The sequence below is a fragment of the Neopsephotus bourkii genome, unplaced genomic scaffold (genome assembly GCF_033783945.1).
Source record: "Neopsephotus bourkii isolate Nb327-2 ecotype Australia unplaced genomic scaffold, CSIRO-AGI_Nbou_v1 NB_234, whole genome shotgun sequence".
NCBI lineage: Eukaryota > Metazoa > Chordata > Aves > Psittaciformes > Psittacidae > Neopsephotus > Neopsephotus bourkii.
The window spans coordinates 15,180,292-15,460,501 of record NW_026900744.1 but is presented as its reverse complement, the minus strand read 5'-3'; the positions used below and the strand labels follow the sequence as shown (position 1 = coordinate 15,460,501).

Below are 280,210 nucleotides of genomic sequence, written 5' to 3'. Positions count from 1 at the left end.
AGCTGAAGAGAATTAAACCAGAGGAGAAGGAGGACTATGTTTTCTCCTAGCTGTAGGGTCTGCAGGCAGCCAGGTGTTACAAAAACTGGGGGGTATCTGGAAAAAAACCATCACTGAACAGAAGCTCCCTGCCAAATTAACAAGCCCACGGCATTGGAAGAGGGGCTACACATTTCCCCCAGCCATCTTCCCACTGGAGTTGCCCAGTTCTCCTGTTCTGTGCCAAGGAGCTTGGGTGGATCAGCAGGTCAACACTGTTCAGTACTGGAAGCAGATCAACAGCACTCAGTTTCAGGGGTGGCTGGCCACAGTCAGAGCAATAGACATGGCTCCAGACATCAGGGAGCCAAATCCAGCATCACCTTAACTGCAGAACAAAGCAGATGCAGAACCACAGAGGCCAGGGAGGTCTGAACACAAAAGCATGCACACAGGAGACCAAGGGAGAGGGCAGTTATGAGCTGTGCTTCCCTACATGAGTGTCAGCCACCTATCTTGGGACAGGAGCCACCGAGCCATCTAGTCAGCACCATCAGGGTGCTTTTAATGCCTGAATCCAAGTCTTCCCAGAAGACAAAGCCCTGCCCATCACTCAGAGACATCCCTCTTCGCCACTTACCCTGTTAAGTACACCATGTCTTTCCTGTCACCTTCACAGCCCTTTATAGGCATCAGCTGCTGCAGACCCAGCTGGGCTGGCTGGTCCTGGTAGAGAGGCAAGCCAGAAACCAGCCCCCAGCCACAATGCTGTTGAATATATCCTTTGGGGGGACACACTTCTTTACCACTGAAATCCCCACAGCCAAGCCTGTCCCAGGAAGAGCTAATTGTACAGAGAGCACAGGGAGAGAGACAAGAGTGGTGTGGGGTGGCAGCCACTGGCCTTACATAGGTTTGGGTTGGTCCTTCTCCACCAACACTGACAAACAGTTGGGGATTTATCAGAGCTTTTTTGTCTTTGTATCATGTTTTCCACCACAATGTACCTCACCATGAAATAAAAGCAGTCAATCCTGAAAGGGGATACACACACTGCTTCCCATTGCCACCATCAGCTCTAAGGAGTCCCACATGCTCTGAATCAGTGTAATTTCTCTTCTACCCCCTCCTCCTCCCTATGCCCTCTGGTGCTCCATGCGGTAACAAGTCAGCACAGCCTCTCCAGCTTCCCATCTAAGGACTTTGATGGGACATCAGAGAGCTAGGTGGGATGGAGAGGGGACAGACAGAGAAATGGGACAGCAAAGACAGCATGTCAGGGAAGCTCAGGTGGGATGGTGAAAGCAGTCCAGGGCCCAGACAACAGGTCCTTAAGGAAAGGCCAATGGTGGTGGCACTCAGTTTAGAGTCACACCACTGGCATCTGACAGTCATCTTAGGTCTATAGGACATGATCTTGAATCACAAAATTCAGCAGGGAGAGTGGAGCTGAGTTAAATGCAAAGCTCAAACCTTTATAGTTTGGGCTTTGTTTATTTTATTCCCAATACAGAACTGCTGTTGTTGAACTTCAGTAAAAACTGAAGCAGCCACTACATAACCCAAATGAAGTCAGAGCAGGAAAAACACTGGATTGATTTCTGGGTGAGAAACAAATCCAGCTTAGCACAAGCAATGGAGTTTGAAGTGGTTTTCATTTTTTCTGAGGTCCCCATCATAAGTGGCTAAACCCACTATTGTTTGGTGTCTCCTCCATGGAGCACTACAGAGCAAACAGATGAGAATGCTTTGAAACCTTTGGCCTGTGCACTAAAACAAAGCTTGTCTGTGTTGGGGGGAACCTGCTGCTAACTCTGAAAGCCCATGAGATATGATGCATGGTGAGAAAGAGAATATGACACACTGTGTTGCACCAGTCATTCTAAGAGCAAAAGAAAAATAACAGAACTTAATCTGAGGCTATGAAGGTTTTCCTGGGAAACCAATGGTGGGATCTTCAAAGTAGTGGCAAGACCCAGCAACAGGAATCTGGCAAAAGCAAAATTCAGAGGAGAGAGGAGGAGCCAGGTTTCAGTAGGAAGCATAGGTAGCTGAACCCTAGTATGCTCTGCTTGGTATGCCTGAAAAGTGGCTGATGCCTGGATTTTGAAGGCATCATCCTGACACTGGTCTGCGAGGAAAAGCAACCACATTGAAAGAGACTTAAACTTTGGTATTTCTTGAGTTTTGAGTTCTTCAGGGCTATTTTTAATTCTTTGTGCATTTTTAACTCCACACAAGCTGGGGCTGAATGTATGTGCAAGAGTATGAGTTTTCTTTGGCTTATCCACGATTGCCATTTCTACTGTTTTATGAAAATTAGGTTTTTGCAGAACTGCAAATTGGGCAAGCTCCAGCTATGCCAAGCTACTGTTCTGCTGCAACAATTCAGCCTAAAGGAAAACTGTACCTATGAGTTATTACTGAATGCTGTGGGATTTTCTCCTCAGGGTGGCTGTAGAGACTTACCCTTACGCTTTGCAAGGCTAGGGAAAGCACTGCTCTAAAGCAGCATTTGGACACCATCGTATAGAGACACCAGACTGAGGAATCCAAGTGTTAGGACAAAACTCAGGTCCTCAATGATTGCAGACAGAGCTCAGAAACCACCTTTCCAGGGTCTCAAGGTAGACTGCTAAGAGTAGGGTTGTCCAGGAGCCACAAATGGCTCCCTTAGAAGAGGAATCTCTTAGTTATCATACCCCATCATTTCCCACTTCAAAAAGTGGCTGTTTGCGGTGCAGGCAGTAGCTCAAGATCAGCATCAAGACAGTCAAAGTGAATCGCTCATGGGACTTAGCAAGCTCTACTCACACTGACTGCAGTGGCACACACAGGATCATCTGGGTTACGCACTGGATCCCACTCTTCTGTCCAGTTTTTTTTTCTCTGTTGCCCACACATTGAATTGTTCTGCCAGGGTGGAATACCAGGGACTGCGAATTCCTCATCATCAACTCAAATTAAGCCACCAAGAGGCATTACACTCTCTATGTTAAATCCCTATCAGAGAGGGTTGAGCATGTTCCAAAGATTGTGGTTGCCTTGGCCAAATTAAATTCCAACCTTGCAGCTCCATGTAAATATAATCACAGCTGCAACAACTGCGTGCTGAGGACAGGCTGTGAGCTCCTGAAAGAGATAGCACTACGGGTGTTGAAGCATCCTCTCCCCTCCAGCTGGCTCAGCCTGCTGTGCTGCAGTGACTCACCCCAAAGCCAAAGCACACTCTGAGTTACCACCAAGTGCTGCAGGGCTCCAAAATAGCACTCAGACACCACCTTAGCAAGAGATCTTCTGCAGCATGAGGATCCCCATGTTTCCCTCTATATATTTCAACAAAAGGCATTAATACCACATGGTCTACCTTCAGACAGCGGCATCAGTTCCTGCAGCCCCTCTCTGGCTAAGTCTGCTAATGCCAACCAACCTCCTTGACTTAAACCATCAAAACTGAGAGCAGGGAGGCCAAGAGAAACTCGGGGATTCATAATAAGGAAATAAACCCCATCCAGCTAGTTGGGGACCAGCTTTTAAAAGCCCACAGCTTTTAAGCTTGTACTAGTCCAGGCTGGAAGTAACCTCTTCCTTTATCTAGCCAGCAGTCTGGGGTGGGTACCATCCCAGCACAGTCTGCGTGCAGTATTTCAAATTCCAGCAAAGGTTTTATGATGAGCAGGTTGATTATCCTTCTTTAGAATACTTCCCTTTTAATGGAGAATCACATTTTCAATTTAAAATATCCCCTTGGCCAGTGCTTTTCACCTATTTGAAATTCTCCCTGTTCTTTTCATCATCACAAGAAAAAACAATTTAGCATTTTCATAATTTGTAGGGGTTGTTTCTTTTTCCTGCTCTTCTCATTCTCTTTTTCTTTCTCACAGTGAAATACCAGAGAACAAATCATGTCCCTGGGTGGTATTTTTAACAAAATGTTAAATGTTTCATTTTTATCCTTCTTTCTTTATCCTGTTGTCACTACTCCTTCCCCTCAAACTTCCCCGAGTCACTGAGCGGCAGCGTTGCAATCTGTCACATGGACAGACGAAGCACGGCTGCATCTCACTGCACTGTCTGCTGAGAGGGTCAGAAGGGGCAGATCACTTAACACTACACCTGTTTTATGAATAATAATGCAGACAGTTTTGCTGGGTTCCTGGGAGGACATTTTCCCACCAGGATAAGCTCCGCATATTGAACAAATTAATGTCTTTAACTCATTTGACTCTGGTTAGCTCAGTTGTGATGGGAAGCTCCAGCAGTGCCATTTGAACAGGGAAAAGACAAGGCAGACCTTTGAAGCAGGTTCGTTGAGTGTCTTGTACTTCCCATCTCTGCAAGTTTCACCTACAGAGGCATGAAATTATAAATTTGGGGTTGAAGAGCCTGTTTACAGGGCAAAAACATGGAGAGGGAAATAAAATAAATTAAAAATGCAGCTGAGAACAGCATCTGCAAAGCTTCAGAAAACTGAAAATTATCCATGAGAATGCCAGGTTTGTTTCACCCTGAAATACTTCACCTGAACCAAAATGAAGCACTTCAGTTTTTTCCCTCAGTGACTGGACTAGCTCAGAAAACAAAGAAGTACATTAAAAAGTCACTTTTAAAATTACTTTAAAAATTTCAAAGAATTCAAAGAGTCCATGAGTTTCTTTGTAAGGCGGTGGAATGAAGTGTTCTGATTCAAAGCACAAAGTTTCTCCAGGCTTTTCCTTAGCAAGAGCTACAATACCTGTCCTTTCTTGGCCAGAGGACTGTGCCCATCAGCACAACCAGCAATATCCTGAGTGATGCTCCTGTCCTGATTTGGGCTACTAAAGAGTCTCGGGAGTGCCCCTCAGCCCCATCCCAAGACAGAACTGTGATCACAGCAAAAGAGGACACTGCTCTGCCAGCTCAAATCAGTGTCTCTCTCATATATTATTTTATTTGTTTTGTTGGTTTTTATTGAGAATGAAAAAATAATTTAAAGCAATTATCTGTACAGGGGGCAGGGGAATGGTTAACTGGTCAGAGGATCTGTGACCTCCCACAGCCAGGCCGGGGAGGGTTAGAGGAGGTGATTTACAGCTGTACAAAACTCAACAATCCCACCGAGGAGGAGTGGAGGGAGGGTGGGAGCTCTCACGGGCTCAGAGAGGAGGGGTGGGAGGCTGTGCAGGGGCACGGTGGGGACAGGGTCTGGCCAGAGAGAAGCCAGACCCTCAAGTGACCTGAAGGGGTGTCTCCAGCATCTCCATGAGGAAGGTGTCAATGGGGGTGTCTCCAATCAGCTTGAAGAAGAAGAGGTGCTCCAGGCACTTCAGCCCGATGGACCGCAGTGCCGGCAGACGCAGAAGGAGTTTGGCAAACCTGGAAGAGAGCAGAGTCAGAAGCATGTGGGAGGCACTGGCTGCCCTCTCACAAGTTTTTCCAAGCCTGCAGCAGGGGCTCAGGAAAGAAGAGCCCAAATGCTCCCAAAAAAATGGCTTGGGAAGTTCTTAGATTCCCTTATGCCTTCAAAATAAGCATTTCGCTCTGTATGTGTGGATGGAACATAGAATCATAGAATAGTTTGGGTTGGAAGGGACCTTCAAAGCCCATCTTCAATGAGCAGGGACATCTTAAATTAACTCAGGTTGCCCAGAACCACATCCAGGCTCAACTTGAATGTCCTCAGGGATGTATGTTTTCCAAAACAGATTTTAGCATTTTAAAACATAAAATCCAAACAAATAAATAAAAAAACAAAAACCCCAAACAAACAAACCAAAAAAGCCCCACCAAAACCCCCAAAAGATACATCCAGATTCTCTATCCAAGACTTACATCTCCAAGGTGCCATTTCAATCCTTCTTGGGAAAAAGAATCTTCCAAAACTCCCCAGCCTCCCAAGAGTGTGCAGCCCCTTGGCAGTGCCTCTGCCAGCCACTGCCTCCCGTTTCGAGGCACAGCTGCAAGGGGTGCAGCAGGCAGAGTGCATCCCCCTCCCCACATCCCACTTGCAGCACTCTGTGGTCACATCCAGAGCCAAAAATAGCAGAAGATGCTGTGGGCACATCACTTGGCTGGTGGCAATGGGGATGGGTCCAGCTGCCGGTGCTTCAAGAGCTCGGCCAGTAGAGGGTATGATTGGATTGAAAAGCAAGAAAAATGCATTCCGCCAGCACCAGAAAGGCTCTGGCCCAGGATTAGGGCACTGAGAGAACAGGCCAGCCTGCAGGAGCTGGGCTGCTCAAGCAGTTCTGGTTGGTGTCCTCCTGTCGTTTTGAGGGTGGCTGAGGCAGAGCTAGCAGACCCCTCTGCCTCAGTCTTCACTTCCCACGGTGGGTGTTGTGCTGCCCTGAGCTGCCTGCTGTGCCTGTGGACACTCACCGCCCTGGCTGCTCGGGGTACTTCTGCTTTGTGTAGGCTTCCAGTGTGGCATAGACCTTCTCCCTCAGTGATTCCACTTCTGAAGGGCTGGACAAACCCTTAGCATCTGGATGAAGGAAGAAATAGAGCTAGGGAAGAAATCATTGCAGGGGGGGCTTTCCACTGCAGAGTGACTTCTTGCAGGGATAGGAGACAACTCAGACTTTCTGTAATCATGGACCCAGGGACTGGGACAAATCTGTCTGCAGTCCTGCCTGATGCTCACTGACACAGCCCTCCTGCCTGTGACCTGCCATGGCCCACAGGGTGTGAATGCCACCTGGGACTGCCCCAGGTCTCACACTTACCTGGGTTAAACAGGACAATGGCTCGCAGGCACCCCAGCTCTGACTTATCCATCTGCATGTCTTTCATTTTGGACACAAGTTCTGTCAAAACCCTGCATACGGTGACATGGGTGGGAAGATGAACACAGACAGGTACAGACATTAAGGCGGCAGACTGAAAAACATCTGGGACAGGCACTGGGAATATCCCATATTTTTGTCTACAGGAAGAGGCAGCTTTGAGGGAAAAGCATGCCACACACTGCTAAACAGCATCCAGGGACCTGAGCATCGAATTCGCTCCTGTTCTCATTTTGCTCAGCGTGTGGTCTCTGTGCTCCATTTGGACCACGGAGAAAATTTGCACCCACTTAAGGAAAACCACACGGGCTTTTCTCCACATTTCACTGTGCAAAACATGTGAAGCATGCCAGTTGTGTAGGAATGGTAATGTGCTGTCCTGCCAGGCAAGGAGCAGGCATGGCACGGATAGTACATGAGCAAGTTGGGGTATAAGATTTTGCCAGATAAAGCTCTTGCTGATCAGTATTAGCTGTAGATCCAGCTATGACAAACTCTAGAGAAAAGGCAGAGAAGCATTCATCCCCCTGAACACTCAACCAAAGATCTCCTTCTGCAGCTGCAAATCCCTTTCAAGGTGATTTCATTCCATTCTTGGTTTTTAAGCCAGTCAAGCATCCCTTCCTCATTCTAAACTAGCTCTGCCCCAGATGATCATGGGTTCTTACTAAGGATATGTTGCCAATTCAGAGGGGAAAGACAGAGCCAGCCTGACCACTGCTGCTAGGGGATGGCAGAAACAGGCCACGTACCTGTCAAAGATGGAGCCCACACCAGCACTGTGGGCACTGCTGCGGTGCACGTGCAAGCCCGTGGCCAGAAGGATGCCATCTTGCACTGACACAGAGCGATGGGAGAATGAGGCAATGAGCAGCTCATTCCATCCTGCAAGAGGAGGTGTGTAGAACACAAAAGACAGTTAGCAAAAGAAAATCAGTCCCACATGGAGCAGGAGAGCTGGTTTCTCCCTCCTGGCTTCAGACGGGGCTCACAAGAGAGATAGGACCCCAAGGGCCATCACTGCAAGGAGTGGCAAATTGTGACCAGCAGCAAGGAAGGTGCAGAAAAGGACTCAGGGAAGGAGGGAGACACTATTTTTTCATTTTGCACATTACACACTAGTGTGCCCCACACATAGTAAGTTCTGCAGTTACAGGAATTACATTAATAAGATATTTATTCACACTTCTCCAGCCCTCCTACATGTCTGCATAAGAGAAGAACAAACAGCAGATTCCACTGTGCCACAGACAGCCTCTACCAACTGCTCACTGCGGCTCATGATGGAGTGCTTGCCTTGTTATAGGGCAAGCAGGGACAGATTAAATCAGGATTTCACATTCACCATCCTGCCTGGCTGGCACAGCACACAGCCCAGAGGAGGGACGGTGGATCCCAGGATAGCCCCAGAGACCCCAGGTGGGAACATTACCTGCCCGGAGGAGAATGACTTGATCTTCCAGGGTCAAGTCAGAGAAGTGAGGGATTCGCTTGGCCCACTCAACAAGTGTGAAGAGCTGCTTGTCAGCTGCGTGGCATATGTTGGTAACAGGATCATTTGTCTAATTAAGAGCAATATCAAAGGGAAAAGAGGAAAAGAGAATTTGTCAATGAAAAATCTTTGACAGTCGCTGTCTGTATTGCACATGGTATCAGATCAAATGAATGATACTGAGAGCCACGAGTAAAATGATCAAACTGACAATAATCTCAGCTGTGCTGGGAAGAGAAGATATTTATTACCAACTATCCCCTCTACAACCAGCCAAATCAGCTGGTTGCTAAGCTTTTCTGTTTGCTTGCTCTTTGCAAAGCAAGTCCTGCATGGCAGGCTGTAGTCCTACTCCCCAGGGTATATCTAATCATCATCAAGCAGCCTCTGAATGGGCATGAACAGCAGTTTCATCCAAACCAGTAAAACCACAATAAACCTGCTGAGTCCAGCTCCATTCCAGTCTAGGTCACTTGGGGCAGCAAGCAGTGTCCAGGGCTGAGAATCTCCAGCATTCAGCTATCCCCCTATTGACTCATTGAAACCAACGGGAATTTAAAAAAACAGCTAGGAATTTAATGTGTAGCCTGTTTTCTAGTCATTCAGAGTAGCTTCAAATGAAAAATGGTTACTGATTTTTAGGCAGCGCAAACCAAAAACTCCTTGCAAAGATGCTAGCCATTCACATGGGGTTTAGCTTTTCAAATGACACCTCAAAGGCTCTCATCTCAAGCTGCAAGTGATGTTAGAGCCCTTACCGAGCTCTCTGTGTTCACATCGCTGTATGCCTCTGTCTTGGGTTCGACTGCCAGCTCAGCTTCTAGGATCCTCTCCACAGGCATGTCCTCGCTGCCACTGCTTGTGGATTCAGCTTCGTTCTCGCTCCGCTCCCTACTCCTCTGCCTCTCCTCCTGCACAGCTGCAGAACAGAAACATGGTTCTACATCCACAGCAACACTTACCTGCTTGTGATGGGTCTCTTTCCTCTGGGAGGAAACTTGCTCAGGAAGCTGAGAGCAGAAAATAAATGGATATTTAAAATGTACATCCAGAAAAATGGTTGCCATCACTACCCCCCAATAACATTGGGGTTGCTGTAGAACAGTGGCCTCTACATCTGATGAAAAGTTGTGATTTCCAAGATATGAAGCTCCAGAATATAAGAGGAGTTGATACCTCCAGGTGGCAGCCTGGACTCAGCTGTAACTAGGTGCTGGAGGAGGCAGGAGGGACCCAGGACCCAGACACCAAGGTTTGCTGCGCTCACACCATGCTTTGAATACTCCCACAGTGGCTAGCACATCCAGCAGCAGGATGGTCCATCACCCCAGCTGAATCCACACATGCTGCCTATCTCATTCCTGAGCAAAAGCTTACACAGCCTGGCCCAGCCCTTGTGCCACCTTCTCCTCCAGTACCTCTCTTCCCAACCCTCTGCAGCAGACAGTAGCTCCTAGCACCTCTGTATGCCCCAATGCCTTCACTCTCTTCTCCCATCTCTGTGCATTCTCCAAAATATCTACTATCCATAGAAACACAATCACTGAAATTCTCTCCAGATCTCAGCTATTAAATACCAGGGCTGCTGGGTGTGTGGAAGCCAGATTGGTGTAGAACACATATATGCAGTATGCCAAGCCTTGTGCTCAATAGAAGCCCTGGGTACATATTTTTGTTGGAGGAAATCCCGATGGGAAGAAAATCCTGCTAAAAACCAAGTGACCGGCAGGTGTCATGTCGGTTTAGCTCATTGCTGGGCAGAAACGTCCCAAAACGAAATCCTGCTAGCATCACTCTTCTGTGTGAGCATACAGCACCAGGCAGGTGCCCAAAGTGCCTCATAACCCTAAGGGACAAGTAGGCAGCTGTCCCGGTCTCAAAGAACGGCCTGTGGTGAGCGGTAGGCAGTTATACACCTGGAATGAAAGGTTTAGGGGGAAGAAGCTGGTGGCAAAGCTGCCCCCTGCCATGCAGACATTGGTGCGTCAATATTCAACAGCTGAATGTCTTCCCCACCTGTTAGCTAAGCACCAGGCGTCAGTATCCAGAGGAGTGGGACAACCACCAGGGCCAAGGGATTAAAAAGTCCCTTAAGAGGAGAGGGGACCTGCATAAACATGAGGGGACACCAAAAAAGGAAAAACTCAGCAAGTCCACAGCTCATAGCAAGCCTGCAGGAGAATGTGACCCCCATTTTCTCAATTAAGTAAGCGCTGATGGAAGAAGGGTGTGACAAACTTTTAGGTCAGGTATTTGGATTAGGAGATTTCTTTCCCATTTGTCTTTATAACTGCTGGTTGCAGTGGTGTCAGGAAGTAAGTCCTTGCATCAGTCTTGCCTTACTCTGGCTTACATTAGGGTGCTTTCAGGGGAAGGGCCAAACCACAGGAGGTTCCTTAGCACCGAGACTTATTACCACTTTGCACTTCTCTGCATTTCTCCCAGTTTGAAGGATGTGCTTCCCAGGACTGCCCAGCTCTGGGGAGCTGGCCGCACCCAAGGAGGTGGCTCAGTGGGACATAGAGCCTGGCACTGAGGGAGGACAACACGGGATGCTCTCCTATGTGCTAACCAGCTGGGGGAAGCATTCGTCCTCCTTAGAGTAATGGACAGGAAGAAGCCAGGGAACTGTTTCTAAAGTCATCAGAATCTCAGTGGAAAGTCACCCAGGGTTCCATCCATGTCCAAGCTGCAATATGCCCCCAGTTTCAGCAGCGCCCGGAAAGCCCCTGTGATTATTGCAGCCAGACCCCCACAGAACCCACCAAGATCCTGGTGTTTAAATTTCCAAGCTCTGCAAAGGAAAGCTGAGTTGACACCCTGGTCCTTTGAACCACTTTGCACCCAGCTGGAAGGGAGAGCTGTGCCTGGGATTAGGTTTTTGATTCAAACTTGGCATTTTGCAGTCCCCCGCTGCGCAAAGAGATTGAAGCAGCACAGCACTGATGATACTGCAGGGAACAGGACAAGGTCAAAAATGCCCTGAAGCTGTCAGTGTGGTTTTTCAGAATGCTCTAGCCTTGGAGCGCTACAAGAGCCAGATTTGCCCTAAAGAATGTAAGGAAAATTTCTCTAAGCCTATGCCTTCCACCAGCCCTCACATACCTTCCCTCTTCATGCCCATCGCGAGGCACTTCTGATAGCGGCAGTACTGGCAGCGGTTGCGTTGGCGCTTGTCTATGAGGCAGTCCTTGTTGTCACGGCAGGTGTAGATCAGGTCCTTCCGGATTGTCCTCTTGAAGAAGCCTTTGCAGCCCTCACAGCTGTACACCCCATAGTGCTTCCCTGGAGAGGCAAGGGGAGACCATGAGTGGGCAGGTAAGTATCTGCCCTTCCCTCCAGTGTGAAGGAGCTTGAAACAACCCCAAAGGTGAAAACCCTGGCTGCACAGTATCACTTTAGCAGGCCTGAGTTGGCTGTAGGAGTTCTTTCCAGTAATAGTGACCAGTAGCAGTTAAACTATATAAATATATATATATTTATATTTATAGCTGCTTATTGTGATAAGGAGGGACTGCATCCCAGGGCAAGGATGTGGAGCCACATCCTGGATGCAGTGCAAGTGCATTAAAGCCATAGGTAGCAAATGAGGTACACTGATGAGGAGGAAGTCTTCAAGGCACAGCCAGGCTGCAGGTCTCTGGAGTAAGAGAGAAAACCAAGCACAGGCAAAGCCTTGCTAACACAAAGCACAGGTAAATAAGAATACAATTTTTTATATTTACCTTTGATAAACAGGGACAAAATGTAAAATATTATAGATTATACACATAAGGGAGAAAAACACAGCTTTGAGGTTTGCTCTCTTTTGGGCACAGCGCAACTAATCTGCAAAACCCTTGGGTAACCCATACCTAGCTATGAATTCTACAATGCCAGTATGGCACCAGCAATCCTCCACAGGGTTCATTCCTGCACGAGCTTTGCTTCAGAGCATCAGGGGAGTCTTCATTGCACAAAGCCTTCTCCATGAAAGAAAACCTCCTACCTGAGGACCTGTCCCCACAGATGGCACAGATGTGTTTGGCTAAGGATCCTGGGCTTGTAGATGGATAATTCATGTTCCCAATCCCTGGGAGACCTGGCAAGGGCTTGACATCCTCTGAGCTGCTGACATTGTTCAAGACATTGAGCTGCAATAGCAGAAGCCACAAGACAGGTTAGAGGATCAAGACTCATACCCCAGTGAAACCATCCCCAAATTGAGCTGACCCCTCCCTTATTGCTCCTGCTGGGCTCATCCCATAAGCTTATCACCAGCAACTCCATGGGGCTGCCATGGGCAGAGAGACATCCTCTGGTGAATCCAGCTGGAGCAGTTTAAGCAGATGCCTGGTAGCAGATATTGCCTCTCATCCTGCCCTGATGCTGTAACCGAAGCCAGTACTCAGCACAGCTATAAAAGAGCAGGCAGCAACCCTCCACTGCTCAGTTACAGCTTCCAAGCAACAGCGCTGGCTTCATTAGAGGATGCTGATCTCTGTCTGCTTGCAGCCTTTAGCACTAATAGCTTAGTAAGGAATAGCTTTGCAGCCAGGCAGTTTGTTGCAGTGAAACCTACACTGCTGCATAGCTAGGGAAGCCCTAATGATGTTGAGTGGGTTAGCTTCCCTGATTCACGATAAACAAATCTGCATAAACACATAAAAACATGGCCACCTTGGTCACTCCATGGGACTTAGGTCCCTAACACTATCACAGCCTAGGGAATGGAGCAGGTTTGGGGTTACCAGATGAAGAGAAAGGAAGGGGCTGAACATCTAAAAATCAGCCTCAGTAAGATGCAGACAAATGGTCCAGAGCCCCCAGCTGAGATCCCCAGGAGCTGCTTGTGGCTGCTGCAAGTTAAAGGTTACAAACCGACATCGATTAGAGACCAAAGCCTGATGTTGCCCAGGGCTTCATTTTATTGCTATTTGCTTTCTAGCTGTTGTTGGCAGTGCAGTAAGGATTAAGGGCCATTGAGCACATCTTTTCCAAAGCTGTCTGGCCAGAGCAATATCTCCCCAAAACCACTATGAAATCATCTTTCCCACTGCCATTCTTTGGGGGCTGGGAATGGTTTCTTCATTATTGAGCCTGTTTTTAGCAGTCACCCCGATTTATCAGATAAAGTTCTTCTTCCCAGCAAGAAGGTGAAACTAGGGACACAAAACAAGGCTTTGAATGAAAATCCAGCTACAGATACTGTTAAAGTCTCCATAACATCTAAACCACTAGATTTCATGCATGCCATTTCAAGTTCTCCGTTTGCTCCAAAAAACTGCCCATTTACCATTAAAAAGTATAATTTCCACAGGGAATTTCAGGAAAGAACGAGTTCATCCCATCAGGATTTTTGGACCAGTCATTATGAAAAAATAAAAAGGTGAAGCCTATATTTATCTTCCTTCACACTTCCCCTGTATTTTCAAAGCTTCAAATGTCTGATGACATTGAAAATACAAATTATCCAGCAAAAAAAAAAATACCACATTAGGAGCCAGGTTGTTTTGCTCCTCTGGAAAATAGAAGTGCATAGGGAATAATTGCCCAGAGGAATACAGGTTCACTCTTCCCAGCCCAGGCACTGGCAGCTATAAATATAATGCTTCAATATTGGCCCAAGAAAAAGGGAAATCAAACCCTTCCTTCCCACAAGTATCCAGCCACCTTTTTTTAATCCTGAAAACTTCTTGGCAAGATGGTAAGCCAGGAGGAACTTCTTATGGTTTACAGTGTTACCCAGAGCTCAGCTACTACCTTTTCTTTCTCTCTGGCTGCACTTTAAGACAGTAACAGGGAGAGAGGATGTATGGGAAGGGGAGGGAATGAGGCAGTTTTAGCCATCAGTGTCCTCAGAGCTTGACTCCAGCAGGTTAAGTGCAATCACGTATGATATCTGGGACAACTACTTGAACCCAAATCCATTAGCTGCCTCTCTGCTGAATCCCCAAGGCCCAGCTGTCTCCTTGCATTAGAGGCAACGCAAATGAAACCTGCTCCTCAGAGCTGGGAACTTGGCACAGTGCCTAGGTTGGGGAAACCACTTCCCGGAGCATCCCCGTCCCCAAAGAAAAGGCTTCCACACAGCCAGTGCTGCCACAGCTCCACCACCACAAAACACCTGCCCTGGATGCCGTGGGTACAAGTATTGTCAGGTTGATGGGGAACAGCTGGTGGTGCAAAGGAAGGAAGGATGCCAGGCGCACCCACTGCAGTCAGCCCTGATCCATGCAGGAGCTGAGGATGCTGGTAAAAGGTAAATCAAACCTGCCAAATCACCCTATACTCTCAGAGCAATTCGGAGGCCTCCCCACACCACCCTTTCCCAGCTTTAGTGGCAGGCACAAGGAAGAGTTTCAGACAGACTGTGGAGTTAGAGTGGTATATGAGGCAGAGAGGGCTTGGGGACCATCTCCCTGCTGCTTCTTCAGCAGAAGCCCAGAGGCTTTTGAGTACTTCCTACCTTAAGGTCTCACTGATAAAACACAAAGTCTTGTTAATAAAAGGCAGAATTTCTATTTAGATCTGAACTCCCAGAACATTTCAGCACACTAACAAAATTCCATGCTGCCACCTTCTTCCCAGCCATGCCAGAGGTGGTGCCAGGCTCTTGGGCAGCACATTCCTGTCCCTGCCCCACAAAGCCACACCAGGAGGCTCCCAGCCCATCCATGGCTCTGGAAAAGCACCAACCCTAACACCTGAGTCTCTCTGCTGTCTGAGCTCAGGCAGTAAGGATAGTAGGGCCTTGTTTTTCTTCAGGCCAAGTTTATGTGCAACACAGAGTATGTGGCTGGCATTTAGCACTAACATTTCCCTCTCTCTAGAAAGTCTGTCTCCTTTCCAAATAATGAAACAAAGCAGATATCCTTTTGCAGGAAGAAGAGGAATGCTTCACATGCTGCAGCCCTTGGTTATCCTGACTACTTCCATGTACAGTAATTACATACACTGCAAAAGATGCAGTGAAGGAGAGCTGGACTGCACCCACAGTGAGAACTGACCTGGCAATTCTCTCTTCCCACTTACTGTGCAGGGTATCTTGAAATATGTACAGGTGTCTTCTCTGTGTCTGTGCCAGTGGGGGTTATGCAGAAAGATTCATGTGCTGGACATTGTTCTTTACAGCACATCTCTCAAGTGACATGAGCTGGTGGCCAAAAACCACCAGACTTCACACCAGCAATCCACACCCTCAAATTCTGGGACCTGATGCAGCCTAAACACTGTGAACTGTAGCAAAGCAAGTATGCGCATCTGCATACCTGTGGACTTGCATGTGTCACAAAATTCATGCCCGGGGCTGAAGGCAGTGAGACGGGGTGTGAGCTGATGGAGGACGCGATGACTCTGTACGGTGAGCCCAGCGAGTTCACTGGAGACCCGATGGTGTTCATGGGGGACGGCAGAGCCCGAGAGGCGTTTGCGGGGGCTTCGAGGTAGTTGTGGTGCCCCTCCACCGGATTTCCCGAGGAAAGGCTTGATGACAGGCTCACGGATGTGGAGCTGGCATGGACAGGGGAATCTACAGGGTAAAGCAGAGAGATTAAATACACTATGAGCAAGGCTGGCTGTACAGCTATCAGCTGCCCAGCCTTGGTCATGTTCTTCCTAGTAGCTAGTGCAGTGCTGTGTTTGGGCTTCAGTCTGAGAACAATGTTGATAACACACCAATGTTTTAGCTGTTGCTCAGTAGTGCTTACCCCGATCAAGGACTTTTCAGTCTCTCACTCTCATGCTCTGTCAGTGAGGAGGGGCACAAGCCAGGAGGGAGCAGAGCCAGGACACCTGACCCAAACTAGCCACAGTACAACGTGCATGGTATATAAACTGGGGGGAGTTACCCAGAAGGGACTGACCACTGCTCAGGATGGGTTTGGTATTGGTCAGTGGGAATTGAGAAATTGTATTGTGCATCACTTGTGTTTTCTGAATTTTCATTTATCCCTTTTTGTTGCTCTCTAATATTATTAACAATATTGTTATTTCTGGTATTATTTCTATTATCATTGTATTTTACTCAATTTCAATCATTAAATTGTTCTTATCTCAACCTGCAGGTTTTGCATTCTTTCAATTCTCCGCCCCATCCCACCTGAGGGGAAAAAGGTGGGCAAGTGGCTGCGTGGTACTTAATTACCAGCCAGGTTTAAACCACGACATCAAGGCTCTAAGCCAACCAGCAAACATGTCTTATGCTATAAAGGGAAAGAGCAAAATGTTGGTTATGGTACATGAAATAGAGTTACATACATACAACAAAGTGTATTATAAAGTTATCGCTTTATGCTTAAATCTTCTTTCACTACTGCAGTGCCTCAGCTGACTTGGAAGAAGGCACCGTTGCCTGCCTGCTGCTGGTCTTCTCTGAATTACTCTCTGAGGTCCCATTTCTTTTGTCTAAGCTGGCTCTAGAGACAGCGCACAATCAAAACCATGAAATCTCCACTTATCAGGCTGGAAACCCCTGAATGCTTCCCACGTCTTATGAAGCACCTTTGCTCTCTGCGATGGCTCAGGCATCATGCTCAGCAGGCTCCTCTTGCCATGGCTTAGCTCCTTCCCTTCCCACTCACCAATCCACTAAGCTATTTCACATGATCCTCCAGCTGTCAAAACTTAATGCCAGCATTTTCTGGAGAACCTGGAGCAATGGAGGACAGAAACTGCCCATGACATGCTAGCAATGCAGATTATAGGACAAGGAACCCACAAAATATTTTGTCCATTACTTTTCCTCACATAGTATGAGACAGAGCAGAGACTATTCCCACAGATGTGCCTGGGCAGACAATCTCAGAGACACAAGGAAAGAGGGTTTCCTCCTCCCACACTAAAGAACCCCAGTGCACATTGCCAAACTAAGCCCCAGAGTAGCCCCCCATGAGACCAATCTGCCCCTGAACCCCACTGGGAAAGAGGAGGTATAGAAAAGCAATATAACCTTGAGCATTGCCACATCAGGGCAGTCTCTGAGGCTGAATGCCTCACCCAAGGTCTAAATACTTTCTTCTATAGGACCAGTCTCCTACTCAGAGGGTATCTGGGCATCAAATGCCCACTAGTTCTGATAGGTTATGTAGCTGTATTTTAAGGATTTATATGACCTTTTCTCCCTCCCCTAGAATTTACCAACCCCAGTTAGCAATAGCTGTACTAACATTTCAATGAACCATTGTTTCTCTGTTGGTTTTTCAACACAGGAGATCATTCCCTGGAGTAGCAAGGAAAAGAAGTTGTGTGGGAAGGTCACACAGTTGGTTTTCCATGGCGGGCATAAAGGATTTTTGTTCCCATCGCATTTGCAAGTAAGGGAGCACTTTGGTGTTTTGTTTGTTTGGTGTTTTTTTCCTCCTTTTAACATTTTTGCAAAGTTATTTACGTGACAATGTTTGTTATTTTACCTGAAGTAACAATCAAATCTGATTCAAAGGGAAGATGCACAATAAAGACGGGAAAAGGTCAGCTTGCTGAATAACATTAAAGACATTTGTCAGAGTCAAGGAGGACTCGATCTGCCGTTATCAACCCACTTCAGACTTAATTCTGCAGGAGGGGTGGGGGGAGAAAAGGTCTTTGTCAATTCTTGCTTTGGCTTTTTGGATCAATTCTCCCAGTGGGAAAGCAATGTGCAGAAAGAGGAAGCCAGCTTAATGACAACAGCAGAAGCCTTAGAGGCAGTAAGGCAGTCTGAAGGCAGAGCCAGGGTTCCTGCCTGCTGCTGGAGTCATCTCGCATCCCCCTGCCACCATCATGGAGACAGGCAGCCTACTTTCTGTTAATAGACAGCAAAATCTTTACCTTGTAATGGCTTCTATGCGCAAAAGACTTTCACCCCAGACACAAGTGCCAGGAGATCATTTAGCAGTGGGCAGAAGATGTGGTTTTCCTGTCCCCTCCCTGCCCCCTTACCTATGAGCTCAGCTCACAGAGGCACCTCAGTTGTTTCCTGGGACTTTAAAGGACTTGTGCCAGAGAAAAGCAAATGCATTTTTCATCACCTGTGAGTAGTCTGGTACCATAGCATGCAGTCCTGCCCAGCATCTGTAGCACAGACTTACAAAGAAATTGCTTTTATGCCTCTTTAAACAGCTAGATAAACAACACTGCCTTTGAGGATTCTTCAGCTTGGAAAATAAGCCGCTGAGGGGGAGACTGGGCAGAAATCTATCACACCAGGACAGCTAAGGAGAAGAATGATTCTTCATCCTTTAACATAGAAAAGGGCATATTTTGAAAGTATCATGCAGAAGATTCAAACCAATAAGAAAAGACTCCCAGGAGAGTTACTTAACTGTTTGCATTTACATTAGACCTTACAGCAATGCTGTCACCACTAAGTTTCTCCATTAGAGAGGTTCCCAAGGACGCAGAGCAAAGCCAAGTAGACTGCTGTCCAGGACAAGACCCATGGTGTGCTTGTGTCTGTGCCAAGAAGGCTATGGCCAGGTGAATCCCCTAATCTCCAAGATGGGATCAAATGTTGAAACCAGGAATTGTGAAGAGCTTGTGCCTACTTTTTTACCCTAGCAATGAGACATCAAAGAAACATGAACGCATGAAGGAGATGGACAGAGAAACAAAAATATCTACTGGCAAGCACAGTAGCTATTTTTTACACAGGTGCAAAGCCAGGCTTTGCCAGGGCTTGATGACACCAGAGTTAACAAGCTTGTTTCCACAGTGCCTGGTCTTGCTGTCCTGCTAAGGCTGTGACAAACCCATTGGTGAAAACCTCCAGTGTTAAGTTACCATTTACTCATGAATAATTTTATCCATCTGTTACAGACTGTAATACAAACTGCATGAAGAAGCATTGAAACAAAAGGGAAAACAAAAAAAAGAGGAAAAAAAAGGGGGGGGAAAGGGGCGAAGCAAAGCACTCCTCCAAGGTGGTCCAAACTTTGACTCAGTCCCTCCCTGGGATAAGTTTGCCAAGTCAGTCCCTGTGGGAGCAGAAATGCACCCTCCTGCATCAAGAAAATTTCCCACTCTGGGGAAATAATTCCTCTCAGATTGTAGTGCTCCAAGAGGGATATAACCTGGTAGCAATCACATCTTATCAGCTTGTGCAAGTAGCAATTTGCACAGCTGGCAAAAGGTGTGCAGAAAGAGCCATACCAAAGCACCTTTAACACTGGGGTTACTTAGTTCCTGAGCTGAGTAACCTCAAAGTTCTCAGTCCAAAGGAGCCAGGGTGGCTTGGACAATGTAAACAGCAGATATTACAAGTCTGATTAATTTTGGTCAAAAAATATTAAGTGAATCTGCAGGAAAATACTGATGCTCTTTGTCTCGCGTCTCTCAACAGAAAGCAGCCAGAAAGACCTTGGGCTCGCAGTGGTGGCATGGCCTTCCTCAAGGTATTTTCTCCCGTGATTTGGGAGGCAGACAGAAACAACAGCATAGCAGCAGAGCAAGGCCAGCCAGTCGCTGCTCTGCAGCAGGGAAGTAGCTCTGGGACAGAGCAGAAGGCACTGAAGAGACGGGACTCAGTCCAGCATGCCTGCCACAGCCGGCCGCGTCTGCCTTTGCAGCAGCGCTCGGCACAGGTGACATTTACACAGGCCAAAGCGGGCCCCGAGTCTGTCCATCAGGTAATGTGAGGTGACAAGCGATGCCGGGGATTCAGCCGGCTGTGCTGGAGCCCTGCAGAGCAGAGGGCAGCCCTGCATCAGGAGACAGGGCTCTGTGGCTGGCACAGCCCCTGCCTGTGGGCTCCCAGACTGACCAGGTCCCCCATGTCTGCTGGGGAAGATAGGCTGAGACCCTGCATCCAGCATCAGGGCTTGCTACTGCTTTTAACCACCTACTCCAGATTCAAGATCAACTTACTTCTGATCCGCAAATGGAGCTGTTCTGTCTTTCTCCTCTATCTCCCTCCTCCACATTAATGCTTGGACATTTCAGGGAAGCTTGATACTGTATTTATTTCTCTCCTGGAGGAGCGGAGGTAAAGAGGACAAGGGGGAGCTGCCCTGTGTAGCTTCTCTGATGCCTCCACTGCAAACACACAGCCTACAGAGAAGTCGGTGCCTCGATCAAAGCTCCGCAAGCTCTCTTCTACAGGAGCAGACACAGTCCAGCCTCCTCTTTACATAAACCAAAGCCTGAGAAGAAGAAACCTGCTTCTGGGTGCTTTGCTCTTTCAAACTGTCTCTGCAAATGTATCACATCCCTTGCTGCAGACAGCAGCTGTGCGTTGAAAGCGTGCTCACAGACACAACGTCCATCCTGTTGCTTTAGCATTCAGAATAAAGATCATATCTAATAATCATTCTGCTGACATTAGAAAAAAATGAGAGAAGACCCTAAGAACTACTTCATTCTCATACCCTCAAGGACATAAGCATTACCTTCATGCACCAGTCACTGAAGCAGAGGACACAAAGCTACGATACTTTGCTTCCACCTGTGTTTCATCTCCACCTTCGCAAAGTTGTAGTCTAGTGATGGGAAACTTACATGAATAGCCTTATAAAATCAGGAATAGATCACCACTGGCTACATCACAGCAGATGCCTAGGCGTTTGACAGAGGCACCTGGAGAGCACAAACTCCAGGTCCACTACACCAGTGTTGAACAGCCAGGTCTGGGCTAACATGGCTAGGCTGATCAGGACCTACATTAGCTCAATAAAGCCAGGTTGGATACCTTTGTGCTATAACCACTTCACAGGTAAAGCTGGGGCAGGCATAAAAGCAAAGACTATCTACAAGTGTGTGCAAGTGACCCCAAATGCCTTGGAAAAGGCAGTAGGAAGGTAAGCGTCCAAGCTGCAGCCAAGAAAGCTGTCTTGATTTACACCCAAATAATGGCAGGAAATACCAGTCTCAGTAATTACATTTGAGCAGAAAGTGGAATGAGGATGCAGACCAGAAACATCCAAGCTCTAAGTACACTGTGTTTTGAACCAGTATGGGTTGAAAGCTTGTTATGGTCAATGCCTTCAGCTGTAACACCTGTAACCACCTTCAAGGGGAAAGATGTCCAGGTTAAACACTGGGGTCTTTCTTCAAATAAGGCCTAAAGCAGTCAGGCTTCCTGAGACCTGAGAATCCCTGGTAAGCCTAGAGGTGATGACACTTTCAGCCTTTACAGTTTTCTTTTTAATGTTAGAATCAAAAGCTGGAACTTTTCAAATAGTGAAAACCATGCTTGTGCTTCTGAGGCCCCAGATATACATGAAAGAGGTTCATATCATTCGCATGAGCAATTAAAGTTGTCCTGCCTGACACACGACTAGCAAAACTTCGCAGATACTTCATCCTCCGCAGATCAGAGAGCACCGGGAAGTGGGAAGAGACATGAACAGAAGGGCTGATTTCAGGAGAGAAGCAGGGGCGTGTGTGGGAGGTACAGCTTGGCAGGCAGCTCGTCCTTGGGGGCGACCTTCAAGGGGAAGTACCTGGGAGAAACATTCCTGAAGCTGGATGCAGTTATGCCGCACAGAACCCAGGTTAACTGGAACCAAAGTTTTGCTGTTATGTCTGCAGGAGTAGTTCTTATTTAATACATGGAAGCTAAACTGAGTAACTGTACCCTTTCTGGTGGTATTTTTAACTGTCCAAGCAGATTTCCACAGGCAGTACAGATTGCCATGCTAATATCCTTCAGAAAGGTTATTGTTTTCACCTTGCTTTTAAGGTCCTGTAACCTTTGTGTTTCCATCTTCCTGCTCAACTTGGAGTCAATAAATAATGCAGCTTTCCCCTGCAGCTAACACGTGGAGGAGCAAAATTTTTTGGAGGTGTGCTGGCACACACATGAGCAAGGGCTTCTACAACAGGGATCTGCACAGGGCGGGAGACAGTTTCCCTCAACTCTCTGGGTGCTGGGAAGAGTTGCTCCTTTTACTCTCAGGTAATGCTCCTATGCCACTCTTGCAAACAGGGCCCACCCAAAAACTGGGCCATAAGAAACCATGGGCTGGAAGTACACAAGATTTTCACCTGTCCTGGTGCAGGCTCAGCATCAGATGCTATTTTGAGGTCTTGCTCTGATTTAACTGAAGCACTGACTCAATAGCTTGAGATGTCCAAGAACATTTGGACAAGAAACACCTGCAGTGTAACCACATATTCTTCTCTAGTTAGTACCCTAACAAGGCATCACATCCCCCTGGTGACCACAGTAACGCACAAGAGTTGGACAAAATTTCTCATCTCCAAAGAATAAAAGTTGTTGCATTTGAGGCCTGAAGGGTTTTTCACGATTATCTGATCAGTTTTCCCACCTGGCCAGCAAGATTTCTAGCACAGCATCCACCAGGAAAAAAAATCACATTTCTACCATGGTCTTTAAACAACTTGGAGAGGCTACAGGTCCCTATCAGAAATTCTCTCACTGGCTGCAGGGCCTGTGGCTGCCCCAGGCAACTGAAAACAAGTGTCTCCTTCTTTAAAAAAAAAATAAAAATAAAAATCTATATTTCAGTAGCTACAGGAGTTGCCCAGTCACTGAAATTTCTCACATCTTTTCTGGGTCAAAGAGCCCTCTTCCATCTTCACATACTTCAGTTACAGGTTCTGACATGGCAAGCTGTAACAGACAGAGAAAAAGCATCCTGCAGGTCACAAAACCTGAGACCATCACAGGCAAAAAAGGTGCCAGCCAGCAAGGCAGCCCCACTCCAGACACAACCTAGGTTTTTCTCTCCTTATCCCCCAGATGACCTGGCCTAACCCCACTTTGCTTGGGAGAGCTGACAAGATTGAAGCCAGAGGTGGTGTGGCCACAGGCCAAGTTACATGAGTACTAATAAAAGAGACTTTGTGGAGGAGCCAAGTTAGCTCTTGTCCCCAACCAACACTGCCAGAAAGTGCCCCGAGAGAGAGGACACCCAGCACAGCATCTTTCCTTGACCTGGGAGCTGAGCTTCAGATGAAATGCATCCTTCTGGAGAATAAAAACACATTTTGAAGCCCTTTCGTTGTTCCTATAGCCCAGGCTGTGAAAGCAAATCCATCTGCCTTAGTGCACATCTCCTGCTTTAGATGTCTAAGGGTGACTCATCTGAATACTTGCCCTGCTACTCTCCAAACTCATCTGTAACACTTTAGAGTCTGACTGTCTTTTTCTCACCACAAATTATGTACTTATTACCAAATGGTGTATGTACATTCTCAAATTTCACGGTGTTATTCAGATATTTAAGATCAAAGTGAGTTATAAACACTATTGAAAACATGTTCCTTATTTCTAACCTGAATGTCCTTAAGTTCAAAATGAAGCCCAGAATTTCAGAGCTGAAGGAAATCTGAATATAATAAGATCTAGACATGCCAAACAGCAGCAGCCACATCATCTTAACTACCCTGCAGCAACAAGGTGCAAGAACAATGAATGCAACAAGCTGTCAGCCTAGTGTGGACACTGCCCTTTTCCGTTGTCTTGATGTCCCCCTTCATAATGCCAGCATAGGCAGGACCAAAAACATTTTCATAGCTATTTTAAATAAAGGGGAAGCAGCAAAGACAACATATAATGGGCCTGATGGAGATGCAGGTTGCCTTCACGGGCTTTGTGGTGAGGACCCCAAAGCAGTGGGAAGCTTGCTACACCCCCCCCCATCATCGTTGGTCACCACGATCTGTCCTGCTTCATCTTTCTCAAAGCCTTACTGTCCTCTTGTACAGCCCATGGGCCCCTAAAGTTGTCTGGCCAGAGCAGCAATTGCCTTTTCAAGGAGCCAGAAATCTCTCTCTGCACACCCAACAACCCAAGGAGTCCCACACCACCCCGCAGGTCCCCAGCCCCACCAAGCTGCCTCAGGGGCATGGAAGCCCTCCAGCCTTGAGGGGAATGTAGATGCAAGTGGTAACCTGCAGGTCTATAGCATCTGGGGAGTGTAGGGCAGGCCAGAGTGACTGTTTTAAATCAGCCCAAACAAAACTTGGCCAATGCTTTTGCATCTCTGTCAACAATTCACCTGCAGAAAACACTTTTTTCTAAACCAAATTAGAAGCAGGTTAAAACTTCAGTTAAATATACTTCTAAATGAAAGTTAAAGTTCCAGTATACTGAACTTTGGGCTGGAGAGCAGTCCCTTCAGATTTATTGGTGAAGCAGAAATACCTCTGCTCCTACTACCAATTTCCTCCTCTAGAAATCTCCCAAATGCTCTACTGAGTGCTGTGACCCCTGTCTCTACAAGGATCTGTGCCCTATTCCAATGAAAATCAGTCTGAACGTCACTTTTCTTTTGCTTCCTTGTAAATTTGTAATACTCAACAGACTAAACACAAATAGCACTTTCATTGTTTCACTCTTATTGCAGCAATAGGAGAGAGTTTGGCATGTCTTTGCTTAACCCTTAAAAACACGAGCGAGCAACAGATTCTTCCAACGAGTCATCTCTTTTGCACAGAAACTGCCTAAAAAGGTATTTTGGAAAGCTAAGTGCTTGTGAAACTTGGGGATGACTTGATGCAATACCAATGACTTTCCTGGAGTTGGAGAATTACCAGAGGTGAGCATCTGGTGCAAGAGGGAGGAAAAACATGCACACATAGCGGAAGCATCCCATGTGCAATTCAACTTCTGCACAAACCTTTCTTCTAGCAGAGAAATAACAGGTTTCTTGTGATGTATACAGCCTGGGGGCTTCCAGAGGAACTCCTGAAGGCATTTACCTACCCTAAAGGGCTGGGAACAACTTGAGGAGTTTTCCAGGGAAACTAAGACTTTGCACATTCATAAACCATAATGCACTTTAACCTCCCTGGAGCAGCACCAATGATGCTGTCAGCAGCCAAAACGCGGGTGCTTCCAGTCCCTTGCAGCCAAGCACTCCAACCTGCCCACTCCCTGCGTCAGCTGGGGAGCCCCTACAGCTCCTCAGCTCGTTCCACTTGCACATCACCCCTGTTAGGACAAGAGGAATAACTTCAGAAAAGATAATGAGCAAACCCCAGTAATTGCAAAGCCCGTTTCCCAAGAGCACTTCTGGTTTCTGCAACTGGGGCTCGCTCATGGCTGGTATGTGCAGGGGGATTGCAGCTCACAGCCAGGCAGACACAGTCGTTCGCACACCATTGTCTCACGGTACAGCCTCATTTGACTAATCTGACAAAAAGCTTCACACAGTTATGGTGGTATCTATGTCACACAGACAGCAGACAGCCCCTGGGCAAGGAAAGAGCCCTCTTTAGATTTTCTTGGGGGATGTTTTATGTTTTAAAATTTGGGGGTTTTTTTCCCCTCCAACAATTTAATTAAAATGCAATTGGAAAGGTACTTAGTTGGTTTGATTCTGTTCTTTCAATTCATAGATTCAGTCCATCATACGCAAACACATACATGCATCTCTCAAATGTCATATACGAAACTTTAGAGGAGAGTCATGGTTTGACTCAAGCCTGCATAATTACAGACAGCTTGGCTTGGCTGTGCTGAAGTTCACAGCACATACAATCACAGGACAGTTTCAATCATAAGCACACAGGCACCACAGGTTACAGCTACATACAAGCTAGGTTAAACACGTTTTTAAATTCCCTTTAACTCCCCCATACTCCTACTATGGGATCAGTTCCTCCACCTAACCCAGAAGGCACAGATTGCAAATGCAAGTAAAATACTTACTGCCAAAGCCCGCAGGAAACTTAATGAAGTGAGGATAATTTCCATACATGTTTAATCTTCAGTTCATTGCTTGCCTTTCTAAACACAACTGTCTCCTCTAACTTCAAAGCTGCCTGGAGTGCAGCACAGCTCGCTGGGGTCGGGACATGGCTCTGCAGGAGCTGGGGCTCTTGGAGGGTGCCACGGCAGCTGCCTGCTCCCGTGGCCTCATCCTTGCTTCACGCTGACAGCAGCTGCTCGCCGGAATGAGACATGTTCTTGTTCTCTGCTGCTCAGGGCTGGCTCCCGTGCTCAGCTGTCTCTGCTCCCCGCAAATTCACGGCAGACCATCCGGGTAGCATAATCGCCTGGGTAAGACGCCGATCAATGCATGACAGCTCCGGTATAGATCACAAATTGGGAGGGGCAGGGGGGTTTAAGTTGTTTAGGGGAGGAGCATCATGGGGAAGGAGGGGGGTGCCTTGCTTTTCCACCAGTGAAGACTCGATGCAGGTTATTAGTTATACTAGACCCAGCCATGTGGAGGTGTTTTCCGACCATGTGAAAGACCAACCCTTACCCAGAGTGGCTGTGCCCTGATCATGGGCTGGCCTACAGGGCAGGAGCACGTGTGCAACCTAGCACTTTGGGGCTAGGGCTGTGCAGGGCAGGGAGCTCCATCCCACACCAAGCCCTGCCTCAGCTGCACTCCTGGCATCAAGTTATGGCCCTTGCAGTGCTGGACTGCAGTCATCCCTAGGAAATGCAGCCAAGGCTGAGGAGAACCAGGACATTCCTGGAGAGAGCAGAGCTGGAAGCTCAACTCCTATCCCCAGAGGAGTCCAAAAAACACCCAAACCATCCCCAAAAAAATCATCATTAGCTGTTGCTAAAATTGTGTAGGATGAGAAGGGAGGACATGGGACAGAACCCAGGGGGCTCAATCCATGCCACAGTCAGTAAAGCATTCACAGCAGAATGCAGCAGGCTTCACACATAGTCCCACATGTACATCCATAATTTCAATTTAATGCCCACCCAGCCTGATGGTAATAAAGTACTGCAGGAAATAGGTAGAAATAATCATAGACAAGCAGCCAACTGCTAGATCAGAGCAAAGGCACAGGCAGTCTTCATCACTGCCTCTTCCAGTGACTGGTACTCTGAAGGGGAAGCAGTCCCAGCTCCCTGCCTACCACTTGCTGCAGTTGTGGAGAGAAGCAGGGATGCAGGCAACAGCAGAGCCCACTGCTCCTGGCTTCTGACCTGGGTGACCTCAGGTGAGATCACCTTGAAGGGATGAAGGAGGAAGGAATTTTGTCTAAGGTTGTAAAATGAGCACAGACCAAGGTCTGCACTGACTTAGATGTCTGTTGGAGGAGGAGGTGGGTTACAGCCTTGCCACTGGCACCAGCCATGTGGCAAAGAAAGAAGGCACAGAGCTAACAAGGGGCTCTGCCGTTCCACGGAGACCACAAACCCCCCCTTGTACAGGATGGGGAGCATGCCATGCAAGCAGCAAGGCAAAAGGAAGGGAGAACAACAGATTAGAATGTTTGGCATTCTTCAAGGGCCTGCTGGCTCTTGGCTCCCTCCAGGTCACCCAAGAGCCCATGCTGCCCTTTGGCACTAAGCACCCTACAAGGGGAAGGCATGCAATATGCCAGCACAGAGCTGTTCACAGCATCCAGCCGCAGCTCAGGCAGATGCTGAGGTGCTGTCAGCCTCGAGGTAATGCACAGGAGAAGGAAAGGTTACCCTTGTTAGCTCTGTTTCTTGCTTCTTTCTCAGGCATTGCCATACCCATTTCTCTCTAACCAGGGGGTTTAAACAAGTACCAGCATCCTGCATAGTCCATTAGCTGGCGTCCAGGTATAGATGCACTGTTTTTTCTTACAGTTAAAAAAAATAAAAATAAAAATATATATTAAAAATAAGAAAAAGTAAGATCAGTATTCAGAGAAGGTTCTACTAATGGAAAAAAAAATGAACAAAAAAGTGAATGCAGTCTTGCAGGGGGAATACCAACAGAAGAGATTGCTCTCATATTTTCTATTGGCCACTGTTCACATCTCATTTGGTTTACGGCACAAACACTAATAGCACTGCAGAACTATTTCAGAGGAGGAAAGGCAGCTGAGCAGCATGCTTACATGCCCCGCTCACAGGCCACAAGTTTCAAGCTATGGGGAAGGAAGACCATAGGGTTTGATAGCCAGTACAAGAGCATCATACAGCAGCATCTGACTGTGTGGTGCCATGTCCCATCCCTCTCCCTGTTCAGCTGAACTCACGCTTTGCGCTTTCATGACCCCAACATACAACAAGGACTTCCCCAGCAAATGTCCTCAGCAAGGGACAGTCCTCCTCCAAGAGTTCACAGCAGCATCCAGGTGCAGAAGCCATAGGCACAGCTCCTGTTTCAGTGGGTGCCACCCCCTCAGTCACTTGGCCAGGGGTTCCTCCAAAACCATCTCCACCCTGCCCTAATCCAAGTGGCATCAGATCTCTGGCAACCCCAGGGGTTTCTAACCTCTAGGCAAAGTTTGCTATCTCAGGATAACACCAACTTTGCCTCTGGTACTGTCCTTTAACAGCCACACTGGGGATCTTCCTTAGGGGCAGGAGGCAGGAGCTAGGCACAAAGCAGGGATGCTCCAAGGCCCCCCAGGCAGAAACCCAAAGTGCTGCAGAGAAGTGGCCTTCAAGGTGGCTTGTTTCAATCTTTGGACAGAAAGTCAGATTTATCAGGAGGTCAAGTTTCCTCTGTGATGAGACTGAAAGAAACATTTTTCTATCAAAAACCCCAACAAACAATCTGCTACCAAAATAAGTGATTTTCACACACACACACCCTCAATAAGACCCAAGGTTTCCACAGAAGAGAGGGACTTTGTGAAGTCCCACGTGCAGCCTGCCAGAGGGATGTTTATTATCCAGTGTCAGAGGATAACTCTGGCATGGTGAGAAGACTGCCTGTCCACCCAGAGACTTTTCCCATCAACTGTCCATCACCCCACAGAGATGCATCTGACTGGGGGCCATCTATCCTCAGTCTTAAAGTGCCCACCAGCACTCAGAACTGAGTCACTATTTCAAGACAAATCCTCTCTTGCCCAACAGTTTTACTTCCACCTGCTTGAGTCACACCTTAGTACCATCGCAGCCTGCTTGTCCCTTGCCCTCATGCTGGATGAGAGGGCTGTGCCTTCACCCAGCAGCAGTGAGGCAGAGCTGGCTGCACAGCCCATTGAGCCTCAGCAGCACGGACAGAGAAGTGTGAGCAACAAAGCAGCTTTGCATTTAAGCACCAGCCGTACTGAGATTTAGCAGTACCATTAATTCTTACTGACTACGTGGGATCTCAGCAGCTTTAATTCCATGCTAATGAAGTTTTAGTAGGGAATTATTTTTATTGATCTGTCCAGAGCAAACAGCCTGATTTTAGTCCAACTCTGCCAGCACCCCCCTTCTCGGCCCTCTTTTCTTTCTCCCAGCTTAGAAGAAAGGGGAGAGGAAATAAGACAAAACATCTCTGAGCTCCTTAAAAAGGTTGGCAGTCCCAAGCAGTAAGTGGATTACTTTATTGATTTTTAGCAGATCTGGGTTAGTGAGTGCTTAGTGCTGCACAACACATGCACACACTGAGCAACTCCAAAGAAACCCCACCAGGCCCTCTCCTCAGGCAAAGCAAGCATCAGGCAGCTCATTTAGGGGTCCACCATGGGTTTTGGGGTATGGAGAGGCTCAAATCAGTACCCCAATTAGTCTGTGACAGACTCCAGGAACCAGCCCAGTCTCTCAGCAAGTGCTGCAGGACCACACAGAGGCAGACCCTCAATTTCTACTAGAAATAATAGCACAGGTCACTGCTTCAAATTATTGAATTCTGTTTTATCTCCACACACACCCCGTTATGTAAAAGGAGAAAAAATAACTACCACTGTTATTTTAGGAAGGAATAACATTGCCATGCCACATCCAGATGGGACTCCGTGCTGCTGACTGCCACACAGCAACCACACCTTGAGAGCATCAGTCAAAGTGGGACTCCCAACAAAGCAGTGCTGATTCAAGCCAACTGAGATACTAACATTGTGCTGGGGTCACTGACTCACCTCTCAGTTAGCTTTCCAAAGCCATTTCACTGCAGCCAGCATTTCAGCAGTGTGTTGGAATAACACCTCAAAGAATTCCCAGTACTACCCCACCAAGCCTTTTGGAACACTGGTCTCTGGAGCCAGACCCTAAACACGTGAAAGCCTCTCCCATTCTGCCACAGAACCAGAAATGTCAGAGGGTAAATAAGGTCCCTTATCCTTGCACATTGGATTGAACAAAGGAAACTCTAAACATCACCAAGAAACCCATCAGTCCCCCATCAAATTTCTGTTTAAAGGCAGAGGCATTCTTTGGTCATGCATGTGGCAACAGCATAAGCAAATAAAAAGGTTGCAGCCCTCATAACCTTAAAACTGCACATATATATTCCTCCTGATACTGCTTGAGCTAGAGAGTCTCTGAGAAGACTCACCGCCCATAGGGTATTGGTGTTAGAGCTAGAGCTCCCTTTACATGGCTACTGAAGTGCAATAGGGACTAAGAGGCTGAGTGCCCCATGAGCCAAAATGCCCATTGCCCTCCCTGCATGCCTGCAAAGGAGGACACATGGACACCAGGTGACATGCTCAGGGCCAAAGAGGAAGTCAGTAGCAGAGCGAGGACTTGAAACCAGGTTTCTCAGGGCCAACTGATGGACTGACCCAACCTCACCTACCTGCTGCAGGTTGACATTGGCCTGAGACAGAGCAAGTCACCAAAATCAAGGAGGCCCTATGATTCCCTACAGATGAAGAGGAAGGAATCTAATGCATCAGCCCTTCTCCACCCAGCCCTGCCCTTTCTTACTGCTGTCTCTTGTAAAGCAATAACTACAGACACCAGGCTAATGAAATTAGCCCCAGAGCCCCATCGGGCTAATGCAATTACCAGCAGCAGCATATTCAAACAGCAGAACCACAAACACACCTGCAGTAACACAGCCTGCCCTCTTTTTCGCAGGCTTTCCCCATCTCTACCTGAGCCCTACAGCTGCCACCCAATGTGGGTCCCCTCCCGAGGTTCTGGAGGGCATGGGCCACCATTCCCAGAACCAGTCTGCTTCAGGGAGGGCACTGCTTACCTTGCAGAAAGCACAATCCCATGCAGCCAAGAGCAGCCTCTGAGGGCAGATAATTCCCAGGCTGTTTGAACCCTGGGAGACCTTCAATTACCAGTACCATAATGAGGCCCTCAACCCTAATCAGAGGTGTCACCAAATCCTCTTACGCCTGCATAAGCACCTCCAGCAGCTTTGCTGGTTGCAGGACCCAGCTGCTCACTCCTCCAGAGAATTATCTCCCGAGGCAGGCACCAGTGATGGCACAAGCACATTTTGACACAGATGCAGGTGAGATGCTGCCAGGCATCAGTGCCAGATGACAAGGTGAGAGATACATGGGCAAGTCTTCTTCCCAGCCCAGAGGGCACCTGGAGATGCACTGGAATAGTTGTGAAATTGCTAGAAGAGATATCTTAATGCTGATGCTCCTTATCTGAGATGCAAAGAGCAGGTTTCTATCTGTCTATTTCTGAATATGTCATTTATACCATCAAGCCAAGCTCATTCTCTGGGATGCTCCAAGAAGCTTTTCAGCCACTATCTGCAGACGGCAGGTGACCCCGTCTCACTCTGCTCCTCTGTGCTGGCACTTATTCACGGGGCAACAGGCAGCTCCTTCTACACATCCGTTCTGACTCATGCTTTCTGCTTCAACAATGCACTTTTTAATACCCTGCGAGGGGCAAAAACAACAGGTCCACTATAGTGCTGAGATATCCTGAGGCAGAAAATCCATTCGGAGCCCAGCTAGAGAGAGTCAAGTCAATTAGACACTTTCTGGGGCGTCAAGCTGCCAACAATCCCAGCCTTTGTAACAGTGAAGAATCACTGCCTATGTGCTTCCCCGCAACTCCCCCTTGCCAGAGCAGAAAGGTCAGCAGTGGTAGCGTCATGGAAAAGCATGCAGCAAAGTATTCCTGGGAAGGTGGAACCAAAAAATAGTCATTTGAATCCTCTGGAAAATACTTTTTTTTTTTTGGTCAAAAGCATCCATTGCCTTGGGTTGGGTTCACATGGGAATAAGCAAACCCATAATACAGGAGATCTGTGCTACACCAGGTAGAGGTTTGGGAATGCATTGTATTGAGACACAATAGTTGAGTCAATCAACTGCTAGCTCAGAGTTTGGGAGCTCATCGCTCCCCCCCCTGTTTTCACACAAGTCATTCCAACTTTTTAGCTTAGATGGAATAAAGGTCATAGAGACAAAAAAGGAACCACAGTACTGAAAACTGGGAGAGTCACACATCCCTCTGCACTTGAAGGTAAGCCCCTGACTTCTCTTGTCAGTGGTGCAAGGTAGCAAACTTGCTATAAATCTGGGCTATAAAACCCATATTCCAGGTTGGATGAGGACACAATGAAGCCAGAATTTCTGTGAGTAAGTGCTAAAGACACTCAGATCCAAAGGCAGGTCTCTGACTTTATGTCCAGAGGAGATTTTTGTGAGAAATTAACACTCAGCTCTTAAAGTTAACCAGTGTGTCATTAATGTTCAGCAAGGAGTTTTCAAAGGACAGGTGAAGAAAACATTCACTTGATACCTCCTTGATACCACCCTGCAAGCAAACTTTCCAGAGTGTCAGAAGACCTACAGGTTGCCATTTCAATACAAGTCCCTCTTTAGCCCTGCTGTATACATGGTGTGAAGCTGAGATGTCTGCAAAATGCCTTGGAACAGCTAGGTTCAAAGAAAGTTACACCCAGAAGACCAAGATTTCTTCATCTTCTAAAAAAAAGAGTTCTCAGGGAAACCTTAGGATACACAGCTCCTGCAACTGCCACGATTTTGCCATTTTCCCACAACAACCATTTCTCAGAGGAAATATTTCAATAGAAGATTGTTCCTTGACCAGGTTAACCCTGCACTATTGCTTGCAGGGACAGATACTCTAAAAGAACCAAAATACCCACACCTTATTCACAAAAAAACCCTACTGATTTCAGGGCTTCTCTGACTACCCAGAAACAACCTCAGCGAAACTCAGTTCCTTCAGCTTTCTCTGCAGAAGTCATTTCAAAGAGCCTTTCTTTTTATTTATTTTCCTTCTGGATCCTGCTCTATTTGTCATTCTCTTTTGCTGGGAAACCTAGATTTCTGTGAGCACACTATATTCCTTGGAAAGGGCCTGAGTTGGATGGCACACAGATGACAGGGGACAGCTCAACCACATAAAGTATTTGCTGGGCCTTGCATTGGACCTTGCATGACAGCCACGAGAGCTCAGCACAGGGTCTGGAAAGTCTTGTTACAGCACTACTCTGCACAAGGCCACAAAGGCCTTTCACCTGCATCCTCCCATGGAAAATGCTACAGTCTGCTGTGTAGCTGGGGCTTTGCTGCTACTCTCACTTTGTGCATCCCCATGTTCATGCTTTTACATTTCTTCCTGCTTCAGCAAGTGCAAAACTCCAGAGACAACCTGTCAATCTCCATCACATTCAGCTGCCTTAGATGGTCTATTTATACCAGACAGGCAAACGCAGATATCTTGGAGTTCAAGGTAACGGGGGTTATTTCAGCTCTGAGTAGCACCTTTCTCAGGGGAGGAAGAACTGGAGGCATCCAACAGAAACAGCTTCACATCAGGACCTAGTACCAATACCTCCAGTGCTGAGGGCACAGTAGCCATCACCAGCCACAGCCCAGTCCCTGAGATCCCAGCCACAGTAGCCTGGCCCTGAAAGCTCAGAAGGCTGATCTCTGCCTTAACACACCACATCTCAGACCCCTCTGATCCTGCAAAGAGAGACAGGAGATCAGCACATATCTTTGGATTTCTAACCCATGTTCTCTCCAAGCCAGCAAGGTCACAACTTCAAGCTTCCTCACAGTGCATTTCTCCACTGAGCACTGTCTGCATCTGGCTGCATACTGTCACCTTAATGCCACAGCAAAGGCTCCGGCTTTCACTGAATTATTCCTGTCTCTCCAGCACTTTTACATTTACAATGCAATCTGCTCTCTGGCAGCCAGTGTATCTGACGCAGGAAAAATCCTGCCTTATCAAGTTGGCCCATTACTATTCCTTAAAGAGATCTGAAGCTGAAGGCATTTACACCAGTTAGCACTTTGCATCACATGGCCACAGAGCTTTTGATCTGGACCAAGGGCCCAAAAGTCACATCTACCATACTGCCTAGGCACAGCTTCGGTCAGCACTTCCCAAGCAGTCTTCATAGTTTAGTCCTTGCTCCAGTCAGCGAGACATTTTCTATAAGCCACAGGGGTATAGTGGGGCTGCTGCCTTTTCATAGGATGCTTGCAGCTTCTTAGGATCCAGGCAGCTCACCTGGATCCCACCTCCACTTCACTTCTGCAGACACCACTGCCTCATTAACCATTTTTTAGTAGATTTCAGCCTAGTAGATTTCAATAGATATGATTCCATTAGGCAAGAGAGAAAGGAAGGAAAATCCTAGCAGGAGAGCAGTAAGGGAAATCAAAATTACTGCTAAAACCGAAGTGTGTCTGCTTGAAAGATGGAGAGGTAGGTTTCTCAGTGCTTTGCTGTCCCTGATGCACAGATGTTAGGTGTTTCTGTAATGACATGATCTTCCTGGGGATGGCTCTCCTGAGCAATACCGAGTTTCAGGCAAGTCGTGAAACAAATATTCTAACCCAGCAACCCTGGACTAGCGCTATTAATACGGCAACCCTGCACACTGCAAGCCTCCAGCTCATACCTATAACACCTCTGAGTCACCAGGGGGTGGAAAACACGGAAAAAAAACCCCTAACAATAAACCAGACCACATTTTTGTGCAGAGACACTCCCCATGCTGCACAAACATACCTATACAGCCTCTCCACAAATACCAGACCCAGAGAAACAGCCTCGGCATGGCAACTGGAAGAAACGAAGCACTATGAAGTCTTGCTGCCCAAGCACAAGGTTCAAAATGCATTTAAGATGAACTGAAACACAAACATACCCCTCATTAATGAGCTGTAAAAAAACAAACAAACAGAAGAAGGGGGATACAAAGACTTCACCTCAGATCTCACTGCCTCTGGCTCCACTAGTGATTCAGCCAACTCCACTCTTTATATGTCCCCTAAGCCATGCAGACTTCCACTTCACAGAAAACCAGCAGGTTCATTTTGTGATCATCTCCTTATAGATGCACCCAGCATCAGTTCAAGACTCTGCCACCCTGGTTTGTTTGACATTCAGGGGACTGCACCATTTGTTTGCCTTTAATGGACAGTTACATCTCTCTCATCTTTTATAGCAGCTCTCCATCCCCTGGGACTCACTTTCCAGTGACAAATGAAGGGAGACTAACACAATGTTAAACTCAGCCAAAATATTCTCCCATGAGATCAGTTTCTCTTAGTGTTTCCCTACCAAAACTATTCAAAACCCTTCACCTCCCTGTGCAGCCTAGGGGCAGGTAAGGATCCAGCTACAGGGAACAGTGCTTTCCTCATCAATGCCCTCCACTGCCTTTCAAACAGATCACTTCTCAAAAGCCACATGCTCCCCTGTACCAAATGGAAAATCCACTGGTATATAAAGCCATGGGAGCATGAAAAAATTCCCTGTGTCCGAAAGAAAGGAACAGCTCTAGATCAAGGCAAGCACGGACCACACCACACGGAGCCAAGACAGCACAGCAGTGACGAGCAAGCACGTGAAGAATTTGCAGGAATGTGGAATGACATTTGCTGGCACTGTCAAATACCACCTCTCTGCCTACCCAGTAGAAAGGGAGAGAAAGAAGTGAGCACCTGCCCACATGTTTTGGCCCTGTCCTTTCGAGCCTCTGAGCAGAAGGAGCAGCCTCTGCACAGCAGAAGCAAAGACCTGGGATGATGTGGGCACAGCAATACATGTTTGAATACTGGCACTGTGCTGATGTACACTGACTTAAGTCAGCTTATTCAAGAAATCCCTGAAGATTCCAGGGCAGCTTCTCCAACATAGAGCTGTCTCCTCTGCTAACTAGACATAACCCAGTTGCAAAATTTGAGCCCAGTCCCTTTTCAGGTCTTAAACTTTCCAGACAGCAGCACAGCCCCAAAGACTAATCTATACCAGTAAATTCACCAACTCCAGGGTATGATCCAGCATCCTGCTGGCTAGTAACTCACTGCCTGGTATTGTCCATCCGATGGTGCCTGAGCGCAGTCTGGGAATCAGCACAGGTCAAGGATTGTTCCCGCAGGAAACTCTGGACATTTAAGAGCCAAGACATACATACACAGTGTCAGTCTTCCCTGGCTTATTTCATTAATAAGGTCTTTTAATCACAGCTATCTGCTAAATCCTGTGGTCCTGGAGCCTAAAGTCCAGGGCAGCAAAGACCCAACACTTCAAGGATCACAAAAATTGTGCAAGACACATCCCTCAGTGCCCTGAGTATTTCTTTGAATCCCCCTGGGCACCTGTGCCAGGTGGGAAAGCCTTCCAGGAAGACTGCTCCCCCAAGTATGGGCTACTTCAAGCTCTCACAAGCAGAGAGGATCCAGGAGATATGTTTACATGACATGCTTTGGCACACATAACCTCTAACCTAGGACGACACAGAAGCAAGGAAGATGAGTACTGATGAATTCAGGTGAAACAGAAGAGCTAAAAGAGTCAAAGGCCTCAGCTGACACCAATGGATAAAGCTCTCTGACAAAAATTTGCAATACCCAAGAGCTGTTCCATTTGCAGTACCCAAGAGCTGTTTCATTTCATCTTTCTGGCTGGAAACCCAGTTATTGGTGCAGACTGGCGCCCAGAATCCTGAGCAAGCAGACCCAAACCCAGCATCTTTCTCCAGGCTCTCCACTTTTCCCAGTCGTCCAGGAAGGTGCACCTTTCTGTGCATTCCTATCACCTCCAGACAAGAATCTCCTAAAACCTCCCCATCATCTGTAACCCTCCTCCGAGAAAAGCCTTGCTCATGTCTCTCCTGAGCACCTTGCACAGCCGCCCCCTTGGAGAAGCTTCATTCCCGGCCTTTGTAACAAGTCAGCAATAAGAAAAAGGTCATTTGCATCCATCACAATGTATATGCAGTGAACATGGCGAGGACTGCCAGAGAACAACAGCGCACGGGCCAGCCAGTGCTCTGCGGGGATGTTTGCGCAAATGTCGCTACCGATTTTGGGGGCAGCTGGTCTTGGACCTGCACAGTTATCACTGATGGAAAATGCTGAACAGTTCAGGGCAGAGGCTGCCAGGAGGTACCTGCTGGAGGGAGGACACTCAAGCACACCCTGCTCCTACTTCCCCTGTAAGCATTCACCATTTGCAAGATGGACCTTTGGCCTGGCTCTACCTGGCTGCTTTTTACACCCATGGGATGCTCTTACCCAGGCTACACAGCTCTGGCCTACCCCAAGTCCAAGTCCCAGCCTACACACAGGGGGAAAAAAATAAAAATTAAAAAAAAAATCACAGACATAGACTCAACCCCCAACATCACTTTTTTTTGGCCTGAAGAAGAAGGCAACAAGGATGTAAGGATGCTTGATGCAAGATGTGAGATGTGATCACTCCTTGCCATCCCAGGTTCTAAAGGGCTTTTGGCTCCCCATCCACCTGCTCCATCCCCAGCTGAGCAAGCTCAGCCACCCCCAGGGCACCTGCAGCTCTTTGCGTGCAGCCACAGACAGATGTCTCCATAGCCAGCACATCAGCCCTCCCCACGGGCTGACTCTCTGCACGAGCTATCTGTCAGGGCAGGGATCATCGCCCCGCTCAGAAACAGGGCTGAGCTCTTTCCTGCTCCCTCCTCACCATGGGTCAGCAGGGCTCAGATCCACGTGTGATGTGGGGAGAAGGCTGGCCAAGGCTGCCAAGTGGGACAGGCAGTTTTGCATCTCAAGTGCCCAAGGTGCAACTGTGGAGAAGTCTGTGCTGCCCGGGTGGTGACTTGCCAGGGGACAGGTCCACAAATGCACCCCATTCTCCCTCAGCAGGGCTCAGGGCCCTGTTTCCCCACCCACAGCATTTGGAGGGGGAAACATTCACTGTATTCTGTGGCTATATAACCCTAAGAAAACCCATCCTAAAGGATGTGTCAGGCCCAGCCTTCCTGCAAGCTGCCATCCCACAAATACAACCCCACTGCCTGGCTTGAAAACCTTCCCCGAGCACCCTGCTGTCCCCCTCCTCGCTTTGTGTATGCCTTTAACAGTTTGCCGGATTACCCATTGCAACAAAAATAACAAAGCTACAAAAGAAAGGGGGAAACAAACGCCATATTCTGCTGCAATTAGTGCTAAACAGGGGAAAGGGCAGCAGGGAATGAATGGACAATGGGGAGAGCAGGGACACGGCAGTCCGGACCCAGCAGGCTGGGCACGAACTGTCCTCATGAGGCCGGGTCTGAGCCAGGGAGCAAGCGAGTTGTATGTAAGGAAATGCAGGAAGATGAAAAGGAGTATTTAAACAAGCACCGGGCAGTCCCCACAGGGCCTCCCTGTCTGCTTGGCTTCATCAGTGTCCGGGGAAGAGCAGCCCCTGCTTTCCCCCCCTCACCAAGTCCTTTCAGGTGGTGGGGGGACTGGCAAACTGTGGTGTGGTCTGCTTAGAAAGGAAGGAATCCATTAATCTCCCTGGTAATTACTGCCACATATGGATTTGCACAATTACACTTTGTTAATTGGTTATTACAGGCAAACCAGACTGATTGTGCAGAACGGCTGGGCTTTAACTCCTTCACTGCCCCCAGGGCCAGCCTGACACAGAGGCAGCCTTCCTCCCAAAACACTGCTGTATCCTCCTGTAACCTTGCTGGATCTTATGCCAACGACCAGAAAGTATGGCCCCAGCTCTTAGCCCAAGCCATCTTTCCTCTGATGCCTTTCTTTTAGCTGGGGATCCCAAGGAGATAGACCCAATCACAAGGGGAAAAGAGTGAGTCTGCACCTCAAAACAGCCAAACTCCCTAGCTGATTTCATTTGCTCTGGGTTGCAGCAGACACATCACACACTCCCCAGGGCACTGAGGGACTGCAAACTCAGATCTTGTTTGTTTTTAGGAGACCCAGATTGCTTGTGCACTTCAACTTCATGCCCTCAAGCCCAGCAGGGTTGGTGCCAACGAGAGGAGAATCCACCCCCAAGTCTCCCTCAGTCTCCGATTAGAGACTAGATTTGCAGTGTAATGATTCTCTTCTTCAAAGCACTGAAAACAGATGCTTTACTATAGTAATAAATATACATATAAATACAGTAATGTAACTCATGCAAAAAATTATAGCTAAAGCCCTTGTAAAAATCAGACAGCATAGGGCTTCTGACAGTTGGGTGTGGAGGCAGCCTGGCCTCCTCACACCACAGCTAACACCTCTGACACCCCTCACAGGAAATGGGCTATCCAGGACCTGGCCCCAAAATGTCTTGTTCAGGATCCAACAAAATTTCTGGAAAAAGCGCAGAAGAGGCAAGCCAAGGTGAGAGCAATTTCTGCCAGAATCATGTCAAAGGCTTCCTATTGAAAAGCCATGACAAGAAAGCACTGCAGAAAACCAACAGGGAGGAGGGCCCATCTGAGGACAGAGCTGTGCTCAGCAGCCACCAACTCAAGGCCAGAGCAGGCATTGATATCTTGGTGTGTCAGAGCCACCATAGTGCTACTTGCTTTTTTCAGGCGCATGCCTATGTGATGCAGGGCACAGCAATGCACTGCTCCACCATATTGCCTCCCCCCCCCAACTGATCCTGGAACATTCAGGTTTGCTCTCATTTATTGCATTACTGCAGTTTCCTGGAGATTTCCCCTCTGCCATTACTGTCACATGTGGATGAACCTTGAGTTATCACCCTGCCCTCCATCCTCCCCCCTTCTCAAGGGCAGCCCAGCACACCTCCCTAGAGAGGCACCTCCTGCTTAGCAGTAGGCTATTGCTCAGCACACGTAAGAGACTTACAGGAAGAGCAGAACATCACATACCTAGTGATGACTTTCAGCTCAACTCCTGAAACGCCCCAGTAAGCGACTTCTCTACAGCAAGAGAAGATACTTCTAACTCCAAACCCCCCTCTAGCTTCACTCTTGAGTAAAAAAGCCCTTGGGCAGCTCGACTTGGGTTTTCAGCTGAAGTGTAGAACAAGAGGAGACTAAAAACACTTTCAAAGAACAACCCCCACCCTTTTCACTACTGCTGTCACTGCAATAATGCCTACTACAGCACTCTAGGTCTAGCCTAGGAGAAAACCCCTTATCAGCTAATCTAAGGGCTTTTACTATCTCCTCTGTGCTGGAAGGAGTAATCCCAGCAAGAAAGTCTTATCCCTAGAATGTCACTGGAGTTACACAAAAATTGCAGTAGAATTTGTTCCTGCTGTTTCAGTCACCTCTGATTTGCCAGCTCCCTGACTTCAGTGAAGAAGTTTCTTTCTCCTGCAAAAGCCTCCTCCAAGTACCCTGTCTGAAGGGGGCCATCTCATCCATGGTAAAGGCAGCTTCTCCCAGCTCCCTGCAAGTGTTTCAGGTGTGCGTGAGCTTGTCTTTGAAGAACAGAAAGGCAGGCCAGCCCTGCACCCATGAAAGGTTGCTGAGCTCTCCCGTAAACCAATTGCCTCGGCAAAGTTCAGAATAAATTTTCAGATCTGTCAAAGGGAAGATCGGGCAGAACCTGCAACCATGCTTAAAAAGGTCAGCTGGGAAAAGTCAGGATGCGAAGGATGCTCTCTTTATTGACAGATGCAGAGTGGAGGGGTCTAACCTGTGAGTACCTGCAAGCTGATTTTGGCAGCACATGCTAGACTTCAACTCTGGGCTCTGTTGGCTACAGCTGGTGACAAATCCTTTGCAGATCACTGCCAGACAACAAACAGAGTTTGGGGACTAGGACTGAAACTCAGTCTGAGGCTGAACCCCAGGCAGAGATCTTATGCAGACTTCCTTCATCCTGAGCCTGGTGGGATGGATTCCTTTCTGGTTCTCATGACCCAGATCGTCTTTTTAGATCTCTGAGACTGGAACAAAATTTTGTCTCTGTCCTTTACTTACATACACACGTATCTGTCCAGGTTCCTGTAAGAAACAGAGCTGTGAGCATCCAGGCATTTGCTGGAGTTTCTCATGTACAAAGCGAGTCACCCCAGTAAAAAGCTAGAGAGTCTTCCAGAACTGATGGAGTTAGACCCTGGGAGCACTTTAGAGTCAGGTGTTTTGAGGGTTTGGAGTACTTACAAAAAGAAAAAAAAAAAAAAAAATTTGAAACTTACAATGTGTCGTGGTTTAAGTCCAGTCAGTAACTCAGAACCACGTAGTCACTCGCTCACTCCCCCCTTCATCCCCCCTGCTCCCAAAGGGATGGGGAGGAGAATCAAAAGAATGTAACTCCCACAGGTTGAGATAAGAACACTCCAGTAACTAAGGTATAACACAAACCACTACTGCTACCACCTATAATAATAATGATAAGGGAAATAACAAGGGAAGAGAATACAACCGCTCACCACCTGCCAACTAACACCCAGCAGGATCCGAGCACTGATCTGGGCCTTCCAGGTAACTGCCCCCAGTTTATATAGTGGGCACGATGTGCTGTGGTATGGAATACCTCTTTGGTTGGTTTGGGTCAGGTGCCCTGTCTCTGCTTCCTCCCAGCTTCTGCTCCTCCCTGGCAGAGCATGAGGCTCAGAAAGTCCTTGGTCAGATTAAACATTACTGAGCAGCAACTAAAACCATCAGCATTATCAGCACTGTTCCCAGGCTGAAAGTCAAAAACACAGCACTGCACCAGCTGCTGAGAAGGAGTAAAACAACTGCTACTGCTGAACCCAGGACACAATGATACCTCCATGTCCCAGTTATGACATGGGTTCTGCCAACACAGAGCTGTACTAGCCATGGTCTGTGCAGCAGATGGAAGGGACACAGAAGAAGAAAGCAACTTTACTGCAAGGCCAAGTGCTTACATACTGCCTGCTACCTTATCAGCTGCCTACCTGTTTGCACCCAGTTAACATCTCCTGGGCTTCTGGGAGCAATCCCTGCCCTCTCTACAGTCTCTCCAGCCCTCTGATCTGCTCAAGACAGCTGGGTTTCAACTCCCAGGGCTTGACCCCTGGTGCAAAAGTTACTTTGCATCCAACGGGAGCAATTCCAGTGTTGTGCCACTGGTTTACCTGATATACAGGAATCAGACAAATCGTGTATCAGCTGATACGCATCAAACTTTATATAGGTGTGGATATGTGACATATTTACTAAGAAAGCAGCAGGAGAAGCTGCTGCTTAAAACTTTGTGTGACTTGGAAATATAAAAAGGTAAATATATTCCTTTTTATCACAATATTTCATACATATATGCTCATATGCAACAGAGGTAGCAAAACACTGGCACAGGTCAAAACACAAACTAGGTCCAAACAGATCTGAAATCAGACAATTATAGCATTTTCCCACTGGAATTCTCTCACTCTGTACATACACACACATATTAAATATATTTGACAAAATTGTATTTACCCAGGGAGAGGTTTTGGAGGAACACTGCTTTTAAAAAGTATTATTCCCATGGAAAATTATTGACTAGCTTTACATGTATCTTCCACTGCCTTTTATTAGCTTTTATTAGCTGATCCCCAGAACACCTTTAGTATACGCCATCACAACTCCCACCCATAAATACAATATCCCTTTCCACACTCTGAACACTTTTCTTTCCCTCTATTTCAGGAGGAAAGCACAGACTCATAGAAAACAGGTCTGGAAGAGACCTGTCAAGCTCATCTTGGCTGTCTTCCTGCCCCAAATCAAATCAGAGACAAAGCTGCCACTCCTTTGAAATAGCTTTTCCCAGTGTTTAAACTGAACTTTCTCTCCTGCAATGGAGAGTACAGCACAGTGCTACACTCCCATAAAGGCTCTGTTCAGCCGGAACCTATTCCCATAGCAGTAGCATGCCCAGCAGGCTGGGCAACCACTCTGGCTCTTGGCAATGGGCACAGTGGTGTCTGCCACCCCTCTGTGCAGCTGCCTGGCCTGCAGCTGAGCCCGCACTGCTGCTCAGCACTGCCAATCTGCACAGGGTCAGGGAAAGGACTTACAGAAGTGAGGGAAGGAGCCCGTCTCCAGGGAGTAAGACGGTGTGCCCGGCTGCATTTCCAACCTGTGTCCTGTCTCTTCAGCAGACTCAACCATGAAGGGCTGTTTGGGATCGGGTGCCTCAGCCCTGCTGGCCTGTTGAAGGAAGAAATGACTGTTTACATGTTACAAAGAAGCATCCTCTCAATCTGCCCTAAGTTACAAATTTACCTCCCAGACCTTGACCGGGGCTGGGGTTTCCTGTGTTTGCTGTTTGGGCTCCTGTCTCTTTGGAAAGCGGGAGATGTTGCAATGCCGAGGGGAAGGGCTGGCTGCACAGGCTGTCTGGGAAAGGCCCTGCAAGGCAAAGGAGTTGGTCTGAAATGCCTGTGCTGGAAAGTGTCTTCTGGAAGTGATTTCTTATCTAATTCCAGCTCCTAAAGGCATTAAACCAAGCAAACAACTGACCTCCTGTCTGAACATCAATTTTAGATCTGCTTTCCTCCTTCTCTGTGACAGTTGGTCTTTCTTCTCTCATCTGCAAGCCTATCCACACTATTTGATAACAAACTTTGCTATCAAGAAGGTGGTAGTGTTAGCCACATCACCACTGGATTCCAGCAGAGACCACTGCTGGAATTTTGCCTCACTGAAGCTGAGTGAGGACTGTGGGGCAGGTGGCAAGGGAGCAATGTCCTTTATGCATTCCTGAGCAGCATCACTAGTGCTTGCAGATGACCTGGACAGACCCATGTCTCTAGAAGGCTTTCAGAAGACACACAGCTAGTGCTGTGACCAATTTTTCTTGTGCTGAAGTTAGAGCCTCTGACTTTGCTCCTGAGCTTCTTTATCTCTGTTACACTCTCAAACCGTGCATGGGTGTCTGCTTGTACCTTCTCTCCATGGCTGAATTTTGCCAGTCCTGATGGAGGATAACTACAAGCAAATGACATTCCTCCCCCCAGTCTGCACTGATAATCTCAGGATCTTGTCTCCTCTGTGTTCCCCTTCAGGCTGTGTCAACATCGTCGGGGTTGTGGAGGGCAGGATTGCTCTGACTTCTCTGTCCCATCTGGAACATTGTGTGCTGCCCAGCCCAGCTGCACAAAGAATATTGCTCTGGGATGCGAGTCAGACCTGCTAGGGGTTTTTAACTGCCTCCCTCTCCCAGATTACTCTACATTTACAACAACAAAACATGCAGGTCCCAGGGTGGAGTGATCGCAAGACTTCTTCCAGAGACTTTTAGAAATTGGAGCCTTTGCATTGCTGTAATCCCCTCAGATCAGAAGACAGAGCATTGCTAAAGCCAAAGCGAGCCCCACAGCCCCTTCCACATCAGTACCAACTGCCGGGACATCTACCACCAGAGAAACAGCCACAGGGCTAACAATGGTGCTGAACTGCCAGTTTGGTTTTTCTTGCACTTTCAGGAAATTCTTGAACAGCAATTGCAACAAATACCTCAAATTCAAGTTTTCATGGAGCTGAAACCCTGCAGGGTAGTCTGGATTGGAACCAGGAGGTGAGAAAAGAGACATGGAAAGATACCCTGTGGCATCAACTCTGGGCCTCTTTAGGAGCCACAGAACTACAGCATGCTCTGTCTGCTGTCTCTTCTCCCCACGAGTATTGCCCCTCTTACATCCTTACACTGCCATGGGCAAGATGGATCCAAACTCTTCCTTTTTTTCTGTTTTTACCCAGGAAGGGCTGTCTACCAGTCAGATCCGTAGTCAGGGACACCAGAGCCTCTCAAGCCTGCCATTGACCTTTCTGATCCACTCAGGTTCGCCTCCCCATTTCCCACAGGCAGCAAGATTTCTGTGCCATGAACTGTGGTGCTTGGATCCCGCTTGCTATCCCTTTCCCTTTCTCAGACCTAACATACCGCAGCAGCTGCCAGAGCATGGAACCACTCCAGAAACAAATCTCCAGTGTTAGGTGGCATGGCTTTAATTACAGGACAGGAACCAGAAGAAGGGCTATGAAAAACTGCTCTTTCAAAACCTTAAACCTCCACTCAAAGCACTTTGTGTGGCTGCAAGCAGAAGTAGCAGGACATGAACTGTGCAAGCACACAAAGGAGCCAAATCAGTGTTCTGTTGATAGAGTCTAGCAAAATAAGGTAATGATGGACAGGACTGCAGGTTTTCATATGTGAGGGAAGGATTTACAGTAATACCAAAGGAATTATTTCAGCCCCGCAGTGACAATACCCACCCACTTCCTTATTATTTCATATTGATCTTTCCCTAAATACATGTGGCTGGAGGAAATGATGCATAAATTACTAACAAGTTAATTTCTTGCTCCAACACAGACTCACAACAGCCCTTTGAAGGGGAACCAGGAAAGACAATGTGTGAAAGGATAAAGGCAATGAGACAAGCTTGGATGTAATAATCCCATGTGAATGATTATTGCTGCAACTAATGTAATCTAATAATGAAGAATTTACTCCAGATGTCCCCCTGAATATGGCAGGCAGACTTGGGATTCAGCAGTGGATCCATTTCTAAGGAAACCTTGTTAGGAGGAAAAAAAATGCTGTTGTCTGTTCATCAAATGAGAGGCTGTAGACTTCTATAGCCAAAGCTTCCTGGGAGTGTGCTCATTAATGACTGATCGACAATTTGTTTTCTGGTGAAGTTTATGTATTTGAGTTTGGCCTATAAAGCTCCGAACAGTCTAGGAGAAGTCCATTCCAGAAGCTGGCCCTTTCCCCAAGCCAGAGCTGCCACCATGATTTTCCATTTATCTCCCTGGGAGGGAGAGAGCTGCTGGGAAGAGCATTCTTGAGGACAGGTAAATTAAGAGTAGAGAATCACCTTCTTTTATTTATTCTGAACTTGCATCCCTTCAGCTCCCACAAGAATATCCTAGACCAGATTTCCATCCCCATCTTGGGCATCCCTTACACCCCCTTCTTTCTCATAAGCTGCAGCGTACTGGGGACACCATGCAGCAGGAAAAAGGAAAACAGAGCACTCTGCACCAGAGGAATATCTTGGGTGTACCCAGACTGCTTCAAAATGAGATTGGCTTCACCTTGGCTCATGCCATTTAAGAGCCCATTTTGCAGCAGGCAGATTGAGCACAGGCCCAGCAGAGTACTGCTGGCCATCCAGGTCTTTATAAGGACCTGAATCAGATCAATTTTTTTGCCCAAGGAGCAGACCAGAGTTGGGATAATATTTTACTTCAGATGCAGCACTGAACTAATGCTCTTCTAGCCCAGAAATGGTAATGGCACTAACAATAGTCATTGATTTCCATGGCATGTTCGGCAATCAGCCAAACCAGACACACGACATCAGCAGTTCTTCTTCATTCAAACCCACATATAAGCTAAGTGTAAAAACAGGCACAAAATATGCTTTTCTCTCTCTCCTTGCTTCTGCTATATATTCGTCACCTCTTTGAAGGTATTTCATACAGGCATTCCAAATACCTATCCTAGTCACATTTTGGGGTTTGAACTGCTGTTCCCAATTTCTCCCTGTTAACCACTGCTATTTCAGTAGCTCTGATGGAAAGAAGGGGAAAGAGACTATTTATCAAGATCCAGACCCACTAAAAAACAAACTACTACATTCAACCTGAAGTGTTTGTTCAAGCCCCATTAACTTAGTGGGAACTTAGCATCTTGTTCATTTGTTGCTTTTGCACAAGGCCCAGAGACCTCCACAGTGAATCTGTGTTACTCCAGTATTGAGTCATGAGGACTGTATGAACATGGTACAATTGTGTCAAAATCACAGGGACAGTACTTCTCCCATGATCCTCCTTTGTCAGCTAGTTTGATAGCGTAGGATGCTTGGTCTATGTTGAAACCTAATTCACCGTGTGCTGCTGTTCTAACAGGCACAGAGCTGCTCCAAAGGACTTTGCAAACAATAATACAAACATAGTTGCACTTAGGACTTGCAAATCCTGATTTTAGCCAGTCTGTATGTCAGACGTCACCATGCCTAGAAATGACTTACAAACAGGACCAAAGATCAGGCCTAATTTTAGTAAGCCTTTGGGCTCTGCATCCCCTGACTGTGCTTGCTTTGATGAAACATGATCATAGGATGAAAGAAAGCAAAAACCCAGCTGGCACCTGCTGGGAGGGCAGGGAGAGAGAATCTGGCAGACAGGAGGTTCCTACCGAGATTTCCAACACTACTACACGTCTGTTTTGCATTTTGGGCAGCATGGTAAATCCAAAGGTGATAAATATTTGGCTTGGCTGGCCAGGCAAGATGTGCCCACATCAGATACTGCACTCTCCCTCCTCACTCAGTAGCATCTCTGCATCTCTCAAGACAGCTCCTTCTGCTGTGCTTCAAGTCTCCAGCCCCTGAGCTTCAGAGAGTATCCAGGCTCTGCTGGAGTGAAACACATATGTAGGAATAGCTGCTTCCTTACAAAGAGCAGGCTGGTCAGCTGCAGTGCTCTATACCAAGCATCTGGACAACCAATTTCAAATTTCAGTTTGCAGCACAACACAAGAGTTGTTGTTAGAGGATATAATTTCTGAACCTCAGGAACCTTTGAGGTATCTGTAGTATTTTTAAGACAACAGCTTTATTTACAATTCAGTGCCATGAAAAGACAATGTTTAACTAAACTGGGAGTGACTTTGTTTTCCAAATACTTTCAGTGAGGAAGAGTGACTCTGAAGTGAAAAAAAACTTGTTGTCTGACTATCAAAGGAAGTTAGTAAAGATTCTTTATTACCCTTTCTCTTGCTCTGAAGTCCTGGAAAAAGGACTAAAGCCCAGTTGTGCTCTTTAACCAAAGAGTGCATAGAGTATTCTCTTTTTACTAGTCAGGATACAATTTCTTTCTATAAATATCTAGTGGTTTACTGTGCCGTTGAATGTGCAGGTGAACTGGCTCAATGCATTTATCAACTGGCCACCTGCAGCCTGAATGACTCATTGCCCCTGCAGCAGCAATCACCAAGTAACATTCCCTGATGGAGGACAGGCAGACAAGTCAGACCGCTAGGTTGTAATAACCCTTGCTAGCGTTCAAAACTGATTCTTCAGCCCCACTCTCTCCCTGGAGGCCTGCAGCCTCTTTGGAGGGGTGGGCTGTACATCTAGGCATGAGGACCTGAGCCTGCCAGTTGGATTTTATGGAGGTGGTCTGGCCTGCTGAGCCCCTTCTGGGAAGGAACGGGCTGCTGATGATACTAACGTGCCTACACAGGGACCGATGATTGCCTGTACTGGAAACAACATGCTAGGCAAACATGCAGACCTTTATGGAAGCTACAGGAATTAGGTTAATTAAGAGCTAGGGCAGTCCCATATGTTTTCTGATCTGTTGGTTTTTAGGTCCCCTATAGCACCTGTTCCCACAGCATCCAAACATCCTGAAGGCTTAGATTTTCCCACTCCAGACATGGGAACAGAAGGATGGCTATCCCAGATCAGAGCAAAGGCCTGTTTCACCTCATATCCAGCAGCAGATAGAGAGAGCAGGAGGATAAAAAAAGACATGTAGCTTTTCACCTGCTTTTCCCAAAGCTCTTCTCTAAGAAGTTCAGTATCATTCTATCGCCACCCCTGAAGGTATTTAAAAGATGAGTAGATGTGGCATTTCAGGACCTGGTTTAATGGGACTTGGCACTGTTAGGTTACAGTTGGACTTGATCTTGAAAGATTCTGTGATCCTATGATTCTGGTTTAGATACAAGGCAGACTTAGCTGTCAGCAGTGCTGGGAAATTAAACTAAGTGCTCATTTTTCCAGCCTACAACCATGATGTTAGAAGAGCTAATAGCCCCAGCTTGCGATTTCTGAAATAGCCAGAGGAATTCAGACACAAAATCAATCCCACCCTCTGGGACCTCTGCACACTGTTCTGGTATGGGGTGCCACTGCACTGGGAACCACCCAGGTTCCTTTCACAGAGCCCCTGCTTTTTCCATGGGGCCCACAGCATCCATGTCCACCTGTGGTATTATTCACCCTGAGACAGAGGTTTGACATAGGTGACTTTTCAGGGCTCCTTAACTCCTATTTCTTGGGATCTCCTGACAAGTTCTTTCTTCAGATGCAAGCCCAGGGAGGAACCTGCTCTTCAGATGTAGCTTTGCTCATTGCAAAGTCCAGGGGAGTCCATGTTCCCCCCAATCCTCCAATACAGATGGTTCATCCTTGCACAGTGCATTTCTCAGAGACAGAATCACTTTCTGGAGCTACACTTCAGTTCCAGCAAGAAAGCAGAGCATCTCATCTGCTATTTGCAACCATCTCCATTTCCCCTGCTCATGCAGGAACATGAATAAAGATTTTTAGAAGTCCACAGAGTCTCTGTCACCAATTTCTGTCACCAAAAGGCTGATCTGCAAGACTCGCTCCCACTTAGCAGGCAGGGAAGGATGTTGCATAGCGTCATTCACCATTTAATGGGCTGAGAATGAAAATCTGCCCTCTGCGTGTGCAAGGTAACAGGAAGCAAAAGTGACAAAAGCACTGACTGATGCTTTGTGCGTGAGTGCATGGGCGCACATGTGTGCGTGTTATTAACTTCATCTGGCAGCATCTGAAACACCTTTGTCAGCACCTAAAGGAACTGCTTCTGAATTTAATTCAGGCAAACTGAATGTATTGCAGTCGGCAGAAAAAGATGATCTGTCTGTGACTTCTTTTCAGCACTTAGATGAATTCACGGAACCAGACGCTTGTTTGTTAGTAACTACAGTCACTTTACAAGAAGCTTTTTATGTCCAGTCTGTTTTTAAAGTCTGGGGTTTATACTCAGTTTTAGGAAAGGCATGGAGTTTTTAATGTCCTGAGTGGTCTCCTCATGGCACATCAGCTGGGATTTTATACCGAAATGGAAACCTTCTACTCAGGCAGGGCAAATTAAACAGGGTGCTGAATATTCCTGAAGAATGAAGTAATAGAGAGAAAAGAAAATGAATCAGATCAATCTGTACTGACCTCAAGAGTAATATCCATCTGCCCCAGTTCAAAAGAGCAGAGTGACAAATGCATTCAGGTGAATGGCTGGCCTGCCATTAGTGCAAATAAACCACCAGCCTAGGCAAACTCTGCATGTCCCAGCAGTGCATGCAAAATTCACTGTGGCTTTACCAATTGCCCACACAATGCAAACTGCCACTCTTTCTTCCAAGGGCCCCTCACCTCTACCCCAAGCCCCGTACCCACCAAAAAAGCCAGGGAGAAGAGCACAAGTGATAAGCGAGAAGTGTCTTGCAAAACAGAGATGGAGCTGTTCTTCCCTCTGTCTCCCTGCTCCCTCCTGCATGACTCCATGATGACTACTTCATCACCGTCAAGAGCTTCATCCAAATCCCCTGCCTTTAGTTGGAAGAGGTTACTGACAGATGTCAGTTTTTCTCCACAAGTGCCTTTGACAGAGTAGAACCTCTGCTATATCTGGTTGTCTGCAGAGGGTTTGTTGGTCAAAAGTGATTAGCTGTGAAGTAGCAAAGATCTTCCACATTAAATGGCTCAGCAGTTCCTAACTCATCTATAGAGACTTCCTATGCTGCCTTTGAGGGCCATCCAGATCAGACTCCAGTCTGGGAACAGCCCTGTGACACAAAAAGCATACCCTGCTCCCCAGCCAGGGATCAAACTGGGGTCCCTGGTACCAACTGAGGTAAGGGAGGAGGAGCAACTACAGTGAGGACTAGAGAATGCCCTTTCTATCTTAGGGCTTTCTAGAACTATCCCCATTGTCTTTCTGCTCAAGCCATGTCACTTCCCCATGGGATATCTTTGTTGTTCATGTGACGCCACAATTTCATGATGTCTGATTTGTATGTTATCTGGACTGTTTGCACTGGCACAAGATAAGGTGAAGGGGGAAGCTGTTGTTTCATTCAGTGAGGACTGCTGTATTTTCCTCTTGGTTTAGACCAGGCAGGCTTGATTTCCCGAGATCCCAAAGTGAATACATCCTGCCTGCTTCAGCCCCTCCTTTCCCAGAAATAATTCTGTAGAATAAGCCCTGAACAAAGTGTTTCCTGTCTGCTCTTTAACCCTTTTCCTTCCACCCAAGTGCTTTATGACCAAAGGCCTGCTCCAGAAAGCATGGATTCAGTGTGTTTCCCTCTTCGTGCACTCTTAGAGGCTGTCAAAAGCCCAAAATGACAGCACTGGAGTGCCAGAAGCAAGCAAGTCACCTGTAATTTCACACCTGCCATTGCTGCTTTCATGGCAGCTGGTGAGGCGAGAAGTTGATGAAGGTCCCACTTGTCCCAGGCTGAAAGTCAAAGCAAATGTTGGGCTTTTCAGGGAACGTCCTTTGCTGAAGTAGGAACGCAGGTAGAAAACTTGCTAGCAGCTGTCCGGGGGCATCTGCTGCCTTGCTGAGGAGGCATTCGTGCTTTCTGCACACTGTCCTGTTCTTGGCAGCAGCTTTCCTGAGCATCAGAAAGCATTGGCCATCATCAGCTGTGGAAATGGTTTCTGGGATGTGCATTTCTTTCTCACCACCAGAGCCTCAGCTGAATTATGTTGGCCATGTCTGCCTCCCTTCTCAGTGACATTTAATAGTGTCAGGTGAGGAACGATAACAATATAGAAAGTTTTGACTCCCCTGGTCAAATCTAACCTGCAATTTTGTTTGTTTCTCCCTACAGTTGTGCATGAGAGAAGTTGTAAACCAGGCTAGGGAGGTCCATCATGCAACGGTGCAAATGCTATGACAGGCTGGGCTCTTCTGCCTGCTTTTCTGCCCTCCACCAAGCTCTGTTGCCCACTGCAAACAGGAGGATGCCTGTCCATGGGCAAACACATGCTGTATTTCTCATTTGATGTAAGTTATGGATCCCAGGAAGCAGCAGGCTTGTGGACCTTTCTGTTCTTAAGAGCTCACCACAGTAACTTGCTCCCCTGCATCTATAGGCTGAAAACCCCTCAACCAAATACCCACCACCAGCCACACATTAGCAGCATTCTCAAGCCAAGAGGACGGAGCCAGCTCCCTGCAAGGACCAGAGGAATCCAAACAGGAGCAAGACTCAGGACAGAAACCAGATTCACAGAGGCTTGAGTGTGTTGCATTGCACAGACACTGTATGTTGCAGTGTGGCAGCCTCCTGGCCCTAATATCCTCTGACAGCTCCCAGAGCAGGAGCTGAGCAGGTTAGTGATTTGATCACGACACCAACTCCTATGGGAGCTGCTGCTTCAAAGCCCCTGCTGCCAGTCCTCAGCAAAGCACACGAGGAGTGGCAAAGTCGTTCAGTCTCCATTCTGTACCAGTAACTTCTCTTTCATGAGTGAAAAACTGCTGGCCAAATGTTGGGTCCAGTCCAACCCTTGAAAACTGGAGCTCTGGAAGGCAGCTTCAGCCAGGCCTTGGTAAATGACTGATTGTTTGATGACTAATTGCTTATGAAAACAGAAGGCAGAAACCCAACTTGGGTAGGTCTCATATTGTCCATATCACCAAGGGCCACAGAAACACCCACCCCATGTCAAACACTACCTGTCTGAGACTTTCAGTTAAATTTTGTTTCTAAGTCTCCTTCTGTCGGGCTGTAGATTTAAAAAGCTAAAGCCACCCAGGTAGCTTGGTTCATCAGGAATGTGATCAGTTATGCCACAAAAAACATCCCCTTGCCAAGCAGCAAACACACAGAGATGTGAAAGGACATGCGTGCCTCCCAGTTAATGTCACCTTCACAGCCTCCATAGGTCATGGCACAAGCAGACATCCGCCCCAAAGTAAGATGCCAGGCAAAACGCTGATCCCATTCTGAACAATGCCACAGGCCCAGGGATAGCTGAGGAATTTAAGGGAAATAGAACAACAGGAAATAAGAAAAGTCCCCTTGTGGCCCTTTGGTGGTCGCACAGCACTATATAGAGGAGTGATTTGATGGAGTTTCTAAATGACTGCCTGGCAGCAAACATTCCCATGGCCATTCTTGCCAGCACAGGAACTATACAGATAGCAAACAGAAGAGCAGTGTTCCCGGGCACTGCAACAGAGACATCCACTGCAAATAGCATTACTTCCTGAAGATCCTTATGGTCTGGACACACCTTACTGTCCTAACTGGTAATTCATAACCTGAAGCAGGAACAAAACAATACCAGAAGAGGACTAATCAAGCAACCTGGACAAGCACAGGCTAGTTTTGCCTGTGCCCTGGATTACCATTTGTCGTGGTTTAACCCATCCAGACAGTTTGTTCACCCACTCCCCCCCCACACTTCTTGCCCTCCCCCTACTCCCGGAGGGATGGAGAGGAGAATCATAAAGCATGCAACTCCCACGGGTTGAGATAAGAACAGTTTAGTAACTAAGGTATAACACAAATCACTGCTGCTACCACCAATAATAGTAATGATAAAGGAAATAACAAGGGAAGAGAATACACCACCTCATCACCAGCCGACCGATAACTCGCTCCCCCCAGCCTGACCAAGCACTGACCGATACCTCCTCCAACCCTGCAGTCCACTCTAGCCCCTTCCGGGTCACTCTGCAGTTACATCCAGTGCATGACTGGATGACGTGCTGTGGTATGGAATACCTCTTTGGTCAGCTTGGGTCAGGTGTCCTGTCTCTGCTTCCTCCCGGCTTCCCCTCCTCCCTGGCAGAGCATGAGGCTCACAAAGTCCTCGGCCAAACCAAAACATCATTGTTATCAGCTCTGTTCCCAGCCTGAAAGTCAAAACACAGCACTGCACCAGCTACCAAGAAAGAGAAAAATGACTGCTACTGCTAAACCCAGGACACCATTAATTATGAGGATAGGTGTAACCTAAAAGTCACGGTAAGGAAGGAGATCCCCTCTGATGAGTCTTTGTCTGGCCTAGGAGATATATGAGAGACTAATTCACCCAAATATCTCACTCATGCTGCCTCGAGAAGTCACAGGGTGAATTTTTGGAGAATGGGAGAGGATAATTTTATAGCCTCTTTTCTCACAATAAAGCCTCTCTAAGATCCCAGGAAAAACTTCTAGAAGCACCATCTCTGGTTAGGAAAGGAGAAGCTGAGCTGCCCTTACTGCAGCAGAGTGGGAGCCACACTGGCCTGAGCAGCTCTCTCCAGAGGATGCTACAGGACCATGCACACAGAGGACAGGACAAGGACAACAAGGACTGGCTGGGGGACCCATGTGGTGGTTTATCTCTCAAACAGCTCCTGCAGGGATTCAGAGCAGGGCGTTTCGGGCTAATCTCTACATCCCCTCAGGGAACCTGAAGGATTACTGCTCTACATCTGCTCACATGTTTGGTCCCTACCTTGTTGAGGCAGGGGGAAGCACTGACAGCCACTCTCAGTTCTTTAATCAGTTTGGGATAAACAACAATGGACCCTGTCCACTGAGGCACATCATCTCTTAACTGAGTCCCGTGCTCACAGGCCTGATGGGTTCTCTGAAGTCTTGTCTAGGGCAGGAATGCGCCTCATTATTTATCATCAAGGTCTGGCTCCTGGTACCAGCTACAGAGAGCCACAGTGCAGCTTCCTTGACTATGTCAGGGGCTGGGAAAAGGCAACCACAGGAGTGGCTGGCTACCATCAGTACCTGAGCCTTTGGCAACAGTGGAGCAGAGGTCCCTACATAGCAGTCACGGCTAATCCCCAGAGCTGTGCTTTCACCTATTAGCCCATGTCTCCCACATTCAGCTAACTTCCCAGCAGTAAGGTCTGAAAAAGACCTGTGTGGGCTGAGGAGTTTGTACTGTTAACTATGCACAAAAATCATCTACTTGCTTCTTTTTCTGCTTTCCTCTCCCCGTCCTGAGCGTGTCTCTCACAAAGTTCACTGCTGCTCCAGGCACCTGCTTTACAGGACACATCGCTGAGTCCTCCTTTTCAGGACTGGGGACGGTGGTTTGGAGTCCAGCTCTGGCTGTCAGTGCCATCTGCTGGCTACTCTTTCCTTGACTGCAGTGAAAACGGTAAGATTTAAATAAGGGACAGCCTTGCTATTTAGCCAGTCTTCCCCCAACCCCTCAAACCCTGCTGTTGAAGCCATATCCACAGGGCTGACCTAAATCATCTAAAAGTTGCACATGTCCAAAAAGGGAACATTACATTTAAAACATTTTATTAAATAATTTTACAAACAGGACAATACAGATCAGATTCTAAGACAAATATTTTTAATTTATAATTTAAGCATAACTTAAGACTTTCTCATTTGAAGTCCTTTAACAGTTTAATAAATCATACTTGCAATATATATACACACACATCTCAGGCTTCCACTCTATTTGTAAATAATATGCAGGCATGGAATCCTTACAAACACCTCTGATCCTCCAGATCAGTGGCCACACACCTACTCAAGTATTTTATAATCCATTTAGTTAACAGCACAGAAGTATCCATAGTAAAAAATGCAATTAAATTTGTGTATACACCTGTATTACAGTGCACAATCCCACAGGGATGAGACCATTTCAGACCTACTTGCTGCATTCAGAAAACAGAGTACCTAATATAAGCACTACAGTTCTTAGTGCTATTACAGAAAAAAAAATTAAAAAAATTAAAGTCCCCAGGCTTTCTGGGACATGCAACAGAAATCCAAATAATTGCCCGTATCACTACATGAGTGTTTCTTGACTGGGACATCCTCTGAAATTGACTTCAGCAACAAACCAGATCAATGGTTTCAAAACTATTCAACGAATATTTTTTCATCCTGATTATTCTGTTTCTGCAAGTGTAACCCATATGTCTCCAGAGGAGACATCTCCAGCAGTGTAGTAAGTGATGTGAAATAATGCATGTCTTCACCTCACCTAGGTACCTTTGAGTAGCCCAGAGGAGAAACCAGCCTCCTCTTTAGGCAGCAGCTTACTATTTGCTCACCATCTGGACAAGAGATGGCAAGCTCCCAGTTATGATAACTACATGACTTAATGTAGACAGTATTTTGCCAGAAGGCCAGAGGTTTTTACTCTGCTTGTCTTCAATGGAAATACCAGACAGCTTGAGTTTAGCATTTCTGAACAATACACAAGGTCAATCATCTTGTCAGCAAGAGGTAAAAACATCTGGACAGCTGCTGATTTGCATGCAGTTTCACTCTCTGGAAATCCGAGACAAAAGTAAAGATGGCTTCAATTCCTGCAGGGAGAACAAATTTTTCTATAAATTGGAAAATCAGCATAGATCTGTATTTGCTCTCATTTCAGAGGAATTTTACATGCAGCAGGTAGAAAAACCACACAAAAGCGTTACTAATACTATATGCAGCTGGACAGAATAGTAACCACAAAGATCCTTAAGGAGCTGAATAACCATTTCTAAAGCAATAAATCCATCAGTCTTGTTAGGAACTTTCATGCAATGCCAAGACACATATTGGGTACCCCAAAGCACATATTGCTACTTCAGCAATTAACAGCTCTGATGGCTTGTGTGATTAAAAGGAAGAGAATTTGTGAATGCAGTGCTCTCGTGCTTACCTGAAACACCTGGACTTAGACAGTCTGGCCAGCACTTTGGAAACTACCTTCAACGGTTAGGCTTTGACAGCTACTATAAAAAGCAGAAGTGAAAAGTATTTTAATGACAACTGGTTTAAATCAAATGGATTTTAGCAAAATGATTGCAGTGCGGCTCATGCTGCTTTTTGAGACACAACTTACCTGGAAGGAGTAAATTTCTTTGCTGCAAGAAGAATAAGAAAAGGTATTAGTATTTCATGATTAGGCCCCTCATGCAAACTTTTTCCTCTACTAAAAACACCTCTCATTTAAGAATACCTGATAAAAAGCCATTATCTAGCAACAAATCTCACAGGCAGTTACTACTATGCTGTCATAAGCCCCATCTCAAATTCCTGTTCACTGTCGCTGGCAGTAATTACCAATAAATAAAATGTTGATTTTGTCCTCCTAATTCTTGTTATCTAAACATTTGGGATTTTACTGTATTTGATTTTCAAATGTTCATCCAGAAGACAAACATGGCACACATGCAGGCTTCTTGAAAATCATTTTTGAATTTAAATATGAGAATTTTCACTTTTTCAAAAAGCAAGGTTTTTGCTTTTGGGATTTGGGAATTGGCATTTGGAGAGTTGGGGCTTTTTCCTCCACTGTAAATTTTGCAGGAAGGTAAGTAGATCCAGTGGACCCAATCCAATTGCTCACCTTTTCTTCGGAAATGTCTTGCAAGCCAAAGGAGGAATGATGCTGTGGACAACAGAGAGGCACTTGTGGCTGCTACTCCTACAGAGACATAGCTGACTTGCTCAGAAGCTGAAAGGATGAAAAGTTTTAGTGAGTTTAAGAGGCATGTGTGGTCTTTGAAGCTCTTTCTACTTCTTCCTATTCCTTATGCACTTCATGATGAACCTTGCAGCTTGTAATCCTTAATTTTTCTCTTGCCAAGACAAGACACATCCAGTGGACACGGTAAAAGGTGCATACTAAAAATTATCTCACCCGTTGCCAAAGCAATAGCAAGGCAACAACTAGCTATACCAGAGTTTGACTAAACTCCAGCCTCACATGACAACTTAAGTTTATCTTATCTTTCATGTTTCAGTTTATATTTCAATTCCAAGGATGTTCCCACTGAGGACAGTGACAGAGCTCTTACAGCCTTGAATGGAAAGGTGAGGCTGAGACTTCTGCAGAATTACAGCCTCTGACAGAAAAGATCTCTGAGGTCTTTTGCTGAGAACCCAAGAATCTATCACAACAAACTAATAAATGTATAAACTTTTCAACTGAGAAACATACTTATGAATGGAAACTTCCCCACAAGGTTCAGTTTCTCTGGAAAAGATTTTTTTCCTTATTCATATGGAAAAATCTCAATGTGAGAAATGTTTAAATTAAAAAGCAAACAAAACAACCCAAAATCTGGTTGCAGATTTTATTCTTGGATTAGAAACCAACACTTTTCACTGAGACCTTTTAGGAATCTTCCCCTCTTCTATTTTCAAGAAATATACTGAGCAACTCTGTTGTGCTTTTTAATTCATGCACTCCACTAAAAGTTCTAACTCACTGGTGGTCGTTTTTACCTCCTCCACCCTTCTATACATCACCTGACTAGAAACCCAGTGCCACCTTTTTTTGCAGCTAGTCACAGGTAAAATACCTTCACACGTGGGCAGACTTGCACTCCAGTTTCCTGAATGATTACACTCCAGAACATGAGAACCATTCAGCAGCCATCCTTCCAGACAATTGAAGTGGCACACTGTGTTGTATGTGAAGTTCCCAGCACTATCTGAGCAATCCATAGATCCTTTCTCAGGGGAGCTCAGTGGTTCACACTGTACAACTGAAATGCAAAAAGAAATGGTTAAGAATCATCAAGGACTTTCCTGTCTTTGGCCCTATTTTTTGCACTAGATGTACACTGTATTTTTAAATTCTTTTGACTTTAGGATGGGAACAGTTCTAACGCAGGGCAAGTCACAGCCGAAATCAAGAGACACAGCACAAAGTTCAGGTTGCAGCCATAACCCTGCAGGAATATTAATTTCAGTTTGTTGCCCGGTGACAAGAAAACTGTATTTGTAACTCAGTAAGTCCTACCTCTGCATACTGGTGCTGGCTCTGACCACTGTCCCTGTGCTGTGCACTCAATGCTGGATGGGCCATCCAGAACATAGCCCTCACTGCAGTGGAAATCACAACGTGAGCCATAGGCAAGATCTGCAGGAGCGTGGTCACAGGTCACAAAGCCTTCTGGCCAGGTTACAGCCTCACACCGCACAGCTGCAACACACAAATGACGAGCATGGTCAGCACAGGTGCCTCAGGAATTCAACATGCCAATGCTGACAGCCCCAAGAGCTCAAGTGAACCAGGATAAGGAAAGCTACCTGCACAGGATGGCTGCTGCCTGTCCCAAACCCCAGAAGACCCACACTGCAGTGTGGCTGGTCCTGTCAGGGTAAATCCTTCCTCACAGGTGAACTCACAGGTAGCACCCCAGGTGAGCTCCACAGAGGAATGGGTGCAGTTCACAGCACCATGAAGAGGCATTTCCAAGGCAGGACAGGTTACAGCTGAAAGGCATAAGAGACAGCACAGAGCTTAGCTTGTGTAGGTCAAGTCAAAGACACTTTTAGCTGACAGGAGGACATGCCCTGTCTCGAGCTGTGCCCTACAGAGCCAAAACACTTCCCTTCAGACCTAGCAGTGTCTCAGGAAACAGTCATTTTGGCATGTTGCACAGTGCACCCAGAACCCTTAAATATGCACTTAAAGCACTGCAAGCTATACTGAGACTGGTTTTGGATTATGCAGTCCACTAGCGGAGTATAAACAGACACTGGTTCCCATTTAGGATGCAGGGAATAAAGTTCCTGTCAGAACAGTCTACCGCAAAAGCCTGTTGTCGTATGTGTTGCATACACAGTTCCCAAGTGTTCCTTATCACCCTGCACTGCTGTTTCCTCTTTAATACAAGAGGCATAATGATCCCCATCACAAGACCTGCTTATGAAGAGTGCTGTAAACACACAGAGGATGACTGTTACTCCTTGACTACATTTAAATGAGGAAGCTTCTTCAGACTGTTCAAGCTACTGTAAGCTTTAACTGATGACTTCCAACTCAGTAAGGCTTACCTCTGCATACTGGTGCTGGCTCTGACCACTGTCCCTGTGCTGTGCACTCAATGCTGGATGGGCCATCCAGAACATAGCCCTCACTGCAGTGGAAATCACAACGTGAGCCATAGGCAAGATCTGCAGGAGCGTGGTCACAGGTCACAAAGCCTTCTGGCCAGGTTACAGCCTCACACCGCACAGCTGCAACACACAGATCACAAACAGTCAGCACAGGTGCCTCAGGAATTCAACATGCCAATGCTGACAGCCCCAAGAGCTCAAGTGAACCAGGATAAGGAAAGCTACCTGTACAGGATGGCTGCTGCTTGTCCCAAACCCCAGAAGACCCACACTGCAGTGTGGCTGGTCCTGTCAGGGTAAATCCTTCCTCACAGGTGAACTCACAGGTAGCACCCCAGGTGAGCTCCACAGAGGGATGGGTGCAGTTCACAGCACCATGAAGAGGCATTTCCAAGGCAGGACAGGTTACAGCTGAAAGGCATAAGAGACAGCACAGAGCTTAGCTTGTGTAGGTCAAGTCAAAGACACTTTTAGCTGACAGGAGGACATGCCCTGTCTCGAGCTGTGCCCTACAGAGCCAAAACACTTCCCTTCAGACCCAGCAGTGTCTCAGGAAACAGTCATTTTGGCATGTTGCACAGTGCACCCAGAACCCTTAAATATGCACTTAAAGCACTGCAAGCTATACTGAGACTGGTTTTGGATTATGCAGTCCACTAGTGGAGTATAAACAGACACTGGTTCCCATTTAGGGTGCAGGGAATAAAGTTCCTGTCAGAACAGTCTACCGCAAAAGCCTGTTGTCGTATGTGTTGCAGACACAGTTCCCAAGTGTTCCTTATCACCCTGCACTGCTGTTTCCTCTTTAATACAAGAGGCTTAATGATCCCCATCACAAGATCTGCTTATGAAGAGTGCTGTAAACACACAGAGGATGACTGTTACTCCTTGACTACACTTACATGAGGAAGTTTCTTCAGACTATCCAAGCTACTGTAAGCTTTAACTGATGACTTCCAACCCAGTAAGGCTTACCTCTACATACTGGTGGTGCCTCTGACCACTGTCCCTGTGCTGTGCACTCAATGCTGGATGGGCCATCCAGAACATAGCCCTCACTGCAGTGGAAATCACAACGTGAGCCATAGGCAAGATCTGCAGGAGCGTGGTCACAGGTCACAAAGCCTTCTGGCCAGGTTACAGCCTCACACCGCACAGCTGCAACACACAAATGACAAGCACGGTCAGCACAGGTGCCTCAGGAATTCTACATGCCAATGCTGACAGCCCCAAGAGCTCAAGTGAACCAGGATAAGGAAAGCTACCTGCACAGGATGGCTGCTGCCTGTCCCAAGCCCCAGAAGACCCACACTGCAGTGTGGCTGGTCCTGTCAGGGTAAATCCTTCCTCACAGGTGAACTCACAGGTAGCACCCCAGGTGAGCTCCACAGAGGAATGGGTGCAGTTCACAGCACCATGAAGAGGCATTTCCAAGGCAGGACAGGTTACAGCTGAAAGGCATAAGAGACAGCACAGAGCTTAGCTTGGAGCAGACTATAAAAAGCTGAGGGCTGTTTTTCAGAGTGGTTTTGCTTTTTTTTGTTTGTTTGTTTGGGATGTTTGGTATTTTTTCTCTCTTTCTTGAAACTGAGCAACATATCTACTAAAAGGAAGCAGCTTTAGAAAGTTCTACTATGCTGCCATTTCAGAAAGCAGACAGGAGTGGAAAGATCTCAAAAGGGAAGATTGACACTTAGGGCAAGGACATTAATTCATCTGAAGCTCATGTCAGCAACTATTTACAATCTAAAATTTTCCTTAGTTTGACTGCTATGTTTGATGCTATTTTCCTCAAGCAGCATTCTGGCCTGAACACCTCAAAAAATTCCTACAGTCAGGAGTATCTGGTCTGTTGTGAGCAGTCTCACAGCTAGGTTATCTCCATTCCCTGTCTCCCACTAAGAGAAGGGAAAGTCTTTCTCTACACGGAAATCTAGACCAGGGCCAGAACATTCATCCTGTCCATTTCACCTCTTCAGGAACAGAAACCTGTGTGCTGCAATAAAATAGCACTTTCATCATGTAATTAATTCCACAAAGGAATGAGCCAGAACTTCAATTTATCATTACTAACAGAGCAACACTGAAGTTCAAAGGCACATATAATGTAGAAAGCTCACCTTTGCATGCTGCAAGGGAGGCAGACCAGACCCCAGAAGAAGTACAGTACACAGATTCCAATGCAGTCAATTCATAGCCTTCCTCACACTGAACTGTGCAGGATGAGTTGTAGCTGAAGTTCTCCAATGGATGGTTGCACACAAGGCTCCCATGATCAGGTTTCTTTAGGGGATCACAGCTCTCAACTTCAAAGAAACACCAGATATACAGTCTCATTGGCTGAGCTGGTAAATCAACAAGCCAGACATACTGAACATTGACTACCATGAGCACTGCCCTGTCTGAAAAGCAGGACGGAGTAATCTTACCAAACTCGCATTCTGGCCCGTAGAATCCAGGGTTACAATTGCAGCTGTGATTGTTAATAGTCTCTATGCATTCTCCACGGCCACTGCAGAGAGATGGATTGCAAGAAGCTGGGAAAAAATAGAAAAGAAAAAATATAGCAACTTCTAAAATAATCAGCAATGGCCACTAATGAAACCTGGCTAGCACTTTGCTTATCTTTCTGGCACTAAACAAGCACTTTGCATAGAGAAAGAAAAGCAGGGGGTTTAGTCCCTAAGAGTACCCTGTCATTTCACAAAAGGATTTCAGAAGAAAAAAAACCATCTTTGACAGACTAGCTCACAGTGAAAGGATTCTACTGGCTGGAAACTCCATGACCCACTTGTTCTCAGGTAAATATTAGCAATATTTAAAATGCAAAAGGAACTATATATTATGGTATAGATAGAAATCCTCAACAGGTCCATTCCTCATGAACTCACCACAGTTCTAATTTGGCTGATATTTGACTTTGATTTTTTTTTTCCTTAACCACCTCTATACAAAGTAGCTTAGATTTTACACACAGCATCTAATCTAATCCAGTGATCTAGAATCAGCGGACAGATGCCTCCTAAAAGGCAATTCTTATCTAGCTGAGACACCCACTTGAGAGTGGGATGAAAATCACCATCCTGAAGAGCCTGTTTCTCTTCACTGATTATAGAGACCTGGTGACTTGCTCACAAAAGATGTATAATGTTCTGGGAGCTAAAAGGTAAGCGAGATCAATCTAGCTCTTGGAACAAGAACAATCTCAGCTCTGTAGCAAGGATAATCATACAGGTGCTTATAAACAACTCATCCTACCCACCACCTCATCTCCACAAAGGCATACTAGAATAGCCTTTATCACACCATACCTGTGTAGCACAAGGCGACCTTCTTTTTCTCACACTGTTCGTCATTCCATTTTCCATCATCCTTCCCTCTTTTAATGTAGATTTCAACACAGTCCTCGTTGTTCCCTTTGCCATTTGGCTCACCTGAAGCCCAGTTTTTTGCCTCTTCTGTCAGTTCTTTGTTAGTTCCAATCCAGGTCCACACCTCATTAATTTTTCTGATTCCAATCCAGTAGTAACCCGGATTGAAGGGTAGGAAGTTATTGAGATAGTTGATTTCCTCCTTATTCTGAATGGCAACCATATTAGTATATCTCTTTTTGCACCACAGCTCTGCTTCCCTGTAGGTCATGTTTGTGTCTGAATAATGGTATGTCCAACCATTTGCCCCCTGCAGTAGTGTAAGCCCTAGAATGAAAAGATGTCAAAAAATTGGTGTCTGATGTTTACATATCCTCTTCTAGAGAGGAGGCAAAAGTTCTACAACCATTGCAAACTCGTCATCTCTGAAACTAGTTAAAAGGTGGCAGTTGTTTTAGAAACAATCAATTGGCAAGCTTCAAAACAGACATGTCAGCATTAAGTGCAGGGACATTAGCCTGTGGAACTACGTCCAATTACACAAAGCTTAGCAGACTAGGTTTTTCTGTGTGAACCTAGCCTCAAGTTAATCATGTCAGGCTCAAAAATTCCATTTAATTCTAAGCTGAGACAGAGCAATCACACCAATATTACCATCCAATTATTTTTTTTACACAGAGAACACTTACTTACCATAAGTAAGAAGAGATAGGAACCACAAGCAAATCATGTTTCCGAGTTTTTCTTTTAAGCAGATAGCTATGAGAGATCAAAGGAACACATTTGTAAAGAACGAACACTGACTTTTTACAATTCAGTATAAAATATTGTCTATGCAATCTTTTCTATACTTTAAAAATTATTCTAAAGCTTAAATAAGGTTTCCATTTTTAGGACATTATTTATTTTAAACCAGCTCTTAATATTGAGATCGTTTTGAAATGTAAACAGATTTTAGAGAACACCAACACAGAATTCCATCGTCCTATTTTCCTTTAGCTGAGCAATTAAACAGAGAAACTCACTCCATTTATACTCACAGATTGTGGTGGCCAGGTGGCAAAAGTCTTCTGTAGTATTTCTCAGGGTCTGCTTTCTGTTGCTAAATTGCCGAATACGGACTTGAAGAATAAGTTCAGCTCCAAGTGTCTGGACTGCATAATCCCCTGCCTTTACTACAGCCTTTTATTCTCTCAACTGGCCTATCATCCACGACATGGGAAATTCCACGTGGAAAAGCATTTCTTGGAAAATCCGAGGATTTGGCACTCCCACCCATTAAGCCTGATGCTTCCCGTTGGCAAATCAACCATCCCACAGAGACACACTGTGCTGACAAACTGCCAAGTGCTACATTACATAGTTTTACTGACAGCAACACACAATTACAGGATATCAGGAAGGACTAAGATGGTTAGTTAGTTGTATGAATGATAAAGACTCCAACTTTTTACATAGCATACTGTTTCGCAAGGGGGTGCCAGTTCTCAGTGAGAAAGGCACTGACACTCAAAGCTGCTTAACTGAGTAAAAGATGGAAACTGCAGCACTGGACAAGACATTCCTTATGGACCACAGCACACCGTACAGAGTTCTCATCTGTGATAAGGTCTGCCAGCCCCATTACTGCTAGTACTCTTCTAGAGTCTTGCTCACAATACAGATTCATCAGTCACTCGTAGCAGTCAAGCTTGGAATGTGAACTCAGCTTCAAATAGTCCCTTGGACTGTATGCTCCAACATCCTTACCTCAACAGAGTTACAATTCCTGGACAGGTGCGTATAATATTTCAGATGGACAAGACAATACACTAGTCTTGTACTGAATTAATGCACATTTATTGTGTATACACTGATTAATTATACTACTGCATAGAGCAGTCACACAGTGTCCATGGTACAGAGACATATGCCTGAGTAATTGTGGACACTTTGCTACAGTGAGTTGGTAAGCAGTCATAGGCTATTCAGAGTACACCTGTATACATGAGAAGGCAGTAAGCATGAAGATCACCAATTCCTTGCACAATAGTGTTCTGGCAGCACAACGTCACTCCAGTCCTTGATCCTCATGCATATCTTCACACATACACCACTTCAGTGATAAGGCAATTGACTTGCCATGGTATGTACAGAAATAGATTTGGGTATTCTCACTTAAAGAGAATATCCAAATATTCACTTCTCACATCTCTGCAGGAGGTCTCACAAGTACTGCTGAGGACTACAAGTAGGGAATAGGCAACACAACACATTAGCTTGGTCCTTAACCCTGTGCAAAGACATGCCACTAGATGCTTGTTGCAGATTCCACATTCCCCAGCACTCCCAACCTTGATCAATATGAAGTGGTATTATTTCCTTGCACTCTGATCAGCCATGTCACCCCACTCTTTATTCCATGTTCACTCGGGCACTTACTGTGGAGGCTCCACCAGGCAGTTCAGTTGCCAAACTGGTATTCCAGGCATGTTTCACCATTGTTGGTGAGGTTTAGCAAGGCTAAACATGCAAAGGACTTGACAAGGGTTGTCAATGGTAGGAGGACACAGGGTAGCACCCACTTCATATCTGTAAAGCATAGTTATAGCATATACAGTGCATGTTGGAGTTCTTATTTTTGAGCCTCAGCCTGTTCTTACAGAATAAAAATCAGTGGGTCTTGGATTCCAACCTAATAACTCAGCTGATATCAATTTCTATTTTTTTTCCACAAAAACATATTTGTCAAGTAGTCGTATCTTAATCTGTGCCCAAAGGAATCCATCACAGAAAAGACGATAAAGAGTATGTTCTAAAACAACTTCAGTTACTATCCAGATAGAAGAGTTTAATAGAAATTGCAACAATTACAACTAGAAAACATGTCAAAACCAGTTACTGAATAGAGTGGGGATTTGAAACAACACACCAAATATTTGTAAAGAGAGGAATGCTTTCTAGCAGGTGTGAACTAGCAAAGCTAGAAACACAAACTAGCAAGAAACTCTGGAATGATGACGCTAACTCTTGGATATGCCGCAGACTTACTCTGCAAGCCCAGGTTTGGGCCAGCCTTGCTTAGAACAACCAGACTTTCAGAGACTTCCAGGTAGCACCAAATCATGACAACTCTTTTTTTAACCTCAGAGACTCATCTGTAAATTGGGAATGAAAACAATTCCTGTCTGTCAACCTTTCTGTCTGTGTTCTTCAGACTGTAAGCCCACATAACAGAGACTGGTACTTTTAATGAACATGTACAGTACACCACGCAGTAGGGCCTAATTTCACAGAGGTTCTGTAAGCATTATCCTGATACAAACTAATAACTAGTTTTGATAGAGGAGCCATATTTTTTTTCACTTCAAACATTGACTGGCTGTTATAATTATATACACAGAAAAATTATAGACGACTCCAGAACAGTTTATATCCTCTCTGGAGCCAGGAGGCAGAAAATCTTACATCTTTTCCTGGAGATTCACTTTTTCAAGTCATTTTATGAGCTTCCAGCTTGTAAGTGCTCATCCCTGTCATGGCAGAAGCTCTGAAGCTGAATGGAGAAAACTTTATCAGAATCGCTTTGCCAGTGGAATCTCCGGAGGAAGGAAGAGAATATTTCAGAATTTACAATAGTCTTCCTTCACAGGGGCTGAATCAGACCTCTTGTCTGCAGCAGATAAAAAACACACATACAAAGAAAGCCCATAACCAAAACCACCAAAGCCTAAAAGCAATATGCCTGTAAAAACTCCAGCCTAAAAATAGACTTTTTGTTGGCAGTATTCCCCTATGCATCACTGACATGGGGCTCTCTTCGGTTTTTCCCAGGAATTCTGCCGTTCACCTATTATTTTTATTGCCTTTTAACATAGTGGAAGATGAATATAAACACAAAGTTCACAGAAAAAAAGAGAAAGCCTGAAAAGCATTTTCAAAAGCACACAACTCAGAGGTTAAAATCTCTTTAAAGTCAAAGGCGCATAAAAACTTCAACCCTGTTATCACAAAAAAAGACTTGATACAGTTACTAGGTTGAACTGCAGATGTTCAAACTAGAAAAGTCATCCAGCCTGCCTCTTAGCTGGTTTCTATGTTACTGATTTATCCTCCCAGTTATTTCACATTTATGTTTTTTTTTCTCCCTTTGCCAGTAGATTTTAGAATACAAGATTCTCATTTCTTGAGCTGTTCTGAGCTGGGTGCAGCTGTCCACTCTTGCATGAACACAGATATAGTTCCTTAAAATTAATCCAATTCTTCTCTGCCAGAGACACAGCAGACTCCAAACCTAAATCAAGTCGAACTTCTAGAAATACTGAATGCTTCTTGTTCCTACCTATCCACTCCAGACCTTCATTTCCACCAGCGAAAGCCCAGCTTTTTACAAGTGAATGGGAGTACTCCAGATGGACTCCCTTTCCTTACAAACAGATGTTCCTAACAAAGATTATGTAGCACCAACTAATTTTCCAGTTGCAAGGCTTACTTGATAGGCTACTATGAGACATAAAAGGTAAGAAAAGGCTATATAAACACATTAGGAGTAAGAACAACAAAACCAGGTCAGGTCTGCTATACAAAGAATAGTAACTGACAGAGGACATGTCAAATGTCATTTCTTTCTGGACAGAGAAAAGTTAACAGACACTGCAATAGTCTTATGCACTGGGAAAACAGAACAGTTTACAATAAGGCAAGACAGAAGCAAAAACTATTTATGCTAGTTACAGCCAACCAGGTTACTGTTTAAGGATCCAAACCCTCAGTAATTACCTTTGAGAGTATGGGGAAAGGTGTCAGAGGGATGACAAAAAAGCAAATATTGGCTTTCTGTATCTAGGAAAGGAAGATCCAAGTAATTAGAAACCTTACACATGAGCACCTAGAAAACATACTAGAACCATGCTGAATATTTTTTAAAGAAAACAACTGAAAAATCAGCAGAAGGCTACTAAGCTTCCAAGAACATTGATATGATTGATTTCTTCTTGGCAGATCAACCTAGTTTGTGCTTCAAGGCTGAGTGAGCAACAGAGAAACAATAGTGCAATATACTTTGCTGTAATTAAGACTTTTAATAGTGTCCCATGAGACATTCTTATGAGAAAACAATAGTGCTTAGCTGAAATAATCATAAAAGGAGTATGCAAGAGGGGTAACCGCTACTCAAAGGGCAGTTTTTCAAAGATTACTGTTAGTCTCAGAGAATTTATGTAAATTAGCCCTACAAGGGATTGTCCTGAAATAATTTGAGCTAATTTATATTAGATAACAAATTGTCATCTAGAATGCTTAGAAAACTTGCAGATGATATCAGGCTTTGAGGAACTGCAAGAGTTCCAGAAGACCAGTTTTCTCCTGGTGTGTATTAACAGGAATGTTTTATTTAAGACCAAATATGCAGTTATTTCATCCAATCTGCCATTGCAAAATCTCATCTGGTGTACCGCATCTGATCTTAAGTATTACTATTTTAGAAAGCTACAGGCTGACAAAATACAACTGAATCCTGACCAACACAGTCAATACATTATGTAGAACAAGATTAAAGGTTTATTCTCTTTTGTAAAAGAAACTAGGACCATCTCATCCAATCTTGATACCCTGCACTATTTTAATAAAAAAAAAAATAATTATTTGTTATGAACACCCTCTTTCTTTTTTTTTCTTGAAAACATATATGAATGCTTGTCTGACACATAAAGAGACTCTAAGTGATCTAATCTTCCGAACTACGAGCTCTCCACAGATGACACTTCAAGTAACACAGCCCAGAAAACATGGCTTATGTGCAAACACCCAAGTCATTTAACTGTTTTATTCCCACCCCACTGCAGTAAAGGACAACAGAGGAAAGAAGTCTATGCAATCTTCTAAAACCTGAAAGGTATTTTAGAATATTTAGGAGGCACATGATCAACAATTCATTACGTCCACTTGGTGCACAGCAAGTAGTAGTTGGATTAATTTGTAGTGACAAAGCTTGAAAGGATATTTTTCTAAATAAGGAGGCCATGAAATGCTAAAACAGGAGTTTCATACAGTCCAGCTTTCTGCTGGAGATTTTTAAGTCTTGATCTGAGAAACACTCATTAATATCTTTATGAGTAGCTTGTGAAAGTGGGATGCAGTGGGAGATTATTTTTTTATTATCTAAAATTCTTTGTTGAACTTGCTGCAATCAACAAAATAAGACAAATACAGGATATGATGAGATCTCAGGTAACCAAAATATATACATCTGTACATATGTAAATGCAGAAAGAGACAGAGGGAAATTTTTCATGGTTTTGGTTGTTTTTTTTTAGAGTGGGGTTTTTTACCTACATTATAAGATTATATCTGCATCTACCTATTTCGAAGTTTTCCCTTTTAAACATTTTAATAATGCTTTTATATCAACAGACAAAAATAATTAAGTATCTCCAACTAATGCAGTTCCATCTCTCTTCTAGGAGATGTATCTGTCATTCCTGAATTAAAACACTTCATAAACATTCTAGTCAAAATAGTTTGTATTACAGACTTTTATCCCATGGCAAAGAGCTGTAAAACTACTTGAAATTTTGAAGTCCTGTAAAAAACTCCAGCTTCATCCACAGTAACAGTCAGTAGAAGAGTACAAGGGTTTTAGCCAGCCTTGGTGGGTAAAGGAGTTCTGGTGCCAGCAGTGAAGGTGTTTCCTGTTTGGAGAAGAGCTTGAAATACTAATTCTTTAAAAATTCAGAGACAAAAGGTCTAAGGCACAAGTTTTCCCCGAGGCCTAGATGGGAAGAAAAGATAATTTCCAAGAACAGACTCATCCCTCTGCCTCTGTGTCTCATTAAGGGTAAATAAGGTAAGCAATACCACTGCTACAGAGAAGGTGGAATTTCTCAGGCTGCCTAAGACAGTCTCCACTCTGTCTGGAGTGAAACCCTAGGAGCCAGAAAAATCTTATATCCACTTCTCATTTCGGGAACTCTCTAGTGTGACTCATACTGCTCAATTTCCTCCAAACAGGCAAAAATAAACATTCAGGAATCTAAACTGAGGCCAGGGATCACTTGCACTGGCAAGGTGTGATTCAGCACACTGAAACATGAAAAAAACAAAAGAGCAGAGGAAGCAACTCACACCTTAAGAAGGCGCTGGTCTTAATATTGTGTGTACCTGGCTGCCTGCAGTTGTAGGTGGAATAGATCCCACGCAGAACTTGAGTATTTCTAATCCTACTGTTGGAAATTATGGCAGAGAAGCCAGCCTTCATGCACAGGTTAAGAAAGAATAACTATAACCCATGCATTTGACCCAGCACTGCTCACAGATGGATTTTTACCTTTTTTTTTTTTTTTTTTAAATCGGGTTTTACTTTCCAGGTCTGTTCTGTAGTCCCATATTCTCACAGCAAGTGAGATGTCCCATATCCAACACTGATGGAGATGCTCACTCTGAGGAAGATAACAGTTACAGTTTTTGGTAAACAAGAGGAGTGAAAGGAAGTTTCAGGATTAGGAGATTAAGTAGACAGTTGGTTCTGTAAAAGTGGTCATTGTGAGAAACGTTTTTTGTTTTGCAAATTCTCTGCATAGTTTCTGCCTACCTCTGTTCCCAGAAAACACTGTTCTGACTTAGCAGATAGCATGTGAACTATCAATAGTATGGAGTGTTGACATGACCTTCTATTCTGCGTTTGAAGTATTATGAAGGAGAGACTACAAAAAAGGATGAAGAGGGCAGTATACTCTCTTGTTTACTAATACATCTCACCATTAGTTTATGAACTCCACGCTTCAGGTCTATTCCTTTCAGTGAAAGTCAGTTTCAGTAAATAATTTTTATACATAAACAGACACAGTATTTAATGTGTTTGAGTCCATAGCTAAAGTAATCACAGAATCCCAGAATCCCAAGGGTTGGAAGGGACCTCAGAAGATCATCTAGTCCAACCCCCCTGCAAGAGCAGGGTAACCTAGAGTACATCACACAGGAACTTGTCCAGGCGGGCCTTGAATATCTCCAATGTAGGAGACTCCACAACCCCCCTGGGCAACCTGTTCTGTGCTCTGTCACTCTCACAGTAAAGAAGTTTCTCCTGATGGAACCTCCTATGCTCCAGTTTACACCCATTGCCCCTTGTCCTATCACTGGACATCACTGAAAAAAACCTAGCTCCATCATCCTGACACTCACCCTTTACATATTTGTAAACACTGATGAGGTCACCCCTCAGTCTCCTCTTCTCCAAGCTAAAGAGACCCAGCTCCCTCAGCCTCTCCTCATAAGGGGTATGTTCCTTAATCATCTTTGTGGCTCTGCACTGGACTCTTTCAAGCAATTCCCTGTCCTTCTTGAACTGAGGGGCCCAGAACTGGACACAATATTCCAGATGTAATGTTCAACAATAATTTTAAAGTAATTACTTTTCTCAGACAGCAGACTATGAAACAAACAGAAGTTCTTGAATTAAGTATTCTTTCAGGAGCATTCTAGCCACTCCAGCACAAGTTTGCCACAACCATACCATCCACAAATTATTCCAAGAAAGAAGCTTATTTCTATCAGCTGGATAAGTAATTGCTTTTTACAACAGATAAACAGATCATTACTGGAGGGTACTTAAATTAATGCATACAGTAATTGTTTCAACAACAAAGAAGTTCATCATTAACTCTGAAAGGGTTTTAAATTGCTCAATTTTATCGCTTTCTATCAGAATATAGCCCACACACACCAAAAAAAAAAAAAAAAAACCACAAAAACCAGCACCGTAAGTGTTTTTAAGGTTCCAGTTAACTGATGTCAAGGTCATTAGGACTTTCTTGATTTCCTGGGCCTGAAAACAGTACTTTAACTTTCCAATGAAAATTTTGTTCTTTGACACTTGCAGATTTCTTGACTTATCAGAAAGGATGAGTCTGTCATCTACCCTGAAATTGCTGCACTTTCATGTTTGAGCCTAAAAAGCAACCCACAAAGTAACTTGTGAAGCAGTGGAACAGGCAGTCCAGGGATGTAATGGAGTCACCATCCCTGGGGGTATTCATGTGCTTCGGGACATGATTTAGTGGTGAACTTGTCAGTGTTACCTTTATGGCTTGACTCTATGACCTTAAGAGTCTTTTCCAACCTAATTGATTGATTCTATGATTCTGTATTTACCCTTCCTGGTGTGTATTAATTGGGTTTTTTTCCTCTCATTTATCAACACACATCTACTCGTCTTTTGTAGATGCACATGACTGCAATCAGTAGTACAGTCTGGTTAGTTAGACCACAGAAGTAATATCAGCTAAGATTATTTTCATAATAGGCATTACCCATCCACCTTTGCTTCTTCAGTCTGATTACCAAGGAAGGAGACAGTTCCCCTGCTGGGTACCTGAAGCCCTAAAACCACCATTCAAAATACCTTCATATCTGCACCATGAATGCAAATGCATGAGTTTATCTTAAAAGAAAGCAGCGGCAGCTGGAAGGCTCTTACATTCAGAAGGTCATATATTTCACACAAATGAACTCTAATCAGTTAAACAACTCATTCACACTATTTGTCTCTACAGACTAGAAAGATTTCAGAGTCCCAGCTGTTACATTACCTGCATATGCTGCAAACATGGACACTAAGGGCAGGGAAGGACAACAAAGGACAACAGAGCCCTGAAAACAAACCTAGCAGACTGGTTTTACTGACCAAGGGGATTCAAACGGGAGCATGTGTACAGTACTTAAACTAGCAATCCTGTGACAGGCAGGTGATATTTACAGTCATTTGGGAGAGTTAGAAGACTCTTCCTGGTAGAAAACTCTTAGACTGTTCAAGGAGTACAAATATTCCATGAAGTCCCCTCTAAAGAAATACCTTTCCAGGGGATTACTAGACATTTGTGCTTAAGTCTGGGGAAGAGGAAGCAGCTAGGAGGGCTCAGAAAGAATACGAGACTCTTCATAAGTATCAGGAACAAAGAAAGTGATCAGAAGTTTTCTGTACATAAAGTCCATAAACCCCAAATGGACACAAACCACCTGTGAGTAAATGTAAACTGGAAATTAGGAGGGAATTTCTAGCTAGCAGAGTAATGAGGTTACCAAACTGCTTTCTATGAGCAGAATATTAAACTTTTCATTAAGATCTTGCTCAGTTTCTGAAAGGGATCATATGAGAACATTATATGAAGATCGGCTGAGAAAGTTGGGACTGTTCAGCCTGGAGAAGTGAAGGCTGCGTGGAGACCTCATAGCAGCCTTCCAGTATCTGAAGGGGGCCTATAGGGATGCTGGGGATGGACCCTTCATTAGGGACTGTAGTGATAGGACAAGGGGTAATGGGTTAAAACTTGAACAGGGGAAGTTTAGATTGGATAAAAAGAGGAAAGTCTTTCCTCTTAGGGTGGTGAGGCACTGGAATAGGTTGCCCAAGGAGGTTGTGAATGCTCCATCCCTGGCAACGTTCAAGGCCAGGTTGGACGAGGCCTTGGGTGATATGGTTTAGAGTGAGGTGTCCCTGCCCATGACAGAGGGGTTGGAACTTGATGATCTTAAGGTCCTTTCCAACCCTAACTATTCTATGATTCTATGATTATTAATGAAAGCAAGGTATAAAGGACCCAGTAAAAGTCCTTTACACTCCTGCATCCTGAAGATTGGCTTGGATACTTAAGCATCAGTGCACAAACCAAGCCTCTGGCTTCTGAACTGACTGCACACACAGATCCAAAAGATGTTAACACCAAAAGAGATAATTTCATTATACTGCATTTGTTCTGGTTTCTTTGCTAATCTGAGGAGCCACTAATCAACAGCTGTTAAAAAAAAAAAATCTTAATTTGAAGCCTATTAAAATGAGTGGGCCAAGCAGCAAAGCAGACCTGTGATCTTTGATGTACACAATAGCCGTAAATTACAACAGTGTATTTCATTTGCACCAGTGTATTATGTGTTCTTCTGCTGAACTCACGGGTGTACCCTCACTTTGGGATAAAAAAAAAATTGGCAAGTACAGCTGAAAGTTAACCCTCATTTTATTTTCTCTCTTGTGTGAGTTGCATGCAATGGAAATTCCCTACTTCAAAATTCTTTTTTTAATATTCTCCTGTAATACAACAATAGGCTAAACATACCCTTACCTCTTGTGCTCTGCTGTCAAAGAGCTCAATAAAAGGAAAAAATTATAAAGCTGGAGCTCAAGTTGATTGTTTCCCTTTTCCTGACTTCAGTAACCTGGATTGGCCTAATAGCTTGAGAGAATCCTGTGATGAGCTTCACTGCAGCACAACGTGTATTTAACACATCTGCAAAATACTAATATTCCTTTTCTAGTCACTTCCTGTTCAAATAAATAGCAAAATAAACAAGAGGATATTTGAAATTAAGATATTGCTGGCTCACAGGATTTTTGCCTATTCTCAAATGAAATGTTACATTTGATCTTGAGCTGCAATCCAATTTCTTCTTTTTAAGATGTCATGCAAGTTAACTAGTGTAGTCTGAGCAATGAAAACAAGCAAGAAATACCAGGTCTGAGATCTGCACAGTAGACTGATTCTGGGTTTTGGCAGGATAAGCAAGTTGGATCTGAACTTCATTTTTCTACAGCCAGATGACTTCCGCTACCTGAACTTGTTAAATTACAACTCATTTTGGTATCTCCATATACAACTGCAGTACAGCCTCATCTTCTCTTCCCCATCCTTAATTTCAAAAAAAACCTCATTTCAAGGCCAAATTAGCTTTTACCTACAAATAAGAAAATCTCAAACCATCATGCACAAGGGCTAATCCATTTGGGCTTTCAATCCATGCTTTTTCATGGATCCTTTCTGTTACTGGGTTACTCAAAAGGCTTTCCTTTGTAATAACATACTAAACTTTTCCAGTTACTGACTTTAGCTGAAGGCTGTAAAACACAGAACATAATGCAGGGGAAAGGAGTCAGATATTCAGCCTCTCTGAGTGTTGCAGTGTGAGTCAAAAGGTAATTTAGTCTTAAAGCTGGACTCCTGACATTTAGACCAAGAGAGGAGTTGAAATACTGTATGCAGTGCTTTGCCTGAATTTTAAAAGTAGGCTCATAGCTCAAGTCTGATTGAAAAATGCTGTTACTGACTACACAGAATTGATGTGGAGAAATGGGGGAGAACACAACAATTATCTTTAGTGAAGATCAGATGTTTTCAAGCATGCAAAGACTGAAGTGGCAAGTCCATTTACACACTCATAAGCACACACACCTGAAGTAAACAAACAAACCTACCAACCAAACCTGCTTTTTCAATAACCTTAACATTTGAATTTTATAGTATAGCCCACGTTGGAAGGAACCTTGAAAGATCACGTACTCCAAACTTTCCTGGGAAACGCAGCCTAGATGAGATAATCTAGCACCCTGTCCCATCACACCCTGAGAACTTCCAGTGATCTGCCCTGGTTTTTACATGCACAGTTTTTCCAGTGATGATTAAAGGAAAGGCTAATAAGAAATTCAACCTTTCTAATTTTATGGCAAAGGTTTTAGGAATCTAATTAGTAAATGAGATTCCTACAACAGCCATCTCTGGTATATTCACAGCAAGACGGGATAGAGATCAAACACAAGAAAGGGAGAACTGGGCAGAACTGCTCCAAAAATCCTTACTTAATAAGACAACACCTGCTTTGCTCTGCTAGCACCTATGCCTCAGGAACTCCTAAGAACCTATCACTTGACATACCTACAGTACTGTATCTGCTATATTGCAGATACATGTGCTCTAGCTGGACTGCAAATACATAATAAGAAAATCCAGATGTATTTATATTAGAATCATAAAATAGTTAAGGTTGGAAAGGACCTTAAGATCATCAAGTTCCAACCCCCCTGCCATGGGCAGGGATACCTCACACTAAACCATGCCACCCAAGGCTCTGTCCAACCTGGCCTTGAACATTGCCAGGAATGGAGCATTCACAACTTCCCTGGGCAACCCATTCCAGTGCCTCACCACCCTAACAGTAAAGAACTTCCTCCTAATATCCAATCTAAACTTCCCCTGTTTAAGTTTGAACCCCTTACCCCTTAATCCTATCACTACAGTCCCTAGTGAAGATTCCCTCCCCAGCATCCTTACAGGCCCCCTTCAGATACTGGAAGGTTGCTATGAGGTCTCCAGGCAGCCTTCTCTTCTCCAGGCTGAACAGCCCCAACTTTCTCAGCCTATCTTCATACAGGAGGTGCATATCCACTGTGCTTTGCTCATAACACATTTAAATTACCAATTTATTTTTAACATGACATTAGCATATTCATCTGCTGTTAGACTTGATATTGGCACATAGGTGCACTCCTTTAACTACATTCAGAATCTTTATTTGTTGGAAAACTATTATTTAACATATTCATGTACGAACCCATGTATTAAAGCCACAGTTTCCATTTTTTTTTTTTTTCAAAAGAAAATACTGATCTGAATTGTAGTTTGAGCTACTGAATGGTATACAGCTAGAGGATATAAATACTCAAGATACAGTAGCTGTACTTTGATGTGTCAAGGTACTGCTTAATTCTAATAAACACTCAAGATCTAGTTTTTAAGGGCACTGCACTCAAACGGAAGCCTCCTGCAAGATCATTTGGAGACCATTTGTCTACCTCACTAACCAAAAACCATGAAACTCTAGGAAAAAAGATTTTCGAAGAATACTCAGTAGCAGTATACACCTGAAAAGAGCTATCTTTCTTGGGGGATGGGAACACATAATATGGAAGAAAAATGTTTCTAGAAAGTTACTTTAACTTGTAGCCTTAATGCCACCACAAAGTCCAGCAGAAATTCAGTTATGTGTGACAACAAGAATGTATTTGTCCCCCATCAGCAGTTTCCATCACCCAAATATTTCACACGGTACAGAGGAACCCATTCCCTCAGAAGGAACACTCACAAAAAGCACAGTCACAGAACCCTCTTATAAGAGATGCAGTATAGAACACAAGGCTATTATCTGCTTTATCCCTCCCAAGACAGTCAGGAAGTAGTTTTAGAAGGTAAAAGAACGACCTACCAGAAGGTATTATACATTGTGAAAACCAACTGGGGTAGCTACAACAGTAACAACCAAGTATCTCATCATGTCACATGAACCACACGTTGTGTTCTTTCTTTTTAATCTCCCTGATCGAGTATTACAGAGAAGTTTGACCAAGTTCAGACGCACTAGCTCAACCAGTAACTTGGTTATTGTACCCCAGATATAGCCTAACAGCAGCCTAACCACACATGCTGTTACACTAACAGTTTAATCCACTGCAATATACATCACAATATTGGCACAACACAAGAATAGGTGAATTTCACAAGGCCATAAATATTGAAACAATCTGATGATAAGCAGGGCATAAACAACAATACAACTTTACAGTCAATCTGGGTCCAGTCCAAAGCCTGCAAAACATAATGGAAAACAAGCCCCATATGTAACACAGAAGAGTAAAAAAAACACTGGCAACACTTACGATCTGGCCGTAACTACTCAAGAAAAATAGACACTATCCTAATTATTATCACATCAGTTCACCATTACCTAATTTGATATACTTACAATACTTTTTCTCAGAACAATGGTTTTTAGGACACAACTGTGAAGAGACAAGATGTCACCTGGTCAAATAAATAAATTAAAAAACCCTTAATTTTTCAGAAAGTAGTGCCAAACTCACTGCCACAGTTAGATATGAGTAAGCTCATTACAAAAGGAAAGCCCCTCCATGAAGTTTTATTGGAGACAGTCTGTCTCTGTTTTAAGACTCCTGTTACCCCATGCCATCCTCTTTGTACCCCTGAGACCCACAAAGTGACGCACTAACGGTTACCACCAACAGCAGGGGACTTCTCAGCCTAAAAACCAACAGAAATATCCTACAGCTCAGCACAGAAAACTACTTCTGGATAAGGTGGGTGCTTAGGAAGACAAAAGTATTACGAAAAACAGGACAAAGTTGTGCTTTACCTATTACCAAGTCACAAACTTGGGCTTTTAAGGTCAAGCTCCTGTCAGATCAAGTCAAATGACTGCTCTTCTGGTTAAGGACAAACTCCTTTTAAGTTCAGCTTCTATCTGAAGCATACCACAAGCATTTCCTTTGCTATCCTTGTTCTTGGTCATCAGTGCAACCATTGTTTGCTGCTAGTTCCTTCCGTACATCGTAAGTGAAACAGGTCAATAAAGTTTTCCACAGCCATACAACAGACTTCTGCCATTAAGGAAATTCTTGGGAAATACCCAATTCTTGTTAAAATAAAAAGGCAAGGTTCACTCAAACAAGCAAGCTCCATAAAACCTTTTTAATGACACAGCTCCAACAAGAGATAAATAAGAACATAAAATATTAGGCTATTAGACAAAAAGCTACATCCATAAAAGCAATTAAAACAAAAACAGACCTTCAAGAGTGTTTGAAAGAAACTTAAAGAACAGATGTTACAATAACCCTAGAGGCCTTCACTATAGAACAAAACAAGCTTGAGCAAACACCTCAACCCCACAAAACTCCCTCGGCCTTATTACCCTAAAGGGCACCTTACCCAGACACAGTTTTTATCACTTTCCCTGCCTACCTTGGTAAATCTAGAGCAGCTGAGATGTGTTTCTACTTAAAGCTCTTTCCCATCTCTTTATAAAGATTCATGCTTTAGTCATTATTCAGGCTTAGGACAGCTAATGAATTAGTTAATGAATAGCATTTTTTAAAAAAATCATAAAACAAATGTAACTTTTGAATTAAAATTTATCCTCTTAAGCACCTCTATAGGCCGAACTCTTCCTCTATTTTACTGTTTTTAATGTATTGTATGTTATATAGTACACTGTCTGCATCCAAGCAGTAAAAAAATTTAGAACTTAAGAAATGAATGTAAATTATGATTTACTATTTCTATGTATTAAAAGAGTAGCTTGGTTGAAAGTGACCTACAACATAGCACTTGAAAGTGAAGTCTATTCCGCTATCAGAAAGATGTGGTTATGTCAAAACTACTAGTCTTTGCGTATTCCTTCTTTTTGGAATATGCTCTTGATATGTTCTTACTTCAGCACTGCAAGGAAACTGTTATTTTCCTTCAGTTAATATTATAATGGATTTAGTCTTCAGTGAATTGGTGCACCTTAGTCATTCTAGACACCTGTGACTTTCTGATGAATCTGTGTGGAGCTTACCTAACCCATCAAGTGGAACCTATAGAAATAAGGCAAACAGGAGGTGAATTTCTCTCTTATTCAGTACCTGTAAAATGTATCCTACAAAATGCTGGGGCATAAAGCTACTTGACTCTCTATGACCCCCGTTCCCCCCGCTATAAACGCCTTGCCCTGCGGCAGACCCACGATGGCGAGTGCGAGGCCCGGCTCTGGGACCCGGGGATAGGCTACACTGCAGCTGAAGACAAACGCACTCCTAAGCCCTGGGCAGGCAACCGGAAGGAGTAACGCCGGCCTTCGCCGTGCGCCTTGCCGCAGCCTGTGAGGAGAAGCCGGCCCGGCCCGGCCCCGCCTGCCCGTGCCCCTGTGCCCTCGCCTCACGACGACCCACCGAGCGGCAGCAGGGCCTAGCGCCCCGCCCCCCGGCTTGAGCGGCGCCTGCTCGCGGGGAGTGGGGGCACCGGCATGGCCGCGGTGCGGGACGTAGAGATCGACCCTGAGGGCACGTTCAAGTACATCCTGGTCCGTCTGCAGCGCCCGGGCGGTCAGGAGCCGCGGGACATCGTCCGTGGCACCAAGGCAGCCGAGTTCCATAGTGGGTGACAGGCCGCGGGGGTGGAGGGCGGCGGGAGGGGAGCGACTGGTAACAGGCCCCGTCTACCCCGGTAGCGTGCCTCAAGTGCGGGAGGTGGCCGCCGGTTCCCAGGCGAATCAGGCGGAGGGAGAGCCCCCAGCCTGCGGTGGCTCGTGTCAGCGGGAGTCGTTAGAAGCCCCTTTTGTCACCTTCATAGGTGCCTTGTGTGAATAGGAAAAGCGATGTCTCTGCCAGATGCCATTTTTGAACCTGGTAGACCTCGTTTAGGAGAATGAGAGGTGTTAACTAAGTAAAAAGCCTAAAATAGAGAACCTTAATTACAGCTTTTCTATGTCTTACCAAGAGAAACCTCCCTCTTGCAGGCGAAAGAAGGGCACTGGAGGAAAATGAGTGGAAAATAGCTGAAGAGTTCTCGAGTATTTGATACTGGGTGCATATTCTAATGGCTTTAACCATTCTTCTTGTGCAGATCATATATTTGAAAAAGTAAATCCTGAGATGGAAAAGCTGGGATATGAGTGCAAGTGCCTTGGAGGAGGGAAAATTGATCATAATAACAAGGAGAAGAAAATTAGGGTATTTGGGCTCTCGACAGTAAGTGCATCTCTTGTATTCCTTCAGATCGTTTTGTCTCTCATGTTCTCAGGTTTTTTGTTTCATAGTATTGTGGCTTTTGGCGATTTGAATCGCAGTGTAAACAAAATTGGAAAATTTGCCTGGCTCACTTATGAAATAAATTAGAAAAAAAACCACAAGTTTTAAGGGCAGGAGGCTGCCATTAAAAAGCAAAAATAATAGATAACTCAGTGCTGAATAATACCTACATTAAGTTATAATCCAGACTAAAAATGGAAATTAGCTTCTCTTGACTCAGAATTTCTTACTCATAGATCAGGAGGAGCCCATTTGTAGCCACCGGGTCTTGATCCAGCTATTATGCAACCTTTATTTGCATGAGAATGATGGTTGGTAGTGACCAGCTAAATTGTGAATATTGTTCTGTATATGTGTTGGGTGAGAAGAATAGACCCAGTTTAGGTGTGGTTAATTTTCAATAGGTGAAGATGTAGTTTCACATAAATGCATTTTGTGGGAATAAAAGTAATTTCCAAGAACATGGAAGCTAGAACACATTTTGTTACCTGTTTGTTTATAGAAAGACTCAAGTGATAATGATTTCTTGATATTAGGGAACATACTATAGCCTGTTTCTGGTGCTGCTCTGTGATGAGGCATAGCTGTTTCTGTAGTGATACTGTAAGTAAAGATTCTAGCTCAAAAGAAAATAGTTCTATTAAGTTAACTGTTAATAGAAAGTGATGGTTACTTCCAATCTGCTCACCTTAGGTGAGCAGTGGAGGTTGGGCCTTGAATGTGTTAAGTGTTTCTAAATGCTACTGCTGCTTTTGTTCCGAGATGACTCTTGCCACCTGGAATCATAAGGAAAAAAAGAAACCCACTCTAGTTTTGTGGGGGGTGTGAAGGCAGTGTATAATGCTTACTCTACTAAGTTCTTGTGATTGTAGTCCCTCATGTGACCTGCCTTTTCAGATGAGACTTGACACTTGCATTACTCAACTGCCAATCTAGTGTTAGAGGCAGTAGTCAACTCCTATTCTTGTAATGTCTATGGAAAATACAGTGCTTCTTTGCTTTGGTACCTTGACACTTACAGCTAAGCACCATGTAAAAGCAGGGCTTTATTACCATGAGGGCTTCTGTCAGGCAGAGACGTGGAGGTTGAGAAGACCTCAGTAGCAGGTCAGAAGTGAGTATATTAATTACATTGGTTTAATGCTTCTCTCTACTTGGTGATTTGTTGTCAGACTCTTAACCAGAATTATCCTGGAGTTTTATGAAAACCAGGGAAATAGTCATTGTTTTCCTGCAGCTGATGCTGTGCTGTTATTTCCAAAATTGGTTAAAGTTTTCAAAGTGATTACCAAGGCAAGAGTAATCTGTAGAATCACAGAATGATTTGTGTTGGAAAGGACCTTAAAGATCATCTAGTTCCAACCCCTTACATGGGCAGGGACATATCCCACTAGACCAGATTGCTCAAGGCCCTGTTCAGCCTGGCCTTGAACACTGCCAGGGATTGGGCAGCCACAACTTCCTTTGGCAGCCTGTGCCAGTGCCTCAACACCCTCACAATAAAGAATTTCTTCCTTGGATCTAACCTGTATCTCCCCTATTTAAGTTTAACCCATTACCCTTTGTCCTATCACTCTAGTCCCTGATGAAGTGTAACAGTCCCTGATGAAGAGTCCATTGCTTTACAACTGACAGGATAAACCTGCAGTATTTCTGACATAACTATATTATCTGGTCTTTTTGAAAAGTTTGCATTTTATAATGCATCAGTAATTTTAATCTGTAAAGTTTAAATGCTGGTTAGTTAAACTGTTCCTCTTGGGGCAGAGTCAGTCATGAGTAAGAATACATGTTTTGTTTAATAATGCCAGCTTGAGCTCTCTTTTTCAGTCTTCCAAGTTTCTCACGATATACTACTGGAAAAAGGTGACCTGTAAATTACAGGTTTCTGTCAGTAGACTGCGCTGTTGTGCAGTGAAGGCTTTTTGACAGGGAAAACCTACTTGTAGTTCTAAAATAAGATATCGACTCCAGTCATATAAGACAGTAATGAAAAGGCACTTTCTACCACAACTGTCTTAAATTTCAGTGAAAGAGTAACAATGTTATCAGTGATTTAAAGGAAGGTTCATCACATGAGTCATCTGACCTTGCCTTAGCTTGGTGTTGTAGTGGCTAAAGAACACAGATATTTAAAATTATGCCATACCATCTAAAGCAAGATTCCAAATAAATAAAAGATGAACACTGTGATTTCTTTAGTGGCTAGAATATTACTCAAATGTTTACACATGTGGTGGCTTATTCCCTTTTCTTTCAGCTGAGCTAAATCAGATGTTTGTATGTTCACTCATTAAAGTGGTCAATGTAATCTCTGTGGTTTAAAAGGATATTCAGTAAATATGGTGGTTGTGAGGTTGGGAACATTTTAAAGCGAGTTTTCTGCTGGAGAAACCACAATGTGAAAAATATGCCTGACCCCATCTCATTTATTTTTTTACATCTCAGGTTGGGGAGGGTCGATTGGAGAGGACAAGAGTTAAATCAAACACAATACTGCAAGAATAACTTTTTAGAGCCTTTTGTATGTGAACTACTTGAAGTGTCGAATAACGGGATCATTTGTGTCAACAACAACTGAATGTTTCTGTTGAGTTTCTGTATATGTCTAATAAGCATTTGCTCTTGCAGGGCTATGGAAAAGCAGATCATTCAGTGACTGTGGAGATACTGAAAAAAGCATATCCAGATTATGAAATTACATGGTCAGATGAAAAGAAATAAATTGGTAATTTATGTACACAACAAAAACTGGTAACTCTGCGAGCTGTACTTTAATAAATAAAATCAAATGTCTTCTGTGTGTTATCATAAATCTGGAGTAGCTGGACTCTGCTGCGATTTATAATATCTATAGAATACATATAGTATAATATATATAAAAAATAGTATATATATATATATAAAATATATAAATAGAATATATATAATATAATCCCCAGATATATCTTACTTTTCAGATCATTTCTTTGTGCAGAATCTGCAGTTCTAAGCCTTTTTCTTCTTTTGATGTGCCATCTAATTAAACACTCCCACGGTATGTTACCTGAAATTTATTTTCATCCAGTGCTGTCTGATACATTGTAGGATACATCAGGATTTTGCCATTAACTTAAGCGCCACAGGATCGGACCTGTTCCTTGTTTTTTGACCACAGTGTTTTCAGTTTCTGTTTTTTTCCTGTTGCTCTTTAGGCTTTTCAAATTCCTTTATCCAAATTTACAAAAATTGGGGGAGGAAGGAGAGGAGAGGGTTGACTATTACAGTTCTTCACCAATGATGTAAAGGTTTGATTTACTCCATGGTTTTGAAAATTCAGCATTTATGTTCCACACAAGTAACAGTTGAGATCTTTTGTGTTCCTGTGACATTCTCACCTCTAGTAGACTGATGGCAATGTCAAATTCTGACAGTACTGATTCCTCTGTACTTTTATCCCCTGTATGATACTTTTTTTTTCCTTTTATAGCAATAATTAATTTATAGGTAACTACCTTTCTTGCCAGAGCCAGTACACCTAGGCAGTGTCTAAATTAACTTACTACATGTGTCATGGCAGCACTTTGCCTTTCATTTGTTGTTAAGTTACTTGCTACAATTTTCACTTTCTTTGTTTTCTGCCAGTTGTCTTTTAATGCTGCTGTAGATTTCAAGGGAATATGCTTCGTTCTTATGCTTACGTTGTTGACTTGTAGTCTTTAAGAGATATTTCTATCTAAATCCCAATTCTTCCCTTTGCTGTTTTCTACTGCACTTATCTACTAGTATCTGGTGGTATAGAGCAACTTTTTCTTTTCAGTGTGCATGTGACTCTTCAAGTACAAGCTATGAAATTTGAGAGGCTTTAGTTGAGTTTGTATCCCAAAAAAAATAAATCCTGTTGTTACTACCTTAATACACTACTAATGCATTGTATGTCACCCTTGTGTCTTTGTTTTGACTGGTTGGGCAAAATTTCTTGTACTTGTTCTCAAACCTTTCAGTCATTCCTCATTAGAAGAGTTCCATCTCAATCACCTGGGGGCAGGATCTCTTGAACCTGGTGTTACAGGTGTTGTGGTTGGCACCTGCTTCCCCCCCCAGGCAGCCTGGATTTTTCCCTCCAGCACCCCTGTGCACTTTTGCATCTGCTGTTTGTGCTTCTCTTTACATTCTTGTGCAGTGAATAGTCTTCGGCTGCACTACTTCTAATGCCATGATAACATTGATCACAGGCTTGTTTTTTCTCCACAAGATTTTGATTTCAGAATGTGATTAAATGCCTTTGTACCTAGTAACCAAAAATAGCATACAAGTCAATAATTTGCAAATTAGGCACTTCCCACTTTGATTTTCCTCATGGTTTTTTCCCCCTAAGGTTTAGTGAAATAACTGTAATTGCCAGTATACAAAACTGATCTTTTTAGTAGCCTCATTTCCCAAAACTAGCAGATTATCTTTAAAGGGAAGTCATCAGTTAAGGACAGTGCCTGTTAAAACAAACAAGCTTTTTAGTTTAGTTTCCTGAGATGTTTTATGACTGATTTTAATGTTTCTCTCAACAATAGTTACGGGAAGGACATAATTTAGACTGGATTTCCTATTGTGATGACTCTTTCAAAGAGCAAGGGGGTGGGATAAGGGGAGAAAAGGCGTGATGATTTGCAATGAGCTAATAAATTGAGTTACCAGATGACCTCTTTGTTTCTTCATACAAGAAATTTTGCCTGTTGTTTTCTAAAACAGTGTCATTTGGGGAAAGGCTGATTTCCCTAGCTATTAAGTAATATGTGCAAGTATTACAAGTGAGTGAAAATTTTTTATTCCAGATCATAAAGAGAAGCAGGAAACTGGTCACTAGGGTGGCGATGATTTGGCATGTAGAGAAAGCCTTAAAGTAGATTTAGGAAACTAGTGTTGTTTGTTCTTGGTGTTCCAACATCCGTTAGCCTATAAAACTTAAGTGTTGAATTTGGCTTCCTCTCAGCATGTATCTGCTGAATTTTAGACTAGAATAGAACTCATCTGGAATTGTGGAAATCCCAATGCTAATTTTGCTGATTTCACCTGATAAAAAACAACAACAACAACAAAAAAAACCCCAACAAAAACAAACAAACAAACAAAAAAAACCAACAAAACCCCACCATCCTCTATTAATTCTCATCTGTAATTCTGAAATGGGAACTTTATACTGTGTGAGGTTTCCTGTTTTGGATGGTGACTCTTCACTTAAAGGTCCTAAAAAATCTGAGTCTGTATTTGTACAAAAAAGAGAGCTATGCTTGATCAATCCAAGAATAAGATTAAGCTAGTAAAGGAGTAGTATATTAAACTGAAAACAGCGAGTTTGTGGAGTATTTTCAAGAGGAAATGTAGGAGATTGCAAGTGCCTTCATTTACTCATCAAAAAATATACCACATTTTTATTCTTAACTATATTTGTTGTCATAGTGGGCATCTTGCTCTCTGAAACAGTATTAGACCTGGCAGGTGCGCAGAACAAGCTATTCAGTCACTGAACAAGCCACTAACTGTCTTACAACTGAGGTTTGAAAAAATGGCAAGCACTAGTCGCTTTGTTTCCAACTGTTTCCAGTTTTGACAAAAAGAACTGTTAACAGTACCGTATTGATCTGACAAAGCTAAAACTACTTTTTTTTTCCTCAATCTGTAGTCAGCAGTTATCTATCATTGGTAAGTTTTAGAGTCGATGCAGAAAAATTCCAAAGCACAATCATACCCATGGCACAACTGACTCCTTTTTTCCCTTCTCGCCTGTAAAAGAACCATCTCAGTAGTTTCCAAAGCATCCCTTTAGAATGGTCTACTTGCAATTGGTTTTGAAACAACAGTAGTTAAGTCTCTTTTGTACAGTACAGGAAATCCTCTATGACTCTACCTTAATAGAAACATGGACAAAATAGGAGCCTTGCAGTGGACTTTCACAGTCTTCAGTGACAGGAACTTTATGCAATAATTAGAGCTATTTAGGTAACTGCTGTTATAAGTTTCTTTCCATCCTGTCAGACTGTTGTCCTTTCTCCGCTACACTGAGTATCCTCCGATCCAGTCCACTGTAGTGGTCGACTGTCTCTAAGTTTGTATTTACGCAAGGGCACTCAAGGCAGTACATCATGATAAGCAGTAGCTTTGATGGACATGTTGTCTAATAGCTTGTCCAGTTTTGGTTAAGACAAAACAGACAATGGATTATTGTTTTTTTTGTGTGTGAATTGTTGGTGACACCAAGTGCTCAGGATCAGATTTTATAGTGCTTTGGGTTTTTTTCAGTTTTGACAAGAATGTCTTCAGCAACATCACCATCTTCAGCCTAGGACACAGGAATGACTTGTACCCAGGTGTCTTTGAACACTTGCTGCCCTGCCAAACTGCTGGGAAGAGTAAAGAGCTGTTAGTGTTCAGTAGTACCCTCCTTCCCCACCCACCAAGTCTTGAAAATGGGTCATAGCGTATGGGCAACTAATTTCTGGAAAAATACTGTTAAAAAAAACAGTACAGCAATCTGCAGCACAGTTTATCTCCTTTCCAAGCTGTCACGTAATGCTTGGTTCTGTCATCCTTCAGTTCCCTGGATTGCATGTATAGGTTTGCTGGTTGTTGTAAGGAACTTCTCTTTTACACTATCTTTTTTCAACTCAGCTTCTAAAATAGAAACTTTTTTTTATTTCTGAAAACAGTACAGCTTTTCCCAATCATTTTTTGAAATTTTCTTAAGAGTGGCATGTCAAAATCTGAATGTGAAAATTCACAGACCACAGTAGTAAATATTCTCTGGTACAGTTTTCAAAAGCTTGAATAAAAAATTGTGTGTGTTATATATGGAAACATGACAAAGATTCGTGGAATTGCTAGCAGAACAGAAGCCAAATGATACAGTCATATCGCCCTCTGGTGGCAAAGCAGCAGAGCACATAGGCACGCAGTCCAGTCTGAAATCCTAATGCTGCAGTTAAACCGTATCAGAGCTGGGAGCCTGACCGCCGGGAGCTGCTTCTCCCACCACACGAGGATGATAAATCATCTCGTTGAAGCTGCACTCAGCAGCCGCTCCTGTGACTTCCAGGTCTGGCACTGCCAAAGCATTAGAGGCAGGGACAGGGGACAGTGACTTGCTTCATTTTAAAATACATGTAAATGATAATTAATTGGCATAAACAGATGTAGATTTAAGCAGAACTCCTTTTCTATCCAAAATTAGATTCAGAAGAGTCCTTCACTTCTACTCAGAAATCAGAATTTGTCAAACATCTCAATAACTAGCATCCTTAATCTGTCAAACCAGAATAACTCAAGGGAGGAAAAAGCAGAGACATGAGGAATAAAACATTTTGTCTTTTAACATATTTCTGAAGGACCAGTGATTGAATTTTAACTGGACTCTTTAAAGGCCATTTCAATAATACACCGCTGCAGTCCTTTATCAATTGTTTTAACTATGCTGGTCTTAAACACATTTCTCTCCTCAATGAATTTCTCAAAGAGGGGGATACCACCACCAACCCCAAAATAATGTTCTTTGCTTGCCAAATACACCCGGCCATTTTTATCCAAGAGCTGAGCTAGTGTGTCATGCAAAGAATCGTAGTAGTCAGGATTATAGATAGTCTCAGATGTGAGTATTACATCGTACTTTGAAAAGGTTTTCTTGCTGCTTAACAGGAGCCGGCTGACTTCAGACCACTCTCCAGAAAAAAATCTGCATCTGGTGAGCACATCAGGTAGATGCTCTGCTTTCTTGGGCCTCTTTGAAGGAGGGTGGCTAGTTTTAGTGTCACCTCCACTGCCTGTCCTTATGCAGTTAGCCACTGCATTAGGCAAGGTTATTTCATCAATCACTGTGCTGTTGTAGTCCTGAAAATGGACTTTTTCAGCTTTACCCTTTAAAGCAACTATTCCCAGCAGACCAGCCCCGCAGCCAAGATCCAATACAGTCTTGTTGGTGAATTGTATTTCAGCCTCGGAAAAGTAGTCTATAAGATCAAAAGTGCATTCCCAAATTTTCAGTCCACCCTCATAGACTCCTGGGATGAGATCAGAATGAGAAGAAACACTTTTAGACACAATGCCTTCTTCGTCAGCATTACCCGAGCATGTCATTTCCAATACAGACGTGTTTATGTAATACAGGCCTGATACTGTTTCTATGACTTTATTTTCCAATACTTTGTTGAGATCTTCAGGTATGTTATGCTCCTTGGCAACTTTAAAGCACAAAGTTTTCTGTGATGGTTTCTCATCTTGGTGATTACTGGTACCCAGCCTTGGGATGGGGTCTCCTACAGCATCAGCAGCTTGTCTAGTTTTTTCTGTGGATTTCTGCTTGTGTTTTGGGGAGTGCAGCTGTAAGTCCATCTTATCATGCGTGTCTGCTTCATTGTTGTCATATTCATCAATAGAAAAATTAAATCGAAAAGCCATTTTCAGGAATAGCAGTAACAAAAAACCAGGAGTCAGCTTAATTTATTACAACCAGAAAGTCATCTAAAAATAATACTGATAAAAACAACATTATTTTTCTTCTTTTTTCTGTAGAGGATGTTTTTATGCAATTATTGCTATGGGGAAGAGTACTCTGCAGGTAGAATCTCAGATGTTTTGTCAATGATCGGGTGAATTACATCTGGAAATAGTTTTACGTATCATTAAACTGCCAAATAGTAGTACAAACAATTTTCATAAAAAAAAAAACACAACAAAACACGCACCCCACCCCCCCAACACCTTCTAAACACTGAAATGTGTAAAAAGTCACCAGTAACCACACCTCTGATGTAATGTAGGTATAGACCGAGGTTGTTAAGGCCCAGCTTCCGTTCCATGCACCCCGGCTGAAGCATGCAGGCGGGTCAGAAGGATTCTGCCCAGTTTATCCACTCCGTGTTCTCTCACAGTGTCCCCCGTACCCGTACCCGTACCCGTACCCGTACCCGTACCCGTACCCGTACCCGTACCCGTACCCGTACCCGTACCCGTACCCGTACCCGTACCCCCCTCCGCTTACCCCACGTGGACAGACTTCCGCGTGCGCTGAGCGCATGCGCGCTTGCGGAGAAAAAGGTGGGCAGGGCCAGCGCGGAGGATGCTGGGATAGCGGGGTAATTATTTTTCCCGCCGGCCGGCTCTGAGGTGAGCGGAGTTTGCGCCATGTCTCAAACAGATCGTGAGTTGCTTCTACAAGAGCTGAGAGGCTGGGACTGGGACCTCTGCCGTAGGGAGCTGCCCGCCGTCCTGCCCCGCCTCCTTATATCCTTGCCGGGAGAGCGGTTCGGCTGCCGGGGGGTTGCGGAGAGCCACCCCGAATTTTCGGGAGGGGGGTGAGGGTGTTCCTCCTGCAGCATTGTACAGTTTAAGCAAGTAAATCTCTGGGAGGCAAAGTGCTGCAACCTTTGTAAGGGGCTGACACAGGACAGAAAACCTGTGTGCCGCTCTTTCGCTGGAAACGAGTACAGCCTTTCACTGAAATAAAGGATACATGGTAGAAAATAGCGTGAGGTTAATCAAGTATTGTATGTAATTCCCCCCATCCCCAAACTTCCAAGACTTACTCTCCAATGCACTGTGAAAATACTTGTGCTGATAGTTCAGGTACTGAGGTACCTGCGATGGTTACGGAGTATCCCCACCAATATCATACAGCAGATGAAATGTACATGAAACAGTGTGAGAGAAGTCACTGTGGCTTCTGCAGAAGCTTTACATATAACTTTCATGGCAGAGTTTCTTTAACGTTTTGTTACTCTATGTATCAAGAGTCTGAAGACTGGAATGAGCATATTCGTAAGTAGTGACAAAAAGTGACTCTTCTTCCTGTGGATCACTGTATTGTAATTGCTTTGTAAATTCTGCTCTACTTAAAAATGCTTATGCTATAACTAGTGACATTCGTGATTTTCAGCAATCCTGCTGGATCTTGCATGTTATGCAAATTGCATGTTAAATAGGCTTTATAAAAGCCCATAAAGAACCTATGCATGTAAGGCTGCTTTTTCCTTCCCACTACTGATTTTTAGATCTTTTAAATAAGGGTGCGTTTTATCTTGTATTTCACTGTTTTTTTTTGGTTGTTATCTTACAAGCGGCAAAACTCCTGTAATACCTGATAGTGATAAGAAAATGAGGCTGATAAGTAAACGTTCAGGAGTCTTGCTAACATTCGCTCTTAAGTTGCGTATTAATGCCAACTAACGTGTTAAATGTGCAGCTATCTGCAGTTTTGAGTATGGGAAATTGTAGTTCCATGGGCAAACAATTGTGCTTGGCCTTCAACTAAGTGTAGTCTGGTGTGATGCTATTATTGATGTGTTTGTGCACATTGGAGCTGTTATTTCTCAGATAATGCATTTGTGGCAAATGTGTTGATGCCCTCAAAATCAAATACCTGATCTGTTTCTGCTTGATGCGGTTCTTTGTTTCATCTGGTAGCTTGCTACATATTTCTGGTAATTTCACATTGTTTTTCTTTAATGCTTAAATATTTTGCTTTGCAGGTGTTTTGAGAATCCTGACTGAAATGTTTTTGCCCCATATCAGCCTTGCTGATTTGGAACAAACTTTTTTCTCAAAAGTATTACCTAAGGTATGACAGTTTCAATTGAATGTGGAATTTTCCTTAAGTCCAGAGCTAAAACCTGCATAGAATGCAGTGATTCTTTTTTGAAGGTCACATTTCATAACTTCAAATTAAAATTTTACCCTTTAAAAGTTCCAACAGTTTTTTTTTGTTTGGTTTTTTTTTTATTGTCTCATGGTTTAAACCACAATGGATTTTTTTTGTGAATGTTGCCACTCTTCATGGTGGGGAGAGGGTTGAACATGCAGTATTCTGCTTTCTAGATTCAGTAATTGAATTGTTCTTTTGAAAAGATTGGGCTTTTTATGAAATGAGCTGGAAATTTTTACATGAGATAGCCTCTCAGGACAAATAAACTGAAGAGCCCAGTGCTTACATATCATGAATAAATGTGAAATTTACTTGTATTCCTGATTTAAGTTTCAGGCCTCAGCTTGTATCTTTTAAGAAGCCTGTAAAAATGGCCACTTGTTTTCCATTTTGTTTATTTTATTTCCTTTAGCAAATTTTGGAGATAACAAGAAAAATGCCTCAAAACAGGCATATTCTGAAAAAGGATTACTGTACCCTACCAGCCTATGTAGTGTCCCACTGATGTCTGGAAGCACCTCAGTGTCTTTGCAGTCTCAGCAGTAGCACTCATCAAATATCCAGAAACCTCAACCAAAGGAGAAATTATTTTTGTTTGTAAATTATAGCATTATTTTTTTATGTATTCAAAATGTTAATAATCATTCTAAAAATGAAAAAAAAAAAACCAAACAAAATGAAAAGCCTTTTTAAATTACATGGTTTTAACTAAGAAAAAAAATTCTTTGGTAGGATGTGGTATATATTTCAAGTGAATTAGCTGTGAAGTCTGTCTTTTAATAGGTTTTAGAAAAAGTGACAGCTCCTGTACCTTCTGTCTGTAATTTGGGAAAACCATAAGGCAGGTTTTGCTTCTTGGTATATACTACTTGGGATTCCAGTGCTAGAAAGTGTTATTTTCTGCTGTGTATTATGTCAGTAGCCTGTGACTCCCTGCCAAGGAAGCAAGTAGATACAGAATGGTATTGGTATTTGCATGTGTGTTTCTAAATAAAATGTTTAAGTTTTGTTTTGTTTTGACAGACTCTACAGTTATTTGATAACTTGATGTATGAATTATCCAGTGAGGCCAAAGGATTAACCAGCCAGAATACAGAGTTATGCAATATTGTGAGGAACCTTCTACAGGCAAGTCCTGTGAAATATGTTACAAAAGGGATGTTTAAATTATTCTTTGATTTTACCTAAACAGTTAAAAGCTTTTTAGTATATTTTTTGCCAGCTGTTAACCAGGCAACTACAATGTAACTTGATCATCCTTTGTAATTGAAGTTCAATTAACATTTTGTGCATGATTTGATTACATCTAATGTGTGATGCTAACCATAATTTAAAACCTCTAAATCCTAAATCTCAAGTTTATAATGCAAATAGAATGTGATTCTCTGTATTTAAAGAGTGAATCTAGCACCTATTTATACAGTCATTTAATTCTGAATTTTTAAATGTTTGTAAATTGAGAACAGTAGTCAACAGAAGTATGAAGCTTTCAAAGAGCATATGGTTTTGGAGAAAAGCTCTGGAATTGCTTTTATTATTTTATAGATCTTCATTCATCCTTAATAAACTAATTTACGCAAATATCAGTGAACTTTAAATGCCATAAAACCCTAGGTGCAATTCAGCAAAGGAAGATGCTTTTGAAATCATTGCAGAAGTGAAAAACTGTTGCTGTTGTTTACTCTTGCTTTAAGACTGTGGTGCAACTATTGGAGACTCTGACCGGTTGTGTACGATACATCTGCACGCTGCAGGAGTGTGTGCCTCTGGAGAGCATCCGCACCCTTCCAGCCTCTGTTCTTTATGTCATAAAGAACACATTTACACACTGCAAGGTAGGTCCATGTTAGGAGGAGAGAAATTCTATACTGGTTGGCTTTTAGGAAGCACTTTGTAAGATGGTTCTATTTTGAAATAATATTGTTGCTGATTATTTTTTTTTTTACTTGTTAAGTAGTCTACACAATGCAACAGTAATTCTTTCTAGAACAGTGAAGATAAAACAAGGTTTTCATAAGGACACAATAGCCTTAATTTTCACTTTTCAATTTGTCTTTTTTATGGGAACATTTACATCAGTTTTCCATGTCAGGACTTGAACTCTGGTGCCAAATACCTACCAATTCTAATTTGAAAGTATTGGGAAATATTTGTAGTGCTGCTCCCTTTGTTGCTAACATTGCATGGTTTTGTTCAGAAGTATGATCTTAGGTTTGTATATTGAGACTGAATCCAAAGCCTGGTTAAACTCCCTAGAGCTGAGCAGGGTCCATTAGTTGTTGGGGAGGCTGCAAGTGAATAGCATTTTGTATTTAACAAACAGGGGTTGGTAGCAGAATCAGTAGATCTGGCTGTATATTGAGTTACAGTAGGTAAGTCTTTGCTTTTTTTTCTCAGTGTAATGTTGGACAAAGCTCAGCACATGAAAAATCAGGCTGTGATTCCTGAACTTTTTTTTTTTTAAACCTCTTCTTCTCTGTTTCCTACAGGACAGTGAATCTGTGTACTGTGGGCAACTTCATTTGATTTCTGACCTCTTACAAGCTATGTTCAAGGAAACTTACTCCCTTCAGAAGCAGCTGTTGGAACTGCTTGATACAATTTCCATGGGCTCTGCTTCTACTGAAGATGACATCACAGATATGGTGTCAGGTATATGTGGATCTAACACTTTTTTTTTTGTTTACTCAGTGTTTTTTCTATAGAGAGTATGACTGAATTTTTAAAACAGGGTTCTAAGTATGCTCAGTTCCTGCTGTCCTGATCAGCCTCCCAGAAAGCAGCATTCTGAAGCTGTAAATATTTCCATTTTTCTCCTGAAACTTTCTCTGGAATGGAGCATGTTGTGTAGGTTTGTAGGAAAGGGGCAGCACCTAAGTACTGAGCCATTTTTCTGATTTGATGTCAGTGTGATAATATTGGTGCTTGTGACAGCTGCTGTTTTTTAGGAGAGTAGCATAACTGTGAACTCATGTATCTGATGTAACTCAGTTGTTGCTGTTATTTCCTCCTTAGTAATCCACACTGTGCTGGAGATATGCTGTGTCATTTCCAACATGGACCATGCTCTTCATGCCAATACGTGGAAGTTCATCATCAAGTATGTCATTGAATTCTTTGGATTTATAGTAAGATAAACAGACTGTAATTCTAAACAGCCAGTGTTTCAATAGCTTTATGTTCAGAGTTTCAAATACTATTGAAAATAGAGAATCCAATTTAACTATTTAGCTAGAAGTAAATCTAGAAATTTAATTTTTAAGTTTACCTAGTGAGCAGAACCTTTTAAAGGTTCTGTCAGTGAAGGTAGGTAGGAATCATGCATGAAAGGTAACAGAAGCTTGACTTTTTGTATCGCAGTGCAGAAGAAAACTTGGAAAATTTGTCTGAATCTTAAGAGGTCTGACCCTGCAGGTTTGTAGGTGGTTTTGGCCTGAGTTGTGCTGTCTTGCGCTTTCATCCTGCCTCTCCTCTGTGTTTGTAAGTGGCTGTGAGGAAGGTTGTTCTCTGTAAATTTCTGGTTTCGGTGTACACAGGTATTGCACCAATTAGTGTTGTATAAAAGCCTAAATAGAAAAATGATAGAATAGTTAGGGTTGGAAAGGACCTTAAGATCATCAAGTTCCAATCCCCCTGCCTTGGGCAGGGACACCTCGCTCTAAACCATATCACCCAAGGCCTCGTACCTGGCCTTGAACACTGCCAGGGATGGAGCGTTCACAACCTCCTTGGGCAACCTATTCCAGTGCCTCACCACCCTAACAGGAAAGAATTTCCTCCTTATATCCAATCTAAACTTCCCCTGTTTAAGTTTTAACCCATTACCCCTTGTCCTATCACTACAGTTATTTGGATTTGTACTAACTCATGACATGATCACTTCTGACAGTAAAATATCTGATTATATGTCTATCTTTTAGGCAAAGCCTGAAGCATCATTCTCTGCTGCAGCGCCATCTGAAACATGGTGATATCCTCAGTGGCCTGTGCAATGACACTCTCCTTTCTTTTCACTCCTGTTTGCAGCTGGCTGAGCAAATGAAGATATCAGAGATACAGGTGAATTAAAAAGCTCCCAAAGCTGCTGTTAACCTGAGAAGAATAAATTCTTTGTGCTGTATTGCTGCTTGGAGTAGTTTGGGGTTTTTTTGAGGTTTTGGTTTTTTTTATGGGGGGTGAGTTTGGGTTTTCTTTGGGGGTAACTACATATGGTAGCAGAACACCTTGATCTTTTGAAACCATGTGAAAATGAGGCCATCACTTTGTTTAGATTGGGGCACTGAAAATAAGTTTACACCATACTCTATGGGATTTAAAAATTTTTTTTTTTATTTCCTAAACTGGCAATATCCCAAGGTCAGTCAAAACATTTCAATTCTGAGTGTTGCTCTAAAGATGTTGAAGCATACATTTTTTAAATCTTTTTTCCCCCATAGGGTTAGGGTTAGTCTGTATAAAGAATCAAGTTTGAACATTGTTAGCAATCTAACTTTCTTACTGTATTACTCTGTATATTAAGTTTTAGAACTGCTTTTTTTTCCTGGGACAGGAGGGCACTGACCTCAGGCTGTTCCAGAAGACAGTCAAACTGTGCAGGTTCTTTGCTAATTCCCTGGTACACTACACCAAGGTAGGTTTTAATACTTCTGTGTTAGTATTCTATGTTAGTATTAAATTTAAGCCTCTGTCCTGCAAAGGGAATAATTTTGTACTGTGTAATATGTTAATAATTTAATAATTATATCATATGGGAGGTGTAATTAACATCCATGCATAACCTGTTCTTCTGCCCATATATACTCACAAGCTTAAGCAGGTTTACTGCTGGGTTTTAACAGGAAAACAAAAGAATAATAAGCTTTTACAAGCAGTGTCATCACTGAGGAGTTGGTAGATGTCCAGCCTCTACAGGTAGCCTCGAGTCAATGCAATAGTAGCTTCATCTGGAAGAATTAAGCAGATGAAACCCATTGCCAAGTTTTCAGAGTTGTTGCTTGTTTCAACAGTTGAAAATGATGTGGCACGTTAATAAGGAATGCCTGTGTACCATTAGCATGGACACCAACTTCCTCTTTTCCTGGCCCTTTCATTTTGTTGTTGTGTTTTATCTTTCCATTGTTAAAAGACATACTGTAAATCTACCAATTTTAAGAATGCATGTAAAAAAAATTTCTCTCTAGGAACAGCAGTGATGGTGTATACTGCATCTGTTCTGGTCCATGGTGGGGAGGGGACACAAAATGAATAGCATTGTGACAGGATAGAGCTGCCTTACAGCATGTATGAGACCCCTTCAGAGTGCAGCTCTCTATGGCTACTACAACCATATTTCTTATTTTTTTTTAAATAAGTTTATAGATTTAATTATTTTACCTGTAATATATGTATATGTAGTGTAATTAATTTTAGACATACTTTGTCTAGTGTTTGCTTTGCACTTGCTTTGTGCTGCAGGTTGTTAGCACTTAAGTTTTTCCAGTGTAGTATTTTATGCACCAGTATAGCAGAACAGAAAGTGTATTTAATCATGCATTTTATGTTAAAAGTACCATTCAAAATTAATGGCTTTTGCAGGAATTTCTTTCCTTCTTCTCTGATTCGTGTTCTCAGTTACATCAGCTCTTTCTTCAGATATACAGGTAAAGGAAGTAGAAATACTTGATTATTGATAGTATCTTAATAACATCTCCATATAGCATTCTTAAATTTACAAGTATTGTGTGATGTAAAAATATAGTTCTTGTTCCAGAGTTGTTGCTTTCTTTTTTCATGTATGGAAATCTAGGTTTTGTTTTGTTTTGTTTTGTTTTTAATGGACATTTTTGTGTGAAACTACTTACCTGAACCCCATTCTTGAACAGTGCTGCCACTGTGTGCTATTGACAAACCACCAACTTTGTTGCCATTGCTTAAGTCAGCATTTCTTGAGTTATGTATAGAATATGCAGATTGATTGTCTTGAAAACTGTTTCTGTTTATGCGAGTTCATTTGAAAATTCTTATTCCTAAAATCACAGTTCCTGAAGGTAGGATTCACCCTTTGGTCATCTTGCAATGAAGCAACAAGGCCAAGTTACAGCAAAGCAACCCAGCAGTGCACCTTCCAAACAGTAGTATGATGCAAGTCAAATCATGCACAGTCAAGACAATTCAGGATTATCATTCCCTAGTAATCCTAATTCCTGTCTCTTTCATATATAACTAAACAGCCTAACTAAAAAAGACATTTATTTATTTGTTTGTTTTCTGTCTTAAATTCTAGTGAGAGGAAAAATCCAAGACTGACTCATAGAATCATAGAAAATCATATAATAGTTTGGGTTGGAAAGGGCCTTAAGTTCCTCTAGTTCCAGCACCCCTGCCATGGGCAGGGACAGCTCACCCTAGACCATGCTGCTGAAGGCTCTGTCCAGTCTGGCTTTGAGCAGTGCCAGGGATCGTGCCTTACCACTTCTCTGGGCAGCCTGTTCCAGTACCTTACCACCTTCACAGTGAAGAACTTCTTCCTTGTATCTAACCTGAGCTTCTCCTGTTTAAAACCATTACGCCTTGCCCTATCACTGCAGTCCCTGATGAAGAGTCCCTCTCTGGCATGCCTGTAGCCCCCCTTCAGAAATTGGAAGGCTGCTATAAGGTCTCCATGCAGCCTTCAGATGTCAATGCAGGTGTCAGCAACAACATTTGACAGATTGTTTCTACTTTAAGACAATGTATGGAATCATTTGTCCTGAAGGAAGAGAGGATCAGAGAGTATCCTGACATTTTCTACAGCTTTACTGTTACATTTTTAGTCTTGTGAAATCTCACAAAAGGACTCTGGTTCTCCTGGAAGCAAATGTTTTTTTAATGTTATGCTCATAAAGCATAACAGTCTGCAAGCAGCTTGTTGATTTTCTTCCAAAAGTTTTGTTCTATTTGTTGCAGCAGTGGGGAAGAATAGGGGAAAGTGGCCGTTGCCATAGTGGGCTGAATTCATTCATTCTTTTGGAATTGAAACCAGGTTCTGTGGTGAGATGTGTGCATGAATTCACTGCATATTATGCTGCAAGATTGGGTGAATGTTTTTTTTATGAGTTTCCTCTTCTAACTTTACTTACCTTGTAGATCTTTTTCAAGTGTAAGGTTGTAAACTTTTATTCACTCAGAAAACTGGGCAGAATTTTTGAGTAGGAAGGTAGCATTTTTACAGTCACTTTATAAACCGACTGTAAAAAACCTGCAAGAGTAGCAGGTTTTCATGATCTCTTTTGCTCTATTCTCGTATCGCATCCTTTTTTCTTTTATTGGCCAGGTTTCTTTTATTCTTCAAAGAAATTGTGGTACCTTTTATTGGTGTCATGTTAAATTAGTGCTGTCACATTTACGACTGTCAATGTGTGTATCCAGGTGTGTTCTTGGCTTTTCATTGCATGATGTTTTTTGAGATTTGGTGTATTTATTCTTAATACTTGTTATTATTTTACCTGCATTTTCCATGAGTGTGTAAGGTTTTCTTTCAGTGTTTAGTAAAATACTGAATTGTGATGCTTAGTTTAAAGGCTGAATGCAGAGCTGTAACTCTCAGGCTACAACAAATATACTAAAATGGGGAGCCATTTCTACCTTTTGTTTCAGAATAACAAGGAAACTGTTGATTTGTCTTTTTGTAGCTCTTTTCAAAAGTAGTGTTACTGCAAATGCTACTGAGAATATTTAATTTTTTTTTTTCTCCCCCTTCAGCAAATTTCCTCCCAGTCTCTATGCTCCAGAGATTTCTGAAGTTCACCGAGATGAAATATCCCGGGTGTTTCTAGTGGCTCTGGACCCTCTCATCAATCAGCTTCTTCCCTTTAGCCCTTTTATGGAGCAAGTGTTAAGTGAAAAGCTAGGTGGGTTTAAAATACAGGTACCACTGCTGTAAGTACTGTGAAAGCATCTCTAAGGGATCAGGATTGGTATTTTGACTTTCTGGAGCACAGGCAGTATTCTGCACTGGTTTGCTTGTCTCCAGTTCTTTCAAAAATACAGTGATACACCTGGTTGCATCCTAACTCAGGTGAATTTTATAAGAGTAGTTCATGTTGCTGTTGAATGCATCTTTTCCAGAGTTACTCACAATAGCTTCGGTATTAGTCTGAAGTATTAATATTAGTTTTGCATCATTTCAGTCCACATTTGTCACAAACTTTCAAAGTAGGCTGAAATTTTTCTGTTGTTCTGTTGATGAGGGAAGACAGCTATTTTTTCCTGATTAATTATTTTCTGTGAAAAGTAGAATGCCTTCAATCTGGAAAATGCTCAGCTTTTTGTTGTAACACTCCACGCTACCTCATTTCTGCCCTGACCAGCATGGCGTAATTCTGAGATAGCTGACTGACTTCTTTCTCATGTGTGCACTCTGGCCTTGTGATTATCCTGGTCTATCCGCTTACAAGAGAACTTTGGTTTCAGTATTTGAGTCATCCAGTGCTTTCAAGAAGAATGGAAGCATGAGGCATCCAGATTGTAAATCCTTTGCAGTATCTTGCAGTGATAGTTCAGAACTGGAGTATTTTAGATTTTACCTGATGCAGTATATTGTGTTTATTTTTTGTTCAAGCACAATATTCATGATGATACATTCTTTTTTTTCCCAGCCGTGTCTGTAATTTTTTATTATTTTACTGGGGACTTCTATGTTTCACCAGTTGTTCATCATTTGTCACCTGCTTAAAAGCCAGTTTATACACACAATATGTTTACCAACTAGCAGCATGTTAAAAAAAAAACAACCCAACTTTTACAGGTCTCCCTCCTGAGCAGCAGCTGCCTCAGTGTCTAATTCTCATTACCATAATGGACAAGCTGTCCTCCCAGCCTGAAGAAGTGCAAACTCTCTGGAACACAGGAAAAAGGTACTAAAAAGGTTTTTATTATAGCTCTTCACCACAGCAGTCAGTCTGTACAGGCAGAGGGTCTCAGCTGTTGGAGTTTCCTTTGCAGCTGTGTAGTGAAATTTGTCAGACTCTATGGATTTAGATCCTTACACTGGGAAAAATGGGATCTGATGTTCAGTGCTACAGGGAGTGAAGGCCAGAAATGTCTTTGTTTTTTCAAGAAAGAAATGGTATTTAGAGTACTTCCAGGATAAGAAGAGAGAGATGTATGTAATTTGTTGAGAGTTCACAAAGTTAAAATCTTTATGTTTTTAAGCCTGAACTTGCTAATAGTCACCTGAATTAGTAAAAGAGGAAAGTAGTCAGGAGCTAAAATCTGATCTAAAAGCACCAAAGTTATTGCTGTTGTTTCTGGTCAAAGACAAAGTTTCAGTAGTATGGATGTTGCTTGCAGGGCTTGCAAGGCTTGCAATTTACATATATATGTAACCCAACTGTTTTTTTTGTTTTGTTTCTCCACTTGCAGCCTATCTTTATTTTCAGCTCTCTTCTTCAGTTTCCAGCAATGTTCTGGCGAGCTTTCTCTCCCTGTGTGTTTGCCAGAGGTGATCAGTACAGGGCAACTGGCTGCTCCCATCACCCTCTATCACTATGTCTGTGTCCACCTGTGCTCCTTCATTGCTTCCACACTCCCATCACACTTCCCTCAGCTGGTAAGATTATTTTTGTGTATCGTCTCTTCGGCTATGTGATGCATGGGTACTACTTAAAAAAGAATGAGTTCTTTCTAATGATCTGTCTCTAAAGAGATGCTTAGGTATGAAGTGATACTGTAGAAAGCTGCCATGATGCAACTACATAACTGGGTTTCAGTTATACAGTAAACGGCACTAGTAGAAAAGGGAAAAATAAAGCTTCATACAAGTTCTAGAGAGCATCAGTGGTGTTGGAAATCTCTGTTCTCTTTGGGGGTGGTAAGGTCAAGAGGTCAAGTTGTTATAAAAAAGTCCAGTGCTTTCTTTTATGTGGTATTCAAGTTGTATGAACCTCACCTGGTTTTGTTAGTCTATACTGTGAAGTAATAAAATGGAATTTAATATTTAGAGTAGATAGTATTGTTGTGATTGCAGCTAAGAATATACCATGAAATGGTAATAAGCAAAATTTTCTACTTCAGAGGAGTATTCTGGGCTTTGATTAACTTTATATAAAGTTTTAGAAGTTTTACACTTTTTACTACATATAGACAGAAGAACATCTAGATAAATGTAAACCTTCATAAAGTTCTGTCACACAGCAATGATAGCCCTAATTTAGTTTTTCTTTTTTCTGAATGCTATATTCCTCTTTCAGATAATATTTGTGTTCCTACAGGAGAAGAGGTTTTATTTGGTTTTCAGTGAGCTGCCAGTAAAGCTGGCAAGAAAATTGGCAATACATTGGTTTTAAAATGATTAAAAAAAAAAACCACAAAAATTTATTAGAGTTGCCTTGTGAAGAAGGGATGCACATGATGGAATGTCCTGAAAAGTGAAGGATCCTCAGCCCATTGAAATGACTGTACATGCACGTTCAAAGTATGCAAAACTGAAGGTGTGCTTGATGGTGTAGCTGAATAGAGAGTATGATTATGAGTTCTTAAACCATTTTAAATCAGATAAGCTGAAAAATCTTAGTAGATTTTAGGCTAATTAGTGGAGTAAAAGTCATAGTAAGGCTGCAGTCTGTTTCTGTGTGAATTTGTATATGTATTTTCTCCTCAGGAATGTGCTCTGCTGGATGCTGTGCTGGGTTCTAGTATGATCACATCTTTGCTAGCAATGGACTCGTGGTGCTTCCTTGCCCGGTAAGTTGTTTTTTATTACAGGTGAAGCAGGATTTCCACAGATCCAGTTAGTTCTCTTGTACGTAATTTCTGAAGTGGTTTTTGTTTGGTTTGGGGTTTTTTTGTTTTTTTTTAAGGCAGATTTTCCCAGAATTGGATTATTTTCAGATATAGAGCATATTTTGAAAACTAGGAGCAGAAATGGCATAGCTTTTTTTACATTCATGCAATAAAGGGGAACATACCTTTCCTATTATTTAGGAATTCTTTTTTGGAATGGTTCTCACAGGTAAATTGGCTCTGTGCGTATGAAGTTTAAATATATTAGAAGAAATGGCCATCTCAGACAAGATTTATAAAATTTAGTCTGTAAAAAGGTAGGAAGTACAGACTCACAAGCTTCTGTCTCTCACATTCAGATATGGAACAGCTGAACTGTGCGCTCACCACGTTGCTGTGATTGCCCACTTGGTAAGAACCACAGTGATCTTTGCAATTCGGCACCAGTTTTAATCCTAGTTCTACCAGCAAACTTTCTAAATGACCAAAGACAGGAATCTATTTTTTTTTTCCCCAAATACAAATGGAGATTGCTTTAAATCTTCAAATTGGGTTAATAATTAGTGCAAGCAGTACCGTGAAAATATAAAACAATATGCCTACTATTTCCAACATGTTCTGCATTGTTTTATGTAGAGCATTACTGCTGTGATCCCACACTGTGACTCTCAGAACATTCTGTATATAATTAATTTGCTGAGTGGTGATTTTTTTCTTAATTTAATTAGATGCATTGCCCTCTTATCCTAATTCAGATAAAGTCTTGGCCCAGTGACTGTTACGAGGTCTCTGCCTTGGGTGTTCTCCTGAGGCGTATGCTCTTCTTGATGGCTCCAGATCATCAGGCAAGTATAGCATGGCATTTCCTCTCTTTAATAGGAGAGTTTTGAAGCACCGGCCTGTGTTAAAAATACCCTCTTTCAGTTCTTCACTTGCTCTACTTGATCCTGTACTTATTATTACTTTGTCATAGCGGATTCTAATTTGTACAGATGTGCTCTACCAAGAAACATACAGACGCCTTTCTAAGAGGGGTCTTATTGGGCAGCACTGAAGTCCTTTTTATGACTAAGTATGAAAATGGCACATCACCCAGATTTGCTGAAACTATCATTGTATCTGCAACTGGTGTTTATGAGTGTTCTCATGCCATCAGATACAAAGCATCCCTTTCTGTTAGTGCCTCTATATACCTTGGAGAGGCTAAAGCTTGGTCTTCTACTTGCTAGAGAGCCATTGTTTCAAGCAGATGGAAGAGTAAGTTGCTTAATCATTTTGATGTGTTATATGTGACAACAGAGGTGGCAGTAAGCTCGATTTTATTTAAACAAAAGGGTTTACATAATTTTTTTTCATGTAATATCTCTAAAGCAAACTAGTAGTGGTTTTTGGTTTCTCAAATTGTCTTCTAGCCTGTTTAGTTCATACTAACTTTTGTTTGCAGGTAGAATTTGCTCATAAGTTTGCTCCAGAAGAGGTGGAGAACTTGGCTGTGTGGCAGCATATATCCCTAAAGGCCCTGAATCCTGATCTTAGGAAACGAGTGGCATGTCAGCTCTGTGTGTCTGGGCTTACACAGTGCAGGCAGTGGCTGAATAGCAGGCGCGCTTTAGGAGAGCTCCCATGTGTGGTAAGGGAGATTTGGTTCTCTTTGTAAAAATGTGGGAACTCTGGATTTCCGGACTATAAGGGGTCTGTTGCTCTCACGCCAATTCTGTTTCTTCTGTGTGTTGCACAGCTTTTTTCCGTGCTTAACTGCCACATGCATGAGTATGAACTCTCTTTTTAATGTTTTGTGCTAGTACACAGCACCTTAGGAGCCTCTGTGCTGAGGGTGACACTGGAGGTTTTATGGTTTACTACTTACTGTAGGTATGGTTTGCTCTCTAGGGAAGCAGATGTATTTTCCTTTAGAATTTCTGATTTATACTACATCATACAATTAGTTTTAAGTTTTAAAAACTTGGCTGTTTTAATGCAGCATCCAATCTGAAAGATGTTTACTGGTCTTGGCAAAGGAGTGTGAGAAACCAGGGACTTCCACATGAATTCTCTGCTGCCAGCTATCGCCTGCCAGTGCAGCTAATAACTGCATCACCGTGTGAAACTCACAGAAGTAACGGATGGTTTCCTTGCTTTGGAAGCTTTGTTGGCTGCTGGCCCAGTGGATTAGCTGTACTGTACAGCTGACAGAGCACATTGGGCTTCTTGCCATCTTGTATCATTTCAGATGTTTAATAGGAGCCAAGGGTTTTGGTTTGGTTTACATGTAGGGTTTTTTTGGTCACTCTTACATGTTTTTTTTCCTGCTAGAATACTGCCCTTTCTGTACTGCTGTCTGCCTGCAGTTTTGCTGATGACACTCTGGAGGCAGAGCTTCAGGCATCTGTCTTGGGGGTGCTTGGTCAGTTCTGGACTTTTCTCCAGGCTAAGCAGGTAAAAGAATTTGCTGCTCCAATCATGAAAGCATGATGTTTTTGAGGGGCTAGTGCTGTTTCATTATGTCTTTGTTACTAAATTGTTGTTTTACTTGGATTAGACCATTTCTGTAAAGCTGTGTAACTGTGCTGCCCATCTGCTCTCAGCTGCTTTATGTATTAGACAGGTATGTGCTCTGGGAAGAGGAGTTTGAATTTTCCTGAGCATTACATACATGGTTCCTTGTTGCTCCATCTGTTATTTAGTGTCAGATTCAGACTAGCTTAACAAGAAGCCTGAAATACATCATTCTGATTCATACCAGTTACAGAATTGGCCTGGTTTTAATGTTCTTGAGAATGTGAACAAAATTTGTGGTGATTTAATTAGTGCGTAGCTTAACACACATGAAAACCTATAGAACTAGCAACCTTCCTCCCAGATTTGAGAACAAGGGGTAAGGCGATTCCTTTGAAACTGTATACCTGTTCATGTCTGCAGCTGCAGTAAAGAAGAAAATGATTAAAAATGAAAGTTTGAGAGTGGGGGTGAGGAAGAGCCAACAGTGTGCCCTTTCAGGGGCCTCTTCCAACCTCAGCCATTCTTTGAAGACATTTGGCAACTGAGAAGTGAAAAGAAATAGTTCACATAACTGTTAGGTGCTTATATTAGTGAGTGGAGGATGGGGATGAGGGATAGGCAATATTCTTAACACAAAAAAATAACCTAAGAAAAGGGTCTTTTAAAAATGTGACTACCTACAAATATTGATGTGACTATTTTAATATTTTCTTCTGTTTATGATGTGTTCTTTTCTCTGTGTAAAGTTAGCTAAGAAGTTTGGAACGCTACCATAATTTTAAATTCTTTCTTAAGCAGTTATTCCATAAGAATGCAATGTTACTAATATGTTGTGATGTGTTAAAGGTTTCAGATGAGCCATGTCTCCAGCAGACACTGTGCTTATTACTTCATCTTTTGGAATTTTTCATCCAAGCATTAGATGCTCAACTGATTACTCAGGTAAAACACCAAAACAAATCCTATCTATGAATAAATTGCTTCATGAAAGCTAAGGTCTTTGTGATTTATTGAAATCCCAAATGAGTTATTTCATGGTCTGACCTACTCTTAACACATGGAGATTCCTAATTTTATTTCTTCCTTGATTACTTTCCTGATCTTTAAACCAAGTATACGGCACTCTGGTGAACACTGTTTTTGAGAATCCCATTACTCTCTAAGACAATTGAGATCTATGGATACGCTATAGAGCATGCCAATTTCTTTCTAAAGTGCATACTGCTGCAGCTTTATCATTGCCAGTTTTATTGAAGGTGTAGCATTCCTTTTGTTTTCAGTCTAGTTTTCTAAAATCAATGTTGTAAGATTTAAAGATAAGACAGAACAGTTTTCACCTGCAATCTGTGTGATGAAGCTTCATTGGGTTCCTTTTCTGCAGGTATTAGCCCTTCAGTCTTCCCTTTTCCAGTTGGATCCCCCAGACCATGTTCGTCTAGCAATGGTGGATTTTCTCTCTTCTATGGGAAAGGTGTTTATACCACAAGAAGCACAGGTGAATATAATTGTGGCCTTAGTGAAATAATTTTCAGACTTTGGATGAAAAGATATTCATTTAAATACAGAGGATCAAGTTCTTTGCATACAGGAGTGCAAGGATATAATAATCTTGGAGACTTATTAATGGCCTGTGGTAGTTCTGTTTTTCATTGAGACATGCTTAGTGCATGCAAGGTGCTTGGTTTATTCATTTGCTTGTTGCTTCTCACCAGTTAGAAAGGACTGACATGTGACCCTCCAAGAAGAAAGAACAGAACATGTTGCCTCCCTTAGTGTGTTGGGTTTTTTTGCCAGACAAGGCAGTCACTCTCATTTCATAAACCTGTCCCTTGACCTTAGATCAATTCTTTAATAACAAATCATGATGGTAAGATATGCACAACTAACTCTTCAGAACTGATAGGTACTTGTTCCTCTTTCAGAGGCAAGTTGTACCCCAGTTGTCGTGTGTGTTTGCTTCTCTGCTGGCTGACCAGACCTGGCTGATTCATCAGCATGCATTGGAGGCATTCACACATTTTGCAGAGGTAAGTACAGCAGAACTCTGGATGTGTGTATTTGGCTCTGTTAATTTTTATTGTACAGAAATTCTTCTGTCTTAAGCATTTGCTGCTCTTCCATGACTAGCTTGGAACTCAGTATTAGAGATGCTATTGCACATCAAAAGTAATGAGGCCTAGTGCAGCTGCAAGTGATTTCACAACCTGGAAGTGAAGGAAGATAAAACATTCGTTCCTTAGATTGGTTGCAACAGGAAAGGGACAGTCAGGGAAATATTTTTTACTTTGTCTATTCCTCTGTTAATATGAATGTACTAGAAAATGATTACTCAACATTTTGACAGGAAACAAGCCATGAAGATATTGTTCCTCAATGCCTTAATTCTGAAGAAACTAAGAACAAAGTTGTCAGTTTTCTGGCGAAGGTATGTATGTTGCTAAACCCCTTTACTGCTTTCTTGGTTGATGTTCTGCACATCCGTTATACACAGTACACAGCCTATGTCTATGTCTGCACCTGCATTATCTGCACGGTGATAAGTAACTTAAAAATAAATTGTTGATCTAGTTGAACTTTCCTACTTGCTTTAACCAGAATTAACAACTGCTATTCCTCTGCATGCTGCTGTTCTACTATGTTCCAACTTTAAGTGCTTCACTTTTCTCTCCTTGAACAAAACAGACAGTGAAATGGAACAGTTGTAAGCAGACAAGTTATCTAATAACAAGACAAGGATTTCACCATTTGGTTTGTGTGATTTCCTTCCCTGTTTCTCTTGGATTAGTTTCTGAAAGCCAAATGAATGCATATGAAACATATCAGTCTTTTTTGCATGTTAGAAAAAATTCCCTTAAGAGCAGGTGGCTATTAATGCAGAACACAGATAGTGGAAAGGAGAGGGTGGTTAGCATGCTGTAACCTAAGACAGAGCTATCTGGATGAACAGTATTTGACAAGCAGGTAATTAGCAAAACAACTGATAAGCTGCCAGAACTGGTGCTACACCAGAGTTGTAGATACCTTCAATCTGCTCACAAGTATGTGAGAAATTAGATTCACTTCAAACTGCTTGTTAAGATCTCTCCCACCCTTTTGTTCTGGTACATAAATGGAGTCTGTGAAGGCTGGTAATATTGCCTTGGTTTAGTTACGCCTCCTGTGACGTTCTCCCTAGAAGAGGCAGGTAGAAGAGACAACAGAAGCACGAACAGAACGCATGAAGCAAGAAAGGATTACCTGCAGTGCACAGCTGATGAAAATGGGTGGAGAACTGGAATCAACAGGAGAGGTATGTGCACTTTTAAACTCTCTGGGCTCTAATGTTGATTTGTTTGTAGGAAGTACCTAAAGAGGTTCAAGATGGTCTTGGTGCCCTCCATGTTCTAAGATAAAAGGTCGTGTGCACTCCTGGCCCTTAGTGTTATGCTTGAATCCTCTGTACTGCCTGCCAAACAGCAAGAGCTCTCGCAAGACAAGGTAGTGTCTTGCAGCTGTTCTCCATCTAAGGATTTTCTTGCATTTAGATGAAGACTTGTCAGTTGTGCAGAGGCCTATAAATAATGTCTCATGTTTATTTAAATCTGCAGCCTCTGGCAAAAAGAGCTTGTCACCCACCTTCTGAGGAGCAGTATAAGTCAGCCATAGGCACTATGGAGGGGGCAGTGGAGGCTGTGAAGCTGCTGCTCCAGAAGGGATCACCCCCTGCTTGGCTTGCAGTGAAACTGGAGGCTCTGCACACAGCTATAGCCATCCTCAGAGACAGCGTACGGTAAGGTGCGCTCAACAGGGATTAGAGATAATAAAACGGCTCAGCTCCCCTTCATAAGGAAGAGATGCCCTCCTACCACAGTTTCTGGAGAAGAAAAAAATACAGGGCAATGTTCTACTGTGCTGCTCTGTCTCAGTTAATGTGCCAAAATGAAATGGGGTGTGAGATGTTGGCCTGTCTTTCACAACTGGCTGGAAGGACTGATACATTTTAATGGTCATTACTATGCCTCTGAGCTGTGATCTTGTATATTGCCAGTGTATAGCTTCCTCTTCTATACTACTGTATGGTGCTAACCATTTCATGAGATTGTATTTTGAATACTAAGATGTTTGAACCTGTTGTAAGTTACCTTTGTTGTCCTGTACAGGTGACCAGGCAGTAGGTGTTTTTATCTTAATTTTAAAATACATTCAAGTATAACAACTTAAGGCTCTCTGCTGTTCTCTGAACATACACCTCTGCTGCTGCTTCCACTCCATGCTAGGGTCATCTTTAAAAACAGTCTTTATTGGTCACAGCTATGGGGAGAAAGAATGTAGTGCTTAAGTAGTCTGTGTTCAGTGGTCCTTCACTGCATCTTCCTAGCACCTCCTCTGCCATCCACTGACAGAACTATACAAACAGAAATAAAGGAATACTGTGCATTTATCTTAAAAGCATTTCTTAGCTAGAAAGTTGAAAGGAGCCATTTCTAAGAGCTTTACTTTTCGGGAGCAAAAATAAGACACCTTAACCAAGGAACTCAGTGTGAGTTTCATTTATTGTCACCAGTTTTTCAGAGCAGGGATGAGTTCTGGAACAATTGCTTACACCACTCTTAGCCTCCAATAGCATGTCAGCACCAACGCCATTCCTCTCTGGTAGCAGTGGCACGCACCACAGCTGGGCACGTTGCCTGAGTGCAGGCCTCACCCCTGCAGTTTTTGGCACAGACTGGAGAGGAGTATCCACGGGAAGAGATCAGGCCCCACGGGATCTTGCTGGCTGCTGCAGTAAGTGCCTGCCTTCTGGCAAATGCAGTGCTGAGGGACTTATCCATTGTAGTGGGGAAGCCATTACTTCTCTTACATAATCCAGCACACCATAAATTGCCTTTCTTTCAGTCCCATTACCAGTTAGTATCATCTTCCCAGTTCAACTCTTCCTCTTCACCCCAGCCTGCAGCTTCAGCCTAGAATCACATAAAATAACCAACATTAAGGAACATGTACTGTACTTCTGTACTTAGCACAGCACAGGAGCCAGGCTGTAATGGGTGCAACTTGTACAAGCAGAGCAAGACATTGATCCAGAATGCTGAAAGCCCCTCATAAGGCAAAAAATGAAGTGCCAGTAGTTGCAGCTTTCCGTCTTAATGAACTTGCAACTACAAAAAGAACATCTTAAAGACAAGAGGAAGGTAACAGGGAGAATCTTACATAATTTTCCTAAAACTAAAGCAGGAACTGTTTGTAGTAAACCCACCTCCCATTAAGAACAGGATGCTGTAAACTAGATGATGTCTTTCCCCCCAGGAAACAGCCCTTGTCCTGTTGTATTCTAGCACAATGAGTTTGATCTCACCTGTCCACTGACAGCTGCTCTTCTATTCCACAGCACTGTCTGCACTACAGTGGTTGACTCTTCCCTCCCCCCCTTCCCAAAATAGGGTTGATATAACAGTGCTTGTCACTGTGAAAGTGTACCATTTTCAAATGTCATAAACAACTTGTTTACATCCCAAGCTTCTCTCCCCATACCACCTGCTACCTCTGCAGTAGCTCTCTTGAGGCTTACTTAGCAAAACAACTTGAAATCAACACCTACTCCCTAACAGAGCTGTATGTGCAACTGGGTGTTGGGAGTGCTACCATCCCTCGTAAACAGAAGCAGTCTCCAGAGTCTTAATGATGGGACTAGAGGGATTTACCTGCTTCCTTAAAAAGGCAGCTTTATAACCTTCCTGGTTCTCTGAAGAAATGTCTCAGCTATTCTTTCCAAAAAAAAACAAACTAAAAAAACAAAGTCCCCCAAAAGCTTTGCTTTGTAATGCAGAAATTCTGGTTTCCTGGTATTTTATTTACAATGCTATTTGGTTTTCCTAGAAGAGCTAGGAGTATAATTAAATCCTGAGCATCCTCCTTCTGTTTGTGCACAGTGCCATGCCTGTTCAGCATGCCTGTGCTGTGATGGGGCTACGGAACTGATGGACAGAGGTAGAGCAGCTGATGGACTTGTGCAAAGTGTTTGACACTGTCCCACACGACATCCTTGTCTCTGAATTGGAGAGACATCAATTTGATAGATGGACCACTTCGTGGATAAAGAATTGGCTGGCTGGCCACATGCAAAGAGTTGTCAATGGTTCAGTGTCCAGCTGGAGACCAGTAACAAGTGGTGTCCCAAAGGGATCAGTGTTGGGACCGGTATAGTTCAACACTGGGATTGAAAGCACCCTCGGCAAGTTTGCCGGTGACACCAAGCTGTGTGGTTTGGTTGATACACTGGGGGGAAGGAATGCCATCCAGAGGGACCCTGACATGCTTGTGAGGTGGGCTGATGCCAGCCTCATGAATTTTAACCATGAGAAGTCTTACACCTGGGTCAGAGGAATCCCAGGCACAGCTGCAGGTTGGGCAAAGAAGAGATTCAGAGCAGCCCTGCAGAGAAGGACTTGGGGGTGTTGGTCAATGAAAAAATGAACATGAGCCAGCTGCAGTATGTGCTCGCAGCCCAGAAAGCCAACCGTATCCTGGGCTGCATCAAAAGGTCAAAGGAGGTGATCCTGCCCCTCTACTCTGCTCTCGTGAGACCTCACTTACAGTATTCTGTGCAGTTCTGGTGTCCTCAACATAAAAAGGACATGGAACTGTTGGAACAAGTCCAGAGGAGGGCCAGGAGGATGATCAGGGGACTGGAGCACCTCCTGTATGAAGATAGGCTGAGAAAGTTGGGGCTGTTCAGCCTGGAGAAGAGAAGGCTGCGTGGAGACCTCATAGCAGCCTTCCAGTATCTGAAGGGGGCCTATAAGGATACTGGGGAGGGACTCTTCATTAGGGACTGTAGTGGTAGGACAAGGAGTAATGAGTTAAAACTTAAACAGGGGAAGCTTAGATTGGATATAAGGAGGAAGTTCTTTCCTGTTAGGGTGGTGAGGCACTGGAATGGGTTGCCCAGGGAAGTTGTGAATGCTCCATCCCTGGCAGTGTTCAAGGCTGGGTTGGACAGAGCCTTGAGTAGCATAGTTTAGTGTGAGGTGTCCCTGCCCATGGCAGGGGGGTTGGAACTATATGACCTTAATGTCCTTTCCAACCCTAACTATTCTATGATTCTGTGTTAAGTCCATTCCCTCACTGTTTATTCACAGAGCTCTCTTACTGCTGTAGTAATGGCACACTGAACTACGTGGTGCCTGATAAGATGCGTCATTCAGAGCTCAGCATCCTGTTGAGTATTCACACGTAAATACTTGTTGAGTGAATACTTGTGAGTATTCACAAGTATTCAACGTAGTTTTTGAGTATTCACACGTAAAGACTCAACTGTATGGGCATATGCTGCTACTACCTCAGGTTATCCATCATCTGATTAGGGAGCCAGCTGGTGCTACAACAGTGTGCTGTGCCATGTACATGCTTCAGGATCCTTTCAAGTGTGCAGTCATTTAAGCCCCACTGCCTAAGCCTCTTACCTCAGTGACCTCAGCTGCTGCAAATTTGGATGAAAACAGCACATTCTGGGAGGCACCTTCTCCGCTGGATACTGCACCAGAGTGACTGGAAACAACCACTTCTGTTCTCGCTTCAGGTAAAATCAAGGCAGCTGAAGACGGTTTAATGTCTGGGATCATGTCGGCAAACCAGTCCAGTTCCGGGTCGTGCACAGGTTTCCTCTTCACTTTGATTGTGAATTCTTCTCCTAGGCCAGACTCTGATGAAGACTTCAACCTTTCTCGAAAGGTCATTTTTGGCAGCACAGTTTCTCCCAGTTGCTCCTGCTGGTCCCACTTGTCCTTGCTCCAGCTGTTCCTGGGGCAGGACTTTGGGGGGGGACTCAGTCTGAGGCTTTTGAATTCTTTGCTCAGCTGAGGGGCACTGTGCAGAGACCTTGGCATTTCAACTGCATCACCTTGGCAATTTCCTGAGGACAGTTCAGGACTAGGGCTGCTGGGCTCAAAGTCATCCCAAGGCTTCTCATCTACATCATGTTCAGCAAAATAAGGTCCCACACTGCCCTGTGGCTCTCGGGGCTGAATTTGAATGTTCACAGTTTTCTCAGTGTCTGTCTCCTCTGGCTCACTCCAGTCCGGCCACTCTTCTGCTGGCTTTTTGGAGGTAGTCAAAGAGCTTCTGCTGCTCTGCAGCATATTAATGCTTCCAGGAATTCCATTCAGTGGGGACTGAATGTCTTGTTCACCTGTGGAAGACAAAGGTGTTACATGCTTATTTCAAGAAAGCAAGTGGAGAGAGAGTTGTGCCTAAAACTCCTTTACCTCACAGGTAGCACCTGGCATAGAAATAAGCCAGTAATCCTGATTGAAAAGATGCTTCAGTGCTAAACTCCTCTCAAATTAGAGAGCATGGCCCCTTCCTACTTGCAAAAGAGCGGTATTCATCTCAGTGCCCTGTGGCAGTAACAGCTCACTTCTCCTAAGCAATAGGTGACTGAAAAAAGGCCATGGAAGTAAACTGAGCTTCAGAGGCCAGAGAATGAGTGACCTGTAAACCTGGTGTATCTGCCAAGTTGTGGGAGACAGGGTGGGAGGGAAGCACAGCACAGAACCAGCAGTAAGGAAACAGAAATTCAAGGCTGGCCAGGCAGCAGTATGTTTACATCAAATTCACAAGTAACTATTCCCTAGAAAGTCAAGGATCACACTCCACTTCCTTGTTGTTCCCTTCCTTGGTTCACTGAACCCTTCAAATGAGCACAGGGGGAAATTAACATCTTCTGAAGCAACATTTCATTTGTAGAACACTTGATTTCTGGAAAGGAAGAGCTAGGGTTAAGTTTTACCTGCATTTAAAGCCAGTGGATTGTCTTGTCGCACAGAAAGCTTCTTGACAGGTACATTTCCAGAGATGGGGAACACACCAGAATTGTTCTTCAAGGGCCGTGAGGTCTGATTTCTCTGATTGCTTACAGCGTGACTGGGGGAGTCTGCAGGGATAAAAGAAAAGAGGATACCAAGTCCACAGGTGTGGTGTCAGTCTTAGTTGAACCTGCCCGCAGCATTGGAATATTCTTATTTACAACACTGACAATGAATACTGACTGAAGGTGGGTGCAGCAACCCAACAGCTGTGCCTCTTGATCTGTATCTAGAACAGTACTCCTCTGTTACTGCCATATGCAGCTCTTGCCAGTACAAAGTTTAGACAATTCTAAAGGGTCAGTTTTTGCCGATACGTTCTTTCAAGAACTACACAATGAACAAACTGATTATGATCAGAGCAGAGGCTTAAAAAATGCTGCCTGCCACCTGGCTGCATCCAAAATATGAGCTTCTGTACTGAATGGTGTCACAAATCCCCTGCTACCTGCTTCTCATACAAAACCAGTACTGATAGTCACAGCAATTCAAAGCACATGCAAACTCATGCAACCACACAAACACCCTTTTATGCCTGGGCATGAGCAAGGCAGCTTACAGTACCAAGTCCCTAGCCTGAATGAAGGCTGTATGACAGGCTCCCTCATCACACCTGAGGTGAGGTGGGTGGTAGGCAGTCAGTGCCACGCTTTGAAGCTGCAGAAGGGAGGTTTGTTTCTGAGAATCATTTGGCAAGCACCTTGTTCCAGTTCACTCTAGGGAGTTGCAGCATATGATCAGTGGTGGTGGTGATGCCTTGGCTGCATGAGGCCCTGTTGCTACCACCTCAGAACAGCACGGCCAGAATGTCAGTGCTGCATCTGCTTCCACATGGCTTACCTGTGCTCCCAGCCAGCTGCATCTGCCTGGGCTTAGAGCTACCAGTGCAGCCAGAAACGTGGCCTGTGGCTCTGGAAGGGATGACAGTTAATATACAGAACCCACCCCTCCCCAGACTGCCCCTGATAAAAGGTATGTCCTTCTCAGGTCTTAGGCAAGCAGATTAAGCAGCCTCACAGGTTCAGCCTTTAGTACTGTTTTTTGCAGATCACCACTCACTGTTGAGGACAAAGATGGTTTTTTTTGTTGTTTGTCTAAACTTAAATCAGGTCTAATTTTAAATATATTCTGAAAAATAAACCTGGTTTTACCATGCAATCCATTTGGAGTTTATTTACTATAGTCTACTAAAATAATGTAAAGAACAGTAATGCAATGAGCCATCCACAGATTTTAATAAAGGGTGGTAGCTGTTAGTACACACATAATCAGGAAGAAAACATTTATACTTAAATTGATCTCTATCATGTATTTCATTTGGTATCTATATGCCTAAAGTACAACAAATGCCGATTCTTCCCTCCAGTTGCAAGCATTCTTAGTTTCAATATTCAGAAAAGCTTTCCCTTAGTATGCTTGGTTCCAAGTTATCTAGCAGGTGTAGGGACTACTGTCTTCATTTAGATTAGCTGAAAAGTCTCCAGAGAGCTGAGAAAATAGGGAAGTTCGTATTCCTTTTCCAATCTATGGATAGAAATTGGGGGAAGGGGATGACATTTACCAGTTTTTAAAACATGAAGGATGGAGGGAATATTAAACAACTACCTGGATAAGTCCATTAGTCCCTTAGAGGGGCAGTACCGTTTTTCCACCAAACATATTTAATAATCTTCTTCACTTACAGAGATTCTGAAATGAAGATTTAAATTCTTTCATCTATTTCCTACATTTAAAATGCTTCTGGTACGAATTCTGTATCCACAAACAGCACCTAATCATAGAATCCTAGAATCATAGAATAGTTAGGGTTGGAAAGGACCTTTAAGATCATCAAGTTCCAACCCCCCTGCCATGGGCAGGGACACCTCACACTAAACCATGTCACCCAAGGCTTCGTCCAACCTGGCCTTGAACACTAATCTAGAATTACAGTTTAGCTGCAGATTATCTTGCCTTTCCCCCCCATGATTCATCTGTCAATAGCAACAGATGAATCCTCCAAGAAATTCCCCCCATGTTGCTTGGACAGAATAGACAAGAATCCAACTCTGACTGCATCATTTACCTTCCGGGGAGAGATCCGCAGTTTTCATGAAGCTTGGTACAGAGCTTTTGAAAATCTTGGTTCTTTCTCCACCCACAACTACTTCAGGCCCAAGCAGGGAGACAAGAACTGCTAAGCTGTGCAGTGTTATTGCAACAATGGAATCACTGGTATCTCGAAGGCCCAGCAGTACCTACACCAAGAACAGAACGATGTGACCAAGAACAGAAAATACTGTTTTTTTCACTTCTTTCCCCTTAAAATGTTATGCTGGTGGCACATTTCATTTCAGCCATCTCCCACAGCTCTCAGTAGATACTGGACATTATTCCGCAGCATAAAATCAGCCTTCCACTTTGTGTGACAAGCTAAAGAGACTAGGTGGCAGATCCTAGTGCCTGATGAGTGCTTGACCACAAAGCCAAGGCACCCCAACCTTACACCTGTCACTCCTCCATCCTTGACAGTGGTAGGGTGAAACAGGAACACAGTCTCTTCTTGTTAGGTTACCAGTCAAGGCCGACAGTTACCAGCACAAGTGGTGTATGTTTCAGAGAGCATTGGGTTTACAAAACCAGTAGTCCAGATCCGGATGGAGTGTAAGGGCTGGGGTTTGCATAGAAAGGAGGCTGCAAACTGTTTGTGGCCAACTATGAGATCCCAATTTCAAGCTAAGAACCAAGCCAAGCAGTAGAAATCCCATACTCTAGGATATACGACCTATTGTTTTGCTGTCCTTAACCTGTGGCAATATGATGTTTTTCAACTCCTCCCGAGAGAATAGTTCTGCATAGGCATGAATGTGAGACAGCAACACCATTCGAACGTGCTCCTCATGAACCTCAAACAGCTTCAGAAGTACAGGAATGACATGTGTCTGGAACAAGGCTGGAGAGAGGAGGCAGCTGGTCTGGCTTTCTCCAATTTGCTCTAGGGAAGAGAGGTGAAGACAGGAAAAGTCTGCTTCAGCAAGTGACAGCTCACACAAAAGCTACTCACTGGGAAACCATCAGAGCCAGTATCTACAGTGTCACCCCACTGCCAGGTCAGATTCTTTGTCAGCTGCCAACACGGCTTGCTGGGGATGTCAGAGATGAGAGGCATGAGAGGCCAGTGCCAATGTCCACTGCTCAATGGTCATGACTCTGAACACTGAATGTCAAATAGTCACAAGACAGGTACTGTTTGACTGAAACCCCCATAGCTATTTAGGAAAAACATTAACAGAGAGGAGGCAAAGAGCCAGGACAAGGAGCTGGGGATCCAGCAAGACATGCTGAACTCCTCTTACAGAGGAAAGGGGAAGAGACTGAGCACGCATTACAGGAGAAAGTGCAGTAGCAGAAGAAAGAGGAGCAGCTAGGGTAAGGGAAAAGTGGGAAGAGGGGTATGCAGTGAGCAACCAGGAAAACTTGGACTGGGAGGATGGGGTGACATGTAAACCTGGGAAAATGCCCAAGCAGTTCCTAACTCTCATCCTAGCATCAGCAGAGCTGTGGCAAGTACTGCAAATGGAGAAGCACATGTAACAGTCCTTCCCAGTTCTGTATGTTATGGTATTTGTTCTGGTTCAATAAATGTCACTATTCTCTTGATTGAATGGAATGACCACTCTGAATTCATTGCAAACATGTCAGTAATAATTGTGAAGAGAAAGTATTTAAAGGTCACCTTTCTTTGGACCCAGCAGATGAGGAAGAAAACTCTTGACAGCTACAGGTTCTGCAAACACGAGCTGATTGAGTAGAAGAGGCACCAGCCGCGATGCTATCAGCTCCTCTGACAGCCCAGCCACCCTGTCCAGCAGGAATCTGTGTTCCAGGAGACAGCAATTAGAATCAAGGCAGCCTTCATGCATTTATGACTGTTTCCCTTAGTATCACTTTCCCCTCTTTCTGTGCCTGCCTCATCTCCTAGAGATAAGTGTCCCATCACAGCTTCTCACCCTCTGTGCACTCCGAGAAGGACTCTGAGCTCTGCCTGAGGCTTTCAGGCAAAGGTTAACACAAAACAGGAGCCAGAGACACTGTTAGGCCACCCTCTTTCCTCTACTGCAACACTACAGCACATGGATCGGCTTTACAAATGATTCCTGCTCTGCCATGGTACAGCGCAGCTAAAGCTGGTGGAAAGGAACCTGAATAATTTAACTTCTGCTAATTCCATTAGTATTATGCCCCACAAAGTGCATTAACTCAATTAGAATACGGACAATGGAAAAATTCTTTCCTTTTCATATGCCTGTACTCTTGAGAAAGCTGCTGCTCTTGGCCTTGTAGAGTTCAACCCAGCTGCTAGCAAGCAGACAGGCTTCAGAAAAGCACCCCTGAAGTGGCACATGTCACTGCAGTCCAGTTTCTGATGGGTTCTCCATTGACAGCAATTGATCTGCAGCAGGTAAAAACTCCACTGGCCATGTGGCTGTGCACAGTGGCTGGCGAGTATCGGAATGATGCAGAGCCCAGCAGGCATGGCTCCTCCCAAACACCAAACTGTTCACAAGAAATTGGTAAAGGAGGGAGGGAAATTTCCTCTCTGATGCAAACATTATTTTGGCTCAAGTGCCCAAAATTTTACAGAGCAAAAAATATCCTGCCAAAGCAATAAAAATCACCCACGTAACTACCTCTCCGGCTCCCAGTCTTCCCAGGTCTCCCACAGTCTGAAATAAATTCCTGAAATAAGAAGCTTTCACATTACAGTTCCTTCACTTACTTAAAAAACTCCGTTTTTTCCTCCTCGGATTTTAGTGTTAAGGTCTTCAGAAAATTCACAACTTCCAGAAAATCATTCCTAAGTACAAAAACACAGGCAGTCAAGTGTGATCCTTACTGATACTAAACCACTCACAACAAAGAGATTGCATATCCCTGTCCTTTTAGCAGACAGAACCAGACAGAGGGATACAAGTGGACCAAGGACATCAGCATGGAGCTGTGATCCATCACCCGAAAGCTGCCTCTGCACAGTGCTGCACTTTAAAGTCAGCAGTTCACAGCGTGGCACCAACCACCTCTGTCCACCTGGCCAGGGCAATGACAAGAACCAAGTGCCATACTATACTAATGCCACTGCCTGAAAAAGCACTCGGGGAACAGGAGGCACAGCCCTCTGTGGATTATCTCAGAGCCTGCTTTGCTCCAGCGGCATTGATAAAGACTTTTATTATCTACAGCATTTCCCACTACCTCCCATGAGGGCAGGGACATCCAACTGACTGCATGTGACTAAGGCACACGCTTTTGCCACCACTGCCAGCTCAGCACCTCATTTGGAAGGCTGATAATGCTTTCATAATTTAAGAAGTCTCTTTTCTGTAAGAGGCAGGGATGAAGTCTGCACTTCCCATCTGAAAAGTAATACACCTTCACATAATGAACACATTTGCAACACAGAAACAAGCAGTACAGAGACACACCAAGAGAAGCAGAATATTCCTTTCCTTACCTGAAAAACTCATGAGACAGTAAGCTGGACAGTGGTGGACGACACTTTGGATCTGGATTCAGCAGTGTACAGTGCAAGGTTTGCTGAAAGCTGGAGAGAATATCTGCTGAAACTGAAATTCAGAGCACCTACAGTTAGGTTTCTTTCTCAACACTAAACAAGCTATGGTCAGTAGTCCTCCATTCTCCCAAAACCATAATTTTTAGCTCTATTTGATAGCAAAATTGCTCCTATCTGGCCTAAAGGAAGGGAAAACAGCATTTCTATTTCTCTTATGAAGCTGCTTGGCCTTTGGGGCATCAAGGAATGCTGCTGTCTTCCCAAGAAGTCTCCCGTTACCTCCCTGCTACAGGGGCCCTGCTCAGCTGCAGTACACAACATCCATGCTCCTGCATCCATAACCCTTGGTGAAGTGACGGGTGGGGCACGACCAGGTGAGCTGACTGCTGCAGAGCAGGTTTGTAAGTGCTCATGTTACACAAGCTGGTGACCTCCAGTCACATCTGAGCACGTCCAAACAGGGAAAGGGGAATATAGGAAAAGCTGAACTCTGCATTTTAATTCAGCAAACACAACACCAACGGCCACTGAACAGGTAGCACATCTGCCAGCTGCAACAAAATGGCTCAACTAATGCAAGGAGTAAGTTACAGAGCCCTGTGGATAGCAAAATAAACACTTGTCATTCCTTACCCTGATCATTGAGGACTGTGAGGAGGTTCTCAACTGTTGTTCCAAACGCGAAGGCATCCCTCGCGTGCCCATAGCTGCTGGGCAGAATTTTGAAATCTGCAGACTGAAAACAAACACCGAAGATCAGCAAAGCAGGAGTTCATGAAATGCTCAGTAGTTTCCAGGAGTTTTAATTCCCATCCCCAGCCATATGAACTCTTCAGTTTTTTTATAGCACCAAAGCTACACTGATTACCCTACAAGTAGAATATTATGCTAAAAAAACCTCCATGGGGGAATTTATAACCCAAAGGAGCAACTTCATCATGCTGAAACAATTCACCAGTGAATGCGTGCAGGGCCTGCAGGGTGGCAGCTTCCAGCATTTCTATGGAGACAGGTGATAATTGGAGAGTGCTCCTTTAGCATAAGCAGCTCAGAGGATGCTTAATGGATACGAGGTGATTAACAAGTGAGAAGAGGCTGTTTTGAAAGTACACAACAGTGAGATCACAGTGATGTGGGCAATCTCAGCAACTGCTCTGTAATTTTTTGCAAAGCTTTGGTGATTCAGAAGCATTAAAGCTGCAATACAAAGTGTTTGAAAAATACTATGAGAACCTGCTGTCCCAATCCTCATTCAGAATGTCACTTTCCTGTGCCCAACATAATTCCCAAAACAGGTGGGATAGAAGAGGGGGGAAAAAAAGAGTAAACCTCACATACTATCCAATAGCCAACCACCTATTCAGGCATATGGAAACAAAATGTGTGAATAAAGATTATTTCCTGAACATCATCATTTTATTTGTTGCCAGCAAGAAGTTCCTCCAAGTAGTGATGTTACTCACCATCTCCTCACAAGGGATGCATGACTGGTCTCGTACCGACTTGACATGGCAGAGGAACTAGAAGGAGAAGAGGGGAGACATGAACTGCCTTACTGTTTACCATGTTCTCCCCTGCACTTTCAGGAGGCGCTTTGCTCTGCCCAGAGGGGAAGCACAAGAGCAGCAGGTGTGAAGCACCAAGCTGACAGAAAGCAACTTCAGGGCATCACAGCCAACTTGTCCCTTTAGTCCTCACTGCTACTGTCCCACATGATCCATCTGGACAGGAAAGGTCTTAATGAGCTTTAGCAGTCAGGTCTTACTGCTGTGCTCTTTGCATTGTTGTGCACTGCCACGCAGGCCAGTTGTGTGCCTGCCTGATCCTTTCTGGAAGGCAATACACACCAGGGACACTCAGTACAGGTAGTGAAGGATTTGTATATCCTCTGGGAGAAAAGGCAATATACATTTACAATGCAGTGCCAGGCTGCAGCAATGACTCTGCACAGCATGCAGCAAAAATCAAATCAGGAATTCTTCTAAGACCACTAGCAAGCAATGAAGATGCCAGCAGCGAAAGCTAAGGCATCACTGAAATTCTTTTCCTCATTGATCGATTTCAATCTGGATCTTCCTGCTTCACACTAAGGCTTTTTGTTTTTTTTGTTAGCCCCCCCCCCCAGTTGTTTTAAATCAGTCCAGAGGAGCAAAGATTTCTCACTCCCCTCAATCTTAACCTACCAGCCAGCAGTCACCCTCAGAAAAGTAACTGTCTTCTGGCTAACGGGGAATTAGTTTTTGTTTGTATAGACATTGTGGTTTATAGTTACCTTGCTCTTAAGAGTAAAGGTTCAGGCCAAAAGTGAAAGTGAGCCAACACACTTAACAGTAAATTCAGGTAACTGGAAGGACATGGGCCTTCTCTTGGCTAGGTGGCCAGCTTCAGCAGGCCAGGAACCCTCTCCCAGGCATCAGAGTACACATTTTCTTGGCTCTTACCTCTGGGGTGGCTTCACTGAAGTTACAGACTGTTTCCATTCCTCCCAGCTTCCAGTGCCCATCCTCACTTACAAACACAGATGATATACAGACGTTGTTATGTGTTAGGTTTCCCTAAAACATACAAAGATAACAGCCTTGGGAATAGATGAAGATGTAAAATCCCAATCAGCACTAATTAGGAACTGTGAGGAGCTGAAAGCAAGCTGTCAAAAAGCACACAATACTGAAGGTTGTTCAGGAATTTGCAGGTATGAGGAAGAAGGGCTGGGTTTTTAGAGCAGACAAAGCTCTAGTTATCACAGCCCTTGCAGTGCAACTCTTAACCCAGAGAAGCCCTCCAACTATGAACACAAAGCCTAAAAGCTACAGAGCCAGGATTTAGATGTAGTCCTGGATTAACACATAGTGCCAAAACAGGGGAGTGGTGACACCGATCTCTGACGTGTGGCAACAGCTGTAAATAAATGCCAAGACCAAGCAATTCCATTTCCCTAAAGCAGAAATGGAAGCAGATGTCAGTTCATAAATTGAGAACTGCTCCCTTATTTCCAAATCCATTTTCAATTACCCTTCCTCCTACAAAGCAGCCAATGATTTTAGCAGCTTCAGCCTAGAAGAACTGTGGGGTGTTTGTGTATGTCTTTCTGAGGGATCAGGAATGAGACAAGTTATCCAGGCAAGCCCAGGTACAACACGTTCCTGTCACACTTTGTCTGGCTCCCACCAAAGCCTAGTGACTTCTGCTGGTGGTACCTACCCGGTCATGGAGGAAGATGAGCGCTAGCAACACATCGTAGATCCCTGCACAGATTTCTGCAGAAGAGAGAGTCTCCAGGACCATCTCCAAAGGCTTCACACGTTCTGTAACCAGGTGGATCCCATTTGCTTCCACAGTACAAGATAGGAAGCGCAGAAGGCAAGGGTGGCGCAAGGTTTTCAGGTGCTTCCAGAAACAAAGACATCTGTTAAATCTCACCCAAAGCACCTCTCTCTGCTGCAGAGCTTAGCCTTGTTGTGCTTTTAGCCACAGTTTCTGATTGCTTTCAGACAGCCCATCCCTGCTCCTGACCAAGCACTCAGCACAACCACTCATTCCAGAACTCAACACACCTAAATACAATCAGTCTTACACAGAATAAATACAGTATTTGGAGTAGGTGTACCCAAGTAACACTCTCCAACTTACATCTGCAGGTAGACACCAGTAAGGTATTGCTGTCTGAACAGCACTTCCCATTGCTGCTCACATCATGCAGCACACATTGAGTTTTGTGGCTGCCACCCCTTTTGTCCCCCTGCATGGCAGCTCTCTGCAGCCAGCGACAACTTCGACCTTTTCTCCTGCTCTTTACTCCCCAGTGGTTTGACCCTCATGAAATGACTCCCACGCCTCCAAGGAGGGACTGTTCTGACAAGCCTGTCCCAGGCCCACTCTCCACAGTACCTTGGCAGCTTTATTAACCTTATCTTCATTCTCTCTCTTGTACACAAAAACCGAAGCAAGTTTGCCATCTTGCAGCACAGCTGGATAAATTGTGTGTCCTGTTGGCAGTGTGAATGGTGGCTCTTCCAGTGTGTAGCTCTTTAAAGCGCTATTCTCCGAGCCCATCACTTGCAGAGTTTGACCGTTGTAGAGGTTCCCTCTTTATGACAAACAGGCCTTAGGGTGAAGGAAGATGTTTTTTGGGTGGGATTAGTTCCAGCAGGTGTTGTCTGGTTTGCCTTCAGAGCATTTTCTGCAAAGCATGAAAAAGACATAAAGAATTTCCCTCTGTCAGGATCCTCTCCTTAAGCCTAAGGACAAGGGTAAACCCCACATTGTTTATTTTGTAAAGGAAACTGTATGTCCACAAAAGGGTTCGGATCAACAGGAACCCCTACGGCTGCATCGGCATCTGTGTCAGCATCACCACGAGACCCCACCAGCTCTGACACAGACAAACAGACCAGACACAGTACAGCATTTGCAGCTAGTCCCTGACCTGGCTACCAAACCCAGGATCCCCCAGTACCCCCAGTCATACTGATACCTACTCCAGAGGTTTAATCCAGACTAAGCAGTCAGCAGTTAGGAATCATGACAGCCACTGCCTTAAAGCACAACAAGCCCCCAGCTGCCTTCAAAGCAGCCATTCCTTAATTCTCCAAGCCACATAATGAAGCTATGCCAGGTAACCTCCTCCAGCAGCATGCTCTTTCCCCCCAGATTACCTTCTCTCCATCTGACAAATATCCCATGTGCCTGCCAACCCCTCCTTCCTCCCACAGCCTCTGTCAGGAAGAGGCTGACACAGATTTTTGTGCTGCTTCCTTGCATACAAAACCGGTAAAACAAACACAGTGATTGCAAAGGCTTTTCGAAAACACTGACTGAGGCATATGTGCTGTAAGCAGGCTGTGATCTAAGGCTACGGGTGAGATCCTCAATAGCAGGCTGTGATCACAGGCTAGGGGCAAGATCCTCAATACCAGGCTGTCTGTGGAAGTCAGCAAATGATCTTTAGTAACAAGAGGACAGAGCAAAAACCTCAGTTTTCAGGAAAAGTGTGGAAAAAACCTGCCCAGCCCCAAGCATTTTTTGCAACTGGAGAATTGCTTTATGGTGGTTGTTTCCAGCTGTGACCTGAGGCTTCAGGAGGCAACAACATGCAAGTCTCAGCTCTCCAACAGAGCTGTTCCAGCAAAGCTGCTGCTCTGGCCCCACACCCATGTCTGTAGTTCAAGCCCCGCCAGCAGCTCAGAGGTCAGTGGTGGTGGGGCCTTCTGGAGAAAGAGCTGCTCTGTTAGAGTTTCCTGACTTCTTCCCACTGCTTCAGTTAAGAATTAGTTACCTAGAAGATTGCCCCTTCTCTCGCCAAAGTGTCCTATATTTAAACATGTTATGAACCCATGTTTTTATTAAATGTGGATACGCCAGTTGCACAACCCACTAGTCAACAAGAGCCCTGCAAAGGAGTAGAATGCTGCCTTTTTAGCAGGCTCCATACAAATCCTTGCTCACACTTCATTTAATTACCTTTGTCAGTTAACTGTTCTATTACAAACAGGTAACTACAACTCCAGATGTGCTTCTTGCTGGGAGGAATGAACCCTATGAATATGGGAACCAGAACGCATTATGGTGCTTACCTGTTTGATGTAAACACCCTCAAGAGTGTTATCAAGTAAGCGTACAACAACCACAACAGTGTAAAATTGTGGTTTGGTGGGTTTTTAACTGAGCTTCTGTGTCCTGATCCACCCAAAATCTAACACTGTATTAGCTACAGATCATGCATGTTTCCCTTTTGGTGTCAGGGATGGAACTGCACCTTTTCAGTGCCGATTCCTTTAACATGACCTTTAAGAAAGAAACCTATAGGAGCCTGAACTGCAGCACAGCCGAGCACATTCTTATTCCTGGCTCTTTTCACCTTTGGTTTGTTTTGCAGCCCTGCTGTAGTTACTTCTCAGTCAGATTTTGCATAGGACAGCTCAAAGTATCTGTGTGCCTGGTGCTCCTACAGATACACACAGACACATTCCCTGGTTACAGATTTGCCTTCAGAGATGCCCATGGTTCAGAAATATTGTAACATTCAAATAACTGATCTACTGAGTGCCACTGTACAACAGTCAGCTTCAAACAAGCACCCCCCGCTCCTGAACCGCCTCTCAGAAGCTCAACAAGTCTCGGTACCAAACACCAAGCACCGTCAAGCAACCAGCTCTGAACAACCAAGGGGCAACAGCAGCCGGTGGAACACGAGTCACACTTTCCAGGAACATGTCAGCTTTGCAAAACTGTTGCTTGGCTTCTTTACTTTTTCACAGCACTCCAAAACATGCCTCAGTGTGGCTAAAATCCACACAAGAGTTCTTCCAATGCTAATAAACTATCACACAACTACACTATGTAAAGATCACACGAGTTTCATGAGATAAAATCATTACCTGTGTTATAACCCTTTAATATCTTATTTTCAATTAATTGTAAACATGAACATTAGATGCAACACACAGCGCACCTTGAGGTGGAGAGGAGCTCAGCAGAAAAAGCCAGAGGGACTGGTCGTTAAGAACAACTTGGGCTTGCTACCATAAACGGTGCTAAGAGTTGGGATTTCAGGTTAGTTTGACACCATGTATGGGGCATCCACCTGAAACACAGACACTAAACCCTGTCACTGCACGGCTACGAGTCAGGCAGCTCCTGAGGTTCCACTCTCCCTGCGCCACCTCCTGTGCCAGCAGAGCCCTCCTAGGAGCTGCTGTCAAAGGTGATGGGAGCTTTGCTCCCAAAGCAGGGGTTTCCCAACACGGCAATAGCAACTGACCCCCTGCGGTGCCAGAAACGCAGGCAGGTGGGCGATCAACAGGCAACAGCCACTGAGAAAGGAAGCGTGGTTTTATTGCACCTTCCGAAGGCCAGCCGAGCCCCTGGCACCGGGCATGGCGGAAGAGCACGACTTCAACGCGGCGGTGTCCCAGAGAACACCAGCCCACCACCAGCTGCGGGCACAACAACGCCGCCGCCTCCTGCAGCACTCACCGACCGCAGACCCCCGTCCTCGCCGCACCTGCCGGAGCCAAACACCCGCAAAGAGGGCCGGGCTTGCAGCACCCGCCTGTCCCGACCGAGGCCTGCGGCACCGCCGGCCGCTGACGAGTGCCCGTGCCCCACCGCAGCAGCCCCGGCCCCAGGCGCAGTGCCACGTCCCGCGGGCACCGCCGGCGACACTGCCCGGGTGCTAGGGGAGCTGGTGCCGCTGGGACCCTCAGCGCCCTGGGGCGGGTGGAGGAGCGGGGGTCTGGTCACCCCCTGCACTGCCCCGCACTGCCTCTCCCCCCACCCCCAGCCAGCACCCCGCTACCTGCCTGCGCCAGCACCTGTCGCTGCCCGCGCCCCTCCCCACCTGCTCCCGCCGGCCCGGGGGAGGTGCCGCCTCGGCCCCGCCGAAAGCTCCCTCCCTCACACAGCAGCCACCGACCCGCGCTTCCGGCAGCGCCGCGCCGTAGAGCAGGGCAGGCAGAGCGCCGCCACCTGCCTTGCGCGCCCCCTGGTGGCGGGAGGAGTGGGCAGAGGGGGCGGACAGAAGCGGGCGTGAGGTCAGGTTGCGCGAGGACGCGGCCTGTGAAGCGGCGGCGGCCATTTTGGTTACGGGCGAGTCTCCCGTTGGGCTGCCCTTGGCCCCTCGCTGCAGTTGGGTCCCGGCAGCCGCCGCCAGCGGGCTGACCCCGCACCCCCAGGCCTCAGAACTGTGCGCAGCCCCGCGGCTCTCCCAGCCATCCCCGTCCGCCATTTCCGCCGCTTCCTGCCGCGGGCGCGGAGGGCAAGACGGACCCGCCGGACAAACCGGCCGGGCTGTGCTGCCTGGTTTATGGGTATGGGGCACCTGGGCAATGGGGTATCCCTCGCTCGAACACGCAGCGGGCTCCTTGTCGCCGGCTGCCTCCAGCGCGCTAATTCCCTGCCGCAGCCCCCTCGGCCCCACACGGCGCTCCCGGGCAGGCTCAACAAAGGGCAGGCGGGGCGCGAGTCCTGCGTACGAGGCAGGTGGTCTGCCTGACCCCCCCCCTCCGCGAGCGCTTGCGTTGGTGGTGGAGCTCGTGCACCGTCAGGAGCTGTATTTCACGCCGTTAAAACTAATTGCTGGCTTTGCTGCAGAGTGAAGTGACTCCGGGGAGAGATTTCATGCGAGTATTTTGGACGGCACAAGGAACGTTGAAAGGAGTTCCTATAGTGCAGTGGGAGGTCCGGGCTTTTCACACACTATTTTCATCTCCCCAGTGTTATTCCAGTTTCATGCAGCGCCAGGATGTTAGGATGTGGTTTGCTCAATCCTTGTGAACCCAGCGCTGAGAGCCCGGCAGCACACCCCAATCCCATGGTCGCGTCTAGACAAGGATTTAATGGCAGTGGCAGTGTGTTGAGCAAAGGTGGTCTAAGCCGTGCTAATGCCTCGGTGTTCTTTAGTAACTGAGCCCCACCAGTTCAGCCTGCATTAAGTTTTGTGCTCTCAAGTCTGGCAGGAACTTTGCAGACTGCATTCCTTAGCAGTATACTTCCCCCTCCCATTACTAGTGAAGCCTTCTTGTATGTGCTCAGAGCATGAACAGTGCAGATCCTCCCAGAAACAGGCCTGCTGGCCAGTGGCAGTGGCTTGTTTATGCTGGAGTCCGTTCAGCACAACAAAGCCACAGGTATCTGGACAGAAGGGATCCCCTCAGATCCAAACCCCATTCCGCTGAGCTTCATTCTGTGTTTAGGCAAGGGAAGGGGAAGGCTTTCTTTTCCAACTAGACTGTGTGGTCTGTAAGCTGGCATGTCCAGGTCAACAGAGGGGCAGAATGCGAGGAGTCCACTCCCCTGGCAGAGGGGTATATTGGCAGCTGGATGGTCTGGATCTTCTCAAATAAAGCAGAGAGATGATGGGAGGAGGATGCAGGGAAGTGTAACAGGTTATACACAGTGTGCGAGGCAAAGTATGTCACATGGCATGGGGTAACAATGCACACCGGAACAGAAACGGAAATGAAGTTCAGATACACCACCTCCCTCTTTCAAAGGTAGGAAAGATCTGAAGCCTTTAGCCCAAATGGGATAGCCATGGCAAAAAACCATGGCCCCAATGTGCAAAACAGGGAAACTGGAAATTCATCACCAGTTTATTCAAGGGCCTAAGGGTGAGTTTGTCCTCTGTGTGTTCATGGTAGGAGATTGAGAGACCTGAAGAGCTGCAGTGGTTTTACCTGAACATTCTTAATAAGCAAGAACTGATTTCTACTCACAGCACTTAGCTCCAGCCTCAGGCTGTGGTGTAATTCATGTGGCTCTTGGTGGGGAAAAAAAACCCCAAACTTTGGCTGCTCTGCATCATTTATAGTGTATCTGATTTGCTGGACTGCTTCTGTGGGGACACACTCCCTCCCTTTATGTGCTTTTACTGTGTGAGCCTATTGTTCCACACAAACTGAAGAGGTGCTGAGGCTGTACACTGCTCAGGGCAGGCTCTGTACAAACACATGAGCTGGGCTTCTGTCCTGCAAGCTTTGCAGTTTGCCTTTCCCAAGAACAGCCAAGGTAGGCTCCTCCAGAGAGTACCCAGGACCCAATGAGGTAGGTGTGAACCTCTGCCTTCTCTTTCAAAGGCAGAAGAAATAGTAGACAGGGAACTAGCAAGACTACAGACCTCTTACTTAGCATGTGCCTTATTAGATTTGTAATTGGAGTTAAGTCAACTGACCAAGAAAAGATTGGCAAAGTGGAGAGACACGCAGCTTCATAACTGAGCAAGAAGCACATCTATGGAACAGAGCCTGTAAGGTCTAGAAGGAGAGCTGGGGCGCACTGACAGGCAGACTGGTGCAGTTGCACTCTGCACTGCAGAAATGCCCCCCAGTGCTTCCTCTTGCAGGCCACAGGGCCTTTGGAAAAGGCAGAGGAAAGAGACAGGGCTGGGGTAGCTGCGGCACTGACCTGAGCTGCCATCAATGGCTCCCCCAATGATGTCCTCCTGTTTTAATCATGTTAGTTACAATTACATTACAGTCACCTTTTGCTGCTGTCAAGCTCTTAATGTCTTAATAAACAGAAGTAGGTTTCTCTTTTTAGAGGGCAGAGACCCCAGCATACCAACTCCAGAAAAGTCCATGTTCTTATTCAAGTGGGTTTCTAGACTGGTAGCAAATGTCACCATCTACCTGTGCACTACACTGTCTTTCACTGTCCACACAGCAACCCCAGCACCTCTTGGTGTCTCAGAGCTCTCTCCTTAACCTCACAAAGAAAATACGACCAGATCAGGATAATTTTTAAGGGCTGCAGCTGCAGAGTAAGTTGCACTAGTAAATCAGCTTCATTGTATTTTCTTTTGCTTGAGGATGGCCAGGGAAGGAATGAGGGTTGTTCTATTCTCAGCCTTCTTCCATGCAGATGGGATGGCTGAGCTCACCAGTGGTGCATTACAGGATTTCCATTAAGGAACCTGCCAGAGAGGCTTGAAATCTCTTGTATGTAAACAGAGCTTGTCCTACTTACTCCAAAAGAAGATACATCTTGTTCCTGTTTCATTTAATCCAGAGTGGATTAAATTAAACAAAATCACGGCAGTCTTACTTTGGAATGAAATGCACATGTTAAACTGTTACCAGACAGCTCCAGGCATACACTGATACTTAAACACTGAGTCAGGTCCTTCGTAAGCAATCCAGGCCAAGGATATTTGTTTGCTTTTGCTTTTCCCCACCCTCTGTTGCCCTAGTAAGCTCCTAAGTACTTGTGTGGTACAAATGCTAATTTAAAACAAGATCTTGGACTGCTGCATTAAGTATACTGCTCACTGAAATTATACTGTACGTCTGCAGAAAGCCTCAGTAATAACTAACAGACATACAAACTTCTCAGCCTATGCTTATTTCATTGTGCTATTAACTTTACAGCCTAATTATGTCTCAAACACCTGCCTAACCAAACTCATTAATGAATTAGCAGCAGACTGGGAAAGAGGATTCTCATGGGGCAGTTTGGGATTGCTGCTGCAGGAAAAGAAGAGGAGCTACACAAAGTCAGGAAAGGACAGGAGTTGCAGAAGTTGCTAAAAGCAAGCAGATTCTTCCTCGCCCCATATTATGCAGGATACAGTACTTGGGGACTGAGTCCATAAATACAGATAATGAAAGAGTTACCCTACAGGTCAGACACTCCAGTCTCCCTCTGGCACACACAGGAAATGCGATATAGATTGAAAAGTCTACATGTTCCTATCTTTCCCCCCCTTTCTGGCTCAGGAACTGTAATTAAAGGGAAAATCGGCCTCTCTCCTGCCTTAGAGAGTGTAGTGGCACAGCTGGTTTTCATCTTGGCTAGCAGGCTCTATCCTCAGGCTACTAAGTGCTGAGTAATTTTTACCAAGCTCTGCTTGCAGATAAATGATGTTCTTCTTTTAGCTGCTGCCAGGCAAAGCTACAAATACTCGATCTTTTATTCTTTTCTCATAAACTCCTAACTTTGAATACTAAAAATGCAGCCAGAGATTTTCCACTGCCATTTATTCTCAGCATGGTCACAACTGTATTACAATTACAGACCTGCACCCATTTGCTGAAGCTCAACTGTAGTTCCTCGTTAACCTGAAGCTTCCAATTAAAGGCTCCTTCAGTTTCATTGATAGTTTGCATATACTCCAAGGACCTACTTCATCCCCCCCCCCCCCCCCAAACACATTCCATGAGAAGGGCAACTGCTTTAAATAACTTCACACTGATTTTCTGGAAAAGCCTGAGGAGCGAGTGCCAGTCTCAGAAGAAAAGCCTGTGTGTGACTGTGCAGCTCAGGTAATTCCTCTCACAGCTATAAATATAAAAATATCTGAAAGCTTCTGAGCAAATGCGGCACAACTGCTGGGCAGATAAAGTGTGGGATCAGACCAATGGAAAGAATCTAGAAAGGTACAACACTGGAAACCCATTAGTTTAATTCAAGTTTTGTGTAGTGTTTTTAGCAAGAACTTATTTTTTCCAAGAAATTGCGTAAAAATCAGTGAATAACTGAAAATTATTTTTAAAACACTGGTTAATCTTGGCAATACTGTTCTTCCACCTACCTCCAGTATGTGAAGCCATGGACATGAAGCCAGCGTGAAGAGGAGGCTGAAAACTGGTAAGAAATGCCATGGCTAATTTTAGAATCATTTCCAGTCAAGCACCATGACATGTAGTGAGTAACAGTGCATATAAAAGTACCTGCATCCTTCTGAAAAATAAAGCAAGGTTTTCAAAGGTATGTTCAAAGCATAAGACTAGTAGTCTGCAAACAAGCAGGGCAGAATGCCTTTGTATTTTAGGATGGGGAAGTGGGGAGAAGGCTCTGCATCTGGATTCTGAGCCACGTTAATGGGATTTCTTCTCTTGCTAGTCCTCAGGATGTGGCTGTCTTCCCTCAGCCCACAGAAGTCTATTTAAACACTATGGTAAAGGTATTCTGTTGTTGTATGGTTTCTAATTTTAAGTGCTCTCAAGCATTTAAACTTGACTGTAAGTGTTTGAAGGTCCAGGGGAGTGAATCTGTGCCATCTTTCCATTATTAAAGCCTTCAGACCCAGGACTGGACTTTGGTAACCTTGTGTTAGGGCAGTGCCAGGAGATACTGGGGTTTAACAGTGCTCCTGTTAGTGAAGCGTTAGCAGGAAACAGTCCATGTTAAACACACTTCACATGAAGCATTCTTCTTAAATGTCTTGTAAAACAAATAAAACATTGGTTAGAAACACATTCACAGCCACTGGCCACATAGGTTTTGTATTTAATAGAAATTAAATTAGTAGCTTAATATACATAATGTGACACTTTCCGATCCAGCAGCTTTCCAATTCTTGCTTTCAAGTCACAGAGCAAATACTATACAAAAATTATAACTAAGAGCAACCAAAGAATAAACACTCACTAGAACACTGGACTGAGAAAGGCTAGATTTATCTGGAGCTACACATGCCAAAGGATACATAACAATGGACCCATCATGGTACAATCATGCATTACCAAGGGACAGATCTGCTGCCAGCCACACACACATCCTTCCAGGGCAGACAACAGCATCCTGGAGTGCAGAGTGGGCTGTTTTATCGTGCTCCGTAGCTGTAGTAGTAAGGTTCATCTGGGCGGTATCCGTAGGCAGTCGCTGGGCGGCCAGGAACTCCTGGTGGTTGACCAAACCCATCAACTCCGATGCTACGAAAGAGTAGAGAGAGAATGTAGGGTTTTGTAGGGTGAGGGGGGTGTGCTAGCATTGGTGGCTCCAACTCTTCCTGCTAGAGAGAGAATTTAGTGAGGCAACTTTGCAAGCCGTATTTTCCTTCTAGCCAGCACTGCTCTCTCCCCTCTTCCCTCAATGGGAAAAGAAATGCTGCAGACAAATCAGCACAACCCTTATCAAGTACAGGCTTTCAGGTCAAACAGAAGTCCCAGAAAGACAGAAATATACTATCCTTTATGGATTTACTGGCAAAACACTTCTGCGACTCAGTTTCTCTGCACATTAAAGTTAACCTGTCTTTCAGGAAAGGCTTCAAGCATGCTTCTTGCAAAGCCCACTGATGACCCAGCCCTACAGAGTACGTACATCTGAATGATCTGGTTTCCTTCCTTCAGTACATTTCTGAAGCCCCTGGGAAAATAACCTGCTAGAAATGAAAAAGTGAGAATACCTAGCACATCAACATAGTTGAGTAAAGGACACTGTTTCTGGTGAGATACAGGGTTAACAGCCTGGCAGAAAGAATTCATCATATACTGAAAGGTTATATACTAATGAGACAGAAAATTAACTTTTCATGTAGAACAGCATCCCTTACACCTAAAGTCCCACAGCAATGAATTAGACACTCAAGCACAAAAACTGCATAGGGAAAAGTGGCACATATTCATACTCAACAATAACTCATGTAGGAGGCAGAGGAAGAAGGAACATCGCCTAAGATACTGGATTATTGCCTATTTATAGTTATGTCACTGCTTAACTTCCACTTCAGTAGGACAAATGGATTCTGATTTATTGCCTGACTAAGGATGCATTGAAAGGAGTTGAACTTCCCCTCTGAAGACTGTCAGAACACAAAGAACCAGAGTGCTTTTGGAGTGGGGAAAAGCTGAACCTCATTACTGCCAATTATACATATGGAACATGGGTTACGCAAGAGTCGGGGCTGGGAAAGAACGACCCATCCAGAAGCTGTACAATGGGTGGGCCCCAGTCCCTGGCTCAGCAAAAAGCTGGCACTCCTGAATTGGTTGGACTGAAAGGGCTCAGCTGAAGTGGTGGGGGACCATGCCCCATCACTCTGTCCTTGCAAAAACACTTTCCTTGGATTGTGCTTCCATGAGGTCCTAGAAAAGGGTCTTTGGTACTTGTTTTCTCAGGAAACTAGTTCACTCATGGCATATTCTGATAATCACATGAAGGTGGAAGTTCTGGGGCAAAGAGGTGTCTTCTGAGAGGGAACGGACACAGTCATAAGCCAAACACCAGGAAAAAAAATATCATTCCATTTCACCTGAAGATATCTTGACAAATACAGCAGGCAAAGTGCTTTGCTATTTCCACGTCTGTCTGTACTCGAATTGGCAATGCCCCTGTTCCGTAATTCGTACACGGAGCCATCCGTCTGATCAATCCCTTCTGCACGGCAAAGAGAAGCAGAGTAGCCGTGGGGCCAGCACCATGCAGTGGCGGAAAGCCTTGTCAACGTATGGTCGAGGTGTAATAACGACGCTGAACCACAAGGTGGCAGTGGGCCTCTATTACTACAGGCAGAGCTCTTCCAGCTACTTCCAGTTTAGTAATCCTTATTCAAAGAATTTTGAACTGTATTTAAATTGATAACAAGAGCAGGGAAAATATGGTTTCAATCACATTCTCAGAATTTTTTTTATTTTTTTAATAAATCTGTAAGTAATTAGGTCAAGATCCCCAGAGTTTAAACTTTGAGGAGTATCAGTTATTTCCAAATGGTTCAGACATATGTTGGTGTCCTGAAGAAAACTGGAAGAGATGAATCAGCTGATAACTACTTTAGACAGTTTAAAAAAATAAAAAGGAACAGAAAAATCACATTAGAACACCTTGATCAAATCACTACTCTTTTCTATCTATTTCTGTGAAGCAAATGAAGGCTTGTCCATGCTTAAAAAAAACTGCTTCATTTTTACATGTTAGTGCTCTTGAAATATACCAGCTTTGCCTATTTGATTATTTGTGCTGGCAGCCTGTAGCAAGAAGCTTCCCCTCTTAGTTGAAGGAAAGGCTATTGAACCCAGGAGGTAACTGAGGAGTAGGGCAACAAAACAGCAAACATGGCTGGAGACTGAAGTCTGGCTTACTGGTGCAGCTGGCAGGCCAAGGGCAGTGATTCTACAAGCATGACCCTCAGAGGTGGAGACCAGTTTAAAAACCAAGACCTGATGAATCCTTGCCACGTTTGCCAAGAACAGCAGAAGGGTATAGCCAGGAAAGATGGTAGCTTCTCAGCTGTAAACACTTGCTGGGTAATGACTGCCCAAGATCATGACTTGTGCCACGTGTTTTTCAGTTTACACCAGCAATCAACTTTGAAACCCCTAGGAAAAAGCTGGCCTTATTTATTATACCTCATCTACAGGGAAAGTTGATGCTCTGCAGAGCAAGTGTCAGCCTGTCTTCACCAAAAGTTAGGGACACATAATTATGCCACCGAGATAACAATACTCATCCCCAAATTGGTATTTTTTCTCCCCATTAGTCAGTCCTGTTCCAGCAGGTACCTAGCAGAAGCGTATGTGATCCCGATAGCTGTGTAACAGATACAGATCATGCACCACCACACAAACTCCTGATAAAAATGATTCGTGCCATTGCCTTAATCTGCAAGTTATTTAAGGCAGCTCTGACTCAAAATGGCACATGTGCACACTGAGATTGGTGCTCGCTATCCACACCATCAAAGCACGACTGTTTTCTTGTGCAAAGTTTACCACCATGCCTGGGGCTGATGGAGTTAAACAGGGAACAGTACAGCTAATTACTATGTACTGCTAACCCCAGTTGCTGGTTCATTTTGAGACCCTTTAAAATATGAACTGTGTATTTTACCCCTATGCCCTCTCTTAATGATTTGTTTTTTTTAGACTGAAATCACTTCTAGCCATCAGTTATACTCGAGGTCTCTACACAAGCACTTCTCCAAGCACAAATATTTCTTTTTCCTATTGGTCTGCCAGCCCCTGTCAGAGCAAATTTCACTTTAAACTAAATGCTAGGATACTTAAAACCTCTTGGATTACTCAGGCTGCTAGTGTGATCTATGACCTTCTCCAAATGACAGCTGAACTTTCCAATTTGCTTGTACTGCTGGGGAGCTGAAGAACACATGCCGAAGACGAAAATGTTCCTGATGTGCACGAGTGAGGAGAGATTTCTTAACAGCTCGACTTACTGATACCTCCAAATTAATATACCTATCTAGGATCCAAGGTGCCCTGACATAATTTAACCTGTAAGGACCAACAGTGCTCCCCTCAAAGCAGGAAATGCCAGCCAGCATCCCACTATGCCCACAAAACGTTTCCTTTCCTTAACTCCCTCCTGCACTCAGAGCCTCCGAGACTAGATAGGCTTTGTGGTATGTCTGGAAAACTTGGCAGGCTCAGATAGGACGCACTATGCCAGCAACCCTCTGCTGCAATTCCCGTTCAGGTATCTTCACTGCTCATGAGTGCAAAGTACAGGAAGAGAGGCTCTTGAGCTTATTCTGAATGAGGGTAATTAGCACCTGGGTGCAGACTGGCCATGGAGCAGGGCTGCTTTCTGTAAGTTTTCTTGATGCGATAGACACCTGAGCCTGTCCACACTAGTGTTCACACTGTTACTAGGGCTGGTGCTGACAAGTTGCTCTAAAATGGGCACTAATTTTTCCAGCATAAGCAGAGCCTCATAAAGGCAAGTCCTGGGTCACCGGAGAAGTTCTTAGTAAAAGTAATTCCCTGAAGTTCAACTGGAAATCCCTGCATAGGATGTACGGACCTCTGAGCAATCCCAGCAAGAAACAGGCCTGCACACTCACAAGAGAAGCATGGAGCAGCATGGCAAGAATTACTTGTAATATAGACTGTATAGTATAAAAGACCATGACTGCCTGTACTGATGAAGGTGGCCTGGAAAAAGTCTTCACCTTAGAGGTTAAAGTTTATGAGCTTACACTTTAGGAACAAAATTTAATCCTTTTCCACCCATCAGTTTAATGGTTGGTAACCCAAAATTAAAGCACCCCAAAATCACTGCCTGCTGAAAATGAAATCCAAGCTAAAGACACACAGTGATTCCACCAGAGCCATAATTTCAGCTACATTTTCATCCTGAACCTGTTCTAGATTCCTGTCAATCCTCCTTCCTCACTCTGCATCAACAAGGCTTATGTCAGCCTCATCTGAGGCTCCCAGCTACTCAGTGAGGATACAAGTTTTATAATTTTATTAGGGAAAAAAAATAAAAAAATTGTAATTGATTAGGTACTCTGACCTTGGCAAGAGGAGCAAACACTGCCTACAGCTCTCAACTCATCAGCAACCTTAACCAAGTCCTAACTGAAGGAACTGCACCCAAAGTTCTCCACATGGTTGAGAGAGCTGCTGAGAGGCATTAATAGGCAGCCCCAGTGACACCTGTTCTTGCTGCCATTGATCGTACCTCCAGCTTTGCAAAACTCCTCCTCAGTATCAGAGAACAGGATTTGAATCAGAAGGTTCCTGAGCATCCTTCAGAAGCCCGACATCAGTACAGTATATAGCAACTCCACTGTTTCCTCTGTACCTTCTCCCTTTATACACCTTATGTTACAGTTTCTAAAATACACCATTTTCACTCGCAAAACATCACCTACCTCATCCCAGGCAGGCATTTAGAATTTGATGCAGCACATCCTCAAAGTCCTAATATTTCCCTTCTGTGAATCTACTTGTGTGTGATGGCACCACTGATAACATACAATACAGTTACCACCCTATATTGCCTTATAAACTCACATGCCATAAACCCCTATAATCTGTAATGCTGTATCAGGTTTCTGTATGTAACAGACAAAACAAGTTATGTTCAGATGAATACTGAAGGCTGTACTTTTGCCTAAGGAAGTACCTAAGCCATAGACGTTGCACACCAGTCTCTCCGAGATAAGCACAGCACTATAACCTGTACGACTGAGATGTACAACTGAGATAGAGCTTACTGTTTGTAATGCTTGCCAACAAGAGACAGAGGAGTTTACCAGCAGCAAGTCTGTATTTTTTCTCTCCCCTCAATATTTTTGTTTGTTTGTTTCAAAGTGTTGATGAAAGGTGCTAGACTGTAGGTCTAAGAGAACAGCTGCACTGCAGGGTAGTATAATCCCATATGGGATGGAGAGAGGCTGCAGTCTTGCTCCTCCAATTAGGGATTAGCCTTTCTGCTGATGCTGTCAGCTAACCACTGGATGAGATATCATTTTCATAACACCAGTCATGAAAGAGTGAAGAGCATCAGAAAGTAGCATAAAGCTGGTTGCCTTTTCCCTTGGTTAGAGTTGAGTGACTGAGAAGATGATCCTACTTACTTCTGCATGCCAGCTACCTCTGGTTTTGCTTCACTGACCATAAATTTTCTGCCCTTCAGAGTAAAAGCACAAACCATGGGTTATGGAGAAACAGCATACACTGAGAAGCCTTAGAAAAAAACAATGTTTCTTTATATAATGTCCTGTAACTGTAGATTCTCCCACTACTGGTAATGACGTTAAACTCCAAACCACAAGTCTCTTAAATTTTGCCTCTCATGGCCCTGACTTTTTCTTCCCTATCTGTGAAGCTTTTTTCCCATGCTTTCTATCCCTCAAGCTCCACTGGGAGGGGAGTTTTATGGCAGGGACTGTGACTGTGCACACTGCATCAAATACCAAGTCCATCTCTACATTAGCACTGAGTATTAACGTTCCTTAAGCAGTAATACTGTATCTGCTCAAAATATAGCGATTTCAGAATGAACCTGTGCAACAATACTTTAGCTCCCTTGTGCAGATATAGCTTTTAGGGATAATGTCTCTCCTTTCATGTGATCCAGCTTTCTTTAGTCCACTTAATGACTTAAAGTTTCCAGTGGCTCTGGACTTGGTGCCCAGTTGTATCACAGCACAATACTGCTGTTTCTCCCATTTAATTATAAACAAATGCAAATCTGACAATTGTGGAGAAATGAGCAGTGTCGTCTGTGTCAGGCTCCAGCTATGCGCCAAGCAATAAGCATGCCAAAATTCACTGGTGGGGAGGCAGCATTTAAAAAAATTAAATAATAAAATATGTATTTCCCAACTGAATAGTAAGAAAGCACTGAACTAAAAACAAATGACCCTGCTTAGCCAAATTCAGTAAGAGCCTTGCTTGAAAGCTGTAGAGCTTGCCTTCCAAGCTCTGTAAAAGCAGCCTAGGACTTGGGCTCAGTTTCTTGCTCTGTCAGTTACCTGCTGTGCGATCCTGAACAAGTTGCGCCTTTTCTCCATGACCTCAGTTTCCCATTGGAGTATTGAAAGAAAAAACCCCCCAGACATTAAAAGACAGCCAAGTGACAAAATACAGTACTGAGAAGACTCAAATTAGACTGACACAGATAGAAAAGACTTTTGCTTATTCTGTAACATCCCTCATAAAGGGGAAAAAAAGAACTTTTCTGATCTCCTAGAAAAGCAACCAATCCAGAACATGTTCAGTGGGCAAAACAGCAACTCCAGTTGTTTCATAGAGCCATCTTGTTTCTTTGAGGTGCAATAGGGATAATTTCACGAGCATTCCTTCATTCATAGCTCTGCCACACGGACAGGGAGTTTCTCAGCTATTCTGTACAGGATTTGTTAAAGGTCAAGTGCACAGTCAGAGCTGGAACAGAAACCAAGAGTTCTGACTTTCCATTATAAGCCTGACAGAAACATCTCCTCTGCTGTTGGCTCAACAACTGCCCATATCCACTGATTAGATACATCCATTTCTTAAAAATTAATTATGAACTAAAACAAATAAAAAAGCCCTGAGAAGCAGGTAATAAAGATGTCTTTTCCTCCCACACTCTCCTTGCACAGTCCAAATTATTTCTGTCAACTCCATAAACTGAGGAGTACATTGCTTTAATCTTAAACGATAATAAGTCTGGCTTGGGAAAGTTTCAAGCATCTCTTTCACTGGGCTCCAGCAATGTCAGTGTTACGTTGGGTACAGATCGTGTAAGTAAGATCATGAAGTGTCAACTTCATAGAGGTGACTGGGGTCACTGACTACATCAGCTCAGGATCTGGCCCACGTCTTCCACAAGCCTTCCAGACAAGAAGTGTTTCTTGCTTCCTTTGCTAGGTTACAGAGCAGGGCCACTGTGAAAATGTAGTCAGAGATAAGCGGTTGAAGCAGAAACACAAGCTTTCAGTGCCCTGCATTGAAGGGCTCCTAGTTGGAGAATTATTCCTTTTAAATATTTATACAAGCTCTCCACGTCCAAGCACTGCAACTAGGCTCCGTACTTCAGAACAAGTGGGGAAAAAGGTTCCCTCTTGTGTACAAATGCCCAGAAAAGCCATGCCAACAGGTTACTGCACTCAGCACCAAGAACCAGGCAACTCAATGTGCATGATAATCCAGATGCTGGAGAGAGGGAGAGTCAAAAAATCTGTTCTGCTTTGACTCTGACTTACAGCTGCAGCCAATAAAAGCTTTCAAAGTCTTTTCTGAAAGTTAACATTACTGGGGGATTTGCAGCGCTTACTAGAGTGCACACAGCAAATGCAGTTGGAGCGTTATTACTGATGAATAAACCTTAAATGTTTTTTACCACCACAAATGATTGTCCAGATTTCAACCACTTATACATAGCAACATAGGGCCCTAGTGAAATCTTGTCAAAATCTACTCCAAATCAGTAACGATTATAGTTTAAACCAAGAAGGAAGTAAATCTCAATGTCTCTTCCTGCTTGCTTTCTTAGGACAAACACTTGACATATTAGGGAACAAGCCAGATACAGATGTGGAATATTTTCTTGGAGATCTATACCTTGGAGTAGCATTATCATGCAAAATTTTAAACTTCAATTCAATGAGCAAAAAATAAAGTGTTTCCAGGCCAAGGTTTGGGCAGGGAGTCTTGGAAAAAATAAAAGCTTAAAGAGATCAAACCCCAGAAGGCGAATAAACTCTTTAACTAGAAGGCTGAAACACTTCAAACCTTCTAGTTTTCCAAAAGGAAGAGAAGAGGGTGGTTCAGTCATCATAGCTCAATGACTGAAGCTGATCAGCACAGATTCAGAGAGTTAAATTTTAGAATGAAAGCAATTTTAACTATTTGGAAAAGAAATTAATTTGATATGTTGCATTAGTTTTTATACTAGAGACTTGTTTGCAGCACATATTCAGTTCAGATAATAGCCGTAAGAAATATCCCACTGATACACAAGACTTTAAAACTACTCGTTGTAGGTTTAATTTTGAATCCTGTGAGCATGCTTATATGTAGCATACAAAACACCCTTTGCTTTATTACAGTTTTAAATCTTTCTTCCAGGTCTGGCCTTGCAACCACTTGTCTTGATAAAATAGGTCACTTGAAAAAGGAAAGCTCAATAAAATGAATTACAAAACCAACAAGATTAAACTGATTGTGCTGTTTTTGTACAGTGCAGCCAAATTCTGCAAATATGCTGCTGGCTGTGGTTTGGCATTTAACAGCATGCGATCAGTGAGAAGGAGGAAATTTTATTCTCATTAACTGTTGCAGATTTACTGCAGTGAAAAAGGGCTATGTAACCTGAGAAGTGACAGAATGGAAAGATCAAAGCAGCAGTCTGGAAACTAAATAAACCTTCTGGCTACTTCCTGCAAGGAAAATTCACTCTGGCAATGTAAAACAGAGTCCAGTTAAAAACTACTCTCAGTTTTATGAGCTGTCACAGCAGCTTGAGTGGTTTGGACCAGTCAAGTTTAGAACATTATATTTCCTTGTTTTTGTCTCAGATACTTCTGTAAGCAGTTTTATAGTTTCTTTTTCTTTTTTTTTTTTTTCCCTTTTTTTTTAAGTGAAAAATAAAATCCTTTTCTTTGGATGAAATTGAGAAGGTCACAGTTAAACTCATTAAAACAAGCAGGTCTTCATTTGCACATTCCATTCCCGTTTACTGTGTTTTAATATTTTACTTTGAGATTTATAAGTAATGTACATATGCTTTAATAACTCTTCCGCATTCTGTTCACTTATTGTTTAATATAAGTGCAAATCAGTTTACAGAGCCCAGATGGCTTGTAACCAGGGAGCCAGTCTATTTCTAGTAGCACATCTGGAGGGACTAAGAGTGGAAGACAGAACGTGGGAATTAATTAATGTTACATTTTAGAAGAGACAGACCCAGGTTTGGGGTATTTTCTGGTTAAGACATTCCAAAGGACCTGAGCTAACTGCTGCAGCATTCTGGTATTCTTTTGAAATTCTTAATAGCCACAACCCTGTTGGTTAAATGAGGCCAACTGCAGGTGGAATATAGTAAAATAAAAAGCAACTAAAAAAATGTTAAAGAAGTGACTGCAAGTGAAAGAGGCCCAAGCATCCTATATTCCAGAAGAGCTTAAGTGCATTAAAACCTCAATGCTAACTCCTCCCAAATGGCATCTGCAACTTGCTGAAAAAATTGCACCTTTAAAAATATTCCCAAACAAGCTATTTCATCTCTTAGCATGCTAGTGTAATTTTTCAGAGCAATTCAACAGCTCTTACAGCAAATGAAACAAGTACTTCATGATACGGACCACACACCTTGGAGAAGTGGTGTGGTCTAGTCACTGTGGCACTGAGAGCACCAACAGGAGAGCACTGCTTTAATTCCAGGTTCTGGCACCTGACTTTGGATGAGTAACCCCACTTCTCCTTGACTTTGGTTCCCTGCCCATCTTGACTATCAGCTCTGTGTGTTACAACTGTGGACACTGCCTGCGTGTTGGGGGATACAAGGAGAGCTGCCTGGAAGCTTCTCCTGATATAGTCCAAGTAGAGAATAATAATAATAAACACCCAAGCACATTAAAAAAAAAAGCTGCTGTATATTGAATACTGGATATGAAGAATATTGTCCTTTTCTGGATATGCATAAATCACAGGTAGCGCTGGACCCTAATCCTTTGGTGGTGCAGTATGCACAGACCTTCAAACTCCAGGAAAAACTCACTGGTTAATCTGGGTCATAGAGAAAAATCTTCCCCTTGAATAATCAGACTCTTGGTCTTCAAAAATGCTACCAAAGCTGTCCACGTCATAAGAACATAATTTGGTCAAATACCTAAACTAGTGACACCTAAACTAGATTGTAATATGATCAGGTTGCGGTATTTCATTTTTATAAACACTGCTTTGAGAAAACAGTATGAAAAAAAACCCCAAAACTGACAGCAGGGAATATGACCACTACCTAAGAAAAAAAGTAAAACAGGGAAAGGGATAACTAGTTTAGTACTGGTGCAGAAACAAATTATTACAAACTAGAAATGAAGAAACTCAAGTTCACATTCAAGAGCTCTTAGCCATGTTCTGGAAGCACCACTCCCACATTTAAGTATTGAGGGAAAACAACTACACAGTGAGTTCTGGCTTAGGCCATGATCCAGGATCTGAAGAAACCAGGTGAAGTCCTTCAAGAAGCTTGTTCCAGACGTTGATCAAAACCCTTCAAAAGGCAGCAGTTCCTGCTTCCTTCTTACTATATTTTAGTTGCAAGATCTTAATGCCAAGCAAATGTACCACCTGAACGCAGACTGATGAACAATAAGAAACTTGCCTGCCTGCTTCACACAGATAGTCAGTAAACGCTGTATTGTCCAAATGAGAAGTGTCCTTTATCCCTGTTACATCAAGCTATATAAAGCCATATTAGAAATTTAGGGGAATCCTGCTGACTATATTCAGTTTAACTTATTTAAAACTAAACATGTAGGCAGTTATAGCAACAGAATATGATTTAAAAAGAAGATGTGACTGCCACCACTAACAACATTTTTGTGAGATTAAAAAACAAAACAGAAAACAACCACCAACAACAAAAAAACATACCCCACAAAACAAAGCTGAAAACCCCCTTATTTGTCTCCAAGAACTTCACTGGTTCTGGGCTTCTCTTTAAGTCCTTTTCAAATTTGCTTCAGTGGGGTTTACAATTTGCTAATACTGATGTGTGATAAGCTAATAAAACCTGCCTGCGACGTTATAGGCCCAATTTACTAATAAAACCTAATTTGATTCTCTTGGGAAATGCAAATTAAATACTGTCCAAATGGCAGAAGCTGAGTACAACTCTGCTGAACATACTGCAAAGGCAAAAAAGTTTTCATGTTTTGTTTTTAAAATAAAGTTTAAGTATGAAAAAGAAAAAAGGCACAGAACTGTAAGAAATATCACTATGGTAAAATGCTTTAAAGTAGAATCATAATAACTTACACTTTATTAGCTTTTTTCTATTAGTTAAAATATTTTAGATTCACTATGTGTCCACCTCTTAAACAGGAAAGCATTATTGCCTTTATTCAAATGATGAGGAGAGAGATGTGGATACCTTCAAATCTACTGTAGCACAGACCCCACGAGATCATGGTTTTTATCTAAGCAAATTTTCCCAAGAACCATGAAACAAAGTTTCTTCTGCCACTGAAAGCTATAACGGGCTGCCTGAGGCAGCTCACTTTTACTGTCTACTAATGTATTAGTTTTTCACTTTCAGAGACCGCCTTCAAGACAGCACTTAACTGCTGAAAGGCTGGAAAGGGAATGTTCAAACTTCTAAATAAACTGTGCACATCACTGAAAATGTGACATGGATGAGAAATACCCCAGAACAGCGTCACCAACTCTTTCAGTCCTTATGAAGGTTCTTTATTTCAGCAATATATCCTGTATGGTTTAAAGACTAAAACAAGGAAGAGATTAAATCCTCAGTGCTTGACAAGTACATGTGACTGCTGTTAGCAAATATAATTGAAAATGAAGATCTACATGTAAGATAGCTACAAATGTTGATGTAGAATTTAAGTTACAGATACAACCATTTAAAAACATTTTGCTAAACATTCACAAAGTGAGCATTTGCCAGTGCCTGGCGCTCTTCCTGTACCTGACCTGAACAGAAGCTATTCAGCTGCAGCTCAGGACTGGGAGTTCACATGACCTTGCAGGAGTCAACAGGAATGGAAAGGCTACAGACCTGTGTCTTTCCCCTTGAAAATTCACATCTGATTTTCAACAGCGTACCCAAGCAAAAAAGTCTGTGCATATGACTATTCTTGCCATTGAATGTGGCCATTTAGCACAGGCAGATATTACATGTGGGTAACGTAACTAGAGATAAAGTAAGTCACAGTAACAGTCTTCCCTGTGCTCCCACCATGACCTACAGCCATGTATTACTGAAGCCCACATCACCACAACTTCTGTCAACCCAAGACACAACAGCTTAGTTATACATGCCTATTCTTCCCAGAGACAGACACAACAGAAGTCAATGCAGAGCAGCCTGCAAGGTGCTGGCTCCATATACTTAGCTCACAAAATATCGCAATGACCTTCCCATGGCAAAAAGACTACATGTAGTTACAGTTTTAGGCTGTAAATCCAGGCAAGAGGAAAGATGTTCCACCAAGAACAGGCAGCCACCCCATAAAACCGGTTTTGCTTGACATGCCAAACCTCACTGCTTCCTGGGAAGAAGTTTCAATCAGATCTCTGTTGAGAGATGTGAGCGTACACACAGAAATGCCCTGTCTTAGTAAAAATAAAGACTGTGCAATGGCAGTTCTGCTACATCAGAGGTTCAAGGATTCTGTAGAGGAGAAAACTTCCTCAGGATGAGGGAAATAAAAAATTTTGGCTAGCTCCAGCATTCATAACTATTAAACTTTCTAAAGTTACAGACAAAGGACTTGGGAACTCTGATGAAGGTATTAACAAAAATTGGCTTTTGCACTTCAAGTTTGTATCATTATCTAGTTATTGCCAGGAAAGGTTAAAAGTGGTCTGTTCCCCAAAGGGTAAAAAAATACTGTAGATATCCTTATTATAAGATATTTAGCCATCATTGTTATGTTTGTATCTTAAAGTAATTAGTCTCAAGAAGGTTATTAAAATTTGACAAATAGCAACAGATTCTTGAAGATGTCTTTAAGCTGGTCTTTATCCCTGGCAGCTCAGACACTAAGCTGTCATCACATCAGCCAAAGGTGAGGGACTTCTTGTTTGCTACAATCATAAAACTTTCACTCTCTATTAAGAGTTATCAGAACCAGAGCCTTGAATACAGATTTTAATAACAGATGAAAATTTCAAATCTATGCCTAATGTCCATCTGTTTCTCAAAGACAGAAAGATGATTCAAAGCTGGTAATCTAATCACAGAAGTCTTTTCATAGCCAATGAAAAAACCTGCATACAAGCTGTCAAAACAACCTCCTCAGCATGTATTTTCTGCTGAATGGAAAACATACCTTACAATCTGTTTGCATTCTGCTCCCAGTCTTTGAGGAAAACAAGAGATGCTGTTTATGCATTTTATCACTGCTTCTGTGTACATTATATTCTGAAATAATTCTATTTATAGACATCATACACAGCAGTAAAATTCCAGTAAGAATATAGGTCAGAAATAAGAGCTGTAAACTAAAGCTGCAAAACAAACTAGCTTACGAGAAACAAAGCATTTTGATTTCTAATAATGCCTTCAGTCCCTAAAGTGAGGGTGGCAGCATTAGAAAAATGGCAACTTTCCACATCTTTATTATGTGCTGCTTCTCCTTTATGCTGACAAGTACCAGAAACAACAATTATTTCTGCTTCAGGATACGTCCAGAATAGCAAACATGCAAGCAAATTGCAAACTGAACTTAGGGGTAGATACTTTTACAATTGCATTCAAAGTTGTTGTGTACGTCACAATGCAGAAATCAATAATGGAGAATAGCATTCTCAACTGTTGACAGTAGTCAGTCTCTAGGTTTCAAAGGAAAGTCCAAGAAACCCTGTCAAGGGAAGGCAATGTCATTGAAAAATGCAGTCCTTAAGATACTCCACCTAACCTGTCATACGTAGAGATGTTCTTACTGCTAATACTATTACTCCATGTTTCCCACTTAAAAAATAATGGGGGAAAAACCCCTCTGTGCTAACCCAGCAGGTACCTATAAATACCTTAACTTTTTTAAAGTTATGTTTTACTTGACTTCAAAAAAAAAAAAAAAAAGGACTTTCCTACCTGCCTGAGACTGCAGCAGATCTAGGTATGTAGGTCCAGTCCCTCCTGGGACAGGGACTCCACAGGAGATGGTTCTGATACCCCTACTAGGTTACAGGAAAGTCAACCACTTCATCAGCTGCACATCTGGATACTGCCACTGCTCCAATTCTTCTGAATTTTCCTGAATGTAACTTGGTGGAACTGTAATGGCAGAGGCTGTCCCAGACCTCTGCTAAGAACTAGTATCCTACAACCAAGGAAGCACATGGTTCTCACTATCTGCTCAATGCAGTATAACTGGTATAACAATATATGACAGCTGTTGTGGGCTGAGCTGCCTTAAACAAATATTATTAAGTATTGCTTACAGTGAAAATCTTCAAGGCAACTTGAGTTTGGTTGCAATCCTTGAAAACCTCTCCTCAAAGACCATTTCTCTGGCTCCAAAAAAATAGGGTTGATGATAAGCACATTCAAGCCCTGGTAACACACTGGGGGCACCAACACTGTTTCAACACTAGCTCAGTTTCTTAGTGACATGCAGGCACTAAAAAGGTAAGTCTTTCTGTCTGACTTCTTAAGGCTTTCCCAGAGGCAAGGAGAAGTCCTGATCCAGTCTAAGCACATTGCAAGAATAGGAAATTACCTCAGAGACACTGAAGATGTAACATATCCTAAGTTTTCCTCATTGCAGTGCAGAAAGGATAAGAAAAGGATTACTCAAAGTTGAGTAGCAAGAATTCAGCTCATGATTGTCACCTACCTCAAACTTCACAGGGTGGTCTTAAATGAAAGAAGAGACTTCTTCAGAACTCACCTCATCGCTTAATAAGCAACTGTTTCTATTACAGAATTAAAAAGCCTAATATAAAAGGCCAAGACCAGAAGACACAGGCACAACAAATAACTGTGTAACAAAAAAGTGTAACGAACAAAAAGATCAGAAATATGCTCATTATTAGGTAATTTCTCTTTGAACTCACAAAAAAATGTTACTGTTAACTTGCTAGATGTCTATGCAAATCATAAGTCAGCTTGCTTTCAAAAAGTTTTGGAAAACATTTCCAAACATTAATAATAGAAAAATGAACCATTTTTATAACAAAAATCTTGATTTATTAAAAGCTGGAACTGGTTAAAAATAAATCCTTGACATAAGGTTCTTGTTAGCTTTAAACTGTAAGCATAAAAATACCCTAGAATTATGTTTTGGTATGGATGAAATGTACACTATATAACACATAAAAAGAGCCTTGACTTGCTGCTATTATTTTTAATTAGGCTCTCTAGCACGTATGGTTTTACCTTCCAACACCAATTCAGATTGGGGGGAAAAGGGAAGGTCTGGCTCTTCAAGCTCATGGGACTGGCAATTCCATGGCTCATGCCTTGGAGCACTAATGCATTTTACATTAGCTCTAAGCATCAGGAAATCCTGGTTTCTGGCGCCAAGAAGTTCAAAACGATAATGACACACATCTGAAAACTAGGATTCGCCATTTGACTGCCAGTATCTATTCTATCAAACAATTCAGTCCTGCTCTGTTACAAATAGGAGAGAACATTTGCAGCAGTCCACACTGTTTCCAATTAGACTGGGTGTCTGGACTGCAGATAAATCCACAGAGCAATCATATCAAAATAAGTTTTCCTAGAAAACAGAATTCTAGCGAGAAATCTGAATATTTACAGAGGCTATCTATCTTCAAAAGGCAATTACCAAGTTAGTCATTACCCAAACTGCAGTTTCTCTGTTTTCTTTCTCAAGGTGAGCTCCAAAATGCCTGGAGACATTGCAAGAAAATTCTACAAATACTTAATTTAACTAGGTATATACCAGATGTATTTTGCTACTAATTTTAGGTGGAATACAGTCAGGTTAAAAAATCAATTTACTAATGTAGCTCCCTGATAAAGGATTGCAACTTGAGGTACAGTGATCTACTTTAACTTTTACCTAAGGACACTCAAGATTTTTTTCTTCCCAGCTGAATGCTTTCTGCCAAAACAAAAGCATCTTGACTGGAGCCATACCCAAGTTTATCGGAAACAACGGAGTCCACAAGCTTCACTCTACACACCTTTCCCCCCATCTCCAAGGGGGCATGAAGGCTGTTGGGACCACATACCCATACAGTATTCTGGTTAATACAGAAACCTGTCATCTCTAAGTCATATAGTAAGACTCCAAGGGTAGCATATAGCTCATACTTCCCTCAGTTTCTCCTGGTGATGCCTGCATGCTCTGAAACAAAGGTTGTGCATTTGGAAGCTATCAGCTCCAGTATTCCCTTCCCAAATATAAGCTCAGTGCAAAGGATTACACACTAATCTGAACTTGATCTTTACTGATTATAAATACTTCCTTTTTCCAAGAGTATCTATTTCTCAAGTCCTACTTTTTTTTTCCTGATCTGAGCATTTTTGTTATTTTAATTTGTTGTTAAAAATGTTATCACCATTCCACCCCTTGACAAATGTTCAGCTTTCTGGTGCATTGCAGGTAGAATAAACAAACAAGTGTAACCATCCACTGCCCTTTAACAACTACAAGAAGCGAAAGTAAAGGAGAAAAATCTTTTTTGCTTCAGCTGTACATACTGTGAATTAAGCATATTTTTAAAATGATGACTAAAGTTCCAAGTGGTGAAAATAACATTCTTCTTTTGGAAAGGAACAACTTCAGCCACATGGCTGGGCAAGTCCAGAGAGCATCCTGTTGAAGCTAATTCTGTACCACTACTGTAAAGTGTTTTAAATATTTCATACTGAGTGCCCATAAAAGGCACTTCCTAAACGCAACAGGATTTATGAAGATTCCATTCTTTAAGATAAGTCTTCTCTATTTTGAATCTGTGGGAGAGGTCTACTCAGAAATTCAAACTGCAGCATTTTGACATTCAGAGAAGCAGAGGTTATTGGTCAGAGGAGGAATTCAGAGAAACATTCCCAAAAGTCAATTCCACATCTTCTGCTCATCTAGCAAATTTTCAGAGTAAGTGCCCTCAATAATCTAAATGAGAATACCTCAAGAAAACTTGGGTTAAGTGAAAAACAAACAAAGAAACAAACCAAAACCAAAACCAAACCCAGAACCAAACAAACAAACAAATAAACAAACCCAAAAACCTCCACAAAACCCAAAACACCAAAACAAACTAAACACCAAAACCCAACATGCACACGTACACAAAACAACCTCCAAAGAAAACAAAGCCAAAACAAACAAAAAACCCAACCAAACTCCCCAACCTAAACAAAAAACAAACCCCACACAAATAGTTTTGGCAGCTAAACAAAGCTTATTTTTAACGATTTAAGAATGCTGGAAACTAGTCTCCTAGGTAATCAGCATCTCAAACTTCTTGTCAGATATTTCCAAATAATAATGTCTAAATAGTATTTGAGCAATTGTAACAGGTGAACAACTGTATGCTCTAGTTTTACTTTTCTATTGTACAGCTAAGGTCCTTTCCAACCTTGGTTACTCTATGATTTTATGATTCTATTACAACATGTGTGTTAACATGCTAAAAGAAGCATGTAATTTGGACAGCTTCTTCTTCGGTCTAAACCATTCCCTCTGCTATGAGGGCAAAACAAATGAAGCCCTGTCAATCAATCTGAACAGCCATTGTTGGATTCTATGCATTCTCTAAGAAGATCAATTTACCTGCTAGAGAAAGGATGCTGCCCAATGAGGTCTCCATTCTGAAGATGGTAATCACTGAAGAAATCTGGACTCACTGCTCCATCAGGGGCTATTAAGCCATCTATAAAACCAAGAAAGATACAGTGACTGTATGAAGCAGCAGGACTTCAGAGCAAGCAGGTAATGCAATCTGTGCTTGTCTTAGGATTTCATTAGCAGCTTGCAATATTTCTTGGAGGAATTTAAAGCAACAAAAATATTGAAAAACAGCAACTTCAATTCCAAGAAACCTTACTTGGACTTCAGGTAGCTCAGCCCACTGCTCTGAAGAAAAGCTGTATTTAAGAAATACTCTCTTACCCCTTCTTCCTTAGGCCTGCAAAAGTTATATTGAGACCAAACTTGTCTACTTCATCATGAAAGCGAGCCCAAAGAAAAAGTAATGAGAAGGGTCAAATATTAATCTTGGCCAGCAACAAAAAAGCAGAAAAGCAGCAAAGGTCTTACTTGCTCAGACTCTATCCTTTACCACTGTACCTCTCAAAACTAATCAAGAAAAAAAGGGAAAGCTTCAAAAACTTCAAATATATTTTTTTCTCTCCCCATATTTTAATGTCTTCTAGCTATTTCCTAAAGGGTGGTCTTTTCACATGATATCCTCTCATGAACATAGATTAAAGGGTTTGTGGGTTTTTTTGTTTCTTGTATATTAAAGCACTGGCATAAGAAGATGCAGGAAAGCCAACAGTATTCCTTGAAGGCTTCACAGTGTCTGCTTGCTTTAGAATAAAATCAGGGGCTAACGTTTTCCCTCTGCTGTATCAGTGTAAATCCAGAGTGCCTTTGAAGTAAAGTCAGTGAACTGACCCCAGGTGAACGAGAGCCCAGCTTAACTCTTTCTTGTTACCATTCACAAAACATTTCTTGTTAATATTAAGGACAGAGTTCTTACTTGGTAATTAGTATTAGGCTCTAATCAGATAGTGACTTACTTAATCAAAACTGACCCTACATCAGTTTGTCTCCATAACTGTATGAAAACAATCCTAGTACAGAAAACGGCAGAAACAGGTACATTCAGACTGATACAGTTCAACAGAAAAGAGAGATATTCCTAATGACTAGGAAGTTACAGATGCCATTCCACTCTAAAGAGAGATAAGATCCAAGGAGTCACAGGCCACTTAGCTTAACCTCTGTGGTTTTGAAACTACTAAAACTGCCTGTGCAGGAAGCAGTGGAAAGTTACTTACAGACACAAGGGCTTAAAGATGACAACTCAGGCATTCAAACAAATCTCCCAGTGCTTTATGAATTTACCTGTTTTTTGAAGATAATACAGTGACAAATGATAAAAGGAATAGAATTGACACATCTAGATTTCTAACAGACATTTGATGAGGTGCTACAGTGATTCATTTAGAAGATACTACCTCATGGGAAAGTGACTGAATACAATGCAACAGATTGTAAATGAAAAACGCTAGCCATGACCAAACTACATTTTAGCAGCATAAGATAGCTGTACATGGATACATCTAATTGTATACATGTGCATACAGTATGTAGAAGAGTATTATTTGACAAGCAAGTAATCTGACACAGACAGACATTACTGTCTTTCAGCATATTCACCAAGACATGAGTGCCCTGTGATATCATATGGATGTAAAATGACCAAAAATGAGGAAAGAAAGTTGAAATGGCTATTATTAACACTTGTGCCAAGTTTTCCTTACTCACCACCTATGCTGTATTTTTCACAGAAAATAAATAAGAGGGAACATTAGCACTTCTATACCTGCAGCACTTCAGATCAAAACCAATCAATTTAAGCGACTATGTATTTTAAACAGTCAGGTTTGGTTAAGACCTATCTGAAAGCAGAGAGACCTTAAAATAACATTTATCTTTATATTAATAAAGCAAGCACTACATTTTAACTTTAAGGCTGGAAGTACCACTACTTAAAGTGTCTTCAATCAAGACTGCTAACATTCAAACCATAACACTCAAGAGTTATGGTTCACAGGAATTTATAGAAAAATGAAAGCACATGGATAGCAACAGCTGCATAATATGATTACACAGTTAAAGGACATCTGTTGTTATGTACATTTCAATATAAATTAGGGTTATGTACTTTCAGAGCAAGAGAGACATTGAGCTTATGAAGGTGACTTCAGAGATCCTACAGAGATTTTCATGTAAGTTCAAGTTACTGTGCAAGAGAGATGTTGGCATATCACCGCAATAAGGATCATCTTGCCATCAGTGAACTCAAGAACTTTTATGGCTAAGGGAGGACTTGTACTGAGCATCAACCATCAGTGCAGGTCATTTCTAAAATCAAACTGAAACACAGTATTTAATTTCTGACTGCACAAAGATTTGTATTTCTGCTATTTTTTGACTAAGGCATGCTCTGTCCTTCAGACACCCAAATACCTACTTCAACTGGTACAATAATCTGCAGCCTTTTCAAAAGAATATTATGTCTCAAAAGAATAGATCTATCAGACTTCAGAAGCACACCATTACTGGCACTTGTTGGAAGGAACCCAAGAAGTAAATCTATATTTTTAATATAACCACCTACTCTTATACCTTTAAAAACAAAAGCACTTTTCAAACATCAGCAGAACATATCACTGGAAATCTGCCTCTCCTTCTCAGTCAAATATCAATTCCAGTATGAAAATCTTTGTTCAAATAACATTAAGCTTGTAACATAAACGATTAAAAGCCAGGAAATTCAGGTTAGTGGTGCCACTCTGTTAAGCTCACACTCTTGGGAAGAGAAATGGCCCTATGAAATAAGCAAAAGTTTATTACTAATACCTGTAAAGGGGAGACTACAACAGGCATGCTGCACATATTTAACTTCAGAAGCCCAAAGCAGACTTGATGTAATAGAAGTACTGTATAACACATGGCTCACACTGGTAACTTGTACGGCTAGTAGAGCAAGATAAAGCTACAGGATTCAAAAAGGAAAAACATACCACTAAAAGGGCAGGTTGCTTTGGCTGCATACATAATCAAAAGTAGAAGAAAAAAAACATCCTTAAGTTCTGGTACCCTTTGAGAATAATTTTTTTAAACAGCTCTGAGATCTTGCACAATTATTCTCTCACAGCAACTGCAAATAAAGCTTATGGGGCTTAGTGGTTTTGTTTTTGTTATTACTATTCCTGCAAATTCATTGTAGAGTCAGAGAGTTTTGTGACTCACGCATCACGGCAAAGGACTGGACACTTATATGGAAAATAAAAAACCACAGATTCAAACCGGCAATTAAATAAAAAATAAATCCATGAGCACACAGTCATGCAGGACTTTGAAAAGGATATAACCACAAATCTGAGAGCATAAGCCAACTCTGAGTTATGAAAAGTTATGAAGATATTTATCTGATGGGCAAATTATTTCATGAGTGTCTCCAGCAGAACTTTTTGAACCTTTTTCTGAAACAGTTGGCAATATTGGACTACACACATCACTGTCTTAATCCAGTATGGCAATTTCTATTTTCTTAGTAACTATGAAATCTTTACAGAGAGAGAGTAGATTCCACTTCAGATCCCCCACAACTGTGTCATTACGCACTACTGTGCATGTATATGGGCTCATCTCAAATAAGAACATGACTACCCTTAAGAATTTATTTACTTTTTTTAAGCAAATGTCTTCAAATAAAACATTTTCATATGAAGAACTGAAAAATAAAAGTATTTACAGCAGAGATTCACACACTTCCGTATAAAAGATAGCAAAAATCACACAAACATATTAACTGAAAGTCACACAATGATTGCCTCTGCTAAGGAATCTACAGGTTTGGTGTAGCTCAACTGAAGTCTTTCATCAAGTTCTGCAATATAAAAATCCATCACAGGACTAGCACAAAAGGCAAAACAAATTTCAGCATCAAATCCCATAGCTGTGAATTTAACAGGGATGAAAAAAAGGTTTGTGTTTGCAAAGCAAACAAGCTATGCACACAAGAAATACATGTGAAGAACGAGGCTGGGTCACCTTTATTCAGATCAGTCATCACAGTCCATTACCTCTCAGACAGGTCTACTCATATTTCTGAAGATCTGTAGCACTTCGTAAGATGACAGATATACAGTACTCAATCCACCATTAACATCCTAACAAGGCCACGTCCATCCTGGCTAGTGTGCATCAGTGCTGCTCCCAGTGACACAGACAGGCAACTGTCTGACTGGTTTGAGCCAGCGAATTCTCCCCACAGCCCCAGATCATGCTCCTGTTCCACAGAAGTAGCAATCCCAGTCCTGAATACTAATATATGCAGCCTTACCTGCATTGTAGTAGAGGTCAGGTCTTTCCAGAATATCCCCTTCGTGGATGTAGGGCTCAATACGATCATCACCATACAGATACTGCTCACTGTCATCCATCTGCCGACTCTCCACCATCTCCAGCCACTGAGAGTTGTGCCATCGAAATTTCTCGCTCTGTATTTTTTTAGCCCATTCCTCATCATATTCCTGTTAAAAATCACCACACAGTATTTTAGGATGGGGTATAGACAAATCTGTTTGATTTCACAGGAAATAGCAGAGGAATTTAATGTCAGCAAAAGATGTAAATGTCAGGCTTCAGTGACTTAAATCCTCTATTCAGTTTGCAGAGCTCTTTTAGCAAAAAAGAGAATGATTTTGCAAACACTAGCCATTATTCTGGTTTTGTACATGCAGCAGTACAATCTTCCCTTCATGGTTTGTAATTTTACACCATCCAGAAAAAAAATCCTACTTTGAGCAGGGAAGTTCCATCATCACAGTCTCATCATTTGGTTCATCAAGAAGAGCCGATTACTGCCAATTTTTGATTTTTCAGTACTTAATTACTAACACTGGCCAAATACGTCATTAGGGAAATGTTCATTAGGACAACTAGTTACTAGAAAATGCAACAGGAGTTCTGAAAAAAACCATGACTTTTTATCTTGTTTCATGAGGAATTAATTTTCAACTTCTTGTCAAATTTTATAATGGCTTTTTTATGATTAATATTAAATACCCACAAAAATGGTGCACAACATTTGTAATAAAGAGGATGTAGGAACCCAAGATACAACACTAAAATCTGAAAGGAGCTTCCCCAGAAAGCTGAGGAAAACAGGACACAGGTTCCAACCACTATGGAAACAAAATGTAGGCATGAAATTTCAATCTGGATTACAGCCTAATTGCGCTCAAGTGATGTGATATTCAATATAGAGAGGCACCATAAGGAAGTGACATAGCCTCTGGACACTGCAATCAGCTGTTTAGAAGACTCTTCTAAACAGAGCAGACTATGTGGGCTGTTGATTACCACTGAGGGAACACAAACCTGTGGATAATACTGTTTCTCAATATTACTGGAAAAATAGGCAGCAGCTAACTATAGGAAACTCATCAACATGAAATCAGCAGATGGAAACAATTTGGGAAGATTCACAAATAATGCACCATGGGTAGTAATTTTTTAATCAAAGGATTGTGAACAGGAACAACATTCATAACCACAGAGTTTCTAATTGTAGGACGAAATGTTCTTGTGAAACAGGTCTCGCTTTGCTGTCTTACAGCTAAACTACAAAGGAGAGAAAAACTGAAAATCATTTAACTCTCACATTGATTAACACCTGATCTAGACAGACTTTCCCTGGAGATCTAGCTGGAATAGTTTCAAGATTTTAAAATCTGTTTTATTTAGCCCTGAAGGGGATGAGAAACATTCACACAATTAGCAACAATGCCTTGGCTTAGGAAGTGGTAATTTCTTGAACTGCTCCAGCTAGACATGCAAAAGTAGATGTGTCTATTACTGGAAGTCAAAAAGTAGCAGTGAAGACAGAATAACTAGGCTAAGTAGCTCAGGTTAAACTTCCAAAACCCCTATAGACTGAACTTAAGTTTTTAAACTGACTTAGTATTCAACCTACGTTGTCTTTACTGCTTCTAGCCTGGCACAGGTAAGACTCTCTACCCTGTGCCTTTTCCACCCTTCTGACTGGCTGATAACACAATAACCAGCTGGCCCTGTCATTCTGGCAGAAGCTGCTCTGACATTCCTAATGAGCATCTAGAGCATCCAAAATTTCATGGGATGTCAAGTCATGCCATGCAACCACAAACCCTTATCCTATGGTAGTAGGTTTTAAAACTGTTTTATTTGGGGAAATAACAAGTTTGTTCTTCTTGGCTTACAGCAGAATGTAATCTCCCATTTGCTGGGACATCCATGCAAGTACCTGTAGATGTGGGGCTCTTCTCAGTCTGCAGCATTGTTCTAAATTTCTTCAATGACACCTCTGACCCACACCAGTTACTAGACCCTTCTAACTCCCCTCTGCACCATCCTGGCATGCAAGCATTCCTGTCCAAAAACCTGCCCTTCTGCATAACTTCCATACAAAGGGCAAGTATCACCTGTGGGATCCATAGATATTTGCAGTGCCTAGTGAGCTCAACTAAAATTCCAGATTTCTGTCAGTAATGCAGCAGCCTTAGGGAGAGACAGAAAAACAAAACAAAACTCCCAAAACATCACACACAGCCCTCTATACCTTATACTTTTTGGTAAAAGAACATCTCATGCTATTTCTGCCTCTTGATCTTTCCTTCCTCACTTCCACTCTTGGTTAGAAGGAAAGGCTAGAAGCAATAGTGCAAAACAAGAGTTGCCCTGGAAAAAGCAAGCTCATTACTGAGATTTATAAAATGACCCACAAAAAAAAACAAAAACAAAAACAAAACAAAACAACAAAGGGCATGACTTTCAATGATGATATCTGACCAGCATCTTGGAAGCATCTCCTTTGCTGCATCTGCCAGAGCTAAACTGTTGGCTATTATGTCAGCCTCCACCAGCTGTGAATTACTTACAACCTTTAGAGAAATACCTTGTAATTGCCAGAAATCATACTGCAGTCTTAAGAAAACTGTTCCCAGAAATCATGGTTGTAAAGAAGTGGGGGAAAATACACAAATTTAAGAAACAGCAAATTAGATTAATCTGTGGGAAGCTGAATCCCTTTTACCTTGTCTACCTTTAAAAGTTCTCAAAAAGCCATCAGCTAAATTACCTAATTCATATAAACCATGAATGCACTTTGAAAACATGCTGATCTTCCCAAAGTTTCAACCCAAATGAATCCCGCTTGCCCAACATCACTGTTCCACTCTACTCCACTGTCTGAACGTGCTGAATGTCTGTCACAGATATACATCAACTCTTTGTACTATCCCTACTCCACTGTCTGAACGTGCTGAATGTCTGTCACAGATATACATCAACTCTTTGTACCATCCTAAATAAAAAGAGGAAAAAAAAAAAAAAAAAGACACCCCCCCAAAAAAACCCCACAAACATTAAAATTTCTCAGATACTGACTTTTTCTTCAGACAAGACAACAGGGCAGAATATTTGTGTATTCTACATTTCCCATCCTATATTAAGAGGCTTAAAACTCCCGGGTATTTTACCTCAATCATTCATCTAAATTTTGGAAAATATGATTATTGACTGAATGGTAAATTAGCAGCTGTAAGATTGAACATATCTGCAGGTTACTTAAAAATCACAAGTTACCTGTTCAAGCAGTTTGGTTACTTTGTACCTTGCATTTCATTATGAATGAGTAAAAAGGAAAAAGAAGTGACAGCACCAGAATCAGATCAATGATCAGTTTTGTCAAGAGTTTCATTCTGGCAGCAATCCTAGAAAAGGATGATTTGCAGTCATCTAGAACAACTTATACAACCCTCAGCACAAACGAGTTCATTTCAGTACTGCTAGATCAGGAATACATCTGTACATTTTCCACAGAAATGTGCAGAAACACCACTGGATAAATGATTAATGGAATAACATCAGAATGGAAGAAAAGCTGTAAATGCAGGAACATATCCAAATGTACAAAGAAGCCAAATTAAAGCAGTTTAGAGCAAAACAATTCCCTAAAACACATCAAGTCTTCCAGTAATTATATTTTGAGCTATTAAAAGTGTTTTGTTCGTTGTTTGGTGGTTTTTTTTTAAACACATGAACGACACCTTTTTTGCCTTGGAATTACTGCAAATTAAAACAGAAAACTAAACATCACAGAGATACAAACATAGCTTTGTGCTCTTCAGCCCTTTGAAATGTTGACCTACTAAAAAAGCAGTGTTTGGGGCAACAAGAAGATGATAAAAGGAATGTGCCTATTCTCTAACCCCATGTCACCCCAACACTGCATGTTCAGAAACATAAAAGGAGGAATCTTGAAGGTTGATTTTATTCTCTTTGGAGCTCCCTGACATCACTGTTTTTAACATTCGGTTTCCATAAATCCAAAAGTGTCATAGAAGATGTATGGTCCGACTTTGCGAGGAATGTGCCATCCTTTTTGAAGTTCTGCTTCCAACTTTGTTTACTACTGAACCATTGAAATATTATGAAGCGTTAACTGGCCTATTATCAGAGCGTGTCTGTTCCCTATCAGGGGTCCCCTTTGTCACTGGCTTCCGTCACACCTTGTATCTGATTAACACACTATAGGATAACATAGAGCTACACAGATCTGCTTTGTGTTCTCTCACAGCTGATGAAAAACAGATTTTCCTTTTCACTTTAATGTGGTTGCCCTTTAATTGGGTCTGTAATAGGGTTCATTTGATGCGATTCCTCATACTAAACTAAAGCTGCTATACAGTAAAGAGAATATTCATCGTGTTCAAGGCTGTACTTGGTTATATGTTACATTCTTCATTATTTAGCCATCCCTAAAACACACAATTTACATGAAAGGTTAAATTAACCATTTATTAAGTAAGAAAAGATTTACCTTGTCTGGCTATCCAAAAGGGAGGCATGACATTTGAACTATATGCCTCTATAAACCAAGGAGAGAAACAGATGTTATGGATCACCATCTGCAGGTGGACTCAACACCTACCTTAGCGTAAGCACCACCAGGGGGGAATTCATTCACAGACCAAAAAAACCTCCTAACACACCTGTGCAATCCAGAGTTACTTCTTCACAACCAGGTTCATACTAAGTGTATTCTGATGGGAAGTGAACAGATATGAAACTAAAGCAAGGCAGAGAAAAAGTAAACACAGCCCCTGAACTTAGGTGCCTGCCTAACATGCATGCCATCCACAGGGTTCCTATATTGTCAACAGCTGAACAGAGAAACTTTTTTTTTTTTTTCCCTTTGCAGGAGCATGAGATATCTATCTCATTGGCAAGTTGTTATGAAAGTTAACAGAGATCAGTGGTTTAGCTCACCTGCCTACTCTTACAAGTCCAAAGAGCAAGCACCAATGCTAGAAGGAAATCTGTCCAAGATCAGTTTTGTCTTCTCATAACCCTATTAGGACAAGCCTGCCCAGTCTAATGCTTCCTCCAGTGTGGTTCTTCTTCTCATGCTGGTAGAGCCTTTCCTGCTGGGTGCATGCTCTTTGCCACAAAAAGCTACCAGCACCAAAGTAGACTGATTGCAAATTTCACAATGCAGAAGCTGATCAGTGAAAACATACATCTGCAGTTCAGCCTGCAGCCCCACACCCTAGCTGCTATTCTGCTCACATGTCTGTATTCATGATTGTTAGGGGATAACAGGGGAACAAGAGACACTACAAAATGGGAGAGCCTTGAGAAGTGAAGGGAGAATCTGTTTTCCTGGAGTGATTACAGCACTCTTCATGCGAAGAGGACACCAAGCTGGAGTCAAAGGTTATCTATTTTAAGAGTATGCTGCGTATTCAAATAAAGCACACACCAAATCCCTGTGGTCTTTCTTGATTCTAAGAGAGCTGGCCAACATCTTGCACAGCTGACCCTAAATCTCAGAGTACTGAGAGTTCACAGCACATTCTGGCCTCTTACGCGACATTCCAGCATTCCCAACATGAAGGATTTGTGTCAGGGCATTTAGCTAATAGGGAAAGATGCAAACTGTTCATTAATACAGCTCTGCATATGAGGCAAACATTATTTGGGATTCATTACAAATAACTGGGGCAAAGAATAAGAGCTGGAATAACACTTTAGGCATGAGGTCCTTCCTCAATCACATGGATAATGCTGTAGCTATCTATAAGATGGTTTACTTCTGCAGGAAGTATAATGATCCATTCTTGATCATAAAAGAAACAAGCAGATCTGGATTCAAAGCTGTAAAAACACTGAATAGGAAAATGGGGGCAAACAATGGAAGGTAAAGGTTGAGACTACACAGTCCAAGAATCTGGTTATAGTTAATTAAATATCATTTGAATAAATGAGGAAAATAATTTAACTGCAATAAGGCTGAGCTAGGGGCAGAAAAAGAATGAGAAAACTGAGAGATTAATAGCCCTGTGAGCTCTCAATAACGTTGTCCGAGGTGAACAGAGTAAAACTATCTCAAGTAAGCTGACACTTCTTTCCACAAGGTTGGAGTTGCAGGCATCCAGGCTTCTGAGGCAGAGGAAAAGGGGACTTCATTTGCTCAAGACTCCTATAGCAGCTGTTGATTCCAGGCTGTCAGCAGAGCCTCGAGACCCACCCTGCTTTAGCTGTGCAAGTACACTAAACTAACTGCTTGGTGTCAATACTCGGCACATGACACAAGACTGAAGCATTTCTAAATTATCAACGCAGACTTTCTTTTCGACAAAAGGGGTATCTTGAATTTACCAGTGCAAAACTGTGACTCCCCAATACGTACTATGTTAAAGTAGCACATCTGTTTCAGTTCATCAATGGCAGAGTCCAGCCAAGCTATATTAAACAAATCATCACTAGTGTAACATTTCCATAATTTCTGTGACAATTACTTTACTACAGAAAGCATATCTCCCCTAAGGCCTGTAAGGCATCTGATTTTCTTCAGTGTTACTTCAATCACAGTATATAGAGCTTATTGATGAGTGAAAGAAGCATTTGCCTCCCTGAGAAGACATTACTTTCAAACTTGAATTCTCCAACTTTTAGTTTCTGATTTCCATCATCAGAGGAACTACTCCTGTCAGCATGTATGGAACAACAGACTGAAAACTTCATTTTTTCTTGTTGTGGGTTTAGCACAGATAAGAAGTTCCACCATTCTTAAAGAACATGTCTGCTCAGACAACTCAGAATGCACCTTGCGTAAAAATTGCTGCACAACTAAATACCTCAGTTTTTACAGGCTGCTCCACCTCTGAGCTGAATAGCAAAACACCTATAAAGACTTGACATTCTGATAAACTACTGTTTCAGATTTTCTCCCACCACCATCTAGAATGTGATGCCTTTTTTGCCTGTGATTTTTGGTAGTGGGAGACAGAGTGCAGCCAGATTACAACATTAACAAGAAAGCAATCAGCAGCATTCTCCTTCTTCCAGAAAACAGGATGTATTTGTGCTTCCCATTCCCAACAGGGCATGGTGTTAATTATCACTTTTACAACCTATAACTCAGCAGCTAGATAATAAAGCTAAAAAGACCTTCTTAGCAAGGGAACTCTACCAACTTACCAGTGAACACCATCCTAAGCATGGCACTGACCAGAGAAAATAACTTACTCCACACAAACTACTTTGAGTATGTGCTTGCTATATTCTCCCTTACCCTCAGTAACAGCAGTACCACATAATCTCTTCCCTGTATTCTTCCTCAAAGCCCTAGAAGTCCTGTCCAGTGCTTCCTGCAAGTTGAGAAGAACTATCCATCCATTATAATAGCTCTCCTCATTTACTCGCAGCTAGAATAAAGATTACCTCTTCTTAAGAAGTAAAAGAAAGCCCAATACATTTTACTCAGATGTTAATAGTGAATACGAAGCTATATCTTATTTTTATAGATTCTATAAAATTAATGTTGCTTAACAATTTTGCTAACATTTTTCAGTAACTAGATACTACTATGCACCACACTGTAAAGCTCCCCAACATGAACAGATCAACAACTGAGGCACTTGAAAACTGCACTAGCCCCAAGACAAAATAAGCCTTAGAAGCACCCTGATGGTCTGGCCTCAGCCAGAAGATAAAAGTATTAGAACTGTTTCCACTGGAGATGTCTCTGGAAATAACTGATCTTGGTAACTGAACATAATGTACATCATACATAAGTACTAACTGCATATCCATCTTACTTAAAATTTTGCCCTTAAAGAATGTCAACAGCAACTCTGCCACTAACTAGGTGGATCAGGATTTTCACTCAGTACCTCTATGAAGCAAAAACTAGAGCCAGATAAAAAGAATTCCAACACAGAAAATGTCGTGTCATTTTACTTCTTTTTTTAGATGAATATTAAATTAGAAGGCATTACTAATGAGTGTAACAGACGACAACAAAATAGCCTAAATTAGGTCTTACACTACATTAAACTTTTCACAGAACAAGATGCAATATGTGTAATTCAACTAACGAGGTGACAGGAAAAGCATTAAGGTAGTCAAAGACACCACCCTTGACTCATAGTGAAGTTCCTTTGGCTGCAAGATTTAATTTCATGACAGCTACTCTACATCCAACATTATGTACAGTCTATAATCCTAAGACATTGCAAAATGCTAAAATTTCTTTGTGTTTTGACAAACTAAGTCATGTAGCTAAAAGAAACCTATCCAAGAGCAGAGGACTCTGTAAGTTCAATACTACACTGACTGTTCCCCCAGCAGCAAACAGCCAGGTTCAGGATCACTGACTGCATTTTCTTTCTGAAACAAAAATTGGCATCAATTGATGTAGAAAAGCTGCGTAAAAGCTGCTGGGTAACAAGAGCTATTTGCCTGGAGAATTAAGAAATAAAGCTTGACATACTTGTGTAACGTGATTCATTTATTTAAGTACAAAAGCACTCTCTTAGAAGTGTCTGTAGTGTAAAGCTAACTGCTATATATACAAACTCTTCAGAAATCTGGTACAAACCTAGATTAATGATTGTCGTTGTCCCATGAAAATGATCTATTACCTATGGGATTAGAAAGTTGTGCATGAAAAATATCTCCAATTTGCAAGTTATTTTAGAATTGTCTCATGTACAGAGGTTCTTGAAGGACAGATGATACAAAAATAAAAATTAGACCTACCGCTATAATATCTAGAGTGTTGTCACAGACCTTGCGGATCTCAGCATTTTTGTCATGCATCAGGTCAATGAGATATGCTGGAGCCTCTGGAAAGAAACTGTTAAGGATAAGAGCTTTTGGTTTGTTTTATTTTTATTTGTTTGTTGGTTGTTTTTTTGTTTGTTTTTCTCCACAGCTCTGTATTCTTCCAACTGCAGATTTCATTAAGAATCATAGTTAGGAATTTTACATCACATCACATGGGTCAGCAGCCTTCCCCCAGTCACTTTTTAGGTTTTTTTTTAAATCACATTTTAAAATACCCAAATATTCTTCAAAATTGCTGAAAATAAATTACATGCCCCTTCAAAGAAAATTCTGATCTGTTACTGGAAATCCATGTACCCCATGTGTTATTTCATAAGGTTCAGATTCTGTGGAATGGTTTAATCTTTTATCTGTTACCTTGGTAACCGGTAGGCATTTCTGGTTTTAAAAAAGGCTTCCAATGTATACGTTTCAAAAACATTGAAGATAATCTATTATGCAAACAATAATGACAGTATGCAGTAAAGCCTAAATAAGAGTTGTAAGTACTATACAAAACCAAAAATTGAACAGATTCACAACAAGGAAATGGAAGAACAGATTCAGTCATCAACAGAAAGGTGAAAAAAGAAGAGACACAGGAAAGTCAGGAACAGGAATCAAAGTCTCCATAGTGGGAAGAAGAGGGAAGACTTACGTCAAACAAAATTCAAAGAACAATCAGGTGGACAAAAAAATACTAGGCAAGCATTATTTTTGTTGTCTAGATTGATATAAGAAAGAATGCTATTATTTTAATGCACATAACTTCAGACTACGCAACATATATGTTTAATGGTGCAGTTCAAGAGGTTGGTTTGTTTATGCTCTATGTAGGTTCTTCTATGAACTACGATCTGTGAAACAAATTAATGCAGTAATTCAGTTTTCATAAGAACTAATGGGTCACCTGGTCCAGTGATCCTCCTCCTACTTCGCTTCCTGTTTCTAAGCAAACTAACTTTTAATCTTCCTTACTAATCTTGCAGTCCCTCTAACATGCCTAGGCTGCCTGTTTTTTCCTTTCAGCTGAAATAAATTACAAAGAGAGCTCTGAGATCAGGAGGTTTATGCAAGATAAATATAGGTCAAACAGCAAGTGATGGCAAATTAACTGCTGCAGTTCTAGATATTTAATCTTTAAAAAGATACGTGTTTCCTTGATAATGACATCTCTGGTGGCTTGGTGAAAGACCATCTGATAAAATACATAGATGATCTGACAGACAAACTCATCATCTTCCTGCTGAGCTGCAAGGAAAAAAACAAAACAAAACAAAAGCACAGTTTCAGATCTTACAATTAGAAGCTTGTGAGGCTTAGAGAACACCCAGTTCTTACATGTCAGCTAGACGATTCAGTGGTATGCAAGAGATTTCCTCTCCCAACAACACAAAATGAACATTTTCTTTCCTGCTCCAGTCAAGCAGAAAGACCACAGAGTACAGCAGAAGTAGTGGAGGCATAGGAAAAAGTCAAATGCATCAGACTGCTACTAGTCCATATCTATCAGTAACCAAGTAATTGCCCTGACTTTCATAACACCTACTCCTGCCTTACAAGAGAAAACGAATGTGCATTCAGTTACAGCATGACTACATCAACTAACTTCTCTGAAAAAAACAAAAAACAACGAAGTCAAACATGGCAAACATACCATTTAGAAGCTCAATTAGTGCAGGGATGATTCCAGATTTAGCCAGCAAAGCAGCACAGGAGTCATCCATAGAAACTGTTCCAATCATTATCACGACTTCTAAAACAAGGTCATCCTCTGCAGAACCTGCTACATCAGAATGCAGGAAGTATTACCACTCAGAAATCCTTAATCTTGTGGCAGTTGTATATTTATCTCTAGATACAATTCTGTTCTTCTATGTTAAGTTTCCCCGAACTTAAGTGCAACAGCAGTTCAAGAATTCTTCGAAAGACTCTACTTTGAAAGAGCAACAGAACTTTGTACAGACCTGGTTTTAGTTTATCCTTCAGGTATGGAACCAGTTTGTACTCTTTCAGCACAAGTTCCCAGTCAAGATCTGGTAAGGTCAAATTTGCAAGTGTCCCCAGACATTCAATCACAAATTCCTCCTCTTCATCATTTGATATCTGAGCTGCTAAATCACCAACATAATCCTAGAGAAAATATAACAACAAACATACCTAGAGAATAATCTGGGGTTCTGAAGAACTCACAACTTGGTCAAATCAAAACTAGTTCTCAAAAGACTTTTCTCCTTAAATGAAGGCTAATAAGGCACTTTCAATTTCAGTTGAAGAATAATCCAAGAAAACATTTCAGCATCCTTTCACTTTTAAAAATTGTGGATAATTTGTTCAGATGTTCCAAAAGTAGTTATTACACACGTGGCTTGAGAAAGCAGTTAGAAAATAAGGGAAAGACAACAGTGAACACCATACCGCATTAGTGACAGTAAGAGTCCTCTTCCTATAGATTTTAAGAAATAACTGTGAGATATTCTGGGGACATGAACAGCGGAATCACGGATTCTACTTCCTAATTCTACAATGCTTTAAGACAATTTGAAATTCAATCCACAATTTAACAGTGCATATAAAATCTCCACAATTAGGATGTTTCCCTTCCCTCCCTTTTGAAAGGGCAGCTTTACATGGTTAACTGAATAGCAAGTATTCAAAATTTTAAAATATTCACTTATACAAAACACTGGATACAGTGGGGGGGGGGGGGGGAAACAAACCCCACACTTTATTTTGCCTTCTAGCAATAACAGAAGAAATTGTTAACTGTTAAGTATTATGACATGCACCCCAGCAGTTGGGGTTTGGGGGTGGGGAGTGTGCTCTCTTTTTTCTTTTGTTGTTGGCATTTGCTTCATTTTGTGTGTTTATTTTGGAACAGGGACTTATTGGATACAGCTTAAGATTTCTTTTCCCTGTAGTGAGGATTCAAACCCTGTCTTACCAAATGAGGTAGCCTTATAAAACAAAACAACCTGAGGCAGCCAAGAAAACTTAATCTGGACACCATGTAAAGACAAAGCACAGCAGCTGTCCACAGCCAGTCTTTTCTAGTAGGAAGAATCAGAGATCATATTAGGTAATAGACAGTACTTACAATGAACAGGCTTTTAGTTGGTCCATCATGTTGTGAAATATTCCTGATCATCTTCATTAACAATGGATCCTTAAATTTCAAAGCCCGCTTCATGAGTGTTTTCAAACCATTTCCTGAAATGAAGCAAACACTTGGGATATCCACCACATAAAAATAAGGAAAGCAGTGGCTGACCAAAAACCAACACACACAAAACCAGCTTGAACTTTTAAAAGGGAAAAGGGAAGAATCTGGACAGGAACTATTTCTTCTTTCAAGTTTAAGTTGAAAAAGAAAAGTCTCTGTATAAACTCTGTAACAGCTACAATGACCACATGTACTGGTGGGACACTTAAAAACTCAGATAACTAGCTAAATGCTTCAAGTGTTTTTAGTTATTTATTCATCTGAAGAAACATTCTATATGCATACTGTTATCCTATCACTGAGTGCAGTTAGTGGAGATGCAGCACCACTGTTGGTACTAACTCAGAGACAGCTCTCTCCACTCTACAGAGTAAATACAGTTATGATTCTAAACGATTATTTATGAGTTGCATAGATCATCCTGGGAACAAACACACATACTTTCAGCACTTGATTGCACTGAGCAAGTCCCACTGTTATATTTCCAAAAGATCACTTTGGAATTATGTTATTATGTTTCCAAAAGATCACTTTATTATCTAGCAAGTGATACTAGCTTGAATTTCATTTGTGCCTTTAAAATAAAATTGTAACTCCCTGCTACACTTTCTACAGAGCTACACACAGAATTCTGAAGTGGAATGGCTGGCCACATTGACTGCAACTGACCCTTTTAAAGTATAGTAATTTATTGCAGTAGTTCATAGTGAAAATTTTGAGCAAAAGGGAAAATTGGAGCTACTAAATAATAATGTTCCACCTAAACTGCTAGTGTTAACACTAGTATGAAAATAAAGAAACCTTAAAAGCAACCCAGAGAGCTGCTGAACAAAATGCAGAGCCCACCTATACCATGTAATACAATACTAGAACCCAAAACATACTCAAGAAAAAAAGTTAATGGAAAGATGCAACTAAATTACATCACTGTACTATTTATTTGGTACTGGCAGGTGAAGCACGGATTAGCTGCAGATGAATTTTAGGCAGATGGAATTTAAGTAAAATGAAAATCTTGATCTTTCTATACAGTTCTGGATGTAATAGCCATAGCTACTGCACAGTAATACTCCCACAGTAATGTCATCAGTGTGCTTTACAAAACTACATATGACAGATGTGAGCACATCTGGTTACTCAGTGGCACTCATGCCACCAAGATGAATTCTGGAGAGGAATCATTACCCAAATGGGTGCTTTTTTTTTTTTTTTTTTTTGAGATTACATACACACATTTGTAAGTCACTCAAATATACATAATTTATATATGTATGTATATATACAAAAATAGATATCTGAAGTGTCATCTCCAAGAAAACAGTAAAATCTCAGCACAATTACCTTCACAGATAAGTTGTACATTTCTTTTGTTAGCAGCAAGGTTAATACAGAAGGAAATAAGTTCCAGGTCAACTCGCTCATCAGGACATGCAAAAAGCATCTTCATTAACTGCCAAGAAAGACAAGCATGCTTAAGTCATTAATCTTTCCAAAGCATTAAGAGAGCAATGTTATGATGTCAACTACAGTAGCTTTTTTTAAGTTTTTTTTTTCAAAAATTAACATTCAACATTTCTATAGAAACAGTAACATTATAAAGGTCAAGGGCACAAGATGTATAGTTCCATTATTTGGGAATAACAATGCTTATAAAGTGCAAAAAATGGCAATCACTCATCACCTTAAATTAATATGGGTTAGTTACATTTTATTGCTACCATTAAATTTTTTATTTTTACTGTTTTTATAAAAGTTGTGAATGGACAAATTTGTTTTGGAAAAAAGTTTAGGTAGACTTAATATGGGGAAAAAAACCCACAACTTAGTTTCACAGAAAGTCAGATTACTTCCTGGTTATTTAATAAGATTATGACTATAAACACATACTTAATTGCAGAATAATTCTATTACTATTTTGCTTTCAGATTACTTCATTGGTACATAAATAGCTGTATCTGCAGAAATGTACTTTATCTTTGCAGCTGCCATTGCTAGAGTTGAATACTGCTATATACCAAAGACTTCTCCAGAAAAGTCCTATTCTTTTGGTAATGGGACAGAACAACCTGGGTTAATGTAAGTAGACAATCACCTATAATCCTGTTTCAACTGTTTAGTAGGTGTCAGTGAATTACCACATAATTCCTTAGGCAAATAACCTATGGACTGCTATCATTTTATACATCTGGCACCTGTATTGTTCATTATATCACAGGCTATCTGGTCTCATTTTGTGCAATATGAACACTTTTGAATGGCATATTGAATATATGAACATGAGTCAAATACGTAAGTTTCTTTTTCTGTTTCCAACCATGGCAGAGAAGTTGCACAGCTTCCTCACTGAGAGCCTACAGGACATAACTCTATTTGCTCCTAAAACCTGCGCAGCTCATAAGACATGCCAAGATTACAATGCAAAGCAGCATGATGGCAAGGCTGGGATTACTAGGAGTAGAAACAACTGAGCCTAAAGATAAGCAGAATACAAGTTACAAAAATATAGCCCTGTTTGTGTCAAGAAGGGGCGAAGGCGAGAAGAAAGCAACAACTAATATAGTTATGTGCTTGCCGCCTGGTGGAAAGACTGTAATACATTAAAAACTGGAGAAAGTGGGTGAAAAACCCATTTGGGGGTCAGGGGCAAGAACAATGGGATTGCAGGAATTTCACTCCAAAGTATTGTACTACAGGATGTCATTCCAAATAGACACCCCCACCCAAAAAAAAAAAAAAAAAAAAGAAGGTACAAGATAGTTCTTTACCTCTTTTTCTGGAACTTTCAGATTTAAAAGCTACTGTTGATTTCCTCCTCCCTTTCTTAAAAAGGTAGACTCAGAATTCCCTAGGTTGCTTTAACAATTTATAAAATCCCTAGTTTATTAAATCCGTAAGCCTGACAGTCACGTAAGAGTGAATTAACCAGAGAAGAAAGCTGCCACTTAACAAGTGGAACACGAGTATTCAAAAATCACCCCCTGCAACTCTTCTGTTACAAAACCCTGAAAAACAGATTTTTAAAACCCTTCAAATAATTTGAAGGGAAACATTCTCATTACTTACACAATACAAAATCTGTGGAAATTAGATGTTTAACAAGATGGGATTACACTGCTAATTACTGAACTACTTCTCTATAAAAAGAAAAAATATATCCAGTTTCAATTAAAGCTCTTCAAATTTTAAAATAATAGTTTTGTACAAGCTCCATGTTTCCCATTATGTCTTCATTTAATTTGATTGCTTCTTGTGCCACTTCAAAAGGAAGAGTAATTGCTGCCAAATAGGAAATATTAAAATTAAATTTGTTCTGCTTTTACTATGTCCATTGTCATCTTTTACTGATTTAACAGGAAGGCAGTAAAACGACTGCAGCATGTGCAATGAAGAGGCAGTAGTGTTCAATCAGACAAGTCCCATATTGAGTATCAGATACCACAGACCAGGACTGAAATCACTGTGTCTAGACTCTCTGGCACCTGCCTTCACTTATTTACCAGTGACCAGAGGCCAACCCCCACAGCTTTCTGTTCACATACACCTCTGTCCAACCCCCTCCCCAAGCCCAGCTCAAACATCTTTGAATGATTATGCCAGAACTGCATGCCTCAGGAATCTCTCCTGACCGGCTACTCCCTAACTCTGCTGTTTGAAGTGATGCTCTGGTTTCTGAACTTCAGCAGATAATGGCGGACAGGAGCAAAGGGTGCTGTCAAGAGAGGACGTTTACCAGCATTAAGCTGAAAAGAAGCTTATAGATCAAAGAGGGGCCAAACAGGACAACCGTGGTGGAAAACATGTGGGCAGCTGCAGAGAACCTTGCACACTGCTCTGCGGTAAAATATTAAATATCACCATGACATCACTGCCTAACCATGCCCTTTGATTGGCCAGGTTATTACCAATAAAGGCTTTTATAAGCATCTGGATGGCATTTGCACCTATTTAAACAAAACACGCATTGCTGGGGTCTAAACAAGAATGAACTGTTAATACTCACTTTTAACTGTTACTAGAATAGCACCCACTAACTCCTGCAATCAAGGATGTTTACCTGGGACAGCACGCGCAAGCCCCTGTCAGGCACTTCGCCTGTTCAAAATGACAACAGGGGACTGATTTTCTAATCACTTCCTGCAAAAGCTAAACGTTCATTATTGAGTATTTGCCAGTTTCCTCAAAAAGAAACAAACCCACAGAAGGGCACATTCGACTACTGAAAAAACAGTTTGGTTTTCCAAGATAGAATCAGACAGCGGGGAGTCCTTTAAAAGGATGCTTGCTTCTCCTGAGTGCCTTATCCACTTCCCCATGTTTTCTGTCTTCCTTAATAACTGTCCTCAATTGGAACATTCATTTATAAAATTTAAGCTCTAACTGTCCAGCTTGTCCTTTCTGAACAGCCAGGAGATGTGATCTGTGAATAATTACATTGACCAATGAAGCATCAACAGCCATAGGTATCCTCTGAATTCTGTAGTTTTAGCCAAAACCCAATGAAGGCAACAAATTTATTTGCTGTTTGTTTCACTAGTCTTTGGATACAGCCCTGTAAGCATCCATTTGACGAGTTCCTGCCTATCAGAACAATGATGTTAAAGCTCAGAGTATGAAGCTGCTGAAGTTACCACATCTCTTCATATTTGGCACTGGGAATCTAAAAGCCATGCCAAGATTCCCTGAAATCATGTCATAAGCGAGACCTGAAACAGAGTGCATGAGTTCTGGTTTGGCTGATAATGGCTCAGAACAAAGCAAGTCCTTATATCATGCAAACGGCTTTATATATAGTTGCTTCTTGTGGCAGAAAAGGCAGTCAGCAGGACGTTTACAAGATCATTTTGTAACATATACTAGTTATTTCAACTAGTTCTCCTTCTCTATTGTCCAAAATCCTCCTGTATTTGGAAAAGCATCACCATTTTTTCATGAGATAATGACCAGAAACATTCTGAAAGCTTTCCATGGCAACTTCCAACTCTGGATGCATTTGATTTGAAAACACATTTGGCAGGAAAGAAGATATTGTGGTGCAATTCTGAAAAGGCTACCGAGAGCTTTCACACTTACGCAATGCAGCTTTCTCAATTCCAGGCTCATCAGGACTGAAAAATTACCAGTAAGAAAGGATTTGGTACTAAAACCACTAACCAACCAAACTCCAACAAACAAAACACACAACACACAAACACACACAAAATCCCAAACTCCATGATACTTTGTCTGTGCTTGGACCAAAGACTATGACTGCAGGCAGTGTTATGCAACAAATTGTAGCCTGAATAACTGGTGAAGAGCCTTTCTTACTCTTCCAAGTCTCTCTCCCCTGTTGCACATGCCTGTAGTTGGGAAAGGAACTGTCATGTAGCAACATAACATTGCTTGGCTGGTTTCCAGTTCATATCCTGTTATACTGGAGACACTGAAATTTTGATACCCAATGGGAGCAGGCAAGAATGCCTTCTAAAACTGTAAACAAAATACTTTCCACAAGCTCCTCTAAGGACCTGCTGTGAACAAGCTTTAATCTCTTTCAAGCATTCTCAATCTCTTGCAAAAATTCACCAGGTCAACTGTATTTTTATGAATTCCTTGATGCAGCTCAAGCTTTAGTAGCACTGAAAAAGAACATGTCACTTATCCTTTTTCTGGGGACCATTAAAACACAGCAAGAACAGTCAGACTGCTCGATGAGTTGGTGATTCGCTATCAACTCGAAAGTATCGTGGTTGTTCCTATTGTTACCTGTGGGTGTCAGTGCGAGCTCTGCTATGAGCGAGGAAAACATGGGCACAGGCAAAGATGCAACTTAACCACCTCGACGTACATAAAAGCACATACCTGTGGGATACAGTCTGTGTAGGCAAACATTGATTTAAAGCGATCATCCATGCTTATGTGATACAAAATACACATTGCTATTTGTTTGTAGCTTTCATTTGCTAGAAGGAAAAAAAAAAATCCATATTAATAGAAGCCTGGTATTTTAGGTGTCATAGATACATAAAATGGGAAAAGAGAAAGCACAAAAATCCCAGCTAATAGAGGCAAAACCTGCATCAGAAATGCAACATTAATTAAAGGATCTTGCCTGGCATATCCAAATGAACTGTATTTGTGCTAAGAAGGAACAAGGGCAATACTAACTACTCCCCCTCTTCCCCAGCACCACAAAACATTTCCTTAACTCCCCTTTGAAAAGGAATATATTTTGTGACAGAAACACTGAATAATGGCAGGTCATCCAGAGAAAGCCTTCATCATTTTCTAACCAGAATATTAAATAACAAATGTAATGCCAATTTACCTGTGGATAGTCCTTTTGAAACAAGCAGCTTGTCTCAAAGTGAAATGATAAAGAATCTACCAATGCCAAAGAGAAAAAGATCTACCACTATGAAGCGTTGTAGAAGGAATCCAGTGCCTCTCAAGTAAGTCACATACTAATTGTTTTATTATCCTAAATAATATTGCCCTGTAAGCACCTTTTGAGTTTCTTATATTTCAAAGACCACCTTAGTATATTTTCAGATTAGTTCTTACCAAGAGAAAAAGGCTCTCAAGAAAAACTAGAGAAGCTTATGTGAGTAGGCTGCGAAGTATTAAACTGAAAGGTTCTATAAAACCATCTTAGACAAATGTACAAACGTTTAAGAACAACACAGATGAATTTGATCCTGACTCACTGCTGAAATCTGCACTGAGCATTTTCTTGAGCTCTCCTCTAGCCCTACATTTGCAGGATACTGGCTATATACGAGACAAATATTCATCTGCACGTTTCTATTAGTCTGACCAGGATGTAACAAGGTCACCAACTCAGAATTTACAGTTCTGATCAGAAATATCCCACCTCCCACTTCTATTTAGGCGAAGTTAGAACTTACCTGTTTAACACTTTAGCAAAGCATCAACAGCAAAGACCTCAAACAGCAACCAGGACTGCTAAATTTTATTTATGCCTACATCACTGGGAGCTGAATCCGCAAGGATATGATGTCTTTATCCTGAAAATGCACATTTGTGCATTTTTTCAAAACTGAATTATCAAAATGGACCCATGAAACACTCCTAGCAGTTGCCATACAACAGCAAAGTATTATTTCCCCATGCTATAGCTTTCCTCATGAAGCTACAAAGCAGACCTTTCAGACTGAGTGAGACTGCATGTGCCCTCAGCAAGTTTGCCGATGACACCAAGCTGTGTGGTTCGGTTGATACGCTGGAGGGAAGGAATGCCATCCAGAAGGACCTTGACACGCTTGTGAGGTGGGCTGATGCCAACCTCATGAAGTTTAACCATGCCAAGTGCAAGGTCCTACACCTGGGTCGGAGCAATCCCAGGCACAGCTACAGGCTGGGCAGAGAAGAGATTCAGAGCAGCCCTGCAGAGAAGGACTTGGGGGTGTTGGTCAATGAGAAAATGAACATGAGCTGGCAGTGTGTGCTTGCAGCCCAGAAAGCCAACCGTATCCTGGGCTGCATCAAAAGGAATGTGACCAGCAGCTCAATGCAGGTGATCCTGCCCCTCTACTCTGCTCTCGTGAGACTTCACTTGGAGTATTGTGTGCAGTTCTGGTGTCCTCAACATAAAAAGGACATGGAACTGTTGGAGCAAGTTCAGAGGAGGGCCACGAGGATGATCAGGGGACTGGAGCACCTCCCCTATGAAGACAGGCTGAGAAAGTTGGGGCTGTACAGCCTGGAGAAGAGAAGGCTGCGTGGAGACCTCATAGCAGCCTTCTGGTATCTGAAGGGGGCCTATAGGGATGCTGGGGAGGGACTCTTCATTAGGGACTGAGTGACAGGACAAGGGGTAACGGGTTAAAACTTAAACAGGGGAAGTTTAGATTGGATATAAGGAGGAAGTTCTTTCCTGTTAGGGTGGTGAGGCACTGGAATGGGTTGCCCAGAGAGGTTGTGAATGCTCCATCCCTGGCAGTATTCAAGACCAGGTTGGACAAAGTCTTGGGTGAGATGGTTTAGTGTGAGGTGTCCCTGCCCATGGCAGGGGGGTTGGAACTTGATGATCTTAAGGTCCTTTCCAACCCTAACTATTATATGATCCCTCTGGATTCTTATCTGTTTGAAAAAAATGAATGTGACTTGTACCACAACCTTCCACACGCTTAACAGCTGGAAAAAGGATAATCCCTAAATCTGATAGCTACCGTGGCTATTAGTAAAATAAAAACACACACAGTACTGTAGCTGCTAAAGCATACACACTGTGTTTTAAGCAAACAAATGAAGTATTATTATCTTTTGTGATTCTCTTGTGACTGGTCATCTTACCTACCTATTCACTTACAGTGACATTTTAAATGAAATAATTACATGAAAAAAAACACTTCCCATGCAGCTAAAAGGATTCTACTAAGCAAATAGAAAAATTTAAACAGTAAGTTATGCCTTCAAATTTCATGGTTCTAAGGGAGAAAAGAAGCCATTTACACTGCTCTTAACACTTGTTCCCATGCATCTGTTTAAGACCCAAATTCAAGACCCAAATTACAATTATGCTTTGCTGAACAATGCAGGAAAGTCTATGTAAAGTGATAGGTAAGCTAGTATAAAAGGGAGGAAAGTTGACGCCCCAGAACAGCAACAGGTAAAACAAGATAAAGGGAAGTTGGACCGGATCTTCAGCAGGTATGAACTAGCAGGCAGTTGACAAGAATGATGCTACTTTATATCTGTTTAACCTTTGTCCTTCATGTTTGTTTTTTTTTCCTCCTTACTTCTGCAAGCTTCATTTGTGCTGAGATAAAGCATCAGCTAAGATACAGTCTTACATTTGGTAGCAAAAGCAGTTTCCTGGTATTCAGCAATACTGGTAGCTTATTTTCAAGAAAATAGTCTACTGTAGCAGCAAAGGCCACCTGTTTTTTGGGAACAAACTCTTTGCATAATTTTCTCTCCCCTTTTTTTTAAAGGTCCAGCCTATCACAATAATCCTTCTGATGTCTGAACAAGACCTTAGGGTTCAGAGCTGAATGACAGCACGGTCTCTGTTTCCAAACTACCAAAAACAATCAAAAAGACGTAGAAACTCAACCTAAAATATAAGGAATATCTAGAATTCAAGCTTATTTTACCTGAATAAACTCTGAAGGACTTTGGTTTTACTGACTGGCACAGAAATTCTCCCAAAGTACTTTCCATCTGGCAGATTTCATGACACACAAAAAGCAAAGACAACTACAATTTAAAAGAACTGAATTCAAGTTCCTCCTTGCTGTGCAGTTAACTGACCCATTTTCCCTGAACTCCCCTGTCCTACTGTCAACACAGGGAATAGAAAACAGGTTAGAGCATTTAAGTCACAGGCACATAGTGCACTGGCACAGCAAGGAAATACTCTTCACTTGTAAGTAAATGGAAAAAAAACCCACCTGAATTCTACTAACTTGAAGATGAAAATTAATTATAGAACTGAAGTTAAAAGAAAGCAGCATGCAAGTAAACCAGCTTTTAAGTATTTAATGGGGTATGCATTTAAAGTTTCATTTCATTCTCATTTCCCAGAAAGGAATGAATTTCAGGCTGATGTCTGGAAGTTCCACTGTTCCACTTACCCTGTGGAAGCATTTTGGTGGAGAAAAACCAGAACCTCCAAACTTTTTTTCAGTTCTCCTACAAAACAGTGGGAACTCATGATTCAAAGAACCAGCACTTCAGGAAAATCAAGAAAAGGTGGTTGTTTTTAAGCACAGCAGTTGTTAATCTCATGCACAATTAAGAAGGATACAGCCTATTGAGAAGCTGAGGGGAATCTATGCATAACTAGTTTGTCAAAGATTAGAAGGACAACAGATTCAACAGCTACAGCATTTTAAACACTAAGCATCATCTTTCAGGCTGAAGAGTAAAAAGTGACAGTGTTTGAAAAATCCACCAAGCTGACTGCCATCCAAATGAAATAGGGATTTCAGTCCCATGTAAACTGGCAGCTATTGACAGTAAATAATTACTGTCAATAATTACTCGACATATTACTTAAATATGCCAGTACTAAGCTTACCTTTTTTTTTTATTATTACTATTTTATACTCATCTGAATGCTAATGAATAAACTAAGTCATCATTGTTTACAGACTTGGCTGAAAAACTTTCAAACCCTGCCCAGTGCCTGGCTGGAGAACAGTCTTCAAAAGCATGGAAGAGATAGCTTTTCGGCTACTTCTGAATATTACTGAAGGCCACACATGAAAAAGCAGACACTGGAAGGAAGACCTCCTTATGACTTGGTACAGTAGGCATCAATTATTTCCCTAACTAGAAAAGAAAGAGAAAGAAAACAGATCTCTGCCAAAAGTTTTCATAAAAATCACCCAAGTTTTGGTGGGGTGCCAGAAAGTTGTGGCCTACAAATGCTGGTAGTTTTGAGCATCAAGCTTTTTATGACTGAAGGTGGAAAAGCCAAATGGCCTAAAGCAGTAAGGGTACCCCTGGAAAATAATAGCCTACTCATTATGGATTCTTCTGGTATTTATGGCAATAAAACATGAATCATAATGAACTCATTGGATATTAAATGTGGGGGTCACAAGTACTTTGATAGGATTTCCACAAGAATTTACCATTAATTAACCAAATAATTATTTGAAAGTGTTACTGAATTATCCTTAGTTCTTACACAGCCATTCCAGAGAAATTGGTCATTCCCAGCTGAGTACAGTTAATGCTTTAACAAACCAGTCATTAACTGTAGTTACTGATTTTGTGGGAATTATTCTGTTATAAAACACACTCAACAGTTTACAGAAACAATACTTAGATTTTTATTTTTTTTGCAGCTGTAGTTCAGCTGGAGCAGCTGGGATGGAAAAATATCAGGTCCCTCGGGCTGTTTTCACAACTAGTTTTCTGCAAATTAGAGAGGGAAATAAATACATGATGGGCTCCAAGTTCAAAATGGCTTCAGATTTTTAGCCTTTGAACATTAATAAGAAGCCATATGCCAGTTTTGTGGACCAACACCTGAATTCCATGTCTAGATCTTACCAAGGTTAAAGATCTAAATGGTATACTAGTAGCAGAAGCTAAAGGAAAAAAAAAAATTTCTTTATATTTCTTTATCACAAGCTCAGGTCCAACACTGGTTGAGTTCGTGAGCTTAAAAGGAAAAAATTCTCCATTAGCTCCATGATAACAAAAGAGAAATCTTAAAGCTGTAAAACTGAAATGCTGATCTGAGTTGCAGCAGCAGCATTCATCTTTCAAATGCTAAAGTAAAAACGAGAATATAAGTTATGGACTAAATTATCCAAATGTAACACTATCAGTAATTCAAGTAGTCATCATTTCTAATGGACTCATCAATGTCTCCACATTAAATATGAAATATACCCTATCCAACTCATGTGCAAAACATTATACTAAATCAAAACCAGAACACAAACAAAGGTAAATATCTATTAAAACAGCAGAGTGAATCTTCATTTCTGTTTCAAACTCTGACACTCTCAATTCAAACCTGCTGCAGAATTAGGCACATAAGAAATCTATATGGGTAAGAATGTCACAAGCTGAGTATAAGATCTATATACTGTCTCTTACTGCTGTCAGGAAACACTGAAATCAAGACTTCATTCACATGTATCATAATTAGCAGTGATTATGCTGGAAAAAGGGATAGAAAGGTATCTCTGCTTACCTGTACCCTGTATTATTACTTTCAACCAGCTTGGAAATAGACTAAGTTACTCCATGTGTGGTTAGACACATACTGGTTTGATTTACACATGTAAATATAAATCATTCTGGACGTATGAGTTCATTTTATCAAGAGAATCAGAAAGAATTTTCAAATCTGCTCACACTCAAGGAGACTAGACATTGTAAATAATACATTATGATATTAATTACATGCTAACAACCTCACTTGTGCCATCTTTATGTTAACCGAAACTGGCTTCATACTATAAGCCTAACTTAAACCCCTGGTTTTGCCACGGTTGGGTAGTTGTTTTGCGTTTGGGTGGGTTTTTTTAATTTGTTTGTGGCTTTTTAGTTTTTTGTTTGGGTGTTTTTGGGGTTTTTTTTCCCTTCCCTTGAGGAACTAAGTACATGCTACATCTGAAAAATGGATATAATTATTTTTTTCTAGGAAACAAAGAAGGAATTATAATAATCCTAAAACAAAGGGCCTAGAAATGACTAATTTAGACTGAGTTAATGTTACCGCTATAGAATCATAGAATAGTTAGGGCTGGAAAGGATGCTAAGAACATCTAGTTCCAACTCCCAAGCCATGGGCAGGGACACCTCCCACTAAACCGTGTCACCCAAGGCTCTGTCCAACCTGGCCTTGAACACCACCAGGGATGGAGCATTCACATAGACAAAAATGAATTTGCGTATCTGGAGCCCCAGGCTCTATTTCTTTGCCTGGAACTCTATGCAAGAAAGCCTGGAAAAACATACAGTAAAAACCTCTCTGCAGCATTGACACTTGTAAAAGACAACAAAACATAGCCACTCGGTAGACAACATACTGCTAAATTTAGATAAGTCCTTTTCAGAAGCTTGATCTTCTTAGAGAATTAAAAAAAAAAAAAAAAAACCAAACATTTTTGTTATTTAGGATGTCCTACAATCAACTATATTTGACCTCACAAATTCACACGAGAAATGAGAAGCTGATTGGTTGTAATATCCTACATACTGCACAAACCAGAGATAAGTCAATTATAAATTCAGATTAAAGAGAAAACGGGAGACAACAGGATTATCACTCAAGGAAAAAGATAAAGCTGCTTCTCTCTCCTTCAGAAAAGAAATATGCTTGGGTAAGGCTGCGACCAAGGAAGAAGGGAAGAGACAAAAAGAATTAGCTACCATTATTACAACAAACTGGAAATTAGAAGAGGCAGTTTCTTAGTTTGAATCAAAGTAAGAAAATGCCCACTTCCAAAGTAGGTGTAAATAATTCCATACAAAGCTGTTCCTTCAGAAGTCTCCACCAAGCTACAGAGACTAAATGCCATACAATTAGATGGAAATTTATAGGACATGCATAATTTTTGCTGTATCTGCACTATATTTCATTAAATTACATTAAGTGTTCCAATTACAACTACTAGAAAATACTCAGACTTCTCTGCTCTAAAAACACTCTCCCTATCTTGTCTGGATTTCAGTGGGAATGGAAATAGGTGGCGACTTTCCATGCTCCTGGCTGTATGGGTACACAGCTCCACAGGAGAGCAGCCACCATTCTAAATGCATGATGCTATCTTTCACTTGGCAGAAGGGATGATTCACCACATTGAAATGGAAACTGGTTTTACCCGTTTTGAAGTAGCTGAAGTACAAAGCTGAGGGTCAAATCTATTAAGGCCAAAAAAGCAGAGTTAAATATTGGTTCAGCTTATGAATCTTCAAGAGAAAGAGAATTAAGCTCTTACCCAAGAGATACTGTTCTTGCACAAGGATCAGCACACTCTTAACTAGCAAAGTCTTGGAAGAAAAGTAAACAGTTCAACTGTATTCTTATTGTGAAAAGATTACAGTTTTGTCATTTAAAATGTCATTCATTGAGGATCTACAAGTTTCTCACAGATCTGACAGCTTTTACAAAAAGAATAAAAAGACATTGAGGCCTCAGATTCATGTAAAAGTTTTGCTTTATGCAATGAAATTACTCAAACATGTAAATTAACCCATCCTGCAAAGCATCTATATGTCAGAGACCAAAGGAACAAAAACTGACTGTATAGATTTACCAAAACTACACTCACTGTAGTGCAATAAATTTTTATGTTAGCGTATCTTGTCCACTCATCAGTTCAAAGGGTTTGAAGACACCAACTGACAAAAGATCTCTCACCTTAGCAACTGTAGACTTGGGGCATCTGCAGATGGTGTCCTGCACTGAAGAATGTTTTCAGTAAACAGCAGAAACTGTGATTGAATATGTTTCCATATTTCCAAAGCAGAAAGCTGGTTGTAACCTTCCCCCTTACATGTGAAGCTGTAAAAGCTTCAAGATCTATGGGACTACCCCACCTGCAAAATTGTTCCATGTGATCCTTTAAGACTATCTCTCTGCCTGCAAGCTTCACAAGGGCTCTGGAAAAGGTGCTCATCCCTCTTCTACCTTGGCCTTCATACAGGCTTTATGAAGATTTTACAACAGATGACAAAGACTAGCAGAAGTGCCCAACTCATTCTTTACAGAGGTTTTCCAAGAAATCAGACCTGGTTGTTTCTGTTTTGTCATGCTTTAGGCATCCAAGTCACACCCAGTAAAGCTTTGAGTTCATGTGGAAAACTAGATTTACCTTTTACCGTTAAAGTATTAATTTGTTCTTGCAAACAAAGGAATTAAATTAATTACACACATATTTGTAAACTCCAGTAGAAATAGTGGCTCAGTGGGATTCTGCCCATTCAGCAGTTTAGTGAATTTCCAACAACTTGGCTCCCTCATCTTTAGATTGCTGTCATCTCTCCACTTCTGTCCTTGCTGCTGCCATAAGCCTATTTTCAGTCAACACTCAAGAAGTTCCTTGTGTTACACCAAAGCTACCCTTTTAATTAAAGAAGTTAGTAACACAGCTAAATACACGTGCACTTGTGAGCAGCACACCACGGCAATGAACTTTCATTCACCTGAACAATCAAAGGTTGAATGTTCAGATTAGCAAGGTTCCACCAGTAATAACTACAAAATAGGAAAACTGTTTCCAACTCTGGAAAGTGTTAAAGGAGTGAGAAAATTCTCAGAAACTAGACTTCAAAAACTTGAAAATTTGTATAAAAAGATGATGTTATGAATTCCAATTATCCTTTCCTGGTAATTCACTACAATGTACCAGTAGCACAAAGCTGGGATATGGCAAAGGCTTTTATCTGAAAAGTTAGCTAGGATTCTGTTTCTGCTTCAAATACAATATTATCAATACTGACATGTCTCTACCTTAGAGTTCTTTATTTCTCAACACGAGAAGTAAATTTTTCTTTCAAGTTTGCTATTTAATCCAAGGTTAAAGTATCTAAGTAAGTGCTGGGTTCGCTGGGTGCACATAGCACTCTCCTTATATCAGACATGCTAGGTTTATTTGCACTTCTAGTAAGGATTTAAAAGTTAAATGTTAAAAGATGGTAGATGGTTTTATTTTTCTTTTGGTGGATATTTGTTTGTCTGCTGTTGTGTGTTTGTTTCATGAGGGGCTTTGTTTTGGTTTTGTGGAATTTTTGGTTGCTTTTTTTTTTGTCGTTGCTGCCGATTCGGGGTTTTTTAATGCCTTGGCCATACTCACCACAAATGATAAAAAAACCCTACCATTAAAATAAATCCTTTAATAATTACTGCTTTCCAACAGACTGGTCCTTGTAGTTGAACTGTTACTTAATGTGCTTCAGCCAGCCTCTACCATAAAGGAATGGAGACACCCCAGGCAATATTCACACAACAAGTATTGGAACCAGCTGCTGCAGAGCCACCTTAGGAAAAAAGGTTTCTCAACTTAATTGGGAAAACAGGAGGAAGCATAAATTTTACTGCCATTAATAACTTCAAGCAATCCTGATATGACTTTACCTCACCCTGATGGCTGGACATGTGCTTTTTGTTAGGGTCTTTGCCACATCTGACCCCTATTGTTTGCTCACTTGATCAGGTAAGAAAATGTATGTTTCTTTATAGGATAAACGAGGCCTGTTAAAGTCAGAAAAAACACTGCAGCAGCCTATAAGAAGCTCAATTTTTCAACAGATGTGTGAAGCTCCGTAATAAGTTCATTACAAAAAGGCCAAGTGAACTCATAAAGAGAACACATCCACCTTAAGCCTTCTTAAAAGAAACTTTCATAAAAGGAATAGAACATTAAAACCCCACAGCCCTCCATTAATTAGAGAGCGAAGTACTACCTCAGTTTTAAACAGCAGCCAACAGCCTGCTTCGCTGCATACCGTATCGAGACTTGATTGTTAAGAAACCCAACATACAACTGTTTGGCAATGCTTTGATTGCTCATTAAACCTAACTTGTAAAGAGTGGGAAAGTATCAGTGGAATTCCAGCAGTTCCCAGAAAAGATTTTAGATAAGAAAATTCCTAAAAAATTCTATCAATGAACCTAGTGAAGGCAGACTCCTCAGGAGGGCTAAATCATACTGCCAAAACCAGTTGCACAGCACTTAGACTTCTCCATAAGATTAGGCAGCTACTGCTTCTCAGTGTGGTCACACTAAATCTTGAAACACTGAGAAATTAAGAATACCAGGCCAGGATGTTCCCATTAATAAGGCATTAAGGCTTGATACATACCATGACTGGCAAAACTATACTACTGCTGTTTGGGACTGATCACACTGTATTTCAGAATACTGTATAAAAAACGTTCACCTTCTTGGATGAATACAAATCCACCAAACCAATTTTCTTTCAGTCAGTACTGGAAAATATAGCCCAAGATGCTCATCCAAGGTGCTGGTCGATGAGAAAATGAATATGAGCCAGCAGTGTGCGCTTGCAGCCCAGAAAGCCAACCGTATCTTGGGCTGCATCAAAAGGAATGTGACCAGCAGCTCAATGCAGGTGATCCTGCCCCTTTATTCTGCTCTCGTGAGACTTCACTTGGAGTATTGTGTACAGTTCTGGTGTCCTCAACATAAAAAGAACATGGAACTATTGCAACAAGTCCAGAGGAGGGCCACAAGAATGATCAGGGGACTGGAGCACCTCCCATATGAAGATCGGCTGAGAAAGTTGGGGCTGTTCAGCCTGGAGAAGAGAAGGCTGCATGGAGACCTCATAGCAGCCTTCCAGTATCTGAAGGGGGCATATAGGGATGCTGGGGAGGGACTCTTCATTAGGGACTGTAGTGGTAGGACAAGGGGTAATGGGTTAAAACTTAAACAGGGGAAGTTTAGATTGGATATAAGGAGGAAATTCTTTCCTGTTAGGGTAGTGAGGCACTGGAATAGTTGTCCAGGGAGGTTGTGAATGCTTCATCCTGGCAGTGTTCAAGGCTAGGTTGGACAAGGCCTTGGGTAATATGGTTTAGAGCGAGGTGTCCCTGCCGATGGCAGGGGGGTTGGAACTTGATGATCTTAAGGTCCTTTCCAACCCTAACTATTCTATGATTCTATTCTATGATTCTATGATCCTCACCTAAAATCACAGAATCATATAATCTTTTTGAGATTGAATATCTTGGCATTGTGTAACACTTCCACAGCCATACGCACAACCCTTCTACACTCCATGTCCCATTTGTACCCAATCTGCAACTGGTGTTGTTTTGTGACCTGCCCACTTTTCAGTTCACCAATACCTGTTTTCAATCAGTCCTTGATTTTTAAAAGTAGCTAGTAATTTTGAGCAACCAAAAAGACACATTTTAGTGGCATTTCCAAACATGATGGATTCTCATTCTTTGGGCATGGCTTTCACTGGGAAGAGAATGAAAAGAAAATTGACATTACAATATGCATTCAGCACACCTAAGAACTCTCCAGCAGCTCAAAAGGATGAACACACATACCACAATGTTTGCTCCCTGTATGAAGCAAGACCTACTCCTACCCTTTCAGCAGCAACCCAGTCCCCACTGCACAGCTTTTGCACTATTCTTTATCATTTAGATCCTTTGAGAAGAATAACTCATTCATGGGTGGACACAGAAACCCCAGTCCTGCCTGCCACACTTGCATACTGCCAGGAGTGCCTTCTGAACAAGATGCCACCAAGAATAGTTTGGAGCCTGCCATTACACACACAGCAGTACTCAGATGATTCTGCTGTACAAACTGCCTGCTGTTCTCATGGAGAATGGAGAACTATTTGTCTCACTTCACAAAGGCTAAGAAAACACAAAACAGCACCCTTATTAGAAGAATGTGAATCACAAGCGGAGGGTGTATTTAAGAGAGCTGTACTAAAAATCTTGTATTTGCTTTGGCCAGTTAACTGAAAAACAAAGTGGATTTGGTCCAAACATGAAGGGGGGGGGATTTATTCTTCCTTGTGAACAATGCTTTCTTCTGTTTGCTGCTAGGGCATTTACTTCAGAAACCAATCACACATACAGGGCAAGAATTATAAAAAGGGTAATATTTCCCTTCCATCCAACAGCGCAAGAGCATGCCCAGGGATAAACGAAGGATGTGAATCTGTTTCCTTGAAGTTCAGCTTTACATTTCCCCCTTTCAGTGAGAATACTTTCCAGAAATGAATACACTAACCACCAAACTCGACTGTGTTTGCAGCAAATCAGTTCTCTACTCCACTTTAATTATGCCAGCCAAAGCAATATGAGAGCACACTATAAGAATGAAGCGAACCTCACAGAATAGTCTACAGCTCACTGCTTTGGTTGCTCCTTCTGTGGTGATAATTAGAGGGCACTGAATCTGTGTTTTCCACATTTCAGACAAACTTCTAGCTTCAACCACTTTCTAAATTCATGTGAATTCTCATCTTAATTCACTGAAGCCATACTTCACATATACTGGCACATAAAGTATTCACACAGAGAACGTAAAAAAGGAAGATAACTATGATGTCTAGGTTTTAAAGCAAGCCATCAATACAAAAAAAAAAAAAAAAGTTTCTCCCCAAGACCCTGGTGAACCAAACATTACAAGGTTTTCTTAAAGAACTGAAGCCACACAAACCAACAAAATTTCCTTTTCTACCTCTTTGAGGAGCTTGTGTATGAAAAATCCTCAATATAGCAGGCTGTATCTTATAGGCCTCCATAGCTCTGCTCCAGCTTCTGATCTCAAGTCTAAAGTCAAATTTCTCTCAACTGCACCAAATTCTTTGAAATTCAGAGCGTAACAAAGTTCAGCTGTAATTGATTAACTTGGGTGCCTGGAGGGAACAAGAGGAGTCTTGTCATATACAATACTTCAGACTTGTGAAGAGAAACCGTGAAAATTAGCAAGTAGTGTTGACTGGTAAAGCTACATGGGGAAGCAGACATTGGCACTATTAAAAAGAAAAGGCCAATTAAAATGGAAACCAAGACTAAGCAGAATTTCTCATGTTCATGCTTTCAACAGCAGCCTCAACACTCTGGAAAGAAAGAAAATAGTCCTTCTCAAATATATTCATGCCATATTTTGTCCATTCCTAATAGCTCAGTTGAAGCCAGTCCACGCCCTCTGCTTCCAGTCTCCACCTACAGTTAGAGTCTTCCTGCTCCCAAGTCATGAAGTGTCCCTTGGGAACATGGCACATCTTCCAGAACTGCAGAATGCAGCCACCTCAGTGCTCAGCCCTAAACCCATTGCCTGACAAATCCCGTCCTTTTAATTACCTGCAATCTCAACTCTTCCCTTAAACACCTACTACACTTAATTTATACTCATCTCAAACCCAGTGCTAAAGACTCAAAGGCACAGCATTTAAATTTCAGTAGACTGTGTCAACAAACTCGACCTCTTGGCATTAGGAGCTGTATGGCAACTTGTCAACAGCTGTTGAGGTGTGTTAGCACTTATAAGGTAACCCGCAAATTTAAGCTGAAGGTTACTGACTTGAATAATGTGTGTTTAATACTCAAGTAACCTGTATAAAAGGGGTATCTGACACATTATTTTATTAAGGTTGCAAGCTTCCCTGACACATGATACACAAAGTGATGTATTTGAGAATTGAATCACCTTATCAAGAATCACAAAGTTATCTTAAGAAACAAGTAATAGACAATAATTCTGCCTACATTTTCTAATTAAAACAATGGCAAAATAAGTGAGTATCAATGAATTCTAGAGGGAGGAGCTAGGGTAAACAGCACATGGCCCTTTGCAAAAACAGACAAACATATCCAAGTCAAGGAAAGAGCCACCACCCACTGAACCAAACAGACAGTGAAGCTTCTGGAAGTATGAGAACTTTCTGTACATTACCCAACAGACACTTCAGGAACAGACTGCAGTTTTAGCAGCCAGTTCTTTTGATCTGAACAACCTTCTGCACAGGCCTACTTAGAAGCTTGAGAGAACAGCATTTGAGAAGAAATTCTCCTCTTCACATTAGTATCAGACATTAGAAAGCAGACACTTAACTGATGAGTTTACTCTGACTTTAATGTTAAATGGGGAATTATGGGGAGCAGGGAATTCTCACTGATTTGTGTTATGCCACTGCTTGGGGTGACAAGCACCCAGAAGCCCCAAGTTTAGACCACAGTAGTAGCTGCTCTACAAACAAAAAAGGTAAGTTCCTGCTCCAGAAAGGTTTACAACCTGAGCTGAGCAGGCCTACCTAGCCAGATCTTCTCTCAAATGAGAGAAAATTTTTATTTCCTGACGAGCTTCCAATTCTCAGTGTACTTCCAAATATCGTCTTGAGGAAAAAAGTATAAAGAAGAGGGATTCCAAGTGCCATTTTTCTTCTCCCTCCTAGCTCAGCCCAAAGGAGGATATCAAGTGCAAACATGGTTATGGGACAGAAAGCATAAAAAAATCTGAGGCATTTCAGGATATATCAGGTAGCTGTTAGTTTAATCACCAACAAGATCAAGGCTTCCAAAGCAGTGTAGATTTTCATGGCATTATTTTGCATACTAAACAGCAATACACTCACGCTGAGGGTGAATGTAAACTTGAAAAGGCAACCAATCCTAAGGGACTATAATCAAAGCTAACTCAGAAAGACTTAAAAAAATCTTGCAGCAGTGTCTCATACATTCAGGGCTCCATAATACAAGATCCTCAACTTCTACCTAAGAATGAGCAGTGAGCTCATGGCCAAATCCTGCTAAACATTTAGTATATCTACCAGAGCAGCCTCTAGATAGTGTCAGCCAAAGAACACACAAAGAACAGTAAAACCTTCCTCCTGAGAACTCCAGTGTACAAGAAGGATCAAATTTGACAACCCCCTGCTTTTCCTACACTGCTTATTGGTTTTCCCCTACAGACAACAACAAGTTTCACTTGTATCCAAAGTCTTCACATGACCTTAACAGTTACAGACTGTCAAGCTGAATAATAAAAAACTGAGAGTATTAAGGAAGGAAGGTCTTTGGCAAAGAGAAAAGTGATGTAGCAACTTTCAGGCACACTATATCATGATGTGAACAGCTTCACCACCCCTTCTGAAATCAGAACCACACAGTCTCTCTCTCACTCTCCCCCCCCCCCCCGGCTCCTGAAGGGATGGGGAGGAGAATCAAAAGAAAGTAACTCCCACGGGTTGAGATAAGAACACTCCAGTCACTAAGGTATAACACAAACCACTACTGCTACCACCAATAATAATAAGGGAAATAACAAGGGAAGAGAATACAACCACTCACCACCCACCAACTGATACCCCACCCAACTGAGCAGTGAACTAGCCCTTCCGGGTAACTGCCCCCAGTTTATACAGTGGGCACGACGTGCTGTGGTATGGAATATCTCTTTAGTCAGTTTGGGTCAGGTGCCCTGTCTCTGCTTCCTCCCAGCTTCCCCTCCTCCCTGGCGTAGCATGAGACTCAGAAACTCCTTGATCAGAGTAAACATGACTATGCAACAACTAAAAACATCAGTGTTATCAGCACTGTTCCCAGGCCAAAAGTCAAAACCACGGCACTGCACCAGTTACTAAGAGGAGAAAAATGACTGCTACTGCTGAACCCATGGCACATACCTAGAAGTGCAGTTAGTTTGGGAAGTAGACCAACTTGCACCATTTTATTTCTCAGGCTTGTGTCAAAGGAGAGATTTAGCAAGAGTCGAAGAGTGACATTCAGCAGGTCATCATGTTCACAGGGTACCATTTTCACAAGTTTTTCAACAATATCCATTTCAACCTGTGTATCAAGAAAAAGAAAAAAAACATAATTCATCCAAACTTCGATTTGTCTTCAGTGTAAAAGCCCTCTCAGTGTCTTATATATTTACATACACACATATGCAAATGCATATCAAATTTGTACCCATAATACCCATAATGTCAATGCATTTTCATCTGAAGCAGCTTTGCTTACGTCTTTGTGGTTGAAGTCTTCTAGATTAGGCTATTGGCTAACATTAATTAAAAAAGATTTTGAACCAAACAGTTCAGATGCCTTGGAAATATTCCTTACAGTTGGAACACTGTACGAATGTCATCGAGACATTACTTACAAGATTAGATTGGGGTAGGGGTAACAACTCATTTAAATGTAAACACAAGCAATTCTAGAACAAGTGATGTTAAAGTCAAGAGATACCCAACCAAGACAGACAGAAAACTGGCATTCAAAAAGAATTTGAGACCTTTCATTATGAATTTCAATTGAACTCCTACACAGAACTTTGGATGTGCTTTCAGAAGAGGCATGTGTCCTGCATGTTAATTTAATAAAAGCATTAAAGTCATCTTGAAATATGCATCACTTTCAAATTAAAAAGTGTAATCCAGGAACTTAGAAGTGGTATCAGTTTCTGAGATCACGTCCACTTTAGCAGCCAGAGAAAAGTCATCTGAGCATTGACTGGCAAAACTTTAAAAAGTTTTTATCATCTTTTAAGCATAATTTCTCTGCTTTTATTTGACATAATCTTTTAAATGCATTTTCTTTTTTCCCAGAACCTTCTTTGGACAGAAGGAGGCACACAAAATTACTTTGCATTCTTCAAACTTTTGCATGTATGTAACTAGCCTTCCAGTTATAAATACACAGAGAATGAATACTAAGAAACTACAGCTTGCCCCACACTGCATACTGCAATAATCAAACAACTGACTATAATCAAACAACTTTGACCCAAAACAATCAGACATCAAGAGCTCCTATTTCACAGCTTTAAATGTAATACAATTATTAATTCCTAAATTAATAAATATCCCTATTCAATTACCAAAGAGAAGAGTGTGCTATAAATATACATGGATTATTCAGTTTTGCTTAGAATCAGGCATTGCACAACTAATCTTGGTTCATTTTGCCTTTGACGTTTTTGTGTTATTGCCTGATATAAATACTAAAATACTTTCTCCTTCACTGGTAGCCTTTCTTAATAATACTGTGCAGAGAAAAGTAGCATCCTTATTACCAGTAAGGAATGCTCAAGCAGACAGCTGACCTGAAGCATACAAACCTCTTCAAAAGATTTCCAAAACTGTTAACAACACTCTGCAATTAATTCAACAACTTTATTTCATTTTTTTTTTCCGCTAAATCAAATGGAATGCAGAATGTGTGCCAGCAAATCATCCTTATTTTCCTAATAAAGTCCTTCAGGACACTACACAAGTATAAACTAAATCAATGACCAATCACCTAATAAACAGTCTACATTCCCCCAAAACACATGCTTGGTGTCTGACTTTTGTTAAGAAATAGGATACGCATATATAAATAAGAGAGATACCTAGTTTACATTTTTCAGTGCATATGCACGAGAATGACAGTTCCAGTAACAAATATGCCATTAATTTTCTATTGCATTTATACAGACCTTTTCATCTCACCGTTTAAGTGTAACATTAATCTCAGATTACTTCTTGGATAAGGAAAATTTATTATTTTCATTTAACAAGCTGGCATAAAGGTATGGAAGTGAAGGCATGTATCTACTAAAAGCTGCTGGAAAATCACTAAAGGAGATGCTTGGCTAGAGCTTAAAGTCACACACACAGAAATATGCCGATTTCAGAAGTTTGAGAGTTCACCTAAGAGATGCTTACAAAGAGTAACAACGCCCGCAGTTCATAGGAGCTACTGGCAGCATGAAGGAACAATTGTGAGGTGCCTTTGAAGACCAAGTTGGCCTAGGAAGTAAGTCTACCAAACTGCAAAAGGGTAACTGTCTTTCTTTCCAAGGCAGTATATGGCAGAAACAACCGTATGTTGGCAAAATAATCTAGTCTGGGGGCACGGCCACGGGCATCTCCAGAAGTGAGGGTATGAAAAGACTCTAGGGTGCTGTCTTCAAAATTTGGAATTTCATGTATCATATTTTGAGATAACTTCACCATTAGGGATAACAGTTCTTCAGAAAATGTTGCAATATGTTATTGGATGGATGCTGCACTTTTACTCAGTTTACCAGTAACAGAGAAGATAATCAGTGCTACAGATATTTAGGGTGGGGACAGAAATGTCTCCCTCTTCCCTCCAACCGCACAGTCCATACTTTTCTAATATTGCAGTAGACTGCTACGAGTACTCTGAGCCTTACCATATCATTTTTGTTCTCCATAAAAATGCTGAGTTTCTTCAAGAAAGATACAACCAGCATAAGCAGCTCAAAATTTTCACGGTCCAGTGCTTTCACTAACATATGGACAATGTTCTTGTTTCTCATCTTCAGCTCAGTGCGAGTATCCTCAGCAAGATTTAGGAGCAGGTAAAGTGCAACTAAGAAAGTCCAATACAAATCATATCATGAGATCACAGGTAAGAGAACTAAACAAGTCTCTATATATGCATTAACTGCTTAAGAATTTCAGAAGTGTTCTGCTATCTTCACAATGCATTTTGAAGGAAACTGACCATGAATGCTTTTTATCCCTGTTTAGAAAGCATTAAGAAGCTGAATTCTAATAGTGGTTTTGAAAAAAAAAAAAAATGAATACTAGAAGCTTTTTACACTTTTTTTTTTTTCTTTCAGTTCCAACAGGAACTATTAAAAAGCCCTTCCTGGGAAAGCTTTGCCACTCAGATCATTTCAATCTAACACTAACTGTACTTTAGTACAAAAACAGAGACAGAATTAAAGCTCTCCAACTTGAATCAGATACAGGTCAAGTTAAAAAGAAAACAAACCCAAAAACCAAAAAGAAAACCCAACACAAAACAAACACCCACACCCTCAATACCCTCCCATCAAATGTACAAAACCAGAAAAGCAAATTCCTCCCAAACCAAAATTATGTTAAAGTTAAGGAGATCACTTCTGCTATTTTTCCTCTAAGACTCACAGATCATTTAAAAATTTGTTAGTACGCTGTCAAACAATGTGATTAAGCACTCATCTTCTCCCTATTCTTTGCCAATGCTCTTTCATATTTATACACACGTTCAGTATGGTTAATGCATCCTGGTTGTAACAAGCACTTAATAAAACCCACTACCCACATTCACCAACAAGGAAACAATTTTCTATTTGGATTTGGTACCTCTGAGTAGCTGTTCCTGCTTGACAACCAGCCCTTGATATTTCTTGTAAGTTTTCTCATAGTCCTTTTTCAAGGTTTGATTTTCAGGATCTTCATCAAGTAAATTGCAGAAGTTAAGAAGTTCAGATAAAAGTTAAATAGCCTAAATGACTACAATCCTCAGGGTGTTATTCAAGCATTAGTAAAAAGCAAGGGATCTGTGGAATAGCCAGTGTAAACACACTACTTCAGCAACATCTTGCTATGCTTGTAATCTATGGCGTAATTTTTTTTTCTCCTCCTCATCCTGGATGTATCACATTTTAATAATCAGGACAAATGTTCCTAAAACATACTACTGATGAAATAAAACCTTGTTGTTATTGTTTTAGTAACTACAACTTAATGACTTCAGCAGCCCAAATTTCTCACTCTTGGTCTTTTTCACATTATATTTTGCACTTTACTAGAAATAGTAAATTCTACTGATTTCACAGAAGTTGCTGTATGCTCATCTCATATAAATCAACAACAGCTTATCAAGGCAAGTCAGAAACCAACAAGCTGCCCCAGCATATCAAAAGGATATCAGCTTTCTTCTTCTTAGAAAGTTCTTCCTGCCAAAGCTCATGTCTCTTCAGTTCATGGTCTATGATATTCATACACAGAGCTCCAATTTTGTAGTGTGTGATTATTCCATGAAATTGAGAAAAACTACATTGAAGAAAAAACAACTTGTGAGGAAAAAGAAAAATGCAAACCATCCCAAATCTGTTTTGACATCTATGGTAGCAATGTCCCAACATCACGCTACATGAAGTATTAAAAAAATAAGTAAATAAATATTTACTCTCTGCCCCATTATAACATTCCTCTATTCAAAACTGTTTCAAAAGACAGTTTCTGTAAACATGAATATTTTTTTCCAAACTTGCAGAAGGAAAGTAATCGCATGTTTTTCCAAGTCAAAATAAAGAACACATTCCAATTTTTATGCATAAAGGAAAATTGTTTTCCAATCAGCCCCACTTTCCATGTTGTAAGTGCTTCAGAGGAATCCCTACGTACCAGACATATAATAGAGGCCTAAAATCAAGTTGCAATGCAAATTACATTTGAATTATTTCTAGGCAGGGTATGCTGAAACATTGGCATAGCTAAGCAAGAACAAGCACCCACTTCACTTTTGAATACCACTTCTTCTCTGTAGGAATGCTGAGGGAAATAAAGTGGCAGCTCAGCCTACAAGCTATGGGTGAGAACCCTTACTCGTTTCTTCTCAGCTCTACTACACATTGCCTCACTGTGGGGGTTCTTTTTGTGCCTCAATTTTGTCATTTATGAAAAATGTGTTTCCACCTCAGCAAGCTTTTTTCCTGTTTCAGTGAGGTTTCATAGTGCAGTGCAGAAAACAAACGCAAAAACATTAAGCAGAGAGAATTTCCTTATGTCCCTATACACAGAGACGCCGCACTCACCTTGAAAAGCAGAAGAAAATATAAATTATATTGGTAGCAAGTTCCACACTCTGTTTCCAGTCTTCCCTCAGCACTCTAGCCAATGCACCCAGGGCAGCTTCTGAAGTGAAACAGGATTTAGATGAGCATCAGCATTTTACCTCCCTCCTTTTGCCTTGTGAGGTTCAGAATTTGGATATACCTCATTCTACATCTATCAGTTTTCTAAATGAAAGATTTTCAGAGGTATCTCACTTTGACATGTAACGCTGCTTACAAGTTATGCTTGGAGATGGTACTAAAACAGAATACCCTGGGTGGTCATCCAGTTACAAACTCTAGGAAGAGTCCACATGCAAGAAAGCTGCAATCAAACACAAAAGGTCATCTTAAAACTACCACTAACCTTACCATCCTGTGGCCTGTATGTTCCATCTGTGCATGGAACTGTGCCAGCTGTGCCAGCTGTATGTTCCATACAGCCAGCTGTATGTTCCACTACTACCTAAAACATCACCACTTTAGTTTCCAAATCCCCTTTAAATGCTACATTGAAAAGTATCACTCTTCATCCACATCTTTCTTTCATCCACATTTATCTTTTTTTCCCATAGCAAGTTTGTATTATCTAATAATTTGTTTTATATTTCTTGTCATACTTTTCTTCTCCAGATCACTCTTCTTTCCCATTGAAAACTGGACACCTATACTTATATGCCAGCCTGCAAATCCCGTTTTCAAGGCAAGTTTCCTGATCTTCATGATACAACTCTACACTCTCATCTTACAAAGCAATGCCACCTGAAGTTTATTTAGCATCAAAATAACAAGGACCAGGAAAAAAAAAAAAGCAAGCCAGCTGGAGCCTGTTGAGGACAGGAAGATTCCTGTGTTAGGTCCACCTAAGAACAGAATCCATTTGTGGAGAGATCCACCTGGGCTTTGACAGACAGCTTATGTACTCAGAAGAAAGGCCTATCAAACTAGAGAAAATCCCAAATTAAAGGTGAACTGGTTTTCCCTTGAGAAGAAAGCACCACATTAATAGAAGTTACCACTGGGTTTAAAAATTACCATTGACAAGCAGTTCTTCCAAATTATCCGGATTCCTAGCCAGCTGCAGGACAAGGGCAGAGCCACGCACTTTGTCAGGAATGTCTTCATACAGTAACTCAATGTACTCATCCATGTCATTGATATTGGCAACTTCATCAATCTGAAAGCAGTCATAAGTGACGGTTTCACAGAGAAAATTACGCCAATTCAACACAATCAATCACAACATTATTCAATCCCCAAAGAGTCCACAGCTTTGAGTTAAGATCTTAGGAAAAAATAAAATACAAGGAAAAAAAAAATCAACACATCCAGAATAACTGCCAATGAACACCAGGAAATTTGAGATTTAATTACAAAAAATAAAGGATGCTTAGACACTACTCCCTGTGTCCTGTCTGATGTTCCAGACCTCTCTTGCTGTCCTGCTGCATGCTACAGTTGGAGAGGGAAGTATGCAAGTCAAGCATTTTACTCTTTATGGAGACAATTTTTATTCCATTCTGCAATATTCCCAAACCAAGTTCTTTGTTTAAAAAAACAGGCAGCATAAAACCCTCAAGATTCAGTATTTTCCTTTCCCTCCTCCCTAATATCTACTTAAGAAATAAATGGGGCTTGCATTTTTCTTCTACCACCAATATTTACCTCCATTCCTTCAAATGGGGATGGATCTTTTGGCTTGCTGGATTTCTCTTTCTTTTCTATTAAGAAAAAGACAGGGGTTGCAGTTAGACTATGCATGTGCACACACACACACACAAAAAGCCAGTATTCTCATAGTAAACATTCTAATTAAATCAAGATCAAAGTCCTTTTGTGTCACGATGACCTGTCAGACTAACACAGCTAAGATATGTCAGGTTTCTGAAGCTGGACAGCACATAGGAAGCAAAATAAATCTTAGATGCCTTCTGACTCCTTACTCTAAACGATCAGTTGCAGCCCAGTCAGCTGGGGAGAAAAAGGAGTGAAAGCTCAGAGTGGCAAAACTCACTTCCACAGTGAAATACATTAGCAGCTTTGATTCTGCTTGTGCAATCTGGAAAAGCTGCCCTGTGATACACCAAGACATACACACACACACACATATACATGTGTAATGTATACATATATATGTATACATACATGTATATAACATATACACCAACACAGGATCATAGAATAGAATCACAAAATTGTTAAGTTGGACAGGATGTTGAGATCCTCTAGTTCCAACCCCTTGCATGTACGTGTCACACAGAAGAGGGTAAAATACCCAAAGCACCTACAATCAAAGCATACAAATAACATTAATCTTTGTCTTAAGTTTATCCCACTAAGATAATAACCCAACTTGAGAACAAAGCTAATCATTTAATGACTGCAAGAAACCTTGCTAGCCACAAGGTAACACAGGACTGGATGTTAAATATGAAACTGTCCCCTGAGCAGAAAGTTTAAGATGAACTTAAAACAGAAATAGGATCATTAAGATGCCAGGAACTTAAGATGACAATACAACTATTCCAAGCTCTTTACTACACCAAAGCTTGTCATGCTCTGAAAACTCCTCACTCCATCTTTACAGACAGTGCAAAGTCAGCCTAGGATCAACATACAGTCTTTTGATGTCACTGCACGTGCAGATGCAACAAGAAAAGGCTGCACCAAATAACAGAATCTGTACCTCTCAAATCCTACTAAAGCAGAAGGCAGTCAGTAATAAGCATCAACACTAAGATCAACTAACCAAAAAAGTAAGCTCTGGTTTTAAAGATAATTCCCACCAGTCTCACTCCAAGATTTTATTCTTTCCCAAGTGTTATTTACCTATACATCTTCCCCACTCTCATGTCCAGAGAACTCGTAAGTTAGGATAAAGCAAGTTAGGGTCTTAGCTAGAAAAATCTCACACACTAGTTGTTCTGTGCTGAAGCAACCCAGCCCCAATCTACTTTGTTCCTGTATTATTTACCTCTTCCTGCTAAGGCATCTCTGCGATTCTGCAGATAGTATAACAGCTGTTCTACTTCCGGCAGTTTGGAGGGGTGAATGAGCTTGCATTCTTCAACCACCTTTCGAGCCAGGGAAGCAATGTCTGTGTTGGCATTAAGACTCTTCAGCCGAATGCTGCAACAGAGATGGGTATCTCTTCAGCTTCTAGATTTTTCTATCTTCCGTTCTTTATGTTTACACAGTCATGAATTTCTTGAAGCAGAAATGATCCTGATACCACCAATGGCTCTGCCATGACTTCCAAACATAACGTCAAAGCAGTGGCTCTCTACAACTCCAAATGGCAAGTAACTGTCAAACAGATCTGGCAGAGCATAACCGTCCATCAACTGACAAGCAGCAACACTAAATGCAGCTGCACAAACAGATCCTTTATAACCATCTCAGACACAGCAGCCAATAATTTATTTGCAATACACCTAAAAAAATATGCACAGGACTGCAAAGGAGTACAGCATATACAAAAAATAACAACAGGATGGATCAAAACAGAATTCCACCACATTGCATATGCAAGTTATAGTTATGCTGATTCATCTGAAAACAGATATTCTCAGAAATTTGTGATAATTTAAAGATTCTCTTTTTCTTCCTCAATTCTTCTTCTTACATGCACTTACACATGCAGCCACTTCAGCTCAAGTTTTCAAAAAGAATTCAGTACAGAGATAAAACAAACCTAGGAAAAGCCCAAACTTGCATCTTGGAAATTAAAGTCATAATAGTTCTATGGGTTTTTCCAATGGGAAATATTTTAATGCTCTTAAAAGAAAAATATCAGGTAAAAGTAAAATGCAGATACTATAGTGAAATTACTAGCAGGACTGAGAGATGAAAACAAGAAGAGAGCCAATGACTAGAGTATAAGGCTGTCAGAAGGTTCAACAGCATTACTTGCTCCAACATTAACCATCTGATTAGGAACCAATCACTTTACTCTTCTCTATCTCAAGTTCCCATCATATAAAATGAGAGTAATCACTTTTCTTCACAAAACACCTTAAAGTACATGGATGAAAAGCACTTTACAGTATGTGTTTTAGATGTTAACTTCCCTGGCTTCTAAACCCTCCACTAAACTAGCGTAAGTTTTATGAGTATTAGAATATATGATTTCTTACAGGCTACTGATGCTTTGAGTTATTGAATTTATGACTAGGAAAAAATGGAAAAAGCTATCAGAACTTGCTATGACCTTACATTTTCTGACATTCCTTGCGCTCCCCCAGCACAGGGTCTCCCATCTCTCCAAGAATCATTGCTTCCACTTCATAGTGGACAATGAGGGCTTTCTCAGACGGATGTACATCTATGTTGCCTCCTTTTACCTTCCTGCAATGAAGAAAAAAATTATTGAAAAGCTCAGAAAACATATCAGAACAGATAAGTAACAAGGACCTGTCTCCTTAACCCAAGCACTGCCCTCCTTCTGTACCACATTTCATTTCACACGGCTCTACCAAAGCTTAGTGCTAGTGGCGTATTCTTGACTTATTATGTCTACTAGAACCAGAAACACTCAAATCACTGGTCAAGCCTTAGTCACTGAAGTCAAGTAAGAAACATACAGAATAGATCTTTGATTTCTAAGTCTCCCAGCTCTCTTTAAGAACTACAATTAAGAAAAAGATGCACTTGACAGAGAGGGTGAATTTCCCAGTTGATTCCCTGTTACATTGTCAATATCAAGAATTCTTCTGCTAATGACAGTGATTGACTGCAGTCATTTACAAATGGAAATTCTTCTAAGAATTTCTTAGCTAAATCTTAACAGTTAAAAATCTACTAAGAATGAATTACAAATAATTTTAATTCTTCCCCTGAAGCACAAACCTGTCTGATACTGTTCTTCACCTCACTGTCTGTTGCCAGGCTTGGGGAATTACCAGATCAACAGCTACCATCAACAGATATAAACCAAGCATGTCTACATGTTTTACTACAGCTACAGATATTTTAGAAAAGCATCCTCCAGGAAAGCACTTTGGGAATGCCACTGCCTAAAGGACTCGTCCTGCTCTCTCCTACTTTGTGACAGCAACTCCATGTTCACACAGAGATACAAGGGTCATGAGGACAGGCCATGGATAAAAGGCCATGAAGATACACGTTATTTCTGGTTTTGAGTGATAGCAGAACCACATCCAGAGAATGGCTTTTACAGTGCACATGGGGGTTGTTTTGGGGTTTTGTTTGGGTGTTGGGTTTATTGGCACAATCTGTGCAATAAAAAATAAAAAAAACCCCAAACCACCAAAACAAAACAAAAACCAGATCAACCACTAAACCAAACAAAAAAACCCAACTAACCAACAAAGAAAAAAACACCAAAACAACCCACACAAAAGAATCCCACGCTCTCCCCCCAGATTTACAGGTGGCATCACCAGTAGCTGTATCAGCATACATGAGAGAACAGCTGGCTATAGCATTGGGTCAATTAGACCAGGGAAAACTACTTGAGCCTCACAGAGCTGCAAATGTCAGCAAATCCAGATGCAGCCTTCAGTGTAAGCGCTCTCTTCAGAAAATGTTTGAAATGTGTGCCTCCAGCTACCCAGCTACTACAGCAGGTGCTTCCCCTTCTGCTGAATACAAGCACAAAATTACCTTTTTCCTGAGATACAGCTGCCCAAAAAAACCCACAAACCACAGAAAAGTCTGCAGTGGGAAATAAAGAAACTAGGTCAATACCAGACTTACAAGGACATAAAGCTACAGGGCAAACAAATATAGCTCTCTGCTAAAAGCAACATCTTCCTTGAGACTGTAGCAGAACTCCATTTACCACTTAAGATTTTTTTGAAGAAACCTGCGTTTTCTTCCCTTTAACAGTATTTTGAAGCAGATGCTTCAGTACAGTCTGTTCTCACAAGATTCCGCCTTGCAGGGCAGAAAGCTTACAACAAATCTATTTGAAAAGAACAAGTTCTTGCTCCTCACCCCCAACAGTATTTCCCCCATATTTGGATCTACCGGGAAATCCCAACCACAAATGATCCTCATGACACGCAAACCTCTGTAAATTGACAGCTTGGTAATATTTACAGATATAAAGAAAAGGATGGGCAGAGAACAAGTGGGCCTGAAGGAATGTGGCATAGTTTTACAAGAACTAAGCTGAACTAACAGCTCATCATTGCCAGAAGGATTAGATCTTCCCATGTTTTAACTGCTCCTGGCAGTCACCTTTGTTCAGCATGAGGGCTCATCAAAACCTTTCAAAACCAATTCCAGCAATCTGACAGAAAACTCTTCATGTTTTGGGCAGAGGGAGTTTTTTAATATGTTACTGAATTAAAGTGCTCTACAGAGGGAGAATAACACTTCCTATCTATGAGCAGGGATAAACAGGATGGAGTGAGACCTCCTCCTTTTGGCAGCAGTAAAGCAATGATGAGCTTAGTTACCAGCAGAACCTCAGCCTAAGACTGCTTAAACAGTTTTAGCATTTTCCATATGTATTTCTTTCTATAAGAGAGACAGATGAATAAGCTGAAAAATCTATAGCTGCAGAGATTTTCTGCCCTCTCACACTGATAACCACTCTCACTATGTGAGCTATTTCCTAGCTAATGGAGTCACAAATCAATTCACATTCAAGTTCCCAATCTGAAAAATTCTACCTTGTGAACTGCTTGAAGACATACACTAAAACGCACTATCCAGCCAGTAAAACTGTTTTCCATTTGGAAAACACTGCATTCAGGTTGCCAGCATCACAAAAACAAACAAAAAACATCTTTTAGATAAACGATCCCTCCTTCCCCATCGAATCCACAAACATCTACTTTATTGATTTTCTATGCATCTTAAGTTTGTATATATATAGTCATAAAATTAATATATACTCAAAAATATACTCATATATATTCATAAAAAATTAAAATACAGACATTCTTGTAACTAATAGAAGCAGCAATGCACTGGGGACCTCTCACGCACATTAGCCCATCCTTTCACTTCACTGCCTGCTTTGTCAACAAGAATCTTGCTCTATTAGAGGTCTAAAAGAGGAAGGCTTTTTCTACACACAAAAGCTATTCTAGATGAACTCACACAACCAAAGCTGGTGTGTGAATAACCTTTATCAACTAATACCTTCAGGGGTAAAAAGCAAAAGCAAACTATCCTAATCACAAGTGGCACAAATAGCACACATGGATAAGGCTGAAAATCCAATAACAAATCCTAGCAAGTCAGACTTGCTGGGAAGGGGACTGCTCAAGGAGGATGACAAAGGGAAACAAGGATCATAGGAGTACCAGACTCGCACACAACCCTAGCCCTATTAATAAGCACTGTGGATGTTTTGGCTTGTGCTCCCTTAAAAGAGAGAAAAGTATGCTTGTTGCAGGGATGACTAAGATAAAGAAGTGTTCCAAAAATCACCTAAGGTGACACAAGCAGAATATCCAAAGCCAAAAACAGGCACTGCTCTAAAGTTACAGCTACTTATTTACAGGTGGCCATTTGTTTTTACCTGTTATTGCATTTATATGACAGAATTAATGCTCAAAGACTATCAAGGGGGGTTCCTCCCCCACTGTTTCTAATTATGAATCTTAATATGTGGCATATGAAAAGAAAGAAAAAAACACCCCAAAAACCAAAGCAAAACAAAAAAAAACCCCACTCCTCACCTCCCCCCACCCCCCAAAAAAAAAAGAAAGAAACACAAAAACCAACAACAAAAAAAACCAAACCACAACCCGGAACTCCATGGGATTCAGGATGCAATGTCCTGACATCTGGGATTGCTAGCACTTTTGCTTTGAAACAACTGATGGAGAGCCAGCAGTTGCCTACTCAGATCCTATTAGGCTGACTGGTCCCACTGCCAGTAGACAGATAAAGGTACCGTTCATCCATCACATCTTTAACATCAAATTCAGATCACCCACTTTATACCCATGGTTACCTCTCAAGTCCATTCCCAAACTATTGCATTCATCCCACCACATTACCTGTCCCATCCCTCCCATAATCTGCCACACCATGCTCTAATATCTCCTCCAAATCAATTAATCTCTCCAGATGCACCCTGAACATGCACTTACTGACTAATACCCCCTTCTCAGTCCCCAGCCTCCCTGTTCCACAAAGCTACCACCTGCCCACAGCGATGCCCCTCCCACTCCTAATAGCAACTATACCTTTTCAAGTTGCTGGTGTCTCAGTGCACCATCCCAAATGCACATCATAAAATGCCACCAGTCAGGCTCAAAGCAGTGCAACCCTCCAATCTACCACGTTCTCCAACCAGTCACCAGAAGCATGCTATCCACCCCATCTCTCAGCCCACACTAAACCCACTTTATAACCATCACTCATCCCTTACCCAGCCTCCCAGTACCCATACAAGCCTCCTGCCCACTAGATTAGACAGCCACCTTTCAGCCTGACCCTAACAAATATATCTCTTATATCCAAACCACTCACCCCAGAGCACCTCAACTCCACACTCCGTCAGCACCGCACAACCCCTTCTTGCCCCTTTATCCCACAACTTCCCACTCAGCCCTCACCACAGGCTAAAATGCCACGGCCCCGTAGCTTCAGTCCTCTCGTACTCCCCCAGTCCATAACCTCCCATTCATCCCCTACGACAGCCAGCAACACCTGTCTCCACACCACAACCTCGCACACCCCTCAGCTCTCCACACAGCGGTAAGACACACCATACCACCCCTCGGGACAACCTGCCGCGCCTCAGCCCCACAGCCCCATGCGCAGCCCCCACCGCAACCTGCCGCGCCTCAACCCCACGACCCCCTTCCACCCCAAACCCCCACAACCTGCCGCACCTCGGACCTACAATAACCATCTCTTTCTCCTCCCCGCCAAAACCAGCCCCCCAGGCTACCTCTTGAGGTACCGGACGTCCTCCCCCTGCATGGTGACAGAGGCAAGAGAAGGCCTCAGCAGGGCGCGGCGCGGCCCCGCAGCGGTGCTGTTACCAGGGTGAGCGCGAGCCCCGCCCCACGCACGCGGAGCGCGCACGCGCTACCGCCCCCGAGGCCCACGGTGACCTCTGCGCATGCGCACTGCTCCGCCCTTCATCGGCGGGCCGGCTGCTCCGGGTGGCGGCCGCGAGCGGGGGTCGCAGCGCCCCCTGCAGGTGTGTGGGGAGCCGCTATTCCCCTGGCCTCGGCTGTGCCGTACTCGGAATGGGTAACGGTAGGTGGCCGCCGTGGTAGGCAAGCACCCCCGGCCGAGGACCCTCGCAGATCCCCTGAGAGCCAAGGCTCTCCCAAGTGTCCAGCCTCAGAGTTTCCCCTCTCCATCATGGGAAGGTGAGTGGGTGTGGTGGCCTGCAGGCCCCAGGCAGGGCAGGTGGGTGGTGCTGAGGAAAGTGGAGGCCGATGTATGGCATGGCCTCCATGGCTAAAGAGGTCCTTTAGCTCTGAGGGAGTCAAGAAATAATTGTACCATTACACAAGGATACAATCTCTTTCATACCTGGTATTTCAGGACATTGTGAGCAGCAGGGGTTAGGGGACTTTATGTTTTTCACTGTGGTATTTAGGGAAGTATTGAAGAAGGGCTCTTGTAGTGTCCTGACGCATTATGGTGATATGAGCTGCCGCTTTTCCTCAGCACCATTTCATAGTTAAGCCCAGCCTTAAAGCAACCTTGGTCAACAAGGTGTTTTGAAACGTAGCCTTCTTGGATCAGCAGCACCGTTGGTCCAGGAGACATGGGGCTCCAGCCTTAGGAAGGTGGCTGGAAATCCAAAATTGTAGAGCCAGCACCTAAATCGTCTGCCTCTTTACCTTGTATCCCAGCCACTCTAAAGAACAACCAAACAGCATCATATCCAAGAGATATCAGAAACCATATTAATGGAATGTAGTTGAACTAACAAGAAACTGTCGTTTGTATAAGAGCAGTATCCAGTCTGGAATGAAGATGGCTCCAAGCTGTGTGTTTTAATATCCATGATGGAGATAAAGCAGGTCTATCCCCAGCTGCCTAAAAGTCCTGCTGTCCATCTAGGTAGAAACAAACTTGCAGAACTAGAGGCAGCAGTGTCTTTTCAGGTTTGTAAACTCTCTCTGTAGTTTCTCAAAAGAGGGGTTTCATTTCTGCTTGTATTTGTGAAAATAAAACTGTGGAATTGGCAGAGATCGTTTATTTCAATAATTGTCTGAGGAACAGGGATAGTTGTTTGGGTTTCAGAAGGAAAAGACACTTCATAGCAACTAACAGTAGTTGTATATAGGATGGAGGGCAGAATCCATGCATGTGTTGGTTCTCTGGAATGCTCTTTGCTGTACTACAGCCCCATTACATACAACTGAAATGGCTGTCTACACAGAGTCATAGGGGTAATACAGAAATAAATAACAGGTAACTAAGCTTTAGTTTTTATTGTGACAGAGTATAAAGAATAAATGCTTAATGTCTACTGATCCTATTAAACACAAAAAAATATGCTAAAAAATATATATATTTTCATAATTTGTAACAGGACAGCAACAAATATTTTATGGTGTCCATACTGTGCCCTGCCTCTGGTTTACCAAAAAACAGAAAAAAAAAGTACCCTGTGAAATATAAAGTGTTACCTTAGAGCAATGAATTTACAAAACATTGCTAGAACATAACACTTTTGTTACTGTCCTTATTATATTTTTTTATTATGGTAATATGTCATCTGTTAATGACTGTCATAAAGAAAAATGTATATACTGTTACTTGTCAGAGCCACAATTCTTCAGTGATTTCAGCAGCTCTTCAGATAAGCAGGACCCAAACATTAAACTCTCAAGTCATGTAACTAAATAGTCTAATATTTCCTGAGTACGAAGTACCTGACAGTCTCCATTCACTGAGAATTTCTTTTTTTTAATCTGGCCACATATGACAACAAATGGAGAACAGTTTTAGACACCTATGAAAAAGTAGGTCACGGATTACAAGATGAGAATGATACACAGGAATGTGGGACCTGAAAAATATGAGGAAAGGAACATTTATTGCAGTTAAATGTGCCATGATCTTTGAGCTAAAATTGGCTGTTTGTCAAGGCCTGGAAGGACAGCAAAACCTGTCTCAGCCTGACAGAGGCCAGACGACAACACCTCAGCTTTGCAGTGACAGAGCCATAAGCAGTGCCAAGATCAGATAATTTTGTCAGTGACAACCAGTTCATGCTAGGTTTAGAAAACCACACTAAAAATCTTGTATTACACAGTAGATTCTTTTAAAATTAAATTGTAAACCAAATGTTTCCTGAGGTCTGGTTCTACAGCCTTTCCCTGAGCTGTTGATGTTGCTTTGCACGATTTCTTACATCCCTTATGTTATACTTCAATGAGCTTCATGGTATTACCATAGGACCCTGGAGATTCTCCTCACCTGCATGTTAGAAGCATACACAAAGAGAATGAAAGAGTGGTATCTGAGGCAGAAGAATCATCAGGCTGCAAAGAGGAGCTGGAATATGCAGTACCTCTCTGTTTCTCCTTTTTTCTTTAGTTTGGGTGGTTTTGTTGGTTTTTTTCTTAGAGCAGTTGTAAGTAATGCTATTCTAGAATCAAGTAGAATAAAAGACTTTTAGTGAGGGAACTTAAAGAAGAGTGGAAAAGAACATGGGAGTTTCAAAGAAAGGCAGACTAGAAAGAATGGTAGAGAAAGCTGCATGAAGGGAAGTTGGGTGAGAGAAGAGTGAAGCAGGTGGTTAAATAGAACAAGAGGAAAGAAATATGGAGTGTTCTCAAGTTAACTATATGTGGTAGAAGATGTGTAGAAGAAATGGACAAAAACATTTTTGTAGAATAGGTGAAGAAATTAGCAATATTTTTGTTCTTTGCATTAAAAACGTGAAAACCCTACCCTTTTTATGCAGAAAATTGAGGTTGGTTTTTTTTTCCTTTCCTCAAGATGTGGCCAGGAGTTAACTTGACAGAATGCTGTCCATGACATCAGAGCAACGCCCACCATACTGTCTCATGGTAACTTTGTAATTTGACAATTTTTTCCTATTGGTTCTCTTAGTATAAATCAAATTAATTGTGACTGAAAAGTGCTAGAGCTAACCCTGATTTTGAAGTCAAAAAAGATGCTTCCATTGTCTTCAGTGAGCTTTATATGGGCCCTTGGTATATAACCACAAGACTGTATGTTGAAAATGATTTAGAATCATAGAGTCATAGAATAGTTAGGGTTGTAAAGGACCTTAAGATCATCTAGTTCCAACCCCCTTGCCATGGGCAGGGACACCTCACACTAAAACATATCACCCAAGGCTTCGTCCAACCTGGTCTTGATCACTGCCGGGGATGGAGCATTCACAACCTCCCTGGGCAACCCATTCCAGTGCCTCACCACCATAACAGGAAAGAATTTCTTCCTTATATCCAATCTAAACTTCCCTGTTTAAATTTGAACCCGTTACCCCTTGTCTTGCCACTACAGTCCCTAATGAAGTATTCCTCCCCAGCATCCCTATAGGTCTCCTTCAGATACTGGAAGGCTGCTATGAGGTCTCCACACAGCCTTCTCTTCTCCAGGCTGAACAGCCCCAACTTTCTCAGCCGATCTTCATATGGGAGGTGCTCCAGTACCCTGATCATCCTCCGAATCTCTTCTCTGCCCAGCCTGTAGCTGTGCGTGGGATTGCTCCGACCCAGGTGTAGGACCTTGCACTTGTCATGGTTAAACTTGGCATCAACCCACCTCCAAGTGTGTAAGGGTCCCTCTGGATGGCATTCCTTCCCTCCAGCGTATCAACCAAACCACACAGCTTGGTGTCATAGGCAAACTTGATAAGGGTGCACTCAATCCCACTGTCCCTGACACCGACAAAGATGTTGAACAAGACCTGTCCCAACACCAGTCCCTGAAGGACACCACTCATTACTGGTCTCCAGCCTGACATTGAGCCGTTGACCACAGCTGTTTGCATGTGGCTATCCAGCCAGTTCTTTATCCACAAAGTGGTCCACCTATCAAATTGATGTCTCTCCAATTTAGAAACAAGAATGTCATGTGGGGCAGTGTCAAACGCTTTACACAAGTCCAGGTAAATGACATGAACTGCTCTACTCCTGTCCCATCAGTTCTCTTGCCCCATCATAGAAGGCCACCAAATTGGTCAGGCACGATTTCCCCTTAGTGAAGCCATGCTGGCTGTCACCAAGCACCTTGTTGTTTCTCATGTGCCTTAACATGCCTTCCAGGAGAATCTACTCCAAGATTTTGCCAGGCACAGAGGTGAGACTGACTGGTCTGTAATTCCCCGGGTCATCCATTTTCCCCTTCTTGAAAATGGGGGTTATATTTCCCTTTTTCCAGTTGTTGGGAACTTCACCTGACTGCCATGATTTTTCAGATATGATGGCCAGTGGCTTAGCAACTTCATTCACCAGCTCCTTCAGGACCCGCAGATGGATTTCATCAGGTCCCATGGACTTCTGTACGTTCAGGTTTTTAAGATGGTCTCAAACCAGCTCCTCTCCTACAGTGGGCTCAAGGTCTTCATTCTCACAGTCCCTGCTTCTGCCTGCCTTCCAAGACTTGTGTGGTGTGGTCAGAGACTTTGCCAGTGAAGACTGAGGCAAAGAAATCATTCAGAACCTCAGCCTTCTCCAAATCCTTTATAGCCAGTTCTCCCGATAGCTTCCTGAGGGGGCCTACGTTCTCCCTAGTCTTTTTTTTATTCGCTACATACCTATAGAATCCCTTCCTGTTATCCTTAACATCCCTAGCCAAGTTTAAGTCTAACTGGGCCTTAGCTTTCCTAACCTGGTGCCTAGCTTCCCAGGCAACATCCCTGTATTCTTACCAGGCCACCTGTCCTTGCTTCCACCTTTTATAAGCCTCTTTTTTCATCTGAATTTTCCTCAGCAGCTCCTTATTCATCTAAGGAGGTCTCCTGGCCCTCCTGTTGCACTTCTTTTTAGTTGGGATGCAACACTCCTGAGGTTGTAGCAGGTGATCCTTGAATATCAACCAAGATTCTTGGGCCCCCCTGCCCTCCAGGGCTATATGCCATGGAATCTAATGTTCCTGAAGAGGCCAAATTCTGCTCTGTTTAAGTACAGGGCAGTGGGCTTGCTGCACGCTCTTCTCACTGCCCTGAGGATCTCGAATTCGACCATCTCGTGATTGCTGCATCCAAGGCTGCCCTGGAGTGTAACATTTCCAGCCAGTGCCTCCCTGTTGGTGAGCACGAGGTCAAGCATGGCACCTCTCCTTGTCGGCTCCTCTATTACCTGCAGAAGGAAGTTGTCTACCACACAATCGAGGAACCTCCTGGATTGCTTGTGCCGGGCGGTAGTGCCACTCCAACAGATGTCAGGGTGGTTGAACAAGGGCCTGCGAGCGTAAGGCTTTACCTATCTGCCTATAGAGTGCTTCATCTGCAGGTTCCTCTTGATTAGGCAGTCTGTAACAGATCCCCACAGTAGTGTCTTCCATCACTGTTTTCCCTTTAACCCTGACCCACAAACTCTCTGTTAACTGATCCCCTGTCCCCAGACAGAGTTCCATACTTTTTTCATTGAGTCCTACACAATCTTTTTTATATCATTGTGGAAGAAAAAAAAATCAAACAGAATAAGCAACGTTGCTTTTCTATAGAAGAAAGAATTGTTAAAATGTATTAGGTTAATTTATGTCTTGTGCAATTAAGAAACCAAAGCAATTTTGAGATTTATAATCTCTCCATCTAAGATTGAACCTTACTCTCAGGAAAAAAAGACATGGGTGGATTTCAAGGGAAAAATAGTGCATACAGGATATTTTCTTAGTCCTTTTAAAGACGAAATATGTATGAAACTCCTTAAGGCTTTTTATTAGCTAAAATAAGCTGCAACATTCTGAAAGGGTGACTCTCAGAGAAACATTTTAAGTGATTAGACAATGTGCTCAGTGGGGGATGGAGATGCTGATGTTCTGATGTGCTGTCACACAGTAAGTATTTGAGGTATGGAGGTAATAAACCCTGGGCTTAAAGGTTTATATTGGAAGAAAGAAGTGAGATGAGGTCAAAGTAAAATCTGATATGCAAAGACAAAGTCTGGCTAAACTCTTCTGGATGAAGTTAATTTTTGGGACACAGATCAAGGTGATTCTTGAATGCCTTTTTGATCAGCAGTGACAGGGACATCTGTGCAAGAGAAGGGCATTTTCAGTATGACACGTGATTGTGCTGGTAAATAAAGGGTGCTCTTGTTATCCTTGGACATGAAACTTCACAAAAATGAAAACAGGATTCTATATGGAGAGCTTGATTTGAATTTTATAATATATCTTAACTGCACCCTGACCTAACTAAATACATTAATTTGGGGCTTATTTAAACCAATGAAGAAAATTGGCTGTAGGGTTTTACTGTTTCAGATGTAGAAAGAAAAAAATAAAGATGTGAAAAGAAGCGGATCTCTTCATAGAGAAGCAGAACTTTCAATTAGACATTATACAGCAAAGGGTATATTGTTTTCTCCCTTGGCTTATTCAAATCAAAATTGCTCACTTCCATGAAAGTGATCTTGTTTGATGGCCTTGTACTCTTATTCACTTGGCTGAGTGAATATATCCAGCTGGTGGTAAATTGACTTATGCCATCTTGTGCTTCAGTGCTCCTCCACAGCTGGAGTGTTACAAACTGTGTATGCAGGCCTATGCACACCGTCAAGGCAGGAATACAGTACCCAAGCTCAGCTGAAGATGTGGCAAAGCAACCATCTACCTGGACTTTCAGCACCTGACTTGAGACTTTAGGGTTGCTGCTTACAGAAAAAATACCAGTTTACTCATGTCCTAAGCAAGGCTGATCGAAGTAGTGTTGGAAGGTATAGAAAGTACTTTAATGGTGCTACATTAGCTTTTTCTTTTTTTTTTTTTTCCTTTAAGGGACCAACCTTTTAAGAGGGGCTTTTGCTGTGAGGAGTACGGAATAGCTATATTGTGTATTTTCATAGAATCATAGAATCATCTAGGTTGGAAAAAAACTTTACAGTCATCAAGTCTAATTGTTATCCTAGCACTGCTAAGTCCACCACTAAACCATGTCCCTAAGTGCCACATGCACATGTCAGTATGTTCTGTGTGTGCTCAGTATGTACAGTGCACTATTTCATTTCTGCTTATTTTCTAACAAACAGCCTGAAATGAAGTATCCCTATCCAAAGAGCCAATGATGTGCTTCCTGTTTGGGTTAATTTTAATTAAGCTAAGGAAAACAGAAAGATTAAATTATAAAAGTGTCCATACAAAAGTGAGCAGATGGCCTGTCTCTCCTAATGTCATCTTGTGGGCTGCAGTGACAATAATGGAGATTTTTTGTGCTAAATCCTGATTCTTCTGAAGTCAATGAGAATTTTACCATTGACCCCGATGGGGACAGAATTTCACCTCTTAATGTTTATTAGATGCAGCAGGCAGAAAGCAGACTCAGTGCTATAAAAGCTATGACATTTTATGGTTCAGACTCTGCAACCACTCAAGCACATGCTTAATTTTGCCACAGTAATAAAAGTTAAGTGCCAGCTTAAGTGTTTTCAAGAAGGGGTCTCCTTTACACTTGAACAAGTCTATATTTGATCATAAATCAGGAATTCTCCCTCTTTCTCATCGCCTCCCTCCAAAGGAAAAGAATTCTGCATGTAATCATCAAATTTTTCTACTTCGCTTCAAAATAATGTCGTTTTTCAGGTTTTGTCAAAAAAAAAACCAACAAAGGGAGAGTAAGGAATGGGTACCTCAGCTGAAGTGGTGTCCTCAGACATTTGACTTAAAGCAAAGTACTCATTTCAAACATATTCAAAAGCTAAATTTCATTTTTCAACAACTGATTATAAATATCTCAGACAACAGTAATTTCTTAGGAAAAAAAATAATTTTGCACAACACTTTATAGCCAAAATATTTTTCATGAAGTTTTTTAACTGTCCTGGACACCACTAACCTTGTTCTTCATAGCAGGGCAAATCATGCTGCTTTTGCAGATAGCAGCACTTGTGTATTTGTTTCCACTTAATTTTAACCAAAGCACATAAGAAGTGTACCAGAGTGGAAGCACAAGGAGAGGCATAGATGAATTTAAACCTGAAATCAAGCACAAAATTTTAGTGGGGTAGCACTTAACCAGTGGAATAACTTACCTTAGGATTTATGTCTGGATGCTTCCCCCTTACTACCGATCTTTATGTCAGGAGTAGATGCCTTTGTGAAACAAATGCTCCTGCTCAAACAGACTGAGGTTCAAAGCAAACTGTGCTGAAGCAACCTTTTTCAGGCTATCTCGCTGCCCCAAGCCAATGAATTTGTACCAATATTATTCCTATTGCTAATATCATCTTCAGTGATGTGCATTATAGTCTTCCTGGGGAATCTATTCCAGGACTGAATTGCTATTATTCCAAGAAAACCCTTTCTTTCTTCTAACAGAGTTACTCAGTCAGCCCTTACTTTTCTTGAAGAGCCATGCTCAAACCTGAGTACAGTACTTCAGCTGAAATCTTTCCAGTGCTGAATGGGTGAGAAGGATGACTTCATATTGTTTATGGGGATGAAGTAATCCTTACCCTTGGTAGTGATAAGGCTGGTCTTGATGCAGGGATGGGGGACTGATGCGTATTATGCTGAAGAGCCAACTAGATGGTCATGGAAGTCCCTCTGGTTTTTAAATCTAAGAAAGCAGATGTGGATGATGAGTGTACAGTAAATTCTTTCATGGGTTCTGTTCTTATGCTCATTTGGTTTATTTACATCATGGTTGATAATAATAGAAGAAGTAGTACATTGGGTCAGGTGGATGGTGAGTCGGTTTTAGACTCATCAAGAACCTAAGCAGATGCTGTACTTCAGTTTTATTTAGTGCACTTACCCCTTCACTCTACTTGGTCTTCCCAGGACAATCTGTGGCAACATGTCTGGGGTGGAAACTGGAAGAGTGTATAGAACAGAGGCAGTTGTAAGAAGAAATGTACTATGTGACAGTCAGCTGGGAGACGATGACAGGGTGAAGGGTTATCATGGGAGCTGTGGTTGCATTTTCCTCCCAGTTAGGAGAGCCTTAAGGCTGCACTTAATGCCTAGCACTAACTTCATACTCTACATAAGCCATCATTTCTGGGTAGAATGATACCAGCCACAATACCTTTTTCTGAGGAGCTTTATAGGATGCCTCTGAAAGAGTGGATGTGACTTGCCATCAGCCTGAGCTCTGGAGCAGTGTGGATTCCACGTGCTGTGCTCAGCACAGAAACAGACAGAGGGGTTACTGGCTATGAGACACAGGGAAGGAATGGGAGGAAAAAGTGTATGGAGCACCTTCTGACACAGAAGAGGAAGGTGATGGTATTCAAAATAAAGTGTATGGTGGGCAACAGGAGACCTGAGAGGTGTAAAGGAGCAGCTGTACTTTCCAGAAGTCTGGAAAGCACTGGGGTAAGGAAGGATCAAGGGCTTGTTTGGCTGGCCTGTGGGTAAGAAAATACAAGAGCCCAGGAGTTCAGCTGTGGTAATTACTATTTCTCATGAGCTTCTGGGTTACAATACTGAAAGTTTTACAATGCTGTTGAGCTGTGTGTTGAAAAAACAATCCTTCAGCTTTCAACTAATTTAGTTACCATCTGTAAGCTGTTTAAGTAATTCCCTTCGTTTCACTTTCCTCATTTAATTTTGCTATGTATACCTTTTCTTCATTACATGTCCTACATATGCATCTGTATGGGCACAGAGTAGGACATAGGTTTGTAACTCTGGATTTTCCTTAGAAGTGGAAGACACAATTGTCACTGATGTGCTTTATGGGCAGAACAGGATAATGCTAGATTTCTGTAGCCCATCCACAGACTGTAGGCGTTCTGCTGTGGGGACCTGTGGTCTGTTCCTCACATGTGTATTTTAGACAGACACAGAAAGTGTAAAACAAATAAAAAGTTATTTATCCTAAAAAATTTCACCATCGGCATTTGTGTAGATGTTCAAGTTTTATTTTGTGCCTTCTGTACATAGCTCAATTTGCTATTGGATTTACAGTTTCAAAGTTAAGATACTGAAGTTGTCCTTAGTTCACCCAGCCCCAGCTAAGTATTCCATCTCATATGGTTCATGGGATTTCCCTGGAACCTAGGAGCATATCAGTTGTCATGGCAAGGCACAGCGAGGTGAGCTAATTAATAGCATTCCAACATATCCTTGGTTTATTGGCTAGTAGTGAAGAATCCCAGAAGAAAAGCACTGTAATTGTGCCAGATCCATCCTGTGTTTCCTATAGTTTCTTTCTTGAAGTTTTTTCATATATGTTATATTTTCTCAATGCCAGTGCTGATGGTCTCTGAAATTAAAAGCATTACTCATAAAAGGGATTATGAGATTAAAAATATTGCTCATAAAGAACACATTGATCCTCACTGGCAGGATGATAGACATAAAACCATCAAATTACTGATGTCACCAAATAAAACTAATTTAGGAGATAACAGTGCATTTTTTAAGAAATAATGGGTATGTGTTAGATTTACAAACTGCAAGATCTTTACTTCCCAGCATGCTCATTCTTCATCTATCATTTTATAATAAGAAAACCCCTTAAACTTAATCTCATACAAATGTCACTTGCTAGCTTTCTTGCTAATCCAGAGGAAATATTATCCTAGTGGTCCCTGAGGTCCAATGTCTAGGTGTTGGATACATGATAAACTTACTTGAAGCTTTCTTACTGAGATATAGCCCTCTGGAGACAGCTGTGGATTTAATTTTTCAAGCTTTAGTACAACCAACCCCCTAAAAATAAGATTTAAGTTTCCCTTGTCAGGTCGTTTAAGAGTTGCTTCTTTTATTTCTTTTTTTTTTTGTTGTTGGTTCCCCCCCCACTTTGCTACTTGCCCAGACTTCTAATCTGCAGCCTCTGGAGGAAACATTTAACCATCTCAAACTTTTCATGTCTTGATTATTTTTTGGTTCCAAAGGACAGCACACATACATTTGGCTTTTGAAAGGTTCTAGTCAGAGCTTAAGATCTGAAAGCCTGGATCTTTACATCTCAGCCTCTCTAATATGAGAAGCGTATTGCAGAAGGCTAAATGGTCTCTCTAACCCATGGTCTACCCATATCAATTCTTTCTACAGATCTGGTGTTACACATTGCACCCTCTACTTCCTCAGAGTGTCTGTTTTGTCCTGATGTTCACACTCCAGCGAAAGGCTGTCCCCTCCTGGCATCACCACTTGCATGTCACATCATTAGTATGTACCCCTGTATGCTCACGATGGGAGCCCTCATTGTCTGGGCCTTCAAAGAGTTCAAGAAAATACCTGGTCTGGCTTTGTATGGGAGCAGTATGTAAATGCAAAGAACCAGCCAAAGCACATTTCCTAGCTAAAGGGTTTAGACTGTTTATTGCAGCTCTTTGCTGTCAGAGACAAGATAACTGGACAGGATATTTTTGGTCTGAGCAGATGTGTCAATCATATGCATTAGGTAGGAAGAATCCAGCTGAGAGGAAGTGGAAAGGCATGTTTTTCTGGCAGTGTTGTGTGCAGAAGGAGCTTTGATGATGTGGGTTGCCATCTTTCTTTTGCTTTGGAATTACAAATAAAGCCTTGAGAGACTTTTTACCAAAGCATTTCTGGCAGTTGCATGCCAGAGCTGAAAGACATTAAGACTTATCTCCCACTTGCCCAGTTCTCCCACAGGCTTTTCTGTATTGTTTTTCATGCTGTTTCCTGAGTGTGCAACATCCTCTTTATCCTGGCTCAGCAAACCACTATCCCCTCTGGTCAGTCCTTAAAACTCTTCTTATGTGCAGTCCACAATGACTGAGACAGCCAGTCTCCAGATCCCCTTCCAATTTGGTTAAAGAGCTGTGCCTGCATTCTTAAACACAGAGCTATGGGGGATATGAACTGTGCACGCACGCATGCACAAGGCTACAGCTAACTTGATCCTGCATTTTCCAAAACCCGCAAACCCTGCCACTCAGCCAGAATGAGATTTTTGTTAGCTTCCACCTAAGTGAGTTTTACCATGTGCTTGAACCAACAGAGGGCAATATATGCAAAATTCAATATTGAGAAGAAATGCAATTAAAAGATGACTCTGAGCAGCCCAGCCCTTACTGTATCTGGAGTCACATATCACAGTGAAAGGCAGCATTCCATGCTGGACCTAAAACCTTCTCAGGCTCCATCAATTAAACCACCACATATGGGGTGGAAGAGGCTCAGCAAGGAACTCTCACTAGGGTTCGATGAAAACCAGATGTTGTGGGCACAGCTGTCATGCTTCTTATCAAAAACAACAGAGAAGCCCCTTCTGCAGTTTCGTCAGGAACCCTGCCCTTCTTTCCCTTCAGCCCCAGCCCTACTGAGAGTCCCTAACTAGGACCAAATAAAATCGTCATAGCCAAAGCATGCAGGAGTCCTCCCCAGATATTGCTATTTACATTAGCATACTGTTTCTGGATCTCCAAATCAGGGTCCCACTGTGACTGTCGCTGTACTTGGGGCATGATGAGACAGGCTCCCACTCCTACCTAAGAGTGGCTTCACTCACTCAAAAATGTAATTCAGTGTTGGCTTCAGAGCTTGAAGTATTAGAGGGAAAAAACTGTGTATTCCCTCTGTTGGGATAAAGCTCTGGCCAATTTCTTTTACATGAATTATAATGTATTTGCCCATAGGGCTCACATGCTGTGTTTTGTTGCTTCAGATGGAATTCCAGATTGCTAAATTCCAATTGTATAAGTGATAACAGATTGCTGCTGTGACTGCACCCGTGAAAGCACAGGGGAATTGTGCAGGATATGCCCTGAAAGACATGAGTCATCCTGACCTACAGACAGTGAACTTTGCTTTGGAAATGTGGCTCAAAGCAAGGTTTCCCCTGAGAGATCAGAAGTCCTATCTCAAGGTTGGGTCTTTGCCCAAGGACCTGTTCTGCTCTACATTTCCTTGGGTCCTTTTGCTGCAGAGGGATTTTGCAAGACTGACTAGCTTACTGGTGACAACAACATTATTGTTGTTTGCACTTGCAAATGAGACACTGAAACCAAATTTACCTAAGTTTAGTTGCAAATAAACAAATAAAGAAATGGAAGATGGGAAATAAAAAGCTCTGCAAACAAAACAAAACCTTTTGATTGGCCTGACACAATTTTTTTTTTTTTGGGGGGTGAGAAAAGAGAAATATTTCAGTTTCTCGTCAACCCAAAACACTGTTTTTTCTCAATTCCATACTCAACTCAAAACCAAACTATTTCCACAGTAATACTTCTGAACACTGCTGAGTCTAATTAGACCCATGTGCAGAGTTAGGTGGGCGAGGAGTGTAATTAAGAGTTCTGGACTTCAACAAGTCAGACAATTAGTGCATCCATTGTCATATTACTATTTCTCAGCTTGACACCCAGACACTGGTGTACACTGCTGCTTTGAATAAGCCACCGAAGCTGCAGTCACGAAAATACAGGCAGTTGCTTTTCTGGCTGCAGCAAAGTCAGTTGTAAGGGTTACCACCTGCCATCCAACCTGCAGCTTTTCTTCACTGCCCTCATAACTGCGTATGTGCTCTCAGCCTGTGCCTCTTCTATTAACATGACCCTGTGGTTTTTAGGAACTTTTAAAAACTTGTTGTCAAAGATAAAAATTTCTTGCTTTAACCAGATGTATTCCTGACAGCATATGCCAGGTGTGAGTGTGAGGGAGAAGAATGAATATAAAAGTCTTTTTAAGATAAAGAGACATCTTACAGCAGTCCTGGTGGCTTGTCCGTGTGGAATTTATATTGCATACCAGGTGTTTTCTAAGCAGAGCACAGTAATTTAGAGGCAAAATTGACCATTTGTGACCTGCTTGATATGTAGAGCTAGTGCACATGTTTTCCTTCTCTTTGCAGCCGATGTGTTTCAGAAGCAGCGTGTGCAACTCAGATCTGCAGAGAGGTAGTTACCTACTATTATAAAAGTAATCCAAATTTATCTTTAAATACCTTAATGTTCCAACAAATAGATCTACCTTGGATCTTGCAGTGACTCATTATAAGACATCTGATATCTTATTTTAAACCTGCTACTCTCAAGTGAAGATCAGCTGCAAGTATTTTAACAAGAAGCCACTCAGGCTGATCCTTCATTTTATCTGTGCTAAATGTGATGTCCTAGAACTGATTTCAAGGGGAAGAATATGAACTATTTGTTTTCCCATACAAATTCAAACACATTCTTACTTTAGACCAGAAGCTTTTCGAGGCAATGACTGTGTCTACTGTAATTTTAGTGTAGGGCTTCAGTTTACCCAAATGTACAGATTCTCCAGTGTCCCTGCTACCAACAAAAAAGATGGCTAGCTGGCTTCAACTTCAGAAAGATCAGATGGCTGTTTGGGAAAGGAAACTAAAATTGAAAAGTTGGTTTACTCACATTTCAGCAGTGATCCTGCAAGTAGTATGGGTGTCATTTCGCCCATACTCAAGCTCCATACTTCTTTTTAATGGAGATGTAAGGTATATAATAGTGCTCGAAGTGTTTGCAGCTTCTGGGTAGACCAGTACTACTCCTGTTCAGAATATGGGGTTAGGAGACAATGTGAAATAGTTGTGAGTTGTTCTTAGCAGAAGACAGTAAGATGCTGCTGCCAACAAATAGGCAGAGAATATACCATCCACTTTTTGGGAAAAACAAACAATAAAAAAAAAACAACTGGTATTTCTGTGGACTTTTCCAGGCACTTTTGAACACAAGTCTATGTTTTTGCTTAACCTTTGACAGCAACAGGAAGTGCTTTGAAAGTGATTTAAAAGTCTTCATGCTGTTGTTATTCACCCACATAGCTGCACTAGTATCTGAGGCCTGAGTGTGTGTTCACACTAACTTTTCGGTTATAGAGCTATTTGGAAGAGGGACACAGTCTTGATCATGTGCAAACAGCATAAATAGAACTATGATGCCTTCTGTAGATCTTCACCCTTTTTTTGTGGGGCAGGACTACTCTGAGTCAAAACCACCACTGTTACCAGAGAGCCTGAAAAACTAATCCTGTGGACTGTTGTTTCTGACACGTTTGTGTAGGATGGTTGGGAATGGTACCTTGGAAAGGCAGGTGCATATGTATCCATGCCTGTTTATCCTCATGAGTTTTATGGTGTCTCAGAAGAGCAAAACTCCCTTTGCTGAGTGACACCAGGATGAGACCTGTTGTAGACAGAGACATACACAAAATTAACCATGCCAAGTGCAAGGTCAACCATGCCAAGTGCAAGGTCCTACACCTGGGTCAGAACAATCCCAGACACAGCTACAGGCTGGGCAGAGAAGAGATTCAGAGCAGCCCTGCAGATAAGGACTTGGGGGTGCTGGTCGATGAGAAAATGAACATGAGCCGGCAGTGTGTGCTTGCAGCCCAGAAAGCCAACCGTATCCTCGGCTGCATCAAAAGGAGAGTGACCAGCAGGTTGAAGGAGGTGATCCTGCCCCTTTATTCTGCTCTCGTGAGACCTCACTTGGAGTATTATGTGCAATTCTGGTGTCCTCAACATAAAAAGAACATGGAACTGTTGCAACAAGTCCAGAGGAGGGCCACGAGGATGATCAGGGGACTGGAGCACCTCCCATATGAAGATCGGCTGAGAAAGTTGGGACTGTTCAGCCTGGAGAAGAGAAGGCTACATGGAGACCTCATAGCAGCCTTCCAGTATCTGAAGGGGGCCTATAGGGATGCTGGGGATGGACTCTTCATTAGGGACTGTAGTGATAGGACAAGGGGTAATGGGTTAAAACTTAAACAGGGGAAGTTTAGATTGGATATAAGGAGGAAATTCTTTCCTGTTAGGGTGGTGAGGCACTGGAATAGGTTGCCCAGGGAGGTTGTGAATGCTTCATCCCTGGCAGTGTTCAAGGCTAGGTTGGACGAGGCCTTGGGTGATATGGTTTAGAGCGAGGTGTCCCTGCCCATGGCAGGGGGGCTGGAGCTTGATGATCTTAAGGTCCTTTCCAACCCTAACTATTCTATGATTCTGTGACTGCACTTATCTTTTTTCCTAAGGAAAGTGGGCTAAGAGTATGTTATGAAATCACTAGCAGGACATTAAAATAATAGGGAGTGACTCTGAAATATGCTTGGCTTCCTATGTGAATGTATTCATTGTAATCGGCCAGATACTCGGAGGATGTAAATTGTGAGAGCTTCACTAGAGTCACAGTAACTCAGGCATTTTGTAAGCACTGGGGAACCCAAATGCACAACTTCAAAGAGAGTTAAGCTCCACTTTGTGCACAGAAGGCTGGAGAAACAGTGTTCTTTTCTGCTTTTGCACATCCTCCCAGTGAATGTAGGAACCCAGCCCTTGTGGACCTCATGAATGTCAAAGCTATGGGGAGCCCTGGAACTGTGGTCCCAGCACCCTTCACAGTGCTGTCCCCATGTTTGACTCCACTAGGACACATCAGGGCTTGGGTTTCATCCTTGGAGTCACTGCTATCTCTAAGCAGAGGTCACTTTGCTATACAATGGCCATTGCCAAAACTACAGCCATGACAAATTGAAACGTGGCGAAACGTGGTGTCAAATGCAGAACAGGTGGACTCTGAGTTCCTAGGCGTATCTTTTGTCGGTGACAAAGTGAGCTTGTGCAATGTCTTTCCAAACCATTAACTTGCCGTCTTGATGCATCTGTTCCTGGTGCACTAACTGGCAAGTGGCTGAAAATAGATAAGCAAAGAAAAAGGGCCAGATTTGTGGGAAAACCAAGACATACCCCAGGATTGTATTGGGCCCAGATATTGCAAAATCAGTTGGAGAGAGCCTGGGGTTTCTCTGATAAACCAGGAAGAAATTGGAAACTGAGTTATTTCAAGGGATGGCTGAAATGTCTATGGTTGCGTGATGAACATTGCCCTCCATTGAAGGAAGCGCTCAAACTTTGGCAGTAGAACTGATCTAACCATTGCCATGATCCCACTCACCCCAACCCACCCTCAACTGTGCATTTCTGCTTCCTTTCCTGCACTCCTCTGGCAGTTGTTACAAGCTCTGCGCTGAACTGGTTCACACTGATGGCCAGACTGAAAAAGCCAACTAATGTATTAAGCTGAAGTGGCTCTGCAGAGACCCCAGAAGTGGGAATGCATGAGCAGGGAGGGGTGGAAGTGTAGAAATGTGTTTTTTTAGTACTTAGATTACTTTTGTCTCTCATGGAACCCACTGTGGCACACCTCTCTGACAGGAGACAGGGAGGAGGTCTGCATTATTGGTAAGGCCACTGTGTAGTGACTGTATGGGTACCTCCTCCACACTGCCATCTCAGGAAGCTGTTCCAGCCCTGTACTGTAGCACATGAAAAATTCCCTTATGTCAGCTGTAGGCTGGACTGGGGAACTGATCCAACTTGAAAGAAAAATAAGTATATTTTTCTGAATAAGATTTATTCACAGATATGTTCACCAGCACGTTTGCACAGTCATGTAGATTGGAACCTCTGGGGAAGCAGCGTGCCAGTGCAGTTAGGTGAGAATGAGTAGTACAGGATGGTAGTTGGGGAAATAAGAAAGGCAGTAATACCCAGGAATGTTTTTTTCCCCTGAGTACTTTTAATAAGTAATATCAAAGTAGAGATACAGAGATTGACTGCTCCAAGGAATCGAGTCATATTGGAAAATATGCTTTAATTGATGCATTTCTCAATGCTGCTTAGCCTCACGTGTAGCTGAAGTACTAGTGACTTTCCTCAGTGGAGGCTAGGTCATATTTGTTCCGCTCTCAGAAGCTTAATCAGATGTTTATTGGGAGTTTCAGTACTGCTCAAGACATATGGCAGCCCTTTTGTACTGGAAACATCTAACTTTCTGATTGTGCATTGCTGCGTTATAATGTGCTTACACTGCAGACAGCTGGAATAGACAGCTTATAAAGCAGATACTGTCATGGGCACAATGTGTGGAGGTCAGTGAAGTTGATGCAAAGCCTCCGTCCCCTTGCTGGGTACCTTTGTAACTCAGGAGGCTTGAAGTTGTACCACACTGAGTGCCTGAACTACCAAGGGGCAGAAAAAGTTTTGAAGCAGTACCTGTCTCTCCTTGTCCCTTGAGAGCCTGATAATCCTCAGGGGTGGGATATACTTAGGATATACACCCCCCTTCATGTAGTGGTCTGAACCGCATTCTCTTTGCCAGCCAATATTTGTCCAAATTTGTTAAGGACAGTTTACCTCATTTTGTTCTTCTGTATATTTTGTTAGCTGAAGCAAAAAGTTGTTACCCTTCCTTGGCTTTATCATTCCTGTGCTCTCAGACAGTAATTTCTTCAAGCTAGTCTTTGCTGATGAGATAGTTTGTACCATTTAAACAGATTAAGTGAACCTGGTATATAGAGTGGCATGCCCTGGCCGTAGACAGTGGCAAAGCATGAAACTGAATCTATTGCTTTCTCTTTGCTTGCTATAATCACAGTTTATTAGAACACACGGTAGTGTGTATGTAAAGGCATGTCCATGCTCTGTCTTCTGGCCTTCCTCTTGAGTGCCCCAGACTGAAAAACAAATAGCAAGGGAGAGACAGAGAAACAAAATCACCCTGTGAGATATAAAAGAAGGAGATGGGAGATCCTGGATAATATCAGAGTTCCTTTGAAGTGAAGGCTGAATAGATTAGGAAAAGTGTAATTGAATTAAAGCCACTTGGAATAGATATACTTTTACCCTGGCTGAGCAATTTCCTGCTTGAGTCCTTTATCAGTTTCAGCACCTGCTTGTTTCAGAAGGCGGCACTCCAGACATTACTCTGAGCCAGTGCCAACAGTCAGCATTTCTCACTACCGTCTCTCCCTCCTCCACCCCCTGCACTGCTCTGGACACGCACCCTGATATAGAATGACAGCACACTGCCACAATTTAAACAACGCTGCCTCTGCCTCTTCGGAAGGACAGGTCCTCCAGAGAGCACCAGACACAGAAACTGTCCACCCTTGCAAAACACGTCTTCATCATGGCATATAAAGCAGCACATTTAGCTTTTAAGTCGCGCTGGCATAAGACAGATGAAGAACTCTGTCGGCACAGTATGTCCTTTGTCTTGCATAAAGCAATCCAAAATGACTTCTTTCAGAGTTACCTTTATCTGCTGGAAAAGCTTCCTCTGGGTGAGTAGCTGGTGTGTAGGAGTGTCTGTGTACATGTGTGACTGTGCTCCAGAAAGGCGTATAATGTTAGATGGTAGAGTGCAGGCACATTAATGACAATAAGTAGTCGTTTTGAGAAGCCTGGCTAGAGAGACAACAGTGCTAGCTAAACCATTTGGTAGTCTCTCTCAGCTCTGACTCATTCAGTACCCTCCTGTTTTACTTAAATACTCCCTAGATTGTTAGAGGAGGGCGAGGGAAAGACCACAAGAGTGAAATAAAGTTGGGTTTCTAACTGATGGTTCCTTTTTTTCTGACCATTTAATTAAAACTTTCATTGACCTGTTTGGAACTTGGAAGGACAAATGCAAAACTAGCAGAGCTGACATGCCTTACTTTCTGTTGCCAGATAACCGATTTTGTTATCATTCAGGTGTCCTTAGCCTTGCCTTTTGCATTGTTTTGGACAAGTGCTTGAAAGGTAATGATTTAATTTTTTTTCAGGTGTTGTTGCAATCCTTATCTCCAGAGCAGGCTGTCTAACCTCCTGTTTGTTAACTGGAAGGAAAATGCTTCCAAAATGTTTGCTTATAGCTGAATTTCAGTGACAGCCTCTGGTCCAGGATGCCAAGAGAGTTTTTTTTAGATGCAGAAAATGAATGTTCGTTTCTCATGAAAATTTAGTCCTGAATAAGAAACAAAATTTCCCCAGGACAATATAGCTAAAATGCAGATTTGACTTGAGTCTGTATTACATTAGCATGTCACTTTTTAAGCAGAATTGTTCAGCCTACAGTCAATATTAGAACTGTAAGAATTTAAGATGGAAAGGATGTGTCAGTGGAACCTGTTAAACTACTCTTCGCAGCGAATTCTTGAGGCCTCCTTCCTATCTGAATGATCCATTTAGGCAAGTGAATTGTTTTATCTGCTTGTTCGAAATTACACAGACCCCAGTGAGAACTCTGCTCAAGAAGGTAGAATTCATGAGTTCTGTAAAGAAAAAAAACATTTTTGTGTTATCTTAAGTTTTGATGTGGTTTTTCAGATGAAGCAATATCTGCAGCTATTTAAAATGAAACATGGAAGATAAATACTCCTATCCCTAGTGGCAGGTAGCTGTGAACGATGGAAAGGAAAGAAAGATGGAAAGGAAGGAAAGTCAATTATAGGTTGATGGAATCTCAAGAAGTCTGTGAAAATGTTATTCTTTCATATGTTTTGAAAATAAACACAACATATTAGAAACTGAGCAGAGTTTCTTACAGTGTTAACTGTTAGTGTAAGTACTAATGGATCATTTTAAGGCTAGAAGGTACCAGTATGAACATCTAGCTTAGAATTTCATGTAAAGGTTCGTGCAACATGCTTATAACGTATGACTGGATCACAGGGTATATTTATGAAGGCAAAAATACCTTGGTTTAAGGACTCAGATGACCGAGAATCCATCAGTCCAGCATTAAGCTGTTTCCAGGCCTAATTGCTTTATTCCTGTAAAAATATATTCTTTTTGTAGTCTGAATTTTAATTGAATTTCCATTCCCAGCCAACAAACATTGTAAGATGGTCTTATCAGATTAAAGTTCCCCCCTCTGCCAGGCTCTTCATGACCCATATCATTAAAACTTAGCTAAAGAGCTTCCAAGCTTGTTGCAATCTTAGAATCCTAGAATAGTTAGGGTTGGAAAGGACCTTAAGATCATCTAGTTCCAGTCCCCCTGCTATGGACAGGGACACCTCACACTAAACCATGCCACCCAAGGCTCTGTCCAACCTGGACTTGAACGCCGCCAGGGATGGAGCATTCACAACTTCCTTGGGCAACCCATTCCAGTGCCTCACCAAATTATCCGAATTATCATCTTATCCAAATTAGTTTGACTCCATGGAAAATGTACTGTAAATCCAGCCTTCATGTGAGCATACAGCATGTCTGTTACTCCGTGCTTATTGTCATGAAGTAAAAGTGTTCATAAGGACAGGTACTGTGGAGTAGTTTGCACACCATGAATACACGTGAGATATTTCACAGCATGCTAGGATGTCATGGTCTAGATGGGTGGACAATCAGATGTTTAAAATGCTGTTGGGTGATCAAACTCAGAAAGTCACGGTCAAATCTCAAGGTCAGAAGAATACTGCAAGAGTCTGTCCTGGCACCTGTCCCATTTAACATCTTTATCAATAACCTGGGGGAGATGAAGGACTGCTTGCTCGTCCCATTGGCATATTGCAGCCAACTGGTGGCAGGACTTGTCTGTAAGTTCTAGGTCAGGATGACCATCCAGAGGCACCTAAACAGGCTGGAGGAAAGAGACAGTGGGAATCTAGTGAAATTTTAATTCACCAAAATTCAAAGATAAATTCCAAGTCCTGTACCTGGAAAGGAAGAATCTTTGGCAACAAGAACATGAGTGGGGCGGTGGCTGGCCAGGGAGCAGCCCTACTATTAGGGCTTTGGTAGATAGCAACTGAACATGAACCAGCAGTGTGTCCTGGCAGCAAAGCGACTGTATTAACAAAAGCATAGCTACTTGATCAAGGGTAATAATGATCACCTTTTAGGCAGCAGTCATTAGACCATATGCATGGACAATTGAACTCCCAGTGCAGGAAATGACACAGAGTGAGTTGAATGACCTCCAGGGTGGTGGGGGAACTGGAGCACATGCCCTATGAAGAGACAGAAATAGAATGGGACATGTTCAGCCAGAAGAAACAGCTTCAGGGAGACCAAGTATCAGCCTGCCGATACCTACAGGACCATGAAGAAGATGGAGCTGAGCTCTGCACAGTGGCATGAGGCTAGAGGACAAGACACAGTGCCCATAAATGGAAACAAATGAGGTTTAGCCTGGCTCTAAGGAAAAACTCTTTCCCCATGAGGACAGTCAGGCATTGGAACAGTTGCCCAGGGGGGGTTGTGCGATTCTCCATCACTGGAGGCTTTCAAAACCTAGCTGAATAAAGTCCTCATGAACCTCCTCTGACCTCATGTCTGTCCCTGCTTTAAGCATAAATTTGGACTACAGCCCTCCTTAAATCCCTTCCAACCTGAATTATACTGTGAACCAGTACTTTCTCTGATGTAGAGAACGGAATGTGGGAGGTCTGAACATCTCTGCAGAATGACATTTACCAGTTCAGTTGAGAGTGGAACTGAGCAGAAATGAACTGAACCTCTCAAGCTTCAAGACTACATCTGGATATCTCGTGTAAACAGCATTAAACCAAAGCAACAGCAAGACTGCAACCTAGTCAGGTAGTTAAGAGTATGCTTAACCCTGAATGTAAGAACACTGAAATCAAGCCTCACATTGAAACTTGCAGTGCTGTCCAGGGCCAGGAAGGTAGAAAGCTTGCTTCAAGCTATGCTAGCTCCATACTTCCCCCACTCCATTGCTATGCTCAGTGGTGGAGCACTATTAGGCATGTTTACTTATGTGCTGAGGATACCTGGTATCACAGCCTGTTAAGAGAAACATGTCACTTTTACAGACCAGGGTAACATTTATAAATAAAAGACATGAGTAACTTTAAGCACTGATCCAATAATGTACTTAGATGTTTGTGAATACCCTTAGGCCCAGTGGACTTTAATGGAACTACTCGGATGTTGGAACTTATGCATGTGTTTACATGGGCCTTGGGACTTGGTGCCGGTGGGGTGAGATTTGTGGTGGAAAACTTAGATGATCGGTCCATAGAGATAAATATTCCCATGTGTGAGGCACGTGTCTTTAAGTGATATCTGCTTTGGGGGTTAGCTAATGTTCATTCTCTATAAAACAGAATTTAAATGGTTCTTGGACCACAGTAGAGAGGTGAATTCTGCCCTTCACCCAGATAACTTTTTCAACTGATGCACAAAGCAGATGTTGCATGTGAAAGGGAATACTCATCAAAACTGGAATTAATTCAGTATCTTGCAGAAAGTAGTTGGAGCCAAAAATAATGTTCACAAATAAAAACTTCAAAAAAATTATTTGCAGCATTTACTTCTGCTAGGGAAATTTAGCTGAGTAAACTGCACAACCAAGACAGTTTAGTGCAGGTTGGGGTTGCACCCCGCCTCATGTAGTAAGTGGGCTGTTTCTCTAGAGCTTTAGACCAGATGCACTGGGAAACAAAATTCTGAACAGATCTGTTACAAAATATCAGAGATAACATTTTGGACTTTGCAGGGCAAAAGGTCTTACGTAGGTACTCTGTCTAGTCCAGGGGTTGGCATTCAGCTATAGATCACCACTCTGCACACTGACTGTGTTGGCAGAGACTTAAAATCAACATCTTATGACTGTGGAGTGACCTTTAGGGAGCCAGTTCATGTTCTGAGCCTGCTTTTGCAGTGCATTTGTTTTAGCCATCTCCACCTGGGGGACCTGCCAGCAGATCAGCTGAGACCAAGTGTACCGTGAAAAAAGTTTCTTCTTGCTTTACTAAAAACACATTTCTAACCTTAAATCTTACAAGTTACCTGCCTTAACACTGAAAACTTTGTGAAAGACAGCTGCCCTCTGCAACATCTGAAAGACTTGCAGTCTCCATCGTCCTATCCTGCCTATGCCCTACTTTCCAAAGTTTGCTGAAATCAGACTGTATATCCGTAACAGATTTTACTAGTATTTCCTGATGCAAGAGGTAGTCCCACATGGGTCATGGGAAGGGAGATGCCTCAGGCCAGACAGGTCCTGTGATGAGAGGGAGGTACAGTGGAGCAGAGCTGCAACACTCACTGCCACCAAGGACATGTGCCTCCTCGCACTTCTCTTTCAGGGTAGGTTCCTGCAGGCTGGCAAACCTCCCTCTCCCTCTGGTCCTGCTGCTAGAGGCAGCCAGGCACAGCTGCAAGGCACATCAGAGTTGAAGTTAACTGGCTGTATCCAGAAAATTAGGTTGTGAACTGGGAGGATAGGCAGTATTGCAAATTCATTAGAGGGAGGAGTAACCCTGAGGGAGCATGAGTGAGACTGTGGGTCCGCAGGAGAAGATGTTGGGTACATTGCTACTCTTTACATTATTTGCATGCCCTCAGGTGGGAGACTTGCATAAAAAGATCCTAGCAAAGATTGATGCATAGAGAAGACCCTCTGGATGCTAAGCCCAGGGCTGGTTTTGAATGCCAGCACGTAAGGCAGAGCGCTGGGGCCCCAGCAGGCCCAGGAGGAGCTGCAGTCAGCTGGTGTATGCACGCAAGTCCCAGCAAGCATTCTGCAACCCTGATACTAGTTCTGAGTGAGAAATATGAGAGCACACACTACAGCTCTGATATCCTGAATAGCATATCGTCCCCATGTGTTGCCTCAGGTCAGGCTCATGTTTTCAGTAGAAGGACTCTGACTGTTTGTTGTTCATGCTGCCAGCTGCCTGCAGACAGCCTGTAAATGTCTTTCCCTTCAATGTAGTAAAACAGGATAAATCACTGTCCCTCGATTGGTCCATTAAACAAGGCTTAGAAATAATCACTGGACTCTTACATAGAAGATCTAGCAAATCTAACATGCAGTGATTGAGTTCTGTTCACCAGAGAGGCTGGCATCTGAAAGAGAGAATAGAAGCACAGAGAAAAAAAGATGGTGCCATTCCCAGCGGGAAGATGGAGATCATTTACTGGAAGAATTGCAGCCACTGATGGAGTCTTTTTCCCAGGCTCTGGGAGTTACCCTGGCCAAGTTGTGCTGGGGATTGGCTGCTGCCCCCTTTGTATTAATTTCTCCAACTAAATGGTTTATTCTAAGTATGTGAATATAATCAGTGGAGTGTGTAAAACTCCCAGGTTTGACCCTTGCTGGGCTCAGTGCTTCTTGTGGTATAAATTTTAGGCATAACATAAATGTGTAATGGATTAAAGCTTTAATAGTATCCGTTCAGCAGTTGACTTAAGCAGGTGATGACAAGAGGGGCTGGTAATGCTGCTTTTGTTGGATGAAGGATATGCCAGGCATGCCGCTTATGTGTAACCCAATAGCACTATTCTGTTCCGAGTGGTCCTTGGTGGTAATTATTCCCCATCCTACTTCCTTTGTCCCCCCCTTCGTTTGCCTCCAAAATGTCATTCTCCTGCTGAGGATGGGCAGGCACACACTTATCATTCCCTGCTGAGCTTGCTTGCCCTCAATAAATACATCCAGGTTTATATTCAGGGTCTCTGGCCCAGCTCTCTTCCTCTGTGGGGAGGGCATAATTCCTGTCCCCAGCCTTTATAAGCAAGGCATGGACTGTTCCCAGCAGCATCCGGCAGTGCTCCCGTGAAAGTTAAAAGGTGCAGTGACAAAAGTACTGTGCCCGGTCCTTCTGTGTAGGCAGCCAGTAGGGAGCTGTCCCTTTTTACTGTTATTAACCCAAAAGGTGTTTGCTGCTGGATCATTTCCAGTTCTTTGAGCACAGTGGGACTCTAAAGCAGAGCTGGTCTCACACTGCAAGACTGTGCTTGCAAAGACTTGTTCCCAGTATGACTCCATCCCTCCTTATTGCTTAGCTTTTACAAGCAAGCCTGTGATAGTGTTTTTGTTGGAAGGTCTGTCATACACACAGGAAAATGCCTGGACACTTGCATGTGCACAGGATAGTCAAGGGTGCTGGTTTCCAAGCAAACTGTTTATGGGCTGCTTCTATCCAAACTTTTAAGCTGCAAAACTAACTGTTTTTGATATGATGATGCACATGGACTATAGAAAAACCCAGGATGTGGACAGGCATCAGTTTTTTAAAGAGTAATATATAATAATCTTTTACCCAGCAAAGCTGGCAGGTTGTAATAAAACAGCTTCAAACTTACAATTGCTGTATATTATCAGCAAAATAGACAGCCAATGAAAAGAAACATCCAAGCTCTGGCACACAGGAACTTTCCAGTTATCACCGACTGATTATCTTGCTCCTTGATCTGACAGACGAAAATTTAGTCCTGTCTGTTCTGAATGGTCTCTCTGCCTCTATACTCATGTAGGCCTGAGACTACCATCTGCTCTTTGGTTCAGCTTACTTGCAGTGCCAGAGATTGTACAGTATCACTAAAAATAAACCAGAGGGAGTGCCTCATTCATATACTCTCTTGATGTGCTCTCCGTGCAGCTGTCAATGGCTAGAAAGCATATATGGAAATCTGCACAACAGTTAGGTTTGTGATAGTGGAAATGATGACCCTGTAGAGCAATAAATGCCATCCACAGCTTTTCTGGGAGCAAATCAAGCCCCTTGCTCTCTTAGGCATGCATTTTCACTTCAAACTTGAGATGATTTTTCACTGACATGAAAGATAGTATGATGACAGAAATGATGTCTGAGCCTGAGAGGCACAGAATTTGCCCAAGGAGGACTGTGTCTCTTCAGGGTCTTGCAGGATTAAATCCAACACCTTTCCTTCCACCTTTGCTTTAGAAACAGAGGTTTGGTGGTTTGAAGGCTCAATTTAAGTTTATAGATCTTCACCATTGTGTCTCCAGAGCAATAAACTAAACCAGAAATGTCTTTCATTAACAGTAATATAGTGATTTATCTGCTTGCAGTGAAACTTTACGCTTTGACAAGTCAAGTTATCAATGGGGAGATGCAGTTCTATGCCAGGGCCAAACACTTCTACCAGGAGGTGCCAGCCACAGAAGAGGGCATGATGGGAGACTACATTGAGCTCTCCAATACAGACATTGAATCTTCCAAGGAGTTTCTCAGAAAGTTTGTTGGGGTGAGTCATTTAATCCTGTCTTCTGCAAGAAACAGTAGTGATGGTATAAATGGTATGCACTATGCCCAATCAGATATATTTTAAATGGTACCATATGTCATATTTGATGTGCGATCACAGGTTATAACTGACTGTCACTGGGTCAAGTAATGTGTTCTGCCAGCTCATCCTCATCAGGAATATACATTTTGCCTGGCCTTATGTCATTATTTACCTGTTTTGCATCCTTTTCTTAAACTCCAAAGCTGCAAAGAGGATTGGGCAAGTTCTTTTATCTGTGTTTGGGTGGGATTGGACAAGTTCTTTTATCTGTGTTTGGGTGGGAGTTTAATTTTCAGTGCAGGACTGGGACCTTTCATGATAAAATCCTTATTGGCTTCAGTGGGAGATTTGTCTGTGCAAATTCCTGCAGTCCATTTGGGAAAGTAGCTGAGACTAAATGCCAAGTTTCTGTTGTCCCTATTTATAGATATTTCTGAGAATACTGCAACAAAACCCAGCCCCCCTGTGCCAACCCTCCCTACCCCAAACATGAGCAGTATATAGAATAAGCTATCCCTTAGGAAATTTTTTTTTCTTTAGTGTTTCAGTGTCACTGGGGACCTTTGCAAGCAGTTTTCTAAAGTTCTGTAAACATTTTCAAAGGTCTGCTTTGACCTGTGATCTAGACAGATGCCAAGTGGGATTTTAAAATCACCTACAATAGCAATAGCACTTTGGCACTTCGGTTTCTGAAAACCCTGTTGATGTCTTTGGGAATCTGCGAATTTTTAAAGCTGTGATATGATGATTTTCTGACCGGTCTTTCCTCTTCCCAGGGGAAAAGCCTACTAAATTAGCTCAACAACAGTATTAGATGCTAAGGAATCCACAAAGCCACAGGAAAACAGATTTCTTAAGTTCTCCTGTTCACAAAATGACTAGTTCTTTATAATGCTACCATAAATCTTTCATTTTCTGCTCAAATATACAAATTTGGGATAGCCAGATGACTTTCTTTTTTTATTCTCAATGATCCGCTATGGAAAAAAAGCTCAATAGCTTAATTAGATGTTATATATACAAAAGGGCACAGTTTAAATGGACTGAGATGGAAAATGAGTGTGGCTTAACAACAGATAGAAATCCTGTGTAGCAGTAAAGAGTAATTGATGGCAAAGTTTCCTGTACCTGATAGAGGGAGGCTTTTGGCACAGTGAGCCAGCAAAACACGAATGAACAGCTATTTTTTTTCATTTACAGTCATTTGTCTTAATGCCAATGCAGAAAGGCTTCACAACATTTTAAAGCCTAACTGTATCAGGCTAGATATAGGCTAATAGAAAGGAAGTTCAGCAAGGCAGCTGAACCTGATGGTAAAATGGCATTTTCAGAAAAAATAAAAATGCAACTTTTCAGTTGCTGGCTCAAGGCATATTTCTTAAATATTACTTAAGTCTTGTTTTAAGGACATTTTGTGGAATGCAAGTGGTGCGTAAGATTGTACTCAGGGAAGCATTTTACACTTCCTAGACATCATACAGATGCCATTTCCTGAGTGGAAGGTTTATACCACACTGTTACGCTTTCTCATCTTCAAGACCTAAAAAGGAAAGAAGTACAGACTGTAGCAGTTTCACATGCCAAAGAGAAGTTGTACCCAATGCATCAGGTGTGATGACAGATACAGAATACTCCAGAGCAGAGTTCCTACTCCTACTATTACCCAGGGATAGAAAGGATATTCTGAATGGCCAAGATCAAACAAGAAAAAAAACCTCAAACCCAGAAAGGAATCTGCATGTTTTGCTAATTCTGATTTAATATGTTAAAGTCTGTCCTCTGGTGAGATACAGTTGATTGGTTATGTTATTTATGGTTTATTTTCCTTTCTTACCAGTGCAATTTGAATCCTACTCAGTCAGACTCAGATATTTGCTGGCTTTCTGTAGTAGTGACTTCACTGCAAAGATAATTTGAGTTACGTCTTCCCAAGTTTATGGCTCTATGAATATTTTTTTTTCCAGTAAGGTGATCAAGGTAGAAAAAAGCAGTTTGCTTCACCTATAATATATAAACTATACTTTCTTCTTAAAAGAGAAGTTTAACAAAATCAGAAAATAGAAAAATTAGTTTCAGATCAACTGAATGTATTTAATTTAATTTTCAATTGTTTTCCCCTATGAAAAACTTCTCCCTTTTTTTTCCAAGAGTTCAAGTCAGTTCTAAAATGAAAAATGCTGTTTAGAAATGAAAAGTTGACAAGTTGTTTTTTTTCTTTTTCCTTGAAAGTTGTGAAATAGAAGTATCTTGACATTTTTGACATTCTTTCCCCTGTGTTTTGGCTATAATTCTTCTCTAGATTTGAAATACCAATTTTGCAGAGAGTTTTATTCTTCCAAAACTTGATTTTCTGGCAAAATTAGTGCTCCTTGAAAAACGGTTGCCCAGTTCCACTCAAATTACCTGTCTTGAGTTAGTCTGGCTGGTATGGAAATGCCACACAGTGACATTTCCCTTACATGACTGATGTTGCATGCCTTCAGGTGTGGAATTTCTTAGCATGATTTCTTAGCACCACTATAAATTGAGCTACAGATTTCTTTATGATTGAAGAATTTATCTTGCCTTGGTACATGGAAGGAATTACAGAGAGGACTAAGGACTTCACATGCTCTGATTGTGGGATTGGAGAGGACTTATATTTTAGCCTGTCTCCTTCCCAGGCAAGTCAAACTGAGTTAGAAGTGCCACTGTGCTCAAGTTAAGAGGTTTTATGTGTGTGTGGGCACAACTGAAACCAAGAGCAACATTACTTGAGCTAGCAGTGCTGTACAGACAAGCTATAGGCTGTCTTAGGTACAGACATACTTGAAGGGTTATCAGCAGATAAATATTATGCAATAAACATTGCATATTTATGGCAATGTGTCCATTCCAGTTAAAGCCTTGATATCCACATAGTGTGCTTTCAAGTGCCTAATCCAGAGGTAATGTGTAAAAAAGAAAATAAAGAAAACAAAGAAACAATTCAGAAACAGTTGTGAGCTGTAGGTGTGTGAAATAATACAGATTATATTAACTTTATAGCTCCATTTCTGCCCTAAACCCTTTCTCCCTTTCTGCCCTCAGTTCACCTGCCTGATTGATTACTTACTGAATGAAAAGCTTCTTGAGAGTGATTTTCTTCTGTTTGATCAGGGAGATGGAAGAGATGTTGTTAAAAACCAGATTTTTTAATTTCTTTTAATAGAAGGAAAACCACTGTGATTTTTATCGATTTCTTGAACTATTTATTTTTTACCCTGCATATCTACACTGCCTTCCTGCCCTTCCAAGACTTGAAGTAGAATCAGGAACATATTCCACAGCTCTCTTATCCCTAAGGAAATTTGTGAGTGCCCTATTTAGCATTACAGAAGAAGTTTTGGGTGTGTATGTGTCCTAAATGCTAGTGATTCTGAGTAATGAGAAGCAGGTAAGCAGAGGAGCAGTCAGTGTTAAATTTTGAAGCCTGTTCTGGCTTAAATTTTCACTTACACTGTTTTTTAAAATAAGGAGTCTGATTTTCAACTCAATTAGGCTTTTGGGAAAATGATTGCCTTCCAAAGAAAATGTTAATACCCTGTCAAAGCTCTGAGCACTTCCAAACTGAGAATGTATTAGCTGAACATGGACTTATGTCAACATTTTCATTACAAACAGAGCCGTAGTGCTTCACAGGGCCTCTCAACTGACTGCCTGATGCTCTTGCTCCCTTTCAGCGAAATGTGGAATCAAGCTTCATCTCCCATGATTGCTCCCTTTCCTCCTCCTCCATGGCAAATGGAGATGTGTTATCAGAGGTCCTTGCCGTGACACATCATGGGAAATGAATTCCCTGTTTTGAGTGAGGAGGTACTGTGACTATATGTTCTCTGAAACACAAATGTCAAAGAAGTTCTGTGGCTTTTTGTTTAATTCTGTTAATTGTTTTGGTAGATCATCCCAGTCTTCTCACCAGCTTTCTCAAAGATTTTTACTTCATCACATCAGTGGAGGCCTGTATGTATCTGCCAGCAAACAATAAGGAAGTCCATATGATCCATACACAGTTCCTTCTCCTTTCATAAAATTCTTGTTACAGCTTAGTAACTTCCTGGTCATCAGTAAAAACCACATGCTTCCAAGTGCAGCCTTCGAATGAAGAATGGCTTACATTTTCTGGCTAACTGCAAACAGGTAGTCTCCAGAGTCCAGCAGGGTTAAGGTCTTGAGGACTCTTCCACACATCAGGAGATTAATCTTCCTAGGTATACAAATTGGGACCAGCAGCCCTAGAGATTGGTGAAAGCCTTTAAGGTCCTTGTGCTCTTTCTACAGTTACTTTATGTAATCAGATGCTCAGCCAGGCTATTCATAGTCATGTCGTTGATGGTACTGTCCTTTGACCTTAATAATCTACTGAATTATCCAGTGAAGCAAGGCCAAAAAACGTGGTGAGTTACATGATTTATGCTTGATCATCAGAGAGGAGGTCTCCTAGTAAACAGGAAGAGCAAGACCCTACCTGGGCTTATGTCCTTTAAGAGCAGTGAAGTTTCAGCAGGGACTTTGGCCCATAGCTTTCACTTCAACACTCAGTTCCAGGGGATAGGGAAAAGGTGTTTACATTTGCTTTTAATATATTTGTTTAACAGATAACTTTGGCCACAGGAGCTCCAGTCCCACAATCAGTGCATATACAGACTTACTTAAAATTTCTGGTTTATGGAACAGCAGCGGGCTCTTAAGAGACTTTTTATAGCTAGAATGGAAGCCTTAGGGGTGAAATACAGCTGTCATTATAAGGCTCTTTTTACAGTGACTCATTATTTTTTTCACAGACATAGCCTTTGTGCAACATTCTTTTCATGCCTGATCTCTGTCCAGAGATTGTATTTATGAAGAAAAAAAGAACAGTTATGCAAAATCTACTCAATCGTCTTTCTTGTCTCTATGCTTAAAAAAGAAATTCTGTATATGCTCAAGTCCAAACTTTCTGAGTTGTCATAACTTACCTACAACTTCAACATCTTCATTCAAACACAGCTTATTTTGAAAACTGCACTCTGGTCACAAGGATGCTGTGAATCTGCAGCAATGTCCATGGGTACCTTGGGAGTTCTTTGCTGCAGAAATTACTTCTTGCATGCAGTATCTGGTATATGCTTACTTTTTTGTTAGGCCTTTACAGGGCTCAAAATGAGGCTTATCTGGCCATGTAGTTGATTGTGAGGTGTGAATATTTGATAGATAAAGTTGCAAGGATTTTACAAATACCAGTGGATCTTATGAGAAAGCTAGGAGTTTGTGACAGATTGTGTCATTTCTTATATCAAGCAAAAACTTACTGTGCAGTAATAAATGTACGGCTGTAGTGAGGAAGTCCCATCAACAGCAGTCTGGAGCACATAGCAGCCCAGTTCGACTCAAATACAGGTACCCAAAGCTGTATTGATACTGTCCTGGGTTCTTATCAGTCTTGCAACAGCTCTGCACAAATAAGGAAACAAGACACTAGGCTTGGTGTACTAAAGGCCATAGCAGTTAACGTAGCTGCTATGATCTTTCAGGTGGTATTTTTCAGATTTCAACTGATTTTCTTGTATCCCACAGGGGGTGGGGAAAGCTGGCACCAACCGCGCCCTGGACTGTGGCTCTGGAATAGGTCGTATCAGCAAGCATGTCCTGTTACCAGTTTTTAAGAGTGTGGAATTGGTGGATATGATGGAGAATTTTCTGGCTGAGGTCCCAAACTACTTGCAGGGCAAGGAGGACAGAGTAGAGATGTATTACTGCAAAAGCCTCCAGGAATTCACTCCAGCCCCACAAAGATACGATGTCATCTGGATTCAGTGGGTTTCAGGTTAGTTCAGCATGATTCATCCGTCCCAGCATCTGAGAGAACTGTGCAGCTTGTGCTAAAGTGTATGTTAAAAGAATGATGCAGCTCTAAAAGGAGATTTAGTTCTTTGGGACTGCTTCCTAAAACTCACAGAGACTGATTCCTGAGAGCTCTCCCCAGCCACATGTACAGTCTGTACAAATCAAGTTGGGTTTTTTAAGGTCACTTACTGGAGGAACATACACGCTCTTGGCAAGTAGCCTGCATGCTAAGGTACATCTGAGGAATGGGCCTTACCTATGGATATTCTTGAACAGGAATGCTCCTTCTTTGTTGCCAGTGCTCAGTTGTTGCCAGTTTAGGGTTGGCCTCACCAACAGGGATTTCTTAATCTGATGTCTTGGGGGTATTTCAGGAAACAATCTGAAAAAAGCCACAGTTGAAATCACCAATATCTATAAACAAGATCATGTCTTATACATGCATTGATGCTTATCAAACAGGTTTAGTTAGGTATGTGTCACAGTACCCCTCATATGAGAAGTACCTGCTTCCAAGCCAACACAACCACTCCCAATTTCTTCTAGAAAACCTGCAGCGGTACCTAGCTGTCCTTCCCAAAGGTTTTCTCTTAATCTGTGAACCTAAGTGTCCACGGTGCAGTTTCAGCTGGCAAGAAGTCATTATTCTAAAGTGTAAGAGGAAGCCCAAAAGCTCCTTCTCTTCAAAAGCCTGGAGAAAGTTTCTTGCTAGGCAAAAAACAAAACAAAACAAAACATAAAAGTTGAGAGATTAGCACAGAAGGTGGTTTTATTCAAGAACACTTTCTTGTCCTCTACACATAGTCTTAAAAAGTAATGAAACTGAGCTTCTTAGAACAGGTCTTCATAGTTGTAGTTGCTTCAGAACAGTATTATTTTCCTTTGTATTTTTGCTTTTCTTGAATAACCAATCACTGCAGTAAATGTAGCTCCTGCCTTATATTTTGAGCAGACCTGAGTCAACATGAGCCAAGACTTAGGTCTGAGACTGTGCTTATCAGCTATGTAGCTGCTACCAAAGAGAGCATATGCCTTTTCTTTAGCATAGAAATAGATCTGAATCTGCTCCCTCCATCAATTTCAATGAAATACATAATGATCTAAGGATTAGTTAAACTTCTGCCTCTATCTTGAATTTGGCTGGAATATGCCAACAAGCTCAGTGCTTTCTGGTGGAGCAAGGGCAGGACTGTCTTGCAGAGAGCAACACCATGAAGATCTCGTTTTGTTAGGAAAGTAGGGTAAAAGCTAAGTTAAGAGAACATTAAGTTCCAAATTAGGTGTACAAGAGCTTCAATGAATATTGCTGATGCAATCTTGATTTATCTTATGTATGCATAATTTTGAGCCCAGGCTGCTATTTTATGAAAAAATAAGAATGCAGGTTTACATTTCATACAGAAATCACTATTTTCCTTCAGCTTGAAAGGTATTCGGCTTTAGGCTTTGGGGATTTTTTCTTTTTCTTTTTTTTGGGGAGGGGTGGTTAAAGAAACCTGACGTGCTATGTCAAAATGTGGTTTTGAAATGACAACTTCCATTTATAAAAGTTTAAATCTTCCATCAAGAGAACTAAATATTTTGAGTAGAAAATGCAAACAATTACTTCTAAAAAAAAAAATTCATTCAGTTTCTGACCACCTGTCCTTGTCAATTCATTTTAGATGTTTCACATGTGAGAGTTCTTATTTTGCTTTTCTCAGAGCCCTGCACTACTGTTCTCAATGTAACAGAAGTATTGCTCTTTGGGCAGGAAGAATAAAAACCACAATCCCAATGACATACTGAAAAATGTATTATTTTTAAGTGTATATGGTATATGCAGAAATCACAACAGTAGAGGGTAATATAAAGAGTTTATTTGACCATTTGGAAGGTCTTGCATTCCACATTGGATTTTTGATCAAGAACTCCTTTGGGTACATAATGTTACACAAAGTTATAGAGATTTGTAGCATTAAAAGACAGAAGGGATTGTTACATTATCTAGTTGGATCTACTCTGTATCACAAGTGGTTATAGTCATTCCTTTACCCTTGTACTGAGCCCAGTAATTTGAGTTCAATTAAAACATGTATTAAGAAATTCAACTACGCTTGATTTGAGGACTTCAAGAAGTGGTAAACATCACTTCTGTTGGTAGTTCCCACTGGGTAATTACTTACACTGTCAAACAGTTGTGACTTATTTCCAATATCAATTTCTTTGGTTCCAGCTTCCTGCCACTGATTCTTATTATGACTTTAACCACTGGATTAAAGAACTGCTCAGCACACAGTATTTTCTCCACTATTCCGCTTGACTTCTGTCCGCATCTGGTGCTGCTACTGATATGGATCCTAAATGCTGATTTGAGCTTGTAATGGTTGATCTCATTGATTTGCCCAAGATTTCATAATTAAATCTGTCAGGACTAGAATTTCTCTTGCAATAAAAAGGGTATGGAGACTCAGAATAAGGCATCATTCTGATCTGTAAAGTGGGAATTTAAATGGTTAATAGTGATCTATTTTCCATCTTTTCATCTGTAGGATATCTGACAGATAAAGATCTCCTGGAGTTTCTTATCCGGTGCCAGAATGGCTTGAAGGATAATGGTGTTATCATCCTCAAGGACAATGTAGCCAGGGAGGGCTGTATCCTGGATTGTCTGGATAGTAGTGTGATCCGAGACCTGGACATCCTCCACAGCCTCATTGAAATGAGTGGACTCACCATCCTGCGAGAGGAGAGGCAGGAGGGATTCCCTGAACAGTGTGTCCCTGTCTGGATGCTGGCCATGCAGAAAGGCCCTGGCCATTCCTGATTGCATAGTGAGACTGCAGAGACTGGACTGTGGATGAACCACAGGACTGGGAAGGAGAAAAGCATCTACTAGAATCCACCTAACCACACATTGCTACTACTACAACTCTATAGCAGCAACTCTTAAAGGGTCAGGAGAGAATTACAATTGAGCCAGCTTCTCCAGCGAATAGTCTACTTCTAAATCCTGTCTCCATCATTCTCTCCATTTTTAAAAAGCCTTTCTAAGAGCTTCTTGTCAGATCACTCTTTCATTAAGAAGTTAATACTGGACAAAACGAATTGAAAATAATTAGGTCTGAAGTCTCTGTAGTGGCTAATGCCTTTTGGAGTGTTCTGTATGAGGTGTTAACAAATGAGCCTGATTTTTACTATGGCATTTTAATCTTCTTGGAGTTTAAGAAGGATCTATCAGATCACTGCAGCAAGAAATTCAAATACTTCTGGAAAACCTAACCCAAATTTTGACTGTCATTACTATCTCTAAATTATTTAGACAAAAAATACAAGTTTTATCCATTTGTTGGCATCAGCTATTCATTTGGGGGAAGTTTTGTTTGGTTGATTTTTTGCATTTCTGTCAGTTTGGACAATAGGACAACCTGGCTAATTTTCCATTAACCTGATTAATTTTCCATTTTAGTTCCGTTTAGGAGCTACTTTATTTTCCTGATGCTTCTGCCATAGAACAATAGTGGCACATAATGGTTTTTACACTCCAGGATAAAACTTAGATGACAAATATATGCATGTTTGCATTGAAATTTTGTGAAAAGATTGCCCCACAAATTACATTCTGGAAAATATTTTTTCAAAATGTTCACAGTGGAAACCACTTGAAAGCTTCTCTGTATTATACATACCACTGTAAATTTCTTGCTTTCCCACATTCAGAACAAGTCTGGCACCATATGCAGCTAATGGGTTTTCATGGGGCGTTACTAGTAAGACTGTAAGAATAACTAATACAGTATTGTATTAATTAACAACTGTACTAAACTGCAGAGGGTGTTAGTGTAACCCAGAAACATCTATGATTTATATTCAAACAGCAGCTCTAGAAGCCTGGATTTGAAAATACTAACACAAATACTATCTCCTTATGGTTCACAGAAATTACACATTAAGCTTCTCATCCTCCTCATAGAGGCACAGAAAATGCTGTGGGAGGGCAGAAGTTCATCTTGCAAATAAAATCAGAATTTGAAATCCTGCTTCATTCTGAGTGAGGACAAGAAGAGAGAATTTTGAGGGAAAACCACACAACCGCAGACTTTTCCAGTCAGACAAAATCAAATGTTTATCTTGAATTGGGCTTTTAAAATAATTTGCACTTTAAAAGTCATTAAATGCAGCAAAAAGCAAATTAAATATGGCTTGTTCAAAATTCTGGAAATTGAATTATGACATTAGAATAGACTCTTTTGACTCTGTCAGAATTTTTATCATGTTTTATTCTTCTGAAATGCTATTCTGGCAAAACTAACCAGCCTTTATGAGTTGCATTATGACAAACCTCCATGTTCTGATGGAAAGGGGTTCTATAAAACATCCTCCACATGACTGTAGGCACAATTGTCTGTGTTAAATATTGTCATCTGTGTTAGATTAATTCACATAGAAGCCTGAAGATAACGAGATCAAGGAACCTCTCAGCTGGATTTTAGAACACTCTGCCATCCTTTGATAACAAATCTCCAGTTTTGGTTTTAATTGCATAACTCATCTTCTCTAGCAGTATGGTTGCATATGTTGAGAATTTCTAGTTTATGGCAGAGGGCTTCCTGCCATCATATCTTATCCAGTGATTGTCCTCTTAATGTGGCATCGCTAATTGTAGCATTAAGGAAGACAACCCTGGTGATTTGGTGAATATTCTGGCATGTCATATAACCATGAAACCTATAGTTCCCATGACACAGATGCTTCTGGAATGTTTTGTCTAATCTTTCCATTCTAATCAACTGGTAATGGATGTAAATTTAGTATATAACATTGATAAAAACCTTAGGTGAACACTTACATTCTGGAATTGTCCCCAGAATTAAGTACTTCAAATTCCCTTTAAGGTACTGTAATACTTTTATTCTGCTGAGGCTGCTGAAATCTGGTGTGGTCTTTGTGTACATATGAGTTTGTGCAGATATTTGAAGGAAATCCAGTCATTTGGTTTACAGGAAAGAGGAATCAGTCCTATAGTTAGTAACACTGGTTAGCAATAGCAGGAGAATATTTAAAAGGCCTGTACATGGATTACAAATTAATTTGCCCTTAATAATTTTTTCTTGCAGCCAGAGTCATCTGTCATGGTACAGAATACTTGGAGATTGCTGGAGATCATAGTACAATCGTGCCTGTGCCAGGCATGTCTGAATGATGTTGATCACTACAATGGTGCGAGAACGGCATTGTGGAAGTAGGAAATAAACAATTTTATGCAAATCTAAACAGTTGCCACATCTCACAGGGCAGAATATATCAGATGTTCACTTATACACCAGTGTGAGTGCCGTTCAGTAGAGAGAGATATGGTTCCAAGATGAATATAGGAATGTAAAAGGGTTTAGGATGAAACGTAGAATATAAATGACTGGTGCTGTTATCAGTGAAATACAATTTTCAAGGCAAAAATGGTCTTCCTGTGTTTTGTACATCTTTCCTATACAAATTTCCAGAATACATATATTTAAGCATATAATGAAAATTGGTTCCCTTAAGTATGCGAGAACAAACAAAATCGCAATTTACTAGAAAAACACATATTTCATGGTTCCCACATTCCTGGAAATTAATGTTTCATGGCTACGTTGCTTCCACAGTGTAATATTAAAGCTTTTCTGGTGACATGATGAACCTCAGAAGTAAAGACACACAAGCCGTCCAGGGCTTCCATGCATGAGATTGCTGCAAACTGAATAATATTTTGTTTCCCACTTTTCTAAGATATATTTTTAATTCAAGAACTCCTAGTCAACCAGTGTAGGCCACCCTTAAATGTTCATGAATTTGGGTAAGGGTCATTCTTGGCTTAAAAGATCAGGGCTTTCTGGACTTTACCACAGTATGTAGTAACAATAATAATGATAATGAATCACAGATTTCAGGGAGAGGATCTTGCTTAGAAATCATGTATATATCAGTTGATCTTTCGTGTTCAAAGACTGGATAATCAACTCAGTTGCTCTGCCTCAACTTCCAGGTTATTTAAACTATGCACTTAAAGAAGTCTTTAGCTGATCAGGTTGCAGCGGGAGTTTGAATCCTATTTGTTTGGTGCTCATTTAGGATGTTCCCAATCTCAATGTTACCAGAAATTTAATCCAAGATTGAGACCCTGGCTTAAGGAAGGTTCGCAGAACACTTAGGGTCCTCCAAGCTCAAGTCCTCATTCACCACTGACAGGTAATTAGTAAAATATGTAATTACTCCTGCAATCAGAAGTTTCTCCCAGGCAATCACTGCTCAAGTAAATGCTTAGCCAAAGTGCAGAAAAGCCTGCTTCTGCACCAAAACTCTTGGTAATGCTCAGTTTCCCTGTGTTAGGTCCAGTGCATCTATCCTGTTTGACTGAAGGCCTTTATTATATGAATGCGATGTCCTTATATCCTGACAGTAGACCCCAAAATGCTACTGCAACCCAAATGAAACGTAACAAAGCAATTATTACAGCAGCCTGAACAGTGATTCCAACTGTGCATACTGCAACCATCAAAGTTCATGCTGTTTGGATTCTAAAAGCAACTCAGATATTACCAATGTCCTTTCATTCCTGATTGGAAGTCATCATTTTTAGACATATTGCTGAATAGGTGTTCTAAAATATTTTGCTTCAGAAATACCAAAGTGATCATACCAATTTTCATTTGACTTTCTTGTTTGGATGTTTATATAATCTAGCCTAAACTGACATTTTATGTAAGATGATAATACATTATGTGGTATTGCAGTAGTTGAAGTACAACATTTTTTTCCTCAGAATGTGCTAATAAAATCAGTACCTTCGCTGCAACCAAATATAGCGAAACAAGTCAGCAGTTTCCAGAGGAAACAGCCATTTCAAGAGGAACAGTAGTGTCAAGAATTATTCGCCCAAGCTCTTCTTCTCCAGATGTATCCCACCCATGCAGGCAGCCTGCAGTGTGCCTGGCCTGGGGGGCAGCCACCTTACGCTCTTTGACAGCAAGGAGAAGAAACTGGTACCTCCAAAGCAATTCAGACCACCTCAGAGCTGAACTGGCTTGAAATATGAAAGTCTCTCTTCTCCCTGGTGGTTGTACATTGGGAATGAAAATACATCCTTGTTATAACCAATTCAGCATCTTCATTGTTAATGTCAAACAGAAGTGCAGTGTGATCTGAGGCATGGACTTGGATAAACAAACACCCATTAAAAATCAAAGTCCTGGTACCAGGGCACTATATTAATGGGAGCAATATATCACTGCATAATGCCGACTGACAAAAGCTTTGACAATTGGTCCACTGAGTGTCCTGAGTACCTACATGCCATTCACCTGTTTTTTCCATTCTCTTAGTCCAGGCTCCCCAGGGTATTTACAACGATGTATCAGACAGTAGGCCTGTCCAGAGGAACTTGACTGTTATTTGTGATTAAAACCAGTTGTGTTGCATCCCTTTTCTCTTCCTGTGATGCTTCTCCAAACTTGCCAAGAAAATCCCTCCTCCACTTGCCAAAAATTATTTGTTCTCTGTGGACATCACCACATCTCACTGAAGTAAAACAGATTACCTTTAAGAGGAGGTAATTCTGTTTATCTGAGAGCAGTAACAACAGGCTGTATTTCAAACATACAGGTTAATACCTGTCTTTTTCAATTGATGTCAAGTAGGCACTCCCAGACTTGTGTTCCAAACAAAGCTCACATTCTTATCATCACCATAAATGACAATATCTGTATAACACTATACATCCCTAAACCTTGAAGTATGCATTATCCTTGTGTTCTGGGTAAGGAAACTGAGGCACAGAAGTGTGATCTGGCTCACATTACAGCTTTACCTAAGTGGTAGCTGTGGGTGATTAACACCTCCACAAATGAGGCCATGACAGGAACTAGAGTGTTTTGTAGGCAGACATAAACTTATTCTGATTGTGCTTGGAGCAGATTGAAACAGCATGGTTGTGGTTAGCTTGCTTATTAGGCCAACCCAATATGTCCTGCAAAGAGAGGGCTCAGGCTGAACATTGTGCTTATGAACATACAGCTTCTGTTCCTTTCAAAACACTAAGTGCTGGTGTGTGCAAAAATACAGAAAATTGGTGGAAAGACTCTCTTCCCTGTAGCTCTCTTTCAAAAGATGTCGAATTTAAAAGCATTTTAACCTGTTGTGTTGAGGCTCCTGAGGCTAAGGATTTTAGAGGCATTTGAAGTTGTGGAAGTCCTGTAAGTGAGCTTGTGGCTTAGCAGATACATATTGGTGTCTTTGGATGCCTGTAAGTCTCTGAAAGTTTGGCTTATAGGAACCTCAGCTTCACATATGACTACATTTTCAGAATTACCTAGGAGACCAAATTTGAAAGCATTTAAGTGCCTGTCAGTGGAGGTTGGCATCTAGAGGGATTTCTAAAGCATTTGGCTAATTCAGTCAAATTTTAGCATCAGCATGTCTTTGTAAATCCCTCAGGGAGATGTAGACGTCTTAAGTACAAATAATCTCACTTGATTTGAAACACTTAAATATAGATGTCTCATGTAAGGTAATTGTATAGCCTCTCTTTGCAGGTAGTGGAGAAAAACTGGCCCATGCAGGAGACATTCATGGCCCATGCATTCATCTCATTCTAAATATATATATTAAGAATAAGCAATAGAGAAGTCCTTCTGAAAGCTACATTCAGTTGTGCCACTTTACAGTGATTTGAACTGATTTGTTGGTATATTATGACTAATTGTTCCCCTCTCCGTAACTTCTGACAGTGATCTGTGAATGTAAAATCCTGATTCAGAGACTGTCTCTTCCAGATCTGTAGCAGAGATTCTCAGACTGTGGCACGTGCCACAAGTGCTGATAAGCCTCCACAAAGTAGTATGCAACATTTTCTGAGCAGCCTTCTATGTACACATGCAGCCTGCTGGTAGCAACTTCAGTTCCCGCTGCCACTGCTGCTGGGGAAATGCTCCAGCATGGAAGTCCTCCTACCCTCCTCCAATAATAGAATAACAAACGTAGAGCATCATCAACTCCAGAAAATCAAAAATCACAGCTCTAGCTTCAAAATCTTTGTTTGGAAGATTTCTCTCTTTGTGTTCACACATGATTATCAGTTCCACAGATGTATACGCATACATGTAATGTGGAATATATGCTGCTTGTACTGGCCAAGGTGACCTGTGGTACTTGGAATATGTGTGGCTTGCCACCTTTTCTCAAGGCATCTACTGCAGTGGAACAGCAGCTGCTCTGTAATCTGGATACCCAGCCACACGAAAAAATGGTCCAGTACTGTTTGCAAGGGAATTGTTACTGGATCAGCATTGGATGTCATCTGCTCAATCTGGCTCTATCCCAGGACTCAATGGCAGGATCCTTTGGGTGACACCTGGCATGTCTCACTTGTAAAACCCACTCAGATCTGCCCCACCCTCTTTGAATTAATGTTGCTTATATCTTAAGCCTCTCAGTCATGGGAGGATTTTGTAATGTGGCACACAGGATCAGGTAAGATGACCAAATGATTTTGTGTCTCACTTCTCTATGGCTGCACATGATCACAGGGGACAGAAGACATGCTTCTCACCTAATCTGTACATCTAAGAGACACTTGTCTGAGATTAAGGTAACTGTCAAGACTTTCCATGATCATCACTAAGGAGACATCATCTCCTTCCAGAAAGCTTCTTCCCTCTGTGATGGTTATCCCATAATCTCAACTGTGGAAGGACCCTACATGACTGTTTCAGGTTCAGACAAGTAATGTTTAGGTGTTTAAGTGAGGTAGGATGAATTCCAGTTTGAGCGTATAGGAATTCATAGACCCTACTGAGAGATCGGTCTCCAGTGCATTCAAGTCTGTTCTTTCTCCCACAGATGAGGAGCTTTGATGCTCAGCCCCAGCTGAAGAAATATTACAACTCTTAAAGCCTCTACTAAGGACCAAAGTGAAGGTTGCTGGAAATTATGCCACCTTTAAGCATTTTCCTTTCAGAAGGTACAGGCATGCATACTCCTGAAAACCTAGTGGAGTACAAAATTACACTGATGTTTGGCTCACCCCTCCCCAGATAGCCATGACAAGTTTCCTGAGGGGTGCTTTTTGCACTCTGGATTGATTGGTTTACCAATGAGGCAGGGTTGACCCTCTGTTGAGTCTTATTAGATAACACACTAGATTTATTTATGGATCAGTATGTGAGTGCATTGCTAAATAAACAAGTGGCTTCTCAGGCTACCACTGGCAAACTCTTAAAAATCAAACCCATAAAATAAACAGACTCCAGAAGTTACCTGTGACTCCCACCTCTGCAGTAACTTCAAGGTAACAAGAAGTCAATAAACTCCCATCAACAAAATCCCCACTGGGATCCAGTGACTGAGACTCTGAAGCAGCTGTCATCAAGAGAAACTAAGTGATTCAGTAAAACATTAAAGTTCCCAGAGGAACCATATTTGGGCTGCCTTGATTTGGTGAGAGACAGCCCTGACCACTTACCAAAAGCAAAACATAGGCCATTGAAGAGTCTCTTGTTTGGATAGTGTCTGTAGAGCCACTCTGCTGTCTGACTTGCTCCCTGCCCGTGATTAGGCTATGTATCATCCCTAGCTGTCTACATGTCAAAGCAGAAGGACCTGAGTGAGTACTTTCTCACCCTACAAGGAGTCAGTTCACTGCTGAGGTAGGATTTAGTCCCCATCATTCTGTTCTCCTCAGTCCTGCAGATTCCCAAGCTGCTGTCTTATAGGGCCTTCAGTTCTGATTTCAGTGGTCAGAGCAAGCCCTGCCTTTGCCCTTATTAGCTGAGATCAGTAACTAAATATTTTGTTTCCTGGGCTCTTTCATCACAGGCAGTTTTTTCAGACACAGCCCGTCTCCCCCAACAGACTGCATTCTGTACTGCAAGGAGAGAAATACCACCTCACAAAAGACAGCTGAGCACACTGCCCGGATCCAAACCAGCCCATGAAACCACTAGGACAGGTACACATACCAGACAGAAAGGATTTAGGAGCCCATGGACTACTTTCCATTGCTGCCTTCTCAGGTAAACAAACCTGCTTACACTCATGTTTTTATGACCTCCAGAATCTCAGCATGTGATAATAATTACAACATTGATCCATTCCACCCCACTGTCAGGTGGGCAAGGACTAGTTAGTTTCACTGTGTGTATGGGACCCCAGAAAGCAAAATTACATTGATCTTGTCTTCATCTATTTAGTCCAAGTAGTTATTACAATTGCTAACAATCAGGGAAGCAAGGCCAGCACCTCTGCAAGACTTTTCAGTACATCCAATACTATTGGGCTAATCTGAAATTAAGAATATCCTCTCTGCTGATTAGTAATTTGGTCTTCAGATGGGACCATATACCTAATGTTAAACGAGCTGAATCTCACCTTGAGGGAAGAGGGGTCTTAGAGAGTTGTATGCATTAGAGCAGGGAACAAACCCAGTTCTCCTTAGTCACAACCATGTGCTCATACCACGGAGCCATTTTCTTTCTTGTTTGTGTAAACTGAGGGGATATAGGTTTCCAGCATGGTAAACAAGGATTTAACTACTTCCTCCCTCCTCCGAAATTACTTTCCCTGAAATTAACAAGGTAAACAGAGCCCCTGCTCTCAAAAAAGCCTTTCTGCTTAATGTTGTTTTTGTAACTGATCCTCTTCTGGAAAACAAGCAACTCACATTTCTGCTAAAACCAACCCAATAGAACCTTTTAACAATAACATTACGAGCAGGACCTTCCTTCATCGGGCGCTGTGACAGAAGGGTGGACACCTACCTATAGACAGGTTTGTAATCCTGTGTGATAAAGAAAATCTAAAGCAGCTGGCAGCACATAGATGCATAGAGTGCCTTACTCCACTCTAGCTTTGCGCCCTGCTTGTCAGACAAGAGTGCACAAAGCAGCATCTAGCAGCTGGGATCAGGAGCCACAAAGAAGCTGTGGCCTCATGCTGGCCATGTGTTGAGTTGCGAAGATGGTGGCAGGAAAGGAGAGGATGTTTGACATAGAAAGCAGGAAACTTGAAAGGCTGGAGTATTTTCATCCTCAAAAACCCGTTTGGGAGACTATCTTTCAAATAATGACATTTTAGGAAATAATAATCTTATTTGTCCCTAACACCCTTTAAGGCTTAACTGTACTGTGAAGGTTAGAAAGTTCTCTTAAAATGAAAATTCTCACATAACTAGAGAATGTAGAAGTGAGTCTAACCTGCCTGTCAGATTGTCCTTCCTTTCTGTCCCATAGTAATGACTGCACACAAATAGCCTGATGTATCCATAGAAGCAGAGTAACAGAAATCAAGGATCAAGACAAAGGTGATTAGTAAGGATGACGCAGAGTCACAGATAGGATTAAAACAGGGATTGTGGTCCTCCTTTTGGTTGGGGAATAGTGAGAAACTTGCTGCCATAGTATATGTGTTGGAACTGTGCCTTCTAAATGTGTTTACTTAAGGTTAGGCCTATACACACGAAAGAGCTTACAGCACTTTCATTCATAGGTCTCAAAGGGTGCAGTGCAGAGAGGAGCATATGGTAATCCCTACTGTAGAAGGGAAGACAATGGCTGAAAGTATTGTATCACTGAGTAGCCAAGTTGGGAATCCCACCTGAATCAGTCCTGTCTCTCGACAAAGCTGCCACTTCCCTATGAGTGCAACAAGTAAGTTTTTCCACAGGCTGAGGCTTGGTTTTCGTTGGCATGCTCTGTACCTTCCCTTCACAAGGGAGCTTAAAATGACAGCTATCAGCCAGCTGTCACTGCTGGTAGAAGCAGAGCAGGGCCTGCAAGGAGAGCGTCTTGGTACAGTAGGACAGGAATTTCAGCCAGGACAGCTGAAGTGAAAATCCTGCACAAATCCATATGAGACACCCTTGCAGCTCAAGACATCCATCAGCTAATCCTTCCTTTGGCAATCTCCCCGCTTACCCCTTCCATCAAAGGAGCTTGGATTACCGCGGCTGCTGTCTTAATGACTGAGACTCTGAAGGAGGCTGGTTTCTCCAGGACAAAACTAAAGTACTTTGCACTGTCTGGATCACCTTGCCTCTTAAAAGAACCAGGCATTTATCAAACTGTTACTGAGCCTCCAGAGGGAGGCAAGTATTAACCCAGGGAGCTCTGCACACAGGCCAGTATGGGCCAAGAGAAGCTAGGTGCCTTTGTCTCCTACCATGAAGTAATCATGACCTGACCTGGGCACAAAATATGCATGTCCCACCTTGAAGGTTTTTGAGCAGATCATGAGGCCAAATCCTTGGCCATTCGCTGTCACTACAGACCTGGTAGTGTTCTTTGGCAGATGAAAGGTGCTCTCATGTTTCCTGGCTTCACTCCAATTTGGCTGACTATATTCTTGGTTTCTTAAATTCCTGCCCCATCCACCCACCCAGTTTTGACTGTTTGCTGATGCCCCAAATTGCTTGTTGCTGTTGGTTGTGGAATGGCCTTTTTTTCACCCTGGAGATCACAATAAGCACTGTGTTGCTGAAATGATCTCAGGTTGTAAGGTTATCTACCATGACATTCCCTGTTCTGGGGAAGCACGTTTGCAAGATGGGTTTCCCCCTGCTCCTTTCCAACCCTTGGAAGTGTGGCTGTCACAAGAAGGACTGTGAAGTAGGGTGGTCTTATATGCTGTTGCAAAGTGGATGTGCTTAAAGAGGCTTTCCAGTTTCTCAGTTCTTCCTATCACTGTTTTCTCCGTAACTATCAGAACAAACTGCTCATGGCCCTCTAATCAAAGAAATGTGAAGTTAGCGAGAGGCCCCAAGTACATTTCCTGGCAACAAGACAAAAGTAAGTCTACTGAGAAGTTTATGCTAAGAGAATATTTCTAGTAAATACACTTCTGTCTTGTTCTCAAATGCCCATACCAAAGTAATTACTGTATGGGAGATGCCGACTGGCTGGAAGAACCTGTTCATTCTGGGTCTGTAATGGAGTCTATGAGAAGTTCAGCTTCCTGATGTGGAAGAAGGTAAGTGTGTGTGAGGAAGGGAGACTGGGACGTGTTTATTTGGGAGGGTAACCTTTCTGGGCTTAGAGCCTACTTTTTAATTTATTTGGTGGTCCAGGAAAATTCATCACATTCTTCAGCTCCTATTCCTAATGAGGCTATTACATCACCCTGGAGTCTTAGCTAACAGAGATGCAGCTGTATAAAGTGCAGGCTGTCCATTTCATGATGGCAGCAATGCAGTTTGTCCCTAAGACAAACAAAATTGCACATGAGAGGTAGAAGTCTGGGTCCAGCCAGCCAAATGCAGATCCAAGGCCAACTCTGAACTTCAAGCCAGCTCACGGATGGTTTTTTCCATGTCTGCTTTTATCCCACCCTTTAGCTTCTCACATCAGATCTAGAGACTCATGTGGCCTCTATGGTCCTATAAGCACAACAGCTGCTGTTTCTGGGTTCCCAGGAAAAATGCCCAGAATGAGTACCAGGGCTCTCCAAGTGATAACTCCAATGGTCTGAGAAGCATTTTGATGGTCTGAAGTTGTAGGATATGTTGGCTTCTTGACAGTACTGTATTTTGCAAAACAGGGATGAGGGAGCAAGGCCTGTAGGAGCTGGGGTAGAGACTGAGACACAGGGTTGTATCAAAGTGCTCAGAGCTGAGGAAGGTGGAATGGGAGAGCTCTAGAGTGTAGGGTTTCCATGGTAAAAAAGCAGTGGCTGTCCAACTCACATACTCACTTTTTGGTGTCATCCCATATGCTAATGTGAATACAGGAGTTCATGTCTGCTGAGTCACAACCCCTTGCTATGATGTGCCTTCATTCAGACTCTCAATATTCAAAGGGACTTTGAGATATTTACTCATGGAGTCTCACCGCACCTCTGAGAGGTGTCCAAGTACTTTACCACCATGTTGCTCACAGCAGTGGTAAAGCAAGTGCAGGGAATCATCTTTCACATCAAGAGAATGTGGTAGTGTCAAAGCCAGAAGGAGAAACCTGGGGCTACCTGGTGCTGAGCAGACTCTGTTCTTCTCCAGACCCTGCTGTTTTCTCTGTGGAATCGTGAATCTGCTTTTGAACCCCGTGTCTCATGTTTCTAGTCTATCTTTACAACAAAATCTTAACAGCAGTTTAAAGCTGGTGTAATTGAGTTTGATAAAATGAATCTCAAAGCTCATGCAGGCAGGGATTCTATTTTCAAAAGCTGAAATCTTCCTCCTGCAAGGCAGCGCAACCATACTCTCAGAAGAGTTAATAAATCCATGCGTGTCCTTTAAAAGAAGAAAACAGGAGGATTTTTTAGACATTTTTAGGCAAAGGTTCTTCTTTCATTCCTTTTTTTCAGGCATCCTCCTTGGTAACCAGTTAAAACAAATTCCTCTAGACTGTAAACTAGAGATAATGGACTTCGCCTTTAATCTCGGTCCACTACAGATCAAGTTACCTCTTAGAAATTACTTATCCTGGCCAAGCAAATGAATTGGAATTGATGTTCTTAATTGTTTTCTAAATTGCTGTTCCCCACTCCCTTCCTCCCCTTCTCTCCATACAGCTGTTTTGCATCAGAGTCTAGTCTAATGGGTACTGTCACTCACACGAGGGGGTGAAGTCATGTGGTCATAAAAGAGAAAGATTGGGGGAAGAGAAGGAAATACCACCCAGTGCATTATCTGGCTGTGACACACACAAGCTGAATAGAAACAATTCCTCCTAGGGGGTTAGTCCCAACAATGGACACAGTTCTGTCTTGGGCTAGAAAAATGTGGAGACTCACTCTGTTCTCTGATACTCGTTTCTCCCTCACAGAGAAGGAAGATGATTAAAGTGTTAGTTTGCGACACAGGAAACCTGAGTTGAAAATGCTGACTTTGTGGCAACCTCCTTTGACTGGTTTTGTGCAAGTTGCTTTGTTTATGCCTTAGTGGCTGCATTTGTAATATATAAATAATGTAATTCCCTTCCTTTCTCCTCAGGGCAACAATGGTCTTTCATTAGCTGTACCTTACAAAACAACCCGCTCTCTATCTCCAGAAAGTGCTTCAGTACTCCTTGTGTTTACATATATTATTCTCCAGCACATTTGGAACTTGAGTTGCAAAGCCTTTGGGCTCTGGGAGCATAAAGCCAGGACTTAACACCAGAGTCCTGTCCCTCCACATTCTCTGAAGTGGGGACAGATCTCAAGTCTTAAGCAGGAACCATCTCCTGAGGGTATCTTGCTCATGTAAAAATCATTCCTGCATGTGAAGTGTATGCAAATGAATTATTTCACCAACTTCCAAGTCCTGCCACTATGTTCCCTTCCAACCTATAAATGACCAATAATCCCAGTTTTGCTGCATGCAGCTTTCCAGAACTCAAGTGTTCCCTTTCAGACCTTGTGCTTCCATGGATTGGTAACTGTCTTCTGCTCATCTGTTCATTCAGAGTACAACCTAAAAGAGCAGAGGTTATCCTCTGTTTAACCTCTGCCAGGTCTTTCTTGACAAACAACAGTCTATCACTCTCATTACACTGGTGATTTAGTTTTTTGAGGGAGACCAGGGAAACTGAATTTGCTGCCCACATAAAGTCTGTGAATGCCTGGAGGGAAAGCAGCAGAGTCTTGGATACCTCTTTGGAATATCTGAGAACACTCTGTAGAGTAAGTCTAAGAAAAACTGGCAGGAAATAAGTTGTTTTATACAAATTAGTTAAAAAATCATCCTAACTCCTCGAAGTGGTGAGGAAAGCTGACTATCGTAAGGGTGGAGACTTTCTGCCTCCTTTTTGGTAAAGGGAACATGTATTGTTTGGGCTCCCTGCAGCACTGCACTCAACTACCAAGTACCATTGTTGACACTAGCAAATCATGTGCATTTACTTTGCAAATCCTAAGCTGCTGGAGCTGCACCATTAGCATTCTTCATAACTCGAAGGAGACTCTTACCACTGTCTGGCCTGTCCTTACAGACACAGCTGCCCTATGTAAGCAGCCTTGTTTCTTAGGGAGTATAATGCAAATATTTATGAGGATTTATACTAACATTGCAGTACAAATACCCTTACCTCCCTGGAAAAAGGATATGAAAATCTACCTGGGGCAAATCTTAGTTGTGTGAGTGGGAGGTAACCTGATGGAGAAAATGGTGTGAGAATTCAGAGGGGATGGAGTTTGCTTTGCTTTGCTCTTCTGCAGTTAGTCTTCCCTGAAACAGGTAGAGCCAAGAGCTGGTCACTGTCCTGGAAGGCAGAAAGGCAAATTTTCAGTTATCAGGTGTTTCCAAGTCATGTGAATCAGGTACACTTACTTGTCTAAATCTGGGAATTTTTCAGCTCTCTAATAGTCTAAGTGCCTAGTTCAAAGCTGGTTGTCAGATATTTCTCGGAACTCAGGGTAGCAAGACAAGAAATTCATGAGGCTGACACATGCTGTCCATCTCAGGCACAGTGCTAGAAGGCTAGCTGCCTTTATCCACAGTCACAGGAGTGACCCCTTACCTGGTTCTGTCAAAGTGATCCAAACAGTAGACTTAATATCTGAAGTGGCTCACAAGAGAGTGACTTCTACAAACTGATGGCTACAAAAAGGTGTAGGTAGGAAGTAGGGTCTTTCTGACTTCGCATGCAGGCATCACTTTTCAGTCTGGAAGGGCAAGCAGACAAAAGATGATTAGAGCAATGCTCAGGAAGGAGCTCTGACCACCTGATCACAGCTTCCTTTTTATTATAGGAATATTTTTCTAGCTGTTAGATCTGTAAGCTGAGCTCCTGCACTTTTTGCTTCTTAACCACATTACCAGTAAGGAAGAATCTCCAAACAGCATTTTGCTGAAGAGATGCCAGGAAGAAGGGAACCCAATGTGCTTTTTCTGTAGCTGTGTGCTAAGAGCAGGAAGAAGAAAAAAACTCATATGTCAATGAAGCCAACAGATGTGACCCTTAGATGGTGCTACCCTTGCTAACGTTAGGTACTTGCTGACTTCTTGAATAGCCCTATTCAAATCAATGTGACTGTTCTTGGAGCAAAGTTCTGCTCAGTGTTAATGAAGATGTCAGAATCCGGCCCATGGGGAATAAATGCATTGAGTAAGAAGGGGCTCTTTTATAACCTCTTTCCTAGAACATGTTTGGAGGCCTACATTTGCAGCTGGTTCCTATCTCAAAGCCAGGCCAAACCAAGCCCCCCTCACCAAAAGACACAAGCGTGCCCAGACTTTTGGAAGTTCAGCTTCAGATGCAAACTTTAGGCCTGATTCAAAGTCAATAGACTCCCACTGACCTAAACAGGCATTTGGTCTGAGCCTCCGTGACTTGGGCCCATCAGGACAAAAACCAATGCACCATACATCAATGCTACTAGCATGTCTGGGCTCATGTCTGTAAGAATATGATCCCTTTTCTTTTTTTTTTTGCTTTTACATTTTTTTTAGGGAAGGGATTGGTCTCAGCAAGGCATAAACTCCCTTCTTTTCCATCCCTGATTGAGTATCAAACTCCTCCGCTGAGATTTCTCCGTGGAGACATTGGGTTTTCCTGGCAGGCAGGGCTGCAAACTACTCAGCGGAATGTCTACAGCTCTGCAACTCCAGAGGAGCCAGGAGGCTGGGCATCCCAGCCAAGGGAAATACTGCTGTCGTCCCAAGAACACTTTCATGGAGACTGAGGTGCATACTGGATTAGAGGCGGCTAAGCTGGGTTCTTGGGGTTTTTTGTTGTTTTCCTTTTTCCCCTAGAAAATCTAAAGCATGGGGAAAAGAAATCCACAGATGAGAAATCTGGGGATCCTTGTGGATGTTTCAAAATGTGGTTTGTTAATGGATCTTTTTACTTCTGGTACTTCTGGCTTGTTTGACACATATACGCACATACACACATACAGAGAATAACTTGGCAAGCTCATGTTTTCGTGGCACAGCACCAGGAAATGGGAGTTCCCCTCCCAACAGAGAAGATCAGGGCAATGAGGCAAAGGTGGGGAATCAAACCCAGCCTGAGCCTCAGTGGAGTGCTGGCCCGGACAACTCTTACACAAATAATCTCCAGGAGCTCTGAACCCGTGCTTCATTGTGGACACAGACAGTGCTGTAGAAAAACCAGACCAACATTGCTTCTCTTTCATGGCATCTGTAGTGTAAAAATGGTTTTCGTCCAAGACATTTGTGGTTGGAAAATCCTGACACCTCATAAATTATCTTAGAGGCGCAACAAAGCTTCAAAAAGATGAAGCTCAGTGCTGAGGTCAGCAGGAATTTTTTTGCATCTTCTGCAGTGGAAGAGTGTTTTCAGTCTCAGGAAAACCACCACAAAAAGGCACAGCAAGAAGCAAGAATACTTCTTGGCACAAGCACCTCAGTGCTCAAGGGAGTAAGGCGTCTTCTATTATTTATTTTTGGCCACCTCTGTGTTCACACATCATCCGAACATGATCCAAGCAACCAGGAGCAGCCTGATAGAGAGGTGACACTTGCAGGTCCACCCAAACACTCAGGGTAATTACCCCTGCATAGTGCTTGGGGCTACATGGGTTTGAGCACCTTCCACGATTGCTCAGACAACACTTTATAAGTGAGGTGGATGCCGGATAGGTGTGAAGTACTGCAAAACCACAGTAAGCTTCAGTGTGAGTTTGCAGAGAGCCAAGAACTGTGTTGTGAATAATGGTTTATGGTCTCTATCAGCTCATACCCACAAGCAATCAGTTGGCATTTGTTAAAGCTATTTTCCTATTCCTCTTGACTACAAATGCAAGCCTACTGGTGGAGCTCTAGCTGCCCTGCTGTGTGAGGCTAAGCAAGCTGCTTAATCCATCACACGTTCCCATAATCATAGATAGTCTGAACAAGGACAACTGCCTGGCAGTTTCCCTTGCCCTCTTCTTGGATATATCTTCTTTGCCATATAGAGGAGAGTTTCCTTCTTCCAGATAAGAACAAGGTGGAGAAAGGGGACCCTGAGGGTGATGTCACAAATAGCCCTTTTTAACACAAGAACCTCTGCAGGTTCTTAGTTGCCATCTGTGGATATTGGGGTGACAACCAACTGTCCTCTGCAGCACATTAAACCCTGTGTTGCTCAAAACAGAGGGAAATTGAGGTGGTGCTTGAAAGGACACCTGGTGTCCCGGATAGCCTGTGGTTCCTCTGTTGTGTAGCAGGAAGGACCTAGCCAAAGCCAGTTCAGGGAAGTTTTTTCTTGCGGGCTGAAGAGCGTAAGAGATCTAACGAAGAAGGCAGAGGCTCTTGTCTTTGCCAGGAGGAAATAATTTGTCCTATAGAAGGCCCTGTTGCTGCTCCTACCAGCATGCCGCCTTACATAACTGCTGCCATCCTGATCCATGCTTGGTTTTGCTCTTCAGTGTGCTCATGGCAGGAGGTCTGGTGTCCTGCACGATGCTGGAGTTGTGCCTGCAGCCTGCTGAGGGCTGCTTGAGAAAGGCAATACCCAGGATGTGACAGCTAGCCCTCCTGCAGGGTCACAGTGCAAGGGGGATGCTGCCAATGCAAAGTGAGTTCTGCAGTCAGGGACAATCCCCCCGGAACAGACAGTGGGGTTTAGGGTCATTATTTATCCCTTTTACTGAGCGACCATCAAAATGGCTCCATTTTAATCAGTAGCATTGCCTGTTGCTTTTATGTGTCTTAGTTTGTAGAGTGAAGTTACAGTGTAAGACACAAACTACTTTCCATTTATCTGGGTGGACAAAACTTTTAGATTTAAAAGTTCTCTGCATATGTTCAGCCCTCCTAGCAGGATCTGACCTCCCTGCCCACTTAGTAAATCAATGGTTGCTAAGGCATGTAGAACCAGTTTTATGGCAGCAAGATGCATTTCACTAGATTTATGTTATTAAACTGGAGGGGGGGGGGGGAGTCTCCTTTTATTTGGGGCAGTCCTTGAGTTTTACAGGCTTGTTTGAGTAAGTAATTATTTTGGTAATGCTGGGGCCTCCTTTATTGAATCGTAAATGCATCCTGAACAGCTCTCAGAATAACAAGCAGACCTTTCCATGAAAGTCTATGGATTGCCCTGATTAACAAATCTGAACATTAGTAGTTTACTCTCTGATTAGCTCTGCTGCTGAGGGCTGCCTTGGTTCACTTCTCTGGGGCTACTCACAGGATTAAATGTGCATGTAAAGGTTTGCAGGATCAGTGCCACAGAGGGGAAAAAAAAAACAACCCCAAAGCCGTTTCTTTGGAAACATCCTCTCTGACCATGTTAGGAAAAAGGATCAGATAATTGGGATCTTTATGATGCTTATTATAAAAAATGTTCTGGAACTAGTTCAAGCACCAATCAGAAACCACATTGTTCAACTAAATCACTTTCAGATGCCATTTCAGATACAGAATACAATTACTCCTAGTTTAAAAATATAAATGTTCCCTTCATAAAACACACACACACAACTATTTTAATTTCTTTTATTTTTATCTGTCTTGGCTGGAGTTCAAGCCTTCCACAGATGATTTATCAACAGATTTTGTGCCATTTCATTCTGACAAGCGTTGTGCAGAGCCCACTGTACAGTGCAGGCGAGCTCTGCAACATGGACATTAGGACTTGACATACGAAAGAGCTCTTGCAGAAGTTGGGGGGCTGGAGGCCCAGGATTGGGTGTGTATGCGCTTAAGAAATCAACTCGAAGCAGAACCTGGAACAAAGATTCTGCCTGAATGTTGCATTAAAACCCGCACGAGGTGCCTGGAGGGGTTCCTGGCCTGTCACTTTTTGTTATTGGAGATCTATCGGTTTTGTGAAGGAAACTCCCTGCCCTACGCGGTGGCTGCTGCCTTGTTGATAGGAGAGCGTGGAGGCCATCTGTGATGAGCTCAAACTGTGAGTCTGGCCCTCTTTGTAATCGGGAGACCCACCCACCGTCCTTGGTGTTTATGTGTGAGCACATGCTGAGGTGCAGGAAAACGGGGAGGTGTGAAAAAGGCGGAGGTCAGAAAAGCTGTTACACTGTGGGTTGGAAGAGCTGGGCACCCAAGGCTCGCCTGGGGTCAACACAACGTGAGCCTGCTGCCCCAACAGAGTCCCTGGTTAAGGCGTTTTGTGTTGGTGGACCCATGCAATCTCTTTCCTTCTGAGTCAGCACACAGGCACCTCTGGAAGGTTTCTCAGCCTCTCTGGAAGGTGTGATTCATTTCCTAGGAGCGAGCATCTCTGCCCAGAGGTATGGGGAGAGCCAGAATAACTCTGTAGTCAACCCCAGGCTTTCGATAGGCAGTAAGCTGGTTGCAAAGAGTTACAGTCTGCCCAGCAGCAGCCCTGGGGCAGGTTCCTCAGCCTTGTGCTTTCATGGCATAGCTGCTGAGCTGTGCAGAGGACTTTTCCGTCTCACCAGAGCACCATGCTGCCTTTGGGTTGGGATTGTCTGGGACATTTCTAATGGATAGATTTTCTTGTCAGGAAATCATTCCTCATCACTGCTGAAATCCTCAAGAGTAGTTCTGTTTGGTGAGCCCAGTCCAGCCATGGGTCTACAGGAGTGCAGCCTGCTCTCCTGCCAGCCAGCTATGTTATTCTCCAGGGCTTGGGGTCCGCGTGCTGCGTTCAGTTGTGCTGTCCAACAGGAAGCCCACAGACACCTGGAGTGTTGCCCCAGAATCCAGACAAAACCCCTAGAGATGCCAGACCCCCGGCAACCTGGCAAGAAGCCCTAGGAACCTGGGATAAAACCAGGAATAACATAGCTTGGTTTTCTCCCCCAAGGCTAGGGATGCTTGAGGATGCTGCCATCTTTCAGACACTCCACGCGCCGTCTTCTTTTTTCTTTCCCCTTTTTCTGGGGTGAGCAGAGGGATTTCTCAGCACCAGGGCAATGTAATAATCCTGAGAGTTGCATTTTGGAAAAAATTATATGGAAACATGTTCATACTTTCCAAAACAAAGGATGCTAAGGGGTTTGTTACTAAGGGAAAATTCCTCCACTAAATTTGCAAAGGCTGAGATTTCTCAGTTTCCCTAGTGCTGCTCATGGCTTCCTTAGGAGGGCTTTAGTCCTGGTATTGACAGGAATGGCCTTTGAACTCAGTGGTAGTTTAAATACAATGTGTTAAATCCTGGCCCTGAGGAAAGTGGACTTCCAATGACTTAATTAGACCAGCAAGAAGGACCAGAGACTCGGACATGGTGCATTAACTGACATTGCTTGGGCTTAATGGTGGAGTAAGGAATCTGCTCTGAGCCAAAGTCCTGGCTGGGATGCCCAAAGACCACTTTGGTCCTGTGTCTTCGATGGGTGGGAAACAAAGTTTGAATGGAGAACAAAGCCGTTCTGAAGAATGGATGTATAGGCTGATGAATGAGTTGAAGAAACATCTTATAGCAGTCTGAAATAAATCTGAGAGGGGATTCTCAGAAGCACAGCCTCTTTTTCCCACCACCAGTGACTGGCTTTGCAGTGTGAGCAGAGTCAGGCTGATGCAAGGTGACTGTGGAAATTCGATCTTGGCACTCAGTATTTTTAGTGTTTCTGGCCAGAAGACTAGAACTCTTGCTGAGGTGTGATTACTCTGTGATGTTTTGTTGTTACCATACAGTCATAGAGCCTCATTCAAAGGCCAGGACCCCCTGTCCCTTGCTGTATCCCTAAAGAACATCCCAGAGATTTTCAATCCAACTGGGCAATTCCTTACACTAGTCAAGAACAATTCACAATCCCCTTCAATGAGTATTTTTTAATTATTACATATTACTGTCATTAATCACTTTGATTTTCAGCAAGATGGTTGTGGCCTTTGCTGCAACATGCTGATTTCTATTTAAAAGAGAGGTTGCTGACAAATGTTTCAGAACTGTTGTGTTACGATGTGCTGCTTATCTCAGAGACGTAAGTTTGCTCTGCAAACAAGAAAGATTTTTCGCTGATGTGATCGGGAAATGTTATAGATCCTGATGTTGCTAACTAGAGATGCATTATCATGTTTGGGGCTCTTCGTGAGGCACCAGTCATTGGTAGTATGCGATTGTTCAAAGCTCTCAGGTGTCCCATCTCTTTGCATGGGGCTTGGACTAGGCGATCTTTGAAGGTCCCTTCCAACCCAAACCATTCTATGATTCTATGATTATATATATGAGTCTATGATTATATTCCTAGCACTTTTGATTACAGAAAAAATTCTAACACAATGAGACAACTGTACCTGAAAGCCTAAAACCCCCTAGAATACCAGTAAAAACATGTCACACTTCTTGTTCTTTTCTCTCTTTTTTTCTTTCTTCTCTTCCTTTCCATGCCTGGCTCCTGATTCAATACTGAGGTTTGGAAGCATAGAAGACTGCAATGTGAGAAGAGCCAAGACTGTGCAGATGGCTTTAAGCTGTGGTATCAAAGGTGAAGCTCCAGCCTTGGATCCAAATATCACCAGAATTTGTTTTCTGTTTGCTTGGATGGTTGGGCTTGAGCTCTTCTGTGCAACAAAGAAGGCTTGATTCACCTATGTGGAGGTGTGGAAAACCAAGTGTCAATAGTTATTAGTAGCACCAGGATGAGGTATGTGCCTCTTCTGGGGCTCACTCCTCATTCCACGGTAACACTGAAAATGCTAGAGGAAGCAGAAGCAGCAGGAAAAGAGGTAATGGGCTCAAAATGGTGCCAGAATGCCACGGGTGAGTTTCCTTGCAATCTGCCCACAGAGAGGGCCTGTCAGCCTGCACCAACAGAGCCATATTTCACTTGCACATAAGAACCCATGATTCTCCTGGGAGACTGTGTAACAAATGAGGTTATGGTTGGTGTGTAACAAATGAGGTTATGGTTGGTGCGAAACAAATAACAAATACCACGCTGCCTCCTACCAACAGATCAGGGTGCAGCGGGGTGCCCTGCAATGGAGGAAAGCTGGGACAAGCACAAACCAGCAAGGACGATTGTTAGTTCTTCACTGTATCTCTTACCAAGCGTAACTAACCTTGCCACCATCAATAGGGGTTGTGACCATGGAATGAACCCAGCTCTGGGACCTACTGGACATTTTTCATTAGAAGATTTTTAAAGAAAACATGTTATTTTTTTGTGCAAACACTAAAAAGTACCTGTTTTGAGTATTTTTACTGGAGAACAGAAAAGCAAAGAAAAACCAGTCTTACGCAAAATTAAACATTTTTATAATGTGAGAAAGTTCTGTTTCTACAGGTTTTGAATGTTCTGAAATTTCATATTTTCTAACATGAAATGTATTTGGTTATATTTTTGGAATGTTTCAAAATCGGTGTCAAAGTGGAACATGTGTGCTCATATATCTGTCCATATTGTTTGACTATAAGATGTTAATTTTCAAAATATTACCTTATCACCAATATAAAATGTTTTTACCCCCTCTGGAAGAGAAAAGGATTTCAGAATCATGAAAAAGCTCATGAAATGGAAGACAAGAAAGAAGAGGAAGGCTGGTAGCAATGAAAAGAAAGAGTTTTTAGGAAGGAAACAGAGGTGAAGAACCACCAAGGTTAAAAATGGAGAAAAGCAGGATGAAGCTGCCTGCAGGATAGATTTCCTGGTATGAAGTCCTGCATAAAAGGATGACTGTATAGTCCACAGGCCTTGACCCAAGTTCAAGAGGTTGTACAAGAATGGTGATGGTAAGGAAGATGGGGATGTGCTGAACACTGTATTATCATAGAATCGTAGAATGGTTTGGGTTGGAAGGGACCTTAAAAGTCATCTAATTGCTTTGTCTGGATCTATCTGTAAGTTTTATGCAACCTACCATAAAAAGTAATGGTGCTAAAAATCTTGCAAAGCCTGCATGTCATGGGCTTTGACTGTCATCTGTTACCAAAGAGATGATCCCTAACTTAGAGCTTCTACAAGGCTGCAGGGGTGGGGATATGTGTTCTTTGATTATTAGTGCAAACAAGACACAGACGTCTGGTTTCCATGGAGTGGTATCAGGGCTCCTCCATTCAGGATGTGCAGGGAGGGCCCCTGAAGGAGACAGTGCTGTAGGCTCAGGAAACTTAAGGAGCACTGTTCCTGTGCGCTCCTGGAGATCATCCAGAATAGGGGCAGAGCCTAGCTTGAAGCACAACGACTTTTCCACAGCCAAATACCAGAGCAGGACCAACAAAGGAGGAGGATGAAGATGACGTCCTTTACAAGCGGCACCTCTCTGTCACTAGCAGGCAAACCTGTCCCCAAGGGTAAATTCTGCAGAGCCAGCTGCAGCCATCTCCCTCTGCAACACACGCCACACAGTGTGGGGTTTCAGAGGCTTGTGGGGGCCTTGAAAACCACCTCTTGGGTGTTCTCCAATCTTAAGTAAACACTTCAAGGACACTACCGAGGTCCCCTGCCTCTCAGGCAGCACGAGCCAAAGTGATAAAAATTGAAATAAAAACCCCAAAACAAAGACAGAGGAAAGAGCGAGAAAATGCAGTGAGGCCCAAAGGGCTGAGGATGTGGGTACTGCTGGGCTTAATTGTCTTCTTCCTTGCTCTACAAGGAATGTTGCTGGGAGAATACTGCTGTCTTTTGGATTGTTACTGGGCTGTTGTTTTTTTTTAATATATTTTTTCTTCCCCCAAAGCAAACAGGCAAGTGACGTAAAGCACATGGAATTGCGGTTCTGAAGCTGGGAAAGTCAGAGATGATCCCAGGCTGCAAAATCCAGATCTTGGTTTTGAACTCCGTGTGTAGCACCAGGCCGTGGAAGCCTTCAGCTGGGCTAGGTGTGCCTCATGGAAGAGGGGGTGAGCGGCCAAATTCAGTGTCAGGTTCAGGTTTGGATTCTTGAACCTCCTTCACTGAAAGTTCAGGCTCATTCCCAGAGGCTCAGGAGGGAAATGCCAATTCCATCCCTTTCCTCTGACAGGTCTTAGACTTACTGTAACAATTCATCTGAGCACCTAATGAGGAAAGCTGTCTTCTTTGTGATGACAGTTAAGTATGTGCTGAGGCCCATTCCTCATTTAAAGGTTTACATTGTATTAGGTTTAAATTATTTCTGTACTGTGGGTGCACCCTGATTTCAGAAACCTTGCAGGCTATTCTGGTTTGAAACACGTGGAGGACTTCTAAAGACTATTGAATCAAAACTGGTAAATGTCTTCCCACAACCTGTGACCTTGTTTCCATTATCAGCCTGGAATCCACACCACTGGCTTGTTCTACAGGGATGTGAGAGGCTGGAAACATCTGGGAACAACACATAAAATAAAAGCCTCGAGCTCCAATAGTCACTGCAAGTCTCTGATTGCACCTTGGGTTGAAAGCTGGAATTCTCCCCAAACTCACTGGACTGTCCATTGGACAGTTGGAAAGGAAGCAGCTATGATTTGATCAATATTTCAAGCAAATCAGTGAAGTTAATTAAAAGTGAGCTCTGAGAGTATGTTCACATTGTGGGTTAGGCACAAAAGAGATTGCTTCAGCTCACTGGCCAGGAGAAAGCATTACAAGTCAATCACGCCTCCTCATCCTCACAGCCTCCACAGGCACAAAGTTGAAGGGCAGTTCAAGGAGATGGAGCTGGTATGCACAAAGTAACCCCAGAGTCTGTCATTGACTCAGGTCGGTGAAAGAGGAGTAAAGGGAGTGCAGTTACTGGGTAGGAAATAGGGTTCATGAAGCACACAGGGATTTTAGACACTGGGATTTTTTGCAACATTTATTGGAACAGACAGGCTAAGAGTGCTGAGGGATAAAGGATCCCAAATCAAACAGCCTAATTGGTCTCAAATGGAGTGAATAAGGAACTCTCTCTATTCCAAAATGGGTCAAATTGCATTTTAGAAGGAGATCTCTGAAATTTGAGTGGGAGGCCTGGACAGAAAAACGAATGGATGAACTCATAATTGACATGGATTCCATTATGGCTAATACCTGTGTCAGAGCTGCCACCGAATATGGCCTGCAAATCCAGTCTGGGGAAATTCCCTTTAGAGATGTGACCCAGGTGAAGCAGACTATTTGCCATGAGCCTGTGAGGAACTGAGACTTTAATTGCAAACATATGGCTGGGTAACTTTCCAGCAAGTGAAAACTGGGGGATAGATAGAGACCTGCTCTGAAACAGATGATTCAGAAGGGTTTTCACTATCTCCAATCCTTGTAATGGGTTTCTGTGCTCTCTTATCACTTTATGCTGAACAGAAAAATGTAAAGAAAGGAAACATGATGTCAAAATATGTTGGCACAAAGAGTCCAGTGATTTTAGAAAGAATGAGGCTGAAATTAAGTTCCTTGTGACTTTGACATGGTTCCTTGTTTGTGTCTTCTAAAAGGTCCTGGAGGAGATATAAGGTGGCTTGTGCCATGAACAGTGCTGCCTGTAGTCAGTTCTAATCTGAGAAAATGGCCTGAAGGCCAAGGTCATCACCCTTTTGTGATGGGGACCAGTGTGACTGCTTAAATTTTCTGTCCTGGCATTCAGCAAGCAAGGTAAGCACACTGCAGGAAGGAGGACCTAGGCACCAGCTCCTGGATCTGATTTCTTCCGTGGGTGATAGGGAACATCTCTGCCCTCCTACAACCAGGATCAGGATCAACATGATGTACAAGCACAGTTAGGCCTACAGGTAGATGAGGCAAAGACCTCTGTTTTTTCACACAGAATCATAGAATAGTTAGGGTTGGAAAGGACCTTAAGATCATCAAGTTCCAACCCCCCTGCCATGGGCAGGGACACCTCACACTAAACCATGTCACCCAAGGCTCTGTTCAGCCTGGCCTTGAACACTGCCAGGGATGGAGCATTCACAACTTCCCTGGGCAACCCATTCCTGTGCTTCACCACCCTAACAGGAAAGAACATTTTTTGTTACAGCAGTGACAAAGTTTTTGTTTGTCAGGTGACCTTGACAGGACAAGAACTTAATAAGGTAAGATCTATCGTGTGATAGCTAGACAGAAATGAAGCTAGGTGAGTCAAGTTTTGTCAGGTTGCACAGCATCTTCTGGGTCCTGCCTTGGGAGAGGTAACTCCTTGGTGTCACAGAACACCATTCCACAGGGAATTTGGGCCTTTTCAGCACTGGTAGTGTTTGACTCCTGAGTGTTGGAGGCTCAAGTTCTGGAGTGAATTGAAGGAGGCCTGTGATTCCTGTGGAGAAGGAATTTCGCCTTCCTTGAGATGGCATCTTGGTACAATGAGCCGCCATGGGAGGCTGGCTTTTGTGAGAGAACCAAAGATTATTTTGAACAAATAAGGCAACCTGTGAGTGCTGTTTTTGTGTCCAAAACTGCATTCTTCCATGTGACCTAAAATTAAGATTTGAAGAGACAAAGATTGTAAGTAAATTAGAGCCTAATTGCTGCTTTGTGATGATGTTTAGCAGTTTGCACAAGCCAAGGCACCAATTTTGGTCAGGATAAATTTTTAAGAGCAGCGTCTGGGACATCTGTTGCAAAGGCACTGGTTATGCTGAGTAGTGCTGAGAATGAAACCAAGAGAAGTTGGGTCTGCAAAAAATGAGGCATTTAACAGTAAATATTCCCTAAACCAGTGACCACATGTCTGAAAATGAAGATTTATGCAAAATGGGAAGTTTCATAACAGCACTCTGTAATAAAACAACAGTGACGTATGCACACATGTACACACGCACTCATTCCAGATAACATCAAATCTCCAACACCCCAAAGATGGAACACTTTTTAATTTATTTTTCCCTTTCTGACTATAAAATATATTTTTTCTTGGACAGACTGTTCCATCCAGAAATGCTGTCGAGAATTATTTCAGCCATTGCTGGGGGCGAGCTCTCTCCATTTCCTGTACCAGTGTATGTACCCCAGGCCTTTCCTGTATGTAAACCTTCCTGAAATCCCATTCCTCATGCTCCTCAAGTCTTGCTCTCTTTGCACTATGCATCCCTTTCCAGGACACTGGAATACATCTCTCCTTAGATGTTCTGTTGTTAGTGATTTTAGCAGATAACATAGAGGTAGGGATTGGAGTGGAGCCATGGAGCTGAATCTGTTTGAAGCGAGGAAATGCAGAAAGGAGAAAAGGAGGTAAAAAGAAGTGGAAGAGAAGTGAAAAGGGGAAGGTGGAGAAGGAAGAGAAGGAAAGGTTAGAAAAAGTAAGGATCCCTAAGAATGACAAATTACTCCTCTGAGCCATGTTATATGCTGCATAATTCATAGTGCGCTTCACCTAAAAAAATCCACTGCGCAGGCTGGAAGGGCTTACTCTCACTTGTCTGTATAGATGAGCGAGGGTCAAAACGGTAGGTGACAACGTGCATGGGAAGCTGCAAGATCCAAAGTTGCATGTGGGCGGACCAGCGCATGGGGAGCTCGAGTTAGCTCAGGAGTTGAGAGTCATGATCGGACACTTCCTGACTGCCTCAGCACCCTTTTTCCCAGATTTGCATATCCCACTTCCCCTTGGTCATCGTGCTTGTAGTAACCGTGGTTAAAGCCCTTCCCAGATCTTCTCTCGCAAAGCCAAGCCATCAATCAATTCATAGTAAATTGAAATACTGTTAATTTATAAAGGCTGTATTATTCTTTTTCTCTTGGCCAACTACTGCTGACATAAGCAGGAACTCTGCTCTGGGTGAAGAAGTTAGGAGCCTAGCAAGCAAGCCTGGCACCCAGAATGGAGCTGGAAGTGGGATTTGGCCTCTGCTACAGAAAGACTTTAAGAACTGAGACTTAGAGGAACCCAGGGAATGTGAGGTTGTTGGGCTAGCTTCAGATAGGAGCTTTTAGTCAGTTTTTCTTCTACAAATCCTAATAAAAATGCATCTTTAAATCTCTTCCAGGAAGATGTCAGAGCTCTCCTGCAGAGTTAATATGCCCAACACAGAGACCAGCTTTGTCATTATAGGATAAGGGATAGGGGTTTAAGTACTACTAGGAGTTCATATATCCTGCAAGCTTACTACAGGAGGTGCTGCTCATTCCGTGATGTGTATAAATGTATGTGTGTGGGTGTATATATAAACGTATGTATATTTTATGGTTTAGTGCGAGGTGTCCCTGCCCATGGCAGGGGGGTTGGAACTTGATGATCTTAAGGCCCTTTCCAACCCTAATTATTCTATGATTCTATGTATGTATCACTGTGTATAAGCTTATGCAGCTATCTGTTTTCTCCCCATAATTCAGTAATTCTGCCTTCAGCTTTGCGGACTCCAGGATCCTAGCCAGCTGGAGCAGGAGAGGTTGCCAAGTCCATCAGGTTGATGGAGCCAGCAGGCTGCTCCACCTGACTGTCTGGAAGCATTCTTTTGCTCTCTTGGGAGGTTCCCAGCGCATCTCCATTTCCTCTGAAAGAAGGTTCACCCATGACTGCCAACATCTGTGTCAGGTATTATTTCCATGGGTGCTGCAACTGCAAAACCCAGAGACCACAGCCCTTCCCAGCACTGTTTTAGCCATCTCCTAGCTGAACAAGCCTTGAAAATTCCTAAAATGTAGCTCATGAAGGAGATGAAAAGACACAAGCTCTTGGCTAGTGCTGTAGGTGCTTTATAGCTATACAAATAGAGGGGATGATCTTCTCAGGAATTGTTTCTATCTCACAACATGATGAAGACAATAACAAACTATATTTTTCTGCTCTTTTAAAGGAGAAGAACTTCTTTGTTAACAGCTGAGAAGATTCTGAAGAATCCTGAAGTGCATGAGGAGGTAACAAAGGGACAGCTGAAATTTATGTTATTGTTAATTTTCTATGCTAGCCTCAAGAATGATCATGCTGAGAAAGTAAATCTTTTGCAAATGTTCATGACTCTGGCATTCAGGTACCCTGCAGGAGCGATACAGACACAGAGAAGATTTTCACCACTTGATCTCAGCAGGTGACTCTCATCTGGTGCTGTGGTCTGCCTGCTCCTTGTCTGGAACAGGGTTCAGAACAAGTGGGAATTTCAAAAGTGATCCATATAGGGGAGAGCAAGAATATTTCTGTGTTCCTCCCTGCCCAGGCTAAACAGATTGCTCCATCTGCACCTCCCATTCTGTGTCCTTTTTCCAAGTACAGGTGAATAATGGTTCTTCACAAGACTTGGAAGCAGAGGGTTGCACATCACTTTCATGGACAATGCTGTTACCCATCTGTAGTCATGTCCTGCAATTGCACTACCTAATGGAGAATGTTGTCTATGCCTGCGTTTCAGGCTCATCTTCCTATGAGTAAGTGAATACTTATCCTAAGCGTGTACACAGCAGTGAGGTGGAGCCCCAAAACAGGAGAGAGGGTCAGCAGAAAGAAAGGAGAAGTGGAAAAAGCACCAGCAACAAGCCCAGAAAGTTCAGTGATTGCATAAGCAGTACCATTGGTGTGCACTTGTAAAATATGTAGCAGTGAGTAGCCTCACTATTTCTTGCTGACTCAAACAGTAGGTCTCTTTTACCTGTCATTAACATGTGAGATATTCACCCTGGTGAGGAAATCCATCACTTTTTTTTCACCTCACTGTAGCTTATCACACAGAGAGAAGACATGCAACTCTTTCTCTCTTCCTTAACACAGAGGTTCCCAAATCATGGCAGATTCCTGTCAGCCTTCTTTATGTCTTTTGGAGCACTTACATTTTTATTGTTCAACTTTAATAGAGAGTTTTAAAAATAGTTGGTTCTTCAGACCAACTAGAACTTTTGTAACCTTGCCAGCCACTCATAGATCAAGAGTGGGAAGTGCTGTTTTGGCCAAAAAGGTGCTGATATTTATTGTTTTCTCTTTGATTTTTTTTTTAATGTAACGAGAATTCTGGTGAAGAAGAACTGCATCTAAAAAAGAGCTGGGGATTAATGAAGAAAGGGAGAGAAAATAAAACAGCTGCTTATGGAAACATGGAAGGTCTCCAGTATAATGAATAATAAGAATAATTTCAAATATATTTTCTGAGATCTGAGCAATATTTATATGCAAATACTATCTAAGAAGGTAGTGGAAAAAAATCAACATTGGCTGGGAAACAGAATTTGCAGTTCTGGAAGACTTGTGATTTCCATAGGAACCATATGGGATGAAGTAGAAAGACTTAACAGAGGTGATTAAAAAGTATTTTGTACTGAAAACAAACTTTCTAGCTGAATGATATGAATTACATTGGCTTTCTAGTAAGCTTAAAAAAACATGCCAGTATCTGCCTTTTGGTAACTCTGTGTTAGAGAGCAGAGAGCTGAAGTGCATAGCATAACCTCAGAGGGACCACGGGCACATCTTTGCGGTGGCACACTGAGCTGGTGTAAATCTAGTTTATGCTACCAGAATTTTGACGTCCTCTTAATATTCAAATACATGCAAAAAAAAAAAAAAAAGTGACATTTTTTGAAACTGTGCTTCATAAGTCAAGCAGGGTTCTTCACTATTTTCCTTGTTCTGAACAGAGGTTGGAGGTGAGTGATGTGGGCAGAGCTTCATCCTCACTGTCTGGTGTTCAGGAATTTTAACAAGCAAAAGAATTATGGATGATATCCTGTATTAAATATTTGCCTAATTTGTGTTTCAATTATTTTTGCAGTAATAATTTTGTGGTTTCTGTATTCACCTTTCCAAAGAAAGGAGTCATCCCAAAGAAGCAAGCTACCTCCTCTCCAGTGCTATTTATCTTTTATTTGTGAGCTAAAAAAAAAGCTTTGCTCTACCCCCCTCGCTTCATATGTAATGAGATATATTCATCAAGCTCTGCTCTCGATTGAACTCATATTAATCTCAGTAGATTAATGCAGATACATGTTCTGGGTTTCTGGACAGTCAGGTGGGATCTTGCAGTTAGACTTTGCTGGTGTGAATTCAGTGGATACTACTGTAGGGACAGAGATCTTTCAACAGAGATCTTTCTATAGGAAATTCATTGCACGATAGGGGCACAAAAGCAAACGCATTTGGCCTGAAGCACAATTAATTAATGTGTGGCTAAAGCTTGCTTATATGTGTTGGTCCTTCTCCCATTGAAGTTGACGGCAAAGCTCACATGGAGTTCAGCAAAGTGGGACGGAATCTATACATTATTTTTCCCACAACTTTGCAATAACCAGTGGATTTGCAAACTCCTCACTCTGACACATTGAAATAATTTGGGACTTTCATTCCGTTTTGCTTTAATTGGACTTATACTACATCTGAGTCTTCCTAAGTGGGTTGCTCTGCCTAAAATATGTGCAGGCATGTTTGCACTCTCTGAGGGAACATGGAGGTTAAACTAGAAGGTGAGGTTATGTTATCAAGGATATTTTCTTTTTATACTGCTTCCAAACGCAACCCTGTTATGGGCTTACCACTCTGCCTTGACTGCTCTGTGCTTCTCCTTACCAAATCATGCTGGGATTTGATGATAAAACACATCCTCTTTCCAGGAGCCAAGCCATCTCCTGCATCCTAACTCACTGGTGTTCTGGTACCTTAGGCACTTCGTGGTCAAAAGACAGACTGCGAATACAGGTATTAGCCATGGTGATGCTGGAATGTCCAAACCCTCTGTAGGAAGAGAAGAAATTTCTGACAGAGCTGCTGTTGCTGATTTGATTCTCAGTCCCTTTATTTTTATGTTTCTTGGACTGTGCCAGGTGAGATGATAGCTCTTAGCTCAGAACTAGATGATCTTAAGGTCCTTTCCAACCCTAACTATGATACCAGCACTTTCAGGGCCTGATTTGGTTTATGTCTTCTATAAAACTTTTCCATCTCTGACCAAGGTATTTCAGATCAGGGTAAAAATGTGAGTAAATCAGAACTGGCATCTATCCCAGACATATCAATTCCCTTAATTCCATTTTTCCTGTGGCTTTGGGACAATCAAAATAGGGAACATTTCCATTGCTATACCTTCATGAAAGTACAATATGTGAATGCCGTATCCTGAGTGCATCTAGTATGTTTCCTTACCTTAGTCGTTACCAACTGCACAGCTTTCTCTGGCAATTATGTGAAATGGAGCACTGCAGTGGAGTAAATCTTTTGGCAGAACTTGGTTCCAGGGAAGATCAAAACCCACAATGTGACAGTTAATGAAACAAGGAGAAAGAAGATGGAAGCTATCAGTCCCAGCCAGCCAACACTAACAGAGTCTGAAGGCAACTGGAGGTGCCAAGGTGTCTGCTTGCAAAATTTGGAGAGAGCTGCGGGGGTCATAGAGAGAGCTTCACTGAGGCCAGCTTTCCTGGCAAGAAAAGCTGCTTACGATAACAGAGTAGCAGTGGAGACAGCTCATCCCCTCCAAGAGGACACATACTGTCTTTTTTAAGATGCAGAATAGGCTGGCATTATTCTGCATCCCTTGAGCAATGGTACTTTGCCACGGTGCTGACCTGGGTGGAGTACGTGGAGCACAGGGTGGATCCAGGGGTATAAACTGAATGCACAGTAATTACAAGGACAGGACAGCACGAACTGAGCAGTGCAGAGCACCTGGTCCACAGGGGGAAAAACCAGTGCCCGTTGGTGGGCAAAGTAAAGGAACTGAAGACAAAATGACAGTGTGCTACAGCATGAGCCAGAAAGCAGAGCAGAGAGCAAGGGCCTCCTGTGACGAGCCTATTTATCTCAAAAGCAGTGTTTCTCAGACTGTGATCCATGGGCCTTTGGTGGTCTATAAAACGTCCAGTGGTGGCTCACAAAACAATAGTAAACCCTCTGTCCTCCCCTCCGACAGCCACAGAAGCAAGCACGCAAACAAAATGGGGGGAAATAAAAGCTACTATAGATTAATTTCCAAATTTTAGTCTTTTGTTTATTTGACTTGATATATGAAAAATATACAAGATGGTCTTTGGATATTATTTTTTTTCCCTGAAAAAAGACTAATCCTTGGACTTGAGAAGTTTAAGAAATGTGTCTCTGAATGTGCTATTTTTGGAGCCAATTACAACAGCATTGAAATGTTGAAAGATTCCTTTTGTTTGTTGAAAGATTAGGCTGAAGCCCTTTAGTCTATAAAAGAATAATAAACCGTAGTGGGATAAAATACTTCATTGCAATGAGGATACAAAAGCCACCTCAGAGTGGTATGTGGGCTGGATGGAGGCACACGGCTGTATGAGCTGGCACTGGTAATTGCTAGAGCTATCAGTGTCCATAAAAAAAGAAGACTCTGAGCTCTCATTTTATTCAAGTTATACAATCTCATCCTCCACCTCCTTCTATCATCTAGAGTTTATTTGGTGGCATTTGCAAAATGGTGCAAAGTTTACACAGTGTTCCCAGTCCCTGTAATTATCCTTCAGTCTTGTACGATCTACTCTGAAATGAGTTGTTAGAATGGAAGGATTGGCAAATTCATGTCTCGTGAAATCTTGGAGTGAAAACAAACTGACCTTTTCTTCCTTGCCAGTATTGTCATCTGGAATGTTCCTGGTTAGGGGACCAGGCACTGTACATCTTGCAACTGTGTGGAGTTTGCTTTTCAGATAATCCCACTTTAACAATAGTTTCAGGGTTATTTGCAAACCACCTTGAGCTTCATCAGTAGTGAGGATTTATGTAGCTTTGCCTGCCTCTGATATTGTGCAAGTGAGGTGCAAGTGCAGCTTACTGGAGGGGATGGATGAGCTGAGGACCTTTCTAAAATAGTTTCAAAGAGAGTTGGGCAGTTTAAGGTGCAGAGGTTACATGAGAGAACAAAATTGCATGTAAAGGCTTCATCTTCTCTGCCTGAAACAACATAAATTCAGCAGCAGGAAGACAAAGGGTGCAAGGGGTAGGGATGTGTGACATGAACAGCAGGTGACAATAGTATCATGCGTTATGAGCTGACAGCCACATGTCTCTGCCTTCACAAGGAGCAAGAATTTCACAGCTGGGGAATCAGTAAAGGTGCTACACTCAGGCATCTGCCTGAGGCTTGATGGGCATCAGTGGGTCATGTCCAACAACCCCAATCACACTGTTGTCTTTGGAAGCTTTTCCCAGCCCTTCCCTTCCCAAGCTGAGTACTGATCCTACCACCACATCCCATTCTCCTGGGGTTCTGTATTACCTGTCACACTGGCGTACAAATGGAGCACTAAGAGCCTGATAAAAATCACATGGCGCCTTTTGCCGTTGTCTTAGCCAAGTTTCAGTGTGATTAATCACACTGTTCCTGCCTGAAGTTCCTCTCATTCACCACAATTTTAATTCATTTCATTTCTGACTGGTGCGTTATGTTGAGCAGCACTGTTCTCATCTGTTAAATACTTGTTTCACACCAGAAAGTGCCCCCTCTCCATAGCAAATGAGGTGATTCCCCCGTGTCTCTTGTTTCTTCCCAGAACAGTGGTGAGGATTAATAAGTGAGCATTGGCAAACCACTTTGTGATCCTCTGAGTAAAGGGTCTACACAAGGGTGAAATGTTGCTGACCTTGTGCTTGTGACCAGGTCAGATTGCAATTGTGCACGCCTTTTGGGCTGTAAGCACATACAATGTGTCATGAGCACAGAAAGGGGAAGCTGTCTTCATTCCTCAACCATGACCCAAACCAGAATTATCTCACATATCCTTGGCATCAAAGTGTGGCTTGGCATGCCGACGGGGATGAATCTCAGGGTGCGTGACAAACAGCTGGGGTCCATGGCACGTTCAGGTCTTACAAAACCAGTCTCAGTGGAGTTTGCAAGGCGGAAGGAAATCCACCTGCCCTTGGTGCCATGAGTTTGACCACAGACTGGAGCCTTTGGGAAACATGGGAGGCAAAAGAAGAACTCCAGACAAACTGATTTCTATCTCAGGTATTTCCAGCAGAAATAGAGAACAAGCCTAATCAGAAAGATCCCACAAACTAAAAAAACTAGTGTGCCGCAAGCATGACTGGCTCCTGCTCACGTGGCATCCCTGCCTTTTTTTGCGTTTAGCTCATCAGGCTTGCAGTGAGTCGACAACATCCACTTGGAAAGCAGTGTAGACCCCTGGCCAGGATTAAGATCAGGGGACTGCTGGCTCCAAGAGCTGCCCTGAGCAGGGTTGCTCTCTGGGCTTGTGCATGTGCTCCTGGACCACTCTGGGGTTGCTGCCAGGAGGGCAGCCCAGAAGGGGTCACTTCCCTGTGTCTGTGTGACTCGGGTAACTCTTGGCCAGGCCCGTAGGAAGCTCTGACTCCTTCCCTGATGAGCTTAGGGTTGGAATAAGAATGATACAACATGCCTAATCCACACTTACTAATTTGGTTGAATTTTGAAACTCAGCCTACCCTTTGCACTGAAGCAAAGCTATAAAAGCAAGTGGGTCTGTGAAATCGATGAAGCCAGCTTTTCCTATGTCTACCTGCTGGTGTCTAAGGCAAGTGAGGTTATTCTTCATCCCTTAACACGGGTCCCCAGTTTGGATCTCTTTCGCTCATTTGGTATTTTATTGTCATTAATTTGCTGCTTCTGAGATGTCTGCCCCTTTGATCCAATGGGTTTCAAAACTTACCAACCGATTCAAATCTGATTAGGAAACCCAGGAAGAGGGTTAGTGGTGTTTCTGTAGGAAACTGGCCTGAAAACCCATCCAGCCCCTTACCACCTGCCCAGTTTCAGCTTTGTTTTGGCTCAGCATTGAAGCCCCTTGGTGAGCAGCAGCTCCCATGAGCGGCAGAGACCATCACCATGTACAGCCATCACAAGCTTCCAAGCAGCCCAGCATGGTTCTGCTGGCTCCAGCCAGCTCAGCATTTGCTCCAGCTGTCCAGTATTCCATGGCTGTATTGGGCAGCCGTTCCCACCTTCCCTCTTCTCACCAGCAAGCTGATGATGAACCTGGGCTAAGCAGGTGATGTTTGGATGGATGAAGTTTTTTGGGCGCATCCTACTTTTATCAGGTTGCATGAATGGTGCTCCAGGGGCAGCACTAGGAATCACTTGTCTAATTCTGACCTGTCAGGTTTAGAGGATTTGGGATTTCAAAGTGCTCTGTTGAATAAGAGAAGATTGTAACTTCAGGACACTTCTCCTCCCAGTGCCAGCTAAGCACATGAAAACATGCAGGCACGCACAAACCCTAAGATGCAAAGATGGGGCTTTCGAATGGACCCTCTTGATGACAGCAAAGCACAGACCTCCCTGGGTGACAGAGTCAGTCATTTTGGAACAGAAGAGAAGTGGTGAGAGAGATGACTTAGACACTTTACTGGGGGCTGGGAAATCAGGGAGGAAATCAGGGGTTTCCAGGACTCGAATTAATTCCAGGGAGGGGGGATTTCATGGAAGGAGTAGAGGTCAGTTATGCTGGAAAATGCCTTGGCTTCAACTTTTCTAGGAAGCTGCATACAGAAGACATCCCTTCCCTGCCAGCAAGGACCAGTACAATGACACCCTTCCCCCAGGCCTCCGCCCTCTGTAATGCAATAACTGAAAAGGAAGATAATTTTTTTCTGTGCCATGCATTAACACTGCAGCTGCTGGAGCAGTGTTGCTGTGCTGGATCCATGTTGCCATGGCACGCTGGCAGTGCTGTAGGGGAACATGCCTGTTGCTTCAACTCTGCTCCCAGCTCCATGGTTTCAGGGTTGAATGAATGGGGTGGTGCTCTGTTGGCCTCCAAAACCCACTGCTGTGCTGGAGGCAGCAGCAAAGGGTGGGAGCTGCCTTTCCGCAGCTCACATCGCTGTCCCTTTAGCTCATAGCTTCTGAGATTGCACAGAAAGGCCTCTGCCTTTTCCACTGTGTTTCTTCCTCCCCTGTTGCCTTCCATGTCCTTTTTATCACTGCAGTGGGTCCCAGCTGCATGGATCAGACTGTGAATCTGCTCAGAATTAAAACCACCCCATGGCTGCAGCTTATCCCCTGGCAGAGACAGGCTTGTGGGGCAGTGAAGTTTGAGTTTCTGTCTAATAGGACTTCCAAAGATAGGAGCCAAGCCCAGGTCCCAGTAACCAGCCATGGGCTCCCAACAGAAGATGGAAAGTCCACCCCCTGCAGCCTGGCAGGGGCCTCTCTGGAGAAGCCCACTCTCCTGTTGGGGGGAGGACCGTGGATAGCCAGCGGAGAAGATGCCTTTTGGGCAGCAGGCAAGCATCACTCAGTGATACCATGTGTCTTGAACTTCTCCACTGTATCCTGGCACTCTGTTTAGGGAGCCTAGGAGAGGTGTATGGCTGGGAGGCTGCTACTTTCCTTCTCTCAAAGAGCAGCTGTGCTTGCTAGTCCCCATTTCCATTTCCAAGCAAACTCCCCTACAGGATGCTCTCTGGGCATGTGAAAATAACCTAAAGCCTGTAGCTATGGCAAAGCACAACACGACTACTGTGCAAGCCCTGCACAAAGAAATTAGTTTCATCTCTGACCACTGCCCCTGCAGAGAGCTCCTCAAAAACATTGCTGGGTTTGCACCAATGCCTCCAAGGCAAAGCTGCTGCAGTTCTTAACCCTGTGCCCAGAGGACCCAGGGCACCAGCTGCACAGCCCAAGTGTTGCCCATTTCTTTGTGTGCCATCCATCACACTAGAGGAACAGGCAATAATGTCATTGTGGACATCCCTGGTGTGTCACAGCCACTGGGACTCATTCCATGTGGCTTCTTGGGTCCCACTGTGGGACAGGCAAGGGTGGGAGCTAGCTTTGCAGCTGCTTGTGGCAAGTGATGATACTTTCATCATCAAAGCAGGACCCCTGGCAGCATGTGTGGGGATAAGTGTCAGATCCTCTGTTTGGACCAGAAGTTTCGAGGCCTCCCAGCTCCACCCCATCACCTTCACCAGCCATGTTTGCCTGTGCTACTGCTTCTCAGATATGAAGCAGGGTGGCTGCAGGCTTCCTGGGCACAACCACCAAGCTGCACGAGGCAATAAGGACCCTGTCCCCCGTCTCCAAGTAGGAGGAACCAGCGGTGCGAAAGGGTTAAGCATGTTGTTGATTGTCACATGGTGCTGGGAATGCAAAGGGAGCGAGAGGCTAGGGAGCCCAGAGCAGCAGCACATCTTGACTGCACATGTGGGCTCTACCACAAACACTTCAAAGTGCTTCCCTCAGACTGACGGAACAGCCTGACGCCGACTGTAAATGCCCTTGACACGCAGAGTGGAAAATATCAAACGCCTCAGCGTTCCCCCCAGAACGCAGCCTGTTTTCGCTGGGGAAAGCCTTAATGAACCTGCGCGGGAGAGGAGGAGGGAGGACAGGAGGTGCTACGGGTGGTTCTCATTTAGCCCGTCTATGGGTATGCGCCAGCCCGGGCAACTGGACTTAATCTGAGGCAAATCCAAGGTACTCCAGGACATTTTAAGAGAGGCTGGGACATCAGCTGCAGGCGGCTCTGTGTCAGGACCCCACTGCACCTTCCCCCCCTCGCCACTGCCTGGCCCAAACTGTGCTAGCAGAAACAAAAAGGTTTCCAAGCTGGAGGTTTCTCCCTTTCCTCGAGGGAACCCCATCTCCTCCCATCCCTGTGCTGCCTCTGCTCCACCATCCCCAGCCCTGAAATGTTCACCCTGACCAGGTGCTTTTGTGACACTGAAATCCTCTCTAACCCTGGCACAGAGGAAACACTGGAGGAAACCTCACTGTGGCCTCATCCCTTTCCTGGGGCTGTGAGATAGTGCAGACCTCTCATCTGCTCTCAGCAAGAAAAGCCTCTCCTGGGACACAGTCTTGCTCCAGTGAGGACAAAAGCCTTGAGGATTGCAAGGATGTATCTCCATCACTGGTAATATCAAAGATTCACTGCAGTCTCTCTGCCATAACCATGCCTGGAGGCAGCATCTGCTCCCAGTTACCCTTGGCATTCCAGGACATGCACTCCTGGTTGGGGATACTCATGGCAGGGTCTTATCTCATACCTGCTTGTTGGGTGATGCCTGCCAGGTTCACAGCTCTGTGGTGGGGCAGGGGGGCAGCCTCCAGCCATGAGAACAAACTCCATGCCCATCCCACAAGACATGACCCCCATCTTGTGATAGAGGGCACCAGCCTCTTGGTTGCATGAGGAACATGCAGAGACACAAAACCCAGGGTAAGAGCAGCAGCTACAGTGTTTGGTTCCCAAAACAACCAATGTTGCCCACAGGCTGTGCCTTCTCCTGGCCAAATAAGGAGAGGGGCAGAGAGCTTGGCAGAAAGCAGGCATGGCCAGGTAGGCCACCCCTGTTGGGCCAGTAAGTCTCTCCAGCCCACACCCGCATGGCCTCAAGATGCAAACACGATGTTGCCAGTCTAACTGCGGCAAGACGGGATGACCCATCTCAGCTGGTAGCTCTGGCTCCTGTGGCTGCATAAATGTCATCAGCCAAGCAGTGCAAGGGAGCAGGGGAACATGCCCAAAGCTTTGAGGCCATTTCCCCAGGATGGGGGATGAGCAGGGACTGTGATCCACAGAGAAACACCATGTCCTCTCTGCTGCATGGAACCCTGTGGGCAGAGGCCAAGGCACTGCCTGTGCTGGTCTGTGGGGAAGACATGAGGTACTGACGTGTGGTTCTGGGGATTGAACCAGCATCAGAAAAACACTGTCTCAAAGGGCCCCTTTAGAGGGTGACCCAGCAAGCTCAAGGGGAGTATGAGTTTGATTAATGGCCACTGTCAGATGCAAAAGAGGGGACAGAAAGATGATGGGCCTGTGTGCTGTCTTCTTGGCTCCAGTGCAACACACATCACTGAGAGGCTGAACAGGGTTCTGATGACTGTAGGCAGGGATCCATTGGTTATGAAACATTTGGCATGAACAAAATTACCTCATAAAATACTGCTCAGATCAGCAAGAACTTGGGGGATCTCAGGAGGGAATTGAAGGAGAGGAAAGTTCAGACAAACAGTGGCAAGTTCCCTCCTTGCGTTTTGGAAGCAAAGGCAGGCAGGGAGGGAGACCACCAAGGGGTGAAAAGTGTAGAATGGGGGTAAAATGAAGGTGTTTCAGATCATGGAGCATCAGGTCCGCTTCCTGAGGGGGCATATGAGCTGGACCACCTCCATCTGTCTGGGAGAGCAACCACTATTCTGTATAACCAATAAGGTAGAGCAGTTAAAAGGTCTGTAATGGAACATCTTTGGGGAACAGTATTAAGAGGGTAAACAGAAGACGTAGGCGCCACCATAAACTGCTGAGTCCTGGCAGCACAAATGTTAAAAAGCAAACCCAGAAGCCTGTGCAGTTAACAACAGGAGGTAGAAATAGCCCCTGATGGCAAAAAAAGGATGGCTTGGGATTTCTAAAGCCTCATTAGGAGGGTTTACCCACACGTTGGTCATACCCTCGGTTTGCAAAATATGCCATTACCTTCTTAAGTGTTGGCTTTCTGGAAGGGCAGGAGGTGGAGTGCCCACTCTGATAGATCACAGGAGGATGACCTGAGGATGAGCTCAGCTCAGCCGCTGTGCTCTCAGCCTTCTGACTGCAACACATGCTGGGGAGCATGAGGGGATGGTGCCCTAGATGGTGGGTGCCTGCTCCAGGGCAGAGGCATTGAGGGTGTTGAGGGAGGTTGGGTCCAGCACTGGGGTGCTGCTGCAGCCAGCAGGCGTTCACAGGCTGGCACAGCTGAGGTCCTCCTGCGCTGGTCCCTGTGCTGACAGATAAAATGGATTGATCGCTGAGTTGCAGATTGATGACTGCTGTCAGCTGGTGGCCTGCCTCACCAGCCAGGGAACGGAAGCAGTCTCCATGCCCAGTCCTTTAAAGGCTTTTTGCCTGAGGATATGATTTATTGTTAGAAAACAAAGGATGTTTAAGAAAAAAAGCCAACACAAAATAAAACATCTCAATTGATGAAAGCTGTCTTTGGTCCCCAGTGGCTTTTCCCCCTCTTCTTGAGCCTGGGAGCAGAGGAGGGATACATCTCTCTCTCTCCCCACCCCCACAACCCAAAACCAGCTTCCTCTGCCTTTTAGGTATGCAACACTCCGGTCTCATGATGAGCAAGGACTCCATAACCTATCCCCAGGCTGTCTCCCTGCCAGTGAGCATGACACTATGTGCAAACACAGAAGAGCTCTGGCCAGTGCTATTTATATGTGATAAGGGACCATATTTTTAAAAGCACAGAGGTGCCCAGCTCTAGCCCCTGATTCTGGAAAAAGATCAACTTCCTTGGGCTGAAAATAATTAGGAGTAAAATGAAGGAGTAGAAGGAATTAATATAAACAAAATTGAAGGGATGATAATCAGGGAGTGTTTAAGGCTATCTTGTGAGATGCTGTAAGGAAATTGTGATTCTGGAAGCCTGAATGCTGTTTTGCATAAGCAAGCCCAGCTAAGAGAGAAAGTGGAAGCAGTGGTATTGTAGGTTTAGCATACATACATATTTAGATAAATAGCATTATAGGTGTAAATATGTGGCACTGATGGCACTGATGTGGGTGTATGTTAATGGCAAATAAAAAAAGAGGAATCTGATAGCAGTGAATAGAAATTGGTTAGAACACGATGATACCTGGGAAGAGAAGCTAAAAGCAGGAGTGAAAGATCTGTGGCCACGAGGGTTAATGATATTAAGGAATTGTTTAAATGTATCAAGAAAAGCCAAATACTATAATGATATCACAGACAATAATGGGAAAATATTCATCATGTGAGTGGAAGAGACAAACTTATTGGTTCAACATTTATTTTTCTCTTTGGAAGGAAGTAGGATGACACATTCATACTTCACGGAGATAATAAAACACTTTGTATTCTACCAGTGACGAAGCTGAATGTTGAACAGCAGTGATTAAAGTTAGACATTCTGCAGGATCAGATAACTTGCATCAAAGGATAAACAAATTGGCCTGAGAGCTCTCTGAACCATTACTGTTGGTTTTTAAACAAATCTGGGAACTCTGGGGAAGTTCCAGAGGTCTGGGGGAAAAATCTAACACTGAGCTAATAATGCAGTAAATACAATGGACCATGAAAACAAGCGATGTTTGGCAGGACGTGGATCCAGAAAGAATGATCAAAAAAAGTCTTTATGGAACACAGTCCGTATGGACTCACAGTATGTCACATAATTAACGTCAATCAGCTGCAGTTTGCAGAAAATAGAGCCTTTTTACTGTTTGTGACAGGATAACAACCTTAAGTGACAAGGTGGCACCATCCACTTAGGGTTTTCCATGGTGCTTGGCTTACATCTTCATGGCATCCCAATAAAAAAAGAAAAAATATCATTCCTGTATGAAACCAATGCAGTTGGGTTTTATGGATCTATAACCAAGTCAGTTGGAAATTTGGAGATGTTGTCTGGTGGGGTAGTTCCTTATGGGACCTTACAAGGCTCTGATTAATAAGAGGGATTGATCATTGCTGGAGAAATGGGCAGAAAGTCAGGAAAGGGGTAAAGCTCTACATGGCCAGACAGGTCACTTGAGCTCTGTCTGTGCTAACCAGTCCTTGTGTCTTGGTCTCCAGACCCTGCAGGGTAGGGGGCTATTGAGATGCGCCAGCATTCCCATCTGGGTTTCTGCTGTCTGCAAACTGAGGCTCTGGGGTTGCTGGTACATACCCAATCTGGAGTTGGTACACAGCCAAAGCATGCCTCCAGATCTGAGATTTGGGAAGCATTCTGGGATAACCTCATCTAGGCACAGCTTGGGTTCCTTGGCCGGGAGGACTCCCCTCAACAGTACGTGTCTTAACCCAGCTGCATGCGGGGTCTTCTCTAGCTTGCGGGTGTGACCACCTGGCACCACAGCAAATCAGTTAAGATCATCAGAGCAACACAGCTCCCTGCAACCTCTCAGGCTCGTGAACAATGGGATCTGTCAGCCAGAGCAAAAGTGTGTGTGATAGCAAGCACTGTGCATCCTTCCCAGAACTGCCCCACAGTTCAAAACCAGCTGTTCCCAGTCATACCCGTTTATTCTTTCAAGTTGTGATAATGATCATCTCTATTTCAGTGTGTGTGACAGTCTGCCTGTTCCCTTCAGCCAAGTTTCCACAACAGCAGTATTTACAATCAAACGCTTAAACCCAGAAGTATAGGCTGAAAGGACGGAACAAATGTTTTGGGAAGCCGAGAGCCCGATTATTCTAGCTATGTTGTTTTCAACTATTTGAGGGGTTTTCTTGAGACCTAAACAACCCTGCAGGGCATGGAGAAGGTCAGGCTAAGAAGCAGCTCAGGTTTTACACAGTGCCTTTGAGCCTGGGAGCTTTCAGCAGTTTGATGCTGTAGAAACACCACTCCATGCATGGCTGGCACACACCCACCCACCCTTAGGAGCAAATGCAAGTGGAAAGCTGAGTAGGCAGAAGGTAACTAACCCAGGACAGCATCTCCCTGGGGGTGACCCCCTTTCGCTGGGGAATGGCCTGGCCTGGCCTGGAGCATTGTCATTTGTGGGAGCTAGTGGCCATGACCATGACCATCTGGCTCGGTGATGCATTCAGGGAGTCAGTGGGACATGAAACCAAATTCGTTTTCCTTTGGTGAGCTGTGTGCTCTGTAACTCAGGAATGTGAATGACCATGTTTG

The 280,210-nt window shown here is 42.6% G+C and overlaps 8 protein-coding genes across 24 annotated transcripts; 3 read left to right on the top strand and 5 right to left on the bottom strand.

Moving 5' to 3' along the window:
* Positions 1–4,883: 4,883 nt before the first annotated feature.
* On the bottom strand, positions 4,884–43,139 carry RXRG (retinoid X receptor gamma). 7 transcript variants are annotated; one of them, XM_061345519.1, is made up of 10 exons: positions 42,956–43,139; positions 15,486–15,745; positions 12,224–12,368; positions 11,341–11,520; positions 8,994–9,154; positions 8,176–8,305; positions 7,496–7,628; positions 6,684–6,775; positions 6,337–6,442; positions 4,884–5,334 (listed from the first exon to the last, which is right to left on the bottom strand). In XM_061345519.1, the coding sequence occupies exons 1-10, from the start codon at positions 43,047–43,049 to the stop codon at positions 5,187–5,189; spliced, it is 1,449 nt and encodes a 482-aa protein (XP_061201503.1). In that variant the 5' UTR covers positions 43,050–43,139; the 3' UTR covers positions 4,884–5,186. The 7 variants fall into 7 exon arrangements, with proteins under 7 accessions (XP_061201503.1, XP_061201502.1, XP_061201507.1 ...); XM_061345518.1 differs by lacking the exon at positions 42,956–43,139 and adding an exon at positions 30,969–31,005; XM_061345523.1 differs by lacking the exon at positions 42,956–43,139 and adding an exon at positions 30,564–30,662.
* A 12,065-nt stretch (positions 43,140–55,204) lies between these two features.
* Positions 55,205–79,235, bottom strand: SELE (selectin E). 6 transcript variants are annotated; one of them, XM_061345514.1, is made up of 16 exons: positions 63,959–65,050; positions 63,612–63,677; positions 62,859–63,245; positions 61,977–62,084; positions 61,668–61,853; positions 60,813–60,998; positions 60,523–60,705; positions 59,773–59,958; positions 59,485–59,667; positions 58,735–58,920; positions 58,445–58,627; positions 58,002–58,187; positions 57,044–57,151; positions 56,537–56,558; positions 56,354–56,426; positions 55,205–56,012 (listed from the first exon to the last, which is right to left on the bottom strand). In XM_061345514.1, exons 2-15 carry the CDS (start codon positions 63,646–63,648, stop codon positions 56,369–56,371), a joined length of 2,199 nt encoding a protein of 732 aa, XP_061201498.1. In that variant the 5' UTR covers positions 63,649–63,677; positions 63,959–65,050; the 3' UTR covers positions 55,205–56,012; positions 56,354–56,368. The 6 variants fall into 6 exon arrangements, with proteins under 6 accessions (XP_061201498.1, XP_061201499.1, XP_061201496.1 ...); XM_061345515.1 differs by having other exon boundaries at positions 56,354–56,423; XM_061345512.1 differs by lacking the exons at positions 55,205–56,012; positions 56,354–56,426; positions 56,537–56,558; positions 63,959–65,050 and adding an exon at positions 79,071–79,235 and having other exon boundaries at positions 56,571–57,151.
* A 219-nt stretch (positions 79,236–79,454) lies between these two features.
* Positions 79,455–83,101, top strand: LOC133207985 (14 kDa phosphohistidine phosphatase-like). The gene is made up of 3 exons (XM_061345510.1): positions 79,455–79,647; positions 80,117–80,241; positions 82,933–83,101. Exons 1-3 carry the CDS (start codon positions 79,518–79,520, stop codon positions 83,023–83,025), a joined length of 348 nt encoding a protein of 115 aa, XP_061201494.1. The 5' UTR covers positions 79,455–79,517; the 3' UTR covers positions 83,026–83,101.
* A 3,916-nt stretch (positions 83,102–87,017) lies between these two features.
* Positions 87,018–88,775, bottom strand: METTL18 (methyltransferase 18, RPL3 N3(tau)-histidine). Its single transcript, XM_061345509.1, has one exon. The coding sequence runs from the start codon at positions 88,720–88,722 to the stop codon at positions 87,673–87,675; it is 1,050 nt and encodes a 349-aa protein (XP_061201493.1). The 5' UTR covers positions 88,723–88,775; the 3' UTR covers positions 87,018–87,672.
* Positions 88,776–89,364: 589 nt separating this feature from the next.
* Positions 89,365–108,403, top strand: FIRRM (FIGNL1 interacting regulator of recombination and mitosis). Its single transcript, XM_061345508.1, has 24 exons — positions 89,365–89,547; positions 90,042–90,081; positions 90,792–90,880; positions 91,988–92,092; positions 92,659–92,799; positions 93,454–93,616; positions 93,980–94,064; positions 94,885–95,023; positions 95,514–95,594; positions 96,539–96,603; positions 98,684–98,832; positions 99,729–99,837; positions 100,346–100,532; positions 101,583–101,665; positions 102,064–102,115; positions 102,460–102,553; positions 103,153–103,334; positions 104,018–104,140; positions 105,050–105,145; positions 105,585–105,698; positions 106,126–106,230; positions 106,548–106,628; positions 107,379–107,492; positions 107,791–108,403. The coding sequence occupies exons 1-24, from the start codon at positions 89,449–89,451 to the stop codon at positions 107,974–107,976; spliced, it is 2,682 nt and encodes an 893-aa protein (XP_061201492.1). The 5' UTR covers positions 89,365–89,448; the 3' UTR covers positions 107,977–108,403.
* Positions 108,404–108,717: 314 nt separating this feature from the next.
* SCYL3 (SCY1 like pseudokinase 3) lies at positions 108,718–125,157 on the bottom strand. Of its 2 annotated transcripts, XM_061345506.1 has the most exons (15): positions 125,049–125,157; positions 124,171–124,381; positions 122,486–122,777; positions 121,799–121,984; positions 121,039–121,152; positions 120,061–120,117; positions 119,231–119,333; positions 118,538–118,649; positions 117,806–117,883; positions 116,762–116,901; positions 115,833–116,020; positions 115,112–115,283; positions 112,971–113,114; positions 111,646–112,370; positions 108,718–109,146 (listed from the first exon to the last, which is right to left on the bottom strand). In XM_061345506.1, the coding sequence occupies exons 3-15, from the start codon at positions 122,648–122,650 to the stop codon at positions 109,084–109,086; spliced, it is 2,247 nt and encodes a 748-aa protein (XP_061201490.1). In that variant the 5' UTR covers positions 122,651–122,777; positions 124,171–124,381; positions 125,049–125,157; the 3' UTR covers positions 108,718–109,083. The 2 variants fall into 2 exon arrangements, with proteins under 2 accessions (XP_061201490.1, XP_061201489.1); XM_061345505.1 differs by lacking the exon at positions 124,171–124,381.
* Positions 125,158–131,303: 6,146 nt separating this feature from the next.
* On the bottom strand, positions 131,304–201,405 carry KIFAP3 (kinesin associated protein 3). Of its 2 annotated transcripts, none has more exons than XM_061345482.1 (20): positions 201,244–201,405; positions 196,578–196,709; positions 195,337–195,491; positions 194,028–194,083; positions 193,398–193,539; positions 192,345–192,444; positions 191,456–191,580; positions 190,888–190,986; positions 189,948–190,126; positions 187,429–187,591; positions 171,673–171,773; positions 167,173–167,281; positions 165,706–165,818; positions 164,576–164,741; positions 164,266–164,394; positions 163,761–163,859; positions 162,543–162,628; positions 153,796–153,985; positions 149,487–149,586; positions 131,304–131,748 (listed from the first exon to the last, which is right to left on the bottom strand). In XM_061345482.1, exons 1-20 carry the CDS (start codon positions 201,273–201,275, stop codon positions 131,640–131,642), a joined length of 2,385 nt encoding a protein of 794 aa, XP_061201466.1. In that variant the 5' UTR covers positions 201,276–201,405; the 3' UTR covers positions 131,304–131,639. The 2 variants fall into 2 exon arrangements, with proteins under 2 accessions (XP_061201466.1, XP_061201467.1); XM_061345483.1 differs by having other exon boundaries at positions 164,266–164,391.
* A 2,887-nt stretch (positions 201,406–204,292) lies between these two features.
* NTMT2 (N-terminal Xaa-Pro-Lys N-methyltransferase 2) lies at positions 204,293–239,719 on the top strand. 4 transcript variants are annotated; one of them, XM_061345448.1, is made up of 4 exons: positions 204,293–204,337; positions 227,957–228,132; positions 233,749–233,998; positions 236,550–239,719. In XM_061345448.1, exons 2-4 carry the CDS (start codon positions 227,998–228,000, stop codon positions 236,822–236,824), a joined length of 660 nt encoding a protein of 219 aa, XP_061201432.1. In that variant the 5' UTR covers positions 204,293–204,337; positions 227,957–227,997; the 3' UTR covers positions 236,825–239,719. The 4 variants fall into 4 exon arrangements, with proteins under 4 accessions (XP_061201432.1, XP_061201431.1, XP_061201430.1 ...); XM_061345447.1 differs by lacking the exon at positions 204,293–204,337 and adding an exon at positions 215,329–215,432; XM_061345446.1 differs by lacking the exon at positions 204,293–204,337 and adding an exon at positions 220,142–220,466.
* Positions 239,720–280,210: the final 40,491 nt, after the last annotated feature.

What these genes read in the sequence shown, in the direction of transcription:
- METTL18 (XM_061345509.1), bottom strand. Translation starts at nt 88,722, where the DNA reads ATGGCTTTTCGATTTAATTTTTCTATTGATGAATATGACAACAATGAA.
- FIRRM (XM_061345508.1), top strand. Translation starts at nt 89,449, where the DNA reads ATGTCTCAAACAGATCGTGAGTTGCTTCTACAAGAGCTGAGAGGCTGG. An exon ending in TCTCAAAAGTATTACCTAAG is followed by an intron (nt 90,881 to 91,987) that starts GTATGACAGTTT and finishes TTGTTTTGACAG; the next exon opens with ACTCTACAGTTATTTGATAA. An exon ending in TAGGAGAGCTCCCATGTGTG is followed by an intron (nt 103,335 to 104,017) that starts GTAAGGGAGATT and finishes TTTTCCTGCTAG; the next exon opens with AATACTGCCCTTTCTGTACT.
- NTMT2 (XM_061345449.1), top strand. Translation starts at nt 225,081, where the DNA reads ATGCAAGAGGTAGTCCCACATGGGTCATGGGAAGGGAGATGCCTCAGG. An exon ending in ATCAGAGTTGAAGTTAACTG is followed by an intron (nt 225,325 to 227,956) that starts GCTGTATCCAGA and finishes ATCTGCTTGCAG; the next exon opens with TGAAACTTTACGCTTTGACA. An exon ending in TTCTCAGAAAGTTTGTTGGG is followed by an intron (nt 228,133 to 233,748) that starts GTGAGTCATTTA and finishes TGTATCCCACAG; the next exon opens with GGGGTGGGGAAAGCTGGCAC.
- KIFAP3 (XM_061345482.1), bottom strand. Translation starts at nt 201,275, where the DNA reads ATGCAGGGGGAGGACGTCCGGTACCTCAAGAG. An exon ending in ACACAGACTGTATCCCACAG is followed by an intron (nt 167,282 to 171,672) that starts GTATGTGCTTTT and finishes CTTTCTTGGCAG; the next exon opens with TTAATGAAGATGCTTTTTGC. An exon ending in ACTAATTGAGCTTCTAAATG is followed by an intron (nt 163,860 to 164,265) that starts GTATGTTTGCCA and finishes TTTTCCTTGCAG; the next exon opens with CTCAGCAGGAAGATGATGAG.
- SELE (XM_061345512.1), bottom strand. Translation starts at nt 63,648, where the DNA reads ATGATTTGCTTGTGGTTCCTATCTCTTCTTACTTATG. An exon ending in CCTATCTCTTCTTACTTATG is followed by an intron (nt 63,246 to 63,611) that starts GTAAGTAAGTGT and finishes TTTTCATTCTAG; the next exon opens with GGCTTACACTACTGCAGGGG. An exon ending in GGTCGCCTTGTGCTACACAG is followed by an intron (nt 62,085 to 62,858) that starts GTATGGTGTGAT and finishes ATTTTTTCCCAG; the next exon opens with CTTCTTGCAATCCATCTCTC.
- RXRG (XM_061345519.1), bottom strand. Translation starts at nt 43,049, where the DNA reads ATGGTTGAGTCTGCTGAAGAGACAGGACACAGGTTGGAAATGCAGCCG. An exon ending in TGACACATGCAAGTCCACAG is followed by an intron (nt 12,369 to 15,485) that starts GTATGCAGATGC and finishes CTGCTATTGCAG; the next exon opens with CTCAATGTCTTGAACAATGT. An exon ending in CATTGTCCTGTTTAACCCAG is followed by an intron (nt 6,443 to 6,683) that starts GTAAGTGTGAGA and finishes TCCTTCATCCAG; the next exon opens with ATGCTAAGGGTTTGTCCAGC.
- LOC133207985 (XM_061345510.1), top strand. Translation starts at nt 79,518, where the DNA reads ATGGCCGCGGTGCGGGACGTAGAGATCGACCCTGAGGGCACGTTCAAG. An exon ending in CAAGGCAGCCGAGTTCCATA is followed by an intron (nt 79,648 to 80,116) that starts GTGGGTGACAGG and finishes CTTCTTGTGCAG; the next exon opens with ATCATATATTTGAAAAAGTA. An exon ending in GGGTATTTGGGCTCTCGACA is followed by an intron (nt 80,242 to 82,932) that starts GTAAGTGCATCT and finishes TTGCTCTTGCAG; the next exon opens with GGCTATGGAAAAGCAGATCA.
- SCYL3 (XM_061345506.1), bottom strand. Translation starts at nt 122,650, where the DNA reads ATGGGCTCGGAGAATAGCGCTTTAAAGAGCTACACACTGGAAGAGCCA. An exon ending in AGGTTAATAAAGCTGCCAAG is followed by an intron (nt 121,985 to 122,485) that starts GTACTGTGGAGA and finishes TGTTTCTGGAAG; the next exon opens with CACCTGAAAACCTTGCGCCA. An exon ending in AAAACATCATATTGCCACAG is followed by an intron (nt 115,284 to 115,832) that starts GTTAAGGACAGC and finishes TTCTTGGTGTAG; the next exon opens with GTACTGCTGGGCCTTCGAGA.